Source organism: Pristiophorus japonicus, chromosome 10 (assembly GCF_044704955.1).
Source record: "Pristiophorus japonicus isolate sPriJap1 chromosome 10, sPriJap1.hap1, whole genome shotgun sequence".
NCBI lineage: Eukaryota > Metazoa > Chordata > Chondrichthyes > Pristiophoridae > Pristiophorus > Pristiophorus japonicus.
This window is the reverse complement of record NC_091986.1, coordinates 101,345,879-101,634,236: the sequence shown is the minus strand read 5'-3', so window position 1 is coordinate 101,634,236 and position 288,358 is coordinate 101,345,879. Positions and strand designations below refer to the sequence as shown.

At 45.6% G+C, this 288,358-nt stretch overlaps 1 protein-coding gene and 1 long non-coding RNA gene across 3 annotated transcripts; one reads left to right on the top strand and one right to left on the bottom strand.

Moving 5' to 3' along the window:
• Positions 1 to 46,968: 46,968 nt before the first annotated feature.
• On the bottom strand, positions 46,969 to 211,185 carry LOC139275047 (sestrin-3-like). Of its 2 annotated transcripts, XM_070891961.1 has the most exons (10): positions 210,857 to 211,185; positions 136,578 to 136,643; positions 130,791 to 130,991; positions 126,626 to 126,808; positions 121,660 to 121,896; positions 117,830 to 117,977; positions 87,502 to 87,620; positions 79,961 to 80,151; positions 68,072 to 68,216; positions 46,969 to 47,628 (listed from the first exon to the last, which is right to left on the bottom strand). In XM_070891961.1, the coding sequence occupies exons 1-10, from the start codon at positions 211,019 to 211,021 to the stop codon at positions 47,542 to 47,544; spliced, it is 1,542 nt and encodes a 513-aa protein (XP_070748062.1). In that variant the 5' UTR covers positions 211,022 to 211,185; the 3' UTR covers positions 46,969 to 47,541. The 2 variants fall into 2 exon arrangements, with proteins under 2 accessions (XP_070748062.1, XP_070748063.1); XM_070891962.1 differs by lacking the exon at positions 68,072 to 68,216.
• A 783-nt stretch (positions 211,186 to 211,968) lies between these two features.
• Positions 211,969 to 212,780, top strand: LOC139274774 (uncharacterized). The gene is made up of 2 exons (XR_011595599.1): positions 211,969 to 212,274; positions 212,501 to 212,780. It is a non-coding gene; the product is annotated as an uncharacterized lncRNA (long non-coding RNA).
• The last annotated feature ends 75,578 nt before the right edge of the window (positions 212,781 to 288,358 follow it).

The window sequence follows — 288,358 nt, the reverse complement described above, 5'->3', positions numbered from 1 at the left end:
CGGCGCAGTTTTCTGTGCCTGGACTGTGGCGGATGGCGTAGTTGTATGCGGACAACATGAGCGTCCATCTCTGGATGCGGGCCGATGTGTTAGTATTTATCCCTTTACTCTCAGAAAACAGCGATATAAGTGGCTTATGGTTTGAATTTTAGCCCAAACAGGTATTGATGCATTTTCTTTACCCCATAGATACTCGCTAACGCTTCTTTCTCAATCATGCTGTAGGCTCTCTCAGCCTTAGACAGACTCCTGGATGCATAAGCAATTGGTTGCAGTTTCCCAAAATCATTAGCTTGTTGCAATACACACCCGGCACCATATGACGACGCATCACATGCTAGTATCAAACGCTTACATGGATCACACAACACAAGCAATTTGTTTGAGCATAACAATTTTCTTGCTTTTACAAAGGCATTTTCTTGGCTTTTGCCCCAAACCCATTCATCCCCGTTCCGTAGTAAGACATGCAGCGGGCCTAACAGTATGCTGAGACCCGGTAGGAAGTGAACAAAGTAGTTCAGGAGTCTTAGAAACGACTGCAGCTCCGTCACGTTCTGTGGTCTCGGTGCGTTCTCAATTGCCTCCGTCTTCGCGTTGGTGAGCCTGATGCCATCTGCCGCAATCCTCCTTCCCAAGAACTCCACTTCAGGTGCTAGGAAAACGCTCTTCGAGCGTTTTAACCTGAGCCCCACGCGGTTGAGTCGACTAAGAACCTCCTCCAGATGTTGCAGATGCTCGGCTGTGTTCCGACCTGTGACCAAGGTGTCATCTTGGAAGACCACGGTGTGCGGGACCGACTTCAGTAAGCTTTCCATGTTTCTCTGGAATATCGCCACCGCTGATTGGATTCCAAACAGACATCTGTTACAAACAAAAAGACCTTTGTGCGTGTTGAGGGCCTTTGATGATTCCTCCAGTTCCTGCGTCATGTAGGCTGAAGTCAGATCCAGCTTCGTGAATGTCTTTCCACCCGCCAGCGTTGCAAAGAAGTCGTCGGCCTTTGGTAGTGGGTATTGGTCCTGCAGGGAGTAACGATTGATATTTACTTTGTAATCGCCACAGATTCTGACGGTGCCATCTCCCTTGAGTACTGGAACGATAGGACTGGCCCACTCATTGAACTCAATCGGGGAAATGATGCCCTCTCTTTGCAGCTGGTCTAGCTCGATCTCTACCCTTTCTCTCATCATGTACGATACTGCTTTCACCTTGTGATGGATGGGTCGCGTCCCTGGAATAAGGTAGATCTGCACTTTTGCTCCTTGGAAATTCCTGATGCCTGGTTCGAACAGCGAAGGAACTTTGTTTAAGATCTGGGCACACGAAGTGTCGTCAGTGGGCGATAGCGCTCGGATGTCGTCCCAGTTCCACCGTATCTTTCCCAGCCAGCTCCTGCCAAGCAGCGTGGGACTACCGCCCGGTACCACCCAGAGTGGTAGCTTGTGCACCGCTCCATTGTAGGAGACCTTTATGGTAGTACTGCCGATTACAGGAATCAGTTCTTTTGTGTAAGTTCTTAGTTTTGTGCGAACTGGAGTTAAGACTGGTCTTGAGGCCTTGTTGCACCACAGTCTTTCTGAAGTCTTTTTGCCCATAATGGACTGGCTCGTGCCCGTGTCCAGCTCCATTGACACCGGGAGTCCATTTAGTTCAACATTCAGCATTATTGGGGGACACTTCGTGGTGAATGTGTGCACCCCATGTATCTCTGCCTCCTCGGTCTGAGGCTCTGGTTTGTCGTGATCCTCTGTGGATCTGTCGTCTTCTGCAACATGGTGGTTTGCAGGTTTAACAGGATTAGCAGCTCACCTGTACACTCGTTGGAGGTGTCCCATTGTTCCACAGCCCTTGCAAACGTACCCTTTGAATCGGCATGAATGGAAACGATGATCACCCCCGTAGCGCCAACAAGGTGTGAATGGCCTTGCATTCATCACCCTTGATGGTGGACTCTGAGACATCTGCAGATGTGCAGCTGCAGGTATGTGTGACCTGCCCTGTACGTTCCGATTCAGAAACAACATCACTTTGTTCACAGTACTTGTAGCAGCACTTGTGTGCTGAGAGATTTGCTTTGTATTGTCACTGGTGGCAATGAACGCTTGGGCTATCGCTATGGCCTTACTTAAGGTTGGGGTCTCTACAGTCAAAAGTTTGTGAAGTATGGTTTCGTGGCCAATGCCAAATATGAAAAAGTCTCTGAGCCTGTACTCCAAATGTCCTTCAAATTTGCAAGGTCCTGCAAGGCGTCTTAGCTCGGCAACGTAACTCGCCACTTCCTGGCCTTCAGACCTATTGTAGGTATAGAACTGGTGCCTCGCCATCAGAATGCTTTCCTTCAGATTCAAATGCCCTCGGATCAGTGTGCACAAATCATCGTACGATTTCTCCGTGGGTTTCGCTGGAGTGAGCAGATTCTTCATGAGGCCATACGTTGGTGCCCCACAGATGGTGAGGAGGATCTCCCTTCGTTTGGCAGCATTCTGTTCCCCATCTAGCTCGTTGGCCACGAAGTATTGGTTGAGTCGCTCCACAAAAGTTTCCCAATCATCTCCCTCCGAGAATTTCTCCAGGATGCCCACTGTTCTCTGCATCTTTGCGTTTGCGAAGCTGGATCTGACTTCAGCCTACATGACGCAGGAACTGGAGGGATCATCGAAGGCCCTCACCTGCATCAACACGCACAAATGTCTTTTTATTTATAACAGATGCGCGTTTGGATCCGATCGGCGGCGGCGATATTCCAGAGAAACATGGAAAGCTTACTGAAGTTGGTCCCGCAAACCGTGGTCTTCCAGGACGACATCTTGGTCACAGGTCGGAACACAGTCCAGCATCTGCAGAATCTGGAGGAGGTTCTTAGTCGACTCAACCGCGTGGGGCTCAGGTTAAAACGCTCGAAGTGCATTTTCCTGGTGCCTGAAGTGGAGTTCCTGGGAAGGAGGATTGCGGCAGACGGCATCAGGCCCACCAACGCGAAGACGGAGGCAATTGAGAATGCACTGAGGCCACAGAATGTGATGGAGCTGCGGTCATTTCTGGGACTCCTGAACTACTTTGGTAACTTCTTACCGGGTCTCAGCAGACTGTTCGAACCACTGCATGTCTTACTATGAAAAGGGGACGAATGGGTTTGGGGTAAAAGCCAAGAAAATGCCTTTGTAAAAGCGAGAAAATTGCTATGCTCAAACAAATCGCTTGTGTTGTATGATCCATGTAAGCGTTTGGTACTAGCATGTGATGCGTCGTCATATGGCATCGGGTGCGTATTGCAACAAGTTAATGATTTCAGGAAACTACAACCGGTTGCTTATGCATCCAGGAGTCTGTCTAAGGCTGAGAGAGCCTACAGCATGATTGAGAAAGAAGCGTTAGCGTGTGTCTATGGGGTAAAGAAAATGCATCAATACCTGTTTGGGCTAAGATTCGAATTGGAAACTGACCATAAGCCACATATCCCTGTTCTCCATGAGTAAAGGGATAAATACCAACACATCGGCCCGCATCCAGAGATGGGCGCTCACGTTGTCCGCATACAACTATGCCATCCGCCATAGGCCAGGCACAGAAAACTGCACCGTTGCTCTCAGTAGGCTGCCATTGCCCACGGGGGTGGAAATGGCGTAGCCCGCAGGTCTAGCCATGGTTATGGAAGCACTTGAGAGTGAGCACTCACCCGTCACTGCCCGGCAGATCAAAACCTGGACAAGCCAGGACCCCTTATTATCTCTAGTCAAAAGCTGTGTGCTTCATGGGAGCTGATCCAGTGTTCCAGTGGAAATGCAGGAAGAGATAAAGCCGTTCCAGCGGCGCAAAGGTGAAATGTTTATTCAGGCAGACTGCTTTCGGTGGGGCAATCGAGTAGTGGTCCCCAAGAAGGGCAGAGATACCTTCATCAATGACCTCCACAGTACCCACCCAGGCATCGTAATGATGAAAACGATAGCCAGATCCCACGTGTGGTGGCTCGGTATCGATGCGGACTTAGTGTCATGTGTTCACAGATGTAATACATGCTCGCAGTTAAGCAATGTACCCAGGGAGGCGCCGCTAAGTTTATGGCCCTCCAAACCGTGGTCTAGGGTACACGTCGACTATGCAGGCCTGTTCTTGGGTAAAATGTTCCTTGTGGTTGTAGGCGCGTACTCCAAGTGGACTGAATGTGAGATAATGTCGGTTAGCTCGTCCGCTGCCACTACTGAAAGCCTGCGGGCCATGTTTGCCACTCACTGCTCACCCAATGTCCTGGTGAGCGACAATGTGCTATGTTTTACCAGTGCTGAGTTCAAAGAATTCATGACCCGTAACGGGATCAAACGTATCACATCTGCCCCGTTTAAACCAGTGTCCAATGTCAGACAGAGAGAGCAATGCAAACCATCAGGCAAGGCTTGAAGAGGGTAACTGAAGGCTCGCTGCAGTCTCGCCTATCCCAAGTCCTGCTTAGCTACCGCACGAGACCCCACTCACTCACTCACTGAGATCCCACCTGCTGAACTGCTCATGAAAAGAGCACTTAAGACAAGACTCTCATTAGTTCACCCTGATCTACATGAACAGGTAGAGAGCAGTCGGCTTCAACAAAGTGCATACCATGATAGCACAAATGTGTCACGCGAGATTGAAATCAATGATCCTGTATTTGTATTAAATTATGGACAAGATCCCAAGTGGCTTCCCGACACTGTTGTGGCCAAAGAGGGGAGCAGGGTGTTTCGGGTCAAACTTACAAATGGACTCATTCACCGGAAACACTTGGACTAAATCAAACTCTGATTCACGGACTATCCTGAGCAACCCATCTTAGACCCTACCTTTTTTGATTCCCCAACATACACACCAATGGCAACCGGCACCACAGTTGGCCATGAAGCAGAACCCATCATCCACAGCAGCCTAGCAGGGCCCAACACTCCAGGTAGCCCAGCAAAGCTAGCTGTACAGTAGCCCAGCGAGGGCCCATCAAATGATTCAACAACATCAGCTTTCACACCGAGACGTTCAACCAGTGCAAGAAGATTGACTCACATTGTAAATAGTTACACTATTGACTTTGCGGGGGGAGTGTTGTTATATATGTAAACTTGTAGTTACTCTGTACAGCCACGAGAGGACTCATTCCCCAGAGTCCCAAGGGATCCCATAATCCCTTGGGAGCACAGGTATTTAAGGAGGCTTCACAGGTTGGATAGGCACTCTGAAGACCTGCAATAAAAGGCTAAGGTCACACTTTACTTTGAGCTCACAGTGTTCCATCTGACTCTTTCTCCATATACAACAGACATAGACAGGCTAAGTGAGTAGGCAAAAAATTGGCAGATGGAGTATAATGTTGGAAAGTGTGAGGTTATGCACTTTGGCAGAAAAAAATCAAAGAGCAAGTTATTATTTAAATGGAGATAAATTGGATTGTAAATCTGTGGAATTTGCTGCCTCAGAGTGCTGTGGAAGCTGGGACATTGAATGGATTTAAGACAGAGATAGACAGTTTCTTTACTCATAAGGGAATAAGGATTTATAGGGACCGGGCAGGGAAATGGACCCGAGTCCATGATCGGATCAGCCATGATCGTATTAAATGGCGGAGCAGGCTCGAGGGGCCGTATGGCCTACTGCTGTTCCTAGTTCTTATGTTCTTAGGTTCTTATGAGATAAGGAGGAATTTCTTCACTCAGAGGATTGTGAATATTTGGAATTCTCTACCCCAAAGGGTTGTGGATGCTGAGTTGAGTCATTAAGTATAATCATGGTTGAGGTCAATAGATTTTTGGATGCTAGGGGAATCAAGGGATATGGAAAGTGGAGTCGAGGCCAAAGATCGACCATGATCTTATTGAATGGCAGAGCAGTCTCAAGGGGCCATATGGCCTACGCCTGCTCCTTATGTTCTTATGTAGTCAATCAGCAACAATATAATTGTGTTGCTGGGTTGAACTGTTCTTCAAACTAAATGGTTCATTGTTTTAAACACTTTGAGGTATTTAACAGGAAAGAGCAAAAGTTAATATGCTGGGAATTCAGGAATAAACATTCGTCTGTAGTAATCTGATTTAATAACATTTTAAGGACAATAGTAGCATTTCTGCACAAGAGCAGTCAATATTCCCAGAGACTGAGTTGTGCAGCGTGTTAGCATGTTGTCCTTTCACTTCTGTGACTTCTGCTCCACAGGAGGTTTCTGTCCTCCCTGAGCTCGCCTTAGAACAGCTGCGTTACAGTGTGACAGGTGTACCGCCTCAGCCAAACTCCCCACCTGCCACTGTCCCCGGAGCTTGCACTTCAAGTTCCCTTTCTGTGTCGACTACAAAAGTTGCTGTGAAATTATTTTGAGATGTCTTAGTCCAACCATAAGAATGGCTCATGCTAGCCAGATGTTAGAGTTTACACAATGTGGGAGAAGATTTCCTCCATGTGCTATGTTGGGGGAAAATCCCGAGGTAGAAATAAATCTACTCTGAGACTACGTTAGAGAGTTGAAAACATACACAGTTTATTAATACAAGTACCAGGGGAGTTGTATGTAGGTCCCTCAACCGGCAACAACTCAATTTGGGTTTACAAAAAATGAGTATTTAAAGTCGTAAACCGCAAAGGTCACATGTCACCGCTTCTACATCTGGCATTGCAAAAGTGTCTACACAACGATTTTTTTTCATCTTTGGCCGGCTTACTTCCTTAACTTCGACCAGCGTCTGGTGTGATTGGTTTCTTTCGTGCTCAGCGTCTTGTGACCTTTTCGCAATTGTTCATCTCATTCTGTCATATAGTACATTTTCTAAAGCACAGCAATTTCGCACTAACGCTATTAACCCTTCATGCTATATGTAATTAAATCATAAACCCACTATTTCTAAACATTGAGACTGAATTAAGTGAGCTTTACTCTATGCCTAGTCCATGAGATGCCTGAACATTAAGTCTTTGATGCTGATATTGGGTGCCAAAAGCGATTCATTCACCAGCATTGACAAACTCATCCTGGCAAACACAATTACCTGGAATTTGAAGTGGGTATAGTACTGTACTCTCAGACCATGCGCTAAATCCCAAACTTGTGGTCTGTCAACGTACCCATCCGTTCCACCTCCGAAAACCTAATTGCAGGCACAGAGTTGGACAATGTGCCCACCAACTGCCCAACAATTACATACGGAAATTTTACGGCTGGTGAAAACAGGCGTAGGGCCTGCTTCCACAGCATAAGGTGATACCCGAAATGAAATTTAAAAAAAATTAATTAAATGAATTCAAAGCTTGAAGGAGAAGCAATCCTAATGTATGTTAAAGTTGCAGGTTTTAAAAAAATATTTCCTAACTTTCTGCATAGTGCATGTTATTTGTTTAGAAGTGGGAATTATGTGTAAAAAAATTGGATTCCCACGATAAAACTAGATCTGTATTTTAAAGGTTGTAGCAATGAAGTATTGTCGTATTTAAAAAAATGAAGGACAATGGCCCAGAAATTCGGGTGCTACCCGTTTGGGGGCGGTAACACTGACAAGGCGCGAGACTTTGCGCCTATCCGAAAGGAAGTCGAGCACTAAATCAAGCGCTCCACTTCCTTTCTCAGGCGATAGTGGGGTGCACAGTTCAGCAGTTACGCACTGAGCAGCGTAGTGCTGCCGTGTAGGAGGGGCTCTTCCCTGAATTAAAGGGAAGGGCCTAAGCTGCATACTCTGCATAATAAAAAGGGTCCTACCTGGACCATCAGGGAGCGAGGGTGCCGCACGATCAGCTCGGCTCTCAAGCAGAGAACTGGGCTGAGTGATTGCAGCACGGACCCTGTGTTCAAATCGGCGCCGGTATGGAAAATAATAGTGCCCATTTTTTTCAGCAGCAGCCGGCCACCTCCGCTTTAAATTTTGCCCCGCTCGCGGAAGGCTGCGTCCCCTGAAGCTGTCACTGTCATTGCTCGGCACAGTTTCAGGGGGCGATACCCAATTTAGGGTCTGGGGTGCTAATAGGGCGCTGTAGACAATGATGACATCACAATCTCTGGGCGCAGGAGATCAGGGCACGACGCTGTAGCGCCGCCGCTAAACTCCCACTGAATTTAGCAGGAGTCGTTAACGATGCCATGCCCGGTCGCAAAGTCGTTTATGCCGCTGACGGGAGGTGCAAATGACCCCAAATTCTCTCCCAATGTTTTCTGATTGGAGAACCAGGCCCATATGATGCTAGGTATGCTTCCGCACAGGCTGCGTCCCTGGGATCCATGGGCCATTATGCTGCCGTCGGCCTTGCAGCTTCAGAGAGAAAGTTTTTGCAGGAGGGCCGCCATCAGGTAGGTGCATATTCTTTTTGCAGGTTGGCAGTGTACGCCGGAGGTATGCCGCTAACCACAACTGTTGGTTCAATATTAAAAATAGGAAAATTTAATCTGTAATTTTTTCCATTTTTTTTCCTTCTAGGCTCCCTAGAAAATCAATCATCCATGGCCAAGATACCAGGATCATAAGCCCACCAGCAAGTGCAGGTCACCCAGCAACGACCTTTCTACTATTCTGCACCTTGTCTGACAACTCAGATAAGATCTGAACTGTATTTGTGGGGAATTATGCCCAAAAGGCTCAAATAGTATTTCTTAATTCAGATTATTCTTGGAATAGATATCTAGAAATTACTGTTGGTAATATGTTTGTACTGTATGGAATTCCTCTGTCTACTATTTTAAAGCTGGCGTTAACCCATTTATTTTACATGGGTTAATGCCTCTCTAAAACAGCAGATAGTGGAATCCTGTACAAATGCACTCATTGCTCCTCTGCTAATATGAAAACAGTAATATCTAAGCGGTAGCATTTTTTTGAATAAACAAAAAATATGGTTCAGTAATCTGGTTCAGTTGTGAAAGTGTTAAGAGAGTGCAACCATGTTAGAAAACAATCTTATTTCCAGACTACGCCAGATTGCTCTGGCCATATCCTGTGTATTGGATCATAGTTTAATGCAGCTACTATTGTTTGGGCTGTAAATCTACTAAATCTGCCATGTATCTATTGTTTTAAGAAGATTATTAAATGATGTTAAAAGAGGCATTGAATCCCAGAAGGATAATTTAAAAAAATAATCACAACAGAATAAACAATTTGATTAGACACAAGTAAAAAGGCCAACTAGTCTGGGCAGCTGTTTCTCATATTTATTTAGCTAACCAGTAATCCTCATTTCTGATTTGCAGATACTAGTAAATGGTACAATAAAAATCCTGACCAAATTAAATGAGAAACAGCTGTTTCTTTGGTTTTGATTTCAACAAAAAGTAACAAGTCTTGTCAAGTTCAGATACGTATAATTTTCATCTATAGTCAAAGTCAGACCCATACTAGTTTACACACGTCTGAGACTAGAGGGGAGATTTTCCTGTGCGGACACTGTACAGGAGCAATGTGTGCACAGTGCACCAGAAACGTGCACCGATAAAACTCATCCATACACAGAGGGTGGACTTTGAGCACACAGAGGCCGTACAAAAAGGCATGACCTTTCTTGGGACGTAGCCCTTGCGGCTTTGGAAGTAGATGTACACTGAGGAGAGGATTACATTCACAAAAGCACAGAAATTGGTATCCTAGATGGTATAGTGAGTTAGCGTTTGTACTGTGTGATTTACTCAGTACAAGTGAGCAGGAGCAGGTGCAGGTGGGAAGGACAGCTCAGGAAATAGTTTGCAAGAGGACACGTTTGGGTCCTAGCTCTGTTGAAAAGGACAGCGGTGCAGACTTTAGTGGCCCAGCTTTTTTTCTGTGCCCCAACAATTGCACTCAATGTATTGGATAACCTGCCTGAGAGTCACCACCCCATGTCGGAGATGATGTCCACTTCCAACTTGTGTGAGACTCTGGCACATGGCATCAAAATTCTGCAGTTAACCTTGGAGCATGTGGCCACCTCAATGGGTCCTTCAATGGCAGCTAGGTCCTTCTGCAGGAGTCTGTGGCACCAGTGGTAAATTTCCCAGGGATGCTCATGCCAGCACAATGCAGAATCTCGCATCTTCTCTGCCTGGGACAGGCTGGAAGACCGGCATGGTAAGGGCTTCAGTCATATCAGGAATCTCCTGCAATCTCCTCTCACACAGATTAGTAGGAGTTTTGAGGCACAGCTCTAAAGCAGGGTCAGTGGTGCAATGAAAGTGGAACAACATGTTCACACCCTTGCCATCCCATCAACCAATGACCACCTTGGTACCAAAAAGCCAGCGGGACCAGACTACCCGGGCAGTCGCAGGGTTGCTGCAGTCAGGCTCTCTCAGGCCTGAGCTCCTAGAAGTCACTGACCAGGAGCATCTCAAGAGCCCTCAACTGAGCCACAGCAGTCAGCTCCAATAGTAGCAGTAGAAGAATAGGTAAGAAATCACTTAAGAAAGGCATTATGAGTTCACCATTGGTTAATAATTAGACATTTGTGTAAGGCAGTAAAATAATAAACTTTTTCAAATCTTTTCTGTGCAGAGTGCTATAAGAAGGGGGATAGAACATGTCCATAGAATTATAGACAGTCAGCTTAACATTGGTGGTAGGAAAACTAATGGAATCCCTACTAAAGGAGAAAATAGAACATCTAGAAAGCAAAAATATAATGAGTAGTCAGCATGGATTTCAAAAGGGAAAGTCTTGCTTGACCAACCTCATTGAATTTTTTGAAAAATAACAGAGACAGCAAACAATGGTAATGCAGTAGATGGAATTTATCCAGATTTTCAAAAGGCCTTCGATAAGGTAACCCATAATAGGTGAACAAGGTCAGAGAATGCGGAGTCAGGGAACAAGTAACAGAATGGATAGCTAGCTGGCTTCAAGACAGAAAGCAGAAAGTCGGGGTAAAAGATTGCTATGGTAGAAGATGGCTAGTGATTTTCCATAAGGATCAGTGCTGAGACCACTGTTGTTCACAATTTATATTCACAAATTCGATTCAGAATCAAAAACACAATTTCCAAATTTGCAAATGACACCAAATTGCGGCAATAGTCAATACTGAGGAGGATTGCAACAAATTACAGGAGGGCATTAATAAACTTGCAGAATGGGCATGTAATCGGTTAATGAAGTTCAACACGATGTTGTTGGCATCACGGAGACATGGCTCCAGGGTGACCAAGGCTGGGAACTCAACATCCAAGGGTACTCAACATTTAGGAAGGATAGACAGAAAGGAAAAGGAGGCGGGGTGGCGTTGCTGGTTAAAGAGGAAATTAAGGCAATTGTAAGGAAAAACATTAGCTTGGATGATGTGGAATCGGTATGGGTGGAGCTACGGAATACCAAGGGGCAGAAAACGCTAGTGCGAGTTGTGTACAGACCTCCAAACAGTAGTAGTGATGTTGGGGAGGGCATCAAACAGGAAATTAGGGGTGCATGCAATAAAGGTGCAGCAGTTATAATGGGTGACTTTAATATGCATATAGATTGGGCTAACCAAACTGGAAACAATACGGTGGAGGAGGATTTCCTGGAGTGCATAAGGGATGGTTTTTTAGACCAATATGTCGAGGAACCAACTAGGGGGGAGGCCATCTTAGACTGGGTGTTGTGTAATGAGAGAGGATTAATTAGCAATCTCGTTATGCGAGGTCCCTTGGGGAAGAGTGACCATAATATGGTGGAATTCTACATTAGGATGGAGAATAAAACAGTTAATTCAGAGACCATGGTACAGAACTTAAAGAAGGGTAACTTTGAAGGTATGAGGCATGAATTGGCTAGGATAGATTGGCGAATTATGCTTAAGGGGTTGACAGTGGATGGGCAATGGCAGACATTTAGAGACTGCATGGATGAACTACAACAATTGTACATCCCTGTCTGATGTAAAAATAAAATAGGGAAGATGGCTCAACCGTGGCTATCAAGGGAAATCAGGGATAGTATTAAAACCAAGGAAGTGGCATATAAATTGGCCAGAAATAGCAGTGAACCCGGGGACTGGGAGAAATTTAGAACTAAGCAGAGGAGGACAAAGGGTTTGATTAGGGCAGGGAAAATAGAGTATGAGAGGAAGCGTGCAGGGAACATTAAAATGGACTGCAAAAGCTTCCATAGATATGTAAAGAGAAAAAGGTTAGTAAAGCCCAAACGTAGGTCCCCTGCAGTCAGAATCAGGGGAAGTCATAACGGGGAACAAAGAAATGGCGGACCAATTGAACAAGTACTTTGGTTTGGTATTCACTAAGGAGGACACAAATAACCTTCCGGATATAATAGGGGTCAGAGGGTCTAGTCAGAAGGAGGAACTGAGGGAAATCCTTATTAGTCGGGAAATGGTGTTGGGGAAATTGATGGGATTGAAGGCCGTTAAATCCCCAGGGCTTGATGGTCTGCATCCCAGAGTACTTAAGGAGGTGGCCTTGGAAATAGCGGATGCATTGACAGTTATTTTCCAACATTCCATAGACTCTGGATCAGTTCCTATGGAGTGGAGGGTAGTCAATGTAACCCCACTTTTTAAAAAAGGAGGGAGAGAGAAAACAGGGAATTATAGACCGGTCAGCTGACATCGGCAGTAGGTAAAATGATGGAATCAATTATTAAGGATAGCAGCGCATTTGGAAAGAGGTGACATGATAGGTCCAAGTCAGCATTGTTTTGTGAAAGGGAGATCATGCTTGACAAATCTTCTGGAATTTTTTGAGGATGTTTCCAGTAGAGTGGACCATGGAGAACCAGTTGATGTGGTGTATTTGGACTTTCAGAAGGCTTTCGACAAGGTTCCACACAAGAGATTAATGTGCAAAGTTAAAGCACATGGAATTGGGGGTAGTGTGCTGACGTGGATTGAGAACTGGTTGGCAGACAGGAAGCAAAGAGTAGGAGTTAATGGGTACTTTTTAGAATGGCAGGCAGTGACTAGTGGGGTACCGTAAGGTTCTGTGCTGGGGCCCCAGCTGTTTACACTGTACATTAATGATTTAGATGAGGGGATTAAATGTAGTCTCTCCAATTTTGCAGATGACACTAAGTTGGGTGGCAGTGTGAGCTGCGAGGAGGATGCTATGAGGCTGCAGAGTGACTGGTATAGGTTAGGTGAGTGGGAAAATGCATGGCAGATGAAGTATAATGTGGATAAATGTGAGGTTATCCACTTTGGTGGTAAAAACAGAGAGACAGACTATTATCTGAATGGTGACAGATTAGGAAAAGCGGAGGTGCAACGAGACCTGGGTGTCATGGTACATCAGTCATTGAAGGTTGGCATGCAGGTACAGCAGGCGGTTAAGAAAGCAAATGGCATGTTGGCCTTCATAGCGAGGGGATTTGAGTACAGGGGCAGGGAAGTGTTACTACAGTTGTACAGGGCCTTGGTGAGGCCACACCTGGAGTATTGTGTACAGTTTTGGTCTCCTAACTTGAGGAAGGACATTCTTGCTGTTGAGGGAGTGCAGCGAAGGTTCACCAGACTGATTCCCAGGATGGCGGGACTGACCTATCAAGAAAGACTGGATCAACTGGGCTTGTATTCACTGGAGTTCAGAAGAATGAGAGGGGATCTCATAGAAACGTTTAAGATTCTGATGGGTTTAGACAGGGTAGATGCAGAAAGAATGTTCCCAATGTTGGGGAAGTCCAGAACCAGGGGTCACAGCTGAAGGATAAGGGGTAAGCCATTTAGGACCGAGATGAGAAGAAACTTCTTCACCCAGAGAGTGGTGAACCTGTGGAATTCTCTACCACAGAAAGTTGTTGAGGCCAATTCACTAAATATATTCAAGAAGGAGTTAGATGTAGTCCTTACTATTAGGGGGATCAAGGGGTATGGCGAGAAAACAGGAATGGGGTACTGAAGTTGCATGTTCAGCCATGAACTCATTGAATGGCGGTGCAGGCTCGAGGGGCCGAATGGCCTACTCCTGCACCTATTTTCTATGTTTCTATGTTTCTAACACAGATAAATGTGTGGTATTACAGTTGTGTATGGAGCAAGAGTCAGACTGAACACTGTGAGCTCAAAGTAAAGTGTGACCTTAGTCTTTTATTGCAGGTCTCCAGAGTGCCTCGCCAACCTGTGAAGCCTCCTTAAGTACTTGTGCTCCCAAGGGATTATGGGATCCCTTGGGATTCGAAGGGATGAGCCCGCTGGTGGCCACACAGAGTAAATACAAGTATACATATATAACAACATGCCCTTCTTGCCCTGGTTGATCGTCTCGGTGTGAAAGCTGGTGTTGCTGAATCATTTGTTGGGCCCTCGCTGGGCTGCTGGCCTTGCTGGGCTGCCTGGTATGTTGAGCCCTGCTAGGCTGCTGTGAATGATGGGTTCTGCTTCGTGGTCAACCGTGGTGCCGGTTGCCACTGGTGTGTATGTTGGGGGATCAAAAAAGGTAGGGTCCAAGGTGGGTTGCTCAGGATAGTCCGTAAATCTGAGTTTGATTTGGTTCACGTGTTTCCGGTGAATGAGTCCATTTGAAAGTTTGACCGGAAACACCCTGCTTCCCTCTTTGGCCACGACAGTGCCGGGAAGCCAGTTGGGACCTTGTCTATTATTTAATAGAAATACAGGATCATTGATTTCAATCTCGCGTGACACATTTGCGCTATCATGGTATTCACTTTATTGAAGCCCCCTGCTCTCTACCTGTTCATGTAGATCAGTGTGAACTAACGAGAGCCTTGTCTTAAGTGCTCTTTTCATGAGCAGTTCAGCAGGTGGGATCCCAGTGAGTGAGTGGGGTCTCGTGCAATAGCTAAGCAGGACTCGGTATAGGCAAGTCTGCAGTGAGCCTTCAGTTACCCTCTTCAAGCCTTGCTTGATGGTTTGCACTGCTCTCTCTGCCTGACAGTTGGACGCTGGTTTAAACGGGGCAGATGTGACATGTTTGATCCCGTTACAGGTCATGAATTCTTTGAACTCAACACTGGTAAAATATGGCCCGTTGTCACTCACCAGGACATCGGGTAGGCCATGTGTGGCAAACATGGCCCGCAGGCTTTCAGTAGTGGCAGCGGACGTGCTAGCCGACATTATCTCACATTCAATCCACTTGGAGTATGCGTTTACAACCACAAGGAACATTTTACCCAAGAACGGGCCTGCATAATTGGCATGTACCCTAGACCACGGTTTGGAGAGCCAAGACCATACACTTAGCGGATACATTGCTTAACTGCGAGCATGTATTACATCTGTGAACGCAGGATTCTAAGTCCGCATCGATACCGGGCCACCACACGTGGGATCTGGCTATCGCTTTCGTCATTATGATGCCTGGGTGGGTACTGTGGAGGTCATTGATGAAGGTGTCTCTGCCCTTCTTGGGGACCACTAGTCGATTGCCCCACAGAAGGCAGTCTGCTTGTATAGACATTTCACTTTTGCGCCGCTGGAACGACTTTATCTCTTCCTGCATTTCCACTGGGACACTGGAGCAGCTCTTGTGAAGAACACAGCTTTTGATTAGAGATAATAAGAGGTCACGGCTTGTCCAGGTTTTGATCTGCCAGGCAATGATGGGTGATTGTTCACTCTCAAATGCTTCCATAACCATGGCTAGCTCTGCGGGCTGCGCCATTTCCATCCCTGAGATGGGCAATGGCAGCCTACTGAGAGCATCGGCGCAGTTTTGTGTGCCTGGCTTGTGGCGGATGGTGTAGTTGTTTGCGGACAACGTGAGCGCCCATCTCTGGATGCGGGCCGATGTGTTAGTCTTTACTCTCGGAGAACGGGGATATAAGTGGCTTATGCTCAGTTTCCAATTCGAATCTTAGCCCAAACAGGTATTGATGCATTTTCTTTAACCCATAGACACATGCTAACGCTTCTTTCTCAATTATGCTGTTGGCTCTCTCAGCCTAAGAGAGACTCCTGGATGCATAAGCAACTGGTTGCAGTTTCCCAAACTAATTAGCTTGTTGCAATACACACTCGACGCCATATGACGACACATCACATGCTAGTACCAAACGCTTACATAGACCATACAACACAAGCAATTTGTTTGAGCATAATAATTTTCTCGCTTTTACAAAGGCACATTCCTGGCTTTTGCCCCAAACCCATTCATCCCCTTTTCATAGTAAGATATGCAGTGGTTCTAACAGTGTGTTGAGACTCGGTAAGAAGTTACCAAAGTAGTTCAGGAGTCCCAGAAACGACCGCAGCTCTGTCACATTATGTGGCCTCGGTGCGTTCTCGATTGCCTCCGTCTTCGTGTTGATGGGCCTGATGCCGTCCGGCGCAATCCTCCTTCCCAGGAACTCCACTTCAGGTGCCAGGAAAACACACTGAGCGTTTTAACCTGAGCCCCATGCAGTTGTGTTGACTGAGCACCTCCTCCAGGTTCTGCAGATGCTAGATTGTGTTCCGACCAGTAACCAAGATGTTGTCCTGGAAGACCATGGTGTGCAGGACCAACTTCAGTAAGCTTTCCATGTTTCTCTGGAATATCGCTGCCGCCGATCGGATTCCAAATGCGCACCTGTTATAAACAAAAAGATCTTTGTGTGTGTTGATGCAGGTGAGGGCCTTCAATGATTCCTCCAGTTCCTGCGTCATGTAGGCTGAAGTCAGATCCAGCTTCGTGAACGTCTTTCCTCCCACCAGCATTGCAAAGAGGTCGGTGGCCTTTAGTAGTGGGTATTGGTCCTGCAGGGAGAAATGTTTGATAGTTACTTTGTAATCGGCGCAGATTCTGACGGTGCCGTCTCCCTTGAGGACTGGGACGATAGGACTGGCCCACTCGTTGAACTCGATCGGTGAAATGATGCCCCCTTGTTGCAGCTGGTCTAGCTCGATCTCTACCCTTTCTCTTATCATGTATGGTGCTGCTCTCGCCTTGTGATGGATGGGTCACGCCCCCGGAATTAGGTGGATCTGCACTTTTGCTCCTTGGAATTTCCCGATATCTGGTTCGAACAGCGAAAAAAATTTATTTAAGACCTGGGCACACGAATTGTCGTCAGCGGGTGATAGCGCTCGGACATCGTCCCAGTTCCAGCGTATCTTTCCCAGCCAGCTCCTGTCGAGCAGCGTGGGACCATCGATCGGTACCACCCAGAGTCGTAGCTTGTGCACTGCTGCATTGTAGGATACCTTTACGGTAGCACTGCCGATTACAGGATTCAGTTCTTTCGTGTAAGTTCTCAATTTCGTGCGAACTGGAGTTAAGACTGGCCTTGAGGCCTTGTCGCACCACAAGCTTTCGAAAGTCTTTTTGCCCCTGATGGACTGGCTCATGCCCGTGTCCAGCTCCATTGATACTGGGAGTCCATTTAGTTCAACATTCAGCATTATCGGGGAACAAATCGCGGCGAATGTGTGCATCCCATGTACCTCTGCCTTTTCGATCTGAGGCTCTGGTTCGTCGTGATCCTCCGTGGATCTGTCCTCCTCTGCAACATGGTGGTTTGCAGGTTTAACAGGCTTTGCAGCTCACCTGCACACTCGTTGGAGGTGTTCTATTGTTCCACAGCCCTTGCAAATGTACTCTTTGTATCAGCATGAATGGAAACGATGATCACCCCCCGCAGCGCCAACAAGGTGTTAATGGCCTTGCACTCATCACCCTTGATGGTGGACTCAGAGACATATGCAGACGTGTAGTTACAGGCATGTGTGACCTGCCCTGTACATTACGATTCAAAAACAACATCACTTTGTTCACAGTACTTGTAGCAGCACTTGTGTGCTGAGAGATTTGTTTGTATTGTCACTGGTGGCAATGAACGTCTGATTATCGCCGTGGCCTTACTCAAGGTTGGGGTCTCTACAGTCAAAAGTTTGCGAAGTATGGTTTCATAGCCAATGCCAAGTACAAAAAAGGTCTCTGAGTATGTGCTCCAAATGTTCATCAAATTCGCAATGTCCTAGCTCGGCGACATAACTCGCCACTTCCTAGCCTTCAGACCTTTTGTAGGTGTATAACCAGTACCTCCCCATCGGAACGCTTTCCTTCGGGTTCAAATCCTCCCGGACCAGTATGCACAAATCGTTGTACGATTTCTCCGTGGCTTTCACTGGAGTGAGCAGATTCTTCATGAGGCCATACTTTGGTGCCTCACAGACTGTGATGAGGATCGCCCTTTGTTTGGCAGCGCTCTCTTCCCCATCTAGCTCATTGGCCACGAAGTATTGGTCGAGTTGCTCCACTAAAGTTTCCCAATCATCTCCCTCCGAGAATTTCTCCAGGATGCCCACTGTTCTCTGCATCTTTGCGTTCGCTATCTGTATCTCGTCGCCAGTTGTTGTGTATGGAGAAAGAGTCAGACTGAACATGTGAGCTCAAAGTAAAGTGTGACCTTTGTCTTTTATTGCAAGTCCCCAGAGTGCCTCTCCAACCTGTGAAGCCTCCTTAAATACCTGTGCTCCCAAGGGATTATGGGATCCCTTGGGACTCCAGGGGATGAGCCCTCTGGTGGCTGTACAGAGTAAATACAAGTATACATATGTAACAATTACATTTTGATAGGAAGAATAGGGAGGTCACTTATTACTTGGAGGGTGAGAGTCTAGATGGGATAGAGGAACCTCGGAGTACAAATATACAAATCGCTAAAAGTTGTGACACAGCAAGCAAGCCAAGCGCTAGGTTTTATTTCTAGAGGTATAGAATTGAAAAGTGGGGAAGTTCTGCTAAACCTGTATCGAACCTTGGTAAAACCATACCTTGAATACTGCGTAAACTTCTGGTCACCATATTTGCAAAAGGATATAGAGACATTGGAGAGGGTGCAGAGAAGATTTACAAGGATGATACCAGAAATGTGAGGGTTTACATATTAGGAAAGCATGAAGAGGCTGGGTTTCTTTTCTTTTAATTATGAAAGGTTTTGATAGAGTGGATATAGAGAGAATGTTCCCACTTGTGGGGAAGAGCATAACTAAAGGCCATCAATATAAGATAGTCACCAAGAAATCCAATAAGGAATTCAGAAGAAACTTCTTTACCCAAAGAGTGATGAGAATGTGGAACTTGCTAGCACAGGGAATAGTTGAAGCGAATAGTATAGATGAATTTAAGGGGAGGCTAGACAAGCATATGAGGGAGAAGGGAAGAGAGGGTTATGTGGCTAGATTTAGATGAGGGAAGATGGGAGGAGGCTCGAGTGGAGCATAAACACCGGCATGGACTAGTTGGGCCGAATGGCCTGTTTCTGTGCCATATATCCTATGTAATCCTATGTGTTCCTGCAGCAACTGGTGACCCTGCAATGTCAGGTTACATGTGTATCATTATTGATCTTTGGATACAAATAATTTAGTCGAGGGTGGAAGGATTGGGACAGATATTGGACATGACTGTTAATGAAGGAATTGTTCAGCACTGTTCAATGAGATCCGAGGACGGTTTAGTATTGGTGCTCTCTCACTTCACCACCCTTCTGTGCTGTCTTCCTCATCTCATCCACTGGGAACTCCACGTCTGATCCCCATTGCAAAGTTTCGAAGCATGGAGCAAACCATTATGATAAGACATTGGCGTAGAAATTCTGCTTTCTCCTTCCCGCGAGCGTTGGACTAGATTTTAGAGAAAAAATACACACCTACCTGAAGCTGCTGCGCCCGCTCGACTTTCCGATCCACAGGCCTCCTCTTGCTGCGCATCGCAGCGCATGCACGTCGGGACATGCACAGGCCTGGAGCTGGAGTCACATGGCTCTGGGCCGCCAATCAGGTATAGCATATTCTCATTCATAGTAATAGAGTTTTGTAAGTCCGAAACTCCTATTACTATGAATGAGAAAACCCCCCCAAACACCCAAAACACTAACAAAAAATAGAAAATATACACTACATATTTAAGATTCATTTAAATTAAAGTTATTAATGTCTTATAAAAAAAAATATTTTCCTGATTTTTAAAAGTTTTTTAAATTATGCCTTAAAATAAATTTACCACTGTGGGGAGGGTTTTTAACAATAAAATATGTTTTTATAACTTTATTTTTATATGTTTTTGTGTGTTTTAAAACACTTGCACCTGTAAAAGTAAACTATGCGCCTGCTTTTTCAGGCGCAAGATTTTTCAGGACATTTGCTGGGCAAGATATGCGTGAATATCGCAAACTTGAACATACAAATGTCCTCACTCCTGATCTGGCTACAAGCTCCAGCTTGACAGATCAGAAAAGCCGGTTCTCAGCGCATGTGCATTACGCGCTGAAAACCAGCTTTTCCAATGCCTTCCTGGGTCCGTAGAAACTTCGTACGGGCTCGGACGTTGGAATTTCAACCCATTTACTTTGAGCTGTATTGGATGAAGCCACCAGATCAGTCCATGCATCAAAATTGTTACTTGAGTACGCAAATAATCTTCCCAACGAGGGCTGAAATAATCTGCTCAATGAGAGCTCGAGTTGACCTGCGTATTTAGTTACAGCAGTTTGGCTGAGAGGAGGCATGAGCCAAGTATGGGAGGGGATAGCGCTAGTCCAATATCAGCCAACTTTTCAATAGTTATACAAGGGCAAAGAGTGGAGGATGGAGAAGTGAGAAAAGATAAAAGCATCACGGAACCTTCCAGGAAAGCAGGGAGAGACCTCCATGATATGCTGCTGATCATCCCGTACCAATTGCACATTAATAGAATGGAAGCCTTTACAGTTCTTGAAGGCATTGAACTCATCTGCAGAAGCCCATGTGGCAATGTACATGCAGATGACCTGGCCTTTGGGATGGGGGGGCGGCGGCGGGGGGAAGGGGATTGTGGTTAGGAAGCCTGGAACCTGTGCAAACCCAGAGCCCAAACTTGATGCTTTTGGTTGTCCACAGGTTAGCTTTAACAACCACTATATCTATCCCCTGCTCAATGAAAATATGAACTGCAGGTTGATTGATGTTGCTGCAATTTCATTGCAGCCTGGAAGGAATGAGAGGCAATGCTCAAAGGCAGTAGTAACCTTGCCTGCAGCAAGCAATGCAACCCCAGTTGAGACAGTGGGTTGCAGGTCTTGTTACAGGAGACGACACAGGTCTGTAACAAGCTCCCTGCTGAAGCACAGATTCTTATGCACTTCCCCTCCGAGAAATGCGGGTGTGTAACTCTAGGTCTATAAACTCGTTTAGGAGGGTAAGGAGTCCTGTGAGTTGTTTTCCTCCTCTGTGGTTGCCCTGCAGCTGCAGGTGTTTCTTTCACCTGTTGTTTTTGCTGCTCCTCTTCCTCTAACCAGAATAGAGTGGCCAAAAAGAATTTTGAGCTATTAAGAAAAAGAACAAGGATCGAGCCAGACATCAGACCCTCATATAGTGCATGAATTGTTTGACTATACCAAGCACATAGCTGTAATATGAAAGACATCCCATTTCCAAAACTCAACTCTGATTACTCAGCAAATTCTGTAGATGAATTTGGTTTCACATTATTTAGATATATCTGTAAAGTCGACCAAGTGAGAAACTTGATTCATCCAAAGGTCAAATCATATGTCCAACTCTAAGAAATGTAATTAAGAGTGTATTGTTACCCCTTTGTAGATAGATTCCAACTTTATTTTTAAGTATTGTGCTGATTCAACATTTCACCTCTGTATAACTTGCAAATAAATCCGACCGAACAAATTTAGTATCCACTGGTCTGTGTGCTAATCCTGCCTTTTTGGGAGAGAATGGAAAACACGCTGGGCATTCTCTGCAATCTCCAATAAACAATCTGCAATTAGGAGTAATAAGCCTATATATAACTAGCACTAATGAACTGAAACCTGGGTCCTTTATAAGAGACAGCTTTTGGAAATTATTCATCTTGAACACAAAGCAGACATGCTGGAGGAAAGCCCACAAATGACAACCAAATGCCACAATCATATTTAAACTTCATGATAAGGAGGGAAGGTGAAATAGAGATTGAACTGAAGAGATTACATACAAATATAATCACTAAAGATAACTCATCGAAAAGGATTTCCATTTCTTACCTCTATTGGAGTGTGTTTTGTGTAAAGGAAATAACTAGTGCTTTTAACATAGCAAAACATCCCAAGGTGCTTCACGAGCATTATCAGACTGGATTTGCCTTTGAGCCACATAAGGAGATCCTAGGATAGGTGACCAAAAGTTTGGTCAGAGAGGTAAGTTTTAAGGAGCCTCTTAATGGAGGAGATTGAGAGGCTGAGAGGATTAGGGAGGAATTCCAGACCTTAGGGCATAGGCATCTGAATGCATGTCCGCCAATGGTGGAGCAATTCAAATGGGGGATGGACAAAAGGCCAGAATTTGAAGAATGCAGAATTTTCAAAAGGTTGTAGAGCTGGATGAGGTTAGAGACAGGGAGGGCAAGGCCATGGAGGGATTTGAACACAAGCATAAGGACGTTAAATTAGATGTGTTGCTGGACCATGAGCCAATGTAGGTCAGAGATCACAGGGGTTACGGGTGAAGGGAATTTGGTGCGAGTTAGGATACAGATAGCAGATTTTTGGATGAGCTCAAGTTTACTGAGGGTAGAAGATGGGAGGCTGGCCAGGAGAGCATTGGAATAATCGAGTCTAGAGGTAACAAAAGCATAGATGAGGGTTTCAGCAGCAGATGGGGTGAGGCAGGGGTGGTGTCAGGTGATATTATGGATGTAGCAGTAGACGGTTTTAGTGATGGAAACCATATGGAGTTGGAAGCTCAGCTCAAGATTAAATAGGATGCTGAGGTTGTAAACAGTCTGCTTCAGCCTCGGGCAGTGACCAGAGATGGAATCTGTAGCTCGGGAATGGAGTTTGTGGCAAGGACCGAAGACAAAGGTTTTGGTCTTCCCAATATTTAATAGGAGGAAATTTCAGCTCATCCAAGACTGGATAGAGGACAAGGAGCATGATAAATCAGATGCAGTGGAGGGGTTGAGATATGGTGGTGAGGTAAAACTGGGTGGCATCAGCATACATGTGGAATCTGATATTGTGCTTTCAGATGTTACTGAGGGGCAGCATGTGGATGAGAAATAGAATAATTCCTTGGGGGGACTCCAGAGGTAAATGTGTGGGAGCGGGAAGAGAAACCATTGCAGGAGATTCTCCGGCTACGACTGGTTAGATAAAATGGAACCAGGCGAGGGCAGTCTCACTCAGCTGCACAATGGAGGAGAGGCGTTGGAGGAAGATGGTGTGGTTATCACTGTCAAAAGCTGCAGGCAGGTTGAGAAGGATGAGGGTGAATAGTGCACCACCGTCAGTCACATAAGATGTAATTTGTGATTTTGATAAGGACTGTTGCAGTCCTGGAAACCTGATTGGAGAGGTTCATAAGAATTTGGAGCAGGAGTAGGCCATTAGGCCCCTCGAGCCTGCTCCGGCATTTAATAAGATCATGGCTGATCTGATCATGGGCTTAGTTCCACTTCCTGCCCGCTCCCCATAACCCTTCACTCCCTTATTGATCAGAAATCTGTCTCTCTCCACTTTAAATATATTCAATGACCCAGCCTCCACAGCTCTCTGGGGCAGAGAATTCCGTAGATTTACGACTCTTTGAGAGAAGAAATTCCTCCTCATCTCAGTTCTAAATGGGCGAACCCTGGTTCTTAAACTGTGCCCCCTAGTTCTGGATTCCCCCAAGAGTGAAAACATCCTCTCTGCATCTACCTTGTCGAGCCCGCTCATTATCTTATATGTGTCAATAAGATCACCTCTCATTCTTCTAAAATCCAATGAGTATAGGCCCAACCTACTCATCCGTCTTTATAAGTCAATCCCCTCATCTCCAGAATCAACCTAGTGAACCTTCTCTGAACTGCCTCCAATGCAAATATATCCTTCCTTAAATAAGGAGATCAAAACTGTACGCAGTACTCTAGGTGTGACCTCACCAATACCCTGTACAGTTGTAGGACTTCCCTGCTTTTATACTCCATCCCCTTTGCAATAAAGGCTAACATTCCATTTGTCTTCTTGATAACTTGTTGTACCTGCATACTAACTTTGTGTGTTCCATGCACAAGGATCCCCAGATCTGTCTGAACGACAGCATTTTGTAGTTTCTCTCCATTTAAATAATAATTTGCTTTTTTATTTTTCCTGCCAAAATACACTTTCCCACATTATACTCCAACTGCCAAATGTTTGCCCATTCACTTAGCCTGTCTATATCCCTTTGCAAATTTTTTGTGTCCTCCTCACAACTTGATTTCCCACCCATCTTTATATCATCAGCAAACTTGGCTACAATTCACTCAGTCCCTTCATCCAAATCATTAATATAGATTGTAAATAGTTGAGGCCCCAGCACCGATCCCTGAGGCACCCCACTAGTTACCGTTTGCCAACCAGAAAATGATCTATTTATCCCCACTCTCTGTTTTCTGTTAGTTAGCCAATCCTTTATCCATGTGAATATATTACCCCCAACCCCTTGAACTCTTATTTTGTGCAGTAACCTTTTATGTGACACCACATCCACGGGTTCCCCTTTATCCACCCTGTTTGTTACATCCTCAAATAACTCCAGCAAATTTGTCAAACATGATTTCCCTTTCATAAAACCATGCTGAATCTGCTTGACTGTATTTTGTTTTTCCAAATGTTCTGCTACTGCTTCCTTAATAATGGATTCCAGTATTTTACCAATGACAGATGTTAGGCTAAATGTCTATAGCTTCCTGCTTTCTGTCTGCCTCCTTTTTTTAAATAGGGGCATTACATTTGCGGTTTTCCAATCCGCTGTGATCTCTCCAGAATCAGGGAATTTTGGTAGATTACAACCAATGCATCCACTATCTCTGCAGCCATTTCTTTGAAGACCCTAGGATGCAGGCCATCAGGTCCAGGGGACTTGTCCACCTTTAGTCCCGTTATTTTACCGAGTATTTTTTCTTTAGTGATAGTGATTGTTTTAAGTTCCTCCCTCCCTATAATCCCTTGATTATCTATTATTGGGGTGTTTTTAGTATCTTTTACCATGAAGACCAATACAAAATATTTGTTCACTATTTCCACCATTTCCCTGTTCCTCATTATTAATTGCCCAGTGTCTTCCTCTAAGGAGTGGCAGGAACAATGGGCACAGATTAGGGAGGTGACAACACGTTCAAGAACTTGAGAGAAAAGGGAGGTTGGTAATGGGACCATAGTTTGCAAGGATAGATGTGTCCAGGGTGGGGTTTTAGAGGAGGGGAGTTATTGACAGCAAATTTGAAACGGAGGGGGACAGTACCAGAGACGAGGGAACCATGTACAATGTTAGCATCAGCTCACATGGAGCCCAGGATGGTAAATTGGGTGATCTACAGTTTCTCTTCCCAATATTCCCTTACTCAACCCAAATTAGTTTGTAAATTGTAATTACTCAAACTCCACCCTTCATTTATCTCCTTTGCCCAATTCAGCCAGGTTGCAGAGCTGATGATTGTGTCGAGTCTAGGGTACCATGTACTTGTTTGTCATGGTCTCACTTTAATGCTTTGAAGCATTGCCAGTTAATCAATAAAAATAAGCTCAAGTCCAACAGGTTAAAGCACTGGAGTCCATTTTTAAACCCATAGAGCTAGAATTTCCACAAAGAAGGATATCACCATTTTTTGGCGTTATTCGTGATGAATGACTTTAGTTTCGCACCGAAATAATGCCAAAAAAATAAATGTTTAAATTTCCCCAAACATTTTGTAACGCGTTAAAAAGGCGCCTTTAAGAACAGAAATTAAATTTTTCAAGATTTAAAAAAAAATGCCCGTTCTGCGCATGTGCGAAAAAAAAAAGTTGCCCGTTTTTCACATGATGGGCGTGCCCGCGCATGCGCAGTACACTTCCTGGTCTGAATCAACCATTTTTACAGGGAATTGAAAGTTGCAGGAGAGTTCTCAGTACTTACACACAGGTGCTGCAGAAACAAAAATGAGGCGTGACTTGGGAAGGAAGAGGGCTAGAAAGCTTAGCCAGATGCAAATGAGGTCCTGGTAGATGCTGTAGAGAGAGGATGGGGCCAGATTGGGAAGAAGGGTCCAGGTAAACTGCACCCATCTGCAATGGTTGAAGCTTGGCGATGCGTTGCGGAGCAGGTGTCCTCGATGGACTCCATAATGAGAACCCATTCACAATGCAGGTAGAGGTGATATGATCTTGGCGGGACAGTTAGAGTAAGTAATATTTTTATTTATACACTCCAATTACTTGAATTGTAGATGTGACCCATCTTGGTATCGCTTGGCTTCTGATTGTCACACATGATTAGACGGCGGTATTGAATTTGGAGGAGGTTGACGCCATGGAGGTAGAAAGGGTTTTAGCCTGCCTTACGCATGAGGGGACATATGTTGGTTATGCACCATCTGAAGTCCCGGGTCCCAGTGGGTTGCAGGCCCGTCTGTACGGAGGCGGAGATGTGAAGAGTGTTCTCCCGAGATGCAGGCTCCACAGGTGGTAAAGCTGCTAGGAATGACTGGGGAGAGCGTCCAGCTCACAAAATCGCTCCTCGAGGCCATGGGTGGGATCTCGGCAAGCATAGCAGCACTACCTGGTGAAATCAGGGAGGGCACGTCGGTTGCCATAGCAGTACTGTCTGCTAACATTAGGGAGGGCATGTCTGAGATAGTCGCTGCAACATGGGAAAACACCGAGGCTGTCATTACCCAGCGGCAATTGACGGTCTCAAGTGATGCCACTCCAATCCACAGACTAACCTCACCAGTCAGTGTGGAGGTTGATCCACAGGCTGAAGAGTCTGAAGCCGGGCCTTCCACAGCCAGAGGTTTTCAAGGGCTTCCATTGACGTCTCCTTTGTCTGTCCCCCAACAAGCCGTACCCGAGAAACTAATAAGAAGCTTGGGCTCACCGGGAGTAGGGCTAAGCCTGAGGTAACAGGCAAGGGTGATGGCAAAGGCAAGAAGGGCGTGCAACACAGCGGTGTTTAAATAAGTGGCTGGGGGGAGAGGTGGCTGCAGCTGAAGTTTGTTTGCTGCTGTTGTTGTTGTTGTTGTTTTGCTGTTCTTTTGTTGTTGTTGTGGTTAGTTGTTTGCTTTATTGTTATTTAAGTGATGTTAATTTAAAAGGTTAATATAATACCAAGAGTTTTTTTTAATTAAAGTTAAGTACAACTGTACAAATGTTTAATAAATTTAACATTATTTTTTGGACTAAACCAAACTTATGCAGTGTCTCATTCACAGAATAACAGGTGGAAATAGTCAACATGGAGGGATACAGTGGGCAGTCCATGATGAAACGTGCCGTTCAACCTTCATGCAAAGCGGCGAAGTATCAGCTGCTGACGCAAGGCTCTTGCAATGGCGTAAGGTTCCCGAGGCCTCCTCCAGTGTCCTCCTCGGGGTGGTAATGGTGGCATGGGTTCCTCGTCCTCCTCCTTCCCCCCCGCCTCTCCTGAGATGGTTCTGCAATCCCCAGTGGCAAATCCTGTTCCCTCATGATGGCTAGGTTGTGTAGCACGCAACACACCACAGTGAACACATCAACCTGCTGAGGGGAGTATTGCAGGAGGCCTCCAGTTTGATCCAGGCATTGGAAGTGCTGCTTTAGCACTCCAATTGTCTTCTCAACGATGTTGCATGTGGCTATACGGCAGATATTGTAGCGACGCTCGCCTTCTGTCTGCGTATTGTGGAGAGGGGGTCTTGAGCCAGGTAGCGAGTCCGTAACCTTTGTCCCCCAGCATCCAGCTCTGGCTTTCTGGTTGCTCCTCAAACATCTGTGAGACAGTGCTCTCATGCAAGATGAAAGCATCATGGATGCTTCCTGGAAATTTTACATTTACTGACATGATATGCTGAGTATGGTCACAGATGACCTGTACATTCAGCGAATGGAATGCCTTTCGGTTTTGGTAAACCTCCGGATCCTCAAAAAGGTGCTCACAGGGCAATGTGTGTACAGTCAATGGCAGCCTGTACCTTGATGAAGCCAGCAATTCGTGCAAAGCCTATAGCCCTCTCATTCTGTGCCTCTCTGATCATTGGTAAGTTGATGAAGTCCTTCCTATGTGGAAATAGTGCAGTTGTCACCTGACAAATGCAGCAATGTGTAGCGTGCTGCAAGATGCAGCATATGTCCCCTGCTGATGCCTGAAAGGAGCCGGAGGCATAGAAGGTAAGTGTCGCAGTCACCTTGACCTTGATGGTCAGTGTAGTCCTCCTCACGCTTGTATGCTGTAAGTCTTCCTTTATGATCTGGCATATCTCTGTGACCATCTCTTTTCGAAAGCACAGCCTTCTAATGCACTGTGCCTCAGTCAAGTGGAGATATGAGCGATGTTCCCTGTAAATTTGTTGGGGGTAAGGTTTCCTCTCCATAAGTCTGCGACCTCTTTGATTATGCTGTCAAATAAGTCTTCTATGATTATCCTGGATAGCATAAGCAATCACCAAATATGGCACAGATAGAATAGGCCACATTCTTAAAATGCCCTTAAAAATAAATTATAAACTCACTAATCTCTAAATGCAGCCTTCCCTCCAAAATCTTTAATTCAGCTCCTTTTTCCAAGATGGCGTCGTTATCACTAATTTCGATCTGACTCACCAGGTAAGACAAGCTTTTTCAGTTTCATATTTATTACGGTCTTTAAAAATGTCGTTATTGGCCAAATTCACAAAAACGGCTATATTGTTGTTTTTGATGTCACAAAAAGAGTTTGTAAAAATGGCAGTCGTTATTTTTTAACGACAGCATTAAACCACTGGCCAAATTTGAAAAATGTCCTTAAATTCTTTTTAAAATGACAAAAAAAAATATTTAAGGACATGAAAAAAATGGCGTTAAAACGTGCGTTAGGCTGACTAATTTCTAGCCCATAATGTGCTGAACCAATTATGTGCACCAAAGTCTCAAGGTCTATCTGTACGAATCTTGGCACAAAGAGTTACACAAGTAGTTATTATTCTGGCTTATTCAATTACCAAGTCAATGGAAATGCAGGGAATATCTGACTCCTAATCAATTGAAAGGAAGGATTATAAAAATGTTAACCTAGTTTTCTCTTTTTGCTGCTAATCAATATGCTGTGCATTCCCAGCAATTAGTTTTTAATTTTAGATTTCCATCATTTGAGGTAAAAAGAAACACACAAATCTTGTTGTGTTTTTGACAACGTAACATTTGGGAATTAAATAAAGGAATACTCACCTCTTAAAGAAAAAAGGTACAGCCCTGTATAAACTACTTCAAAAAAAAATCTCTTAATTCTCTGCTTTGTTCCTCTGAAAACTGTCTTCAAAATGTTAGCACATGATTTGAATCACTGTTGTAGCTATTTTCCAGAATCACGAAATAATTGGTTGTGAATGATAGAGGGGTAGAAATTGCCCTCCGCCAGAAACAGGGCATACCTACCCTTTCTGAAGTGTTCTAGTCGCCGTATCCATTGCGGTGGCCTTTCTGGCGAAATTCAGCTCCTCAGGGTTTTTTTTCAGGGGTCGGAAGTGGATCACCATGGATACGGAAGTGGGAGCGGAGCGGTGGGCGTCACTAGCAGGGCGGAAGTGGCTGCAGGATGGAGTGGCCACAGCTGTCAGTCATCAGCACTGATGACGCCATTGCTCTGCCATTTCATAACATCTCTCCCCTTCAGTTAAAGGGAAGAGCTGTTGCGAACTCTGCAGCTATTTTAGTTAGGTCTACTGGGCCACCAGGGAGGGTTTCGGCTGGGCCAGCAGCCTGGCACGTAAGAGGGGTGGCCTGGCAGTCAGCCTACGAAACAAACATGGCAGCTGCGGCAGTGCGCTGTCCCCTTTAAGGGCGGCTATGCCGCCATTTCCCAGAGAGCACAGACAGCAAAAGCTGTTGTCAGGTGCACCGGCGGGACCTCTCCCGCGGGGCAATTTCGCGCAAGGGGTCCCCGCCAGTTGGAAAGGGGTCAGCGTATGCACGCCTTGGCGGGAAAACGGCTGAGCGGTCCCAGACACCACTCCACTTCTGAGGTAGGGCAATTTATAAAATGCTGACCCCTCCACGGAGAGAGTACGCAGCCATTCCGTGCCGTCCCGTGGCCATCGTTTTCCGATGGCCAGATGCTTTATCGGGAGGGGCAATTTTGGTAAACTACTTTAAAAAAAAATCATCTCTTATTCTCTGCTTTGTTCCACTGAAAAATGTCTTTAAAATGTTAGTACATGAGTGGAGTCACTGCTGCAGCTATTGTCTGGAATCACTTAAGTAATTGGCTTTGAATATGATATAGACTATTACAGACAGAAACATAAATCAACTTCTGCTACAATGGAACAAAGTACTAGCTATAGTTTGAATTACATTAGAAAATTTACCACGGCAAATGGGTTATAGCAATAAGCAACCTACAGGACTTGGAAAGACCATTTTGGTTTATCTAGCTGGCCCGAGTTTAAAAACAGAATACACAGTTCACTATCTATTATCTTGCTCCAAAATATGCTGCCTGACCTGCTGAGTATTTCCAGCATTTTCTGTCTTTTATTTCAGATTGCCAGCAGCCGCAATAATCTGCTTTTGTCACTATCTGTTGTATATGCAATAACTGTTAGACTGAGTACTGTTTAACTCCAAGAGGTATAACCTTGGCTCTGCTTTATTAAGGCCCAAAGTGACTAATATACAAAAGGGCTGGCCTTTTATACTTGGGCTGCACACGTGCATGCAGCCAAAAGGCCTCCAACAGTGATTCCAAAAGTACATACATGGCAATACCCCTATCTGAGATATTAACACAGTCTTTTACAAATTGAGACGGTCTGGTGTTTTACACTCCCGGGTTGACCGTCTCAGTTCAACTCACGCATTGGGTGAGTGTTCAGAGTCTGTTGTGACTGGTGGCTGGGTGGCTGGTGGGAATGGCAATGGCCATGTCAGGGATTGAAAGTCCCGATTCACTGATGACCACTGAGTCCTCTGTAGGACTGGGGGTAGGTTGGATGGTCATCGATTGTCTCGTTCTCCAACTGTTCTGGTTCATCTGTCTGCCGCAGCTTTGTCTGATCTATATGTTTCCTGCATGTTTGCCCATTTTTGAGCTTGATAATAAATACTCTGTTGCCCTCCTTGGTCATGACAGTACCAGCGATCCACTTGGGACCCTGACCATAATTCAGAACATATACAGGATCATTTACAGAAATATCGCGTGACACAGCTGCGCGATCGTCATACCCTTGCTGGCTTTGTCTTCTATATTCAACATGATTATTCAAGTCAGGGTGTACAGGAGATAGCTTGGTCTTAAGACCTCTCTTCATCATTAGTTCAGCAGGCGAGACCCCGGTAAGCGTGTGTGGTCTTGTCCTGTAACTAAGCAATATGCATGACAGGCGGGTCTGCAGTGACCCTTGGGTTACTCGCTTCACACTCTGCTTTATGATTTGGACAGCACAATCTGCTTGCCCATTACATGCAGGTTTAAATAGTGCTGACCTTATATGTTTGATACCATTGAGTTTCATGAACTCTTGAAACTCCTGACTGGTGAAGCACAAGCTGTTGTCACTAACAATGATGTCAGGCAAACCATGTGTTGCGAACATGACACTGAGATTCTCAATGGTAGCTGTGGATGTGCTGGATCGCATGATTATACACTCTATCCACTTCGAATATGCATCCACCACAACTAAAAACATCTTCTCCAAGAAGAGACCTGCAAAGTCTATGTGGATCCTGGGCCATGGTTTGGACGGCCACGACCACAGACTCAGTGGCGATTCCGCTGGTGCTTTGCTGAGCTGCATGCAAGTGTTGCACTGATGTACACATGATTCCAGATCAGAGTCAACTCCCGGCCACGATACATGAGACCTGGCGATGGCTTTCATCATTACAATGCCGGGATGTGTGCTATGCATCTCACGTACAAATTTCTCTCTCCCTTTCTTGGGCATAAAAACACGATTGTCTCACATATACAATCCAACTGAATAGATAGTTTGTCTTTGCGATGAATGTAAGGTTTGGTCTCCTCACACATTTGCTTGGGTATGGCAGACCAATCACCTTTGAGGATGCAACTCTTCACCACCGATAAAATCAGGTCTTGGCTGGTCCAGGTCTTAACTTGTTGAGCCGTGACAGGAGTTCCTTCATTCTCAAAAGCATCCATAACTAACAATAGGTCCGCTGGTTGTGGCGTTTCCACCTCTGGTGTGGGAAACTGCAGATGGCTCAAAGCATCGGCACAATTCTCGGTGCCAGGTCTATGGCAAATGACATAATCATAAGCGGATAATGTCCGCGCCCACCTCTGGATGCAGAATGAAGCATTGGGGTATTGATACCTTTGTTTTCAGAGAACAGCGAAATGAGTGGCTTGTGGTCTGTCTCCAGTTCAAACCGAAGATCAAACAGGTACGGTTGCATCTTTTTAACCCCATACGCACACAGGCTAGTGCTTCTTTCTCTACCATGCTGTAGGCTCTTGCCGCTTTAGACAAACTTTTTGAAGCATAGGTGTCTGGTTGAAGTTTACACGACTCATTAGTTTGTTGTAGTACGCAATCAATTCCATATGATGAAGCATCACAGGCCAATACTAAAAGTTTACATGGGCCATAATGTACCAGCAGCTTGTTAGAGCAAAGCAGATTAGTGGCTTTTTCAAAAGCTGTCTTGAGACACACCCCACACCCAGTTGTCACCTTTCCTTAGCAACACGTGCAGTGGTTCTAATAAGGTGCTCAATTTAGGTAGGAAGTTACCGAAGTAGTTGAGTAGACCCAGGAACAAACGCAGCTCCTTCACATTCTGCGGCTTCGGTGCATTCTTGATGGCCTTGGTATTCGCGCCAGTGGGCCTGATGCCGTCAGCTGTTATGAGTTCTTTGGTGTATGTGCACAACTTGGCATTGACTGGTCTCAGCCTGGGCCTCACAGCCTTAGTATGCTACAGCTTGTCGAATACCCTCTGGCTCATTATCGACTGACTCGTCCCCGTGTCCAGTTCCATCGATACCGTCACCCCATTAAATTTCACGTTGATCATTATCGGTTTACTCTTAGTTAGGAACGAGTACAGTCCATACACTTCCTCCTCTGGTATCTCTCATTGCGTATCTGGATCCGTGCTAGTCTGACCATCATCCTCCACGTGGTGTATCACAGCTCGCTTGCTCATCTGCGGACACTTGCGCTGGAGATGCCCCACTCTCAGACAGCCTTTGCAGCTATATTGCTTAAATCGGCACTGCTGGCGCCGGTGATTTCCCCCACAATGCCAACACTGAGGAATCGGATGCATTCTTGCTGGTGGACTGTGGGCAGCCACAGGTTTCGCGTACGCAGTCGGGTAGGCCCTGCCATGTGCCGCTCTGCCGAACACCGAATCAATCATATTTACAGTACTTGCCAAGTTTCAATTTTTCATTGCTATCTGCTTTTGATTTCTGTCTGTCAGCATGCATGACTGAGTGATCAAATGGCCTTGTTCAAGTCCAACGTCTCCACCGCCAGTAGTTTACGTAGGATCACCTCGTGGTTGATGCCGATTACAAAGAAGTCCCTCAGCATGTCTGCCAACACAGCCCCGAACTTACACGGTCCCACTAGACGTCTCAGGTCGGCAACGAATTCTGCCGCATTCTGGCCCTCTGAGCGAACGTGCGTGTAAAATCTGTATCTCGAGATGATGTCGTCTTCATCTGGCTTAAGTGGTCCTGTACCAGTGTACACAATTCTTCATACATCTTCTCTATTGGATTCACAGGCAGGAGTAGATTCTTTATCAGATCATAAATTTTTGGACCTCAAACCATGAGGTACATCGCCCGGCATCGATCTGCGTTGCTGACCTCCTCCATTTTGTTGGTCACGAAGAACTGGCTCAAACGGCTCATAAAGTCTGCCCAATCTTCTCCTTCCACAAATCGCTCCAACAATCCAATTGTGCTCATTGGTTCTTGTTGCCTGATCGCCAAATGTTGTGTATGCAATAACTGTTAGACTGAGTACTGTTTAACTCCAAGAGGTATAACCTTGGCTCTACTTTATTAAGGCCCAAAGTGACTAATATACAAAATGCCTGGCCTTTTATACTTGGGTTACACACGTGCGTGCAGCCCAATGGCCTCCAACAGTGACACCAATGAGTGGCTAGTGATTCCAAAAGTACATACATACCACTATCGTTCAATTAATTTTCTCTCCAAATGCCTGTCTAACTCCATCTTAATGGTCTGGATGTTACGACAGGTGTAATGGTGAAGCGGTCAATGAACACTTTTATAACAGAGTAAACTGGACTACAACTTTAGGCATCAGTCCATGTGCAGTTAAATGTAGAAATCTGGAAGTTGCTGCTGGAGATATCCCGCTTCATCGATAGACTCAGCCCTGAAATCAATGTAATGGCGTGAAATTAAGGTACTTGCCCACGAGTTCTGCACTAAAGATCCCAGAAAAGCTTAGGCTGGTGCATTCAGGAGGAAGTGAAATTTTAAACAGTGGGATAAGTGATACTTACTGGCAAACAACCTCTCTGGCGCTGAAAATTTGATTATACAAGTATGGAATCTCATTCCTTCAGAAGTTAGTGTTGGAGACTAAAAAAAAATTCATATTTCCTTTCTGTATATTTTATCTCCCTATTACTCCCAACTGTCTCTCTGAATCATTTTGATTTCTGTACATGATTTAAATCTAATTGATATTTCCTGCTTTATACTTCTTGGTTTAAACTCTGGCCATGATTTCGCCAAACGTGGTGAGTCCAGGGTCTTTAACGAGGAACTGGTCTGCTCCTAGCTGTAGCCCGCTCTCTCCAAGTAATTTTACATTGATATGGCTTGTTAAGCCCACCCAGTGAGGTTCTCGACCAATTAAAAGGAAGCTGGTCTGATTATGTAATTTGATGACACATCATCTTTAAAAGGTTTCTTTAAAAGGGACCGTGTCCATATTGATTTTGAGTTGTGCTGTCAGTGCTCTACAGCATTGAGGTGCTGCAAACACAGAATGACTGCACAAAGATGCATGGCTGCACCCAGGCTCTCCAATGCCTCCCTCCATGTGCTTTTGAAGGGAGTCACAGCACGCAGGGAGGTTCTCGTCCCTTCCAATGGTTGGAAGAGACCTCCCCAGGAGACCAATGCAGCCTGGCTGCTCATTGCACAGGAAGGTACAAGCAGGGATGTTGTCAGGAGGACCAGGCTGCAGTGGTGCAAACCTTTCAATGATCTCAGTAGATCACAAAACATTACTGCAAAGCCACACTTGACCTCATCCTGCTGTGTCAATCACATCCAGCTGTGTCAATCACATCCACATCTACCTTCCCTACCCGACTCCTGCACATCCTTACTCACCCCAACTTACCTTGCACCTCCACCCATCCCTCTATCTACATTGTCACTTCCCCATCTCACTAGCCAACCATCACTCTCATCCTAGCCCAATCATACCAACTAACAGATACGTCACTTCAGTCTTTTAGCCAATGTTTATGTAAAGTTTCTGTTAAAGATTTCAATGTTTGACAACACATTATTTTCAACACTTTGCCTTCTTGGACAGATTTGTGTGCACCTTTGGAAGTAGCTTAGTGAGCTACAGTGAATTATGAGATATAATGGTACCCCCGCAATGGTGATGTGCGAAAAGAATGGCTTGGGCATTGTAGGGATGCTTCATGGTGCTGGTGTGGGGTGGGGCCAACACAGCTGATCATGTGGCAGCTAGGGTGTACAGCGTCAAGAAGTAAATCTGGCCATGGTGAGGCCATCCTGGCAGCAATGTGATCAGGTGCTGATGTCCTGTGCAGCATCAGGTGACTGCAGAGAAGGTTGGTGTCATTGTTGGTGCTGCTGGTGTGCCTGGTGATGTTGGTGTTGGGGATGATCATATTGGAATTATGAGGATCAAGGTGAGATTTTTTCAAGGGCACTGATGCTGATGGACTAGATGGCAGCTGAAGTTATGATAGAAGCGATCCGTCAGTGGCGAGAGAGGTTGCTCCAAGTTTACTCTAAACACTTCCAACCTGCATAAAGCTCAAAAAAGTGTATTTCAAATTCTGAATGCTCCAGCTTCTAACATTGGAAAGTGAACAGCTGTGAAATGGTAGCTTTTATACCACTTTTTCAGCCATTATTTATTCTTCTGGATAGTTACGCATTGAAAACCCAACCTACTTACCAGACGTGATCCCCGAGCACCATGAACCTCGTGAAAAAGCTGGAAAAATTTTAAGTATATGGTAAAGTGCTGTTTTTAAGTACCTTTTAACAATCTGTTAATGATGTCAATTGCCTCCCACGCCGCTTGGTGTCGGGTCTGTTAAGCGCTGAAAGACCCAACACTTGGGAGACAAGCGTGGAGGTGGTTTGACAACGGGCTGCCGACCCACTATCAATCTTTTCTATTTTGACAATGGACCCGCCCCGGCAAAATTCTGGCCCGAGTATCTTATTGAGGATTCTTCAATCTGATTGGTTGAAGAACCGCGCTGGTTCTTGACCTGCTCAGATGCCCCGTAGAGAGTGCCTTGCTGGATCTGATGCTGGATTAGGGCAAGTTTCTGCTCAAAAGCCCGCAAAAAATTTGTGGGCAGTTATCAACGAGGTGAATGGCGAACAGCGTTCCTTCGCTGCTGACTGCACAATCCAGGCCCATATTAGTTAATAGCCTCAATTACTGTCTGGGTTGCTAGTTCCAAACATTCACCATTGGAAATATACTTTTACGACGGTTACAAAATTTCACACTATAGCCAAGCACACCATCACCTCAGCAGTCTTCCAATGATCTATTTTTCTCCCTCTGCTTCCTTGTCTACATGTCAGCCATTGACATCAACCACAGACTTGGGGTTAGCATTCACATATACACTTGACACCCAGCTCTATCGTCAGCAACCCTGGGTATGTCCTGTCCCCCTGGCAGGACAGACCCACCATAGGTGGCAGCAGTGGTATACAGGGTGGGTGTAGTCCTGGGAGTCCTCAACATTGACTCCATGAAGTCTCATGGCTTGAGGTCAAGGAAACTTCCTGCTGATTACCACATACCACCCTCCTTCACCTGATGAATCAGTACTCCATGTTGATCACCACTTGGAAGAAGCACTGATGGCACAGAATGTACTCTGGATTAGGACTTCAATGTCCATCACTATGAGTGGCTCGGTAGCACCATTCCTGAGCGAGCTGGCCAAGTCCTGAACGACATAGCTGCCAGATTGGACCTATGACAGGTGGTGAGAAAACCCACGAGGGGAAAAACCCTAGTTTTGTCATGTATCTAGACATGTTACTGCCTGTACTATTACATATGATGTACCACCTGAGGGTACTACTATGGGAAACTTGTACACCAGCTGTATGGTCACGAAGGTGTGCCACCAGAGGGCACTGCAGTGGGAGACTAGTAGGTTACCTGTACAGGTATGCCAGGCCTAGTATAAAAGGCAGGCCACCATGTGTGATCCTCACTCTGGAGTTATATTAAATGGGCTAAGGTCACGACAGTTCAAGTGCAATACATTGCCTCGTGGAGTCATTATCAGAGCATCGAAAGACATAACAATTGGTGATGCAATGTGAATGATCAGCCATGATCTTATTGAATGGTGGTGCAGGCTCGAAGGGCTGAATGGCCTACTCCTGCACCTATTTTCTGTGTTTCTATGAGACTACGGACTTTCACACGAAAATGGCTAACCTTGGTACGTTGCAGCAGTTCGCCGATGGTAATGATTGGGACGCCTTTGTGGAGAGGCTCAACCATTTCTTCACAGCAAACGACCTGGCAGGTGACAATCCGGCCATACTGGCTGGTAAGCGCAGAGCTATCCTGCTGACCAGTTTTGGGCCCTGTCTATGGCCTTGTCAGGGATTTGCTGGCACCAGTGAAGACAATGACCAAGACGTACGAGGAGCTTGTAACCCTGATCCAAGAACAACTCAAGCCCAAAGAGAGCATCCTCACAGCCAGACACGGTTTTACACCCATCGATGGCCCGAAGACCAGGAAATCACGAAATATGCTGCAGACCTTAGGAGGCTGGTGGCACCGTGTGATTTCGGCGATCACCTCACCGAAGCGCTGCGCGATATCTTTGTTACTGGAATCGGCCACGAGGGACTTCTTCATAGGCTACTATCTGTGGATACCAGTCACACTGCAGAAGGCCATCTCTGTGAGCCAGGCATTCATGACTTCGACCTGCGGCTCTAGGCGGATGACTCACCCTCAGGACTCAAACCCGGCAAGTTCTGTACACAGACTTGCGCCTTTTAGAGGCTGGACTGTAGAACGTGAATCTCCTCAGGGGAGAGAGAATAGGCCCCCGAGTCCCTTAACAGAGTGCGCCGAGGGGGGCTAATTGAGTAACACCATGCTGGCGTCGTGGAGGGAATCACAGGGTTCATCAGTGCCGTTTTAAGGACCGTGTTTAAAGACTGCAGCACAAAGGGCCACCTCCAGCGAATGTGTAAAATAAATATGACTCAGTGTGTTGATGAAGATGGCCATGAATCCAGCGTGGATTACGAAACGATAGTCAGAGAGGCAGCTCAGCTCCACGATGAGGTTTATAGCATGTTTACCTGCACCACAGAATGTTCCCCGTTGAGGATGGAAATCAAGATAAATGGCGTTCCAGTCTTCATGGAAGTGGACATGGGGGCAAGCCAGTCAGTAATGAATCAAGTCGTCTTTGAGAGACTATGGGACAATCAAGCTGAATGACCCAAGTTGGTCCCGGTTCAGGGAAAGCTGTGCACCTACACCAATGAACTTATCCCAGTCGTTGGTAGTGCAGATATAAAGGTACTCCAGGATGGCGTGGTGCACAAGTTACCACTGTGAATTGTTGCAGGTGATGGACCAACGCTACTCGGAAGATGGATGAAGAAGATCCATTGGAGCTGGGAAGATTTCACTCCTCCAGCGATCGATGTTCCCCACGCTGAGGCAAAGCAAGCCCCTACCCAAGATTGGATCCAGCACCAGAGAGCAGACCAGCACAGCACCCGAGGCACAGACCGCTCAGCACGACTGCGTGGAAAGGATCCAGCTGAGATGACCCGAACGCACCCTCCAAGCTCCAGTGGCAGGACTCCGGAAGCGACTTCCCAGCTTCGGTGGCAGAACCCGGGGAGATCACAGCAGTCGACATAGTGGATGGAAGAAAGATGGTGCCCAAACCATGAGGTGAAGCACTGAAGAAAAAGATGGCGGCAGCCAGACCACGAGGTACAGCGCTGATGGAGCAACACATGGCACCAAGCGAAGAGGAGGATTGGGGTAAAGATAGCAAGGCTCCCTTAAAGGAGGCCAGCAACCCACCACACTTAAAAGGGACAGTTCCACATTCTCAATCAATGTAATAGCAACTGAGAGTTAAATGTAAAGCTTGTAATTGATGATCAGAGTCTTATACACGTAATAAGCAAAGAAAAGTCGTGGGATTGCGATCGGAGCTACAGTTTATCTACAATGAGTAATGAAACGTTGTGCGATGTATGATTTCAACTGTATTCTGATTATGTAGCGGGCAAACACCCATAGAGAGCACACAGGTCCAGTGGGCTACCCAACTCTGTAGCCTGCATACCTGGGACCAGAGTGATGCACCACGGAGTTTGGCCACAAGCAGCCAATATAGACAAGCTGCAGAGCAAGCGAGCTCAGGAGGGCAATGGCACCGATATCAATACCCTGCCCCTGATCAGCTCCACCTCTCAGGCACTCAATGGCACCAACCGCTACACACCTGAAAGAGCAAACCACGCTAAAGCGCAGCCCCTAGATCCTATCGCCACTAAGGCTACACACGGGAATGAAGGGTCACCCGCAACTGTTCTCCCAAATCGCACCGGGACCAGCCAGGATCCCTTCCCAAATAACGCCCAGGCAAGCGAGTCAGCAGCTCCCTGTGCACTGCCAGATGACTGTCCCTCAGGGAGCAGCAGCGACCCGGGGCGGAAGGACAGGGAGGTCACAGGCATCTATGAACCTGCCCGATGCTAGGAGCAATGGCAAAGGCCCCGAGAGCAGGCAACTTGAGCAAACCGGGCTCCCACTGCCAGCACTGGGCACCGAGCCACCACCAGACTACCTGGACACCACCCAGCAGTTCTGGAACTATTTTATCCTCATGCACTGGTGCTGACACCAGCACTGATTCCAAGTATGTATCAAGAATGTACCTCACCAGTCAAATGTACTTGCCTCACAACTGTAATGATATAAATGCAATTTTTTTTTCCTAGACTTGAATGTAACTAGCCACTGACATAATCTATATGAGGGGGGTGGGGGGTGGAAAGAGAATAGAATGGTCATGGACTCAAACAGAAACTACCAGCACCTCTACTGCCAACAAAACACCACCTAATCACCCAAGATGGAAACGACCCTCCAAGGGTCAACCAGATAGAGCTAAGCCCAGAGCAGTCAATGCATGAAGGCGATTGCACTAAGGACTTGGGGGAAAGTGATGTCATGTATCTAGACATGTTACTGCCTGTACTATTACATATGATGTGCCACCAGAGGGCACTGCAGTGGGAGACTGCAGTAGAAGACTGCAGTAGATTACCTGTACAAATGTGCCAGGCCTAGTCTAAAAGGCAAGCCACCATGTGTGATCCTCACTCGAGTTATATTAAATGGGCTAAGGTCATTACAGTTCAAGTGCAATACATTGGATGCTCTGATAATGACTCCATGAGGCAAAGTCTTAACACGTTTGACCTCGTTCTCACCAATCTACCTGTCACAGATGCATCTGTCCACGACAGTATTGGTAGCAGTGACCAGCACACAGTCCTTGTGGAGAAGTCCCGTCTCCACACTGAGGACACCCTCCATCATGTTGTGTGGCACTACCACAGTGCTAAATGGAATAGATTCAGAACAGATCTAGCAGCTCAAAACTGGGCATCCGTGAGGCGCTAAGGGCCATTAGCAGCAGCAGAATTGTATTCCACCACAATTTGTAATCTCATGGCCTGCATATCCCTCACTCTATCATTACCATCAAGCCAGGGGACCAACCCAGGTTCAATGAGGAGTGCAGAAGAGCATGCCAGGAGCAGCACCAGGCGTACCTAAAAATTAGGTGCCAACCTGGGGAAGCTGCACACAGGACTACATGCATGCTAAATCATGGAATCAGCGGGCTATAGACAGCTACGCAATCCCACAACCAACGTGCAATCCTGCCACATCCAGTCGTGAATGGTGGTGGACAATTAACCAACTAACGGGAGGAGGCTCTCTGAACAGCTCATCCTTAATGATGGTGGAGACCAGCATGCAAGTGCAAGTGACAAGGCTGAAGCGTTCGCAATCATCTTCAGCAAGAGGTGCTGAATGGATAATCCATCTCGGCCTCCTTCTGATGTCTCCATCACAGATGCCATTCTTCAGCCAATTCGATTCACTCCACGTGACATCAAGAAACGTCTAAGCGCACTGGACACTGCAAAGGCTATGGGTCCCCAATAACATCCTGGCTGTCATGCTGAAGACTTGTACTCCAGAACTAGCCATGCCTCTAGCCAAGCTGTCCCAGTAGTTACAACATTGGCATCTGCCAATGTGGAAAACTGCCTAGGTATGTCTTGTCACAAAAAGAACAAATCCAATCCAGCCAATTACTGCCCCATCAACCTACTTTTAATCATGATGGGAGGTGGTGTTGACAGTGCTACTTAGTGACACTTACTCACCAATGCTCAGTTTGGGTTCTGCCAGGACCACTCCGTTCCAGACCTCATTACAGCTTTGGTTCAAACATGGACAAAAGTGTTAAATTCCAGAGATGAGATGGAAGTGACTGCCCTCGACATCAAGGCATTTGACCGAGTGTGGCATCAAAGAGCCTTAGTAAAACTGAATTCAATGGGAATCAGGGGGAAAATGCTTCACTGGCTGGAGTCATACCTAGCACAAAGGAAGATGGCTGTGGTTGTTTGAGACCAACCCTCTCAGCCCCAGGACATTGCTGCAGGAGTTCCTCAGGGCAGTGTCCTAGGCCTAACCATCTTCAGTTGCTTCATCAATGACTTTCCCTCTGTGATAAGGTCAGAAATGGGGATGTTCGCTGTTGACTGCAGAGCGTTGAGTTCCATTCACAACTCCTTACATAATGAAGCAGTCCTTGCCCACATGTCGCAAGACCTGGACAACATTCAGGCGTGCGCAGATAAGTGGCAAGTAACATTCACACCACACAGGTGCCAGGCAATGACTATCTCCAACAAGAGAGTCTAACCACTGCCAAATCCCCCACCATCAACATCCTGGAATTAACCAGTTACCAGAAATCATTTTGGATGAGCCACAATTCCCTTCAACAAAACATTGGGAAAACAAAAGCCAAGGTCTTTGGTCTCCACCACAAACTCCAGACCCTCCGCAGGTAGTGTTTCTGACTAATGTTCAAAATTTCAGAGTCCTTTTCGACCACGAGCCAAACTCTGACTTCCATATCCTCTCCATCACAAAAAACACCTAATTAGCATTACCCATCTCTGCACTACTTCAGCTGCCACCAAAACCCTTATGCACACCCTGGTCACATTCAGACACAACTAATCCAATGTTCGTGGCAAGCCTTCCATCCTTAACCCTGTGCAAATTTCAGCTCATCCAAAACTCTATTGCCTAAACCCTATCCAAGGCAAGTTCCACTCATCCATTACCCACTGAGCTAATTTCATTCACAGTTCATCCATGCCTTGTTTAAAAAAAAACTCCAACTTAGTGTTGAAATCCCTCTTTTGCCCCCCACCCCATCTCTAATCTCCTTAATTTCTACGACTCTCCCTTCTCGCTCTGTTCCAGAGTCTGATCTCATGCATCTTCCCCCAACTTTGCTCCGCCATTGACTGCCATGCCTGCCGCTGCCTACGCTCCATGCTCTGGAATTCTCCAAGCCCCTCAGCTTCTTTCCATCTTAAAATCCACCACTGAACAAGTCTTTAGTCACTCATCTTAAAATTTGTTTAGACACTTTAAAAAAAAAACTTTTCCCCCTTATGTGTCTGAAGTGCCTTGGGTCATTTTTCTGTGTTAGAAGCATACTATATAAGCAAGCTGTTGTAGAAAGAACAATGAAGAAAAGTTTTATTTTTCAATTTTATTGAAACAGAGATTCTCTCCCTCCCTCCGCAATGTGAAAAGAAATCTGCAAATATAAATGTGACGTTTCTTCAAACTAATTCCATTGTTTCGTACCTATAAATCGACCATCTTCAACCTCAAAAAAAAATGCAGATCATCCATCGTGGAGAGTGTATGGCTAAGAATGCACAGATTTCATGGTCACTCGTGTGAAACTAAACATAGGGAACTATTCCCAGGTTAGCAGCCTCGTCACCACAAAATGCAATGCAATATGCCATCTGTATCAATCCCCACACTTGATGTCTTTTGTGTTTTTCCTTCAAGTCAGATACAAAAAGTGTGCAAATATCACAGGAAAAAAAAATCAATACCTTTACTTAAATATCTGTCACAACTATAATCACATTTTCAGTAGAAAAATTAGAGGAAAAAAGAGCAATTCAGAAAAGATGTGAAATAAAAACTTCTGAAAGAATTGAGTAACATAATGAGTAAAATTCAAAACACCTCTTTTGACAAGCTAGTGACCACAGACTCATCATTTTCATTTTCTATTATCAGCCATCAGGGATCATGTTCACCAAATGTGTGAATTGGCAAGGCAGATGTAGAAAAACCAGTTACTTAACTCCCACACATTAAGCAGGTCAAATACAGCATCAGCTGTCCTTTGTATTAATAATTGTTGAACGTCTGATTCCAATGTAGCTTTCTTCAAATACATCACAAAATAAGGTGAGTGGATTGAAACTGGTGATACTTGTTTCATGCAATACATCATTTTGCATACACTGTTAACCATACAGTAACAAAGCACAAGACAGAGGCATAATGTCACAGCTTTTGTGATCATTATTGAACGTATATATCATCAAAAAGCATCCAAGATTATTTATAATACTGCTGGATCACTAAACAAATAATCAGGATGATTTCAGTACACAACACAAAAATATTTCTAGTTTCTTTAAAAAAATATCTACGAACTATTTTTAATTGAAGTAATTACCACTTGAAACACACGACTCAAGGCTTATTTTCCAGATGCAAAATAGGGATTATACATTCATTATATCCAGAAAAATAAAGGTATTGGGGAAGATTTCAAGTTTTAACCCCATTAATTAATTTAAATCCAGTTATTTTGCCAGCACATCTCAAAAACTGGCTCATCTGATAGGCTCGATGGTGTTTAAGACTCAAAAATATTTTTGTTGTCCCAAAGTAGAAGACTTTATTATTATTTAAGCTAGAATCTTAAATTTACTCACTGTTGTGCCCATTCTATATGCCTGAAGTGAAAGAAAGAGAGCCTTGCATTTATATAGCGCCTATGATGACTTCAGGATGTCACTTTTGAAGTGTAGTCACTGTTGTAATGTAGTGGTACCATAACACTCGAGAGTATTATGGGAAATTTGCCATAGGTCATCTTACAACATGAACTAAACCTTCAATGTATCTCAAATTTGCCAACCAGATTATAGTGGCCATGTACACTAGGCACTCCAGTTGCTTTAGGAACCTGTAGCCCTGTACAGGATGCACAATTAATTATGGGGTATTGTGCCTGATCCAGGTGCTAGACTGAAGTCAGCATTGCAAATACACCTGCTAACCTCAAGCGTTGTATTGCATAATTAGTGCTGCATTTATGATCAAAACTAAATGAAGTATTAAAATCAACTAAACAGATGTAGTGGTTAATTTTTAAGTGACAGCAATTTCCAAATTATGGACTGACCAGGAAGTCAATGGCACAAAAACATGATTAATTGCATCATTAAATCAGATAATCACCCGAAGCCAACCAGATTCCTTTTTGCATTTATTTTTGAAACTTTTCTGATGCTTGTAAAATAGCTAATATTATGTTGAAAGCAGTTTAGTGATACTTAAGCCATGTACTTCCATTTTAAAATGAGGGTAAATCTAACTTCAGGCAGAAAGTTGTATACTACTAGAAAAGTATACAACAGCTAACAAAAATAGAAGTGAAGAAGACTACCATTTCTTTGAGTGCTGATTTTTCAACTGTAAATGTTGGTTTTCAATTTGTTACTCAACTTGCTGCATGCAGTTTAATTGCCTTTGTGTAATTTCCACACTTTTGTTGTACTTTTGGTACATGGTGACCCTTCTGTGTTTTGAATAATCTTATTCATGGGAAGTGAAACATAACAAAAATAATCACTATGAATTTCTATTGATAATAATCCGAGGATTTTAACTGTAGTATCATTAGACCACCATCCTAGATTACGTCTTTTTTCTTCAAGTCACATTTCCCATCATTATATCATACGTACAGAAAAGCAATGTGCTGGTCACACAACATTCAATGTTTGGAATGACCCACAGTCCAGTCTCCATCGGGCAGGGATTCTCCTCCCAATAAGTAAACAGGAATAGCAACTTGTACAAAACTAAATGTCAGTGTCACTTTTTAATGATATACTACTTATGGGACTCACTCTTCCCGACTTTAGACTAATCCCGGAATTAGACGATAATATGGTCATATATTGGGGGTGGTGAAAATAGGAAAGGACTTCACTAAATTCTGAAAAATACTACTGAATTTAATTGTGGTCATCCAACTATATTTGACACCTAGCAATAGAATCCCTTGATGCACTTACTCTAACAACTCTACCCAAAATAGGGCAACAGATAGTTAGGAATTAATACCCATCATCTGGTTACATTTATAACTAGATAGGCTCAATAGTCTAAAATGTCCATGCAAGCTTGACTAACACAATAACCCAACATCAATTAGTTATGCAGTCACTGTGGTTACTAAGACTCCAAATTACTTCAGGCACAAAAGCAGAGAATTCATGGAGTGATTACCTGTTTTAACTAGTATTAAGAATGGGAAAGTAAAAGGAAAACTTCTGAGGCATCCCATCTTGCTTTTGAAACATTCAAACTTTCTCTGCTACCCCGCCCCCATAAGATAGGCTAGCCAATATCTGTTACTAGTCTGAAGAGTGAGTATGCACTAAAATTGCTGAGCAGAAATCATGAATCTTAAAAAAAAAAAATCCTAAGTAATTAATATATTGAGACAAACACCAGCATACGCACGCAGAGGGGTTAATTCGGACAGCGCTTTCACAGCCAAATAAAAATCAATCATTCAAATAAGTTGGTGTGCATAGATATCATTACCTCTATAATAAACACAATGGAACCCAACTTCTCTCAACAGCACAAGATGATCTAGTTTCTCAAATATTTTTCTATTAATTAATTAGATTTTAAGAACTGATCTTGGCAGATGAAGTAATTATTCATTCATCGCTGTCCCAATTTTCCCATACTACAAATCAAAAAAAAATCTGTCTCAAACATTCAGCATTTATTAATCTGCATTTTGTAGCAGATAGTAGTTTACTTAAAGCCTCAGTTCAGTCTTTAAATTTAAAGTAAATTTCCCCCAATTAATATTCTCAATTAAGTTTTTGTAAACAGGTATTTTAATGTTGGCAATCTCTGGAGTAATTCTCCTCTCCTAAGCCTTAAACATTCAAACATCCATGACTCAAGCTCTATTCAATGAAACACAGTAAAACTAGATGATATGAATACTAATTTCCTCAAGTGTAATTGGTTGAGGCAATATGAATTCATGGAGCACCAATTTTACTTTAGGAAACTATTAAAAAGAATGTAATCCATTAGCAACAATGAAGAGCAAGTTAACTTTAGGGAGGCACAGTTTACAGCCAATTCTTCTGTACATGTCATGTACTAATCAGATGAAAATCTGATTGCTACTGCATCTAAGTTTCAACAATAAACGCTCTAAACTTCATTATCTACTACCAATCAAATTGTTTTGTAATCTCACCAAATCTCATGCTTTTAATTTGATTATTAAGATAGTGCTGCCTCTACCATTCCAGTAGATAGTTTCTTTAAAATGTTATTCTGGAGATTACATTTCTGATCTATGTGGAATGGGAAGAGGCATGTATAAAAGAGATGACTGTAACAACTAGAATAGTCCAGGATGATCAACAAGTAAAGCAGAAGTTCACATCATGTTTGACATCACGCACACACATGAACAAATACATTTATTTTAAACTGCTCATCTATCTTTAGTGGGCCCAGTTCTTACATCATAGGCCTACTGAGCTTCTGCAGTTTAGCTTATAAAGGCAGATGTGCAAAAAGTTCAAATATTATGCAAATAAGAAAATTTTCACAGGAAGGGGAAAAAACTGTCCATGCTAGATTTAAAGCAAACAATACCTTGTAGAAATGTGTTTTTATGATTCAATTCACATTTTGGAAATTATCAGGGTCCTCTTTCACCCCCTAGCTTCCACAAACCGCTTCACATTACAGCTGACTGTAACCAAGAACAGTAGCACAGGCAAATACATTATCAAGGGTCTGAGTGTGGCGAGGGATTAGATCAGTTATGTGATTACTTTTCAGTGTTAATCTTTAGTAACATTTCAGTTATTCTACAGTCAGCATAAATTGCACATAATGACTAAAGTTTAAACAATCTTAAACAATCTTCTAGAATGGGTTCATCGTCACGGTCCTGAAAATTCAGAATCAGCAATGGTTCAGCTTCCGTTGTCATCAAGTAAAGTTCTTGAAGAAAATATCTTCTCCCAATTTCAAGTCATGTAGTGAGTTATAGCACGCAGAGCATACAGGAGTTCTGCTTGCATACGTGCTTCCATCAACAGCAAATTAACATGGATCTGAAAAGAAAATAGTCTTTTACTACTGGGTTCTCTCAGCAGAATAGTAGGGTTATAAAACATCACGTATCTATGGTACTGATAAGGCTCAGTGATGGGCTGCAAGTTGGCTCCCCAATCTTCTGTACATCAAGTTCTTGATCTCAACTATGCCCCTTTGAGGTGACCAGACATAAAAAAATTTCATTGGTATATTCAGATTTAAAAATGTAACTTCATTCCAAATGAATATTTTTTAATAAGAGGAATAAAATAAAAGGAAAACCTTCTAGAGGAATAGAAAACTGGCTTTCCAATTCAACTCAAATCTTCAGCACAAATTACACAGTGAACAAAACTCAAACTGGATTCATCTTGGATATCTGTGCATTATAATTTAGCATAAAGTACAAATCAACAATAGTTATAAATAGAATTGAAACTTCTTACAGATTCTAATTTGAAATTTGTAGACCCAGAGCTAAAATGAAGATCACGTTTAAAATCTATAGAAATAACCACCTCAGCCATTCATTCTTCCCTTGCACAATTTCCACCAGTTTTATTCTCCTTTACAGATATTTGGATTAAGTGAAGGAAAATAAATAAATTACAGCACACCTTCAATCTCAGGATGTGGAAGATACTGTCTTAAATTAAGAGTATGACCTAGCATCACCTCAGGAGTTACACACATTCAGGGTACATTACTTTACACATATTGAACAGTCATCATGGCAATACAGATGCAAGTGGAGATGCTGAGCTAAATTTCATCATAATTATTAATACAGAAATATAAGTGATAGCTTGGCTCAGTTGATACCTTTGCTCGAGTCAGAGTTGTGGGTGCAAGCCACAACAGTGCTTGCACTTCAGAATTAATGAATTACTTCTCAAGTACTTTCAGATATATGGAGAACTGGGTAAGGTTCTATATAAATGGTAAGGTTCTTATATAAATGCAAGTTCTAACTGGTAGTTGGTAATGCTAAAAATTCAATTGCATTAGAACAGTTCAATCACTACTACATTTAATATACAACTCCACCAATAGCACCAGGACAGAATGACTGCATTCAGCATTGGAAATATAAATTATGAGCAGTCTTGTGTGTGTTGTGTTTCATTAGTTTAAAACCGGAAAAATACATCTCAACATGCAAATGCAATATTTTATAAAGCTGAAAGAGTAAACACTCTGAGATCACGGTTTGAAACAAAATCTTAAATCCAGTTGTGAAATTGAACTCTACATTGTAAATCAAAAACAAAATATATACCAACTTTGGAGAATTTCAACATTTCATACTGATCTTTCTTCACTTTTAAAAGTCCCTTAAAAATTGTACTGCAGAGATGCAAAATTACCGTAATTAGTACAAAATCTTTTTGTACTTTTATGCAGTATTTCAAGAGTTAGCGAGGGGACCTTGAGGGGAACTGAACCTATTCCCCACTACATTCTGAAGTACAACTGAGTTGATGCTCTAGCATATTTCAAGTATTAAAAGCAAGTTTTCCAAACAGTTCACATGTACATTAAGGATGAAGAAATTGGGAAGAAATCCTCTTTGTAACCAAGGAGTGAAATGGGAATTAAAAGGCTGATACAGTCAGATGCAATTCGCACCACATCAACACGCATTTATATAGTGCCTCTGCTGTAGTAAAATGACCAGCAACGTTATCAGACAAAATCTGACACCAAGCCACATAGGGAGATATTTGGACAGGTGGAAAGATGTTGGTTTTACGGAGTGTCTTAAATGAGGAGAGGTGGAGAGGTTTAGGGAGGGAATTCCAGAGCTTCGGGCCTAGATTGCTGAAGGCACGACTGCTAATGGTGGGGTGAAGGAAGCCAGAATTGGAGAAAAGCAAAGTTCCTGGATGGTTAGAGAAGATGAGAGAGATATGGAGGGATGGAGACCATGGAGGGATTTGAACACTAGGATGAGAATATAAATTTTGCATGTAAACGAATTAATTTTACTTTGGACTCAGCAGTTTATTTATCCTTTGGGCTGGAAGCAAATTAAAAAGGTCAGGAAAGACAACCTTCTCAAGCTCTGTCGACAGCTCAATGAGTTTTTCCAGTGAGAATGCGAGCCATGCAGAATAGGAAACTCTGCTTTAATCCCCAAGTTGTGTTGAGTTAACTCTCACGTAAAGCAAAGTTAGAGGCACTATAATCCATTTTGTTGTCCCTAGATTAGGGAGGAACAACTGGCCAAGGTTCAGCATAGATGATGGATGAGGGCATGACCAGGCCCAACTACGATATCATCCATAGTCAAATGGATTGCTGAAACAGTCCCAACAACTTCTGCCTCACACACTTATCAAGGCCAGCAGCCTGTATCGAGTAAATATTGCTATCCAGTACCATAGGAGTCAATTACAAAGACATTGCTTATAACATTGTGTTCCAGCTATTCCAGGCAGTTCAACAGGTTCTTCAATAAATTTGCACCTTGCTGATCCCTCTATTTATCGGTTTATGCAATGTAAAGCGATAATGAAAAGTATACCCTTTAACTATTGCATTTGTGAAATCGGCCCTTTGTTTTGGTAATGAGATTCCAGATGAGAATAAACTGAGTCCCAGCAACGCTTCTTGACATCAAAATCAAAGGCATCAAAACAGAGTAGTGAAAGCAGAATCAAGGGAGAGAGAAATACACAATCGAAACAGGCTGCCGCTTAATCCTTAGCACCTGAATAATGTTGAATGTAAACCTTTTAAAGAATTCCATGGCTGTTGCTGTCTAGAATTTGTTAGCCAGCTTCAGTGTGTTGGAACAACAGTGCAGTGTTTCAGCAGTTTCATCTGAACGATGTATTGTGGATAGCAGGAACAACAACAACTTGTATTTATATAGCAGAGTAACTATTTGTATTAACCGCTTTCTGCGCATGCATCCTCCCGACTCTGCGCCCCCACCCTCCCCAACCGGAAGTGGGGCCCCGAACATGTTCATTCTGACCGAGCCCCGAGCGTGGGGGGGGGAGAGAAAGAGCTGTGGCAGCAGGGGGGAGAGAAAGAGAGTCTGGTGGTGGTGGTGGGAGATGGGGGGAAAGAAAGAGAGGGAGAGCGAGAGCGAGAGCGAGAGCGAGAGCGAGAAAGAAACTCAGCTCTACTTCCCTGCCCGCTCCCCATAACCCTTGTCGCTCAAAAATCTGACTATCTTCACCTTAAATATATTCAATGACCCAGCTTCCACAGCTCTCTGGGGCAGAGAATTCCACAGATTTACAACCCTCAGAAGAAATTCCTCCTCATCTCAGTTTTAAATGGGCATCCCCTTATTCTGAGACTATGTCCCCTAGTTTTAGTTTCCCCTACGAGTGGAAATATCCTCTCTGCATCCACCCTGTCGAGCCTCCTCAATGCCGGCTTCCCAGAGTCCGTACTGAATGTCTATGGACCCAGGAAGGCATCGCAAAAGCCGGTTTTCAGCGCACTATGCACATGCGCTGAAAATCAGCTTTTCTAATCTGTCAAGCTCCAACGCATATCGGGAGCGAGGATATTTGGAAAGGCTAGATTGCGGGATTTACCCATATCTTGCCCAGCAAATGTCCTCAACATTCTTGCGCCTGATAAAAGCAGGCGTATAGACTACTTTTACAGACATAAGAGTTTAAAAAAAATACAAAAATATAATCAAATTAAATTTGAAAAACACATTTTTAGAAACCCTGCTACATTTATTTTTAACCATAATTAAAAAAACTTTAAAAATTCGGAATTTTTCTTCCCCCTCCGCCATCCCAAAATATTTATTAACTTTAATTTTAATTATGTGACATGTGTTTTTAATTTTTTATTATGTGTTTAGTGTGGGTTTTTTTTCTCATTAATAGCAATGAGAACTCGTAGTTACGAAGTTCTCATTGCTATTAGTGAGAAAGCTGTGGAATACCGTACCTGATTGGCTGAGCAGTCACACATGACTGCAGCTTCTGCATGGGAACCAGGAGGACAGGAGCGTGCTTCGCAGCGGAGGAACAGAAGGCCTCCCCACCAGAATCCCACAATCCTCTTGGACCACCAGGTAAATTCGTAGAGATGTTTCAGGTCGGAGGCAATTTCAGCCCCATTATCTTATGTTTCGATAAGATCACCTCTCATTCTTCTGAACTCCAATATGTATATGCCCAACCTACTCAACCTATTTTTATAAGTCAACCCCCTCATCTCCGGAATCAACCTAGTGAACCTTCTCTGAACAGCCTCCAATGCAAGTATATCCTTCCTTCAGTACGGAGACCAAAACTGCAGGCAGCACGCTAGGTGTGGCCTCACCAATACCCTGTACAGTTGTAGCAGGTCTTCTCTGCTTTTATACTCTATCCCCTTTGCAATAAAGACCAACATTCCATTTGCCTTCCTGATTACTTGCTGTACCTGCATACTAACTTTTTGTGTTTCATGCACAAGGATCCCCAGGTCCACTCTGTACTACAGCACTTTTTCTCCATTTAAATTATAATTTGCTTTTCTATTTTTTCTGCCAAAGTGGATAACCTCACATTTCCCACATTATACGCCATCTGCCAAAGTTTTGCCCACTCACTTAGCCTGTCTATATCCCTTTGCAGATTTTGTGTGTCCATCTCACAATTTGCTTTCCCACCCATGTTTGTATAATCAGCAAACTTGGCTACATTACACTTGGTCGCTTCATCCAAGTCATTAATATAGATTGTAAATAGTTGAGGGCTCAGCACTGATCCCTGCGGCACCCTAGTAGTCACTGTTTGTCTGGGGGTTGGGGGAGAAGGGAGGGACGAAGCGAGGGAGTGTGCGTGTGTGTGGGGGTGGAGAGAGAGGGATAGATTGGGTTGGGGGGGTGGAAGCGGAGAGAGAGGGATAAGGTTGGGGGGGGGGGGGAAAGAGAGGGGGATAGGGTGAGGGATAAGGTGGGGGTGTGGATAGAGGGGGATAGGGTGGGGGAGAAGGAGGGGGAGGGCGAGGAGAGAGAGAGAGCGCGCAAGAGGGGACGGGGGGGGGAGGAGAGAGAGCAAGAGGGGGCGGGGTGGAGAGAGAGGGAGAGCGAGGGAGAGCGGGGTGGAAGGGAGGGCGCTGGAGGGAGAGCGCTGGCGGGAGGGCGCTGGCGGGAGGGCGAGGGAGGGCGCTGGCGGGAGAGCGAGGGAGGGCGCTGGCGGGAGAGCGCTGGCGGGAGAGCGAGGGAGGGCGCTGGCGGGAGAGCGAGGGAGGGCGCTGGCGGGAGAGCGAGGGAGGCCGCTGGCGGGAGAGCGAGGGAGGCCGCTGGCGGGAGAGCGAGGGAGGGCGCTGGCGGGAGAGCGAGGGAGGGCGCTGGCGGGAGAGCGAGGGAGGGCGCTGGCGGGAGAGCGAGGGAGGGCGCTGGCGGGAGAGCGAGGGAGGGCGCTGGCGGGAGAGCGAGGGAGGGCGCTGGCGGGAGAGCGAGGGAGGCCGCTGGCGGGAGAGCGAGGGAGGCCGCTGGCGGGAGAGCGAGGGAGGCCGCTGGCGGGAGAGCGAGGGAGGGCGCTGGCGGGAGAGCGAGGGAGGGCGCTGGCGGGAGAGCGAGGGAGGCCGCTGGCGGGAGAGCGAGGGAGGGCGCTGGCGGGAGAGCGAGGGAGGGCGCTGGCGGGAGAGCGAGGGAGGCCGCTGGCGGGAGAGCGAGGGAGGGCGCTGGCGGGAGAGCGAGGGAGGGCGCTGGCGGGAGAGCGTCATGTATTCAACTGTCATTGTAACCCATGTATACTGTATAGTAAGGACATATTATTGGCAACGAGGTACTGGGATTTAAACCACGTGAGCATGGCCACTAGCAGCACAGACGAGAGGTACTGTGGTGATGATTGGGATGATTTTATTGAGAGACTGCAGCAAAGTTTCATCACTAAGGAATGGCTGGGACAGGAATCGGCCGACAAACGCAGGGCTCATCTCCTGACAGTTTGTGGATCCAGGACGTACTCCCTGATGAAGGACCTTCTAGCGCCAGAGAAGCTGATGGACAAGACTTTTGAAGAGCTCAGTAAGTTGATCGGGGAGCACTTTAAACCGCCGAGCAGCATACACATGGCGAGACACCGGTTTTACACGCACTGGCGGCGTGAAGGGCAAAGCGTTCCAGACTTCGTGGCAGACCTCCAGCGACTGGCGAGCCTATGTAAGTTCCCAGATGCATGCAGAGCGTAGATGCTGCGAGAATTTTTTATTGAGGGCATTGGGCACGCTGGGGTTTTCAGGAAACTGATTGAGACCAAAGACTTGACCCTGGAAATGGCGGCTTTGTTGGCCCAGACATTTATCTCAGGGGAGCAAGAGACCAGAATGATGTTTGACAAAAATCTTGGTTTAAATGCAGCAAATGGACAGGGAGTCAACATTGTTAACGCAGCACACAGTTCTCCAGGCAGACGGGGGCAATCGGACATGCCCGAGCATGTAGTCGAACCCAAAGGGGGAATTCAACAGAGACAATGGCAAGCTGATTCATGCCATCGCAAGGGACAATGCGGCCAGTAATGGGGCCATCAACACCTGTTAATAGTACGCTTAAGGACAGTTACAGAGACCGTCAGAGATGATCGACTAGTAATAGACATGTTGTTTCCAACAACGGCTCATGTTGGAGGTGTGGAGGCAAACACACAGCCAGAGCTTGCAGGTATCAGCAATATACCTGCAGAAACTGCAACGTCAGTGGTCACTTAGCGCGTATGTTCAGGAAGCCTGCAGCCAGGTTGATGTACGAGGAGGACGGGCCCGATGTAAGCTCTACGAGGCCAAATGGACACTGGGGGAAATCGCTGGAAGCTGAAGTTCAGCGAGTTCATGTGAAGCACATGTACAGTTCATACACCAGGACGCCACCGATAATGATGAAAGTGCTCCTCAATGGCATCCCAGTATTAATGGAGCTAGACACGGGGGCCAGCCAATCCCTGATGAGTATCAAAGAGTTCGACAAGTTGTAGGTGTCCAAGGCCAGGAGGCCAAAATTATCGCCGATTGAGGCACAGCTACGGACATATACAAAGCAGATCATTCCGGTGCTGGGCAGCGTCACGGTAGTCGTGACCCACAAAGATTCGGAGAACAGGTTGCCACTCTGGATTGTCCCGGGGGACGGTCCCGCACTACTGGGGAGGAGTTGGCTTGCTGTCATGAACTGGAAATGGGGCGATGTCAATGCAATTTCTTCTGTGGAGCGAGCATCAAGCTCACATGTCCTGGACAAATTTGACTCACTATTTCAACCCGGCATTGGCACTTTCATGGGGACCAAGGTAGTGATTCACATAAACCCGGACTCCAGGCCAGTACACCACAAGGCCAGAGCGGTGCCGTACGTGATGTGGTAAAAGAGAGAAGGCGAATTGGACCGCCTGCTGAGGGAAGGCATCATCTCGTCAATCGAATTCAGTGACTGGGTGAGCCCGATTATGCCGGTGCTCAAGGCGGATGGGTCGGTCAGGATATGTGGTGATTACAAGGCCACCATCAATCGGGTGTCACTCCAAGACCAATAACCGGTACCGAGAGCGGAGGACCTCTTTGTGATGCTATCCGGTGGCAAACCTTTTTCAAAATTGGACCTGACCTCAGCTTACATGACCCAGGAGCTGGCAAGTGAGTCGAAGAAGCTGACCACCATCACGACACACAAGGGGTTGTTTGAGTACAACAGATGTCCGTTCGGGATTCGCTCGGCCGCCGCGATCTTTCAACGAAATATGGAAAGCCTCCTCAAGTCGATTCCAAGGACAGTGGTTTTTCAGGACGACATCCTCATCAAGGGTCGCGATACTGAAGAACACCTCCACAACCTGGAGGAGCTGCTACGCAGACTGGACCGGGTAGGTCTGCAACTGAAAAAGGCGAAGTGCGTCTTTCTAGCTCCAGAAGTAGAATTCCTGGGGATGAGGGTAGCAGCAGACAGGATCAGACCTACTGCGTCCAAAACGGAAGCGATCCAGAGAGCACCCAGACCCGTAACACGACAGAGCTGCGTTCGTTCCTGGGGCTCCTGAACTATTTTGGCACCTTTCTTCCCAAATTGAGCACGCTGTTAAGAGCCGCTACATGTGCTCCTACGCAAAGGTCGCGAATGGGTCTGGGGGGACAGCCAGGAAAGGGCTTTTGATACAGCATGCAATTTGTTATGCTCCAATAATCTGTTAACGCTATATGACCCATGTAAGAAACTTGTTTTAACGTGTGATGCGTCGTCCTATGGGGTCAGGTGTGTGTTGCAGCATGTGAATGCCAAGGGTCAGTTACAGCCGGTAGTGTATGCCTCCAGAAGTCTGTCCCAGGCAGAAAGGGGCTACGGGATGGTAGAAAAGGAAGCGCTTGCATGTGTATATGCAGTAAAATAAAATGCACCAGTACCTGTTTGGCAGGAAATTTGAGCTGGAAACAGATCACAGGAAACGTCCCTTTTGGCCAACAAGGCCATAAATACAAATGCATCAGCCCGCATATAGAGGTGGGCACTCACGTTAGCCGCCTATGACTATACAATTCGGCACAGACCAGGCACCCACTAGCCACCACCGAGGGGGCAACCAAGCATGCTGCTGAGATGGTCATGGCTGTTGAAGCTTTCGAAAGCGAAGGCTCACCTGTGACAGCCCGTCAGATCAAAGTCTGGACAAAGAGAGACTCGCTACTGTCTTTAGTCAAGAAATGTGTCCTGAATGGGGACTGGGCAGCCACATACGGGGCATGCCCTGAGGAATTTAAACCATTTCACAGGCGCAAGGATGAACTCTCGATTCAGGCCGATTGCCAATTATGGAGAAACCGCATCATCATGCCCCAGATGGGCAGAGAGGTGTTCATCAGAGAACTCCACAATGAGCACCCGGGTATTGACATGAAGAAGGCAATTGCCAGGTCACACGTTTGGTGGCCAGGGATAGATGCAGACCTGGAACTTTGTGTTCGCAGGTGCAACATGTGTGCCCAGCTGGGCCATGCGCCCAGGGAAGCCCCCCTTAGCCCCTGGTCCTGGCCCGCCAAGCCATGGTCACACATCCATGTGGACTACGCAGATCCTTTCATGGGAAAAATGTTTTTGGTTGTAGTAGACGCCTACTCCAAATGGATCGAGTGCAACATTCTTAATTCAAGCACATCCTCTGCCAGGGTAGAAAGTCTGCGGGCAATGTTCGCCACCCACGGTCTACCGGACGTCTTGGTCAGCGGCAATGGCCCGTGCTTTACAAGCATTGAATTCCAGGACTTCATGGCAGGAAATGGTATCAACCATGTCAGAACGGCACCATTGAAGCCGGCCTCAAACGGCCAGGCGGAACGTGTAGTGCAGATAATCAAACAGGGGATGCTCAGAATCCAAGGGGGTTCCCTACAAAGCCGCTTATCACGCCTTCTGTTGGCCAATAGATCCCGACCACACTCGCTCACAGGGATTCCACCTGCAAAGCTGCTAATGAAAAGGACGCTCAAAACCAGGTTATCCCTTATACACCCCACCATGAAAGAAATTGTTGAGAGCAGGCGCCGGTCACAATGTGACTACCATGACGGGAATACGAGGGCGCGATATATTGATGTCAATGACCCTGTCTTTGTCCTCAACTACGCTGCAGGGCCCAGGCACTGTGATTGCCAAAGAGGGGAATAGGATTCTGGTAGTTAAACTTACCAATGGACAATTCTGCCGTAAACACATGGATCAAACAAAAAGGAGGTTCAGCAACCCCATAGAAGCAGAGGAAGAACACGATGTTCAGTTCACTCCACCACAGGTGAACGAACACCGGAACCAAGTGGAGGAGAGCCCAGTCACTGTGGGCAGTCCGGACAGGCCTGAGGCACCGCAAACAGCAGACACTCAGGCCAGCGCCCAACAACTGGAGCCCCAACTCAGGCGCTCGACAAGGGAGCGTAAACCACCAGAGAGACTTAACCTGTGATCCCAATAAGGCTTTGGCGGGGGAGGTGATGTCATGTATTCAACTGTCATTGTAACCCATGTATAAACTGACCTAAGTTGTACACCGTGAACACTGGCCACTAGGTGGTGAACTTGTGGGAGACACTCCTAACGCGGACTTTCAGGTATAAAATGGGAAGCTCCACCCATCTTCTCCACTTCAGTGCTGGCTAATCAAGGTTACTGGTCAAAGAGTGACCTTGTCTCAAGTATGGGCGTTGTGTGCATTTATACTGTATAGGGGGGGAGAAGAGAAGGGGGGAGGGGGGAAAAGTGAAGGTGGGAGGTGAGGGGGAGAGAAGAGAAGAGAGAAGGGAGGGGGAGAGAAGAGAAGAGAGAAGGGAGGGGGAGAGAAGAGAAGAGAGAAGGGAGGGGGAGAGAAGAGAAGAGAGAAGGGAGGGGGAGAGAAGAGAAGAGAGAAGGGAGGGGGAGAGAAGAGAAGAGAGAAGGGAGGGGGAGAGAAGAGAAGAGAGAAGGGAGGGGGAGAGAAGAGAAGAGAGAAGGGAGGGGGAGAGAAGAGAAGAGAGAAGGGAGGGGGAGAGAAGAGAAGAGAGAAGGGAGGGGGAGAGAAGAGAAGAGAGAAGGGAGGGGGAGAGAAGAGAAGAGAGAAGGGAGGGGGAGAGAAGAGAAGAGAGAAGGGAGGGGGAGAGAAGAGAAGAGAGAAGGGAGGGGGAGAGAAGAGAAGAGAGAAGGGAGGGGGAGAGAAGAGAAGAGAGAAGGGAGGGGGAGAGAAGAGAAGAGAGAAGGGAGGGGGAGAGAAGAGAAGAGAGAAGGGAGGGGGAGAGAAGAGAAGAGAGAAGGGAGGGGGAGAGAAGAGAAGAGAGAAGGGAGGGGGAGAGAAGAGAAGAGAGAAGGGAGGGGGAGAGAAGAGAAGAGAGAAGGGAGGGGGAGAGAAGAGAAGAGAGAAGGGAGGGGGAGAGAAGAGAAGAGAGAAGGGAGGGGGAGAGAAGAGAAGAGAGAAGGGAGGGGGAGAGAAGAGAAGAGAGAAGGGAGGGGGAGAGAAGAGAAGAGAGAAGGGAGGGGGAGAGAAGAGAAGAGAGAAGGGAGGGGGAGAGAAGAGAAGAGAGAAGGGAGGGGGAGAGAAGAGAAGAGAGAAGGGAGGGGGAGAGAAGAGAAGAGAGAAGGGAGGGGGAGAGAAGAGAAGAGAGAAGGGAGGGGGAGAGAAGAGAAGAGAGAAGGGAGGGGGAGAGAAGAGAAGAGAGAAGGGAGGGGGAGAGAAGAGAAGAGAGAAGGGAGGGGGAGAGAAGAGAAGAGAGAAGGGAGGGGGAGAGAAGAGAAGAGAGAAGGGAGGGGGAGAGAAGAGAAGAGAGAAGGGAGGGGGAGAGAAGAGAAGAGAGAAGGGAGGGGGAGAGAAGAGAAGAGAGAAGGGAGGGGGAGAGAAGAGAAGAGAGAAGGGAGGGGGAGAGAGAGAAGGGAGGGGGAGAGAAGAGAGAAGGGAGGGGGAGAGAAGAGAGAAGGGAGGGGGAGAGAAGAGAGAAGGGAGGGGGAGAGAAGAGAGAAGGGAGGGGGAGAGAAGAGAGAAGGGAGGGGGAGAAAGAGAGAAGGGAGGGGGAGAGAAGAGAGAAGGGAGGGGGAGAGAAGAGAGAAGGGAGGGGGAGAGAAGAGAGAAGGGAGGGGGAGAGAAGAGAGAAGGGAGGGGGAGAGAAGAGAGAAGGGAGGGGGAGAGAAGAGAGAAGGGAGGGGGAGAGAAGAGAGAAGGGAGGGGGAGAGAAGAGAGAAGGGAGGGGGAGAGAAGAGAGAAGGGAGGGGGAGAAGAGAGAAGGGAGGGGGAGAGAAGAGAGAAGGGAGGGGGAGAGAAGAGAGAAGGGAGGGGGAGAGAAGAGAGAAGGGAGGGGGAGAGAAGAGAGAAGGGAGGGGGAGAGAAGAGAGAAGGGAGGGGGAGAGAAGAGAGAAGGGAGGGGGAGAGAGAAGAGAGAAGGGAGGGGGAGAGAAGAGAGAAGGGAGGGGGAGAGAAGAGAGAAGGGAGGGGGAGAGAAGAGAGAAGGGAGGGGGAGAGAAGAGAGAAGGGAGGGGGAGAGAAGAGAGAAGGGAGGGGGAGAGAAGAGAGAAGGGAGGGGGAGAGAAGAGAGAAGGGAGGGGAGAGAAGAGAGAAGGGAGGGGGAGAGAAGAGAGAAGGGAGGGGGAGAGAAGAGAGAAGGGAGGGGGAGAGAAGAGAGAAGGGAGGGGGAGAGAAGAGAGAAGGGAGGGGGAGAGAAGAGAGAAGGGAGGGGGAGAGAAGAGAGAAGGGAGGGGGAGAGAAGAGAGAAGGGAGGGGGAGAGAGAGAGAAGGGAGGGGGAGAGAAGAGAGAAAGGGAGGGGGAGAGAAGAGAGAAGGGAGGGGAGAGAAGAGAGAAGGGAGGGGGAGAGAGAGAGAGGGAGGGGGAGAGAAGAGAGAAGGGAGGGGGAGAGAAGAGAGAAGGGAGGGGGAGAGAAGAGAGAAGGGAGGGGGAGAGAAGAGAGAAGGGAGGGGAGAGAAGGGAGGGGGAGTGAAGAGAGAAGGGAGGGGGGAGAGAAGAGAGAAGGGAGGGGGAGAGAAGAGAGAAGGGAGGGGGAGAGAAGAGAGAAGGGAGGGGGAGAGAAGAGAGAAGGGAGGGGAGAGAAGAGAGAAGGGAGGGGGAGAGAAGAGAGAAGGGAGGGGGAGAGAAGAGAGAAGGGAGGGGAGAGAAGAGAGAAGGGAGGGGGAGAGAAGAGAGAAGGGAGGGGGGAGAAGAGAGAAGAGAGGGAAGAGAGAAGGGAGGGAAGAGAGAAGGGGGAAGAGAGCAGGGGGAAGAGAGAAGGGGGCAGAGAGAAGGGGGGCAGAGAGAAGGGGGGCAGAGAGAAGGGGGGCAGAGAGAAGGGGGAAGAGAGAAGGGGGGAAGAGAGAAGGGGGAAGAGAGAAGGGGGGCAGAGAGAAGGGGGGCAGAGAGAAGGGGGGCAGAGAGAAGGGGGGCAGAGAGAAGGGGGGCAGAGAGAAGGGGGGGGCGAGAGAAGGGGGGGCGAGAGAAGGGGGGGCGAGAGAAGGGGGGGCGAGAGAAGGGGGGGCGAGAGAAGGGGGGGCGAGAGAAGGGGGGGCGAGAGAAGGGGGGGAAGGGGGGGCGAGAGAAGGGGGGGCGAGAGAAGGGGGGGCGAGAGAAGGGGGGGCGAGAGAAGGGGGGGCGAGAGAAGGGGGGGCGAGAGAAGGGGGGGCGAGAGAAGGGGGGGCGAGAGAAGGGGGGGCGAGAGAAGGGGGGGCGAGAGAAGGGGGGGCGAGAGAAGGGGGGGCGAGAGAAGGGGGGGCGAGAGAAGGGGGGGCGAGAGAAGGGGGGGCGAGAGAAGGGGGGGCGAGAGAAGGGGGGGCGAGAGAAGGGGGGGCGAGAGAAGGGGGGGCGAGAGAAGGGGGGGCGAGAGAAGGGGGGGCGAGAGAAGGGGGGGCGAGAGAAGGGGGGGCGAGAGAAGGGGGGGCGAGAGAAGGGGGGGCGAGAGAAGGGGGGGCGAGAGAAGGGGGGGCGAGAGAAGGGGGGGCGAGAGAAGGGGGGGCGAGAGAAGGGGGGGCGAGAGAAGGGGGGGCGAGAGAAGGGGGGGCGAGAGAAGGGGGGGCGAGAGAAGGGGGGGCGAGAGAAGGGGGGGCGAGAGAAGGGGGGGCGAGAGAAGGGGGGGCGAGAGAAGGGGGGGCGAGAGAAGGGGGGGCGAGAGAAGGGGGGGCGAGAGAAGGGGGGGCGAGAGAAGGGGGGGCGAGAGAAGGGGGGGCGAGAGAAGGGGGGGCGAGAGAAGGGGGGGCGAGAGAAGGGGGGGCGAGAGAAGGGGGGGCGAGAGAAGGGGGGGCGAGAGAAGGGGGGGCGAGAGAAGGGGGGGCGAGAGAAGGGGGGGCGAGAGAAGGGGGGGCGAGAGAAGGGGGGGCGAGAGAAGGGGGGGCGAGAGAAGGGGGGGCGAGAGAAGGGGGGGCGAGAGAAGGGGGGGCGAGAGAAGGGGGGGCGAGAGAAGGGGGGGCGAGAGAAGGGGGGGCGAGAGAAGGGGGGGCGAGAGAAGGGGGGGCGAGAGAAGGGGGGGCGAGAGAAGGGGGGGCGAGAGAAGGGGGGGCGAGAGAAGGGGGGGCGAGAGAAGGGGGGGCGAGAGAAGGGGGGGCGAGAGAAGGGGGGGCGAGAGAAGGGGGGGCGAGAGAAGGGGGGGCGAGAGAAGGGGGGGCGAGAGAAGGGGGGGCGAGAGAAGGGGGGGCGAGAGAAGGGGGGGCGAGAGAAGGGGGGGCGAGAGAAGGGGGGCGCGAGAGAAGGGGGCGCGAGAGAAGGGGGGGCGAGAGAAGGGGGGGCGAGAGAAGGGGGGGCGAGAGAAGGGGGGGCGAGAGAAGGGGGGGCGAGAGAAGGGGGGGCGAGAGAAGGGGGGGCGAGAGAAGGGGGGGCGAGAGAAGGGGGGGCGAGAGAAGGGGGGGCGAGAGAAGGGGGGGCGAGAGAAGGGGGGGCGAGAGAAGGGGGGGCGAGAGAAGGGGGGGCGAGAGAAGGGGGGGCGAGAGAAGGGGGGGCGAGAGAAGGGGGGGCGAGAGAAGGGGGGGCGAGAGAAGGGGGGGCGAGAGAAGGGGGGGCGAGAGAAGGGGGGGCGAGAGAAGGGGGGGCGAGAGAAGGGGGGGCGAGAGAAGGGGGGGCGAGAGAAGGGGGGGCGAGAGAAGGGGGGGCGAGAGAAGGGGGGGCGAGAGAAGGGGGGGCGAGAGAAGGGGGGGCGAGAGAAGGGGGGGCGAGAGAAGGGGGGGCGAGAGAAGGGGGGGCGAGAGAAGGGGGGGCGAGAGAAGGGGGGGCGAGAGAAGGGGGGGCGAGAGAAGGGGGGGCGAGAGAAGGGGGGGCGAGAGAAGGGGGGCGAGAGAAGGGGGGGCGAGAGAAGGGGGGCGAGAGAAGGGGGGCGAGAGAAGGGGGGCGAGAGAAGGGGGGGCGAGAGAAGGGGGGGCGAGAGAAGGGGGGGCGAGAGAAGGGGGGGCGAGAGAAGGGGGGGCGAGAGAAGGGGGGGCGAGAGAAGGGGGGCGAGAGAAGGGGGGGCGAGAGAAGGGGGGGCGAGAGAAGGGGGGGCGAGAGAAGGGGGGGCGAGAGAAGGGGGGCGAGAGAAGGGGGGCGAGAGAAGGGGGGCGAGAGAAGGGGGGCGAGAGAGGGGGGCGAGAGAAAGGGGGCGAGAGAAGGGGGGCGAGAGAAGGGGGGCGAGAGAAGGGGGGCGAGAGAAGGGGGGCGAGAGAAGGGGGGCGAGAGAAGGGGGGCGAGAGAAGGGGGGCGAGAGAAGGGGGGCGAGAGAAGGGGGGGCGAGAGAAGGGGGGCGAGAGAAGGGGGGCGAGAGAAGGGGGGCGAGAGAAGGGGGGCGAGAGAAGGGGGGGCGAGAGAAGGGGGGGCGAGAGAAGGGGGGGCGAGAGAAGGGGGGGCGAGAGAAGGGGGGCGAGAGAAGGGGGGGCGAGAGAAGGGGGGGCGAGAGAAGGGGGGCGAGAGAAGGGGGGCGAGAGAAGGGGGGGCGAGAGAAGGGGGGCGAGAGAAGGGGGGCGAGAGAAGGGGGGCGAGAGAAGGGGGGCGAGAGAAGGGGGGCGAGAGAAGGGGGGCGAGAGAAGGGGGGCGAGAGAAGGGGGGCGAGAGAAGGGGGGGCGAGAGAAGGGGGGGCGAGAGAAGGGGGGGCGAGAGAAGGGGGGGGTGAGAGAAGGGGGGGCGAGAGAAGGGGGGCGAGAGAAGGGGGGCAGAGAGAAGGGGGCAGAGAGAAGGGGGCAGAGAGAAGGGGGCAGAGAGAAGGGGGGCGAGAGAAGGGGGGCGAGAGAAGGGGGGCGAGAGAAGGGGGGGGCGAGAGAAGGGGGGAGAGAGAGAAGGGGGAGAGAGAGAAGGGAGAGAGAGAGAAGGGAGAGAGAGAGAAGGGAGAGAGAAAGGCTGGAGAGAGAGTGACATGGCGCGGTGGGGGGGAGATCGGAAGGGAAACTCAGCGAAGATGGTTTACGTTCTTCCAATCCCCTTTACACCAACGCCTGATTTCTCGTAAAGCTCGGTGCGTGTGTTACAAGAGATGCTCAAGAGGGCAGAATTTGAGGAGCGCAGATATCTCGGGTGGGCATGAGGCTGAAGGAGATTACCGAGATAGGGAGAGGTAAGGACATGGAGGGATTTGTAAACAGGGATGAGAATTTTGAAATTGAGCTGGCCATCCGAGACTGGGTGTTGTGTAATGAGAGAGAATTAATTAACAACCTTGTTGTACGAGGCCCCCTGGGGAAGAGTGACCATAATATGGTAGAATTCTTCATTAAGATGGAGTGACACAGTTAGTTCAGAGACTAGGGGCCTGAACTTAAAGAAAGGTAACTTCGATGGTATGAGATGTGAATTGGCTAGAATAGACAGGTGAATGATACTTAAGGGGTTGACGGTGCATAGGCAATGGCAGACATTTAAAGATCATATGGATAAACTTCAACAATTGTACATCCCTGTCTGGCATTAAAATAAAACGGGGAGGGTGGCTCAACCGTGGCTAACAAGGGAAATTAGGGATAGTGTTAAATCCAAGGATTTGGCCAGAAAAAACAACAAACCTGAGGTTTGGGAGAAATTTAGAATTCAGCAGAGGAGGACAAAGGGTTTAATTAGGAGGGAGAAAGTAGAATATGAGAGGAAGCTTGCCGAGAACATAAAAACTGACTGCAAAAGCTTTTATAGATATGTGAAGAGAAAAAGATTAGTGATGAAAACTTGCAGTCAGAATCAGGTGTATTTATAATGAGGAACAAAGAAATGGCAGACCAATTGAACAAATACTTTGGTTCTGTCTTCACGAAGGAAGACATGAATAACCTTCCGGAAATACGAGAGGACCGAGGGTCTAGCGAGAAGGAGGAACTGAAGGAACTCCTTATTAGTCAGGAAATTGTGTTGGGGAAATGGATGGGATTGAAGGCCGATAAATCCCCAGGGCCTGATCCTAGAGTACTTAAGGAAGTGGCTCTAGAAATAGTGGATGCATTGGTGGTCATTTTCCAACATTCTATAGGCTCTGGATCAGTTCCTATGGATTGGAGGGTAGCTAATGTAACTCCACTTTTTAAAAAAAGGAGGGAGAGAGAAAACAGGGAATTATAGACTGGTTAAGCCTGACATACCGGTAGTGGGGAAAATGTTGGAATCAATTACTAAAGATGTAATAGCACATTTGGAAAGCAGTGACAGGATCGGTCCAAGTCAGCATGGATTTATGAAAGGGAAATCATGCTTGACAAATGTTCTAGAATTTTTTTGAGGATGTAACTAGTAGAGTAGACAAGGGAGAACCAGTGGATGTGGTGTATTTGGATTTTCAAAAGGCTTTTGACAAGGTTGCACACAAGAGATTGGTGTGCAAAATTAAAGCACATGGTATTGGGGGTAATGTATTGACATGGATAGAGAATTGGTTGGCAGACAGGAAGCAGAGAGTAGGGATAAACGGGTCCTTTTCAGAATGGCAGGCAGTGACTAGTGGGGTACCGCAAGGTTCAGTGCTGGGACCCCAGCTATTTACAATATACATTAATGATTTAGATGAAGGAATTGAATGTAATATCTCCAAGTTTACAGATGACACTAAGCTGGGTGGCGGTGTGAGCTGTGAGGAGGATGCTAAGAGGCTGCAGGGTGACTTGGACAGGTTAGGTGAGTGGGCAAATGCATGGCAGATGCAGTATAATGTGGATAAATGTGAGGTTATCCACTTTGATGGCAAAAACAGGAAAGCAGAATATTATCTGAATGGTGACAGACTAGAAAAATGGGAGGTGCAACGAGGCCTGTGTGTCATGGTACATCAGTCACTGAAAGTTGGCATGCAGGTACAGCAGGCGGTGAAGGCGGCAAATGCCATGTTGGCCTTCATAGCGAGGGGATTTGAGTATAGGAGCAGGGAGGTCTTACTGCAGTTATACAGGGCCTTGGTGAGGCCACACCTTGAATGTTGTATACAGTTTTGGTCTCCCAATCTGAGGAAGGACATTTTTGCTATTGAGGGAGTGCAGCGAAGGTTCACCAGACTGATTTCCGGGATGGCAGGACTGACATATGAAGAAAGACTGGATCGACTAGGCTTATATTCACTGGAATTTAAAAGAATGAGAGGGGATCGCATAGAAACATATAAAATTCTGACGGGATTGGACAGGTTAGATGCAGGAAGAATGTTCCCGATGTTGGGGAAGTCCAGAACCAGGGGTCACAGTTTAAGGATAAGGGGTAAGCCATTTAGGACCGAGATGAGGAGAAACTTCTTCACTCAGAGAATTGTGAACCTGTGGAATTCTCTGCAACAGAAAGTTGCTGAGGCCAGTTCCTTAGATATATTCAAAAGGGAGTTAGATGTGGCCCTTACGGCTAAAGGGATCAAGGATTTTGGAGAGAAATGGGGTACTGAAGTTGTATGATCAGCCATGATCATATTGAATGGTGGTGCAGGCCCGAAGGGCCGAATGGCCTACTCCTGCACCTATTTTCTATGTTTCTATGTTAACCAGGAGCCAATGTAGGTCGGTGAGCACAGGGGTGATAGGTGAGCAGGACTTGGGGTGACTTCAAGTTTACATTGGGTAGAATGTGGGAGACCTGCCAGGAGTGCGTTGCAGTAGTCAAGTCTAGAGGTAACAAAGGCCTCGATGAGGGTTTCAGCAGCAGATGAGCTGAGGCAGGGGCAGAGACGGGCAATGTTAGAGGTGGTAATAGGCAATTTTAGCTATGCCACGGATGTGTGGCCTGAAGTTAATTTCAGGGTCAAATATGACACCAAGGTTGTGAACAGTTGAGAACAGAATTGCAAATGCTTTGCAAATTGTAGAGGCATCTCACTCCACCCATTGCATTGTCAAAGCCATTTTTTATAGAAACAAGAACACAAGAACTAGGAACAGGAGCAGGCCATACGGCCCCTCAAGCCTGCTCCGCCATTCAATATCATAGCTGATCTGATCATGGACTCAGCTCCACTTCCCTGCCCGCTCCCCATAACCCCTTATCGTTTAAGAAACTGTCTATTTCGGTTTTAAATTTAGTCAATGTCCCAGCTTCCACAGCTCTGAGGCAGCGAATTCCACAGATTTACAACCCTTTGAGAGAAGAAATTTCTCATCTCTGTTTTAAATGAGCGACCCCTTATTTCAAGATAATGCCCTCTCGTTCTAGTCTCCCCCATCAGTGGAAACATCCTCTCTGCATCCACCTTGTCAAGCCCCCTCATAATCTTATACGTTTCGATAAGATCACCTCTCATTCTTCTGAATTCCAATGAGTAGAGGCCCAACCTACTCAACCTTTCCTCATATGTCAACACTCTCATCCCCAGAATCAACCCAGTGAACCTTCTCTGAACTGCTTCCAAAGCAAGTATATCCTTTTGCAAATATGGAAACCAAAACTGCATGCAGTATTCCAGGCGTGGCCTCACGAATACCCCATATAGCTGTAGCAAGACTTCCCTGCTTTTATACTCCATCCCCTTTGCAATAAAGGCCAAGATACCACTGGCCTTCCTGATCACTTGCTGGACCTGCATACTAACCTTTTGTGTTTCATGCACAAGTACCCCCAGATCCCGCTGTACTGCAGCACTTTGCAATCTTTCTCCATTTAATTAATAACTTGCTCTTTGATTTTGTCTGCCAGTGCATGACCTCACACTTTCCAACATTATACTCCATCTGCCAAATTTTTGTCCACTCACTTAGCCTGTCTATGTCCTTTTGCAGATTTTTTGTGTCCCCCTCACGCATTGCTTTTCCTCCCATCTTTGTATCATCAGAAAACTTGGCTACGTTACACTCAGTCCCTTCTTCCAAGTCGTTAATATAGATTGTAAATAGTTGGGGTCCCAGCACTGATCCCTGCAGTACCCCACCAGTTACTGGTTACCAACCAGAGAATGAACTATTTATCTCGACTCTCTGTTTTCTGTTAGCCAATCCTCTATCCATGCTAATATATTACCCCCAATGAAGTGTTTAACACTGTAGATTGGTATATAGTACAACCTATTATGGTTTAACTGTTCACTTATACTGCAAAATTGCATAAACACCAACCGTAAGCAGTAGAGATTGTACTTATAGTCAAGGTTCAAACATAAATAACTTGGATGAGGAACTGTAGGACACTGGGTGCAGTGGAATGGTTACTCAGTGAGGAGTTAATGCTCTTAGGAGAGAATGGAAGGGAAGAGAATTGGCAAGATTTTAAAAATATATAAATAGGAATATATGCAAATGGATTCTGCATTTTTGTTAGTATTAAAGAGAAGGTTAGATTTCCAACACACTAATTGTGCTCAGCAAGACATATTTAGCAAATATAACTATTCAGGAAGGGAGGGAGTGCAAAAACTGGCTGGAGAATCATGGAGATACTTCTTTACTCGTGGTTCTAAATCTTTGGAATTCTCTACCCCAAAGGACTGTGGAGTTGACTGAGATCGATAGATTTTTGGACACTAAGGCAATCAAGGGATAGGACAGGAAAGTGGAGTTGATGTAGAAGTTCAGCCATGATCTTACTGAATGGCGGAGCAGGCTCAAGGGGCCATACGACCTACTCCTGCTCCTATTTATGTTTTTTTCTCAACTTGGATGCACTCACCTTTTCAGAGTGTTTGAATTGTCGCCAATAGCTATCATACATGCGTTTTGTGGTTCTTTCAGGATAGCAGGTCACTGTCTTGATATAAACCTTCAGGCTCCGTTCTAGCAACTGATTGACTTCACCATAATCATAATCATCATACCTTTACAAAAAAAAAGCAATTAATTCCGAATTTAAAATCTTTTAAAGGTGGTAGTTGCAACTATAAAAATTAGTGCCAAATCACGCACCAATAAAGTGTAACAGAATTTAAAAACTAGAAACAAAATTAGGGAGCAGCATTAGCACAAGGACTGCGGTGGTTCAACATGGCCATCACCATATTTTTCGGGCAATTAGGGATGGGCAATAAATGCAGCCTTGCTGGTGTCAGCCACATCCAATTGAACAGACAGTTACCAATTGCAAAGAGCAGAAAATAACCCAATGAATTTGCTCCAGATATTTTCTGAAATCAGTTTTTTGCCATCTTGCTTTCTTAAATTAGTTAGATCAACTCTCAACAACTGAAGGTCAAATTCGTTTTTCATTTGAAGAAAATGCTTCATTTTACTTCTAAAGTCAAATTAAATGTCAAATTTTCAAAACATCACATCTGTGTAAAGACAACTCCTTCTGTACTAGCCCATTTTAGAAGGCATTAAGCACATCTTATCACACATCTAGGTAAAGGGAAAATAGTTAGAAGTAGCCAGCACAGATTTTAAAAGGGATAATCGTGCTTGACAAATCTTATTTATATCATTTATATTTATATCGTTCTTTGAGGAGGCAACATAGCTGGTAGATAGATAAATGAAATGGATGCATTGTACATAGAATTTAGGAGAGCCTTTAACAAGGTACCACATGGGAGATTACTACAGAAGAATAAGGGAAGGATAGAAAACTTGATTGAAAATAGATTAGAAGGAACTAATCAGACTAGGAGCCAAGGGCACTTTTTCCACGATAGTTGGAAGTGGGTCGTGATGTCCCACAGGATTCAGCCTGTGGCCACTTTTGTTCACTGTGTACATCAATGATTTTGATATAGGCCTAAAGGGAGGTGCTGAAATTTGTAGATGATACCAAAATAAGAGGTATAATTATTTCTTTAGAAGGCCAAAGAAACTGCAAAGTGATATTGATAAATGGGCTAAAAAGTGACAGATGGAATTTACTAAGTGTTAGGTGATGAGTTTTGGTAAAACAAAAGTATTAATTATACACTAAATGGAAGTTGGCTGTGAAAGAGAAGAGGGATTTGGGGAGACAGCTTCAAAGAACATTAAAGACAGTGATAGAGAATTCAAGCTCTGCAGCCTGGCTGCAGTTTTCAGAAAACACAGACCACATTGCATTAAGTCATCAATCAACTTGACATTTTAGGACCTTGGGTAGCGAGCCAATTAAAGGTTAACAGACTATCAATTGAGCCAATAAGGTCAAAGAAGGAGAGTTCTTTTCTGTAAATTGAACCAGGTATAAAAACAGCCATTTTGGCCATGTGGTCTCAGAAGGACAAAGGCCTGGCTTAAAGCCAAGAGCTTGTTGCTGCTGCCAGAATAAAGTTACATTAAAACTACAATTGGAGTTCGTATTTCATTGGAAATTAAGAGATCTAACAATTTTGGCGTCACGATCACGATCGCTGAGGAAAGAAACTGAATTTTGGACATCGGACCTACATACTGAGATAAGGACTCCTCTTTATAAAAGTCCTCGGTCAAAAGTCTAAATTCGCCTCTCCTTCTACGCGATTCCGAAAGCCTCCGGTTTGCGAACCCTCCGGTTGGTAGTCGGCTCGAGGTCCCATAGATGTCTAACTTCGGCAGTGTGTTAGTTGAGTAATCAACGACCTACTGATCAGCTGGAAAGCCTACGACTTGAGACCCCAGTAAAGAAATCAGTATTATGGCAGCAGGAGATAAGAACAAAGAATTGCCTACAACTGTAAAAGGTGGGCAGGCACCACCTGAGGTTTCGATAGATGAAAACCCCCAACAGTTGAAAGAATACATAGAGCAACAATTCGACTTATCTAAAACCTGTATTAAGATCGAACAAAAGTACGGAACCTCCAAAGGACAATGGTCCTTGGACGAGATTAAAAGGGTCTGGGGAAAAACGACCCGTATGAAAAATAAAGAGCGAACTAGATGGTCCCTAGCCGTTATGGGACAGATCCGAAAGCAGAATGAAATTATAATGCGTTCCCAACATGATCGAGAACTGACCATGGAGGTCCTGGAGTATGACGAGCGGTTGAGATGCACGTGGCTAGAACATTCGGGTATGAATAATACGGATGAGGAAATGGGTGAACAAGTGTTTGGGCCCCTGAAAGCAGCTTTCGTGGCAGGTCTAAAGCCAGAACTGTCCAAAATGCTTAAGGTAGTGTTACCGGACTGGGAAGGTAGAGGAACTACCTTTGCAGCATTGGTGGATTGATGTAACCAATTAGACAGGGATATGGGAGCTAAAGTCCGAGCTGTACAGGCTATGGGATGGAAATCCCAGGATTCTGATAAACAATCATTAGGAAAATTACCCGGAAAATGTCATTATTGTGGGAAAGAAGGTCACTGGGCCAAGACGTGCAGGGCAAAACAGCAAGGTCGCGGCCGGGGAAGAGGACGTAGCCAGGAATACAATTCAGCCAACAAACCAGGCTTGTCACAAGATAATGACCTCATAGAAGCATTTAAGCGACTGACAATACAACAACAGGAGGAGTTACTTGGGATAGCAAAATCGATTAGAGCCCACCCTGGCCCCACTCCTCGCACTAATACAACAGAGGAGAGATGGGCTATATATAACTGTGAGGGTAGGCGATAAGGATGTGGACTGTCTTTTAGACACTGACGGAATTAACATGCTTACCCCTACAATATGGAGACTTTTTGCCGTTGGATGGTAGGGCACGTAGAGCCTATGGAGTTGGGGGCCATAAAATGGAAATTAAAAGGACAACACCGGTACTTATAGGGCTGGATCCACATGAACTAACCACGCCAGTCTGGATAGGCCCAGTAGATCAACCCCTTTTGGGAATGGACGTTCTAATCCAAGTAGATTCATCGTTGCATTTCGAGGATGGTCGGGTGACATGGTCAATTAGAACTTTGAAGAAGAATTGAAGAACACCCGATATGGGCTAAAGATATGAACGATTGTGGCCTACTCCAGATGGAGCCTGCGTCATTTACTGGGACCAAGCCTCCATGCACTAAACAGTATCCCATCAGTCCAACTGCCATCGCGGGAATCTTACCGGTTATTCAGCAATTGGAGAAACAAGGGGTGCTTATTAAAACGCATACTCCTCCAATAGCCCCGTGTGGCCGGTACAGAAATCTAATGAGACTCGGCGTTTGACTGTCGATTATAGGAAAGCTAACCAGTGTATTGATCAAAAAGCTCCTTTGGTCGCAGATCCCTCCACCATTTTTAATGCCCTCAAACCGGAACATAAATATTTCTTGGTTATAGATATGGCCAACGGATTTTGGTCAGTGCCTCTGGCACCGGAGGTTCGACAGTGGTTTGCTTTCACGGTCCAAGGACAACAGTATACTTGGACCCGGTTACCGCAGAGGTTCCACAACAGTCCTACGATATTCCACATGGCTTTACAAAGCCATTTGCGAGAATTATCTCCCCTGTCATCCACAGTCATCCAATATGTAAACGATATCCTGGTAGCGTCAAACACGGAAGAACAGCATGAACAAGATTTACGAGCTTTGCTGGACCACCTTCGGCTGAAAGGACATAAAGCCAGCATCGACAAAGCACAAATATCCCAAGAAGAGGTTGCATACCTGGGACAAAAGATTTCACAAGGAAAGAAAGAACTTACACAGGATAGAACTGCAGCCATTCGGGCTGCTAAAAAAACCACCACTATTCAGGAACTAAGGTCTTTTTTGGGATTGTGTAACTTTAACAGAAATTGGATTGACTCCTTCACACAGCTTGCTCAGCCATTGAATGATATCTTAAAGGGGAAACGTGTCTCTAAAGAAGCCATCACCCTCACTAAGGAACAGCAAGAGGCCTTCCTGAGTTTGAAAAAGGCTTTGTGTTCGGCACCGCCTCTGGGAATCCCCGACAGTGGTAAGCCATTTGCCCTGTTTGTCCATGAGAAAGAAGGATATATGACAGCTATATTGACACAAGAACATGGGGATTGGCAAAGACCTATTGGCTATTATTCGGCAAAACTGGATGCGGTAGCCCTCGGATGGGGAAGTTGCCTAAGGGCCATGGAAGCTACATATCGAGCGGTAATGATCACTGCGGGTCTAATCTTCGACTAAAAGCTGATTGTCAAGTGTCCCCACACCATATACGCTTTGCTGTCTATGAACAGAATGTCTCAGGTGACGGCAGCTAGATGGACCCGCTGGACAGCAGTTTTGGAAGCTCCTAATCTCCATATCGCCCGGGTCAGCCCGGTTAATCCTGTAACTATGCTCCCGATGTCAGAATCGAGGGAGCAAGAGGGGGGAGAATGTGAAGAGCATGACTGCGTGGAGATTTTAAAAACAGAAGAAGCAGCCTTAGCAGCAGAGGAGCCTCTGCACAACCCAGACCTCATCCTGTTTACAGATGGTTCCTCCTTTGTTGACAATGGTACCAGACTAGCAGGATGGGCAGTTACAACCTTATATGAGGTAGTGGCAAAAGGATGTTTACCCTCAGGAATGTCAGGACAACAGGCCAAGTTACAGGCCCTGTCAGAAGCATGTCGAATAGCAGAAGGACAGACAGCTAATGTCTACACAGATTCGCGTTATGCTTTTGGAGTTGCTCACGACTTTGGTCTGTTATGGCGGAAAAGAGGATTCCTCACTGCTGCTGGTACACCTATCCGAAATGGAAAAGAAGTCCGAGACTTACTAGAGGCCATACAATTACCTCAGGAAGTGTCCATCCTGAAGTGTAAGGCCCATACCAAGGAAAATACCACGGAAGCACAGGGAAATGCCGACCAGGCAGCTAAAGATGCCGCCTCACAGGGCGAACCCCCAGAAGAACCAACACAGGTGTGCAGATTGAAAGCACTCAGGACTCTGACACGAGACCTTCAAACAATGCAAGGCGAGTGCTCCAGAGAGGAAAAATGGACATGGATTGAGGCAGGAATTAAGCTATGTGAAGATGGTGTCTAGAGACAAAGAGTTACCGACAAGCCAGTCGCGCCACAAGCACTTATGCCTTTTTTAGCCCAACAGATCCACTCGTGGGGACACTTGGCCTCACAACAGATGACGGCATGGTTCCAGAAAAGCTGGTGGGGTCGAGGATTTAAAAACATGCCCAGCTGCTGTCTGCTACCAGCTGAAATCTAATAACAATAATTACTTTTTGCCAAAATGTATAAATTTACTGTATTACTGACTGTAGGTATTCTAGGCATTTGCCTACTTCTTACTAGCCGACCCTCTGCACCAAAGGGAAATAGTAAGGTAGCAAGGGAATTACATGTAAATACCTTTTTATATATGTCATACATATATAACAAGGTAACATTTCTAGTTGTTAGGTTGCATATTCCTATTCACTCAAAGGGAGGGATTCCCTTGAGGCCAGTTCCCTTGAATATCTCAGAAATGGCTGAGTGGATAATTAGCCAAAACAAAACAGGCAATGCGTTTCAGGATACGGAAAACTGGGCACGTAAATGGAAGTCAGCAGGTTACAATCTGACTACCTTTGAAGGGGGATACCAACCATGCTACAATAATTCCAAACGGCCCCCATTTTTTGTTATCACTAATACAACGGGAATAGGAAGACTGGGGGAATCGGTCTGTCTGATTAGAAACATCAAAGGAGGCCAAAATATGGGGTATAGTAACTGCTCCCAAAATTATAATGTAATCAAGTCATGGAACCGTCCAAACTGGGCAGATGTGGGAATTCTTAACATAACGGGGATTCTGAATAAAACAGATGGAAAAGCCTGGACAGGCCCCGGAGTATTGCTGACAAAGAAACAGCTAACATTCATTGCCTATAATGGCACCTATTGGGTGTGTGGCCACAATGCCTACCTTTGGCTGCCCCCGAATTGGACGGGATCCTGCTATTTAGCCTACATTGTGCCATATATGTATCATATAGAGTCACTGTCGGAACATTTACACCGTCCTAAGAGAGCTATCACAGAAACAGAGGTTTTTTGCCATTCTGATCCCCAGGTATGGGACCACCAGACTGGCAAGGGAATCCACTAACATGGCATCCGTTGTGGAACGGGTAGCCAATGATACCTCAGAGGCCCTAGTTAAAATCAATGCAGAAATGGTAGCAATCCGCACAGTAGCCCTACAGAATAGACTGGCCCTTGATTACATCCTGGCTGAAAAGGGAGGTACTTGCGCCCTACTCGGAACTGAGTGTTGCACATATATCCCCGATAGCTCCGAAGAAATTACCCACTTAGCGGAGCATATCCAAAAGGAGGTAGAAAAACTTAAGCAACCCCCATCATTCATGTTGTGGAGTGGAGCCACTGAATGGCTAGGTTCAATAGGAACTTCATTGGTGGAAGGTTTAATTCTATTCGTTGTAATTATTTTACTTTTATATTGTTCGTTTATGTTGATTAAATGTTGTTGCGACCAGGCGGCTGCAGCTGCTGTCCCACATGTGAGACACCTTGCAGGTCCCAGCAGACCGTCTGTACATGGCACAGGGGTATGTTATGCTTAAGGGAAGGTTGTTTACTGGTTGAATTAAGATATTGATTTGAATTAAATTGGAAGGTTAATTAACCTTCTAAAACCAGACTTCCATTGTGGCCACGATGGAATTCGGGTTGGTGTAAATTTGTGTGGAAGCTACTAGTCCGGACATGTGGCGAAACACATCAACAAATTTTGGAAGGAAACTCGATTAACATGTATGAAATTATTTTGTAGAATGTTTAACCAGTGATAGCTGATGTTTTATGATTCAGTTTGTGAAAGAATCAAAGGGGGGATTGATAGAGAATTCAAGCTCTGTAGCCTGGCTGCAGTTTTGAGAAAACATATACCACATTGCATTAAGTCATCAATCAACTTGACATTTTAGGACCTTGGGTAGCGAGCCAATTCAAGGTTAACAGACTATCAATTGAGCCAATAAGGTCAAAGAAGGAGAGTACTTTTCTGTAAATTGAACCAGGTATAAAAACAGCCATCTTGGCCATGTGGTCTTGGCCATGTGGCCATGTCAGCGCTGAACAGACCCCACACATCAGGTCATTATGATCTTGTTAACAGACCATTAAGAATTATTTTCAGCTCACCTTCAGAGTTTACCAGATCGCCCACGGAACCCACGCTGCTCAGGGATCATGTCAGGTAAGCAAGTTGGGAGTTAAATGAGCATGGAATCATCTCATTACTTGACAGCTGCAAATATGCTATAAAAGCTCCCATCTCACAATTGTTCATTTTCCAAGCTCAGAAGTTGTTGCTTACTGCATTTGGAAGATATTTTTGAGCTTTATGCAGGTTGCAAGTGTTGGAGTAAACTCTATCCAATGCCACCTCATTGGAACAATCTGTTTCACCACTGGCAGATCGCTCCAGTCATCTCAAGTTCACCTGCCATCTATGACATCAGCATCGGTGCCCTTAAAACCATCTCAACTTGGTCCTCGGAATCCCACCACGATCAGCCCCAACACCAGCAACTCCAACCTTCTCCGCAACAACTGATGCTGCATAGGACACAGGGTATCAGCACCCGACCACATTGCTGCCCAGGAGACCAGGAATGGCCTCCCCATGGTCAGATTTACTTCATTTGACGCTGTACACACTGGCTGCAACATGTTGCACCAGGTTGTGTTCACCCCACACCAACACCATAAAACAGAGAGGGATGAATGGAGGTGCAAGGTAAGTTAATGTGAGTAAGGATGTGCAGTAGGTAGGGAAGGCAGAGTGATGGGGATGTGATGAGTGGCACAGCAGGATGAGGTTTAGTGTAGGTTTGCAGTAACATTTTGTGATCCACTGAGATTATTGAAAGCTCTGTGCCACTGCAGCCTGGTCCTCCTGACAACATCCCTGATTGTGCAATATGCCACCAAGCTGCACTGATCTCCTGGAAGGGAAAACAACCTCCCCGCATGCTGTAACTCCCTCCATAAGCATATGGAGCGAGTCATGGGAGAGCCTGGGTGCAGCCCTGTGCAGTGCTCATCAGTATTTGCAGCAACTCAATGCTGTAGAACACTGACAGCTCAACTGTCAAAATAAGTTTGCACATGGTCCCTTTAAGGAAACTGGCTAATGACGCATCATCAAATGACGAAATCAGACCCGCTTCCTTCAATTGGCTGGCTAACACGCTGGGCGGGCTTAACAAGCCCAATCAGGAGAAAATCATTTTAAACAGCGGGCTGAAGCCAGCAGCAAGGCCGGGACCGGACACCGACATCGCCTGTCATGGACCCGTCAAATCAGGGAAATTACGGCCACAGAACATGAAAGCCAAGAGATAATGATAAGCCTACCTAAAACCCTAGAAAGACCTCAGAGCACCATATGCAATTTTGGGCTCAATAGTATAGGAAGGATATTGAGGCGTTATAAGAAGGTATAATGCAAATTCACTAGGATGCTGCCTGGTATGAGGAGATACAATTATGAAGACAGATTTAAAAAAAAAACGGGAGCTTTCTCATAACAATACACAATATGTGGTGATGATGGAGGTGTTTAAATTTTGAAGGGATGGTGCAGGGCAGATAGAAGCAGACAGTTTCCAGTGGTTGAGGGACAAGATACAAGATTAAGTGCAAGAGATTTAGAACGGAGGACACGGCAAACTTCTTTATAGAGTTGAGAGACTGGAGTTCACTTCCAGGGCTAGTGGCTGAGGCAGAAAGTATAGAGTGGATAAATTTGGTTAGAACTATTTGCTCCATTATCATCATCATCATCATCATAGGCAGTCCCTCGGAGTTGAGAATGACTTATTTCCACTCTAGAAATGAGTTCTCAGGTGACTGAAGAGTCCAATGTGAGACCCACAGTCTCTGTCACAGGTGGGGCAAACGGTGGTTGAAGGAACAGGTGGGTGGGGTGTCTGGGTTGCTGCCTGCTCCTTCCACTGTTGGCTTCAGCTTGCTCTCGGCGAAGAGACTCTAGGTGTTCAGTGCCTTGCGGGTGCTTTTCCTCCACTTTGGCGGTCTTGGGCCAGGGATTCCCAGGTGTCGGTGGGGATGTTACATTTTTTCAAGGAGGCTTTGAGTGTCCTTAAAGCATTTCCTCTGCCCACCCGGGGCTTGCTTGCTGTGTCAGAGCTCTGAGTGGAGTGCGTGTTTTGGGAGTCTCGTGTCGGGCATGCGGGCGATGTGGCCCATCCAGCGGAGCTGATTGTGTGTGGTCAGTGCTTCGATGCTGGGGATATTGGCCTGAGCGAGGACACCAATGTTGGCACGCCTATCCTGCCAATGGATTTGCAGAATCTTGTGGAGGCAGCATTGGCAGTACTTCTCCAGTGCTTTGAGGTGCCTGCTGTACAAAGTTCATGTCTCCGAGCCATATAGGAGGGCGGGTATCACAACTGCTCTGTAGATCATGAGCTTGGTGCCAGGCTCCCCGGTTATCAAAATCCACGACAAAGCCTTGGACAACGTAGACCATTTTCCATACATAAGAACAAAGAACATAATAGGAACAGGAGTCGGCCATACGGCCCCTCGAGCCTGCTCCCCATTCAATAAGATCATGGCTGATCTGATCATGGACTCAGCTTCACTTCCCAGCCCGCTCCCCATAACCCCTTAAGAAACTGTCTATTTCTGTCTTAAATTTATTCAATGTCCCAGCTTCCACAGCTCTCCGAGGCAGCAAACTCCACAGATTTACAACCCTCAGAATTCCTCCTCATCTCTGTTTTAAATGGGCAGCCTATTATTCTAAGATTATACCTTCTAGTTCCAGTCTCCCCAATCAGTGGAAACATCCTCTCTGCATCCACCTTGTCAAGCCCCCTCATAATCTTATACGTTTCGATAAGATCACCTCTCATTCATCTGAATTCCAATGAGTTGAGGCCCAGCCTACTCAACCTTTCCTCATAAGTCAACCCCCTCACCCCCAGAATCAACCTAGTGAACCTTCTTTGAACTGCCTCCAAAGCAAATATATCCTTTCATAAATATGGAAACCAAAACTGCACGCAGTATTCCAGGTGCGGCCTCACCAATACCTTGTATAGCTGTAACAAGACTTCCTGCTTTTATATTCCATCCCCTTTGCAATAAAGGCCAAGATACCATTGGCCTTCCTGATCACTTGCTGTACCTGTATACTATCATTGTGTGTTTCATGCACAAGTACCTCCAGGTCCCGCTGTACTGTGGCATTTTTCAATCTTTCTCCATTTAAATAATAACTTGCTCTTTGATTTTTTTCTGCCAAAGTGCATGACCTCACACTTTCCAACATTATACTCCATCTGCCAAATTTTTGCCCACTCACTTAGCCTGTCTCTGTCCTTTTGCAGATTTTTTGTGTCCTCCTCACACATTGATTTTCCTCCCATCTCTTATCGTCAGCAAACTTGGCTACGTTACACTCAGTCCCTTCTTCCAAGTCGTTAATATAGATTGTAAATAGTTGGGGTCCCAGCACTGATCCCTGCGGCACCTCATTAGTTGCTGGTTGCCAACCAGAGAATGAACCATTTATCCCGACTCTCTGTTTTCTGTGAGTTAGCCAATCCTCTATCCATGCTAATGTATTATCCCCAACCCCATGAACTTTTATTTTGTGCAGTGACCTTTTATGTGGCACCTTGTCAAATACCTTCTGGAAGTCCAAATACACCACATTTACTGGTTTTCCTTTATCCACCCTGTTCGTTACATCCTCAAAGAACTCCAGCAAATTTGTTGAACATGACTTCCCCTTCATAAATCCATGCTGACTCTGCCTGATTTAATTTTTTTTATCCAAATGTCCTGCTACTGCTTCTTTAATAATGGACTCCAACATTTTCCCAACCACAGATGTTAGGCTAACTGGCCTATAAGTTTCCTGCTTTTTGTCTGCCTCCTTTTTTTTTTAAATAGGGATATTACATTTGTAGTTTTCGAATCTGCTGGGACCTCCCCAGAATCCAAGGAATTTTGGTAAATTACAACCAATGCATCCACAATCCCTGCCGCTACTTCTCTTAAGACCCTAGGATGCAAGCCATCAGGTCCAGGGGATTTATCTGCCTTTAGTCCCATTATCTTACTGAGTACCACCTCCTTAGTGATTGTGTTAAGTTCCTCCCCCCCATAGCTCCTTGACTATCTACTGTTGGAATATTGGTAGTGTCCTCTATCGTAAAGACTGATATAAAATATTTGTTCAGAGTTTCTGCCATCTCCATGTTCCCCATTACAAGTTCCCCGGTCTCGTCCTCTAAGGAACCAACATTTACTTTTGCCACCCTTTTCCTCGGGAGCTTACTGTTGACAAGGGCAGAGTTCGACGACGAGGTCCAACACTGCCTTCAGTGTGCCAGGGCAGCCTTCGGTCGCCTGAGGAAGAGAGTGTTTGAAGACTAGGATCTCAAACCTGGCACCAAGCTCACTTTGTTCACATGGTAGACAAATGCCAACATGGGCTGGATGGTCTATTTCCATGTTATAACTTTCAAGTATTTCTATAACACTTTTTACCCACCAATGCTGGTACCATGGCTTCTGTTAAGTTTTATTACTTCATTAGTAGACCTGTCAGTCTCTAATTACAACTTATTTTTTATAAAATGCTTTGTCTTATTTATTTTGCAACTATTCAAAGTTCACCCAAACTTTGTGCTTGTAAGCCTGCAAAAAGGTTGTTTAAAAGTTTCATATCAAATACTTCACTTTCAGATATGAAGCCCTACCTTATACCAAACATGCAGTGAACATAGTTCCATATAGCTCTTCTTAACGTGGTCGTATCCACATCTTCATGTATAGCCATAGTGTTGTAGGTCAGGTTGCGGACCATGCGAAACTTTTCATCCAATAGTTGGCCAATATCAGAATAAAGTCGGTTAACTAGAGAAAAACCATGGTCTTCCCAGGAGTAGTCCTACAGAAAGGTGGAGATAGATATCCAAAATGTACATATGGAGAAGATGAAAAAAGAAAGCAACACAGACCATTTTGTTGGTCAAGGCAGCAGGGTTGAAAAAAACAAGCAGAATGTAAGGTTAGACAGGGTGTTCAATGGCTAACAAAAGACTTTCAATATTAATTCTATTCCTGTTACCTGGCATCAGAAACTTTAAAAAGCAGATTTTAAAAAAAATTAAAAGAAGAAATTAACCACTCTTAACAATTCATTACCTTTAACATTGTGTTCTAATTCTTATTGAACAATAATTATATACATTTAGACACAGCAGTATAGTCTTAACAGAACACTCCCAACTTCAGGCTTGCACAAGTCACTTGAAGGGGATAAAACTTGCCCTCTTGTCTGCCCTGATGATGAATTCTTAGTGGAGTTAATCTGAATACATATGAGGGCCGAATATGCCCTTCGCCCCGTTTGGGGCAGATAATTAGAAATAGTTGGTGAATTACCGCCCCAATCGATGGGGTGGGGAATAGATAGAAATAGCCCCCTTTTCTTCCTAAAAGTCATTGGGGTGGTAGGGGGCGGAAGCGGAACGGAAGGCAGGCGGTGTCATCAATGCTGCACTGAGCAAGTCAGCATGACACGGACGTGCCACGTCGCGCTGTTGCTTAGCAATGTCCCTCCCCTTCACTTAAAGGGGAGGGATGCTGCAAGGCCTACTTGACACCCACTGGCCATCAGGGAGGGCTTTGGCCGGGCCAGCAGGCTGGCACCCAAGAGAATTGCCGGGCTTCAAGTTGGCAGCAGGAGGCGAACCCGTGGCCGCCATTGTCGAAGTTGACCGAAAATTAAAATAAAATGGCAGCCGCAGCAGTGCGCCTTCCCCTTTAAGGGCGGATGCGCAACCAGTCACTGGCAGGTCCCCACCGTGCGAAGCTGTCGGGGGCACTGACAAGCGGCCGATCGATTAATAGAGGGCAATGTCACTTCAGGGCGGGGACTAGGTGGTGTGTGCTCTAATTATGTCTCTACCGCCGTTCGCACAGGAGCGGGGCGGATATCTTTCCCGCATCAAAAAATCAAGAGGGCAATGTCCCGATCGTCGGAGAGTCCGCCCCGACTAGGCGGAAACTCATTGCTGCCCTGCTACCGCTGCTCTTTAAAAAAAAAGGGCCAATTTTGGTCCCATAGAGTTTTGGATAGTCAACTGGGATGATGATGGGATTGTGAAAGGGAAATCATGCTTGACAAATCTTCTGGAATTTTTTGAGGATGTTTCCAGTAAAGTGGACAAAGGAGAACCAGTTGATGTGGTATATTTGGACTTTCAGAAGGCTTTCGACAAGGTCCCACACAAGAGATTAATGTGCAAAGTTAAAGCACATGGGATTGGGGGTAGTGTGCTGACGTGGATTGAGAACTGGTTGTCAGACAGGAAGCAAAGAGTAGGAGTAAACGGGTACTTTTCAGAATGGCAGACAGTGACTAGTGGAGTGCCGCAAGGTTCTGTGCTGGGGCCCCAGCTGTTTACATTGTACATTAATGATTTAGACGAGGGGATTAAATGCAGTATCTCCAAATTTGCGGATGATACTAAGTTGGGTGGCAGTGTGAGCTGCGAGGAGGATGCTATTAGGCTGCAGAGTGACTTGGATAGGTTAGGTGAGTGGGCAAATGCATGGCAGATGAAGTATAATGTGGATAAATGTGAGGTTATCCACTTTGGTGGTAAAAACAGAGAGACAGACTATTATCTGAATGGTGACAGATTAGGAAAAGGGAAGGTGCAACGAGACCTGGGTGTCATGGTACATCAGTCATTGAAGGTTAGCATGCAGGTACAGCAGGCGGTTAAGAAAGCAAATGGCATGTTGGCCTTCATAGCGAGGGGATTTGAATACAGGGGCAGGGAGGTGTTGCTACAGTTGTACAGGGCCTTGGTGAGGCCACACCTGGAATATTGTGTACAGTTTTGGTCTCCTAACTTGAGGAAGGACATTCTTGCTATTGAGGGAGTGCAGCGAAGGTTCACCAGACTGATTCCCGGGATGGCGGGACTGACCTATCAAGAAAGATTGGATCAACTGGGCTTGTATTCACTGGAGTTCAGAAGAATGAGAGGGGACCTCATAGAAACGTTTAAAATTCTGACGGGTTTAGACAGGTTAGATGCAGAAAGAATGTTCCCAATGTTGGGGAAGTCCAGAACCAGGGGTCACAGTCTGAGGATAAGGGGTAAGCCATTTAGGACCGAGATGAGGAGAAACTTCTTCACCCAGAGAGTGGTGAACCTGTGGAATTCTCTACCACAGAAAGTAGTTGAGGCCAATTCACTAAATATATTCAAAAGGGAGTTAGATGAAGTCCTTACTACTCGGGGGATCAAGGGTTATGGCGAGAAAGCAGGAAGGGGGTACTGAAGTTTCATGTTCAGCCATGAACTCATTGAATGGCGGTGCAGGCTAGAAGGGCTGAATGGCCTGCTCCTGCACCTATTTTCTATGTTTCTATGTTTCTATGTCTATGTGCTACTACATTTCACTGAACAGATAACCACTTTTCCATGTATGGTGATCTGCACATGAAGCCTTAGTTGAGCTCTGAACGATGGATAAGTTTGTTGAGCAAATTTAATCCATCACTTGTAGCTCAACTGTCATAAACACTTCCCCCTCGACTTATGACTTCCCATCCGAGTCATTTAATAGACTAATACTCTATGCTTTGCACTGCAATAAACCAATGACAGGTAGCAGATGGAGTTACTATCATACTTGGACTGGATCCAAATGCTGTGGCAGATTGCCAAAGCTAAATATATGTTCACTCACTTATTGTAGCAGGACAACCACTGACCTCCATTTCTGGAGTACTGTTGGTGGCAAGCTGGCCAGGTTCCCTTTGATCAAAATCGATAGCATTGGCGTTGGGCTGACAATACCACTGCCAAGGTGGTTGGGGGTGGATGACAGAATATCCTCATCTATAGTGCTTCTACATTGCAGGCCGCAGCCAGAGAGTCAGCATCCATCAAACCGTGATCCCTTTTCCCAATTCTGCAATGGTTCACTATTCATTGATTAAATGATGGACTTTCTCTGGGCTCCTGATGTGGTCATTTGTAGGCCATGACCGAGTGTCAGTAGTTACATTTGGGATAGTTCTGCTATTTCATAGAATTATAGAAATTTACAGTACGGAGGAGGCCATTTCGGTAAATCGTGTCCGCACCGGCCAACAAAGAGCTATCCAGCCTAGTCCCACTTTCCAGCACTTGGTCCGTAGCCTTGTAGGTTATAGCACTTCAAGTGCACATCCAAGTACTTTTTAAATGTGGTGAAGGTTTCTGCCTCTACCACCCTTTCAGGCAGTCAGTTCCAGACCCTCACCACTCTCTAGGTGAAAGAATTCCCCCTCAAATCCCCTCTAAACCGCCTACCAATTACTTTATATCTAAGTCCCCTGGTTGTTGACCCCTCTACTAAGGGAAATAAGCCCTTCCTATCCACTCTATCTAGGCCACTCATAATTTTATATACCTCAATAAGGTCTCCTCTCAGCCTCCTCTGTTCCAAAGAAAACAAACCCAGCCTATCCAATCTTTCCTCAACTAAAATTATCCAGTCCAGGCAACATCCTCATAAATCTCCTCTGTACCCTCTCTAGTGCAATCATATCGTTCCTGTAATGTGGTGATGCAGTACTCGAGCTGTGGGCTAACTAGTGTTTTATACAGTTCAAGCATAACCTCCTTGCTCTTGTATTCTATGCCTCAGCTAATAAAGGCAAATATTCCATACGCCTTCTTAACCATCTTATCTACCTGGCCTGCTACCTTCAGGGATCTTTGGACATGCACTCTAAGGTCCCTTTGTTCCTCTACACTTCTCAGTGTCCTACCATTTAATGTATATTCCCTTGCCATGTTAGCCCTCCCCATATACATTACCTTACACTTCTTCGGATTGTATTCCATTTGCCACTATTCTGCTCACCTGACCAGTTCATTGATACCTATCGCTTTCTTTATTATCAACCACACAGCCAATTTTTGTATCATCTGCAAACTTCTTAATCATACTCCCTACATTCAAGTCTAAATCATTGATATATACCTCAAAAAGCAAGGGACCTAGTACTGAGCCCTGCAGAACCCCACTGGAAACAGCCTTCCAAAACAGTAAAACACCCATCAATCATTACCCTTTACTTCCTGTCTCTGAGCCAATTTTGGATCCAATTTGCCACTTTGCCTTGGATCCCTTGGGCTATTACTTTCGTGACCAGTCTGCCATGTGGGACCTTATCAAAATCTTTGCTAAAATCCATATACACTACATCATATGCACTGCCTTCATCGACCCTCCTTGTTACCTCCTCAAAAAATTCAATCAAAGTTAGTCAGACAAGACCTTCCCTTAATAAATCTATGCTGACTGTCCTTTGGTTAATCCGTGTCTTTCTAAATGAAGATTTATCCTGTCCCTCAGAATTTGCTCCAATCATTTTCCCACCACTGAAGTTAGGCTGACTGGCCTGTAATTACTCAGTCTATCCCGTTCTCCCTTTTTAAACAAAGGTACAACATTAGCGGTCCTCCAGCTCTCTGGCACCACACCTGTAGCCAGAGAGGATTGGAAAATGATGGTTAGAGCCTCTGCTATTTTCTCTTTTGCTTCTCTCAACAGCCTGGGATACATTTCATCCAGGCCTGGGGACTTATCCACTTTCAAAGCTGCTATACCTCTTAATACTTCCTCTCCAACAATGGTTATTTCATCTAATATTTCACACTCCTCTTCCCTGATTGCAGTGTCTGCATTGCCCCTCTCTTTTTGTGAAAACAGACATAAAGTATTCATTAAGAACCATACCCACGTCTTCCACCTCCACACATACACACAATACCTTTATGATCTCTAATAGGCCCTGCTCTTTCTTTAGTTCTACTCTTGCTCTTAATGTATTTATAAAACATCTTTACATTTTCATGCTCTCTTTTGCTTTCCTAATTTCCTTTTTAATTTCACCCCTGCACTTCCTATACTCCTGTAGACTTTCTGCCGTGTTGAGCTCTCGGTATCTGTCATAAACCTCCCTTTTTTTCCTTTTTCCTACCCTGTATGCCCCTCGACATCCAGGGGTCTCTAGATTTGTTGGTCCCACCCTTTTTCTTTAATGGAACATACTTGCTCTGAACCCTCAGGATCTCCTCCCATTGCTCTGACACAGATTTACCTTCAAAGTTGCTGCTTCCAGTTCAATTTGGCTAAATCACATCTCAGCTTGATAAAATTGGCTTTTCCCCAATTGAGGGGGTCTATCTTTGTCCTTTTCCATAACTACCCTAAATCTAACTGAATTATGATCACCAACACCAAAATGCTCTCCCACTGATACCCTTTCCACCTGCCCAGCTTCATTCCCTAAAACTAAGTCCAGATCCGCCCCCTCTCTTGTTGGGCTTGCTACATACTGGTTAACAAAGTTCTCCTGAATACATTTCAGGAATTCTGCACCCTCTGTATCTTTCACACTAATTTTGTCCCAGTTAATATTAGGGTAGTTGAAATCCCCTACTATTACTGCTTATAGATTTTGCACTTCAGAAATTCGCCTACATATTTGCTCTTCTATCTCCTTCTGACTGTTTGGGGACCTATAGTACATTCCCAGCAGTTTGATTACCCCTTTTTTGTTCTTCACTTTAACCCATAGGGCCTCATTTGATGATCCTTCTAACATATCATCCCTCTGCACAGCTGGAATTGTTTATTTAATCAATTCCGCTCCCTCCCCGCCTCCTTTTTTTTTAATCCCCCTCTCTATCCCATCTGAAAATCCTGTAACCAGGAATGTTGAGCTGCCATTCCTGCCCTTCTTTCAGCCATGTCTCAGTAATAGCTGTAATATCACACTCTCAAGTGTCTATCTGTGCTCTCAGCTCATCTGCCTTATTCCCCAGACTCCTTGCATTGAAGTATATACCATTTAGTAGTGCCAAACTCCCTTGTTTCTATTTCCTAGCCTTTGTTTCCTCTGCCTTCCAAATTCACTTTCTAATTTTCTGCTTTCCAATTACAGCTTTGCTTCTCAATCTACTCTCGGATTCCCATCCCCTTGCCAAGCTAGTTTAAACCCTCCCCAACAGCACTAGCAACCACCTGCCCCACCTGCGCGAGGATATTGGTCCCAGCTCTGTTGAGGTGCAACCCGCCCAGCTTGTACAGGGCCCGCCTCAGGAATCTAAAGCCCTCCCTCCTGCACCATCTCTCCAGCCACACATTCATCTGCTCTATCCTCCTATTTCTGTACTCAGTAGCACATAGCTCCGGGAGTAATCTGAAGCTTACTACCTTTGAGGTCTTGCTTTTTAATCTCTCTCTTATCTCCCTAAAATCTGCCTGCAGGACCTCATCCCTCTTTTTACCTATGTCATTGGTACCGATATAGACCATGACCTCTGGCTGTTCACCCTCCCCCCTCAATGCCCTGCAGCCACTCCGTGACATCCTTTACCCTGGCACCAGGGTCACGTCTGCGGCCGCCGAAATGCCTGTCTGCTCCCCTATCGAATCCCCTACCACAATTGCTCTTTCACTCTCCTCCTCCCTCCCTCTTTCTCTCTCTTCCCCCTCCCTCTTTCTCTCTCCCCTCCCCTCCCCCGGGCTCTGGTTGCACTCCCCAGAGGAACAATCGCCCTCACCAGTACTCAGAACGTTGGAGAGTGATATGCACTCAGGGGACTCCTGCACTACCTGCCTAGTCCTCCTCTTCTGTCTGGCAGTCACCCACTTCCTCTCTGCCTGCACACTCTTAAGCTGCGGGATGATCACCTCTAGATACGTGCTATCCACAAGGTTCTCAGCCTTGCTGATGCATTGCAGTGACTCCATCTGCCGCATACTTGGATGGATTTACAATTACTTTCACTCTACTCACTATTGGTCCTGCTCTATTCTTTGTTTTCCATAACTAGTGAGTACTAATTAACATGTTATTTTGTATTTCTGGTATTCATTCTTGAACAGCTCAAAATGTTGAGGTTTGTGCTCCAGGATGGTGTGTAATGTTGAACACTGATGCCTTTGATTATGAATCATTATTCTGTCGGGCTGTTTAAAAAAAATCTGTTGCACATTTGAAAACCCTAAATAAAAAAGCACCTTCTTTAGTGGACAAAGACTATAAAACCAAGCCCAATCTGCATGTTGATCATCTATTCACTTATAAAGTAAAAATTACCTTGGCAGCTTCATTCCTAGATATATTTGGATATTATGATTAAACTGCATCTTTTATTTCAAGTGTTTAAGCAAGAAATCTATTTTTATTGTTCTCAAATCTCAGCTAAATTACCTGTGCTCTGAATGTAGGAAGGTTATCTTCTCCTCGTCTGGCAAAATCTTTATACCCAAAGCTTGGGTCGTCTACATAGCGTGATGTGTAAGAGGTTGGAATCAACTCATCTTCGTAAGCTGTTGGGTCATTAAGTTCAATGCATAAGTAATGTAAGCATGAAGGATAAATTCAGCCTCTTCCTATGGTAAAGAAAACAAAACAAAAGCAAAACTGGAAGGTTTTGTTGAATATTTTGGGGCGGGACAAAATAAAAACTTCCTGACCTTCAGTAACTTGATGTCAACTTACCATGCAGTTATTAATAATCCATGTGCTAACGTACATCTGAGCAGCATTTACACCGATTAGCAAATTTCAACCCAGAAGTATTTTCTTTTAAAAAAGGCAGTAAGAGCCAAGTAACTTTAATAGTAATACTGTAGATCCTGAAGTCATCACAAAATAGGCTCACATCAAAAAATGATTTCAGTTCAATTTACCTAATCCTTCTACAATATCAGCCCTACTCTCTTCCAATTGAAGCAGTTTCTTAAATTAAATCTTTGCCCTGGCCTCAACTACTCTTCTTGGAAATCAGTTCCATTCTGTAAAGAAATACTTCCTGATATCAGCCCTAAATTTGCCTTGTGCCACTCTAAATCTGCCTCTTACTTTATTGGACATGGAAGTCCTGTTTCAGGTTTACCTTCTTTGGGCTCAATTTTCCCCAGTGATTTGCGCCATTTTTTTTGGAGCAGGCTGCTCTTTTTGGCCTAAGTTGAAAAACCACAGTTTCCCCAATCAATTTGCACCAGTGTAACTCAGTTAGTTACGATTTTTTTAGGTTAGTTTTTTTTTCAGCTAAAGGGGGTGTAACCAGCCACCTACGCCAATTCTGGCCATTTAGGGAAGTTTGGCCAGCTGGAGAGTTACTCCAGTTCTGCTTAGGCCAGCATATGTGGTCTCTCCAGAAAAACCTTCCGGAGAGTTAAGGAAATTGGCACAGGTATGGAAATTGGCGCAGCAGATGCTCGGACACACTAAAAGAATTGAAAAATACATAGCAGCAACTTACCTCCAACCCCGCCTGAAGGGCTTGCCGGTCCGGGCACATTCTAGGTCCCCGGTTCACACAGACAGACAGTGTGTGTGTGTGTTCGTGCGTGCGTGGTCCTAGAATGGGACCGGACTGGGAGAATGGGGACCGAGAATGGGACCAGACCGGCAAGCCTTCGGGCGGGGTTGGAGGTAAGTTGGTGCTATGTGTTTTTCAATTCTTTTAATGTGTTGGGAGGTGGCTGTATGCTTCACTTTGCAGCCTCAGCTCACATCATGTCCCTGGTTACCATGGCAGCCCGATCTTTTTGGCGCAGATCAAGGCTCTACCCCCAAAATTAAAGGTCGGGTTACGCCATGCCAAAATGAAGAAATCCAACGGGGAAACTTGGAATATTTTTTTTTGGCGTACTTAGGCTCCCCAAAAATCTGGTGTAACTCTTCAAGTACGCCAAGAAATTGCTTTGGGGAAAATTGAGCCCTTTATTTGGTTTTGTATCTTTTGAGGTTGAAGGGTCCTAATATATTGTTATTTCTCTTACTTTTTCCATCTGATACTAGGGATCAGCCCCCCTCTGCATTGCCGCCAGGGAACGAAGGGCCCTTATGACATGGTGACCACAGTTGTACACAGTATTAGTTATACCCTGACTAGAACACTCTACAGCTTTAGCATGATCTCTGGAGATGTGAACACAATTTTTAGCTACATTATCCAGCATCCTATTTGCCTTAGTGCCACCTTGCAATATTTAGACATGTGAACATCAAAGTACTAACACCCCACTTTATCGGGTCTTCTAAAGTACATTCAAACCAAGCATTGTTTTATACTCAAGAGCTGAAGTAAATAACTGTTTTCCAAATTGTTAACTAAAATTATACCTCGTCAAAAACGCATAATGCAGAAATGCTAATTAATTTCTCCCTCTCTGGTACGCACTATATATGCAATACCATCTTTGCATATAAGTGAGAAATGGACTAGAGAACTATCAGTGCTTGGATAACTGAATAATTCAGATAACTGACCACATTCATTTGGCAAGAAAACAAACAAGTCTCCATGTATACTGCACATGGGTGATACATCCTCATCATAGGCGGTCCCTCGTATCGAGGATGACTTGCTTCCACGCCAAAAAGGGATGAGTTCACAGGTGTTTCAATGAAGGACCTAATATACCAGGTCCCAAACTACATCCTGAAGGGTGGAAGATGCCTGTGCATGGATTTTATTAACGTGTGGTGGTCGTTGCACACCAGCCACCACACGGGTTTGAGAGAGCTAGGTCTTGGTCCAGTGGCAAGGATTAACAAAGATGACTGGCGACCAGCTCTGCTGCACGGACCTAGTGCGCACACATATCGCAGTGTGGGCTGGTCTGTGCTGCCCCTGGGACCACGCCTCTCCTGGGCCCCGATCACGTCACTCCACGATCACTCGCCGCTCCTGCTGTACCTGCCCATGCTCCAATCATCGACTTGGACCTTGATGACATCCAATCCAGTCGCCCTCTTTGCTGCCATCGCCCTCCTGCACCAGCTCGCGCTGTACCTTGCAGTGGCATGTCGCCACGCTGCTGCAGGCCGCCGCTCCTTTTATGGCCCCGACCTGCCGCTGAATGTCTCTCGCAGGCCGGGGTCTCCTGAGGAAGAGGGTGTTTGAAGACCAGGATCCCAAACCCGGCACCAAGCTCATGGTCTACAGAGAAGTAGTGATACCCTCCCTCCTACATGCTTCAGAGACATAGACTATGTGCAGCTGGCACCTCAAAGCACTGGAAGAGTACCACCGACGTTGTCTCTGCAAGATACTGCAAATCCATTGGCAGGATAGGTGCACCAACGTCCATGTTCTCGCTCAGGCCAACAACCCCAGCATCGAAGCACTGACCATGCTCAATCAGCTCCGATGGACGGGCCACTCGTCCGTATGCCCGATACTAGACTCCCAAAACAAGTGTTCAACTCAGAACGCCGACAGGGCAAACGAGCCCCAGGTGGGCAGAGGAAATGCTTCAGGGGCAACCTCAATGACTCCTTGAAAAAGTGCAACATCCCCTCGGACACCTGGGAATCCCTGGCCCAAGACCGCTCGAAATGGAGGAGAAGCATCCGGGAAGGTGCCGAACACCTCGAGTCTCTTCACCGGGAGCACGCAGAAGCCAAGCGCAAACAGCGGAAGGAGTGCACGACAACCCAAGCACCCCATCCACCCGTCCCTCCAATCACCGTCTGCCCCACCTGTGACAGAGACTGTAGGTCCCGCATTGGACTCATCAGTCACCTGAGAACTCATTAGTGTGGAAGCAAGTCATCCTCGACTCCGAGGGACTGCCTAAGAAAAGAAGATTGGTGCGACCACACCTAGAGTACTGTGTACAGTTTTGGTCTCCTTATTTAAGGAGGGATATACTTGCATTGGAGGCAATTCAGACAAGCTTCACTAGGTTGATTCCCGAGATGAAGGGGTTGACTTATGAAGATAGGTTGAGCTTATACTCATTGGAGTTTAGAAGAATGAGAGGCGATCTTATATTGAAACATATAAGATACTGAGGGAACTCGACAAGGTAGATGCAGAGAGGTTGTTTGCACTCATGGTGGAATCTAGAACTAGGGGGCAGAGTTTCAGAATAAGGGGTCGCCCATTTTAGAACGGAGGGGAGGAGAAATTTCTTCTCAGGGTCGTAAATCTGTGGAATTCTCTGCCCCAAAGAGCTGTGGAAGCTAGGTCATTGAATTATATTTAAGGTTGAGATAGACAGATTTTTGAAATGATAAAGGGAATGAAGGGTTATGGGTAGCAGACAGGGAAATGGAGCTGAGCCCAAGATCAGATCAGCCATGATCTTAAATGGCGGAGCAGGCTCGAGGGGCCAAATGGCCTACTCCTGTTCCTCAGAAAAATCTGCAGCAATGTGGAGGATGACTGCTGGTTTTCTAACTATATGGTGAGGAAATTAAGGCCTAGAAATTTGGATGCACAGTGCCCGTTGTTTGGGTGCCGAATTGGGACCGAAATGGTGGCAGAGTTGTGCGTGCACACTTTTGGTGCGAGCCGCGCCAGACGCAATCTTAGTGATAGCGGTAGAAGTATGGCAAGTGGACTGATCATGGTGTCAATTGATGTCCAACGCTGATTTGACACCACGCGGCCATTCTCAGTCACTGCTGAAACCTCGCACATGCGTTCAGCAGCAGGAAGGAATCTCTTATCAGCGATATTTAAAGGGTTCATCACCAGATTTCAGGTAACTTGCTTTTTGATTTTTACTGGATCTGTGCAAGTTTGTGGAACTGTCTGGAGCTTTCTCGAGTTATTTAAAGTTGGTGAGGCGACGGGGCGAGGTGCTGCATATGGAGAAGGCGTTGCTTCTGACTTCAAGTGTTCGGGTCAGACCACTTTCTCCCAGTTATGGATGCTCTAGTTGTCATCACCCTTGACCTGCAGCATGACGGAGATGGAGCAGAGGCAGCAAAGACGACAAGCTGCTCAAAGAGGGCGGAGGAGTAGAGGGAGAAGAGTTCTCAGCAGGAGGCCTTACCCACGTAAGGTCTTCGGAGAGCAATTCTCTTACCTCAACCTGAGCCAAGAGCAGTATGTGAGGCATCTGTGCTTTATGAAGGAGATATGCATAAAACTGCCACCTCTTGCAAACAGACCTGCGGCCTCACACCAGAGAACGGACAGCACTGCCAATGGCTGTGAAGGTGAATTACATTGTATCGGAATCCTTCTAGGTTGCAGCAGGCGACATCTGTAACATCTCCCAGTTCGCTGTCCACTGCTGCATGAGAGATGACAGATGCTCTTTATGCCAGGAGAAGGAACTTCAGTGGCTTCCATCTGACTTGAGAAGCAGATGGAGCATGCACGTGGCTTTGCCAGGATAGCGGACTTCCCCATGGTGCATCATCATCATAGACAGTTCCTCGGAATCGAGGAAGACTTGCTTCCACTCTAAAAGTGAGTTCTTAGGTGGCTAAACAGTCCAATACGAGAACCACAGTCCCTGTCACAGGTGGGACAGATAGTCATTGAGGGAAAGGGTGGGTGGGACAGGTTTGCCGCATGCTCTTTCCGCTGCCTGAGCTGGATTTCTGCATGCTCTCGCCGATGAGACTTGAGGTGCTCAGCACCCTCCCAGATGCACTTCCTCCATTTAGGGCGGTCTTTGGCCAGGGACTCCCAGGTGTCAGTGGGGATGTTGCACTTTTTCAGGGAGGCTTGGAGGGTGTCCCTGTAAAGTTTCCTCTACCCACCTTTGGCTCGTTTGCCGTGAAGGAGTTCTGAATAGAGCGCTTGCTTTGGGAGCCTCATGTCTGGCATGTGAATGATGTGGCCTGCCCAGCGGAGCTGATCAAGTGTGGTCAGTGCTTCAATGCTGGGGATGTTGGCCTGGTTGAGAACGCTAATGTCGGTGCGTCTGTCCTCCCAGGGGATTTGTAGGATCTTGTGGGGGCATTGTTGGCGGTATTTCTCCAGCGACTTGAGGTATCTACTGTACATGGTTCATGTAGCTGAGCCATACAAGAGGGTGGGTATTACTACAACCCTATAGACCATGAGCTTGGTGGCAGTTTTGAGGACCTGGTCTTCACTCTTTTTCTCAGGCGGCTGAAGGCTGCACTGGCGCACTGGAGGCAATGTTGAATCTCGTCGTCAATGTCTGCTCTTGTTGATAAGAGGCTCCTGAGATATGGGAAATGGTCCACATTGTCCAGGGCCGTGCTGTGGATCTTGATGACTGGGTGCAGTGCTGTGCAGCCAGGACAGGCTGGTGGAGGACCTTTGTCTTACAGATGTTTAGCGTAAGGTCTATGCTTTTGTACACATCAGTAAATATGTCGACTATGTCCTGGAGATCAGCCTCTGTGTGCACGCAGACGCAGGCGTCATCCGCGTACTGTAGCTCGATGACAGAGGTTGGGGTGATCTTGGACCAGCCTACAAAGGGCGAATGTTGAACAGGTTCCCACTGGTTCTGTAGTTTAGTTCCACTCCAACGGGCAGCTTGTTGACTGTGAGGTAGAGCATGGCAGCGAGGAAGATTGAGAAGAGGGTTGGGGCAATGACGCAGCCCTGTTTGACCCTGGTACAGACGTGGATTGGGTCTGTAATGGATCCATTGATAAGGATCACGGCATGCATGTCGTCATGGAGCAATGTGCAGGGCGCCATTGACTGCAGGCATGTAGTTTTGTGGGCACCGCATCTAAATGCTGAGATGTACCGCAATCGCAAAGATTACTACTCGCTAAGTGTGCAGTTGGTGTGCAACCATGCTCAGCACTTCATAATGTATGCCCAGTATCCTGGCAGCAATCATGATGCTTTTATTCTGTGCCAGTCCATTGTTCCCTCAGCTTTGAGCCACCAAGACAAACCAGATGCTGGCTACTGGGCAGAAAAGGCTATCCCTTGGCAATTAGGCTCTTGACTCTGCTCCACAACCCAACCACATGTAGGCAGCTTAGGTACAACGAGAGCCATGCTGCGACATGAAACATCATAGGAGCAGGGCATTCTCAAACTACGCTTCCGCTGCCTGGAGTATGTATACTGATTCATCGTGGTCTGCTCTATCCCCCACAACCTGGTCATCATGAGGCATAGTCCTTGCCACCAGGGATATGGCCACCAGCTCAGGAGGAGGAAGAGGAGAAAATCTAGACAGCCCTATTCTGGCCAAGATAAAATCATCCTATCTGCGGTACGCAACCCCAATTCCCCATTCAAATTGGTCCCACACCCTACCTTCCCTCTGATACTGACCATCACAGGTTCATCTTGGCCACAATGCTGAACTAAAAGTCACCACAAAACAACCATTCTAATCAAACTTTATCGAACTATCAAATATTACATCAAAACTTCAACTAATCACACTTGTACATTTTCTTCGTGACTGTCTTGCGTGTGGCTTTGCCTTTCCGAGTGCTCCTATGTGGTGCTACCCCAGTGGCTGTACCGTAGCTGGTGGAAGACTGCTAACTTTCAGTGGTTACTGGAGCGGATTGGGCTGTCTGTATGTTGTGAGAATTCCCGGTGGACCGGTAGGAGCTCCGTCCTGACACCACCTCCTCCCTCCCTTTCTTCCCTCCCTCATCCCAGTTGGGGCTCACCGGAGAGAGCGGTGGTCCCTAGAGCCCAGCCAAAGTAGAGCAGTGGAAGGAGGATGTGACAAAAAGGAATAACAGAGTGACATATGGCACCAGACTAAGCAGATGAACATCACCCTGCGGCCATGGCAATGGCCAGGTGCCCCATCTCGCACTCTCTAATATGATGGCATTGGTAAGCCGTCCATACAGTCAATTGTTAGTGACACTCTTCTGCGATATCATTGGCCATCCGACCTATCAATCACAGCAGTGTCACGTTCAAGTTGTTGAATAAGCCACATAACCATAGAAACCAGACCGTTTCACTATTGATCAACGTACCCACCAGGCAGAAGAATTAAGTTCACATTTTAAAACTCCGCAACCAAATATCCTAATCGTACCTCTCAGTTGCAACTGGTGTTAAATGACATCAATGCACTATGAATCGGTATAAACAGGAGCTGATGGGACAGCGACACTGAGCCCGAAGGTTGGTGTGGTGCTGTGATATTCCCAGTGAGCAGGGAGTTGGCCCTCCCTCCCTGTGGGTGAGACAGTGATGGAGAGCGGACGGCACGCTCAGTGTGCGTGTGGTGCCTGCAGCTGCAGGCCACAAGCTTGAAGAGGAGCAACTTGGGTCATGTCACTGTTCTTGGCCTGTTTCAGACCAAGTGCATCGGAGCAGTGTGTGGGGGGGCCATCGTGACTTTAAATCATCCCTCAAAATATATACAAGCTGCCATGAATCTCGGCCTACGTGGTTAACATTCCCATGCAATGACAACTCATGTCTATATTCATCCAATTTTTTTTATTTTTTAAATTAAAAAAAAACAAACTCACATAATCTCACTACATAACACAATATTAAAATTGTGCGTTCTTTGTAAATGACCGTAACAATAACTGAATAAGTAGGTTTAGGGTGACGGAAAGTGAGGTTATAAGATCTGATGGGTGACCTGGGCTGCTAATAGATTATCCAAGACTGTTTTAAGTTCCCAATCCGCCCGAGTGGGGGAGACTGCAGATTGCCCTGCAGGGCGACCTCAAGGAGCGCTAGGCCTAGTAGACCCAGCTTTGGACTGCACCATCTCGGCTTAGACAGCAGCAGTCTGGGCTAACAGGCAACAGCAAGGCACTGGCAGAGTGGCAGTGGTGGGAGGATGAATGCTGTCATCCTGAGAGAGGACAGCAGGTTCGTGCTTCATGGATCCATCGGCACTCCCCAGGGGCAGCGCCTCAGCAATGCTGATAATCTGATGGAATACAGACTGCTGTGGCATCCTACAAGCCCCTTTCAATACTGGTAAACCCAGCCATGATGGCAGCAGTCTGGGCTTGCATAACTTCAGTCTGAGCTTCCATTGCTACACTCAGACATTGGGTGGCTTCTACTTGTGCTGTAATGGAAGCTGAGTCTTTGGCCACCAGAAACAGCATGATGGTTGGATTCACAAGTGCATTAGTGGATCTGCCCAGCCCTTTCACACTGGAAAGGATGGGCTCCAAGCTCTGCCCAAAACCTTCTGCAAGGCTGGAGCTGGACATTTCCATGTTCCTTGGCACTCCATTCAGGATTTTTAGCAGGTTTGTCAAAGCACCAAGCATTTCATTGTGCAAACCCTCAGCATTTTTCTGTAGGCCACCCCATCGAGGTCTTCATCAGAGTCCTGTGCAGCAGAACTCGTGGAGTGACATCTCCCTCCAGGGAGCTGGCAGCCGAGCATCCCTCTCCCCCTGCCCTGGCTGCAGGCCACTTGTGCCTGGTGTCTCACCACATACATATCCCGTGTCTAACCTATCCGCTAAAGTAGGTGGTGTGTCAGAGGTGAAATGTGTTTTGGTGATGTGCCTGTCATGGTTGAATAGCCGAGATGTGGGTGAGTCTTGCAGCTGTGGTAAATATGTGAAGGTGAGGTGAAGCTATGAATGAAAGGTCAGAGTCGTGTTTGGTAGAAATAGTTGGTAGGTCAGTGATGGAGGAGTGGTGCATTGAGCAGTGTGTAAGGCTAGTGGTGCAGATGGTGGGATATGGCATTTGAAGATGAATTCACTGACCTTGACCACTCGTGTGAGGCCATTAATATTCATCCTGCACTACTTCCAGATCCTCTGGGCTAAACTGCTGGCATTGATCACATTGGCTTTCTGCTCCCACTGCAATCTTGTCTGTTGCCTGGAGGGCTTCCTGTGGACAGAGGACCTCTCTCCTGGCGTTGACCTCCTGGATCAATGCCTCCAGTGCTGCATTGGAGAAACTTGGAGCCATTTCCTTGGCTTTAATACTATCCCTGGTTTCCCTTGATAGCCACGGTTGAGCCACCTTCCCTTTTTTATTTTTACGCCAGACAGGGATGTACAATGACATGCTGCTGGTATGTCAAAAATGACTTTTTTGAAATTTAGTATGGTATTGCTTTATTTAATTGTCACAATATAAAAAGGATTAAAAACCAACTTCACTCGCAGAAACAAATGTTCTACAACAGTTGTTTTGTCTTAGCCAGCAGTCTGTGTGGGTGCACACCATTCAGTTCAAATACAAACATTTTGTGGGATAAGTTTGAATGCAATGGCTTTTCTTGAAGTTTAGTTAAATTGATGTGGTCCACAATCATTTTCTAGAAGATTTTTGTCAGCCTGACTGGTTCAAAATGGGAGTGTGCATGTGAAGCCTCTGCAGAGTGATATTAATTCAGGCCAGACAGCCTTTGTGGGCAGTGAACAAAAGGAAAAGGACTGCCATACAAGAATGCATAGCTTAGCGCAGCAGCAGCGACTGTTATTTTCTACTTTATTAAGGAGATAGTCAAGTTTAATAACTTCTGTACAATCTATGTTCCATCACAGTGACTGTTTGCTTATTCTTTACTGTTTGACAGCTGAAGTCCAAGTCACAGTCTAGTGTAGTTATTTTGCCGTCTTCCAAAGATGATCACATGAGGGCATGTGATAAACCAGTAAACTGAAATAAAGAGGATTCTCTGTTTCATCTTGGACACATTGCTAATTTACGTAGTTAGCTGAGCAAGTGAAAACACTGAATACTGAACCCCAAAAATTCCAGAGATTAAAAAATTCAGACACTTTATTCAGAGGGACAGTGGTGAGGTTATTGGAAGGCCCAGATCTTTTCTCATTTTGGATAAGTTGACAGTTTGTTGTTGCTGATCTTCTACCTTGTCCAATATAGAACCATAAAATCATTCCAGTTTCTAACACAAGAGGTTGGCCCTTGGGCACACTGTGTCTGTGCTGGTTTGTTGCTAGAGCAATCCAAAAGTAATCTCATGGCTCTTGATCTTCCTCTGCTTCAAATATTCATCTAATTTTCCCTTAAAAGCTGCAATGGATTCTGCCTCATCAATTCCATGGCAAAGCACTGCATATAGATATGGCATTCTGTAATATCCTTCCACCTGACACCATGCAGTCAATAGAGTATTTGGCACTCCTGATGGCGACTGCAAAAAAGGCTGCCTATACCCCTGACTAGAATCCATTACTATCCATCACCATTCACCTATTCCTATATATTCCAATGGGTAATCCAAGGTGCCACAATATAGCTCATGACCAACCTCCGCTGAATCGCAGTCACTAGCCACTCCATACTTGTGTAATGCTAAGTATCTATTGGACAGTTCCAGTAACTCAGGGATTCAATGCACCGGTGAGTCCTTTCCATTTACTTCCAAGTCCAAGAAATCTCTTCAGAGGATCTGGCGAAGGTTCTTCTCAGTGCTTTACATCATGGCATGTGCAGTTAAAAAAAGAGTTCTCTTTTCCCAAGGATATGTTTTTATGTGCTTCATCATAACCTTCATTTAAAATGGTTATAAAATGTTAGAAATGGATACAACACAGGTGATGATAATAACTCATCTGTGAAAATAAGGGGATAGTATGGCATTAATGACTGAACTGAACACAAGGAATGCTGTGGCAACAAAGGCATAAAGCAGTTTATGCAGTTCCATCTGACCAATATGGATGCAAAGCTTTGTTCACGATAATCAATTATGTTATATAACTAAATAAGCTAATTGAAGTAAATATGAATAATTTCAAACTACACAGTGTTTACAGAAATTGTAAAAGAAACACACTTACCAGAAATACATTCGATAACTGCAGCTGTTTACAGGTTCAAGCCAAGTGACTGCTGCCACTTCGTGTTTGTGTATTTTGGACAGTTGCTCACTTTATTCCATTTTTGTTTTTGCTGCCAACCATTTGAGTTCTTTATGCTTCCAACAATCTTGTGGTGCTCCTGGAATTTTGGAAGACTGTTTTCACTTTCTTAGAAATTATAGTCCATGTGTATGTCCATGCTTCTGTGGTTGATTTTATACAAGTTGAACCTTTCTTATCCGGAACCCGGCCTGTTCTGGATAAAGGATTTTTCCAGAGGGGTGGTCACGTTAAATTGGATGGTACAAGTACTGAGCAAGGGGATGTCGGGGCTGGCTGGCTGGCTTGCTTGGGGCTGGGAGTGCGGCAGAGAAATCATGTGGGGTCAGGCCAGCGATTGCAGGAGTCGGCAGCGAGGAAGAACTTCAATTTGTTCATGGCGGAGTTCTGCGCATGTGCCACCCGGTGGCCGGGAATGATTCTGGATAAGGGAGGTTCAACCTGTACTATAAAATCAATTTTTGATTCAGTAAAATTATCAGTTCAATTTCAGTAAAATGTGCTTGCCTTTGCTGCCATTCTGTATCCTTTAACAACCCCAGCTGAGGTCATATTTGTTGTAATACATTAACATAAATAATACACCTTGGTTTCTGTTTGGGCCACTTCCTAACTCTCTCCACTTATGCTTACTGCAGACTATAGTCTTTATTGGCAAATCACATTTCCTAGGAGCTAAAACTAAAGCCGATGGCAAACAGGTATAAGGTGCCTCAGGGTTTACAGTATGCCCCTGAACAGTTGGATTATGCACCAGAAAGTGGATGTGAATCCTACTGTACACTTCTGATCTCTTCGATAGACAGAAAAATACTACACTTACAACTGTACAATTCAAGTCAAAATTACAAATCAGATATTACTTGATTACAGAAGCAAAGTAAATAACAGATAAACAATTACATCAAAAATTACAAAGGATACTTCAAACCCTGTCCCAAACCAAACCAAATTAAGTATTCAGAATTTTTCAACCATCTCAGAAGATGCAGAGCCTCTCACAAACAGAGGTCTCACTCACAGCAATGTGAAAAATAAATGGTTAAAGTTAATGAACTAGACATCTAGAGCTGTTGCTCAGCTATTCATTGGACTGGAAACCAACTTGTTTTGGAAGGAAGGAAGACAGACTTGCATTTATATGGTATCGATTACATCCTTGACATGTCCCAATTAGCTTCACAGTCAATGAATTATTTTTAAAGTGTAGCAACTGTTTTCTAGACAAACACAAGCCAATTTGCACACAGCAAGGTCTCACAACAGCAATGAGAAGAATGATCAGTTAATTTGGTGATGTTTCTAAGGGATAAATGTAGGCCAGGACGCCAGGAGAACGCTGTTCTTTTTCGAAAAGTGCCTGGGATGTTTCAGCCAGACATCTGTTTAACAGTTTAAGACTGTTTCAGTTTAATATTGCATCCAAAGAACATAAGAAATAGGAACAGGAGTAGGCCATACGGCCCCTCGAGCCTGCCCCGCCATTCAATAAGATCATGGCTGATCTGATCATGGAATCAGCTCCATGTCCCTGCCCGCTCCCCATAACCCCTTATCGCTCAAGAAACTATCTATTTCTGTCTTAAATTTATTCAATGTCTCAGCTTCCACAGCTCTCTGAGGCAGCAAATTCCACAGATTTACAACCTTCTGAGAGAAGAAATGCCTCCTCATCACTGTTTTAAATGGGCGGCCCCTTATTCTAAGATCATGCCCTCTAGTTCTAGTCTCCATCAGTGGAAACATCCTCTCTGCAACCACCTTGTCAAGCCCCCTCATAATCTTATATGTTTTGATAAGATTACCTCTCATTCTTCTGAACTCCAATGAGTAGAGGCCCAACCTACTCAACCTTTCCTCATCCCCGGAATCAACCTAGTGAACCTTCTCTGAACTGCCTCCAAAGCAAGTAAATCCTTTCGTAAATGTGGAAACCAAAACTGCACGCAGTATTCCAGGTGTGGCCTCACCAATACCTTGTATAGCTGCAGCAAGACTTCTCTGCTTTTATACTCCATCCCCTTTGCAATAAAGGCCAAGATACCACTGGCCTTCCTGATCACTTGCTGTATCTGCATACTATCCTTTTGCATTTCATGCACAAGTACCCCCAGGTCCCACTGTACTGTGGCACTTTGCAATCTTTCTCCATTTAAATAATAACTTGCTCTTTGATTTTTTTTTTGCCAAAGTGCATGACCTCACACTTTCGAACACTATACTCCATCTGCCAAATTTTTGCCCACTCACTTAGCCTGTCTATGTCCTTTTGCAGATTTTTTGTGTCCTCCTCACACATTGCTTTTCCTCCCATCTTTGTATCATCAGCAAACATGGCTATGTTACACTCAGTCCCTTCTTCCAAGTCATTAATATAGATTGTAAATAGTTGGGGTCCCAGCACTGATCCCTGCAGCACCCCACTAGTTACTGGTTGCCAACCAGAGAATTAACCATTTATTCCGACTCTGTTTTCTGTTAGTTAGCCAATCCTCTATCCATGCGAATATATTACCCCCAACCCAGTGAACTTTTATCTTGTGCAGTAACCAAAGAGATGACATCAGAAACTGCAGCACAGCCTCAGTACTGCACTTAAGGCATCAGCCTAGATTATATGTTCAAGTCCTGGAGTAAGACTTGAACCCCCAACCGACTGATTCCAAAAGGAGAGTACTATCACTACACTGAGCTAGCAACTTCTTTCTCAAAAGCCCAGTAATTGTAAATCACCAGAATAGATGTAAAACACCAGAATAGATGTGTATATGGAAGACAGACGCATCATTATCTGCACAGATGTTTATTAGACAGCCCTGAAACATGTAACATGATCAAATGATACGAGAACTGCCCTTTTTTCCATTAAAAGAACACGGGCTCTACCAGACACTGGGGCGTTAGTCTTTATATATTTTTACACAAGAACATAACATAACATGAGAAATAGGAGAAGGAGTAGGCCATTTGGTCCCTTGAGCCTGCTCCGCCATTCAATAAGATCATGACTGATCTGATCATGGACTCAGCTCCACTTTCCTGCCCGCTCCCCATAACCCTTTATTCCCTTATCGCTCAAAAATCTGGCTATCTCCTCCTTAAATATATTAAATGACCCAGCCTCCACAGCTCTGTGGGGCAGAGAATTCCATAGATTTACAACCCTCAGAAGAAATTTCTCGTCATCAGTTTTAAAGGCGGCTCCTTATTCTGAGACAACCCCTAGTTTTAGTTTCCCCTCTGAGTGGAAATATGCTCTCTGCACCCACCTTGTCGAGCCCCCTCATTATCTTATAAGTTTCAATAAGATCACCTCTAATTCTTCTGAACTCCAATGTGTACAGGCCCAACATACCCATATAAGTCAACCATCACATCTCCGGAATCAATCTAGTGAACCTTCTCTGAACAGCCTCCAATGCAAGTACATCTGTTTAATATGGAGACCAAACTGTATGCGGTACTCCAGGTGTTGCCTCACCAATACAGTTTTAGCAGGACTTCTCTGCTTTTATACTCTATTGCAAGGGGGATAAAGGCCAACGTTCCATTTGCCTTCCTGATTACTTGCTGTACCTGCATACTAACTTTCAAGCACAAGGACCCCCAGGTCTCTCTGTACTGCAGCACTTGCAATTTTTCTCCATTTAAATTATAATTTGCTTTTCTATTATTTCTGCAAAAGTGCATAACCTCAGATTTTCCCACATTGTACTCCATCTGCCAAATTTTTGCCCACTCACTGTCTATATCCCATTGTATATTTTATGTGTCCTCCTCAGAATTTGCTTTCCCACCCATCTTTGCATCATCAGCAAACTTGCCTACATTACACTCAGTCCCTTCATCCAAGTCATTAATATAGATTGTAAATAGTTGAGGACCCAGCACCGATCCCTGTGGCATCCCACTAATCACTGTTTGTCAACCGGAAAATGAACTATTTATCCTGATTGACTGTTTTCTGTTAGTTAGCCAGTCCTTTATCCATGCTAATATATTACCCCCATCTCTGTGAGCTTTTATCTTGTGCAGTAACCTCTTGTGGTACCTGATCAAATGCCTTCTGGAAATCCAAATACACATCCACTGGTTCCCCCTTATCTACCCTGCTCATTACATCCTCAAAGAACTCCAGCAAATTTGTCAAACATGATTTCCCTTTCATAAAACCATGCTGACTCTGCTTGATTGAATTATGCTTTTCCAAATGTCCCGCCACTGCTTCTTTAATAGTGGAGTCCAGCATTTTCCCAATGACAGATATTAGGCTAACTGGTCTATAGTTTCCTACTTTTTGTCTGCCTCCTTTTAAAAAAAAATAGGAGCATTACATTTGCGGTTTTCCAATCCACTGGAACCGCCCCAGAATCCGGGGAATTTTGGTAGTTTACAAACAATGCATCCACCATTTCTGCAGCCATTTCTCTTAAGACCCTAGGATACAAGGCATCAGGTCCAGGGGACTTGTCTGCCTTTAGTCTCATTATTTTACCGAGTACTACTTCATTAGTGATAGTGATTATATTAAGTTCCTCCCTACCTATAGTCCATTGATTATCCACTATTGGGATGTTTTTAGTGTCTTCTACCGTGAAGACCAATACAAAATATTTGTTCAACGTCTCTGCCATTTCCCTGTTCTCCATTATTAATTCCCCAGTCTCATCCTCCAGGGGTCCAACATTTATTTTAGCCACTCTTTTCCTTTTTATGTACCTGTAGAAACTCTTCTGTTTTTATATTCCGTGCTAGTTTACTTTCATAATCTACCTTCCCTCTCAATCATTTTTTTTAGTCGTTCTCTGCTGGCTTTTAAAAATTTCCCAATCCTCTGGCCTCCCACTAGTCTTGGCCACATTGTATGCCTTTGTTTTCAATTTGATACCCTCCTTTATTTCCTTAGTTAGCCACAGATGGTTATCCTTTCTCTGTCTTTCCTTCTCATTGGGATATATTTTTGGTGCGAGTTATGAAATATCTCCTTAAATGTCTGCCACTGTTCATCAACCGTCCCATTCTTTAGTCTATTTTCCCAGTCCACATTGACCAACTCTGCCCTCATACCTTGGTAGTTTTCTTTATTTAAGCTTAGGACCCTGGTTTGAGAACTAACTTTCTTATCCCCTCCAACTGAATTTGAAATTCAACCATATTATGGTCACTCATTCCTAGAAGATCTTTTACTACGAGATCATTTATTAATCATGTCTCATTACACAGTACTAGATCTAAGATAGCATGCTCTCTGTTTGGTTCTGCAACGTACTGTTCAAGGAAACTATCCTGGATACACTCTATGAACTCTTCCTCAAGGCTACCCTGGCTTTGCTTTGTCTAATCAATATGATGGTTAAAATCACTCATGATTATTGCCGTTCCTTTATTACAAGCCTCCATTATTTCTTGATTTATACTCCGTCCAACAGTGTAGCTAATGTTAGGGGGCCTATAGACTACGCCCACCAGCGACTTTTTCCCTTTATTATTCCTCATCTCCACCCAAACTGTTTCAACATCTTGATCCTCGGAGCCAATATCGTTTCTCACTAACTCACTGTTCCCTTCCTTTACTAACAATGTTACCCCACCTCCTTTTCCCCTCTGTCTGTTCTTCCGAATTGTCAAATACCCCTGAATATTTAGTTCCCAGTCCTGGTCCTCATGCAACCACGTCTCTGTAATGGCTATCAGATCATACCCATTTGTTTCTAGTTGTGCCGTCAACTCATCTATTTTGTTACGAATGCTACGTGCATTTAGACGGAGCTTTTAAATTTGTTTGTTTTAAACCCTTTTTTGCTGCTTGTTTCCTCTGTCCTTCAAACTCACTTTCTACATCTTTCCTTTTTAATTCCAGCTTTACTCCCCTTCCTACTGAATGTATTCTCAGGTTCCCATCCTCCTGCCAAGCTAGTTTAAACCCTCCCCAACATGACATTAGCATTTTCAGAAGTCTCTCTAGCTGAAAGGAAGGGAGTGGAGTGAAAGGAAGGAAAGAATTGGGAAAAATCATCAAGTCTTAGAGAAGCTCCATTGGTGACTTGATTACCCTGATTAACTACCTTTAGTATTCATTCCTTGCAATACAGAGTGGCTGCAAACAAAAATCTGACCAGATCCTGACAGAAATAAGCTCAAAGAGAATATAAACAATTACAATGTTATTGAAGCAATATGGAAGTCAGCAATGAAAACCAAAATGTCAATTGCCGTCTCTGACCCAAACTTTGAGAAGAGAACAGGAAATAAACAGAGTGGACAAAGACAGAATAACTTCATGTTACAGATAGTTTGAACAACCACATGGATCTTGCTTCTTTTATCCAGAACACCTTGCATGAAATATTCCACTGCAGTGATATGCCCATTGCAGTCAAAAGGGTTTATTGGACATAAAGGGCATCAGCAGATAATCCAAATAAAGCTTGAGATATTACTGTTTAGATTTTTTGCAGCACAACTAGGCAAACTATTTAATTGCTGCAGGGATCTGGGTCAGCTCATGGAGGAGGGAAGGAGGATCCTATTTAAGAAGATATCTTGCTTTCAATGCATAAATGTTCTTCAATTAGGTCATTTAAACATTCACATTTAAAGTAAATTTTGGTTTCATAACTTGTTTTGATACCCTTAGTTCTCTCCTGGCTGATTAGCATTAATAACCTGTCCACTTATGAATCAATTCCTTCATTATTTTATAGGCCTCAAACATCCTCTCAAAGTCTACATTTTTCTAGAGTAAAAAGCACCAGTTCCCCAAGCCTATGCTGATAACTAAATGCCATTAAGCTAGGCATTAATCAACTGGCCCTCCTCTGGTCATTTGCCAGGACCTCGCTGTTTCGTACCATGTGACTGGACCAAAGCTGGTATAGTATTGTCAGAGTCAGAAAGTGTTGGGTTTGAACCTCCCCCACTCGACAGCAGCCATTTTGGTGAGGGTTGCAGTGTTGCCGATAGCAGCGCTGGCCCTAGACATGCAAATGGGGAAAGCATGACGTCAGTCGGTGCGCAACGCTGACTTGACGTCACGCTCTGCGAACTTTGACCTTAGCGCTGAGTTCAACACTGGATCCCAAGCTTGCTCTAAAAGGAGAGCATTCAGCAGACTGACAGATGCTGTCAGCACTTCTCAGCATCCATGGAGAGAGAAACAGAGTTCACATCGCAGGTCGAGATGCATGACCTGAGTATTTCCAGCATTTTCTTTTATTTCAGTTTTCTAGCTAAGAGGGAAGAGGAAGACGCAGAAGAGGAGGGAGCAACCCAGATAGCCCTTTTCTGGCTGAGATGGAATCATCTGCCTGTGGTACCAATGACCACCACCCCAATTCCTCCTTCAACATTTGTCCACAATTTACTTTCCCTCTGTTACTGACCATCACAGCATCCTCTTGGCCACAATGCTGAAAAAAAGGCACCACAAAGCAAACTTTATACATCTATCCATCCAATATATCAAGAAATCAACTGACCACTCTTATGCATTCTGTTAGTGACCGTCTTGTGTGTGCCTTTGCCTATCCTACTGATGTCACTCAGTTCTACCCCAGTGGCTGCAGCATGGCTGGCAGAAGGCTGCTGACTTTCAGTGAGGGACACTGCAGATCGCCTTGATGGTCGACCTTGAGGAGTTGGGAGTATGAAATTGAATGAGAGTTTTTTTTTTCACTCTCCTTGGTCAAACACTGGCAAGGCAGGCTGTACGCCTTGGGTGGTGAAATGAGGAATGCACAAAGGTGAAGTTGTGGTGAGGGGAGGGCAGGAAAGCAAGAGGTGCATGCGAGAAGCAGGATAACGTATGAGGATACTAGCATCTTGCATCCTTTCAGCCCCACGGCTGGCCAAGGGCTCTGCCATGCCTCCACCCAGAATGGTCAGCACCATCTCCTCCAAGGGGGTGAGTTGAAGCTAAGAATGGTTGAAGCTAGCCTCGTGTTTGGTACAGAGTGTTGGTAGTTGAGTGATTGGGTGGCTGGGTGGGGGAAGTCGTGCATTGAAAAGTGGTGTCGTTGGTAGGAGACAGCTTTTGAAAATGCATTCACTGACCTTGACCACTGGTCTGAGGTCATGAAGCTTCTTTGGGCACTGGAGGCAGGTAGTGGGGGTGACACTGCTGGCAGTGACAGCTGTAGTGATGTGGTCCCACATCATTCTATCTGGAGGGCCTCCTGGCCCCCGTGGGTAGAGGACCTCTCTTGTGGTGCTGAGCCCCTGCACAAGCTGGAGTGCTGCGTGCGAGACCCTGGATGCCCCTTCCTTGGCTTGCTGAGCCATTTTTGTTAGTGCTGAAGCACCTTTCCCTTTTTATTTAGGTGCAGAAGGCAGTTCAGATTTAAGAGCTGAAGTCTCCCATTTGGGAATTCTTTTTAATGTTAATTAGTTTTCAAAAGACAGTTGTGCTGTAAGGGTTAAAACTGTATTTTACATGATTATTTTTTCATTTCAGAAGGCAATTCCCCTTTAAGAGACCGAACTGCTTTCTGAAATGATAGCCTTGCTTTAAGAGAAGGCTGTTTCTGCTGCAATGAGGCTACGACCACACTACATTGGAGCCTCCTGCCGGGATGAACACCACCAAAATAGCGTTGCACAACAAGTTTAGTGCTGGACTAATGTTAATTAGTCACCAGCGCCAGCATACCATTCCTGCCATCACCACCATTTTTCGCAGCCATTAACACCGGTCCCCAGTGACCGGCAGGTTTTAACAATATAGAATTTCTAGGCCATGGATCCTTGGAGGATTCCTCTAATAACCAGACTCCATGCAGAGCTGCTGCCAGTAATAACTGATCATCATCATAGGCAGTCCCTCAGAATCGAGGAAGACTTGCTTCCACTCTTAGAATGAGTCCTTAGGTGGCTGAACAGTCCAAAACGAGAGCCACAGTCCTTGTCACAGGTGGGACTGACAGTCGTTGAGGGTAAGGGAGGGTGGGACAGGTTTGCTGCATGTTCTTTCCGCTGCCTGCACTTGATTTCTGCATGTACTTGGCGATGAGGCTCGAGGCACTCAGCGCCTTCCCAGATGCGCTTCCTCCACTTAGGGCAGTCTTTGGCCAGGGACTCCCAGGTGTCGGTGGGGATGTTGCACTTTATCAAGGAGGCTTTGAGGGTGTCCTTGAAACTTTTCCTCTGTCCACCTTTGGCTCGTTTGCCATGAAGGAGTTCAGAGTAGAGCGCTTGCTTTGGGAGTCTTGTGTCTGGCATGTGGACAATGTGGCCTGCCCAGCGGAGCTGATCAAGTGTGGTCAGCGGTTCAATACTGAGGATGTTGGCCTGGTCAAGGACGCTAATGTTGGTGCGTCTGTCCTTCCAGGGGATTCCGGAGGCATCGTTGGTGGTACTTCTCCAGCGACTTGGTGTCTACTGTACATGGTCCATGTCTCTGAGCCATATAGGAGTGCGGGTATTACTACAGCCCTGTAGACCATGAGCTTGGTGGTCGATTTGAGGGCCTGGTCTTCAAACATTTTTCCTCAGGCGGCCGAAGGCTGCACTGGCGCACTGGAGGCAGTGTTGAATATCCTCATCAATGTCTGCCTTTGTTGATAAGAGGCTCCCGAGGTATAGGAAATGGTCCACGTTGTCCAGGGCCGCGCCGTGGATCATGATGACTGGGGGCAGGCTGGTGGAGGACCTTTATCTTATGGCTGTTTACCATAAGGCCCATGCTTTCATACGCCTCAGTAAATACGTCGACTATGTTCTGGAGTTCAGCCTCTGAATGTGTGCAAACACAGGTGTTGTCAGTGTACTGTAGCTCGACAACAGAGGTTGGGGTGGTCTTGGACCTGGCCTGGAAACGGCGAAGGTTGAACAGCTTCCCACTGGTTCTGTAGTTTAGTTCCACTCCAGCGGGGAGCTTGCTGATGGTGAGGTGGAGCGTGTCAGCGAGGAAGATTGAGACGAGGGTTGGGGCGATGACGCAGCCCTGGCTGACCCCGGTCCGGACGTGGATTGGGTCATTAATAACTACTGCTTATGCAAATACAACCAATTCGCTATTCAACCTAAAGTTTGCTCACTAATCTTACAAGAGACAAACTTATTTCGCTATCTTTTGTGCCATACTTTTCAAAGAGTATTTGAAAATCAAGATAAGCAATATGGTTAGGAAATTGCTGAGCGGCAGGAGATAGGCAGTAGAGATAATGGGTCAGTACTGGTAGGTGATTAGTGGTGTCCCACAGGAATCTGTGTTGGGGCCTCAACTATTTCACAGTATTTATTAACGACTTAGATGATGACATAGAAAGTCATTTTTCCAAATTTGCCGATGACACAAAGATAGGTGGCATTTTAGGCGGTGTAGATGGAAGCATAAAATTAGAAAGGGATATCGACAGATTAAGTGAATGGGCAAAACTGTGGCAAATGGATTTCAATGTCGACAAAATGTGAAGTCATACACTTTGGACCTAAAAAGGATAAAACAGGGAACTTTCTAAATGGTGAAAGGCTAAAAACAGTGGAGGTCCAAAGAAACTTGGGGGTCCAGGTACATAGATTATTAAAATGGCATGAACAGGTACTGAAAATAATCAAAAAGGCTAATGGAATGTTGGCCTTTATACCTAGAGGACTAGAATGCAAGAGGGTAGAAATTTGCTGCAGTTATATAAAACCCTGGTTGGACCAAATCCTGGAGTACTGTGAGCAGCTCTGGGCATGATAGGAAGGATATATTGGCCTTGGAGGGAGTGCAACGTAGGTTTACCAGAATGATACCTGGACTTCAAGGGTTAAGTTATGTGGAGCGAATACACAAATTAATATTGCATTCCCTGGAATTTAGAAGGTTAAGAATTGATCAATTAAGGGGAACAGATAGTGTGGATAGAGAGAGAAACTATTTCCACTGGTTGGGGATTCCAGGACTAGGGGGCATAGTCTAAAAATTAGAGCCAGACCTTTCATGAGTGAAATTAGGAAACACTTCTGCACACAAAGGGTGGGAAGTTTGGAACTCTTCCACAAACGGCAATTGATACTAGACCAATTATTAATTTTAAATCTGAGATTGATAGCTTTCTGTTAACCAAAGGAATTAAGGGATGGGGCCAAAGGCTGCAATATGGAGTTAAGTCGCAGATCAGCCATGAGTTCATTGAATAACGGAGCAGGCTCGAGGGACTATCCACCATCCACAACTTTGTAACCTCTTAAAAAAAAATTCAATCAACTTGGAGAGACAGGACCTCCTTTTTCAGAAACCATGCGGAGATTCCCCAATAACATCTACTCTTTCTAGATCATACAATGCAGCTCCACTAGTACCATATGGGCCTCTGTAAAGTCCATGGAACAATCCCAGACTTCAACGAGATGTTAAATAAATGGACCAGTGATTTTTTTAATATAGCCCCATTTCTTTCAGCATCCTAGGGTGAATACCTTCAGTAACAGCAGCCTGATCTGCTTCAAGAGCTCCAATTCTAGTGAGTACTATTTCCACACCCATTTCTACACATTTACTCTTAGCATCACCTCTTTGCAACAACACTGATAACTCAGTGTCAACTTCAGTAGTGAACACCAATGTAAACAAAATAATTTAAAACTTCAGCCATTTTCTTGATATTCCACCCAAATTAGCCCTTCAGGATCCCTATACAGTCCATGACAGCTTCCAACAACTAAAAATGGCCTTGCAATCACGGTCACATCCATCAACTATCCACTTTTCCATTGTTCTTTTTGCCAATTAGATAGCATATTTTGGTCCCCTCAACTTCATTCAGTAATTATTCCTAGTCTATTGTATTTGGTAAAATATTTCCACTTTAGTTTAATTTTCCTTCAGACTTCACCATTTTGGTTTTGTTTTGCCATGTGTCATTCTTCTGACCTTAGGGAAACATGCGCAAAGGAATGGTTTTAAACGTACTCCCATTTTTCATCCATACTGAAATTATCCTCGGCTAGTAGCATCCCCCAGGCAATCAAACTCAAGTCCTCTAGCATTGCATTTTCAACAGTATTAACTTGGCTGATCAAGTTAAATCTAATGATGTTATGGTTACTGCTGGCCATATGTAGGTCCAATAGCACATCAGGGTCACATACTAGACCCAATTTTTAGTAATGATTTCCCCCAGTATCTTCTGAAACGTGCTGCAAGGAAACATACATTTATAACATCTATGAATATTTCAACCTTATGCCACTCAATACTTGGTTGACCACTATGAGACCACTGGGTATCTAGGAAATTAAGTTCCCTTATAAACTGTGGCCAGAATGTCTCATTCCTGGTCAAGAAGCCTATTAACAAGTACCAAAATGTTGGACTAATAGCTTGATCCAACTGCAATCTTATTGCTTCAGCTCTACACTACAGACAAATCTCTCTTCCAAGAATAATTGCATCCATTAACTAAGAGAGCTCCATCCATTCCATTTTGTCCTATTCTGTCCTTTTGGAAGCCATTATACCCCTTTAACAAAGATTCTGCCTCAAAATTTGAAGACAGGGAGGGCTGCTCTGGCAGCTTGCCATGTTGAGAGCCCTAGTGCTTGGTCAGGTGGCCTTGGAGCATGTTCACATGACGTCCACTGGTTTACTCAAAACCTTCTACAACCAATGGGCACTGCATCTGCCTCAGTGACGACAAGAATCAAATTATTTAATATTCTACACTTGTTTTGCCCTCCTTTTTTGGGGTGGACAGGGACAAGTGGCGAAACGGGACTTGTAGTGGCATTTGTTCTCGTTGCTGTGGGCTCAGGGCCACTCGACTGGCCCCGATTCAAAACAGATCTATGTCTCAGAGCTACTCATATCTAATTTCCCCGTAACTGTCATTCTAACATTTTTCCCCAATGCTTCTAGCATTGGATTAATTGCCAAATTGGAGGGGTTGCTCTACTTCAAGACACTGAAATGCACATTATTGTTCTGACTGTAGGCCACTTGTTTCTCAAATTTAAAAAAAAGCCCTATTGCAACAAACAGCACCTAGGGTTCTCTAAGCAGTGTAAAGACAAACCCCTATCGGAAGACTGAATATAATGAATGAAACACGTCTCTCATTTGTTCTTTGTCCTCCTAATTTTTTTTTTTAAAAACAACAGTATTTTAAAATGTTGCATTCAGAAATCAAAAAAACTCTCAATGAAAACAATGTTTTCAATTGGGTCAGCTCTGAAGAGGCTTCGAGCACAAGGCTGGCTCTATGAACATTTTGTCAGGAATGCATGACCAGCTTTGATTTGCCAATTAGCAGACTAATCCAATGCAAAGGTGCTGGAGAGAGATGGTTCTTCATTCTATCCTGCCTGTAAAGCAAGGACAAAACATATTTTATTTTCTCCCCATCTCTCCTGAGGCATTGACTACTTGCCAGGCGTTGATTCCACAAGGGCAAGGTCACTATCCATGACTTTACCCAGGTGGTTATTATCCATATCTTAGCCTCATTAGCAAGTGTCAGAATGCTATTTGACTGAAGACATCAAAGCTGAGTCACATCTTGTCGTCACCAAAGAGACACGTCATTCCAGCAGTTGGTTAATTTTTCTGACCCTAACCCAGGAACTGAGACCACTGTAGCCCCAAGATCAGCTATTTTGGGTCAAAATCAGATCAAACCTAGGATGGTCTTGGTCTATTTGGCTCAGCAACTCATTGAATAAACTCAAGTTACTTGAGGGCTATAGATGTGTGTTTAACTCAAGATTCATGAGTTCATAGGGCTAAAAATTCAGCAACCTTGCGCCTGGTTTTTCGGCGATATTTCTCTGTTTTTGGTGAAAAACAGTGATCCGGGAAATTCGGAGAAGTCTTGTGGCTGCGGTTTTTAAATACCGCTGGGGAGAAGACGGCCGCCATGCAAGACTCAAAATATCGCTTTCGCCAAAAATTTGGCTCACAGCGACCCAGTGTATTTAGGATTACAAAAATGCCAAGTAAAAAGCTGCGTTGCAGCCCCTGGAACAGCAGTATGAACAAACCAATCCTCTTCGGTGACTTCACCGCCAGAGTCGGTATGGACACAAGACCTCTGGGGAGGCGTGATCGGCAAAGAGGGTGTAGGGAAAACCAACTCCAGGGGTACCCTGCTCCTGACAAAATGCCTAGAACACAACCTGGTCATCACCAACACCTTGTTCCATCAACACCCTCGCTCCAAGCATTAGCATCTGCTTGACTACGTCATCGTTCGAGCAAGGGATCGCAAGGATGTAAGCATCACCCGCGCCATGACAGGAGCTGACAACTGCTGGACGGACGACCGCCTCATCCGTTCCTTCATCAACATCAACATAACCCCAAAGTGATGACGGCAACAGAAGCAATGCCGCAGAAAAATCAATGCCGGGGCACTCAAAGACCCAGCTAAGACAGTCCTAAACAGCCAGCACCTCACTGCTAACCCGGCGACCGAGACGCAGAGTGCCCACAGCGCTTGGTCTGCCCTCCAGGCCACCATAACCAATGTCTGTGAAGAGACGCTCGGTCACTCAACCAGGAAACACCAGGACTGGCTTGATGAGAATGACCAGGAGATCCAAGAGCTAATAAATTGCAAGAGCAGGGCATTTCTGAACCTAAAACAACCACCCGACTCAGGAGCAGCAAAGCAGCTTTACAGATGGCTTAAGGCCGAGGTCAAACAAAAAACCCACGACCTAAAGACTAGGTGGTGGGTGGAGAAAGCACAGGTGATTCAACAGCTGGCCGACAGCCAGGATGTGCAAGGATTCTTTACCACAGTCAAGGCCACCTATGGCCCAAACACTCAATGCCCCGCCCTGCTGCTGGCCAAGAATGTGGAGACACTCATCAAGAACACTGATCCAGTCAGGACCCGCTGGAAGGAGCACTCAAAGATCTCCTTAATTGAGACTCTGCCTTTGACAGGAGTGTCCTCGACTCCATCCCGCAGCATGCTACCCGCCACCATCTCAGCAAAAACCCAGCCCTGCAAGAGGTAAAAAAGGCCATCCATCAGCTCAAGAACAACAAGGCATTGGGAATGGATGGAATCCCTGCTGAGGCACTAAAGTATGGCGCAGAGGCACTACTGGCATGAATGCATGACATCATCTCTCGTCTGGAAGGAGGAGAGCATGCCAGGAGATCTCAGATGCAGTAATCGTGACCATCTTTACAAAAGGCGACAAGTCCGACTGCAGCAACTACAGAGGAATCTCCCTGTTGTCAGCCACTGGGAAAGTCATCGCTAGAATCCTCCTCAACCGTCTTCTCCGTGTTGAGGAGCTCCTCCCGGAGTCAGGGTGCGGATTCCATCCACTACGGGGTACAACGGACATGATCTTTACGGCGCGACAATTACAAGAGAGATGCAGGGAACAGCACCAACCCTAGTACCTGGCCTTTTTTGACCTTACAAAGGCCTTTGACACTTAACCGCGAGGGACTATGGAGCGTCCTCCTCCGGTTCGGCTGCCCCCCAAAAGTACATCACCATCCTCCGCCTGCTCCACGATGACATGCAAGCCATGATCCTGACCAACGGATCCACCACAGACCCAATCCACGTCCGGACCGGGGTCAAACAGGGCTGAGTCATCTCGCCAACCCTTTTCTCGATCTTTCACCCTGCAATGCTTCATCTCACGCTCAACAAGCTCCCCGCTGGAGTGGAACTAAACTGTAGAACCAACGGGAATCTGTTCAACCTTCGTCGCTTCCAGGCTAGATTCAAGGTCGTCCCATCCTCTGCCGTCGAACTACAGTACGTGGATGATGCCCTTGTCTGCGCACATACAGGCCCCAAGTTTCGTCCCGCGACGAAAACGGCGCATCTCCGAGCTGGGCACCTGTTTTTCACGCCGAAAACTGCGCCTAAAAAAAAGTCCGATATTCTCGAGCTCCTTGGAGCTCGATGTCTGCTTGGCGCGGCGCGCTCTTCGCAGCAGGGGGCAGAGCCTAACACTCGCGCCGATTTTCTAAGTAGCAGGGGGCGGGTACAATTTAAATTAGCCTTCGTGGTGCCGGCAACCCTGCACATGCGCATTGGAGCGTGCGCGCATGCGCTGTCTCAAACAAACATTGGCACTCGGCCATTTTTTTAAATACTGCAGAAAAAGTGAAGATTTGTTTCTTGGACCCCTGCAAAGGCTTGTAATTTAATTTAATAGAACCAAGACCTATGCTAGGGTTGAACTCTGATGCCCCTTGATGGGGGCTTATAAACATTAAATTGGAAGCTCTCCCCTGCAGACATTTCAGTCATCGCTGCCATCATCCAGCCCTGTAGACCATGTGGCGGGGTCAGTGCTGTTCCAAAGTGAAACTGTTCTGACTGACTAGAACTGGAGCAAACTAAATGTCGAGAATTCCGATTTCTAAGATACTCCGTACTACGCCAGTTGCTCCTAAAAATCAGGAGCAAATCATGTGGAAACTTGGGGCCACAGAAGCTGAACTCCAAGTCATCGTCAACATCTTCATCAAGGCGTACGAAAGCATGGAGCTTACACTAAACATCCGTAAGACAAAGGTGACCCTGCCACACAGCACTGACCCCGCCACACAGCATTGCCCCCCCCAATCATCAAGATCCACGGCACAGTCCTGGACAACGTGAACCACTTTCCATAACTCAGGAGCCTGTTATCAACAAGGGCAGACATAGACGACAAGCTTCAACACCGTCTCCAGTGCACCAGCGCAGCCTTTGGCCGCCTGAGGAAGCGAGTATTCGAAGATCAGGCCCTCAAACCTGGCACCAAGCTCATGGTCTACAGGGCTGTCGTGATACTCACCATCCTGTATGGCTCAGAGACGTGGACCATATACAGTATACACCTCAAATCGCTGAAGAAATAGCACCAACGATGTCTCTGCAAAATCCTGCAAATCCCCTAGGACAGATGCACCATCATCGGTGTTCTCGATCAGGCCAACAACCCCCAGCATCGAAGCACTGACCACGCTCGGCCAGCTCCGTTAGGTGGGCCACATTGTTCACATGCCCGACACAAGACTCTCAAAGCAAGCGCTCTACTCAGAACTTCTACACGACAAGCGAACCCCAGGTGGGCAGCGGAAACGTTTCAAGGACACCCTCAAAGCCTCCTTGATAAAGTGCAACATCCCCACCAACTCCTGGGAGTCCCTGGCCAAAGACCGCCCTAAGTGGAAGAAGAGCATCCGGGATGGCGCTGAGCACCTCGAGTCTCATTGCCGAGAGCATGCAGAAAACAAGCTCAGGTAGCGGAAGGAGCGTGCGGCAAACCAGAGTTCCCACCCACCCTTTCCTCCAACGACTGTCGCAGGTGGGACAGAGACTGTAATTTCCGTATTGGACTGTACAGTCACCTGAGAACTCACTTTTAGAGTGGAAGCAAGTCTTCCTCGATTTCGAGGGACTGCCTAAGATGATGAAGAACGAAGACCTGTAAAAACAAAGGTAAGTTAAAGGTTCTATTTATTAATTCTTTTGCAGCGATTTGCTAGTTAAGTATCTTGTGAATGTTGTGTGATTTTTTGCAATTTTTTGGGGGTGTTTTCCCCGCTACCAAGGCCTCTCTCGCAGCGGTATTGACCTCAAGAGTAAAGTTGCAGAAAATTCGAGGTTTGCGATATGAATCCTCATGTAGCGCCGATTTCTACCGCTGTGCAAATTGAAGCCCGAATTTTAGGCCTTGTAGTGTTAGCGGAGTGAAGGCGGTATTTTTGGAGAAAACATACCGCTTTCACCAAAAAACGAATTTCTAGCCTATAGTCTCTTAACCAGTAAATATACTAGATTGCAAGGTTTTAAACAAGAGTCACTCTCCGTACACATTGTGCATTTGGTTTAACTAAATGATTAAACTGTTCCTATGCAAGTCAATATGGAGGAGGTCACATCCACAAATCAATCTCCAATAATGATTGAGCATCGGTGTTACAAGTAAATATGCAAATAGCTTAATTTATAACCTGCTGGTTCCCACTGGGCTGAAAAATAGTTTGGCGGTGTACAGCCTCAAGTGGAAAAGATTACTTCACTGCTGACTGCAATTGACCTTAATGTCACTGCTTGGAGCCATTTATCTGTTGTCAATTTGTTTTCATTATTTAATGATTACAACAACACGATCCATTAAGGCCACTTTTTGTTTTATCTGTATATTTATTATTTATGTATAATTGTGATAGACTGATTTCCACTGGCAGGATGGTCAATAATCAGATGACACAGATTTAAGATAATTTTCAAAAAAGCCAGGGAGAAGAGGAGAGATTTTTTTAATGTAGCAACTGGTTATGTTCTAGAATGCACTACCTCAAAAGGGTGATGGAAGCAGATTCAATAATAACTTTCGAAAAGGGAATTAGATATATACTTATAAAAAGGAAAAATTTGCAAGGCTATGGGGAAAGAGCGGGGGAGTGGGACTAACTTGATAACTCTTTCAATGAATGTACTGTATGATTCTTTGATTACACAATCGCAAGACAGAGCCATTCCTCTTAAAATTAAAAATGGCATTATGATGAATCAGGTCTGCAATGTGTACAATTTGCAATCTTAAATAAAAAAGAACCCGTCAAAATTGCAATACTGTAGCATAGTGTACATGTTTTCCCAAACTGTACACAATTTACAAATTCATTATTACCTGAATGCTCCTCTGCCCAATTCTGGCCATGCTATTGGTGAACACCACAATCTACACAACTTCAATATGGAAACTATAGTCTTCCGCGGCAGTACGTATAAAATGTTAGATTACAATCTTAATGGGAAACTAACTGGTAGATTCCTATCACTTAATAACAAGCAGTTGACCCAGTAGCTGGATGCAAACTATTTTGGGGGATCAATCAAAATCAGATTTACTGGTGGAAAGTGCAAGATGGAAACATGTACAACAGTTCTATGGAGTCATTTGTCTTATGTATACCATGAAAACACAGCCTTGATCAATAGTGGTAAGATCATGGCGAGGCAAAATTGCAAACTCTGCTAAAAATTATGAAACATGAGATTGCAAATAAAGATTGAATTACCTCCAGAAGCTACCAAAAGACTTTCTTTTTTCTCTTTTTCAAAACGTGTTGCCATCTCTTCTTGTGACGCTTCTTTCTCTTCATTCTCCTCCTGAAGTCGCTTCATTCTCTCCATAAGAGCTTCCAACTCACTGACCGAGTCTGAAGTCTACAAAGCCATAAACACATCATATTTTAGAGCTATTATGAATAACAGGGCCAAGACTGCATTGTGGCCATGATTAAAATACAAAACACTTAAATTACTTTAGCTATTAAGAGATTTTTGCTTAATCAGAAGCTGCAGAATTAAATTCTTGTGATATCTCCTGCAGGGAGAGTTATGCAACATTCTAAATAAAAAGGAACCATGCACAAATATAAAAGAGGGAATTGTTGTGTATCTGTAAAGCATGCACTCTCATGTTCCACCACCAGGGAGCTCATCCCCTGAAGTCCCAAGGGATCCCAGCATCCCTTGGGAGCACTGTATATAAGCCGGCCCCCAAGGCCTGTTCCTCACTCTGGAGTGTCTTATTAAAGACTGAGGTCACTGTTACTTTAACCTCCCTGAGTGCAGCCTCATCTGTGTTAGGAACACAATAGGAATAATCTTCAGAAATACTGCCCTAAAACAAGTTGATAGAAAGTACTGGCTTGGTAAGGAGATGTTTTTTTAAACTATACTGAAAAAACACACACCCATGACTCAAGGGATCATGCACAGATTATCAGAGGATTAGCGTGGAATTTCCATCCAGGGAAGTGGCAGTTTTCTTTCCTTGATGTCACACTTTGCACTTAACTCTTGCCTGACCTTTATTACTCTATCTTCCTTTCAGATTCAGGGTAAAAATAAAATAAAGCATGCAGTACTAATCAAAGATCCAAGGACTTTTCTTCCTGTTGACTACAGTACCTGCAAAATGACCTCCCAGCCCTGAAAACTTATGGTAAACTATGATTCAGATGCATACTTCTTAAGATTGCTCTCTCATTTTTAGCAGTCAAATGCTTTCGTCACTTCTGAAAAGACCACAATGTTCAAAGTCATCATCATCATCATCATCATCATAGGAGGTCCCTCGAACGAGGATGACTTGTTTCCACAAGAGTTCACAGATGTTGCGATGAAGGACCCGATGTTCCAGTCCTGAACTCCATTTGAGAGGGTGGAAGATGCCTGTGCGTGAATTTTTTGTGTGGTGACCATTGCACCTCAGCCACCACACGGGCTTGATAAGAGCAAGATCTTTATCCAGTGGCAAGGATTAACTAGGACGACTGGAGACCTGCTCTGCTGCATGGACCTAGTGCACACACATATCGCAGTGTGGGCAGGTCCGTGCCGCCCCTGGGCCCCGTACCCTCATTTGCCGCACCTCCGCCACAATGTTCCAGGGCCCGGCGCTCCAGCTCTATTTATAGCCCCGACCTGCGGTGGTGTTCTCACACAGGTCGGGGCGGCCCATGATGTTCCAGGGCCCGTGCTCCAGCTCCATTTATGTTCAATGTAGCTGACCAGTGACCACCTAATTATCATCATCATAGGTGGTCCCATGACAGATGAAGGCCTAACTATAGAAATTGAATCATGTCTACCAAAAAGGCCCTAAACCATAGCAGCAGGAAGTTTCCTTGGGGTAAGAGTTGCACATTTCAACAAGGAGGCCAATGAAGAAGAGATTTCTACACTTGGGAGAGAAGCATAGAGCCAGAACACATTCCAAGTGATTAAAAACAGAATTGTCCCATCCAGAAATGGGTGGGTCTGGGGCGTGGGGGTAGTTAAATTGTTAAAAATGTGAATCCCAACCCGATCCCGCTTCCAACCCACTCACTTCCGGTTTCCCTAGAGGCAGGATGCATCACCTCAATTTAAATATAGTAATGAGCCTCTATTTTTCCCTCTATTTTGTTTTTATCTGTCACACAACTTGTGAAACCCGGCTGTTAAACAGAGACGGGTACTGCTACATCCAGGAAGTAAGTGGCTTTATACCTGCCTTCGGGAAGCAGGATCCCTACCATACCCACTCCCCGCGATCGGAGACCTCTCCACGAGGCTCCCCTCCCCATCCCACCTGCCCCAAATCCTGCAGCTGGAATTTTATGTTCCTGGGCCTCTTTCAGATTTTGAAAACATACTTCAGCTCATCAGAAGAAAAAAAATGACTTGAGTCAACTATTCTTTGTAAGTAAGCATTCCATCCTCCCAACACATTAGGCAAAGAGATTTCTCCTAACCACCTTCCTTATCTCAATTATAAATTGATGACTACTTGTAACTGACTCTCCCAACCAGTGAAAATAGACTTCATATTCACCCTTCATAATTTTAAAATCCTCCAATAAAACTCATCTTGGCCTTCTCTGCTCCAGTAAAAATTTCAAGCATCTCCTCAATTTTAGTTTTTATTATCCCTGGCATCATCATCATCACGATATCTATAATGCAGTGTGCAGCAGCACTTTTAAAATGGCCGAACTATTGCCTCATTCAAATGTATTATCTCTCTACTGTTGGTCTAGAACAATCCTATAAAAATATTAAACACTTTTTCGGTCTTGTTACTTAGAATTTTTGTGGCTTCATTTTTCATCACCGTCCCATTATATTTCTATCTGGTTGTAAGTACATAAGAAATAGGAGCAGGAGTAGGCCATACTGCCCCTCGAGCCTGCTCTGCCATTTAATAAGATCATGGCTGATCTGATCATGGACTCAGGTCTACTTTCCTGCCCACTCCCCATAACCCCTTATTCCCTTATCAGTTAAGAAACTGTCTATCTCGGTCTCAAATTTATTCAATGTCCCAGCTTCCACAACTCTGAGGCAGCGAATTCCACAGATCCACAACCCTCTGAGAAAATAAATTTCTCCTCATCTCTGTTTTAAATGGGCAGCCCCTTATTCTAAGATTATGCCCCCTAGTTCTAGTCTCCCCCATCAGTGGAAACATATTCTCTGCATCCACCTTGTCAAGCCCCCTCATAATCTTATACGTTTTGATAAGATCACCTCTCATTCTTCTGAATTCCAATGAGTAGAGGCCCAACCTACTCAACCTTTCCTCAAGTCAACCCCCTCATCTCCGGAATCAACCTTTTGAACCTTCTCTGAACTGCCTCCAAAGCAAATATATCCTTTCGTAAATATGGAAACCAAAACTGCACGCAGTATTCCAGGTGTGGCCTCACCAATATCTTGTATAACTGTAGCAAGACTTCCCTGCTTTTATACTCCATCCCCTTTGCAATAAAGGGGAAGATTCCATTGGCCTTCCTGATCACTTGCTGTACCTGCATACTATCCTTTTGTGTTTCATACACAAGTACCCCCAGGTCCCGCTGTACTGCGGCACTTTGCAATCTTTCTCCATTTAAATAATAACTTGCTCTTTGATTTTTTCTGCCAAAGTGCATGACCTCACACGTTCCAACATTATACTCCATCTGCCAAATTTTTGTCCTGTTTATGTCCTTTTGAAGCAGTAATGAGGCAGAGAAAATGCATCCAAGGGGTCCCAGTAGTTTCTGGGCCAAGGAACTGCACACTCAAGTTTACTGTGCAGGTGGTTTTGCAAATTAGGTTTCCCCAGTGGCAGAATTAAAAATGAATCCAACCCAGGAACTGTGCATTCTGAAAACACTTCTCCAGCTGCTTTAAGTAAAAGGTTAAATTAACATTTCTACATGCAGTGAAATAATCTTCTCATTAAATAGGCATTTTTATGACTCCAAAGATTAAAAAAAAAACAAAGTAATGAATATAACTTCTTTAGTCTATTCAAACATTTATTATATTGTTGAATAAAAATGAATTATAATCTTTATTTGCCCATACTAACCCCCGGACTGCTGTACGTAAATATGATATCTTCCACGTTGCTCTCATTGGTGACATTGCACACACACAAGTTGCTGATCGCTGATGCTCTGAAACGGTGACTGCTATCTTGATCAATCTCTGGATTAATGCCACTTCCAAAGACAAAGCTTGCCAAGGCATGATAATGTGCCAACAGGACCATGGCGTGTACCAACTCAGCCAGGGACCAGCTGTTCTCCCCAGTTTTAAGCAATTTCTAAAAATGAAAACACAAAATAGCAACATTAATACAATTATTTCTTTGGGTACTCAAACTCTATGCAATGCAACAATTTCTGCAATGCACATACTTTCTTTCATAAGATTGGTCAAATTAACACTTGTGGGCCTCAATGCCAAAGATGATCACTAATGTGAACACAACATTTATGGTACTTCACGAACACAGAATAGTAATAATGGCATGTAGTCAATTTATTTAAACAGTACTATTTTTTTTATGAAACATGTTTCATCCACAATTCCAGAAGTCACAGATGTTGGACAATATACAGAGAGAAGCAGTCAAAAAAAACCATATCCAATATAAAATGCACGATTTTCTTTTTTTACAGAAACTGTAAATTATAAATCTTCAAAAGTGTGAAGACATGGCTCAGTGGAAAAATTGACTATCTATTTCTCAACTACACATTGCCCCTGACAACAGCATCCAAAAACACCTAGTTCTATCTCAGCACATCTCTCTTGACCCTTCCACTTGTGATTTGTCAAGCTGCTCGTCTAACAACCAGTACTGAATAATACCCTCCAACTAAATGCAATAGTCTTGGGAAGACCGAAGCTATTGTATTTGGTCCTCACCATAAACTCCGTTCCCTAGCCTTGGCCACTGTCTGAGGCTGAACCAGACTCACAACCATGGCATCCTATTTGATGCGGAGATGAGCTTCCGACCACATATCCCCTCCTTCACCAAGACTGCCTCTTTAACACCACCCGTCTCTGCCCCTGCCTCAGTTCATCTGCTGCTGAAAACCTCATCCATGCCTTGGTTACCTGTAGACTTGACTATTCCAATAATCTTTTGGCCAGCCTCCCATTCTTCCACCCTCTATAAACTTGAGCTTATCCAAATTTCTGCTGACAATATTCAAACATGCATCATCCCGTTCATCCATCGCCCCCAGTGCTCGCTGACCTACATTGGCTCTTGGTCTGGTTACGCCCTGATTTTTAAATTCTCATCCTAGTTTTCAAATCTCTATATGGCCTCGTCCCTCCCCATCTCTAACTTCCTCCAGTCCTACAACCCTCAGATCTCTGCACTCCTCCAATTCTGGCCTCTTGTGCATCCTGGATTTTAATCACTCTATGATTATCAGCTGTGCCTAGGGCCCAAGCTCTGGAATTTCCTTCCTAAACCTTTCTGCCTCTCTCTCCTACTTTAAGATGCTCCATAAAACCTACCATTTCGTGTCTTAAAATCACACTTAGCTCAGCGTCAAATTTTGTTTGACAACACTCCTGTGAAGCACCTTGGGATGTTTTACTGTTCAAGGCACTATATCAATGCAAATTGTTGTTTTGTTGGATTAGATCATTTCAGCTAGGATGATAATTCTCTACAGTTGGCCTGATCAATCTCTGGTTAGGTCACGGGGGGCGGGCGTGGGAAGTCTGCCAAGCTTCCTGAACCTGGTCACTACCCAAGTTCTAAGTTACCAATTAAAAACGCATTCTGGGAGCTTTTGCAGAAAACTAATATTTACAAGAGACTGCTCCATAGAAGTTGGCAGATGAATTACATTTGATTTTAAGAATCTATGATGTGGATTATATACTAGCTGATCGCCCATGGTGTCAGGACCAAGTGTAGACTTCAGGTATGGGGTTAGAGGTCAGGGGATAATTGGATCAAGGTATACAGACATAATTCAGTCACCAATTTAAAGTCATACATTCTTTCCACAGTTTTTATATAATACATTGTATATTATTTATAGTTAAATAGAAAAACTTACAGCAATTTGGAAAGCAGAGAACTAGAGTTGATTGGAGCAGAAGAGTTTATCTGAAATATAGATAAGAAGCTGGGAGACCACCGCCATGGGTAGGAGTGTGTAGGTAGAAGCATGACAAGCTTGCATAATTAAAATTGTTATAAATGTGGACATAGGGATTTATAATGGAAGTGTACATAGATGTAAGTTTTAAAAAAAAATATTACTAACTGATCTCCAAGAGGTGTTGCACACAGGGAATGAAGATTTATATGTACTAATCAGGTCAAGCACGATTGGAGGGCAGTGTGAACAACAGGACTGATGGGAGAAGGAGGAGGAGTTTTCCAGAGCCCGAGGGAAAATAGGTTAAAGTATGGGACGGTTGATGAGCAGCGGCAGGCATTTATGATGATATTTCATAACTCGCAACAAAAATATATCCCAATGACTAAGAGAAGGGATAACCATCCGTGGCTAACTAAGGAAATAAGGGATGGTATCAAATTAAAAATAAGGGCATGCAATGTGGCCAAGACTAGTGGGAGGCCAGAGGATTGGGAAACTTTTAAAAGCCAGCAAAGATTGACTTAAAAAAAAATAGAAAAGGAAGATAAATTATGAAAGTAAACTAGCGCGAAATATAAAAACAGATAGTAAGAGTTTTGACAGGTACATAAAAAGGAAAAGAGTGGCTAAAGTAAATGTTGGTCCCCTAGAAGATGAGACTGGAGAATTAATAATGGGGAACAGAGAAATGGCAAAGACTCTGAACAAATATTTTGTATCGGTCTTCACGGTAGAAGACACTAAAACATCCCATAGTGGATAATCAAGGGGCTATAGGGAGAGAGGAACTTAATACAATTACTAAAGAAGTAGTACTCGGTAAAATAATGGGACTAAAGGCGGACAAGTCCCCTGGACCTGATGGCTTACACCCTCGGGTCTTAGAAGTGGCTACAGCGATAGTGGATGCATTGGTTGTAATCCACCAAAATGCCCTGGATTCTGGGGAGGTCCCAGCGAATTACAAAACTGCAAATGTAACGTCCCTATTTAAAAAAGGAGGCAGACAGAAAGCAGGAAATTATAGACCAGTTAGCCGAACATCTGTCGTTGGGAAAATGCTGGAGTCTATTATTAAGGAAGCAGTAGCAGGACAATTGTAAAAGCATAATTCAATGAAGCGGAGTCAGCATGGTTTTATGAAAGGGAAATCATGTTTGACAAATTTGCTGGAGTTCTTTGAGAATGTAATGAGCAGGGTGGATTAGGGGGAACCAGTGGATGTAGTGTATTTGGATCTCCGGAAGGCATTCGATAAGGTGCCACATAAAAGACCTAGATGTTTCTAATTGGAGGATTCATTCCATGGTACAATAGCTAAAGCGACTTGAACAGCGTGAACATAAATAACTGATAACAGGCAGCTCCAAACATCTAAAGCCAAGAATGGCATGTCGGACTCCAACCTTGGGAGGATGTGTAGAGGAGGGTTTCATCCAAGAGATGAAGAACCCGACATAACATGGGTTAAACGGTCCTGTCCATATCCTACACCAGGCCCACCCCTAAAAAGAATACGAAAGAAAGACCCAGAAGACATTTCAGGGCAGACGGTGAAGGTAAGAACTGTTCGTACCACCAGCCGTCTGTCCGATCGGGGATAATAACAGCTATCTGTCATGGTCATCTGTCTACTAAGTCTATCCTAATTGTGTGTTGTGTTTGACTATATTCGGTCCCTTAATAAAGTGCCTTATAACTCCCAAGGCCCTTTGGGTATCTGAGTGACTGGTGATCCTGAATCTTACACGGGCTTGGGGGTAATATATTAACATGGATAGAGGACTGGATAACTAACAGAAAACAGAGAGTCGGGATAAATGGGTCATTTCCCAGTTGGCAAACAGTAACTAATGGGGTGCCGCAGGGATCGGTGCTGGGGCCTCAATTATTTACAAACTATATTAATGACTTGGATGAAGGGACCGAGTGTAATGTAGCCAAGTTTGCTGATGATGCAAAGATGGTTGGGAAAGCAAACTGTGAGGACAAAAAATCTGCAAAGGGATATAGACAGGCTAAATGAGTGGGCAAAAATTTGGCAGATAGAGTATAATGTTGGAAATGTGAGGTTATCCACTTTGGCAGAAATAATAAAAGAGCGAATTATAATTTAAATGGAGATAAATTGCAAAGTGCTGCAGTACAGAGGGACCTGGGGGTCCTTGTGCATGAAACACAAAAAGTTAATATGCAGGTACAGCAAGTAATCAGGAAGGCAAATGGAATGTTGGTCTTTATTGCAAGGGGGGGAAGAGAGTATAAAAGCAGAGAAGTCCTGCTACAACCATACAGGCTATTGGTAAGGCCACACCTGGAGTACTGCATATAGTTTTGGTCTCCATATTTAAGGAAGGATATACTTGCATTGGAGGCTGTTCAGAGAAGATTCCAGAGACGAGGGGGTTGACTTATGAAGATAGGTTGAGTAGGTTGGGCCTATACTCATTGGAGTTCAGAAGAAGGTGATCTATTGAAACATGCAAAATAATGAGGGGTCTCGACAAGATGGATGGAGAGAGGATATTTCCACTCAGAAGACATAGTCTCAGAATAAGGGGCCGCCCACTTAAAACTGAGGTGAGGAGAAATTTCTTCTCTCAGAGGGTTGTAAATTTATGGAATTCTCTGCCCCAGAGAGCTGTGGAGGCTGGGTCATTGAATATATTTAAGGCGGAGATAGACTGATTTTTGAGCAATAAGGGAATAAAGAGTTATGCTAACTTTAAAAAATGTTGATCCACTTGCACAGCCAATATTTTCTGTATTTATTTCTGAAAAAAAAAACCAAATCTGTTTTTTTTCAGTGCAGACTTACAATTGGAGAACGAACAATGCTAAGAGTATAGAAGTCTATTAAAAACCTATAAATCAATTAATCCATTCAAAAGTACAAAGTCTGTTTAAGTTTACCTTAATATGTTCCTTTGTGATCAGCCAGGGCCTGTGTGCAAGGATTTTGTTGACCTCGTTGAGGTTTTTCAGTTTCTGTGGGATGTACTCCAAGCCATTTAGCCAATCCCCATCTCCACCCACCTGCAAGAACTCATTTATATGAGTGTTTACCAGATAGGAACACTGGTGCCTGGCAGCAGCCTAGTTAAGAAAGGTCACAAAAAGCATAAGGATACACAGAGTCAGCAGCAGTACTATCCATTTTGAAAATGAGGAAGACAAGTGTTTGCAGATTTTGAACATACCAGGAACTGTTTGTGAAGCAGTGTACTAAAGTCTACAGTTGTACACCTTTGAGGTCACCATTGCTATTAGATTACAGGTAGATGCAGGTCTTAATTTCAATTGCTTTTGAGATTCCCTTTATGTAATGGCAGTAATTAATGCAGTAAAATGACAAGTTTTTAAGGTTAAATAAAGAACAGCATAATCCAACATAGTCACACACCTTCATGTACTTTGTCCTCAAAATGGGGAGGAGAACTTTAGTATAGAAAAGTCTGAGATTTTTGTTCAGTGTCACCAAAGGAAGGAGCTGCCTGTGTCAAAGATCAGCTCCATTCATTTCAATTGGGACTACAACTTTGCAGCAGCCTGACTCCACAAAAACAAACTCTATGGCTGACAACAGAGAGGCCCTAAAAGGAAAGTGGGCCTGCAATGGCAAATTATTCATGATCTCAAAAAATAAAAACGCTGCTTTTTTCTCCTACAGACATCAAAAGGAATGTTTCGCATAGAAGAACTGATCTAGACTTTCCTTCAAATTTTACAGCTGCAATTTGGATTAAAACTAAATAGAAGTGGATTGTAATCTAGGATTTTGCAGTAAGTGAATGACTGCCACAACCCTCCATCGTCTAATGTGCCATCCATCACCCCGCTCCTCAAAAAATCAACCCTCAACCCCTCCGTCCTTACAAACTACATCCCCATCTCCAAAGTCCTAGAACGTGTTGCCCCTCCCAAATCCATGCCCACCTTTCCCACAATTCCATGTTTGAATCCCTCCAATCCGGTTTCCGTGTCTGCCACAGTACCAAAACGGCTCTCAGTCACAAATGACATCCTTTGTGATTGACAAAGGCAAAGTATCCCTCCTCGTCCTTCTCGACTTGTCTGCAGCCTTTGGCATGGTTGACCACTATATCCTTCAACACCTCTCCACTGTCATCTAGCTGGGTGGGACTGCACTTGCCTGGTTCCATTCTTATCTATCTAATCGTAGACAAGAGCTTCTCTTCCTGCCTCCGCATCATAACCTCTGGTGTCCCCCAAGGATCTATTCTTGGCCACCTCCTATTTCTCATCTACATGTTGCCCCTTGGTGACATCATCCAAAAACACAGCGTCGGTTTCCACACGTATGATGATACCCTCATTACTGATACCTCACTACCACTTCTCTCGATCCCTCTGTGGTCTCCAAATTGTCAGACTGTTTGTTCGACATCCAGTTCTGGATGAGCAGAAATTTTCTTCAACTGAATATTGGGAAGACTGAAGCCATAGTTTTCGGTCCCGGCCACAAGCTCCATTCCTTAGGCACTGACTCCATCCCTCTCCCCAACTTCTGTCTGAGGTTGAACTAGACTGTTCGCAACCTTGATGTCATATTTGATCCTGAAATGTGCTTTCGACCACATATCCGCAGCATAACTAAGACCGCCTATTTCCACCTCCGCAATATCGCCCGTCTCCACCCTTGCCTCAGCTCATCTGCTACTGGGAAGCTGTCATCCATGCCTTTGTTACCTCTAGACTTATTATTCAAACGCACTCCTGGCTGGCCTCCCACATTCTACCCTACTTAAACTAAACAGGGATCCAAAACTCAGCTGCCCGTGTCCTAACTCGCAGACCGCCACCCCCCCCACCCCCCACCCACCACCGGGAGATGTCTGTGCTCCTCTAATTCTGCCCTCATAAGCATCCCTGATTATAATCGCTCAACCATTGGTGGCCATGCCTTCTGTTGTCTTGGCCCCAAGCTCTGGAACTCCCTGCCTTAACCTCTACCTCCTTCAAGACACTCCTTAAAACATATCTCTTCAACCAAGCTTTTGGTCACCTATGCTAATTTCTACCTATGTGGCTCATAATACTCCTGTGAAGCGCCTTGGGTTGTTTCACTATATTAAAGACACTATAGCAAGTTGTTGTTGTTGACTATAAAATCAATTTTGCATTTTTTAAGTTTTTATTTTCAAAATTTGTTACATATAAAAAGCATTACTGAACAACTCTGGACATAGCAATTAGTGCATTCGCTCACCAAATGCTTAGCCAGTAGGTTTCACACAGTAACAGCTGGCAAAATCTTAAGCATATAATGGGCCATACCCTTATTACCCCCTGATCCAACTAATAAGTGAAACGATGATGCAATTAAATACCTTTTACCTGATAAAAAGGAGTAAATGTAATGAAGATGAATCTTGTGGTTATTTATTTAACAAGAGCCCAAGCACCAGGAGAAAACATGAATATTATATAATAATCTAGTGTACAAGATTAAACTGTTCAAACATGAACCATAATTTTAACTATAGTTTTTTTTATAAAGTGAGCACAGCACAATTCATGTTTCCTTGCAATGGTGACTGTATATTATACGGGGTGGGTGAATTGCTCGTAGACTGCCATTTTTAAATACGGGTTGAAAATAAAATAAATCTTGCTCAAAACTCCCAAGTAAAAGAAGAACTTGCATTTATATAGCACCTGTTACTACCTCAGAATGTCCCAAAGTGCTTTACAGCCAATTAAGTACTTTTGAAGTTTTATCACTATTGTAATGTAGAGAGAAACAATCTCCTTACAAGATCCCACAAACAGCAATGAGATAATGAATGACTGGATAATCTGTGTTAGTAATGGTGGTTGAGAGATAAATATTGGTCAGGACACTGGAGAGAACTCCTCTGCTCTTCTTCAAATAGTGTCAGGGGATCTTTTACATCCATGCGAGGGAGCAGACGGGGCCTCGCTTTGAAATCTCATCCATAAGACGGCACTTCCGACAATGCAATACACTCAGTAAATTATGTGCTCATGTCTGTGGAGTGGGATGTGAACTTGCGACCTTCTGACTCAGGTGAGGTGAGAATGCTACCACTGAGCCAAGGTTGACACCTGTTAATATATATTTTTTTTTAAAAAAGTGTTAATGTACAAGCATGAAATTAATTGGTATGCAAAAATCATAGTCAATAAAACAATTGCATTTTACAATTTGTTTGGTGCCATTATTTAACTAACCCCTTGCAATGATTAAACTTTAGATGCATGATTAAAGACTTGGGGGCCAAAATTGGTCGTCCGCCCATTTCTCGGCAGTATGCCGGTGGTATGTCGTTTCATACCCCGGGTACCGCAGGGGCAGTGTGCGCGCGATTTTGGTCACTTTTTTCTTGACGGTATGCCGAGCGGAGTGCAGCCGGCAGCGAGTTCTTGGGTCCCGAGTCGTGCGCATGCTGCTGCGAAGCTCCCACCCCGCCAGAGGCACAGACGAGAATCCAGAGACTGCCGGCCTGAGAGCGCTGTGCAGGTATGTGGTTGGGGGGTGAGCGGAAGAGATATCGCTGCTGTGGGGGGGGCGGGGGGGGAGATACCAGTGAAGGGAGTTCGCTTCTTGGGGGGTGGGGAAGAGATAGCTTCTTGGTGTGAGTGTGTGTGTGTGTGTGTGTGTGTGAGAGAAGATACCCGTGAAGGGAGATCGCTGCTGGGGGATACCTGTGAAGTGAGATTGCTGCTTGGGAAGGGGGCGGGGGTTGCGGAGAAAGAGACTGGGGGGGGGGGGGGGGGTGAGAGAAAATCTGTGTGTGTTTTTTTTTTAAAACAGGTAAAGATGCATACCGCTGACTGTAGATCCAACTTAAAACCACCTTTTCCAGCGTGGTCTGCAGGGTTGGCGGTATGTTGATGGTAAGTGATCAATTTTGCAATTGTGGGCGGTATGTCGGTGATGTGCATGGGTGGACGTTATGCATACCGCCCGGCAGAATGTCACTGATGAATTTTCCAACGGGCGGTATGTCGGAATTTTTTGATCAATTTTGAGATTTTGGGCGGTACGTCCACCAATTTCGGGCCCTTAGCATTTGCATTCAGTTTGCTTTACCATTATTGCCAAGTAATGCCTGTATTCAAAGGGGAGCGGTCCGTCCATGCGTAGTATGTAATACTGGGTCCGGAGAAAAGACTCCAAGTATTGTGGGTGTAAACCCATAATTTGTGTGGTGTTGTCAAGGCGTCCTGAGGTGGAGTATTCTTCCAGAAATAACAAGTTGGTATGTCCATCTACAGGATTATCTTGGGCAATCTATATAGGAAGGCAACAATAGCAAAAGTCATAAGAAAACATATTTCCTTTGATAAACAAGTCATTTTAAAATTACAAGTTTTGTACTCACTGATCATGAAAAGAACACTGCATTTTCACCAAAAATACAAATAAATTCCAAGAATTACAAGAAAAAAAGTGTCATTAATAAAAAAGCACCTACTTTGAGGTAGAAGAGTCAACATTTACTAAAAAAACTACAGCATTTTACAACAAAAAAAAAGGAAGAGTTAGTATTTGGGGCAGCAAGTATTTACAAAGCAGATTGGGATCAAATTCTGATTTATTTAGTAATTTTACTAAATCATTACCTGAATAGATTTTTCTTTAGTCAAGAAGGACAAAGTAGTTGTGAAGTATCCCAACTCCTACCAAACCCACTTGCAAACATGCTACATCAAGAGCGACAACTGAAGCATTCCTTCAAATTTATCTTTAGCCCACGCCACATTTCCTCACCCAGCTTTACTGCAATTGACCAGAAAAGATTTTCTAGGCCAACTGCTATAATGTCCAAGAATCTCCCCAAATGTTTAATAATTAACACTTTAGTTGTACTATGTAACTATAGCTTGAACCTTTAGGTTGCCTTAACAATTTCTTTACAAAAATGCAAATTCTAACATCCTGGCTAAAATATCAGCAACAGTACATGAAGAACAATTCAAAGCTGGTTCATCCAAAAAATTCAAGTTATTTGCATGTGGAGCTGTTAAAAAGTGACAGGGAAGGGTAGGAGATACAGCAGATAAATGTTTAACTTTTCTGCATATAAAACATGTGCAAATAAAATTTCATTGTTTTAATAATTTAAAAGAATGTTTGGAGCTATTATTTCATTAAAAATGTAGCTTATAAAGCATGCAAAGTCCAGTGACTGCAACTTATTGACTGGCATGGTTCCATTCAAGTTTCAACATGCAGCAGGTCTATGTTATATCAATGCTGTATTGGACTTCTCCACCCCAGCATTGGATGAGAGCAGTGAACCAGACCCCTTATAATTTCAGAATATGGGGTCACCCATTTAAAACGGAAATGAGCAAGAATTTCTTCTGAGGATCGTGTATCTTTGGAATTCTCTACTCCAGAGAGCTGTGGAGGCTGGGTCATTGAATATATTTTAAGGTGGAGATACAGATTTCTGAATGATAAGGGAGTCAAGGGTTATGGGGAGAGGGCAGGGAAGTGGAGTTGAGGCCAAGATCAGATCAGCCATGATCTTATTGAATGGTACTCCTGCTCCGATTTCTTATGTTCTTATAAGGGTGCACCACAAGGGTGCTCAGGATAATTTTAAAAAGCCCCCCCCACTGCCCAACCACATGATTTAAAACTACACTCAAACTCAACTTCTTGCCTTTCACTTTCTAATTTTTTGCAATATTTCTGCGGTTGTTAATTTGCTCAACCACTCCACCATCTCCACTTTTGATGCCCCTGTCCCATTAAAAGTTCACACTCTCCTATCCTGGATATTTCCTCCTGGTATAGCCCCCATCTCCATTATGAACTGTGGTCTTAAATCCTTTTGCCTTCTCTCTTTCAGCCTCAAGTGTCAGGAGCTCATCGACTTCTTTGTCACCAAGATCAAGACCTCCATTCATCTGCTTCACCCCACTCCACCCCCACCAATTTCCCCCTTGGCCACCAAGCCAACCTCCCCAATGCTCCACCTACACAAGTCCTGATTAGTTTATTTCCATCATGCCCTCTCCAAGCTCATCCTCCTGCTCCCTTGACGCCCATTCCCACTAAACGACTGACCACCAAACTTGAATTTTTGACCCCCATTCTAGCCAACATTGTAAATCGTTCCCTCTCCTCAGCTACTGTTCAAAACCACCATCGTCTACTCCTCAAAAAAACCTATCCTTGACTCCACTGTCCTTGCAAATTTTATCTCCAATCTGTATTTCCATTTCAAAGTCCTAGACTGTGGTGTTGCCTCAAATTAGTACCCACCTTTCCAACAACTCCAAAATTGTAATCTCTTCAATTAGGTTTTGACACCTGCCACAGCACTGAAATTGCCCTAATCAAAAATCACAAACTGCATCCTCTGTGGTTGTGATGGATTTTTTCTCCTCATCCTCTTTGTAGCCTTTGACATGGTTGATCACACCATCCTCCTCCAACGTCTCTTCTCTATTGTCCAGCTCAGTGGGACTGCCCTAGTTTGGCTCCACTCTCGTCTATCCAATTATAACCAAAGCATCTCTAGCAATGGCTTCTCCCCAGAGTCTCCCAAAAATCTTTCCTCGGCCTCCTCTTCATCTACATGTTTCGCCTTGGCAACATCAGTAGCAGACATGGAGTCTGCTTCTGATACTCGGCTCTACCTCTCCACCAGTACCCTCTTCACGTTTCGAAAAGTCACGCAGAATGGAAGAGGAAGGGGGGCAGCCCTGGTAATAAAAGATGACACATGGATAGTAATGAGAAAGGATATTGGCTTGGAAGATCAGGAAGTAGAATCAATATGGGTGGAGACAAGAAATAAAAAAGGGCCAGAAACACTGGTGGAAGTAGTTTATAGGCCCACAAACAGTAGCTATACTGTTGGATAGAGTATTAATCAACAAATAATTAAGGCTTGTAACAATGGTAATGCAATAATCATGGGGGGTTTTAATCTTCATTTAGACTGGGCAAAGCAAATTGGCAAAAGTAGTCTGGAAGACAAGTTCATGGAATGCATTTGAGACAGTTTCCTAGAACACTTTCATGGCACCAATCAGGGAACAGGCTTTTTAGATCTTGTATTGTGTAATGAGACAGGGTTAAATAGTAATCTCATAGTAAAAGGAACCTCTGCGGAAGAGTGATCATATGATAAATTTCACATGGAGTTTGAGTGTGAAATACTTCAGTCGGAAATTAAGAGTTTTAAACTTAAATAAAGCCAATTACAAAGTTATGAAGGGCGAGTTAGCCAAGGTAGATTGGGAAATTAGATTAAAATGTATGACTGTAGATAACCAGAGGTAAACATTTAAAGAAATATTCACAAATTTTCAACAAATATATATTCTATTGAGAAATAAAACCTCTACGGGAAAAGTGATCCATCTGTGGCTAACTAAAGAACTTAAGGATAGTACTAGATTAAAAGAAAAGGCTTATAATGTTGAAGACTTGCAGAATGCGGGGGATTGAAGGAGCTTTAGAAACCAGCAAAGAATGACCAAAAATTTGATAAAAAGGGAGAGTAAACGAGCAAGAACTATAAAAACAGATTGTATGAGCTTCTATAAGTATGCAAAAAGGAAGAGAGTAGCAAAAGTAAACATTGGTCCTTTGGAGGCTGAGGCAGGTGAAATTATAACGGGGAATAAGGAAATCGCAGAAACTTTAAACAATTATTTTGTATCGGTCTTCACAGAGCAAGATACAAAAAGCATACCAAAAATAGTGAGGAAGCAAGGGGCGAATAAGAGTGAGGAACTTAAAGTAATCAGTAGAAAAAGTGCTCGAGAAAGGGACTAAATGCCGACAAATCCCCTGGACCCGATGGCCTATATCCTAGGATTCTAAAAAGAGGTGGCTGCGGAGACAGTGGATGCATTCGTTGTGATCTCCCAAAATTCCCTAGATTCTAGAACGGTCCTTGCAGATTGGAAGGTAGCAAATGTAACCCCACTATTCAAGAAAGGAGGGAGAGAAAACAGGGAACTACAGGCTAGTTAGCCTGACATCAGTCGTTGGGAAAATGCTGGAATCCATTATTAAGGAAGTGGTAACAGGGCACTTAGAAAATCGTAATATGATTAGGCAGAGTGAACATGGTTTTATGAAAGGGAAATCATGTTTAACAAATTTATTAGAACTTTTTGAGGATGTAACTAGCAGGGTAGATTATAAAGGGGAATCAGTGAATGCAGTATATTTGGATTACCAAAAAGCATTCAATAAAATGCCACATAAATGGCTCCTACGCCAGATAAGGACACATGGGGTTGGTGGTAATGTATTAATATGGATTGAGGATTGGTTAATGGACAAAAAACAGAGTAGGGATAAATGGGTCATTTTCCTGTTGGCAGCTTGTAACTAGTGGGGTGCCGCAAGGATCAGTGCTTGGGCCACAGCAATTGACAATTTATATTAATGATTTAGATGGAGGAACCGAGTGTAATGTATCCAAGTTTGCTGACGATACAAAACTAGGTTGGAAAGTAAGCTGTGAGGAGGACACAAAGAGCCTGCAAAGGATACAGACAGGTTAAATGAATGGGCAATAAGGTGGCAGATGAAGTACAATGTGGGGAAATGTGAAGTTATTCACTTTGGTAGGAAGAACAGGAAAACAGAATATTTTTTTTTTTAATGGTGAGGAATTATTAAATATTGGTGTTCAGTGAGATTTAAGTGTCCTAGTACAAGAAACAGAACTATCATGCAGGTACATTAAGCAATTAGGAAGGCAAATGGCATATTTGCCTTTATTGCTAGAAGGTTGGAGTACAAGAGTAAGGAAGTTTTTCTACAATTGTACAGGTCTTTGTTGAGACCATACCTGGAGTACTGTGGACAGCTTTGGTCTCCTTATCTAAGGAAGGCTATACTTGCCTGCAAGGCAGTACAACAAAGGTTCACTAGATTGATTCCTGGGTTGAGAGGGCTGTCCTATGAGGAGAGATTGAGCCTATACTCTGGAGTTTAGAAGAATGAAAAGTGATCTCATTGAAATACAAGCTTCAGAGGGGGATTGACAGGATAGATACTGAGAGATTGTTTCCCCTGGCTGGAGAGTCTAGAACTAGGAGGCAGAGACTCAAGATAAGGGATCAGCCATTTAAGACTGAGATGAAGTTGAAATTTCTTCACTTGGGTGATTGTGAATCTTTGGAATTCTCTGCCCCAAATGGCTATGGACGCTCAGTTGTTGAATAGATTCAAGGCTGAGATAGATAGATTTTTGAATTCAAGGGATAGGGCAGGAAAGTGGAGTTGAGGTCGAAGATCAGTCATGATCTTATTGACTGGCAAAGTAGGTCTGAGAGGCCGTATGGCCTACTCATGCTTGTAATTATGATGTTTTTAGCTGACCAACATTGGCTCATGCCCCTAATGTCTCAAATTTTAAATTCTCATCCTTGTGTAAACCTTTTCATAGCCTTGCCCCTCCAGATATCTGCATCCTCTTTCAGTTCTACAACAACCCCCCCCACAACTTCACCCACCCAGGCTCTCTCCATTCCCGAGTCTGGCCTTTTGTACGCCAACCCTCTCCCCTCCCACTCCTCTCTCAATAGTTTATTTTCCTAAGAGTCCATATTTTCTTTACACCTTGGGACAATTTTTCGGTGTTATATTAAAAAAAGAATTCCCCAGTTATATTTTGTTCTGGATTTTTGGTATTTAGAGTTCTTATTTACCTATATATAATTAAAGTCTGGCATCTCACATACACAAAGTGTATGTCCCACTCCAAAGAATCACATTTGTAAAGTTTGCATCATACTGTTGCTTTCTGGAGTCTCGTTCATCATTCGTAAAATGCAACAAATCCCTCAATAATGTTGATTATTTGAAATATTACTGAACATGTAAAAAAATTACCTCTTTCTCTGGTATAAAGGCAGTTGGTCCAGTTATCGGGGGTTGAGGGACCCTTGCACCTTTTTCCTTTTGATAGAAAGAGTTCACTGATTAGATTAATTGCTGAAATATTTTGAAAGCTCCAACAGACTGACATGAACTGTGGTTAAAACTGTTTTGTACACATAGGTGCAAACATTTCCTCATTAGCACACACTTCCAATATTTAATTATCAAAAACAGGTTTGCAGATTCCAGAACACTACAGCATAACTCAAGTAATTTTCTTTGGGAAAATCTCCCCATATAAAAGCGGTTACAAAACAGTGTCCTGTCTAATCAGATTTTGTTCACAAGACAGTTATTCTGAAAATAAGACAGTAGGATGAGTGATTTCAAGGTTGTAACTGACCTTGGACGTTCATGAGATTATCTCAACAGGTTAATAACGTGCCGCTGCGAGATGTCCCCTAACTGGGTAACATTATACACACATTTTCTATGTACTGTGTACTAAAATTATAAAGAAAACTTGGACAAATTTATAATTTGCTATATACACAACAGGAACATACCCCAATGTGGGTTTGGATGGAATTGAATCTCTATTTAAAATGATTTAATTGGATGAATTTTTGCACCCATTTTAGCATCAAGCACCTCCAGGTCTGCAATACCATGGATAGATACTCTCAGCACAATACACCTACAATATGTACATCTATACACTAATGTTGTGGTCTTTAGAATGAGATTGATAACTTAGGAACAATTTTGTGTTGTGTTCACAGTGACTAGAAAATGGTGGAGACTGTCCAAACTTATTTCAGTTTGGGTTCTTGAAACCAATACCAAACCAATATACTTCATCCCATTACTATTTACATGCCTTGGTTGACACTGTATAATGTATAAAATGAATGAGCCGATAATTGATTTTTAAATATATTCTTGAATTCAGAATGGCATTGGTGCACTTCATTTAGTCTCCCCAATCCAATGTTCATCACTATTTAATTTTCTCTCATAGCTATCTGTGCTGTAGTAGATTGTTCATCCTCAACTTTTTTTTCCCCCATTAACGCAGGGGTTTTGGCTGGTCAAGGCCCCATCCTCTCACTTTTTAATGTGATTACTATTGGGTATTTTGTCTAGTTTTAGCTAGGTAGTGTTGTCTTTAATTCAATCACAGCACCCAAGGAATTTCAAAAACAGCTGGATTCAAAATCATGTCTTCAGCCTAGCTTGATATAATTTTGCGAGGATTCCATTTGTGGGGCGGGGGTGAGGAGAGGAGGCCAAAACTAGGAGCATAAAAAAGATAGTCACTAATAAATCCAAATTTTAAAAATCATCATCATTGGAGGTCCCTCAAAATCGAGAAAGACTTGCTTCTACTCCAAAAGCGAATTCTCAGGTGACTGAACAGTCCAATACGGGAATTACAGTCTCTGTCACAGGTGGGACAGACAGTCGTTGAAGGAAAGGGTGGGTGGGGAGTCTGGTTTGCCGCACGTTCCTTCCGCTGCCTGTGCTTGTTTTCTGCGTGCTCTCGGCGATGAGGCTCGAGGTGCTCAGCACCCTCCTGTATGCTCTTCCTCCACTTAGGATGGTCTTTGGCCAGGGACTCCAAGGTGTCGGTGGGAATGTTGCACTTCATCAAGGAGGCTTTGAGGGTGTCCTTGAAATGTTTCCTCTGCCCACTTGGGGCTCGCTTGCCGTGTAGGAGTTCAGAGTAGAGCGCTTGCTTTGGGAGTCTTGTGTCAGAACAATGTGGCCCACCCAATGGAGCTGGTCAAGTGTGGTCCAGTGCTTTGATGCTTGGGATGTTGGCCTGATTGAGAACACAGATGTTGGTGCATCTGTCCTCCCAGGGGATTTGCAGGATCTTGCGAAGGCATCGCTGGTGGTATTTCTCCAGCGATTTGTGGTGCCCCCCCCAGTCATCAAGATCCACGGCGTAGCCCTGGACAACATGGACCACTTTCATACCTCGGGAGCCTATTATCAGCAAGGGCAGACATAGACGACTAGGTTCAACACCGCCTCCAGTGCGCCAGCGCAGCCTTCGGCCGCCTGAGGAAGAGAGTGTTCGAAGATCAGGCCCTCAAATCTGGCACCAAGCTTATGGTCTACAGGGTTGTAGTGATACCCGCCCTCCTGCATGGCTCAGAGACGTAAGCCATATACAGTAGACACCTCGATAAATCCAATAAGGAATTCAAGAGAAACTTCTTTAATCTAGTGGTGAGAATGTGGAACTCTCTATCATATGAAGTGCTGGAGGTGAATAGCATAGATGCAGTTAAGGGGAAGCTAGATAAGTGCATGAGGGAAAAAGGAATAGAAGGATATGTTGATCGGGCGAGATGAAGTAAGGTGGGAGGCTTGTGCGCAGCATAAACACCAGTAGACCTGTAGGGCTGGTGTTTCTGTGCTGTAAAATTCTATTCTATGATGACATACTGTGTGATTTGCTCACTTAGATGCATGAGAAGCAGTTATTCAAAACTGTAAAGATTGTAGGAGTATTAAGTCAGCTTGAAACATAGAAAGAGATAAATAGCTCCTGTAGTTGGTGAGACTAATAACAACTATGCTTATAAATGTTAACGACTTGGCATAGAGATTGAATTAGCATTTTCCTCGAGTTACTGTACAAGTTCTACTGTAAATATATATTACTTTTATTTGGTAGTGTTCATGTATTTTCCCAAAAGAATGTGCTGTATAAAATCTGAAAGGTGGTCAGATGTGATATTCTGCTATTTTTTTGAAGATGTGAAAAAATAAAAAAGAACTTGCATTTCTATACAGTGTAGCACATTTTATAACCTCAAGACATTCCAAAGCACTTTACAGCAATGAAGTATTTTTGAAGCGTAGTCACTGTTATAATGTAGGCAAGTTGCAGCAGCCGATTTGCACACAGCAATGTCCCGCCAGCAGGAATGATATAAATAACCAGATCATCTTTTTTAGGGATGTTAGTTGAGGGATAAATGTGGGCCAGGACACTAGAACTCCCCTGCTCTTCTTCAAAAGTACCATGGGATCTTTTATGTCCATCTGAGAGGGCAGAGGGGGCTTCGATTTAATGTCTCATCCAAAAGGCTACACCTTTGACAGAGGAGCACTCCCTCACTGAAGTGTCATCCTAGATTATGTGCTCAAGTCTCTGCAGTGGGACTTGAACCCACAACTTGTGAAAATTCTGTGGCAGCACAAGATGGATCCAGTAGACAGAATTATATTTTGAGCATCTTACATTTACCGAGATATCAAGACCGGTGAAGATACATTCAAGACTATGAGGAGCTAAAAACTCACTTATGAGAGCCACCTGAAATACAGAAGCCAAAGGTATGCAGGATAAGAGCAGAAAAGACAAAGCATAATTATTGTCTCCTTAATTCAGCACCAAAACCTATCCACTCTACATCCCTTATCCTTCTAGTGCTCGCTCCTTATTTGAGCACAGTAGTCTCTTCCGCCTCTCCAAAATCTGTCCACTATCCTCCTTGCTCACTTCCAACAACTCCACTTTCCTGTCCTTGGGTCAATGACACTCTGCACATCGACTCACCTAGCAACAGCCATCCTCCTGATCTTGCTACCATGGGATCTCTGAAAAAAAGACCATCTGTGAGCTCTTCGAGTTTTTAACCATACACATCTCCCAGCCTTCTTCCTAGTAAAAATATTCTCCAGCTCCACTAGCACCATCACAAACTAGCTACCCCACCTCCTCTGACTCGCAACTCATCATGATCACCACCTGTCAACTGGAAAACAACACCTTGCTTCTGTTTCTGACACCATCATCCTCAATAAATCCCTCATGATCTCCCACCATTGCATGGTGCACAAATGGCTTGTTAATCCACTATCAGATTTGAAGTTTCTGCAGCTTAACATTGGCAAGGATAAAGCCTATTTGGTTGTTGTCATAAATTCCACATCCAAGCTCCTGAACCCATCCCTTGCCTGGCTGCTCAGACCAATCCCAATAATCCATATTCAAATATCCTGTTTGACCACGAGTTAAGCAAATCCAGCTTCCATTTCATCACCAACATTCCATCTACATAACATCACCCATTTATGGGCATACCACTCACCCCACTCTTATCTGCACCGTTGTCATATTTAGGTTCAATTTTGCCAACACTTTCCTCCCCATCAAGTTCCACTGTATACAAGCCCATATTCATCTAAAACTCTACCATCTGCATCTTATCCTGTACTAAGCATCACATATCTATCACCCTGTTCTTGTCAGGTATCACTAGTTACCTATTTCCTAAAATGTATCAATTTCAAAATCCTCCATCTGGTCACCAATTTTATCTACTCAGGTACCCGTTTCCAGGCCTAAGTCCCAGCTCATACAATCTGCTCTACCGATTTTGGTCTACTTTGAGCCTCCTCATTTCACTCTGATCTACCAAAGTCATCAGCCGTCAAGTTTCTGGACTCGAACGCCCTTCCTAAATCCATCCACGTTGATGCATCTACCGCATCTTTAAAAGCCTCAAAACACCTTGAACCAGTTTAGGTTACCTCTTAATTCTTCCTTGCTGTCTAATTGCCATGACACTTCATGAAATGTCTTAGAATATTTTGTACATTAAAGGCAATATATAAATCCAAGTTGCATTGTACATTAATCACTTCCTCCTGACTGCATACCCTCCATACACACAACCTCCATAGTCTGCAAGAGGGAATGAAAAATTGTTTAACAATTTCTTCATGTGCCTCAAAAATGTAACCAACAGTTACAATTAGGCACCTTGAATGGCTCACCCCTTATGCTTTCATTTTAAAAAGGGAAGATTTTTGATCTCCTCTGGCTTTAAATTATCTTCTACATCTCCTTCATTACTCAAAGTGCATCGAATTAGCTCAATTTCTCCTTCTTGTCAAATATTTGTTTTATCTTCAACAATCTTGGAGAACACTAGAGAATTGGGCATTCAAACAGAGATTCGGCTGGGTCTATACCCAGGCACACCAGGTTGGCCAATCAAAGCTCATGCAGGTAAGTAACCCACCCAATTTCCCCAAATTGAGCAAATGTCTTTATGGCCGTGTCCTTAGACCACACCTATTTCCTGGTATTGTAGCAGCTATGTTACTGGACTAGCAATCTAGAGACTTGGACTAATAATCCAGCAAACTACAGCAGTTATGAGAATTTGAATGAGGGGATGTGCACTGAATGGCTAATTTTCCAATATTTGCTACTTCCTTTAATACTTGCATATGTGATCCACATAGAAGACTTTTCCCAAAATTACACCCTTAATATATTCATGGCCATCATAGATAAAGGTCAAAGTTAGAACTTCTAATCAGCCAAAATAATCACGTTATCAGCTGGCATTAACAAATACATTTTCCTCTGTTGTTTAACATTTCAACCTGTTGTTGCTGTTCTACAAAGTCCTTCCCTCTGCATTTTTATTGTGGAGAAATTTACATAGTTTGCACCTCCCGTTAGCGCCCCCAGGGAGTGCCAACAGGGCGCAAATGATTTCTCATCCGGGGTGTGGGGCCACCACTGTCTCCCGCAGATTTCCAGTCCTGCCAGTCGTGTTTTAGGCCACTGCGCCGGTCGTGCGCAGTGACCCGTTTTCGCCCTGCAACGGAACTTCAGTAGCGCCTGCGAGGCCACCGCAGGCAATGTCTGCTCCAGCCTCACGGGTTGCAAAAGTCGCAGGGTGAAAATTATATGTGAGGTGCGTCACGCCATTTTTTTCCACGGCCGACTTGCCAGTCACAGCCTTGTCTTGTGGAATTCGCGGGGTCTGTGTCGCAATGTTGCAGCCCGGCACTCTGCTTCTGTGCCGAGCTGCTGCCATAGCACCCGCTGCCCAGTGGAGATGTGGTGGCCCCTCGCCCCATTGCAGAGTTCGCAGTGTGTCCTCTCCTTTAACGGAACGGGTGGACCCAGTACTCTGCGTAGCGCTGGTAAATTCCTGCGGTTAGTGCCCCAGTCCTGCCCTCGCGAGGAAGTGGAGCGCGCGACGAGGGGGGCTGCAACCCCAATCTCGCTGCTAGGGCAGGACCTCTGCGTCTGCCGCAGGAAGTCCCGCCTTGGTTACTGCCCCCCAAACATATACTACCAAATTTTGGCTCCATTGTGTTTAACTTAAGAGTCATCCACAATGTCCTACTCTAATTTTTCTCCAGATTCTCAAAATTTTTAAAACCCAAGATTACTATCATTTAATCACCAGCTTTTGATAACTTTATTTTTATTATTTTAAACACTTAACATTGGCAGTGTCATGCTCAATTTCTAGTGCTTCACCTTAGTTTCTCATGAAAATACCCCCCAATTATTTAAATCATCCGAGTTGCCAGAGCATTTATTTTTCTAAGAATTATGGATAAACAACATCACATTGGACTCGTTACTGCTGTGTAAAGCCCACCTTGTGATATCATTATGACGCAAATTCTAAACTGAAGGTCAACACGGGAACTAGAAGTGCCATAAATCCACCATTACAAACTGCATCCGTTCTCCAGAGAGGCATTGATTGGAGGTCCTTCATTCTGCTGCGGTAAGAGAATCTATGACAGAATGGAAAGGCACATGTTCTGTGGAAGGAATAGGCTGCATGATGTCCACTTTACATTTTTTCTTATAAACACACGGCGAGTGATGAGAGGTGGAGGAGTTTCTACAATGGTTTTAGCTGCACTGGACTCCCTCCAAGTCAAAAACAACATTGCTTGTCCAAACTTGCACTATTGTGTAACATTGTTTTCCATTTCATTAAACTTTTGCAATTTACCTGGAAAGAGCAAAAGTAAATTGTGCCCACTTCATATTAAAGTAAACCTATAGTTACAAAAATAAAGTTTGAGATAAAACAGATAAGCAAGTAATTGAGAAAACAGCAAAAGTGCTTTACAGAAAAAAAAAGAGACACCAAACAAGAAAGAAAGGGAAGCAAAGCACAAGGTCAAAAGGAAAAGATTGCCTACATTACAACAGTGACTACATTTCAAAAGTACTTCATTGGGATGTCCGGAGATTGTGAAAGGTGCTATATAATGCAATTCGTTCTTTTAGGTTTGAAGGAAGCTTTTGAAAGCAGGACAAGTGGCGATGATGCAGAAGGATAAAGTAGTAGTGGAAGGGACTAAAGCGGCTGAACAACAACCAGACAGTGGAGCGGAGGTGAGAAGTTGACCTATACTACAGCTGAAAGATGCGTACAGAGATGTATGTCAGTGCTGCTTGAGGAGATCAGAGGAAGAGTGGGGCAAATCATTTGAATAGGTTAAATACTTTATAAATCAATCCAAAAAAAGAGAACCATTGATATTGACAGCACAGGAGGCCATTTGGCCCAAGGTACCCGTCAACTCTTTATTGGAGCCATCCAAAACTAATCCTACTGCCCAGTGCTCTTCCCTTAGCCCTGTGTTTTCCTCTGCTTGAGATATTTATCCAATTTTCCGATAAAGGATACAATAGTCTCTACCTCAACTATTCCGCGGCAAAGCATTTAACTTTCCAACAAAGGTGACAATTTTTTTTTTAAATCCTCCATCCACACAATTTTATAATTGAAGATGGTAGTCACTAACTCCCCAGTTGAGGGAAGTAATCTTCCTATTCATTATCAAAACTCTTTTATTACTAACTGCAGCAAAATCATTTCCTTGTACAAATTGACTACTATTTAACACTGATACTATATTTATGCCTTTATTTATAAAACCCAAAACGTGAGGGGGAAATGTGCATTTACACAATACATTTCACGTCAAGATGCCCAAAGCGCTTCACAATGAATTACTTTTGAACTTCAGTCGCATATGTAGGAAAATGCTGCAGCCAGTGTGCACAGCAAGATCCCACAAACGGTAAATGAAAGAATGTCCAAATAGTGTATTTTTGTGATATTAATTAAGAAATGTTGGTCAGGAGATTGGAAGAACTACTGCGCTTTTTTTTTTTCTGCACAGTGTCATCATTTCCCCCGCCCCAGTCAACCTGAATAGGCAAACAGGAGCTCAGCTTAACATCTTGTCTACAAGACTACACTTTAGATAATGTAGCACTCCATCTGAAGTGTCAATCTAGCCCAAAATGTGCTGACTTTGATAATCAGACTTTAGTCCACAACTAACAGTGAAACTGACATGAAGTTTGATTTTTAAAAAACAATGTGGGGGTGAGATTGGGCCGGGGGGGGGGGGGGGGGGGAAAGAGAAAGAGGAAAGAGATTGGGGGCTTTTGTGTGGGAGAAGACAAGAAATGTGGCATTTTGGATGTTATAATTTGTGGAGGCAGAGGGTGAAGGGGAGAGGATGTGGGTGATACTTCAGAGATGTGGGAAGGCAACTGGTGTGGTTAAAGGTCTATAGTATAATTTAGATTACTCTGCTCGGTACAGTTCTAAAGGCCGAGAACTTAGTGGATATGATGTTTCTAGAAGTGGTCACCCCGCAGCTCAAGAGTGTGCAGGCAGAGAAGAAATAGGTAACTGCCAGACAGACAAGGACCAGGCATGCAGTGTAGGAGTCCCCCGATTGCATCTCAATCTCTAACTGGTATTTACTGGTGAGGGTGATGGTTCCTCTGGAGTACTGTAGGGGAGGACGAAAACGCCCTCATTTTACCCAGAAGGAAAAGGGCTGTGGGATCAGTCTGTGCTGTGAATTGAAACCGAGACGGTTTGACACTGGCAGAGCAGTGATTGGACGGGGGAGGCCACCGGAGAGCCAATGGTTTTCCAGAGTCAGCCCAAAGCATGGGGCTTTCAAGCCAATGGGAGAGCACTTTGCTCGAAAATTGTGGGACTGACTCATACTATTGTCTTCCCCATGTTTACACTATGGAAGGAAATTATGCAGACCTTCAGAAAACTAGGGAATCCAAAACAAACCAAGGGCCTACACAATGGCTACAGGAGGCCAACCCAATTAACACCTACTCAAACCTTGAGTAGGTTAACATTAGTGGAAAAAACCCTCAATAATCTAAAACTGCTGCATTTTTCAAAATCACAAAGCCCACCAATGGGAAGAATCGATTTCAGCAGGAGAGGCGGACTGGATAATCTGGCTATAAAAAGGGGTTTCTGACGTAGTGTGGGTGGTTCCCTGCTCTCGTGATCCAACAACCAGCAAGCCTCTCGACACTGAAGGAAAACCAGTGTCCAAAGACACCGAAGATAGAAGAAACAAACCACTCACTACTGTGCAGAAGGCACAGTAGTGAGTATAACCTCTGGTCCCCGGAACTCCCAACTCAGTTAGGCCAGGAAAGGTGGGAGGTTGGGCATTGTACTGCTAAACTTGTGTAAAGATTTTCGTTGTGTCCGTTTAGTGGGATTTCGGGGGATTGTTTTGTTGGTGTATTGCTGTTTGTTGAGATACATCTTGTCAAATAAATTGGAAGCCTAAGTTCCTCTTGGAATCACCTTGTCTCAGTTCTATTGTATTACATCTCCTGATCATGAGTCTTATGTCAGAACAGTGTAAAGGAAGCTAGGAGCGCCTTGAAAACACTCAACTGTGTGTCACAGGCTAGGGAAGAAGGGATTAGGAGTGTTTGATACTCACAAGTGCCTCACAGGCTAGGCATAAGCTGTGGGGACGCACGAGTCTCAAAACCCCCTTCATAAGCTGTGGACACAGCTTCTCCAGGGGTGCTCTTGCAGCACTCAGGGTACCTCACAGGCCAGGCATAAGCTGTGAGGGCAGAAGCCCAGAGAGAGACACCCAAGGCACAACAACACTCCCTGAGAACCCCTGACAGATCAGCCAGAGCCAAGTCCATGGAGGAGGAAGTTCAGGAAAGCAAGCGACAGGTGATTCGATAGTTAGGGGAACAGACAGGTGTTTCTGCGGCTGCGGAATCGTATGTTGCCTCCCTGGTGCCACAGTCAAGGATGTCACTGAGCAGCTGCAGGGCATTGAGAGGAGGGCGAACAGCTAGAGGTCGTGATCCATATCTGTATCAATGACATAGCTAGAAAGAGGAATGTGGTCCTGCTGGCAGATTTTAGGGAGCTAGGAAAGAGATTAAAAAGCAGCACCTTAAAAAGGTAGTATTCTCTGGATTATTCCTGGTGCCGTGGGCTAGCGAGTATAGAAATAGAAGGATAGAACAGATGAATGCATGGCTGGAGAGATGGTGCAGGATGGAGGGCTTTAGATTCCTGGGACATTGGGACTGGTTCTGGGGGAGGTGGGTTGCACCTCACAGCCATGACCAAAATCCTCTTGGCGGGGGGGGGGGGGGGGGGCAGTGCAGGTGCTGTAGGGGAGGGTTTAAAATAATTTGACAAGGGGATGGGCACCAGGATGTAGCATTAGATAAACAAGGTGCACTAAGGATTGGAAGAGACAGGTAGCACTATAGTAAGAAATAGTACGCTAATAGTTGGGGTCAGACTAAGTGAGAATACAAGGCCTAAGATAGGTTTGCAGTGCATGCATGTGAGCGCATGAAGCGTCGTAAATAAGGTTGGGGAGCTGCAGCCGCAAATAGCCACATGGGAATGTGATGTCGTGACGATGATGGAGACCTGGCTCAAAAAAGGGCAGGATGGGGACTAAATGTTCCTGGATATAAAAGATGTTCAGGAAAGATAGGGATGGAAAGAAAGGTGGTGTGATGGCAGTATTGATTGAGAATATTATAGTGCTGGAGAGGGGATGTTCTGCAGGGGTCAAGGGCAGAATCTATTTGGTTAGAGTTAAGAAACAAGCGGTAACATTACACTACTGGATATATTCTACAGGCCACCAACTAATGGGAATATAGAGGAGCAAATTTGCATGGAAATGTGAGAGGTGCAAGAACTAAAGAGTAGAGATAATGGGGGACTTCAACTATCCTAATTATGGGCTCAATTTTCTCCAGTAATCTGCGTCATTTTTTTGGCCTAAATTAAAATATCCAAGTTTTCCCAAAGATTATGCGCCAGCGTAATTCAGTTAGTTATGATTTTATTTAGGTTAGGTTTTTTTTTTGCATCATAGGGGCGTAACCTGATGTATTCACAGTTTTTCACATTTTTGCAAGTTTGGCCAACTTACATTTTTCCTCGGATGGCGTATGTGACCACTCCCAAAAAACCTTCTGGGCACTTCAGAAAAACCAGCGCACATTAAAAAAAAAAATCGGCACAGAAAGACGCAATTGTTTTTAGGTGAAGTTTTGGAGGGAGTCAAGAACACATTAAATATGCATCATTAAGCTTAATTTTTTTCAAACTTAAAATGGAGAAAATGGAAGTTTAATGTAATTTTTAAATTTTGGTTTTATTTCAAAGTGCCACACCACCACCGAGCTTCTCTAAACTGGGCTCGAGGGTCGGAGCGTCGGCCGGCAGAATCAGTCCCTCACCCGGACACTGGCTCCGCTTTAAAAGAAGCTCGGGGGGGGGGGGGGGGCGGCGGGGAAGCCGAACTGGAGGGATAAGAACCCTTATACTACGTAGCATCAAAAGATACTCCGGGGGGGGGGGCGGGGGGGGGGGGTTAACCAAGGCTGTATCCGGGTGAGGCAGCAATTCTGCCAGCCGACCCTCAAGCCCAGTGAGGAGACGTCCGGTCGGTGGTGGGATGGTACTTTAAAAAAAAAACATCTAAATTAAAGAATTGCATTAGACTTTGTTGCCCCAAATGTCCTCATTTGAATGCCGAGTGCCTAGCTTCCCGTTCTAAGCAAGCCAATTGCGCATGTGCAGATCTGGGTGCGGTCTATACTAGGGAAACAATCTTGGGGGTGGTGGGTGGGGGGGGAGGTGAAAGAGAGCAGAGAAAACTATCCTGCTGTTTTGAGCTTCTTGCAAAAGGTACAATTTAATCACGGGGGCAATACTGACAATGCCATACTTCGTGCAAGCCTTTTGCATGATGGTGCTGTGGAGGAGACGATTGATTCTACGTCATCGCATGAGGAACCTCAGAACATGCAGGATAATGGGCAGAAGGCCTTACCCACATTGGGTGTAAAGAGACAGGCATTCATACCTGCACCTGAGTGATGCAGACTGTGTGAGAAGGCTGCCTTTCTGCAAAGAAGTTGTAACCGAGACTTGAGTTAGTAAAAGCAGACCTGCAACCTAGAAACATCAGGAGGACTGCTTTGTCAGTTGAAGTGAAGGTTACAGCTGCACTTTCATTCTATGCATCTGGATCATTCCAGGCCACAACTGGGGATGTGTGCGCCATTTCTCAACATGCAACACATATCTGCATTCGGCAGGTGACTGCTCCACTATATGCCTGGAGGAATGGCTCCATAAAGTTCCCCATGACTGCCCAGGCAATGAGTGAAAATGTTGTAGGCTTCTCCAGGATTGATGGCTTCCCAAAGGTACAGGGCTGCATGGATTGTACCCACATTGCCTTGCGAGCATCTTTGGAGAACTCAGATGTACAGGAACAGCAAAGGCTTCCACTCTTAATGTGCAGTTCGTGTGTGACATGCATCGCATCATGTCAGTTGATGAGAGATACCCTGGGAGCACCCATGATGCATTCATCCTACGCGAGAGCATTATATCGGCCATGTTTTAGCAGCAGCCAGAAGGACAGAGCTGGCTGCTGGGAGACAAAGGGTACAGCCTCGCCACCTGGCTCATGACGCCCCTACGCGTAACCCGGATGGAAGCTGACCGGGAATACAACATGTCACACACTGCGACATGCAGCATAACAAAGAGGGCCATTGGCATCTTGAAACAGCGTTTCCGATGCTTGGACCATTCCGAAGGCTACTTGCAATACTCCCCTGAGCTTCTCGGTCAGTTCACTGTTGTGTGCTGCATAACTTAGCCATCATGAGGCAGCAGCAGCTGGTAGAAGAAGACCTACCCGAGGTGAGAGTGGCTGATGAGGAGGAGGAGGACAAGGAAGCTATGCAACTACCTGAACCTGGAGCACGACAGCGGAGGAGAGCGGGCCGTCGTGCTCCTTTAAAGATTGCTCGAGCCTTGCACCAGCAGCTCATCCGTGAACGCTTTGCTGCCTGAAGGCTCAGCGGCAACTATTCCAAATGTACCATGTTTACTGTTTGGACCTGTTCCGTAATGTTGTGTTGTGTTAATGGATCAAATAATGGAAATGATTCTTCTTTACTTCAAAAAGTTGTGTTAATAATAGAAATGATTCAGTTATAATTTAAAATATATTTTATTTAGAAGTTTAACACTTGTCTGTACTTCTTAACTTTAATAAAAATATTCTTGTATCAAACTTTAAAGATTTCAGTCAAGATCACTTACAAACTTTTAAACTTGTAAATTTACATAACTTACAAAAAACTTTTAATTTGAGAACATTTACAACAACAACAGCAGCAAAGAAATGCTGCACCCATCTCTCCTCCACCTTATTGTAAGACCGCCCGCTGCGCTTCGTCTTGTTGACTCCACCCCTGCCCACAGGCGGCGACGCAGCGTTTCCCGGATTGGTACCAAGCTTATTCTTTCGAACATCTCGGGTAATGCACACTTCTTGATTTTGGGGGGGCCGGTGGCAATGTGGAAGGCCCGGCTTGGGCCTCTTCAGAGGCTGGTCTGGGGATTGGAGTGGGAGTGGCAGTTGATTCTGTCAATGGGTGCAGGGTCTGGACCTGTTCCCTTATTGCAGCAGCTAACCCTGACATTCCCTTCCTCATGTTCGCCGACAGTGTATCAGCTACCTGAGCCATTCCTTCCCTCATGTTCACCAACAGTGTTCCCATTTCTCGAGAGAGTGTTGTTATTTCTCCTGACACCTCATCACTCACCCCACTGATGGTGTCCAGGAGTGATTGTTTAAGGTCAATGCTCTCCACACCCATTGCCATCACCTGAACCACATCCGTTAGATCCTGCACCTCAGGAGACCACTGTCGAGCTCTCCTTCCCCTCCTCACCCTGGGTGTGGCTCGCTGCATCCCACTGGGACCCACAGCCTCAGACTGTGAGAAAGCATGGAATATCCCAACACTTGTACCACTCAGGAAAGGGCCTGGCACCTTAATGGGTGGCACCTGCACCTCCTCCAGAGTGAGTACAACAGTGTGGGCTTCATCCATCACCTCTCCCTCACCCCCCATGCTCTTGGTCTGGAAGATGTTCTCCTCTTCAGGCTCATCCGTGTCTGAATCTTCTTCTGCATTAGCTTCAGCCTAGTCAGTGGCCTCAAGTTCGGCAAAATATAACAGAACAGACAAATGGTTAGCAGCAGAGGAGGTGACAGGGTGGGTGGCATGAGTAGGCTCACACAGCACAGGCAGCAGGTTCATTTGAAGGACCACGATGAATGATAGCACATTGCATCAACTGAAGCATAGCTGATGGAGACATCCCCACGAACCGAAGCATGGCTAGTCCGCACAGTACTTAACATTTAGCAAAGCCAGATTGTGGAATTTGCAGGACGTATCCTCTCCGTCGAGTGTGGGCCCAGCTTGTGCAGTTGCTTTTCTCCAGGCAGGACCCATCAAAGCAGCGATCCTCCCTTCCAAGGGTGTCAGTGGGTGCAGATTTGTCAGGCCTCCTCCTATTCGAGTTCTTTCCCTTTTGTTGTGTGCCACAATGAAAGATGAATATATAACTTTTTAAAGAGAGGGTATCTTTCTGCTGGGTGGGACATATACAGATGGTCACATTTACAATTGCAATTCCAGTGAATAAATGAAAATATTACTTACACTAACTACTTGACCAAGGTCCTGCCACTTCTTTTTGCACTGGCCTCCAGACCTCGGGGTGGTCACCATTGCACAGTAATCTTCTACAAGTTGGTTCCAGCGTTTCTTCATTTCTTTTGGTGAAACTTGTGACCTCTGCTGGTGTCCAGCTCATGCCATCTGGCCTCAATTACAGTAACCAGTGCCTCCATTTCATCCTGTAAGAAATTCTTGGTCCTTGAGACGTGTTGCATATTGTATTCCAGATCCGATTCTTCCAATGAGAATTAAAGTTCTCAAAACACAATTGGCTCTTTAAAAATGGTCGAATGCAGACCAGGAGCTGTACTGGGTATGCGCGCACATAGCAGTCACGTCAAAAAAACTCTTTCAGCATGTGCAAAGGGGGGGGGGGGGGGGCATTATTTTCTCGGTGCAGACATTATGCTCCATGCCCCAAAGCTAAAGGACAGGCTGCGCTACGCCAATTTCAAAAAAATAGAATGGCGAAACTTGCTAGTTATTTTTTTTGTAGTAGTCGGGGCCAAAAAAAAATGGGTGTAACTCTTGCAATAGGCCAAAAAATGGCATTGGGGAAAATTGGGATAGTAATAGCATAAAGGACAGAGAGGAGGCAGAATTTCTGAAGTGTGTTCAAGAGCACTTTCTTGATCAGTGCGTTTCTGGCCCAAGGAAGCTGGATCTGGTTCTGGAAAATGAGGTAGGTCAAGTGTCAGTAGGGGAACATGGATCATATTACAAGGTTTAGATTAGCTATGGAGAAGAACAGGGAGCAATCTGGAATAAAAATACTTAATTGAAGGAAAGCCAATTTCAGTGGATTGAGAATGGATCGGGCCCAAGTAAATTGGAATCAAAGATTGGCAGGCAAGACTGTAACTGAACAATGGGCTGCCTTTAAAAAGAAATGGTTCGGGTACAGTTAAGGTACATTCCCATGAGAGGGAAAGATAGGGAAACCAAAGACAGAGCTTCCTGGATGACAAAAAGAGAGAGAGAGTCAGAGAGGGAGTGTAAGATGAAGCAGAATGTCAGGTTGAGAATACAAGTGAGAACCAGTCTGAATATAGAAAATTCAGAGGGTCAGTGAAAAAGGAAATAAGAGGGGGAAAAGAGAAAAGTATGAGAACAGATTGGCAGCTAACATAAAAGGGAATCCAAAAGTCTTCTATAGACATATAAATAGTAAATGGTAGTAAGAGGCGGGGTGGGGCCAATTAGGGACCAAAAAGGAGACCTACACATGGAGGCAGAGGGTATGGCTGAGGTACTAAATGAGTACTTTGCATCTGTCTTTACCAAGGAAGAAGATGCTGTCAAAGTCTTCGTGAAAGAGGAGATAGTGGAGATACTGGATGGGATATAAATTGATAGCAAGGAAATACTAGAAAAGCTAGCTGTAGATAAGTCAGCAGGACTGGATGGGATGCATCCTAGGATGCTAGTTGAGATACTGGATGGGATAAAAATTGAGAGAAAATACTAGAAAGGCTGGCTGTACTTGAAGTAGATAATTCACCAGGAATGGTGAAGATGCATCCTAGGATGCTGAGGGAATTAAAGATGGAAATTGCGGAGACACTGGCCATAATCTTCCAATCCTCCTTAGATATGGGTGATGCCAGAGGACTGGAGAATTGCAAAGGATAAAACCAGCAACTATAGGCCAGTCAATTTAACCTGGGTAGTGGGGAAGTTTTCAACAATAATCAGGGACAAAATTGTCACTTGGTCAAGTGTGGATTAATTAAGGAAAGCCAGCACAGATTTATCAAATGCAAATAGAGTTTAATTAACTTGATCTGAGTTTTTTGATGAGGTCACAGAGAGGGTTGATGAGGGCAATATGCTGGACGTGGTGTACATGGACAACAACTTTTATTATTATAGCGCCTTTAATGTAGTACCTGTAAAAGGTCCCAAGGCACTTCACAGCAGTGTTACAAGACAAAATAGATACATTTAACACCGAGCCACATAAGAAATTATGGCAGATGACCAAAAGCTTGGTTCAAGAGGTAAGTTTTAAGGAACATCTTAGAGGAAAGAGGGGTTTAGGGACGGAGTTCCAGAGCTTAGGGCCCAAGCAGCTGAAGGCACGGCTACCGATGGTTGAGCAGTTATAATCAGGGATGGTCACGAGGGCAGAATTTGAGTAGCGCAGACATCTCGTAGGGTTGTGAGGTTGAAAGAGATTACAGAGATAGGGAGGGGCGAGGTCATGGAGGGATCTGTAAATAAGGATGAGAATTTTGAAAGAGAGGCGTTGCTTAACCAGGAGCCAATGTAGGTCAGCGAGCATAGGGGTGATGGGTGAGCAGGAATTGGTGCGAGTTAGGACACGGGCTGTCGAGTTTTGGATGAATTCCCAAGTTTATGTAGTGTAGAATATGGAAGGCCAGCCAGGAGTGCATTGGAGTAGTCAAGTCTAGAGATAACAAAGGCATGGATGAGGGTTTCAGCAGCAGAAGAGCTGAGGCAGGGGCAGAGGCGGGCAATGCCAGAGGTGGAAATAGGCGGTTTTAGTTATGGCGCGGATATTGGCAGGAAGCTAATTTCAGGGTCAAATATGACACCTACGTTGCGAACAGTCTAGTTTAGCCTCAGATAGATACTAGGGAGAGGGATGGAGTCAGTGATTAGGGAACGCAGTTTGTAGCGGGGACCAAAGATAATGACTTTGGTCTTCCCAATATTTAGTTGTAAAAAATTTCTGCTCATCCAGTATTGGATGACAGACAAGCAGTCTTGGACTTCCAAAAGGCATTTGATAAAGTGCCACATAATAGATTTGCCAAGTTGAAGCCCCTGGAATACAAGAAACAGTGGCAGCATGGATACGAAATTGGCTAAGTGACAGGAAACAGAGTGTAGTGTTGAACGGTTGTTTTTTGAACTGTACAATGGTGTTCCCCAGCGGTCGGTACTAGGACCACTACTTTTCTTGATGTATATTACTGACTTAGACGTGATGGACAGGGTACAATTCAAAATCTGCAGATGACACAAAACTTGGAGGTGTAGTTAACAGTGAGGAGGAGAGTTAGAGACTTCAAGAGGAACATAGGCTAGTGGAATAAGCGGACACGTGGCAGATGAAATTTAACGCAGAAAAGTGCAAAGTGATAAATGTTGGTAGGAAGGAGACGCAATATAAACAATTCAAAAGGTCCAATTCTAAAGTGGGGTGCATGAACAGAGACCTGGGGGTATATGTCCACAAATCGTTGAAGGTGGCAGGGCAAGTTGAGAAAGTGGTTAAAAAAAAAGCATACAGCATCTTGGGCTTTATAAATAAGAGGCAGAGTGTACAAAAGCAAAGCAGTTATGATGGATATTTATAAAACACTGGTCCGACCGCAACTGGAAAATTGTGTCCAATTCTGGGCACCGCACTTTAGGAAGGATGTGAAGGCCTTAGAGAGGATACAGAAAAGATTTACAAGAATGGTTCTAGGGATGAGGGACTTCAGTTACGTGGTTAGACTGCAGAAACTGGTGTTGTTCTCCTTAGAACAGAGAAGATTGAGGAGATTTGATAGAGGTGTTCAAAATCATGATGGGTCTAGACAGAGGAGAGAGAGAGAGAGAGAGAGAGAGAGAGAGAGTGACTGCTCCCATTAGCAGAGGGTCAAGAACCAGAAGACCACAGATTTAAGGTGATTGGCAGAAGAACCAAAGGCGATATGAGGAAGTGCTTTTTAAAAAGCGAGTGGATAGAATCTGGAATGCACTGCCCGAGAGGGTGGTGGAGGCAGATTCAATTGTGGCGTTCAAAAGGGATTTGGATAAGTACCTGAAGGGAAAAAAATTGCAGGGCTATGGGGAAAGGGCAGGGGAGTGTGATTAGCTGACGTGCTCTTGGAGAGCTGGCATGGGCTCGACGGGTCAAATGGCCTCCTTCTGTGCTGTAAACATTGTATGATTGTCCTCTCACTTTCTCCCCACCTTATATAAACCTTTTTTACAGCTCCCTTATTGATCAACACAGAGGTGCTTACTATATCCTCACTGAATGTAGTTTGGTGCATATACACAAGTTGTGTGCAGGACTCAAAAGTTGCACATTTGCAAAGGATATTTAAGGAATTTTGGGACCAGTTGAACTGACTTTGGAGGACTGCCACTGACAGGCCTTCAGAAAACATTCACAGTTGGCATATATGCAAATGACCCTAAAGAATTTCATTGTTCTGAAAACAAAGCCAAAGAATGGCAGTCAGACATTTTGATCCACCACAGATTAAAACACCTCAAATTCAGCATAACAGTAAATCCTTTTTGTTGAAACTGAAGGAGAGGAAATTATATATCCTTTTACTGACTGGTGCTGTAAACAATAACTTGCAATTATATACAGTAGTGCCTTCACGTAGACAGAAAATGGCAGCCCGTGCATATTGCCAATCACATTTACATATCATTTGCATGTTGTACAGTTGTACGGTGTAGTCGATGGCCACCTGCAGCTGGTCGCCAAGGTCAGCACCAGGATGGAGCCGTAGTTGGTGAAGGGCTGGATTTCATGTGGCAAGGCCACCGACTGGGCATCGGCACAGTCGCCGCACTTGGCCGACACACGAGGTCAACGAGTCCATTTGAATGAGGACTACTACTGGACTGGAGTGGCCCCTGGCCTGCAAGTGCCATCGGAGCAGGTCGGGGAGCAGAAGAAGCAGCGTGGAGGCCTGGCCCTGCAGGCTGAGCAGCCCCTGGCCTGCGATCACCATCGGAGCAGGCCGGGGAGCGGAAGGAGTATCATGGAGGCATACTACTTCAGGGAGCAGCATGAGCTGGAGCAAATGGCAGTGAAGAGTGACGTCACCAAGATCCAGGTCGGTGATTGGAGCGTGGGCAGGTACAGCAGGAGCAGCGAAGGAGCAGCGAGAGATTGGAGAGGGATGTGATCGGGGCCCAGCCTACACTGCGATGTGCGTGTGCACTAGGTCCATGCAGCAGAGCTGATCTCCAGTTGTCTTGGTTAATCCTTGCTACTGGACCAAGACCTAGCTCTGTCAAGCCCGTGTGCAACGGCCACCACACTTAAAAAAAACAACACACAGGCATCTTCCACCCCTCAGGAGCTAGGTCGGGACCTGAAATATTGTGGTGGTGGCAGTGGCAGTGAAGGACAATCATGGCAGGCAGGCCATTGGTGTTTGGAGGTAGTGGTTAAAAAGAAAAAATTCAGCTTTTCCATTGAAAGTACATTATTCCACTGTGCAAAAGAAACAACTGCAGTATCAGGCATAATATATACGCGTCAGCTAAAGCTGCCCCATAATTCATGACGAGTCACCTCTTCTACACATGCACGGAAGCGTTGTACATGCACAGAAGAGAAAAAGTCAGTGACTTGTGGGACCACTTTAGACAACCAGAATCTGTTTTCCTACTTGTTCCATCCCCCTCCATGTAAACTGGGGCTGGAAACATTCAGCACAATTTTGGACAGATGGAATATTTTTATTGTTCACTGACTTTTGTAAAATGACAACGCTTTGCCACAAAAAAAAATTCTCCTGTATGACCAGGTCCCAACCTGCTTAGCCTTTCAACTGCAGACAACCCGAATGTCCCAATCCCCCGAGCCGACTGAGTTAAGTCCCAGTCCACTCAGCATCTCTGCTCTACCACATAGAAACATAGAAAATAGGTGCAGGGGTGCAGGAGTAGGCCATTCGGCCCTTCGAGCCTGCACCGCCATTCAATGAGTTCATGGCTGAACATGCAACTTCAGTACCCCATTCCTGCTTTCTCGCCATACCCCTTGATCCCCCGAGTAGTAAGGACTACATCTAACTCCTTTTTGAATATATTTAGTGAATTGGCCTCAACAACTTTCTGTGGTAGAGAATTCCACAGGTTCACCACTCTCTGGGTGAAGAAGTTTCTCCTCATCTCGGTCCTAAATGGCTTACCCCTTATCCTTAGACTGTGACCCCTGGTTCTGGACTTCCCCAACGTCAGGAACATTCTTCCTGCATCTAACCTGTCTAAACCCATCAGAATTTTAAACGTTTCTATGAGATTCCCTCTCATTCTTCTGAACTCCAGTGAATACAAGCCCAGTTGATCCAGTCTTTCTTGATATGTCAGTCCCGCCATCCCGGGAATCAGTCTGGTGAACCTTCGCTGCACTCCCTCAATAGCAAGAATGTCCTTCAAGTTAGGAGACCAAAACTGTACACAATACTCCAGGTGTGGCCTCACCAAGGTCCTGTACAACTGTAATAACACCTCCCTGCCCCTGTACTCAAATCCCCTCGCTATGAAGGCCAACATGCCATTTGTTTTCTCAGGCCTCCTGCTGTACCTGCATGCCAACCTTCAATGACTGATGTACCATGACACCCAGGTCTCGTTGCACCTCCCCTTTTCCTAATCTGTCACCATTCAGATAATAGTCTGTCTCTCTGTTTTTACCACCAAAGTGGATAACCTCACATTTATCCACATTATACTTCATCTGCCATGCATTTGCCCACTCACCTAATCTATCCAAGTCACTCTGCAGCCTCATAGCATCCTGCCACCCAACTTAGTGTCATCCGCAAATTTGGAGATACTACATTTAATCCCCTCGTCTAAATCATTAATGTACAGTGTAAACAGCTGGGGCCCCAGCACAGAACCTTGCGATACCCATTAGTCACTGCCTGCCATTCTGAAAAGCACCCATTTACTCCTACTCTTTGCTTCCTGTCTGCCAACCAGTTTTCAATCCACGTCAGCACACGACCCCCAATCCCATGTGCTTTAACTTTGCACGCTAATCTCTTGTGTGGGACTTTGTCGAAAGCCTTCTGAAAGTCCAAATACACCACATCAACTGGTTCTCCATGGTCCACTCTACTGGAAACATCCTCAAAAAATTCCAGAAGATTTGTCAAGCATGATTTCCCTTTCACAAATCCATGCTGACTTGGACCCATCATGTCACCTCTTTCCAAATGCGCTGCTATGACATCCTTAATAATTGATTCCATCAATTTACCCACTACCGATGTCAGGCTGACTGGTCTATAATTCCCTGTTTTCTCTCTCCCTCCTTTTTTAAAAAGTGGAGTTACATTGGCTACCCTCCACTCCATAGGAACTGATCCAGAGTCAATGGAATGTTGGAAAATGACTGTCAATTGGACCCGACCCCTCCCATATGAACATAGACCTAGGTAAGTAAGCTAAGTGAATTTCAACAGCAACTTAGAAGATTATAAAAAAAAAAGGCAGTGTAAGAGTTAAATAAGGAAATGATTTAAAAAAATATATATATTTTTTTGACAAAACAGAGCAAATTGTTGAAAAGCTGCAAAAGGAATTCAGAACAATGGAAAGAAAAGCATGTAAAGGGAGTAGGAGATGCACATACACAGTTAAATAGACAGAAATATTTACAAGAGAAATGTCAAGATAAAGATAAAGAAAACAAAGTCAAAGACATAGGAGGAGACAATTTACATTTATATAGCACCTTTAACTTTTTCTCAAGTTGCTTCTGAGAGAACCAGAAAAAAATGAATGTCAAGCCAAAGGAGGAGATATTAAGAACAGACGAGCAGAAGCTTGGTTGAAGAGGTGAGTTTTAGAGAGTCTTAAAGAAGGCGAGATGGAGATCGAGAGAGGATTAGGCAAGGAATGCCAGAGCTCATGAGGCCCAGGCAACTGAAGGCAATGGAGGGGCGTAGGATGCACAGGAGGCCAGAATCAAAGGAACAATCAGTATGCAGGTGGGGTGAGGAGGGCAAAGGTTGCAGATATGGGAAGGTCTAAGGCCATTTAAGAATTTAAACAAGATGAGACGAGAATTTTCAATTTGAGGCACTGGGGGACCAGGATCCAATCAATGTAGATCAGCATGGACAGAGTAATGCATGAATGGGATTTGACACAGCATAGGATACGGGCAGCAGAGTTTGGATCAGCTGAAGTTTATGGAGAGAGGGGATGGTCGTGCAGGAGAGCATTAGAATAGTCGAGTCGAGAGATCACAAAGATATGGATGAAGGTTTTAGCAGCAGATTGGCTGATGCAGCTGTAGAGGTGGGTGATGTTACAAAGGCGGTTATATGTGATGGAGAGGATATGGGGACAGAAACATAGCTCAGAGACAAATAGGATGTTGAGGATGCAGATAAACTGGTTCAACCCAAGTAAGTGGCCGGGGAGGTGGAATAGAAGGCGAGGATACAATGTTTTTGGCAAAGTCTGAAGACAATGGTTTCCTTTTCCAGAAGTTTAGCAGGAGGAAATTGTGGCTCCTACATGACTGGCCATCGGATGGGCAGTGGAGCGGTCATAGGAACAGGAGAAGACCATTTAGTCCCTTGAGCCTGTTCTGCCATTTAATTAGATCATGGCTGATCTGTAGCTCAACTCCATATCCCTCATTACGCCTACTGTAACTACCAAACCGCCCAACAATTTAATTCAATTTGTTTTAGGTTTGGTGAACTCCAATATCACAACCTGATTAAGCTACAGTAAAACAGCAATGTTTAAAACAGATTTAATATCTGACCACTAACTTACTCTTTTTCCCGGATGCACTTATTTGTACTGTGAAAATGGCTGCCATGCTCCACCCTTTGTTTATGATTGGTCCTCTTGGAGAATAGGCCACACCCTTTAGTCTCACTGCAATATGTAACTGGACCCGCCCATCCCAAGGTCTCACTGACTTTGCAAATTGTAACTCGATCCACTTGGACTTCCTGAAGCGTCAGAGGACAGAGCTCCCCAGAAGACAGCAAGGGCCAGTCAAAGTCCCGTACCTGCCTTACCCCAGTTCAAGTGCACCCCTCCCCCAGCCAAAGTCCCTCCTTACACCAGCGCAAGAACTTACACCACCACCCCCCATCAACCCCGCCACCCCCCCCCCCCCCCATAGATGGGGCATTGTGTACAGATTGTTAACAGGTTTATTGGGTATGAAGTGAATAGTGATAGTGTCGTGACTTCTGGATTTCATCCACCCCAACGATGTAGGGGTTTGGAAGAAAGTGATCAGTCTTCCCGGAGCGTTTTCTCTCTACCCTGCTCCCCCAGTCTCTGCTGTTTGCCGCCGCTCTCAGACCCCCAGCCCCTTTGGCCACATAGAATGAGAGCGGGTCCGCACTTCCAGTTCAGGGGGGGGGGGCGCCCCGGAGCTTGACAGACGCACGCACAAAAAAAAAACAGTACAAATATTTACTCCCCTTTTTCCCCATCCCAAATGCCATTTTTGGCTGTCTTTTCTGAAATAAAAGTTGTTAATTTAAGTATATTAAAATTATACTGGGCGAGTTGAGGGTACTTAGCTCTGATGAACCGAATAGCCTTTTCTCATCTTTAACCTTTTAAGTTCTTACATTATCTGTTTTTTTGGTTAAAAGACAATTAAATGTTCAAAAGAACAAAACAAACTGATTTCCAAAAGCTGTGAACTATCAACAGTGGCATCAAATTTCACCTGCTCTATAACTAAAGAACTGGGTCTGACATCCTTAAGGAGAAGGAGCCTCGAAATGATTGCTCATGAGGGAATGAACATTTACTATGTGCTTGTGATGCTCCTCTTGCTAGCAAGTGCTAACTAGGTTTAGTTTAAGTAGATTGCCAAACGAGAACAAACGACATGTGGATCTTTTTGAAGACATTTTTCCTCAGATAGGAGTATGTTGGTCATTTTTTATTAAAACAATGTTGTTAAAAACCCTATAGACACCTCGCCAGGGTTCCAATCCTTATTCAATGGGTAATATAGAAGGGAGTGCCAGGAGCAGCAGCAGGCATCCCTCAATGAGGCACCAAACTACTGAAGCTGCAATTCAGGGCTATCTGCATGCTGAACATCAAAGGCAGAAGATTATGGTCAACGCTAAGCGGTCCCAAAACCAATGGATCGGAGCAAATCACCCAAGCCCGACCACATAAGAGTCAAGGATAGTAGTGGACAATGAGGCACTAACCAGAGGCTGCAGTAGCTCGAGTACATCCCAGCACATAAGTGCAAGAGACAAGGCTGAAGTGTCTTCAACCAAGACCAGAGGGAAAACACTCCAGTGGCTGCCATCATACCTGCTACAAAGGAGGACGATTGCGATAGTTGTAGACTAATCTTTGCAAGACCGGAACATCAATGCAGGATTTTCACCGTTCACTTAATTAACTGTCACACATTATATATTCTCACATGTACTACAGGTACTAAGTAAATCTTTCTTTCCTGGGACTGACTTAAAGCTGAACTTTTTGAAAATAGATTTTTTTTTAATTGAACAGACACTGGATGTAGAATGCATTTTCACTTCTCCTGCAGTGACACCATAATCAATTATTCCTTTTGCACTGCTGGCACACAAAACTTTCCTACCAACAAAATGTTTCATTGTAGGATTCAAATTCCAACAGTTTCTTGGTATCTTACTTATGATATACAAAATCCAGCTCAAACCATGGTCATGGAATTGAGAAGATTCATTATAACCTACTTTCAGCTACAACAATATGAGTTATCAAAATCTATTTTTGCAATGCGAGAAGGCAGTACAGGGTATATTATTTGCAGTCAGCATCCAATTACACAATGGTTAAATGAGGTACTGGATACACGATCAAATCAAAAGCTATAGTTGATCTTCTGCAATTACTCACAGACCTGTAAATCACTTCTATGCTTGCTCTCCACTATTAATTATTTCCGTCGCTCTTGTGCTTGCGACTCTCTTTTACCACCCCCAACCACCCAAAACCTTCTTGACGCTCCTTTCCCTTCAGTTTACGTCCCACACTCTCTGTGTACCTCTTACATTTCTCTGTTTTTGTCTCCTTTCTGTATATTTCTATCTTTTTTCCTTTCACCTCCCACAGATCCAGTTAGACTCCGGTCTCCGACCGTCCTAATAGTGGCGGCAGTTACTTTGTCACTCCTCTCAGCCATCAACAAATTCTCAAACTCCCTTCACAAGAGTCTGACCAGCAGAGAAATGCTGCAAATTACAGACCAAGAGGAGAACATGCCCTTGCCAGATGCACCCTGATTTGACCTCCAAGACTACACGATTAATCTTGTGAATTTCTTCTTGAAAGTTTTGCTCCCTGGCTTTATCCATGGGTTCAGTCTGATCCCAGTCCCAAATTCATCCAACTTTTCTTACAATGAGCTACTATAAAACCCAACATATTCCAATTGCAAAACATATTCCAATTTATAAAGGCTAATTTTATATGCCAAGTATAGTTTTTCTAACAAAATCATTTGAAGCCTTGTCCTTAGCATGCATCATATCTCACAAAAGCACCACATTGATTGGTAGAGTAAAAAGTAATTAAAACCATGGTAGGCATAAATTGCTGAATATTTATTGCAGCAGTGACCTTCCTGCTTCAGCCTCTACCAAACACTTAGCTGCTTCCCAACCCATACATACTCACCCAGGTTTCTGTCTTTCCCTCCCTTGCAGCAATGATAATGCAGGCAGCCAGCAAGAGTAATAATTTAAAAAATAACTATCCTTCCACTATTATAAAACAGGGCAAAGCACAATATATAATAAATACAGCCCAAAATAGCAGTTAATATAATAAAGTATTTATTATGCATCAAAAGTATATGTATTTTATGTGGCTTGCTTCAGATGTGGAGCCAAAAATTCACATTCCCTGCCAATCTTCAACCTTTCTTCACAACAGTGATTAACATTAATTGCCCCAAGACTATTCAAACCATGTGCGCTTAGTCAAAACAGCTGCATTTTAACAGTAGAGTACTACATTATATATCGTAAATTACACCATATACACTCATCAATAACCTGCTCACTGATGCACAGCCCTAGCACAAAGAAAGATGTTTGCAATTGTTGGAACCCAATCATCACAGCCCCAGACATCACTGCAGGAACTCCTTAGGAAATCATCCTAGGCCCAACTATCTTTAGCTACTTCATCAAAGACCTACCCTGCCATCAGGTCAGAAGTGGAGCTGTTCACTGATTATTTCAGAGAGTTCAGCTCCTTTCGCAATTTCACAGATAATGAAGCAGTCCTTGCCCGCATGCAGCAAGACCTGGACAACAGATAGCCAGCAACATTCATGCCACACAATGACCATCTCCAACAAGAGGAAGCCTATCCACCTCCTCTTGACATTCAATGGCATTACTATCAAAGTCCCCCATCAACATTCTGGGAGTCACCATTGACCAGAAACTCAACTGGAGTAGCCACAAATGCCTTGGCTACTAGAGTGGGAGAGACTGGTTATTCTGTGGGAAGTGGCTCATCTCCTGACTTTGCAAAGCTTCTCAAGCCACTTAATGGCACAAGTCAGAAGTACAAATGGAATACTATCCACTTGTCTGGATGTGTGTGCCTGTAACACTCAAGAAGCTTGACAACATCCAGGACAAAGCTCGATTGGCACCTCAACCCAGTCCAACACTATGGCCCCAAGTTTCCACATGATTTACTCCTGATTTTTAGGAGCAACTGGTGTAGAACGGAGTATCTTAGAAATCGGAATTCTCGTCATTTAGTTTGCTCCAGTTCTAGTCAGTTAGAACAGTTTCACTTTGGAACAGAACTTTTTTTTTCTAAAAGGAGGCGTGTCCGGCCACTTACGCCTGATTTCAAAGTTTCGTGAGTGAAAACTTACTCCAAACTAACCTTAGAATGGAGTAAGTGAAGATTTTTGTACGCTCGAAAAAACCTTGTCTACACTTTAGAAAATCAGACGTAGGTTACAAATTAGGCGTAGAGAACAAGGTGGGGGGGGGGGGGGGAAGGGAAGTCATTAAATTCTACAATCAATCCTTAGTTATACTTATACAAATGAATCCAACCTGAATAAAAATTTATAAGCAAAGAAAAGATTAAATAAACTATGTTCCTACCTGTGTAAAATAGCATCAGCCTTTGAGCTGCTGTGCTTCAGGCAGGCCTTTCATGTTGGAGACAGGCAGGGGTGTGGCGTCAGTGTCTCGACGGCAACGGCAGCAAGCTTCGAGCTGAGCTGCAGTGCTTGAGGCAGGCCTTCATTCTCTTCGTGGCTGGCCACGAAGAAGCAGCACCGAACGGACCCGAGGCCATTCGGCCATGGGATAGCAGCGGCGTCAGTGGCTGGCCGGCAGCCGAAGAATCAACACCTGACACACGCAGCTATTTATGGTGCTAGAGGCCATTCGGCCACGCTTTAGGGGCGGCGTCAGTGGCTCGACAGCAGCCGAAGATACAGCAGCAGCCTTCGAGCTATGAGGGGGACTGAGGCCATTTGGACAGGGAGAGGCAGCCACATCGACAGTTTTATATTTAAATTTGCAGAATGGATGCTGTATTGTCAACACCACGTATTATGCAATGGTTTGCCATCTTTGTTCTTGGTGGACGTTGATCCATTGCAAAGTTGAATTGGCACTCTTATTTCTCCAAACACACAGTCCTTAATTTGCATGCACCAATGCAGCACCGGTTCTGCAAGTTTAGCAGTGAAAAGCTGAACTCACTGATTTCAGCAGGTGATTTATTCAGCAGTGCTGCTAAAAGCACTCCCTCACACACAGAAATATAAAAAAAAATTAAATTACAAGCCTTTGCAGGGGTCCAAGAAACAAATCTTCACTTTTTCTGCAGTACTTTTAAAAATGGCCGAGTGCCAATGTTTGTGTGAGACTGCGCGTACTCGCACGCGCAGGGTTGCCGGCACCACGAAGGCTAATTTAAATTGTACCCACCCCCTGCTACTTAGAAAATCGGCGCGAGTGTTAGGCTCCGCCCCCTGCTGCGAAGAGCGCGCTGCGCCAAGCAGACATCGAGCTCCAAGGAGCTCGAGAATATCGGAGTTGTTTTTTTTAGGCGCAGTTTTCGGCGCGAAAAACAGGCGCCCAGCTCGGAGGTGCGCCGTTTTCACCGCGGGACGAAACTTGGGGCCTATGAATTTATTAATTTACCTTGTTAAAAATCCACCTTCTCCACCACCAACATACCGTGGCCGTTTCTTCATCGCTGCTGGATCAAAATCCTGGAACCCTATCTAAAAGCATTATGGGAGCACCTTCATCACAAACTGCAGCGGCGCAACCTTGAGGGTAATTAGGGATGGTCAATAAATGCTAACATCCTGACAATTAAGTTTAAAAAAAATTATGGACCACACTATCTCAGTCCATGTCCAACTCAAGCAAGTGCTGCAAAATGGGGCTTTCTCCAAATATTTCACACTAATGAAATAAGAGTTCATAATTTCGTCTACAAAAAGCTCTAATCCAACTGAATCAATTAAATAGAGCTCCCTCTAACAGCAAAACTCAAACTGGAGCTTTTTACTTTTTGACCTGTGGAATTTTCCACTCTAAAATTGCTCAGGTAAAATAAGATAATTAAACAATAATTGTTAAAGTAAAACAGCCAAGAAAAAAGTAATTTCCCATTTCAGCAGTGTACTTCATTAGAATAAGGAAATTTATTGGCAAGGGTAAGTAATTAGTATACATTGCTCCTGCTCTAAAACTTCTATTAGCTAGAAGGAATAATTTACATTTCTTCAACACTCCAAGTAACAGAATATCTACCTTGTGTATTAGGATTCCATCTTGAAAGTGGTCAACAAGTTATGGATTCCACATTCATCAGAATTCTATTTGATTTAATTAAGACAATGAAATGAACTATTCTAGTTAATTAACATACTTGAATCTATTAAATCATTTAAAAATGGTGTATTTAGCATTATGATCACTGGATTGGATCTGAAGTAACGTACAATGTGAGAAAGAAAATTTGTGAATCCCCCCACCCCCTGCATTTACTTTATTTTAAGCTATACTGGCTGGAGGGCAATGTCTTTATTGTTTTGCAAATTTATAAAATATACTACCAAATTCTGTAATGTAATGCAGTTGTGTCAAAGTGAGCTATTTTATGGTGCTCTTATATAAAATCTTCACATTCTTTAAAATGGCTTCTTTAAAAAAAGGTCTTGCAGAGGGAATTTAAGAAGTTACAATTAAATTGAAAAACAAGGTCCCAAAGGTGGTAACCTCCAGATTGCTTCCTCTGCCATCCACTGGACAGGTTAAGGAGAGGAAGATGAAGGTGGTCAATGCATGACTGCAGGATAGGAGAGAAGGCCGTTGGAGCACTGAAGCATTTTCTGAAACAAGTGAAGGTAAAACTGAAGGGGAGGCCTTCACCTAAACTTTAACTGTACCGATGTCCTTGCGGAGAGGGGAAATAGAACAGTGGGGTAGGATTTAAACTAACACGGGCTTGTGTAAAGTCTAGTTAAGACTAGAGAAGGAGAGTGGGATTAATAAAAGGTGTTGGAATAGAAGCAGAAAGCAAAGATTAAATAAAGTAAGGAAAATATCAGAAGAAACAGAAAGAAACTGACTGAGGTAGTGAGATGAAAATACTGTTGCAGGAAGGGCAAGGGCTATCAAAAAATTGAGATAACCAGGAAAAGAAATAAAAGTTAATGTTCCAAAACAACGGGAATCAGAATTGACTCGTGTGAATACATAAATCATTCAAAACAAAATTGGAGACTTCGAAACATTAATAGCTATGGAGAGACACAATATAGCAATTAAAGATAGAAATGTAGATCAACAGGATGGATGAGAGATTTTTTTTTTAAATTCCCACTTCTGACATGTGGTGCGCTTCTCGGTCAGGTATAGCATACATTATTTTCACCATGTCTTAACCCTAAATCTACTGCACAGTGTAAATATCCCATCAGCTATTCCTAGCTTTGGGATATTTTGCTATGTTAAAAGTATCTTGCTGGTGATTATAAATTGTTGCTCATTTTGTACTGTGTACTCAACACAGAGAACAATTGTTTCAATTTGCTGATCTTGGAAATGGTCTGTTGCATGAACAGACAGTAACCAAAAGCTTTAGCTACAGGAATGCAAAAAAAAACATTTCAGGGAATTATTAGTGGTCCTGTTAGTGAACATATTTCAACCTCAACTCTATGGTACTCCAAATGGGAGTATGGGGAGGGACAGGGAGAAAGAGAAAGAGAGCAGGACGAGGCAGCTTGGATGAGCAGAAGTGTACTTCCTATTGGCTGATTAGAACCACTTACCTCATGGTCTCTTTCAGAATTATTACAAGGTTTTAACAATACCAGTTCTCTTCTGCAATAATATCAAAAAACATCTTTGGAATATTGCACAATATAATTTCAGATGTACATTGTATGAATTCAGCACCAAAGCGGCTAGGAAAGAGGGAACGGTTTAAAACAGTTTCTGTCCATTTAATAAAGACTGGATGATGACTTTCAATTTTAGATCATTTCAATAATCTGTATCTATTGTGTATGGAGAAAAAGTCAGACTGAACACTGTGAGCTCAAAGTAAAGTGTGACCTTAGTCTTTTATTGCAGGTCTCCAGAGTGCCTCTCCAACCTGTGAAGCCTCCTTAAATACTGGTGCTCCCAAGGGATTATGGGATTCCTTGGGATTCCAAGGGATGAGTCCTCTTGTGGCTGTACAGAGTAAATACAAGTATAAATATATAACAACACTCGACCACCCCCCCCCGCCCCAACTTATTTACAATGTGAGTCGATCTGGCGCCCGTCTTGCTCTGGTTGATCATCTCGGTGTGAAAGCTGGTGTTGTTGAATCATTTGTTGGGCCCTCGCTGGGCTGCCTGGTGTTTATGGCCCTGCTGAGCTGCTGTGAATGATGGGTTCTGCTTCATGGTCAACCGTGCCGTCGGTTGCCACTGGTGTGTATGTTGGGGGATCAAAAAAGATAAGGTCCAAGATGGATTGCTCAGGGTAGTCCGTGAATCTCAGTTTGATTTGGTCTAAGTGTTTCCGGTGAATGAGTCCATTTGAAAGTTTGACCCGAAACACCCTGCTCCAGTCTTTGGTCTCGACAGTGCCAGGAAGCCACTTGGGACCTTGTCCATAATTTAATAGAAATACAGGATCATTGACTTCAATCTCGCGTGACATATATGCGCTATCATGGTATGCACTTTGTTGAAGCCGCCTGCTCTCTACCTGTTCATGTAGGTCAGGGTGAATGAACGAGAGCCTTGTCTTGAGTGCTCTTTTCATGAGCAGTTCAGCAGATGGGATCCCAGTGAGTGAGTGGGGTCTTGTGCAGTAGCTAAGCAGGACTCGGGATAGGCGAGTCTGCAGTGAGCCTTCAGTTACCCTCTTTAAGCCTTGCTTGATGGTTTGCACTGCTCTCTCTGCCTGACCACTGGACGCTGGTTTAAACGGCGCAAATATGACATGTTTGATCCCGTTACGGGTCATGAATTCTTTGAACTCAGCACTCTTAAAACATGGCCCATTGTCGCTCACCAGGACATCGGGTAAGCCGCGTGTGGCAAACATGGCCCGCAGGCTTTCAGTGGTGGCAGCGGACGTGCTAGCCGACATTATCTCATATTCAATCCACTTGGAGTACGTCTACAACCACAAGGAACATTTTACCCAAGAACGGGCCTGCATAGTCGACGTGTACCCTAGACCACGGGTTTGAGGGCCAAGACCATAAACTTAGCCATGTTTCGCATGGAAATTCGTATTCTTGTCGCCAATTGTTATGTCTGTAAGCACTCTAGTAATGACGCCACGAGGCAAGGTAATTGTTGTGACCTTAGTCCATTTATTGCAGCTCCTGAATGAAGGTACAGTAAGGTGAGCTCCCTTTTATACCTGGTTACCTGCGGTGTGCAGGTGACCTCTAGGTTTCTACCAGTTGCAACCTCTTGTGGTACAGGCATATTGTATACAGTGTGAAGATACATTTAATGGTCTTATGTAACTGTAGATTGAGTGTACAGGATATATACATAGACAACAGTTACCTCCTCAAAAAATTCAATCAAGTTAGTCAGACACAGCCTCCCTTAACAAATCCATGCTGATTGTCCTAGATTAGAAACATCGAAAATAGGTGCAGGAGTAGGCCATTCGGCCCTTCGAGCCTGCACCACCATTCAATATCATGGCTGATCATTCAACTTCATTACCCCATTCCTGCTTTCTCTCCGTACCCCTTGATCCCTTTAGTCGCACGGGCCACATCTAACTCCCATTTGAATATATCTAACGAACTGGCCTCAACAACTTTGTGGTAGAGAATTCCACAGGTTCACCACTCTCTGGGTGAAGAAGTTTCTCCTCATCTCGGTCCTAAATGGCTTACCCCTTATCCTTAGACTGTGACCCCTGGTTCTGGACTTCCCCAACATCAGGAACATTTTTCCTGCATCTAACCTGTCCAATCCCATTAGAATGTTATGTTTCTATGAGGTCCCTTCTCATTCTTCTAAATTCCAGTGAATACAAGCGTAGTCGATCCAGTCTTTCTTCCTATGTCAGTCCTGTCATGCCGGGACAGGTCTGGTGAACCTTCGCTGCACTCCTTCAATAGCAAGAATGTCCTTCTTCAGATTAGGAGACCAAAACTGCACACAATATTCAAGGACCTGTACAACTGCAGTAAGACCTCCCTGCTCCGATACTCAAATCCTCTCGCTATGAAGACCAACATGCCATTTGCCGCCTTCACCGCCTGCTGTACCTGCATGCCAAATTTCAATGACAACCCAGGTCTCGTTGCACCTCTCCTTTTCCTAATCTGTCACCATTCAGATAATATTCTGCTTTCCTGTTTTTGCCACCAAAGTGGATAACCTCACATTTATCTACATTGTACTGCAGCTGCCATGCATTTGCCCACTCACCTAACCTGTCCAAGTCACCCTGCAGCCTCTTAGCATCCTCCTCATAGCTCACACTGCCACCCAGCTTAGTGTCATCTGCAAACTTGGAGATATTACATTCAATTATTTTGTCTAAATCATTAATGTATATTGTAACTATCTGGGATCCCAGCACTGAAACTTGCAGTACACCACTAGTCACTGCCTGCCATTCTAAAAAGGACCTGTTTATTCCTACTCTTTGCTTCCTGTCGCCAACCAGTTCTCTATCCATATCAATACATTACCCCAATACCACGTGCTTTGATTTTGCACACCAATCTCTTGTGTGGGACCTTGTCAAAAGCTTTTTGAAAGTCCAAATACACCACATCCACTGGTTCTCCCTTGTCCGCTCTACTAATTACACCCTCAAAAACATTCTAGAAGATTTGTCAAGTATGATTTACCTTTCATAAATCCAGGCTGACTTGGACCGATCCTGCCACTGCTTTCCATATGCGCTGCTATTATATTTTTAATAACTGATTCCAACATTTTCCCCACTACCAATGTCAGGCTAACCGGTCTATAATTCAGTTTTCTTTCTCCCTCCTTTTTTAAAAAGTGGGGTTACATTAGCTACCCTCCAATCCATAGGAACTGATCCAGATTCTATAGAATGTTCGAAAATGACCACCAATGCATCCACTATTTCTAGGGCCACTTCCTTAAGGACTCTGGGATGCAGACTATCAGCCTTCAATCCCATCAATTTCCCTAACATAATTTCCTGACTAAAGGATTTCCTTCAGTTCCGCCTTCTCGCTAGATCCTCTTCCCCTAGTATTTCCGGAAAGTTATTTGTGTCTTCCTTAGTGAAGACAGAACCAAAGTATTTGGTCAATTGGTCTGCCATTTCTTTGTTCCCCATTATGAATTCACCCGATTGTGACTGCAAGGGACTTACGTTTGTCTTCACTAATCTTTTTCTCTTCACATATCTATAGCAGCTTTTACAGTCAAGTTTTATGTTCCCTGCAAGCTTACTCTCATATTCTATTTTCCCCCTCCTAATTAAACCCTTAGTCCTCCTCTGCTGAATTCTAAATTTCTCCCAGTCCTCAGGTTTGCTGCTTTTTCTGGCCAATTTATATGCCTCTTCCTTGGATTTAACATTATCACTAATTTCCTTTGTTAGCCATGGTTGAGCCACCTTCCCAGTTTTATTTTTATGCTGGACAGGGATGTACAATTGTTGAAGTTCATCCATCTCATCTTTAAAATGTCTGCCATTGCCTATCCACCGTCAACCCTTTAAGTATCATTCGCCAGTCTATCCTAGCCAATTCACGTCTCATATCATCGAAGTTACCTTTCAATTTCAAGACCCTAGTCTCTGAATTAACTGTCACTCTCCATCTTAAATGAAGAATTCTACCATATTATGGTCACTCTTCCCCAGATGAAGATTTATTTTTTCCAATAATTTTCCCACCACCGAGGTTAGGCTGACTGGTCTGTAATTATTTAACAACAGTACGTTAGCAGTCCTCCAGTTCTTCTACACCATACCTGTAGCCAGAGAGGATTGGAAAATGATGGTGCTTGAATCCTTGAACGGTTTGTCACCTCCCAAAATCAGTGCCCAGCTTTCACAGAACTTCATGTTTGGATCCCTTCAATCAGGTTTCCGCCCTTGTCACAGTACCGAAACGGGTCTGATCAAAGTCACAAATGACATTCTATGCAACTGTGACAAAGGTAAACTATCCGTCCTCATCCTTCTCGACCCGTCTGCAGCATTGGACAAGGTTGACCTTACCATCCTCCTCCAACACCTCTCCACCATTGTCCAGCTGGGTGGGACTGCACTCGCCTGGGTCCATTCTTATCTATCGAGTTGTAGCCAGAGAATAACCTGCAATGGCTTCTCTTCCCGCTCATGCACGGTTACCTCTGGTATCCTCCAAAAATCTATCCTTGGCCTGCTCCCATTTTTCATCTACTTGTTGCCCCTTGGCGACATTAGCCAAAAACACAGCATTAGTTTCCACATGTATGCTGATGATACCCAGCTCTACCTTATCACCACCTCTCTCGACTCCTCCACTGCTATAAATTGTCCAATATCCAGTGCAGGAGCAGGAATTTCTCCAACTAAATATTGGGAAGACCGAAGCCATCCCTCATCCTGGCAACTGTCTGAGGCTGAACCACCCAGGGATGAACTTCCGGCCACATACCCACACTATTAAGGCCATCTAATTCCATCTCTAACAAACATCAGCGAACTCTGCCTCTGCCTCAGCTAATCTGCTGCTGAAACCCTTATCCATGCCTTTGTTACCTCTAGACTTGACTATTCCAACACACTCTTGGCCAGTCTCCCAAATTCTGCACTCCATAAACTTGAGGTCATCCAAAACTCTGCTGCCCATGTCCTAACTCACACTAAGTCCCGTTCACCCCATCACCCCTGTGCTCGCTGACCTACATTGGCTCCCGGTTAAGCAATGCCTCGATTTTAAAATTCACATGCTTGTTTTAAAACCCCTTCTGGCCTCACCCCTCCCTAGCTCTGCAATCTCTTCCAGCCCTACAAACCTCAAAAATATCTGTGCTCCTCTAATTCTGGCCTCTTGCGCATCCCCAATTTTTAATCCCTCCACCGTTGGCTGCCATGCCTTCAGCTGCCAAGGCCTCAAGCTCTGAAATTCCCTCCTTGAACCTCTCCACCTCTCTTTCCTCCTTTAAGACGCTTCTTAAAACCTATCTCTTGACCAAGCTGCCCTAATATCTCTGTGGCTTGGTGTCAAATTCTGAGTGATAAAATTCCTGTGAAGCACTTTGGGATATTTTAATACATTAAAGGCACTATATAAATGTGGTTGTTGATTTTATTGTTACCAGGGTACTTACTAACACAGAGTCCCACATTTGGTCCTCAGAATGTTTTGGGAGAAAATTATATCACAACTCCTCGGGGTCCTTAGTCCCAAGCTCAAGGACATTTCCTTCCAGCTGCTGCCCCAGTCTCCACACTATGTTGGTAACAATAGAAGATATTTAAAAGTAGGTCTATATTTACTTTTTTTTTTAAATATAAAGAAAAACTTGTTTGTGGTCAAGAAGTGTTCATTTTCTTGGCAATTCAGAATACATCCTAAACAGACAAGGAAAGCCAATAGGATTCTGTGTAAGAAAATGGATTAATTGGTAATGCAAAACAATCCTGGTGTAGCTTTTGACAGCCAATTAAAACAATGGATTGTGTGTCGAGAATAATGGTGAGGCCAAACGTGTTCACCGTTATTATGGAATAAATCAGACAGCAACTTCCAGAGCACACACATGCACAGTTAACCATAGGAATCTGGAAGTTGCAGTCCAAGGTACCCTGCTCTTGCACAAGCTGCGCTATAACAGTACATCGCCAATAGACTAGACATTGAAATCCATGCCAGACGTGAAATTGCAGTACTTCTCCACTAAACATGCCAGAAAAAGTTAGGATTGGTACATTCAGGTGTAAGTAAATTTTAATGGTGCGATGTCATAATTACTGCCAATCTCTCTGGCACTGTAACTTTAATTTTTTTTACAATTGTGGAGTCTCATTCCTTCAGAATTTCATTAGTGTTGGAGATATTTTTTTTTAATTTTCTGTATCTCTTATCTCTCTCTTAATCCCATCTTTCTTTCCCTCTATTTTATTTTCTGTGCATGATATAAATCTAATTTATACTTCCCAGTTTAAACTCTGCGCAACCCAGTGAGGATTCTTCAATCTGATTGGTTGAAGAGCCAAGCTATTTGCTTGTCCTACCACAGATCACTTGTAGAGGGCGCCACGCTGGATCAGGCACCCACCGACTGCAAGTCTCCATTCAGTCAGTGTAGTGAATGGCAAGTACTGTTCCTTCGCCGCTAACTGCATAACCCAGGCCAAGATTTTTTTTTTAAAATAGCTACCTCAAGAAAACCCAGTAAATTGGCAATAATCATAGTATTTTGTAAAGATTATGCTATTCTGTTCCAATTTGAGACCTCATGTTCTGAAGAAGAAGGATTTATATTGCTGTGAAGTACCTTGGGTGTTAAAGATGCTATATAAACAAAAGTTGTTGTTGTTGTACAATTGCACCACAATCACATCCTCTAACATTTACATGGCCACTAAAACATGAAAATTAAAACACTATTGCCATCCTGAGGACCTTAGCAAATATGCAACATTAAAATGTTTTTTTTTAAGTTGAAAATGAATGCATAATAAATGTTTGACAATGAATTTAAAGTCATTCATTAAACCAGTGGCGCTGCCCTCATGCAGTTTGTAATATCAGAGGTGCTTGCCTGAATTATCATCTTGCAACCTGCTGCCAGCCATCCACATCATCATCATCATCGTAGGCAATCCCTCGAACGAGAATGTCTTACTTCCACATGAGTTTACAGATGTTTCAATGAAGGACCCGTTGTTCCAGTCCTGAATGCCAATTGAGGGGGGTGGAAGATGCCTGTGCATGGATTTTTTTTTATATAAACGTGTGGTGACCGTTGCACACCAGCCACACACACACACGCATTTCACAGGCTATAAAAGTCTCACGCCTCCTACAAGTTACTGCAGCGAACACACCAGACATACCTTTGTTTTTGATGATGTAATTCCGTCCCTCCTAGTATTTTAGCCTAGTGTACATCTGCACTGAGTATTCTTTTCCAATAGCGATAATGAACTGCTTTGTTTATTACAGTAGGGATCTCACTTAAAAAATAAAAGTCTATTCCCTTCGCACAACCGGGTCTAGTTTCAGCCAGCTGCATGTTGCAAACACTGTTTAGGGAAAGATAGCTCTAGTAATCAAACTCTGTATTCACATTAAAAAAGATTGAATCAAATCAGTCAGCGACATTTGTTCTAGATAATCCATAACTTGGTCCAGCTTTTAGGCACAATGATTCAGAATGCTACGTCTCAGGGTTTTGAGAAAAGCCGCATTGAAAACCCTAGTCCTGTGGATTCCTGAATGCCATTGATAGCAACTGTGGAATAAAGTACAGGCACAGTCAGAAAATATCAAATATATTTTTTTATATAAAAGGGTTTAGTCAAATGGTCGATGTACTGTCTGTAAGCTTGTAATGTTGTAGCTCCACACTGGATGTGGACGTCTTGTGTTATTGCAACTAAAGGGAATAAACAGCCAGCTTACAAGAACCAGGAAGTTCCAGAGACTTCTGGAGCTGCATCCATTTTAGAAAGACCTGTGTGCTGTGCTCTGTGAATATATCACACAATGGAACGGCAGCTGTTGCCTTCTGCAAATTCTGTGATAATAGGCAGTTTTTCTTTTATCATGAATTAGCTGCATATAGTGATAACACTATTCCCAGCCAAAATGGAATGATTGACAGGAGGAATTACCCAATCACACCTTGAGACCACACTGTGCAAGTGACTGGAATTGATTTTACGCACATACTTGCAGGTAACTATCCTCCGCTCACTGCACTTTGCTGGAGACATCACCGTGCTTTATCAGGAGAAATTGCTGCAGTTTCAGTTAGTACGGTTTTCTGCAGGCTCTTTTTTAAAAGACTAAATACATTACCCCATAATTTGCTGTCAAAATAATGGTGAAGCCAATAGCATTGCAATTAGTTCAAGCGAGGACAGATGTGTGGTTAAACACAGAAATCCAAAAGTTGCTGTCCGAGATGCGCCGCTCCACTGTTAGCTTCATGAAAATGGTATCTCGCTGTCTGCCTCACCATTCAAATGCATTGACTGGCTTGAGGTTGCTGTAGATAAGAACTAAACTTGCCACAGAAAGTCAAGTCTTGCCCATTTCAGTTTAAGTGCTCTTTTCACCAAGTGTTAATTGTCGCCAGTCAACCTCTCTGGCACTGAAAATTAACCACAGGGTATTACAATTGTGGCATCTCGTTCCTTCTGGTTTTAATTGTTGGAGATTTGCAGGTCAAATTTTTAATTAATTTTTTAAAATTTTGTCTCTCCCAACCCAATCTTTCTTTCCCCCACTTCATTTCTTTTTCTGTACCTGATGTGACATTGAATTCACCCACTCTAATTTACACTTCCTCCTCAGTCCTTGTGCTGTTAAGTTCACACCACTGTCAGCCAGACACTCTGGAATTAGTTAAGCTCAGGACTCTGATGGAGATAGCGTGTTTATAATACTAATGAGAGACTGCGGAGTCTCAACAACCCAGACAACTCTACGATAAATGTATTGCACAGGAGGTTCAACTGTCTAAAGTGGTTGCCCCCTGTAACAAAAAGAAAAAAAAATTGCATTTATATAGCGTCTTTCACGACCACCAGACATCTCAAAGTGCTTTACAGCCAATGAAGTACTTTTGGAGTGTAGTTACTGTTGTAATGTGGGAAACGCAGCAGCCAATTTGTGCACAGCAAACTCCCACAAACAACAATGTGATAATGACCAGATGATCTGTTTGTTATGTTGATTGAGGGATAAATATTGGCCAGGACACTGGGGATAACTCCCCTGCTCTGCTTCGAAGTGCAGCAGCTCAGAGTGGGAAAACAGAGTGGAGTAAGTGGGAGAGTTCAGTGAAGTGGGGGCAGGTGGTGTTGCTTTGCCTAATTTTTCCCGCAGAGTGGCGGCTGTTAGGTCTGTAATGCACTTATGAATGACTCCACGAGGCAATGTGTTGTACTCAAACTGTAGTGACCTTGGTCCTTTATTCGTAACTCCAGAGTGACACACAAGCATGGTGGGCAGCCTTTTATACTGGGCCCTGCACATCTATGCAGGTGACCCTCAGGTCTCCCACCGCAGTGCCCTCTGGTGGACAGCCTCTGCCACTGGAGCAGGAAACCCCGGTCTCCACCAGTTGCACCCTCTGGTGGTGCCAGCATAGTATATACAGAGTGTAAACCTTATTGATTGTATAGTTGCAGAAGATGTACCTGATGTACTGTGACTACACAGAGTATATCTATAGTCTGCATAAATAACAGCAGCGTACCGGAGTGGGAGCAGACCGAGGCCCGAGAGTGGGGATAAAAGCCACAGCAGACGGCCAGTGTGATCTCCTGGACTAGTCTCGATCGCCTGGTTGGGTCGGAGAGAGATTTTCCAAGATTTTTTGTCCCCCAGTTGGCCTAGATTTTTTGCCTCTCCCAGGAGTTTGCATGGTTCTGGGTGAGGAGAACTCTGCTGTGACATCACATGTAAGGCAGGTAAGTGATTGGTAGTGATTGTGGGCTAAGTTTTTCTTTTAAATGAACATATAGCAAAACAACTAAATTCTAAAAACTAACCTTTATTTGTTTAGCGAATTTAATAATCAAGTATTTACCCCATATAGTTTAACGCTAAACTAATTAAATAAAATAATGGGAAAACAGGAGATGTGTTTCTGCTGCAAAATGTGGGAGCTTCTGAATATTTTGGTCCAGGGTATCTATATCTGCGGTAAGTGTCTGCGGCTCAACGAACTTCGGCTCAGAGTTGAGGAGCTGGAGTCCGAGCTACAGACATTGCGAGATATCAAGGAGGGAGAAAGTTACCTGGACCTTTTGCTCCAGGAGGCAGCCACACCCTCTAGATTAACTACTTTAGAATTGACACATGGTCAGGGACAGGAGGGTGTGACTGCGAGTGAAGCAGGTAAGGGGATCCAGGAGGTCGTATTGCGGGAGCCTCAGTCCCTGCACTTGTCCAATAGATTTGAGGTTCTTGCAACCCTTGTGGACAAGTATGCAGACTGCAGGGTGGACGAGCAGACTGACTAAGCCACCATGGTGCAGAAAGCCATTCAAGTGGGGTGAGTAAAGAGGCAGGTGGTTTGTAGTAGGGGACTGTATAATTAGGGGTTAGATAGGGTCCTCTTCAGCCGAGAGCAGCATCCCAAAGGCTGTGTTGCCTACCCGGTGCCAGGGTAAAGGACATCTCCTCCAGGCTGGAGAAGAACTTGGAGTGGAAGGAGGAGGATCCAGTTGTCGTGGTACACGTAGGTACCAATGATATAGGTAGGACTGAGAAAGAGTTTGAACAGCTAGGGATTAAATTGAAAAGCAGAAAGGTAATAATCTCTGCATTATTACCCAAGCCACGAGCAAATTGGCATAGGGTCAATAGAATCAGGGAGATGAATGCGTGGCTCAGAGGTTGGTGTGAGAGAAGTGAGTTTCGATTCGTGGGGCACTGGCACCAATACTTGGGAAAGAGAGAGCTGTTTCGTGGGGACCGATTACACCTGAACTATGCTGGGACCAGAGTTCTAGTGATCTGAATAACTAAGGAGGTAGACAGGGCTTTAAACTAAATGGGGTGGGGGGGGGGGGCGGGGGTGAGGATGGTCGCAGTAGAGAGCAATGCAGAATACTAAAGAGAAGAGAAAAGGAAGCAATGAATAAAGGTGATTGTGGTAAGGATAATCAGATTATGTCAGGAAGGGACAGAGCATACAAACAAAAGAGAGTGCACTAACAAATAGGGTCCAGATAAGAAAAAAATAGCGATAAGACAAATAGGGCTATAAGTACAAAATAATGTTAAGATGTCTAATAATGTTAAAAGGACAAATCTAAAAACACTGTATCTGAATGCACGAAGCATCTGTAATAGGGTAAACAAATTAACAGCGCAAATAGATATAAACGGATATGATATAGTTGCAATTACGGAGACATGGTTGCAGGTGACCAGGGTTGGGAACTGAATATCCAAGGATATTCGATATTTAGGAAGGACTGGCAAAAAGGAAGAGGGGTTAGTGTGGCGTTGTTAGTAAAGAATGAAATCAGAGCAATAGTGAGAAAGGATATTGGCTCAGAAAATCAAGATGTAGAATCAGTCTGGTTGGAGCTAAGGAGCACCAAGGGGCAGAAAACATTGGTGGGAGTTGTCTACAGGCCTCCAAACAGTAGTGGTAGTGTAGGGGACAGCATCAAGCAGGAAATTAGAGATGCATGTAGCAAGGGTACTACAGTAATCGTAGGTACATATAGACTGGCCAAACCAAATTAGTAATACTGTGGAAGATGAATTCCTGGTGTGTGTACGAAATGGTTTTTTAGACCAGTATGTTGAGGAACCTACTAGGGAACAGGCTATCCTAGATTGAGTATTGTGTAATGAGAAGGGGTTAATTAACAGTCTTGTGCGGGGTCCTTTAGGGAAGAGTGACCATGACATGATTAAATTCTTTATTAAATGGAAAGTGAAGTAGTCCAACTCAAAACTAGGGTGCTAAATCTAAACAAAGGAAACTACAAAGGTATGAGGAATGAATTGGCTATGATAGATTGGGAAGATTCATTAAAAGGCATGATGACGGTGGATGGGCGGGCGATAGCTAACATTTAAAGGAACGAATGCATGAATTGCAACAGTTATACATTCCTTTCTTGCGTAAAAACACAAAAGGAATAGTGGCCCAATCATGGCTAACAAAAGAAATTAAGGATAGCATTAAATTCAAAGAGTAGTTATATATAGTTGCCAGAAAAAGTAGCAAACCTGAGGATTGGGAGCAGTTTAGAGTTCAGCAAAAAAAGGACCAAGAGATTGATTAAGAAGGGAAAAAAAGAGAGTGTATGAGAGTAAACTTGCAAGGAACATAAAACCCGATTGCAAAAGTTTCTACAAGTACGTAAAAAGAAAAAGATTAGTGAAGGCAAATGTAAGTCCTTTACAGAAACGGGAGAATTTGTAATGGGGAACAAGGAAATGGCAGAACAATTAAATAAATACTTTGGTTCTGTCTTCATGGAAGAGGACACAAACAACATCCCAGAAATGCTGGGGAACCAAGCGTCTAGTGAGCAAGAGGAATTAAAGGAAATTATTAGTAAGAAAATAGTGCTGGAGAAACTAATCGGACTGAAGGCCAATAAATCCCCAGGGCCTGATGATCTGCATCCCATAGTACTAAAAGAGGTAGCCATGGAAATAGTGGCTGCATTGGTTGTCATCTTCCAAAATTCTATAGATTATGGAACAGTTCCTGCAGATTGGAGGTTGGCAAATGTAACCCCACTATTTAAAAAAGGAGGACAAGCGAAAACAGGGAACTACAGACCGGGTAACCTAACATCAGTAGTAGGGAAAATGCTGAAGTCTATTATAAAGGATGCGATAACGGCACACTTGGATAATATCAACAGGATTAGACAAAGTCAACATGGATTTATGAAAAGAAAATCTTGTTTGACAAACCTACTGGAGTTTTTTGAGGATGTAACTAATAGAATAAATAAGGGAGAACCAGTGGATGTAGTGTATTTGCATTTTCAGAAGGCCTTTGATAAAGTCCCACATAAGAGGTTAGTGTGCAAAATTAAAGTACATAGGATTGAGGGTAATGTACTGGCATGGATTGAAAATTGGTTAACTGACAGGAAACAGAGAGTAGGAATAAACCGGTCTTTTTTAGGGTGGCGGGCAGTGACTAGTGGGGAGGGTGAGTGAGTGGGAAAGCGCATGGCAGATGCAGTATAATGTGGATAAATGTGAAGTTATCCACTTTGGTAGGAAAAACATAAAGACCAAAGTATTATTTAAATGGTGATAACTTGGGAAATGTCGATGTACAAAAGGGACCTGGGTATCCTTGTACACCAGTCACTGAAAGCAAACATGCAGGTGTAGCAAGGAGTTAGGAAGGAAAATGGTATGTTGGCCTTCATTGCAAGAGGATTTGAGTACAGGGCCTTGGCGAGACCACACCTGGAGTATTGTGCGCAGTTTTGGTCTCCTTACCAAAGAAAGGATCATCATCATAGGCAGTCCCTTGGAATCAAGGAGGACTTGTTTCCACTCCCAAAGTGAGTTCTTTGATGGCTGAACAGTCCGATACGAGAGCCACAGACCCTGTTACAGGTGGGACAGACATTCGTCGAGGAAAGGGATCGGTGGGGCTGGTTTGCTGCGCGCTCCTTCGGCTGCCTGCGCCTGGCCTCTTCATGCTTTTTGCGTTGAGACTCAAAGTGCTCAACGCTCCCCCCGGATGGACTTTCTCCACCTCGGGCGGTCTGCGGCCAGGGTCTCCCAGGTGTCAGTGGTGATGTCGCACTTTACCAGGGAGGCTTTGAGGGTGTCCTTATAACGTTTCCGCTGTTCTCCTTTGGCTCGTTTACCATGAAGGAGCTCCGCATAAAGCATTTGCTTAGGCAGTCTCGTATCTGGCATGCGAACTATGTGGCCTGCCCAGTGAAGCTGATCGTGTGTGGTCAGTGCTTCAATACTGGGGATGTTAGCCTGGTCGAGGACACTGATGTTGGTGTGCCTGTCCTCCCAGGGGATTTGCAGGATCTTGCGGAGACACCGTTGGTGATATATCTCCAGCGACTTGAGGTGCCTTCTATACATCGTCCATGCCTCAGACCGATACAGGAGGGCGAGTATTACCACAGCCCTGTAGACCATGAGTTTGGTGGTAGATTTGAGGGACTGGTTTTCAAACACTCTTTTCCTCAGATGGCCAAAGGCTGTGCTGGCGCACTGGAGGCGATGCTGAATCTCCGCATCAATATCTGCTTTTATTGATAAGAGGCTCCCCAGATATGGGAAATGGTCCACGTTGTCCAGGGCCGCGCTGTGGATCTTGATGATTGGAGGGCAGTGCTGTGCGGCGGTGACAGGCTGGTGGAGGACCTTTGTCTTACGGATGTTAAGCGTAAGGCCTATGCTTTCATATGCCTCAGTGAATACATTGACTATATCCTGGAGTTCAGCCTCAATGTGCACAGACGCAGGCGTCGTCCGCATACTGCAGCTCAACGACAGAGGTTGGGGTGATCTTGGATCTGGCCTGGAGGTGGCATAGGTTAAACAGCTTCCCACTGGTTCTGTAGTTTAGTTCCACTCCAGCGGGGAGCTTGTTGACTGTGAGGTGGAGCATGGCGGCGAGGAAGATTGAGAAGAGGGTTGGAGCGATAACGCAGCCCTGTTTGACCCTGGTCTGGATGTGGATTGGGTCTGTAATGGATGCGTTGGTAAGGATCACGGCCTGCATGTCATTGTGAAGCAGGCGAAGGATGTTGACAAACTTTTGGGGGCATCCAAAACGGAGGAGGACGCTCCATAGACCCTCACGGTTGACAATGTCAAAAGCCTTTGTAAGATCGAAAAAGGCCATGTATAAGGGCTGGCGCTGCTCCCTGCATTTTTCCTGCAACTGGCACACTGCAAAGATCATGTCTGTTGTGCCCCGTAGAGGACGAAATCCGCATTGATTCCGGGAGGAGCTCCTCGGCTACAGGGAGAAGATGATTGAGGAGAACTCGAGCAACAACTTTCCCTGTGGCCGAAAGCAGGGAGATTCCCCTGTAGTTGCCGCAGTCGGACTTGTCCCCTTTTTAAAAAATAGTCACAATCACTGCATCGCTCAGATCTCCCGGCATGCTCTCCTCCCTCCAGATGAGAGAGATGAGGTCATGTATCCGCGCCAACAGCGCCTCTCCGCCATATTTGAACGCCTCAGCAGGGATTCCATCCGCACCCGTAGCCTTGTTATTCTTGAGCTGTTTTATGGCTTTGCCTACCGCGTGCAACGTTGGAGTTTCACGGAGTTGATGGCAGGTCGCATGCTGCGGGATGGAATCGAGAACATTCGAGTCAAAGGCAGAGTCTCGATTGCCATAAAACAGCTTAAGAAGCCAAGAAAGGATATACTTGCCATAGAGGGAATGCAGCGAAGGTTCACCAGACTGATTCCTGGGATGGCAGGACTGTCGTATAAGGAGAGATTGGGTCGACTAGGCCTGTATCCACCAGAGTTTAGAAGAATGAGAGGGGATCTCATTGAAACGTATAAAATTCTGACTGGGTTGGACAGACTGGATGTGGGAAGGATGTTTCCCCTGGCTGGGAAGTCTAGAACAAGGGGTCACAGTCTCAGGATACGAGGTAGGAAATTTAGGACCGAGATGAGGAGAAAGGTTTTCGCTCAGAGGGTGGTGAACCTGTGGAATTCTCTACCACAGAAGGCTGTGGAGGCCAAGTCACTGAATACAGGGACCTCATTTATCCGGATCGGTCAGGGATTCGTCAATTCCAGGTAAACGAATTTTCCGTTAGGCCGAGTTTACATTTTAAAGTTAAAACTTTAATAAATAAATACAATCAGCTACAAACAGTAACAAGGCAGTTAAGTATACAAAAGATGGACATTACCAGGATGCATGTACTTCCGCCAGACTGTAATTGCGTTGGGATGAATGCTGCACTGGGAATGGCTGCAGGTGGCCTCAAGGAGGAGATTGTCTAGCTCCAGGGTTCCTGAGCGCGGTCTCCGGGCTGCGTTGTGTGCCTGGAACCAGGTGCCGGCACTGCCTCCGTTCCCAACGAGAGCGGCGGCCGCGAGAGACAGCGGCTGCAGCAGCACGCACACACACCAGCAAAGCAAGGGCACAGGAGCGATGTTGCCACAGAAGGATCTACAACAAGTGGGTGATTTGCTCTTCCAGGTTAACGTTCAGGTGGCAAAGTAGAAAATTAAACCTGTTCGTTGGTTAAAATGAACTCCATGCTAATCAAAACAGCCGGTGAGAAGTGGCGACACAATATTTTTAATTCCGTTACGGCGGGTTTTCTGTTAGATCCGTATCCGGATTAACGAGAGTTACCTGTATATTTAAGAAGTAGATAGATTTCTAGACACAAAAAGCATCAAGGGGTATGGGGAAAAAGCAGGAATATGGTGTTGAGATATAGGATCAGCAATGATCATATTGAATGGTGGTGCAGACTTGAAGGGCCAATTGGCCTACTACTGCTCCTATTTTCTATGTTTCTATAGTACCATGAGATCTTTTACCTCCACTCAAGAGCAGACGGGGCCTTGGTTTAACATCTCATCCAAAAGACGGCACCTCCGACAGTGCAGCACTCCCTCAGCACTGCACTCGAGTGTCAGCCTAGGTTTATGTGCTCAAGTTCGTGGAGTGGGACCTGAACCCACAACCTTCTGACCTAGAGGAGAGTGTGCTACCCACTGAGTCACAGCTGGCACTCCTACAAGAAGTATTTATATAGCACCTTTAATGTAGTAAAACGTCTCGAGGAGCTTCACAGGAGTGTTACAAGACAAGAAAATTGACACCAAGCCACATGAGTTAAGGCAGATGACCAAAAGCTTGGTCAAAGAGGTAGGTTTTAAGAAGCATCTTAAAAAAGGGAGAAAGAGAGGTAGGGAAGAAGTTCTAGAGATTAGGGCCTAGGCAGCTGAAGGCACGGCCATCGATGGTTCAGCGATTATAATCAGGGATGCTCAGGAGGGCCGAATTAAAGGAGCGCAGATATCTCAGGGGGAGTTGTGGGGCTGGAGGAGATTAGAGATAGAGGGGCTAAGTTTCGGCCCGAGTTGCTCCTGTTTTTTTGGAGCAACTGATTTAGAATGGAGTATCTTACAAATTGCAATTCTCGGCATTTAGTTTGCTCCAGTTCTGGTCAGTTAGAACAGTTTCAGTTTGGAACAGATTTTTTTTCCCAAAAGGGGGTGTGTCCGGCCATTTACGCCTGTTTTGAAAGTTTAGGCAGTGAAAACTTACTCCAAACTAACTTAGAATGGAGTAAGTGTAGATTTTTATACGCTCAGAAAAACCTTGTCTACACTTAGAAAATCAGGCGTAGGGAATGGGGGGGGGGGGGGAGGGGTTTAAAGGGAAGTTTACAAACATTAAACACTTCAGTTTTACAAATAAAGAGCCATCAACAATAATAAATGATAAATACATCAATAAATCAACCAATAAATCAAAAATAATTCATAAATATATTTTTTTTAAATCAATAAATAAAATATTTTCTACTTACCGACTGCAGCACCGGGAGCCCTCCAACAGCGTGCTGGGACGCCCCCCCAATGTGTCTCTATCTCTCTGTCTGTGTGTGTCTCTCACTCTCTGTCAGTGTCTGTGTTTCTGACAGCGAGGGGAAGGGGAGGGAGAGAAGGGAGAGAGAGAGAGAGAGAGAGAGAGAGAGAGAGAGAGAGAGAGAGAGAGAAGGGAGGAAGGAGAGGGAGGCAGAACGGGCCAGGCCCAGGCCCCGCACTGGATTTACAGGTAGGTCGGGTCCGGGGGCGGGGAGCGCGAGTCGGGTCTGGGGGAAGGGGGGGGGGGGGGATCTGGGGGCGATCCGGGCGGGGGGTGGGGGAGCGCGAGTCGGGTCCCGTCCGGGAGCGGGGGAAATCGGGTCCGGTCCGGGGGCTGGGGGAGCGCGAGTCAGGTCGGGTCCGGGGGCCGGGGGGTTGAGGGGGCAGCGGGGTCAGGTCTGGTCCGGGGGCGGGGGTCGTGTCGGGTCGGGAGGAAGCAGAAGCTGGGCGTGGGAGGTGCAGCCTTATCCACGCAGCCCCAGTGAGGCCATTCGGCCAGGGCTAGGGCTGCGTGCTTCGGACCCCTCCGACAGTTTTGGGCGCCTGGAGCTAGTGCACTTAGAGGTCCCAGCAGTTTTCAGCGCAGGGACCTGGCCCACCCGCCCCCCCCGCCCACAGCTCGTGCTGCGCCACGCCCAACTCCAGAGGACCTGTAGGGAGCCGGAGAATCAGTAAGTATTTTTTAGGCGAAAAACGGGCGTCCAGGTCAGGGCTGCGCCATTCTAGGCACGGCCCGAAACTTGGGCCCAGAGAGTGGCAAAGCCATAGAAGGATGTAAAAACAAGGTTGAGAATTTTAAATTCGAGGCGTTGCTTAACCAGGAGTCAATGTAGGTCAGCGAGCACAGGGGTGATGGGTGAGCGGGACTTGGTGTGACTTAGGACACGGACAGCAGAGTTTTGGTGACCTCAAGTTTGCATATTGTAGAATGTGTGGCCAGCCACGATTGTGTTAGTATAGTCAAGACTAGGAGGTTACAAAATACAAATATTGTATTTTACAATCACAGAAAGATTAGGAGAGCCTGTGCAACTCTAAATGGAGCAAAACAGCGTCGTGACTTTGATATCTGATTTATAAAATATCAATAAAAAAATATTGCTGTAGTAGAACTTTGATAGTTATTGTGCTGTATATTATTTGCCCCATGTCTCTTCAACTTACAACTGGATGGTTTGCAGATCACCAGTTTTAACTCACAAAGCACACCCAAACGTTTTAGAGTCTGAGGGGGTGAAATTGGATAAAGCTAAAAATTGGCTCAGGGAGCAGGAAGCATGATCTGCAGTTCAAAGTGGTGCAGAAACATGAAAAATTCATGCTGCCAGCTCATTATAAATGGGCTGCTGATTGGCTTAGCGCTGAACAGGAAACCAATATAATTATGCCTAGGCTATCTGCACTATTTAAAGGGGAGGTGCTTTGTTGCAGAAGCACCTCATTGTTTTTATGTTTGAGTGACATAGAAAATAGGTGCAGGAGTAGGCCATTCGGCCCTTCGAGCCTGCACCACCATTCAATGAGTTCATGGCTGAACATGCAACTTCAGTACCCCATTCCTGCTTTCTCGCCATATCCCTTGATCCCCCTAGTAGTAAGGACTACACCTAACTCCTTTTTGAATATATTTAGTGAATTGGTCTCAACAACTTTCTGTGGTCGAGAATTCCACAGGTTAACCACTCTCTGGGTGAAGAAGTTTCTCCTCATCTCGGTCCTAAATGGCTTACCCCTTATCCTTAGACTGTGACCCCTGGTTCTGGACTTCCCCAACATTGGGAACATTCTTCCTGCATCTAACCTGTCTAAACCCGTCAGAATTTTAAACGTTTCGATGAGATTCCCTCTCATTCTTCTGAACTCCAGTGAATACAAGCCCAGTTGATCCAGTCTTTCTTGATGTGTCAGTCCCGCCATCCTGGGAATCAGTCTGATGAACCTTCGCTGCACTCCCTCAACAGCAAGAATGTCCTTCCTCAATTTAGGAGACAAAAACTGTACACAATATTCCAAGTGTGACCTCACCAAGGCCCTGTACAACTGTAGTAACACCTCCCTGCCCCTGTACTCAAATCCCCTCGCTATGAAGGCCAACATGCCATTTGCTTTCTTAACCACATGCTGTACCTACATGCCAACCTTCAATGACTGATGTACCATGACACCCAGGTCTCATTGCACCTCCCCTTTTCCTAATCTGTCACCATTCAGATAATAGTCTGTCTCTCTGTTTTTACCACCAAAGTGGATAACCTCACATTTAGCCACATTATACTTCATCTGCCATGCATTTGCCCACTCACCTAACTTATCCAAGTCACTCTGCAGCCTCATAGCATCCTCCTCGCAGCTCACACTGCCACCCAACTTAGTATCATCCACAAATTTGGAGATACTACATTTAATCCCCTCGTCTAAATCATTAATGTACAATGTAAACAGCTGGGGCCCCAGCACAGAACCTTGCGGTACCCCACTAGTCACTGCCTGCCATTCTGAAAAGTACCCATTTACTCCTACTCTTTGCTTCCTGTCTGCCAACCAGTTCTCCATTCACGTCAGCACACTACCCCCAATCCCATGTGCTTTAACTTTGCACATTAATCTCTTGTGTGGGATCTTGTCGAAAGCCTTCTGAAAGTCCAAATACACCACATCAACTGGTTCTCCCTTGTCCACTCTACAGGAAACATCCTCAAAAAATTCCAGAAGATTTGTCAAGCATGAAGACATGGCTCAACAGGGAAGAGGGCAAGGAGGTTCTCGGATGTGGCACTGGGGAGGCCTTGGTCCTCAGGGTGCACAGAGGACGACATGCCCTCTACCCACAGGAGGCCTTCCAGGCAGTGAGATGAAATAGCACAAGCCGTCATTGCCACGCATGTTGCCCCCAGGACCTGGATGGAGTGCCGCAAAAAGTTTAATTACCTCACACGAGTGGCCAAGGTGAGTGCATGCATCTTCAAATGCCGTATCCCACCACCTGCACCACTAGCTTCATACTATCATCATAAGCAGTCCCTCGAAACGAGAATGACTTGCTTCCGCGCCAAAAAGGGATGAGTTCACAGGTGTTTCAATTAAGGACCTAATATTCCAGATCCAGAACTACATGTTGAAGGGTGGAAGATGCCTGCGCATGGATTTTTTTCAAACGTGTGATGACCGTTGCACACCAGCCACCACACGGGTGTGACAGAGTTAGGTCTTGGCCCAGTGGCAAGGGTTAACCAGGACGACAGGAGACCAGCTCTGCTACACGGACCTAGTGCGCACACATATCGCAGTGTGGGCTGGCCCGTGCTGCCCCTGGGCTCCGAACTCACACCTCTCCTGGGCCTCGATCACTTCCCTCTACAAACTCTTGCCGCTCCATCGCCCCGACCTCGCCGTTCCTGCCCGCAATGCATTCAGCGACCTGGCTTCGCAGCCGTTGCCCTCCTGCAGCAGCACGCGCTGCTCCCTGCAGTGGTATGCCGCCACATGCTGCTCCCTCTAATGGCCCCAGCCTGCTGATGGTCTTGCAGGCCGTAACTCTCCGCTCCAGTTTTTGATTTTTCAGATGGTTTTCCTGCAGCGTGCAAGGCCCCGCCGGCATCTGAACACTCAAACAGCTCCGTACACTGCTCAATGCACCACACCCCCATCACTTACCTGCCAACAATCTCTAGCGATCGCGACTTATACCTCACAATCATCGCTTCACCTCACCCTCACACATTTACCACTACTGCAAGACTCGCACCCACATCTCATACCAAGGTGCTGAATTTCACAGCTTTTGTTCCAGATTGACAGAAATAACAGAAATTCTATGTAAATTCCAGTATGTCGAATGCTATGCTAAATGGGACAACTGTTAGCCCCGATCGAAGCAAACCAAGATCACTAGGGACGCTGCTTGCTCCTGGATAGTGTTGTATAAATTGTTTAAAAAGCCAGAAATGCTACAATAAATATTAGAAATTTTGCTCAACTATTATGGAAAAGTACTTTCTGGTTATAATTGGAGTTTCCTCCCAAACATTTTTACTCATGCAAGTAGCTCAATGGACAGTTTTCATAAGCAGACCAATTCACCAGTGAAATCTACACCTTTATTCGGTGTTGAATTTGGGTTAGTGTAGTCCAGCCTAGCCTAATAAATAAATCATCCACTGCAGAAAATGCAAGATGCCCAGCATATTGCAGCATCTCAGACACCATGTGTTGTAAATACATGCGAGCAACAGTTTTTTCTAAGTACAGGTGCAGCATCGAGAATCCGAAGTTCCGGAATGTTCCAGAATCCAGACCGATCGGTGGCAGGGTCATCCGGATTCCGTAAAATGTTCCAGAATCAGGACCAGACAACCCTGCCGACCTCGGGCCCCACCGCTGCCCGACTTCTGGCCTTCCTTGGCAAGGCCGGACAGCCCAAACAAATCCTTGGTGGGAATCACTGCCTCACTGCAGCAACCCCCACCCCACCCCCGACATTCCGAAATCCGGAAATACCCAAACCTGGTCTCAAGCGTTTCCGGATTCATGACGTCAGAAAGCAAATTGAAGGTCCGGAAAAGCCTGGAATCTGGAACGGCCTTGGTCCCGAGTGATCTGGATTTTAGGCACTGCACCTGTACAACAATGCATACATTCAAAAAAAAAATCAATCATGCTCTGCGACATGGAATTGGCCTACAAGGATTAAAAAAAACCCTTCCAGATTCTTAGAGGTAAAAGTTCCTTTGGACAAAACAGCTGGCTTCGGTTTTCCATGTCTTGTGGTCTTTCAGGAGATGTTAGATATAGCAAGTACATGCTCACGAAGCTGGTGACCATTCGGACAAAAGACCACTGAAAAAGCCCTCTTGTGCATTTTAATCCTTTTGAAGGTGGAGCTGTCAATCACTCGTGATCAAAGTAACAATATATGAAAATGGTCACAAGGAGGGTTAACTGGAAGGTAAAAACAAATCATCTGGGTCTCACACCTACTACAGGTCTTTACAGTATACAATACAATCGACACTTCCAACAAAATACCAAATGCTTAACTAATTCCCTTAACCATCATGTGTTCACAGAAGCAGAAAAATGAAAGGGGTAGATTTCATAACACAAGTATTTATATAGCACCTTTAACAGTGCAAAGTGCCAAGGCGCTTCACAGGAGTATTATGCGATAAAAATTTGACACCGAGCCCCAAATGTAGAAATTAGTGCAGGTGACCAAAAGCTTGGTCAAAGAGGTGTTTTAAGGAGCGTCTTGAAGGAGAGAAGAGTGTTAGAGAGGCGGAGAAGTTTAGGAGGAAGTTCCAGAGCTTGGGGCCTAGGCAACAGAAGGCACGGCCACCAATGGTTGAGCGATTATAATCAGGGATGCTCAGGAGGGCAGAATTAGGAGAGAGCAGACATCTCGGGGGTGGGGGGTTGTGGGGCTGGAGGAAATGAGAGAGATAGGGCGGGGCGAGGCCATGGAGGGATTTGAAAATACGGATTAGAATTTTGAAATCTGATTTGTACAAACTATGGGAGAAGCAAGCTTGATGAACCAAATAGTTATGTTGATTCATGCTTTATGCTCTGAAAGATCATGCCAGCTGATAGTGTTGTGCAACAGATTACAAGGTTTTTCTTTAAAATAATAATTTCCTGAGATTCACATACCACTTAGTTACTAATTGCACAATGTTACTGATGAATCACTGGGAGCAGGTTACCTGGCTAATTTCTAAGACAGTGAATGGCACATAGTTGTGAGGGATAGAGAGAACAAAAAGGGGAAAGAAACTATAAATAGTTTTTTCTACTGCACTAGTTTCTGTAAAAACACTAGAGATGTTTGCTTAATGTTATCAGAGGAAACTGTCATTTGCTACGACATATATGCATACAGATAGTTACACAATACATTCATATGGTGCGCATTTATTAGGAAAGGATTTATTTTGGCAGTGGACCCAATTCAATTATCATAACAGAGATCCTGAAGTGATACAACCCATCATAGTGTGCACCTTGGCAAGAGATCACCAAGATTAGATTTCTTCCCCATTATTTGTGAAACTGCCAGCTTCAAAGAGAACTGAGGGTGCATATTTACAGAAAGAACATAAAATTAGCATTCAACATTGAAAACTTTCAGTTCTTTTAAAATCAGATGACAGAATCAGTTAGACCATATTCAGACTCTGCTCTCTTAGGCCCCTTGTACTTAAAATCAACAGGCTATACCAAGATTACTATATTTTTTCTCTGCCCCACAATCCGATTCTGCACACCTTCTGGATCTTTGTTCCAGTGGAAATATCTCCAGCAGTGCATCCTCCAATACTCTATCCTTTAAATAGCTTCTAGACTTCACTCGCCCGTCACACCTGTCGCCGAATCTGAAAAATAGTTTGTGGATGCTCCATGTCGACGCCATCCCTCCGTCAACTTAATCCCACCACAGGACCTCGGACTTTAACTCTGGATTCACTCCTATTGTCTCCACTGGAATCCCCGTTTACTCATCATCATCATAGGAAGTCCCTCAGAATCGAGGAAGACTTGTTTCCACTCTAAACACGAGTCCTTAGGTGGTTGAACAGTCCAATACGAGAACCACAGTCCTCATCACAGATGGGGCAGATAGTCGTTGAGGGAAAGGGTGGGTGGGACTGGTTTGCCGCATGCTCTTTCTGCTGCCTGCTCTCGGCGATGAGACGCGAGGTGCTCGGTGCCGTCCCGGATGCACTTTCTCCACTTAGGCTGATCTTTGGTCAGGGTCTCCCAGGTGTCAGTGGGGATGTTGTATTTTATCAGGGAAGTTTTGAGGGTGTCCTTGTAATGTTTCCTCTGCCCACCTTTGGCTCGTTTGCGGTGAAGGAGTTCCGAGTAGAGTGCTTGCTTAGGGAGTCTCGTGTCTGGCATGCGAACAGAGTGGCCTGCCCAGCGGAGCTGATCAAGTGTGGTCAGTGCTTCAATGCTGGGGATGTTGGCCTGGTCGAGGACGCCAACGTTGGTGCGTCTGTCCTCCCAGAGGATTTGCAGGACCTTGGGGAGACATTGTTGGTGGTATTTCTCCAGCAACTTGGTGTCTACTGTACATTGTCCATGTCTCCAAGCCATACAGGAGGGTGGGTATTACTACAGCCCTGTAGACAATGAGCTTGGTGGCAGATTTGAGGGCCTGGTCTTCGAACACTCTTCCTCAGGCGGCCGAAGGCTGCACTGCACACTGGAGGCGGTGTTGAATCTCGTCGTCAATGTCTGCTCTTGACAAGAGGCTCCCGAGGTATGGAAAATGGTTCACGTTGTCCAGGGCCACGCCGTGGATTTTGATGACGGGGGGGGGGGGGGGGGGGCGGGGCAGTGCTGTGCAGAGGACTTTTGCCTGATGGATGTTTAGCGTAAGGCCTATGCTTTCGTACACCTCAGTAAATACGTTGACTATGACTTGGAGTTCAGCCTCTATGTGTGCAGACGCAGGCGTTGTCTGCCTACTGTAGCTCACGACAGAGGTTAGGATGGTCTTAGACCTGGCCTGGAGACAACGAACGTTGAACAGGATCCCACTGGTTGTGTAGTTTAGTTCCACTCCAGCAGGGAGCTTGTTGACTGTGAGATGGAGCATGGCAGCGAGGAAGATTGATAAGAGGGTTGGGGCGATGACGCAGCCCTGTTTGACCCTAGTCTGGACGTGGACTGTATCTGTAATGGATCCGCTGGTAAGGATCGAGAAGCAGGCGAAGGATGGTGACGAACTTTTGGGGGCATCCAAGAACTAATAGATCACAAGCGCAGGGCATTTCTGAGCCTTAAACAACCCAACTCAGGAGCAGCAAGGTAGCATTACAGACGGCTTAAGGCCGAGTCCAACAAAAAACTCAGGACTTAAAGAACAGATGGTGGATGGAGAAAGCACAGGAGGTACAGCAGCTGGCCGACAGCCATGATGTGCGAGGTTTCTTCATCACAATCAAGGCTACCTACAGTCCAAACACCCAAGGCCCCACCCCACTGCTAGCCAAGAACAGGGAAACACTCATCAAGGACACCGAGGCAGTCAGGGCCCGCTGGAAGGAGCACTTCAAAGATCTCCTTAATTGAGACTCTGCCTTTGACTCGAGTGTTCTCGACTCCATCCCGTAGCATGCTACCCACCACCACCTCCTCAGTAAAACCCCAACACTGCACGAGGTAGAAAAAACCATAAGACAGCTTAAGAACAACAAGGCTACGGGAGCGGGTGGAATCCCTGCTGAGACACTGAAGTATGGCGGAGAGGCACTGTTGCCTTGGATACGTGACCTCATCTCTCATCTGGAGGGAGGGAGGAAAGCATGCCGGGAGATCTCAGAGATGCAGTGATCGTGAACATCTTTAAAAAAGGGGACAAGTCTGACTGCAGCATCTACAGAGGAATCTCTCTGCTATCAGCCACTGGGAAAGTCGTCGCTAGAGTCCTCCTCAATCGTCTTCTCCCTGTGGCTGAGAAGCTCCTCCCGGAGTCACAGTGCGAATTTCGTCCCCTACAGGGCACAACGGACATGATTTTTACAGCGCGACAGCTGCAGGAAAAATTCAGGGAACAGCACCAGCCCTTATACATGGCCTTATTCGACCTTACAAAGGCCTTTGACACTGTCAACCGCGAGGGTCTATGGAGCATCCTCCTCTGCTTTGGATGCCCCCAAAGTTCGTCACCGCGTTTACTACCAGGATACTAATAGCTACTTAACCAGGTCTATGTTACTGGAGTTTTCCCGGTGTCCATTCGTGTGCACATTTTGGCTGCCACTCTGGACCAGAGACCATCACTTCTATTTCCACTTTTTACTTCTTTTCTCTCTACCCCTTCTAGACCACACTGATCATTTCACCCCCTAGGGTACTATGGCCTCAAATCCCTACCCACAACCAACATTCCCTCTTTTTTTCTGGGTGCACGGTCCTTTCCCAGTAGCCCTGCAAATTATTTTCCTTCAGTTACTTATCCAATTCCCTTTTGAAAGCCACAATGGAATCTACCTCCATCACGCTCTCAGCCAGTGCTTTCCAGATCCCAATCACTGCATTAAAAAATTTTTCCTCATGTCACCGTTGGTTCTTTTGCCAATCACCTTAAATCTGTGACATCTGGTTCCCGACCCTTTCGCCGATGGGAACAGTTTCTCTCTATCTTCTCTGTCGAGACTCATGATTTTGAACACCTCTATAATATCTCCTCTGCTCTAAGAACAACCCCAGCTTTTCTAGTCTGCAAGTCCCTCATCCCTGGAATCATTCTCGTAAATCTTTACTGCACCCTCTTGAAGGCTTCACATCCCTCCTGAAGTGTGGTGCCCAGAAATGCACATGCTACTCCAGTTGAGGCTGAATCAGTGTTTTATAAAAAGGTTCATCATAACATCCTTGCTTTTGTATTCTAAAGCTCTATTTATGAAGCCCAGGATCCAGTATGCTTTTTTTAAAACCGCTTTCTCAACCTGCCCTGCCACCTTCAACGATTTGTGCACATATACACCCCAGGTCTCTGTTCATGCACTGCCTTTATATTTGTATCTTTGGTTTATAATACCTCTCCATGTTCTTCCTACCAAATGTATCACTTCATACTTTTCTGCATTAAACTTCATCTGCCACTTGTCTGCCCATTTCACCAGCCTATGTCTTCTTGAAGTCTATCACTTTCCACCTCACTGTTGACTGCACTTCCAAGTTTTGTGTCATCTGCAAATTTTGAAATTGATATACATCAAGAAAAGCAATGGTCCTAGTACCAACCCCCGAGGAACACCACTGCATACCTTCCTCCAGTCTGAAAAACAACCACTACTCTCAGTTTCCTGTCACTTAGCCAATTTTGTATCCACTGTTCCCTTTATTTCATGGGCTTTAACTCTGCTGGCAGGCCTATTATGTGGCACTTTATCAAACACCTTTTGGAAGTCCATGAACACCTCATCAACCGCATTGAGTTTTACAAATCCGTGCTGACTTTCCTTAATTAATCCACACTTGTCCAAGTGACTGTTGACATTGTCCCCGATTATAATTTCTAAAAACTTCCCCACTACTAAGGTTAAACTGACTGGCCTGTAGTTGCTTGGTTTATCCTTACACCCTTTTATTAACAAGGATGTATCATTTGCAATTCTCCAGTCTTCTGGCCCTACCCTTATATCCAAGGATGGGGCTGGTGCCAGAACTTCCCTCAGCATCCAAGGATGCATCCCAACCGATCCTGGTGACTTATTAGACAGCCTTTCTAGTACCTCCAATCAATTTTTATCTCATTCAGTATCTCCACTACAACTTTGGCAGCACCTTCTTCCTTGGTGAAGATAGATGCAAAGTACTCATTTAGTACCTCAGCCATGCCCTCTGCTCTTCAATAAGCTTACAGTTTCCCTCGGTGTCTGTCTTGGCACACTCCGAGGGGGTCCATTGAGGCACTCATCGCTGTCTTCTTACAAGCAGCAACTCCAACTGCCCCTTCCAACTCGCTTGCCAACCTTCCCATTCAGCGCACCTGCTGGGGTCTAATCTTGCCAATCTCCTTCCCGTCCAGCTCACCCCTCCCAGTGCTGACCCGGTCAACTCTGGCAGTGGATCAGCCATTATTGACCCTCTCTGCATCTCCCTCCAGAATGTCCGTTCACTTGTGAACGAAGCCCTTGCCATCCGTGAGCTTATCGTGGATGACTGCATAGTTATCATGGCCTTGATGGAAACCTGGCTGAATGAAGCCTCCCCACCTGGCTATAACTTCCACCACTTACCCCACCCAAACAGTCAGTGCTGGTGTGGCTCGCATCACCAAATCACACCTTGATCTGTCCCCCCTACTCCTCCTTTGACATTTCAACTTGTTCCACTCCTCTTGCCTCATTTAAAATCCTCATTTTCTTAACATTTTTATGGTACTTTGGTGGATGGTATCACTGAGATATCGTCACTGCTTTCCTCCCTCAGCTTCTGCACTGTGACTTCTCATTCTCGATGATTTTACCCTCCATCTTCATTTATCATGTGCATTCTTCTCGGAGTTCACTAGTATCCTAGCCTTCCTTAATCTCTCCCACCAAATAAACTCCATATTCACGGCCACCTCCTTGACCTGCCATAGCACGTGGCCTCGCTACTCCCAAGTGTCAATCACAGATGAGGTCATCTGTGATCACTTCCTTGTATTGCTCTCTACCTTTTCCCCTTCCTAACCCTACACATCTTCTGTAGTCCACCCTTGGAACAATTATCTCCCAATTCACTTACAACTGCACTTTCAAAATCCCAAATATCTAGCCTCTGGCCCTCCATTCACCATGACATTTCTGCAGCTAATAATCTGCTGAAGCACACCGTTAGCTCCTTCTTTGATGACCCAGTCCCCATTGCTGTTTCACCCTGGCCATTCCCACAGTACAGCCCTCATCTCCACTCATTTAAGTCCAAGGGACGTAGACTTGAACAGGTATGGTGGACAACTGATTTAGCCATTCACCGCCAGATCAGGCTGAACCACTTAAAGCACCATCGGGTGGTTCTTCTCATCTGCCAAAACTGCTCACTACCTGGAATACAAAGATAACCCCCGACTTATTTTCTCTACTGCAAAACCTTCTTCTTTAACCCCTCTCCCCCAATAAGTGGGAGGAGTTCATGGACTTCTGTCACAAAGATAAACCATCCGTTCAGCTGCTTCTGCCACATCCCTCCCTTCAACCAGCCCACCAGACCAAACTCCCTCCAAGTCTCCCCCACCCTAGTCCTCAACTCGCCTCTTTCTCTAGTTTCTCTCCTCACATCCTCTCCGAGCTCACCTTGTCCACAAGACCCACCTCCTGCTCCCTCTATTCCCACCAAACTGCTTACCACCCAGGTTCCCTTCCTGGTTCCCACGTTAGCTGATATTATTGACGGGGTTCTCTCTCCCAAGGTACTGTCCCCCCCCCACTCATTCAAATCTGCTGTCATCACACATGTTCTCAAAAAAAAACCCTACGTCCTTGCAAACTACCATCCTATCTCCGACCTCCCTTCTCCGAAGTCCTTGAACATGCTGTTGTCTCCCAAACCCATGACCATCTTTCCTGGAATTCCCATGTTTGAATCCTTCTAATCAGGATTTTGACCTGCCACAGTATCGAAACGGTTCTTTTCAAAGTCACAAATAACGGATGTTTAGCGTAAGGCCTATGCTTTCGTACGCCTCAGTAAATTCGTCAACTATGTCCTGGAGTTCAGCCTTTATGCGTGCAGACACAGACGCGGACGCAGACCTCTTACTGTAGCTCGACGACAGAGGTTGGGGTGATCTTGGACCTGGCCTGGAGACGGTGAAGGTTGAACAAATTCCCACTGGTTCTGTAGTTTAGTTCCACTCCAGCGGGGAGCTGGTTGACTGAGGTGGACCATGGCAGCGAGGAAGATTGAGAAGAGGGTTGGGGCGATGATGCAGCCTTGTTTGATCCCGGTCCAGACATCAATTGGGACTGTAATGGATCCATTGGTAAGGATCACAGCCTGCATTTCATCATGGAGCAAGCGGAGTGTTGTTTATGCATGCTTGTTTACGGTGTGATGTCTATAACACTTGTGCAACACTGGATGTGCCCTTGCACTGTGCACGTCTTGCCTGTGCACCAGAGGGTGCTGCTGCTGGAGACCTGGGGGTTGCCTGCACGCGGCGGGTGGCTCAGTGTAGGGGGGAGCTCGCAGCTTGTTGTCGTCATTCAGGAGCTGCAAATAAAGGACTACAGGTCTGCACAGTTTAAGTACCATACCCTGCCTCGTGGAGTCATTACTAAAGGTGCCTACATACACTATACGGAGGATGGTGACATCCATTGGGCAACTGATTTAGATCGAAATAAGAATCCAATTTTGTAAATATTATTTACCAATATGTTTGTGCAAGACACTAACTAGGCAATAATAATTGTTCGGACTGTTTAATGTACCCGAATATTGATTTCAGTGTAAAGCTATTTCTTCAAAAATAGCCAACATAAAGATCTTTAAAAATTGAAAACTAGTTTAGTCATTAGGATTAACAATGGATAAAACGGGGGAGGGGGGAGAGCTAAGTCGTGGGATGTTCCTTTCGCCACCTCAGCTCAAACATCCTCCTCCTGTTGAATGTAACTTTACTTGTTCAGCTGTCTCACTTCTTACAGCAGTTTAATAAATAACAGAACCACAGTTTGGAATTGTTACAGTAAAAACACTGCACTCTGATTTTTTTTGTACATTTTCTGCTGTAATACTGGAAAGCACCACCAAAAAATAAGGACTGATAACTTTACTGTTGTGATGAACAGCAACATGGTAACTGCTGAAATGCAAAATACAGATGCCAAAGATTATCAAATACAGCTGTAAATAGAGCAGACTCAATATTATAAACTCATAGGTTTTTTAAAGTATTTTTCAGTACGGTAGTTGTGAACCAAGTCTACAACAGCAAGTATGCTGTGTCTTAGTTTATGTTTGAACAACCTAAATACTGTAAGTTTGAAAGATCCATTGTCAGTTAGCAATTTAAAATCCTATCAAGAATCTATTATTAAGGACATGGTTACAGGGCACTTACAAAATAATAATAGGATTGGGCAGTCAACATGGATTTATGAAAGGGAAGTCATGTTGGACAAATCAGTTTTTTTTTTGAGGTTGTAACAAGCAGGATAGATAACCAGTGGATGTGGTGTATTTGGATTTTCAGATTTACACATGAGGTTATTAAATAAAATCAGGACTCATGGGATTGGGATTAATACACTAGCATGGATTGAGGATTGGTTAACACACAGAAAACGGAGTAGGAATAAACGGGTCATTTTTTGGGTTGGCAGATTATAACTAATGGGGTACCGCAAGGATCGGTGCTTGGGCCCCAGCTATTCTCAATCTAAATCAATGATTTGAATGAGGGGACCAAATGCAATACCTGTATATCCGAGTTTTTCTGAAGATACAAAGCTAGGTGGGAATGTAAGTTGTGAGGAGTATGCAAAGAGACTTCCAGGGGATATAGACAGGCAATATAATGTGGAGAAATGTGAAGTTATCCACTTTGGTAGGAAAAATAGTTTGAAAAAAGTTTTTTTTTTTTAAACAGTGAGAGATTGGGGGGTGTTGGTGCTCAGTGATCTGGGTGTCCTAGTACACAAATCACTGAAAGTTAACATGCAGGTACTGCAAGCAATTGAGAAAGCAAATGGTATGCTGGCTTTTATTACAAGAGGATTTGAATACAAGAGTAAATATGCCTTACTGCAATTATATAGGGCCTTGTTAAGACCACACCTGGAGTATTGTGTAGTTTTGGTCTCCTTACCAAAGGAAGGATATACTTGCCGCAGAGGGAGTGCAACGAAGGTTCACCAGACTGATTCCTGGGATGGGGGGGGGGGGGGGATTGTCCTATGAGGAGAGATTGATTAGACTAAACCTATATTCTTAAGAGTTTAGAGGATAGAAACATAGAAACATAGAAAATAGGTGCAGGAGTAGGCCATTCGGCCCTTCTAGCCTGCACCACCATTCAATGAGTTCATGAGTTCATAGATAGTCGATCTCACTGAAACATACAAAATGTTTACAGAACTTGACTGGGTAGATGTTTCCCTTGACTGAGATGAGGAGAAATTTCTTCACTCAGTGGACAATGGATGCTCAGTCTTAGAGAATATTCAAGAGAGATCGATAGATTTTTGAATATTAAGGAAATCAATCGATATTGAGATAATGCAGGAAAGTGAAGTTGAGGTAGAAGATCAGCCATGATCTTATTGAATAGAGGAGCAGGCTCGAGGGGCTGAATGGCCTACTCTTGCTTATGTTCATATGTTCAACCACAAGCAAGCTGGATAAGCCAGGAGATTAAAACAGACTGTTGTAATGGCCTCATACCAGGAGTGCAGGAAACATACATATACCCTTATAATTGCAAGATATAGAAACAGAGAAAATAGGTGCAGGAGTAGGCCATTCGGCCCTTCGAGCCTGCACCACCATTCAATAAGATCATGGCTGATCATCACCTCAGTACCCCTTCTCTTGCTTTCTCTCCATACCTCTTGATCTCTTTAGCCATAAGGGCCATATCTAACTCCCTCTTGAATATATCTAACGAACTGGCATCAACAACTCTCCGCAGTTGAGAATTCCACAGGTTAACAACTCTGAGTGAAGAAGTTTCGCCTCATCTCGGTCCGAAATGGCTTACCCCTTACCCTTAGACTATGTCCCCTGGTTCTGGATAACCCCAATATCGGGAACATTCTTCCTGCAGTCCAGTCCCGTCAGAATTTTATATGTTTCGATGAGATCCCCTCTCATCTTTCTAAACACCTATGAATACAGGCCCAGTCGATCTAGTCTCTCCTCATAGGTCAGTCCTGCCATCCCAGGAATCAGTCTGGTAAACCTTCGCTGCACTCTCTCAATAGCAAGAATGTCCTTCCTCAGATTAGGAGACCAAAACTGAACACAATATTCCAGGTGAGGCCTCACCATGGCTCTGTACAACTGCAGTAAGACCTCCCTGCTCCCATACTCAAATCCCCTAGCTATGAAGGCCAACATGCCATTTGCCTTCTTCACTGCCTACTGTACCTGCATGCCAACTTTCAATGACTGATGTACTGTGACACCCAGGTCTCGTTGCACCTCCCCTTTTCCTAATCTGACGCCATTCAGATAATATTCTGCCTTTGTGTTTTTGCCACCAAAGTGGATAACCTCACATTTATCCACATTATACTGCATCTGCCATGCATTTGCCCACTCACCTAACCTGTCCAAGTCACCCTGCAGCCTCATAGCAGCCTCCTCACAGCTCATACCGCCACCCAGCTTAGTGTCATCTTCAAACTTGGAGATATTACACTCAATTCCTTCATCTAAATCATTGGATGTTGTATATTGGAAATAGCTGGGGTCCCAGCACTGAGCCCTACAGCACCCCACTAGTCACTGCCTGTCATTCTGAAAAGGACTCGTTTATCCCGACTCTCTGCTTCCCGTCTGCCAACCAGTTCTGTATCCACGTCAATAAATTACCCCCAATACCAAGTGCTTTAATTTTGCACACCAATCTCTTGTGTGGGACTTCGTCAAAAGCCTTTTGAAAATCCAAATACACCACCATCCACTGGTTCTCCCTTGTCCACTCTACTAGTTACATCCTCAAAAAATTCTAGAAGATTTGTCAAGCATAATTTCCCTTTTGTAAATCCATGCTGACTTGGACCGATCCGGTCACTGCTTTCCAATTGCGCTGCTATTTCATCTTGAATAATTGATTCCAACATTTTCCCCACTACTGCTGATGTCAGGCTACCTGATCTATAATTACCAGTTTTCTCTCTCTCTCCTCGTTACATTAGCTACCCTCCAGTCCATAGGAACTGATCCAGAGTCGATAGTCTGCTGGAAAATGATCACCAATGCATCCACTATTTCTAGGGCCACTTCCTTAACTACTCTGGGATGCAGACTATCAGGCCCTGGGGATTTATCAACCTTCAATCTCATCAATTTCCCCAACACTTTATTAGTCGGGAAATTGTGTTGGGGAAATTGATGGGATTGAAGGCCGATAAATCCCCAGGGCCTGATGGACTGCATCCCAGAGTACTTAAGGAGGTGGCCTTGGAAATAGCGGATGCATTGACAGTCATTTTCCAACATTCCATTGACTCTGGATCAGTTCCTATCGAGTGGAGGGTAGCCAATGTAACCCCACTTTTTAAAAAAGGAGGGAGAGAGAAAGCAGGGAATTATAGACCGGTCAGCCTGACCTCAGTAGTGGGTAAAATGATGGAATCAATTATTAAGGATGTCATAGCAGCGCATTTGGAAAATGGTGACATGATAGGTCCAAGTCAGCATGGATTTGTAAAAGGGAGATCATGCTTGACAAATATTCTGGAATTTTTTGAGGATGTTTCCAATAAAGTGGACAAAGGAGTACCAGTTGATGTGGTATATTTGGACTTTCAGAAGGCTTTCGACAAGGTCCCACACAGGAGATTAATGTGCAAAGTTAAAGCACATGGGATTGAGAACTGGTTGTCAGACAGGAAGCAAAGAGTAGGAGTAAATGGGTACTTTTCGGAATGGCAGGCAGTGACTAGTGGGGTACCGCAGGGTTCTGTGCTGGGGCCCCAGCTGTTTACATTGTACATTAATGATTTAGACGATGGGATTAAATGTAGTATCTCCAAATTTGCGGATGACACTAAGTTGGGTGGCAGTGTGAGCTGCGAGGAGGATGCTATGAGGCTACAGAGTGACTTGGATAGGTTAGGTGAGTGGGCAAATGCGTGGCAGATGAAGTATAATGTGGATAAATGTGAGGTTATCCACTTTGGTGGTAAAAACAGAGAGACAGACTATTATCTGAATGGTGACAGATTAGGAAAAGGGAAGGTGCAACGAGACCTGGGTGTCATGGTACATCAGTCATTGAAGGTTGGCATGCAGGTACAGCAGGCGGTTAAGAAAGCAAATGGCATGTTGGCCTTCATAGCGAGGGGATTTGAGTACAGGGGCAGGGAGGTGTTGCTACAGTTGTACAGGGCCTTGGTGAGGCCACACCTGGAGTATTGTGTACAGTTTTGGTCTCCTAACTTGAGGAAGGACATACTTGCTGTTGAGGGAGTGCAGCGAAGATTCACCAGACTGATTCCCGGGATGGTGGGACTGACCTATCAAGAAAGACTGAATCAACTGGGCTTGTATTCACTGGAGTTCAGAAGAGTGAGAGGGGACCTCATAGAAACGTTTAAAATTCTGACGGGTTTGGACAGGTTGGATGCAGGAAGAATGTTCCCAATGTTGGGGAAGTCCAGAACCAGGGGTCACAGTCTAAGGATAAGGGGTAAGCCATTTAGGACCGAGATAAGGAGAAACTTCTTCACCCAGAGAGTGGTGAACCTGTGGAATTCTCTACCACAGGAAGTAGTTGAGGCCAATTCACTAAATATATTCAAAAGGGAGTTAGATGAAGTCCTTACTACTCGGGGGATCAAGGGGTATGGCGTGAAAGCAGGAAGTGGGTACTGAAGTTTCATGTTCAGCCATGAACTCGTTGAATGGCGGTGCAGGCTAGAAGGGCTGAATGGCCTGCTCCTGCACCTATTTTCTATGTTTCTATGTTTCTAACACAATTTCTTGACTAATAAGGATTTCCTTCAGTTTCTCCTTCTCACTAGACCCTCGGTCCCTTAATATTTCCAGGTGGTTATTTGTGTCTTCCTTCGTGAAGACAGAACCCAAGTATTTGTTCAATTGGTCTGCCATTTCTTTGTTCCCAATTATAAATTCATCTGATTCTGACTGCAAGGGACCCAAGTTTGTCTTCATTAATCTTTTTCTCTTCACATATCTATAGGAGCTTTTGCTGTCTTCTGTCTGCTATGCCACAGAAACAGTTTATCATGGTAACTTACAAAACATTATTTTAGATTAATGATCACAGGCCTGAAATGTGACACCAATTGAAAGTGTCTCCTTTAATTTGGCTAGCCTTGGCGGGTGCAGGGGAAATTTAGTAAAATGATAACTGAATTCCCTCATTCCTGGTTATGTGGAGAGACGAGAGAAACTGGATTTTTTTCTCATTAGAGCAGAGAAGGTTAAGGTTAACAGGTGTTCAGAATTATAAAGAATTTTGAAAAAAGAGTAAATAAGGAGAAACAGTTTCCACAGGTGGGAGAGAGTCAGCAACCAGAGGACACAGATTTATCATAATTGGAGAAAGAACCAAAGTTGAGATGTTTATATATTTTTTTAAATATATAAACAGTGAGTTATGATGATCTGGAATATACTGTCTGAAAGGGTGGAGGAAGCAAATTCAGTAGAAATTTTTAAACAGGGAATTGGATATACACACTTGAAAAGGTAATTTTTTTTTTTTAGGGCCGTGGCAAAAGAGCAGGGGAGTGAGACAAATTGGATAGCTCCTTTAAATAGCCAGCACAGGCATGATGGGCTGAATGACCTTCTGTGCAGTATGATTCTAAAAAGCATCAAGACAATGTACCGAATTACAGTACCATTATATACAGTACTCAATGATTCAGAAAAATCTCAATATACAGGATTCACAGCTAAAAATTCATATTAGCTACATATCACTAATGAAAAAGTTGCATTTAGGGTCAAAAAGTCCCAGTGAATATTTAAACTGACTGGGCACAGAAGAAAGCAAACTCATTTTTACAAGGAGCATTAAAACATGTTTGATAATTGAAATACATGGAGACTCAATTTTTGAAAGATCACAGGAGGAGTAACTTAGTGGCAGTTACACAGTAGCTTTCACCTCTTACATATGGATTTTAATCCAGCAGACTAATGGGGTGGGAATAAAAAAGTATCTGCTGGTTACACGGTTCAAGTGTTTGGGCAGTTAATATGGATGGGAATAAGCCCTCAGAACCAAATGACCCACAACTGTGAGAAAATTGACACTACAGGTCATTAGAATAGCTGATGTAAATGGAAAAGTAGCACTAGAGTTATTCCAAGATATGTGGTTATAGATTATCGAAGGAGAGCGCTTCATTCTGTACTGTTATATATGATACATGCTCCATTCCAAGCATCAGATCTTGCATTACTCACTTTGACTGGTACAAATATTTTTTCTTAAAAAGAGGTATTCAACTAAAAATGGAAAAAGACCTGCAGAAAGACCCATTCCATAACATTCAAACATGAATATCCCAACAGACTACAGAGAAAGGAAATATGACTTGTATTTCCCCGCTCACATGAAAATAAAATCCTATTTTGATGCTACTGCTAAATATTTTTAATACCAAATTAAACTCAGACTTGTTCATCATCATCATCATCATCCCTCGAAATCGAGGAAGAGTTGCTTCCATTCTAAAGAATTCTCAGTAGCTTTCAGTCCAATACGGGAATTACAGTCTCTGTTGCAGGTGGGACACAGTTATTGAAGGAAAGGGTGGATGGGGAGTCTGGTTTGCCGCACGCTCCTTCTGCTGCTTGCGCATGTTTTCTGCATGCTCTTGACGACGAGACTCAAGGTGCTCAGCGCCCTCCCAGATGCTCTTCCTCCACTTAGGGCGGTCTTTGGCCAGGGATTCCCAGGTGTCGGTGGGGATGTTGCACTTTATCAAGGAGGCTTTGAGTGTGTCCTTGAAATGTTTCCTCTGCACACCTGGGAATCGCTTGCCGTGTAGGAATTCCGAGTACAGCGCTTGCTTTGAGAGAGTCTGGTGTCGGGCATGCGGACAATGTGGCTTGCCCAACGGAGCTGATTGAGTGTGGTCAGTGCTTTGGTGCTGGGGTTGTTGGCCTGATCAAGAACACAGACGTTGGTGCGACTATCCTCCCAGACGATTTGCAGGATCTTGGAGACATTATTGGTGGTATTTCTCCAGCGATTTGAGGTGTCTACTGTATATGGTCCATGTCTCCGAGCCAAAGAGGAGGGCGGGCATCATTACAGCCCTGTAGACCATGACCTGGGTGGCAGACTGGAGGGCCTGATCTTTGAACGTTTTTGCTCAGGTGACCGAAGGTTGCGCTGGAGCACTGGAGGCAGTGTTGAACCTCATCGATGTCAGCCCTTGCTGATAGTAGGCTCCCGAGGTATGGAAAATGGTCCACGTTGTCAAAGGCCGCACCATGGATTTTCATTGACCGGGGGTGGGGGGCAGTGCTATGTGGTGGGGTCAGGTTGGTGGAGTACCTTTGTCTTACGGCTCTTTAGTGCAAGGCCTATGCTTTCGTATGCCTCAGGTGAAGATGTTGACAATGGCTTGGAGTTCAGCCTCTGAATGTGCGCAGACGCAAGCGTCGACCGCGTACTGTAGTTCGATGAGAGGATGGGACAGTCTTGGATCTAGCCTGGAGGCGACGAAGGTCGAATAGGTTTCCATTGGTTCTATAGTTTAGTTCCACTTCAGCGGGGGGCTTGTGAGCAAGTGATGGAGCATTGCAGCGAGGAAGATCGAGAAGCAGGTTGGCGCGATGATACAGCCCTGCTTGACCCCGGTCCGGACGTTGATTGGGTCTGTGGTGGATCCACTGGTCAGAATCGCGGCTTGCATGTCATCATGGAGCAGGCGGAGGATGGCGACAAACTGTTAGGGGCAGCCGAAATGGAGGACGACGCCCCATAGTCCCTCACGAAGTGGCCCTCTGACCATCCCAATGCCTGCTCTCACAGCCAGGCCTCTGATTTCTCACCACCTCACCGAAGGGCACTGCTCAGCGCCAAACTTAACGGCTCGCACCCCACCGTAAGCAACTAGGCTCATATAGTGGTGCCTGGTCTCCAGTCGTCTTGGACCCCCTTGCCACTGGACCAAGACCTTGCTCTGCTAAGCCCGTGTGGTAGCCGGTGTGCAATGGCCACCCCGTGTTAAAAGAACTCCCGCACAGGCATCTTCCACCCTTCAAAATGAAGTTCAGGACCTGGAGCGTCAGGACCCTCATGGACAACTCCAACAGCGACAGACCGAAGACTTGTTTAATGCAGCCAGGGAATATCATTTTTGAACAAGGCATTCTACCTGCAAACATTCAACCCTCAAAATATTTTGCAACACTGCTGTAACCCACCCTCTTGTTCTGTACAGGTATACTGTATGTTACATCTATGTACTGTGTATAACTTTTGCAATAAAGTAAATACACAAGAGTGAAAAATCAAAATTCAGATATAAATTTCAAAGCTTAAGCAGAGTCGGGATTGTTGAAATTGTACAATGTTAAAAAAGCTGTACCAGAATCCTTCTATCTGTATGCATCAGTATGGAAGCTTAATCATGCTGCAATGTGTTCATTAACTCAGGTCATAAATTCAGCCACCACCAAATGACTTGCTGATTTAACCCTTTCACTGCATGCAATTTGCAGCTTTCAAAATACAAATCGCTACCATTAGATAAACTGTGCAAATAAAAATATTTCTCTTCAGCACCTCATGAATGCTAAATGTAGGTATGTAGAATTATTTAAGAGCCTGAATTTGGGTTTCCCAAATTGCATGTAAAAAAGTGTCCATCAAGCAGGCAAACCTCCTTTTTTAATGTTTACATCAGCGTCATTTACTGTTTAAGCCAAGAATCAACAAGAAATGTATTTATGTTGGTAGTTACTGGGCATTATCTAAAAGCAAAAAATATAAAGTAAGTTTACACAGCTTTTTACTTGTATCACAAGAATGTTTTTTTTATTTAAAAAAAAAACAGTAAAGCAACATTAGAAAAATACAAGTTCATTGAGATCACATATAAAGTCTTTTGATTGACTTTAAGAAGGGTTTCTTTTAAGCTAACACATTTATTTAACTTAATTTAACAAAAGACTACTCTCATTCATATCATCATAGGCGGTCCCTCGAACGAGGATGACTTGCTTCCACACGAATTCGCAGATGTTTCAATGAAGGATCTGATATTCCAATCCTGAACTCCAGTTGAGGGGGTGGAAGATGCCGGTGTGTGGATTTAAAAAAAAAACCTATCGTGACCGTTGCACATCAGCCACCACACGGGCTTGACAGAGCTAGGCCTTTATCCAATGGCGACTGGAGACCTGCTCTGCTGCACGGGACTAGTGCGCACACATATTGCAGTGTGGGCTGGCCCGTGCTGCCCCTGGGCCCTCGGCTCTTCTGGGCCCCATACCGTCATGATCTCTCAACGCTCTTCTGCCACAAAAATTCGCTGTACCTCCGCACCAAACATTCGCCGAACCTCCACCACGATCACGCAATGCTCCTCTGCCTCGATCACTCGCCACACCTCTGCCACGACCTTCCCACTCTTCTGCTTTACTAGGGCCCCGCCGATGCTCCTGCCCGCGCTCCAAACAGCAACCTGGGTCCTGATGATGTCACCCAGTCGCCCACCTCAAAGCCTTTGCATACCTGGAGCAGCTCGTGCTGGAAGTTGTAGTGGTATGCCGCTCCAGCTCTTATACTTCCCGACCTGTAGAGCTGTTCTCTCACAGGTCGGGGGGGCCGCAATGTTCCAGGGCCTGCCGCTCCAGCTCTTTTGTAGCTGACCCATGGAGCTGTTCTCACAGGTCAGGGGGGTCCATTATTAAGGAAGCAGCAGCAGGACATTTGGAAAAGCATGATTCAATCAAGCAGAGTCAACATGGTTTTATGAAAGAGAAATCATGTTTGACAAATTTGCTGGAGTTTCTTTGAGGATGTAATGAGCAGGGTGGATAAGGGAGAACCAGTGGATGTGGCGTATTTGGATTTCCAGAAGGCATTCGATAAGGTGCCACATAAGAGGTTACTGCACAAGATAACAGTTCACAGGGTTGGGGGTAATGTATTAGCATGGATAAAAGATTGGCTAACTAACAAAACAGAGAGTCAGGATAAATGGGAACATCCCAAGGCATTTCACAGAAGCATTAACAAAATTGACATCTACTCACACAAGGAGATATTACGACAGATTGGTCAAGAGGTAGATGTCATAAAGAAGATAGAGAGGTAGCAAGGCAGAGAGGTTTGTGGGTGGGGGAGGGGGAAATTTCAAAGCTTAGGGTCTGGGCTCAGAAAGCATGGCCATCAATGGTGGAGCGATGACAACTGGGGATGCGCAAGAGACCAGAATTGAAGGAGTACAAAGATCCCAGAGGGTTGTAGGGCCGGAGGAGGTTACAGAGATAGGGAGGGGCGAGGCCACTAAAGAACTTGAAAATAAGGATGAGAATTTTAAATATCAAGGCATTGCTGGACCAGGAGCCAATGTAGGTCAGAAAACACGGGGAGAGGTGGCAATGAGTTACCATACAGGCAGCAGAATTTTGGATTGGCCGAGGGAAGAATTGCGAACCACCGCAAGAATGTGGTAAGACCTCCATTACATATTAATATGCCTTTTACTACAAGGGCAAAACTCCTATGTCTGTAAAGCAGAAGGGTTTTACCTAAATAGCAGACATTAAAATTGAAGTGCAACTCCAGACACCAAACTTAACACTAATCATGTTAAAGCAGCTTTAAAATATCCTCATATTTATGCTTTATAGGCCACTACAAAACAGATCAACCTACAGATTTTTTGAATGATTACATATGGAAACTATGATGACCAAACCCACCAAGCAACTGCAATTGACAACATTATTGATTAGCTCAAGGTGCAGTTTACTGGGCAAAATATGTATATTCCATTTATCAATAGTCATGCCCTTATGTTCCCAATCTTCACCAACAAGATAAAAATTACAATAAAAGAAACTTAGGAACTAGGTGTGTTCTGTACAAAATAATTCACGTTCTGGCATATGACTCAGTTTACATTTAGGTCTCAATTACTGCAATGATAGAATATTACAACAAGCAGCGTACCTCAGAGAATTTAAACTTGGGCACGCATAGAGTCAAAACACCAAAAGTGTGAGGATTAAAGAAAATCTTTTCATTTCAGACCATCAGACTAGGCTGGTGACTGTTAAAGCACTGATATACCAGTATTTACGAGCAGTCTTAAACAACTTGCTGCTGAATCAGCAAGTCTGTAAGCACTTCTGAAATGTGGCAATGAACCAAGGCAAGGATTACGAGAACAATTGTGAGCATTATTGCATACCAACTCGGAAGAGAGATCAGCAAAAATAAGTCCCAAACTCACCAATGTCTCTCGATTCAAATCAATGCCATACCACAGACCATTTCATTGCAACTGGACTGTCCTTATACACTTTAAGTTCAGAAAAAGTATGAATTGAGAATATCAAGTTGCCAGAGAGGAGAAAACAGATTATAGCATTTCAGCGTGAAACGGAGGCTCATTTTAAAATACATGAATTACACCCCATGTTCTCTCTCTAAATACAGTCTAATGCAACAGAGATCACATCAGCAGCAGTAAAGATCCTTCAAAACATTACCATCCTATTTGGGTGCAATTGGAGGATAAAATAGATATTACAGCTTTAAAAAATGTAATCTGCTCCAATGATAGAAGGATGGACGAGCGATAATCTAATTGGTCTTCGTTCTGCAGAATAGAGGATGCATACATACAAGTTCACAGATACACAGCGGTGAGTTTGTGATCATAATGTGGGAATAACGCACTGTAGGACAGACGGAAAGCCAGAATTTCAATTATTCTGAACTTATGGTCTGAAAGTCGGAACTTTTGACGCATCTAACCTTTAATTAATCGAATTACGGACATTAATGTTATTTTATATAGAGATTTGATCTCAAGTGGGCTCTTTGTAATTGTGAGTAGACATTACTTACGAACTGTAACTGTATTCGAAGTGTTACTTGCTCAATACAATATCCAGGGCTGATCTTCAGTCAAGGGACAGAGGAGATGTGCGAATAAAACCGAAAGGAAACACTGGGACATTCTAGGGTAGAATTAGGCATTTAAAAAAAATTATGCCAAGAGTACCAGAAGAGAACAAATGTGTTGACAGTCCTGAAATTCTCATACCATCAGATAGTGGGGAGGCACACACATATTCTGTCAAAACAAGGCAAGCAGGCATTTCACTACATTTTGTGAAAAGAATTAGGCTCGTCGTTTACTAGCATTATCACTGAAAATTCTTGACACTTAAAAAAAAAAACTCCAATCGATCACAAAGCGCAAAGAGCCTTAAAAGATATCGGATTTATCGAGTTCAGCGGACGGAGCTTGGAAAAACAACTTTGATTGACATCTCGGCTAGCCGATAGCAAGAGGCCAAAGACGTCCAAGACTCAATGTCGAATTCATAACTTCCATTCAGCAGAACAATTTCTCTTTGTAAAATTAACGCACAAGGATAAATAAATACACAATATAAAAAATCTGCAATAAAGTTATCCACATACACATTGGTATTGCTCGATACTTAACCCGCAGAGCCCCGACAAGTTGCACATTGAGATCAGGCTGTGCGCCGCAAAATGCCCAGTTACTGTAACAAGTTCATAAACATACCAACAAAGTAATGTGCACTCAGAATGCCCACATTTTAACAAATGCATTCAGAACATGTTACCGGATCTGCTCTCAGCAGCCAAAACCAGACGCACCTGTGTATCTCAAAAGGTAGCAACTAAACTAAGGTTACCTTTCGTAGGACTTTCTGACAATTAGTGCAGATCATGTAGTCAGTGGAGAGCTTTTCCGAACTCATGGTGTTCCTGTTCTCTTTGCAAGTTGTCGATATGAACATTGTTACCCAGGGCTTTGGGTCACTCACAGAGTCGGTGCAATAACCATCACATATGCGCATGAGTCAATGCAAGGAGGAACGAACATTTAGTCTCCAACATTTAATGACTATAAAGCCAGGGCTTCTAAACCTTCAGACCTTTCCCGGTCAATCCCTCAACTCCGACTAAACAACTGCACCAATCAAACCGTCCCCAACCCCACCAGCAGCTCCTTCCACTGAGTTTAATCTAACAATTTCACCACTGTAAGCAATTGCCCTCCCCCTGACCAATCATTGTATAGGACTGTAACCAGCTACCATCCCCTAACCAATCATTGCACAGAAATGGAAATCAACGGCCCAACTCTTAACCAATAAAATCACAGAATTGTAACATCTCTAACCAATAACCTTGTAGATATTAACTCAAGGCCCTCCCTCTAACCAATCCTCTTTCGAGGCTTTTGGGCACTGACATTCAACCAGTTACTGATCCGCTTTCATTGACCAACCGTCTTGTCCCATTCACATTTTTGGCCCAATCGCTTCTAAATCTGTAATTAAATATTGTAGCTATTCAAACATGTGAAATTAGCCAAAAAAAATGAAAGAAAAACACGATGGGAAAAAGTTGTTTCCGTTGGTCATGATTGATTGCTGGGTTTGTAATGTGGTGGAGATCTCTGTGTGAGCTATATGGCTGCATTTGCATTTATGCCTGACTGAAATGCTAAATTGGTGTATTTTGTTTTGCAACATATTGCATTTTCTGAAAATGAGAATCTTTATTTCAAAAGACGTTCTGATTTGCTTCCGTTGAACTGCTTATTTCTGAACGGTCTGCATGGGTCTTAAATGAATTACATGTTCCCAACAGACTTCGTCAGTAATGATGAGTAAATATGTTGAATTTGCAGCTCATGCCCCCTGCAGCCCTTCCCTCCGCTCAGCTGCAGCCCGCGCTCCGGGGCGAGCCCGGCCGGCCGGCCGCTGCCTCTGTGACGTCACCACCCCGGGCGAGCGCGCCGGCCGCGTTCCCGTTCCATCCAGCGGACGCCGGCTGTCAATCAAAACTGTAAATATGGAAAAGGCAGAAAGTGACACATTGCTTCACCACTAAACTAAGCAGCTTCTGTTCAGCAGTAAACAACTTTGTTATTTTTTTAAAACAAGTTTACCTTGCTATGAAACAAAGCTAATCTGTGTGTATTTCCTCGTGTAATCAACCTTAATTGTGTAACCAACCCTTTTGCCTGCTCTGCAACTGGCAAACTGCAATATGCACTATCAGAGGTCATACGGGTGCGTGGAAATCGGTAACAGCCACTGAGGTATTATGTGTTATCTAGTACGGTTCGTTAATATGTCTTTATCGTTTGGTTAAATGAAATAACGAAGTCAAAACATTACATTTTAGTGCGAGTGCTTGTTCTTAAACTATAGTTAACTGAGTTATGATATATGTACACAGCGGATGCCAAACATTTGACATCAAGATTTCACTCAACAGTTCAATTAGACACATTCCTGCTAAACAAACAAGTTTTGCCCCAGCAGTTTTCCACCCAGCAACAGAGTGATGTCAGCACTAACGTTCGAATATCCAATCGGCGACGCAGCCTATGTGAGTGAGTGGGGTTCTTAGCTGAGTGTGATCAGCTGTCAAGCAACAGGCCCAGCGTTTCCTTTCAACTCAAAACCTAGACAGGCTGGCTCCGCCATATCGATGGATATGAGAGCACACAGTAAATGCAGACTGAAACGGAGCTTTTGTTACACAATTGTCCTAATACCTTTTAAAAGGTGATTGATTTTAGAATAAAGCTGTCATTGTTAACGTGTGTTTTTCTTTTGCTAATGCACAATGTCCACAAAAACAAATTCTCCCAGTTCACGTATTTGTGAAAGCGGGTGTCACGTTTCAGTGACTGTCATGTAACTTTAGTCAGCAGTTGTTGACTGCAAGTGTTGCGGTTTAAAACACAGTTAAATTACATAAAGTCAAGATGCCAGGCATTTCGATTGAGCACCAAACTAAAATGATGTTAACATGACAATTTTCAATTACAATAGCAAAAGGAAACGTTTCAATGTAGCTTGAAGGACGGCAACCTTTAATCGCCATTATCTAAGATACGTTTCTACTTAAGGAAGGATATACTAGCTTTGGAGGGGGTACAGAGATGATTCACTAGGCTGATTCCAGAGATGAGGGGGTTACCTTATGATGATAGAGTGAGTAGACTGGGTCTTTACTTGAAGGAGTTCAGAAGGATGAGGGATGATCTTATAGAAACATTTAAAATAATGAAAGGGATAGATAAGATAGAGGCAGAGAGGTTGTTTCCACTGGTCGGGGAGACTCGAACTAGGGGGCACAGCCTCAAAATACGGGGGAGCCAATTTAAAACCGAGTTGAGAAGGAATTTCTTATCCCAGAGGGTTGTGAATCTGTGGAATTCTCTGCCCAAGGAAGCAGTTGAGGCTAACTCATTGAATATATTCAAATCACAGATAGATAGATTTTTAACCAATAAGGGAATTAAGGGAGCGGGCGGGTAAGTGGAGCTGAGTCCACGGCCAGATCAGCCATGATCTTTTTGAATGGCGGAGCATGCTTGACGGGCTAAATGGCCTACTCCTGTTCCTAATTCTCATGTTCTTATGTTTATGTTCTTATGTGATATGGTCAAAGAAGATAGTTCCAAGAATCACATTTTGTAGTACCATATTCACACAGTTTTGTTTGGGATATCAAACCTAGGCGAAAGTTCTGCAGGTTCCAATGATTGATTGACTGTCCCAGAGGTGATTGCAAGAGAACATCTTGTTCAGATTTATTGCACTAAATCCAAAGAAACAAGTTATAGCAATGTTAAGATTGAAAAAAACAGGGTTGCAGCAAACAGCATGTTGGACTCTTGTCTACAAAATTTGACCACACTTAGAAATGGCTTTCAACATTTTGACAAAGCAAAGGATAAGGGGTAAGCCATTTAGGACTAAGATGAAGAGAAACTTCTTCACTCAGAGAATTGTGAACCTGTGGAATTCTCTACTACAGAAAATTGTTGAGGCCAGTTCGTTAGATATATTCAAAAGGGAGTTAGATGTGACCCTTAAGGCCAAAGGGATCAAGGGGTATGGAGAGAAAGCAAGAATGGCGTACTGAAGTTGTATGATCAGCCATGATCATATTGAATGGTGGTGCAGGCTCGAAGGGCCGAAAGGCCTACTCCTGCACCTATTTTCTATGTTTCTATGTTTCAGCTTTCAACATCTGAACATATCTATGAGCAATACATGTGCCAGAAAATGCTGATTAATGTGTTTACCTGTGTAGCACACAGTACAGCATAAGTACTGCAGATAGTATTCTGGTGCACTAAAAGGTAGGATTATGGTACTATGATGTAGATCTCAATCTGTATGTTGAAATATTATTGCTCTGATCAGTCTCCCATAAAATACTTTACTTTTTCAAATTTTGGAACTAAAATATAATTATAAATAGCTGGTATTTAACAAAAAGGTTTTGTGAGCTGGAATTATGAGATGCTATAATGTGTATATTTTGCTACCAGCTTCTTGTTCTTTTGAAATTCAGAACTTAACATCCCCCTATACTGATTTCAACGGTATCGCATTCCCATTTTTAGTGCTTTTGTACCTCCATAATAGACGTGTAAGGTAAGAAAATATTAAACAACGGACAGCAAAATTACTGCAATAAAATTAAATTTGAGGCATTAAGTAGACACATGTTTTTAAAATTCACAACTTATGCTGCTGTTTTAATGGCATTTAGAAAAATAATATTTTCAAAATAGTAACTTTTGATTTGATTCCAGCACTAAATAATGACAACCAATCAAGCATAACATAAAACAATACTAATCATAGAATCATAAAATGGTTACAGCACAGAAGGAGGTCATTCGGCCCATCGAGCCTGTGCAGCTGGACAAGTCAATATAAAATGACATTTGTGGTGCAGTAGTGCTGAAATAGAGGTCAGAAATTAGAGATCAGCAAAGAGTAACACTTGGAGTACTGAGAGACCAGTGGAATGCATCCACAAGGAAAATAAAACAGCAAAATACTAGTAGGTACTGGGACATTTTGGATGTGAAGATATGCGAGTGAGTGTTTTGTGGACTCTATCCAGGGTTACATCAAGTCTGTTGTGGTGTTTGCAGCATGAAGTTTGCAGATTTCTGGGTGTATGTGTTAAAGGTATTTGTGAACATACTATCCTGTCCTGATATTGGCAGGAAGTCAGCATAGCTGGGAGGTATTGACAGGAGTCTGTCCCAAGAACTGCAAGTGTAGTGTTGTTCCTTGGATGGTTGGCAGGGTGTATTAGTTGATTTGGGCTGTTGGGTAGTTTTAATGTGAAGCAAAGCAGAAGTTGCATTGAAGATTGTCTTGTTGTGTGTGTTCTTGTGTTTGGTGTGATCAAGTCTTGAAGGAAGTTTCAGTCATTATGTTATGTATGCAACACCTTGTAACCAGCATTCTACCGCCACCAGAGGGCGCATCTGCTGGAGTCCCAAGGGATCCCAGCATCCCTTGGGAGCACTGCATATAAGCAGGCCTCCCATGCTGTGCCAGCACTCTGGAGTCAGAATAAAGAGACTAAGGTCACACTTACTCAAGTCTACAGTACTCGGTCACATTGTTTTATTTGAGACATAACAACCGGCGACGAGTAATAGGTAACGAACCATCACGCGAAAATGCAGAGAACTGCTGGTATCCTGGAGAAATTCTCAGAAGGTGACGATTGGGACACCTTCGTGGAGCGACTTGACCAATACTTCGTGGCCAACAAGCTGAAAGGAAATATGAATGTTGCCAAACGAAGGGCGATCCTCCTCACCGTCTGTGGGACGAAAACCTATGAAGAATCTTCTTGTGGTCAAGGTGTGCATGGTTGAGTGTATACAGTAATACAGTGGTGTTACATTGTGGTTACATACATGACATCACCTCCCCCCCACCCCCCTCCGCCCCCCCAAAGCCTTATTGGGATCATATGTTTAGCCTTTCAGGTGGTCTCCCTCGTGGAGCGCCGCAGTTGCGGCTCTGGTTGTTGGACACTGACGTGAGTGTCTGTCACCTGTGGTGATTCTGGCCTGGCCACAGGGACTGTGCATTCTTATGATTGCTCTTGTTGCTCGTTCACTGGCGGTGTTGTGAGCTCCATCTCATGGTCTTCTTCAGGTTCCTCCGTGTCGACGTTGAATCTTTTTTTTTTACTTGGTCCAGATGCTTACGGCATATCTGACCATTGTTAAGTTTTATCACGATGACCCTATTCCCCTCTTTGTCAATTACAGTGCCCTCAAACCATTTGGGCTCCATGGCATGATTGAGGACAAATACAGGATCATTTATTTCTATCCATCTCCCTCTCGAATTACGGTCATGGTACTCGTTTTGTGACTTGCGCTTGCCCTCAACTATGTCGGCCAGGACTGGGTGAATGAGAGACAACCGAGTTTTGAGTGTCCGTTTCATAAGTAGCTCTACGGGCGGGACCCCCCCGTGAGCGAGTGCGGTCGGGATCTATAGGCCAGCAGGAGACGCGATAGGCGGCATTGTAGGGAAAGTCCTTGGATCCTGAGCATACCTTACTTAATGATTTGGACCGCACGTTCCGCCTGGCCATTGGAGGCTGGCTTGAACGGTGCAGTCATGACGTGGTTGATGCCATTGCCCGACATAAACTCTCGGAATTCGTAGCTAGTGAAACATGGGCCATTATCACTAACCAGGATGTCCGGCAAGTCATGGGTTGCAAAGATCGCACATAGGCTTTCCACGGTAGTGGATAGCGTGCATGAATTCAGAATGATGCACTCGATCCATTTCGAGTACGCATCTATCACAATAAGGAACATCTTACTCATGAACGGGCCCGCGTAGTCAACATGAATGCGTGACCATGGCCTGGTGGGCCAGGGCCACGGGCTGAGCGGGGCCTCCCTGGGGGCATTACCCAGCTGGGCACACGTCGTGCACCTGCGAACACAGTGTTCCAGGTCTGACTCAATTCCAGGCCACCAAACGTGTGACCAGGCAATGGCCTTCATCAGCACAATGCCTGGGTGCTCGCTGTGGAGTTCCCTGATGAATGCCTCCCTGCCCTTCTGAGGCATAACTACCCGGCTGCCCCATAGTAGGCAGTCAGCTTGGATGAAGAGCTCATCCATCCGTCTGTGGAATGGTCTGACCTCCTCAGAGCATGCTCCATGTGCAGGCGCCCAATCCCCAGTCAGGACACATTTCTTAATCAGGGATAGGCGGGGATCTCTGTCCAGATTTTGATCTGGCGGGCTGTGATGGGGGAGCCTGCGCTGTCAAAGGCATCGACAGCCATGACCATCTCGTGCTTTACTCCGCTGCCCCCTCAGTGGTGGCCAGAGGAAGCTTGTTGAGCGCGTCAGTGCAATTTTCAATGCCGGGCTGGTGCTGGATGGAGTAGTCATAAGCAGCCAGCGTGAGAGCACATCGCTGTATGCGAGCTGATGCATTGGCATTGATAGCCTTGCTGTCTGACAACAGGGATGTTAATGGCTTATGGTCCGTCTCTAATTCAAACTTCCTACCAAAGAGGTACTGATGCATTTTTTTTTACACCATAGACACATGCAAGCACTTCCTTCTCGACCATCCCATATCCCCATTCTGCTTGAGAGAGCGACCTGGAGGCATAAGCCACAGGTTGTAGTTGACCCTCAGCATTGCCCTGCTGCAACACGCACCCAACCCCAGAGGACGATGCATCACATGTCAGAACCAATTTTTTTTACAGGGGTCGTACAGGGTCAACAACTTGTTTGAACAAAGTAGGTTTCGCGCCCGATCAAAAGCCCATTCCTGACAGTCCCCCCAAAACCAATCGCAATCCTTACGCACGAGCACATGTAGCGGTTCCAACAACGTGCTCAAGTTCGGCAGAAAGTTCCCGAAATAGTTCAACAGTCCCAGGAATGAACGCAACTCCGATGTGTTGCAGGGCCTGGGTGCTCGTCGAACTGCCTCTGTTTTGGATTCGGTGGGCAGAATCCCATCTGCAGCAACCTTCCTGCCCGGAAACTCAACCTCAGGAGCTAAGAACACACATTTAGATTTCTTGAGTCGCAGGCCTACCTGGTCCAGTCGGCGTAGCACCTCCTCCAGGTTGTGGAGGTGTTCCTCAGTGTCTCGACCCATGATGAGGATGTCGTCCTGGAATACGATCGTTCCAGGAATGGATTTAAGCAGGCTTTCCACGTTTCGTTGAAAAATCGCAACCGCTGATCGAATGCCAAATGGGCACCTGTTATAAACGAACAGTCCCTTGTGCGTGGTGATGGTGGTCAGTAGTTTAGATTCGTCGGCCAGTTCCTGGGTAATATAGGCTGAAGTGAGGTCCAACTTGATGAACAGCTTGCCACCTGCCAGCGTGGCGAAAAGGTCCTCTGCTCTCGGGAGTGGGTATTGATCTTGTAGGGACACCCGATTGATGGTGGCCTTGTAATCGCCACAGATCCTGACGGAGCCATCCGCTTTTAGGACGGGAACGATGGGGCTCGCCCAGTTGCTGAATTCAACAGGCGAGATAATGCCCTCTCTCAACAGCCGGTCCAATTCGCTCTCGATCTTTTCCCGCATCACATACGGCACCGCTCTGGCTTTGTGGTGCACTGGCCTGGCGTCAGGGGTGATGTGTATCGCTACTTTAGTGCCTTTGAAAGTCCCGACGACTGGTTGGAATAGTGAATCGAATTGTTGTAGGACTTGTGAGCACAAACTTCGCTCCACAGATGACATTGCATGAACATCCCCCATTTCCAGTTTATCTCGGCTAACCAGCTCCTCCCCAACAGTGCGGGACCATTGCCTGGGACAATCCAGAGCGGCAGCCGATTCACTAACCCATTGTGTGTGACAGCCAACATTGCAGTGCCTAACATCGGAATGATTTCTTTAGTGTAAGTCCATAATTGTGTCTCAATACATCCTAATTTGGGTCTACTGGCTTTAAGTGGCCATAGCTTCTCAAATTGCTGAACGCCCATGAGTGACTGGCTGGCCCCAGTGTCCAGCGCCATGCATACTAGGATACCGTTGAATAAAACCCTCATCATCATTGGTGGCGTTTTGGTGTATGAACTGTGAATATTCGCCACATGGACCCGCTGAACCTCGGCGTCCATCGATTTGCCCCAAAAGTCATCCTGCCTCAAAGAACCCTCTTCTGGTCCATCCGCCTCATATATTAATCTGGTTGCAGACTTCCTGCACATTCGAACTAAGTGGCCACTGAGATTGCAGTGCCTGCAGACAAACAGTTGAAATCTACAAGATCTAGCTGAGTGTTTTCCCCCACACCTCTAGCATGAGTTAAAATTTCCATTGTTGGGAACAAAGGGACTATGGCCAGGCATTCCGCACTGATTGTCCCTTTGACTGCTCTTAAGTACCCTATTAGTGGGTGTCAATGGCCCCATCCCGGGCCGTATTGTCCACTGTGATGGCGTGAATGTCCGTTCAGCCTGCCATTGTCTCTGTTGAAGTCCTACTCTGGGGTCTATTGCTGCCTGGGTAGTGTCGGACTGCCCCTGCCTGCCTGCGGGGCTCTGAGTCGCATTGATGATGTTGACTCCCGAATCCATCGCCGCGTTAGAGGCAGAATTGCGCACGTATATTATTTTCGTCTCTTCCTCCCCCACCATGAAAGTTTGAGCCATCAACGCCGCCGCTTCCAAGGTCAAATCCTTGGTCTCAATTAATTTGCAGAAAATTCCTGCACAACCGATGCCCTCGATAAAGAAGTCCCTTAGTATCTCCCCCCTGCAGGCGTCTGTGAACTTACAGAGGCTGGCCAAACACCGGAGGTATGCTCTGTCCTTCACGACGTCGGTGGGTGTAGAATCTGTGTCGGGCCATATGTATGCTACTTGCCGGTTTGAGGTGCTCCCCGATCAATTTGCTAAGTTCTTCAAAGGTTTTGTCCGCCGGCTTTTCAGGTGCTAGTAAGTCCTTCATGAGTGCGTAAGTCTTTGGTCCGCAGCTGGTCAAAAGATGAGCCCTTCGCTTGTTGGCCGCTGCATCCCCCGGCCATTCTTTCGTAACGAAGCTTTGCTGAAGCCTCTCAACAAAATTGTCTCAGTCTTCCCCAACACAGTACCGTTCCTCTGTGCTACTGGTGGCCATTCTCGTGGGTCGTGAATTCCCGTTACTCGTCGCCAATGTAAAGTCTTTACTCTACAGTATGAAACCACACGAGGCACATTCTGGGGACAAGGTCACTCTGTGACCTTAACTCTTTATTCACAGGACTCCAAAAATGATGACCCTGCGTGGGACCTCCTTTTTTATACCTGTGTGATCAGGTAAGGAGTGTCTCCCACAAGTTCACCCCTTGTGGTCAAGGTGTGCATCTAGGTTGAGTGTATACAGTAATACAGTGGTGTTACATTGTGATTACATACATGACACAGGCGGACTGTCTTTTGTGGGGTAATCACGTGGTTTTGCCTAAGAAAGGTAGGGAAATGTTTATATGCGACCTACACAGTACTCACCCAGGCATAGTTATGATGAAAGCTATAGCCAGATCCCATGTGTGGTGGCCCGGCATCGACTCAGATTTGGAGTCTTGTGTGCGCCAATGCAACACTTGCTCTCAACTGAGCAATGCACCCAGGGAGGCACCGCTAAGTTTGTGGTCATGGCCCTCCAAACCGTGGTCTAGGATCCATGTTGACTTCGCTGGCCCGTTTCTAGGCAAAATGTTTTCGGTTGTTGTGGATGCTTATTCAAAATGGATTGAGTGTGTAATAATGTCTGTAAGCACATCCACTGCCACCATCGAAAGCCTACGAGCCATGTTTGTCACGCACGGCCTGCCTGATGTCCTTGTCAGCGACAATGGGCCGTGTTTCACCAGCGCTGAATTCAAGGAACTCATGACCCGCAATGGGATCAAGCACGTCACATCTGCCCCGTTCAAGCCCGCATCTAACGGCTAGGTAGACCCGCCTGTCCCGAGTCCTACTCAGCTGCCGCACAAGACCCCACTCACTCACCGGGGTTCCCCCTGCTGAACTGCGCATGAAAAGGGCACTCAAAACAAAGCTCTCTCTAGTCCACCCTCCATGATCTCCATGATCATGTTGAGGGCAGGTGGCATCAACAAAGCATGTACTATGATCGTGCAAATTTGTCACGCGATATTGAAGTCAGTGACCCTGTATTTGTACTCGATAATGGACATGGTCCCAAATGGCATGCTGGCACTGTCGTAGCCAAAGAAGGGCACAAGGTGTTTGAGGTCAAACTTGCAAATGGACTAACTTGCAGAAAGCATTTGGACCAAACCAAACTGCGATTCACAGACAGCCACGAGCAACCTGAAGAGGACACCACCAACTTCGACCCTCCAATACACACACAAGTAGCAACTCATATCACAGTTGACCACGAAGCTGAACTCATCATCCCCAGTGGCCCAGCAAGGCCAGCTGCTCAGCGAAGGCCCAATCAACTCACCTGCGCCTGTGTTTGTACCAAGACGATCGACCAGGGAGCGGAAAGCCCCAGATCGTCTCACCCTGTAAATAAGTGTACTATTGACTTGGGGGGCAGGGGGGTGGGGGGTGGGGTGGGGGGTGATGTTATGTATGCAACACCTTGTAACCAGCATTCTACCACCACCAGAGGGTGCATCTGCTGGAGTCCCAAGGGATCCCAGCATTCTTTGGGAGCACTGCATATAAGCAGGCCTCCCATGCTATGCCAGCACTCTAGAGTCAGAATAAAGAGACTAAGGTCACACTTACTCAAGTCTACAGTACTCGTACTCGGTCACATTGCTTTATTCTGGACATAACACATTACATGCCAGTCCTCTGTTGTGGGATCTTGAGTGGAGAGGCAGGGACTTTAATAGTTGCTGCAAGCAGAAAGTGAAGGGAACCGCTAGAGTCTGGGCAGCTTCAAAGGAAGGAGAGATGTTGCCTGGATTGTGGAGGTCAGCATGGGGAGAAAGAGAGAGAGTATGAGTCCCAGGGATAATTAGAGGGGCTATGAAGCAGAAGCCAGAGGTTTTTTTGGGGGGGGATGGGGCAGTTGCTGTGATGGTGACTGTAGGCTGGTTGAAGTTACTTCCCACTGCCGAATGGGGCCCAATTTAGAATCAATCATGCTTTTCAAATTTATACCAGTATAACAGCTGGGACATTGGTGACTACTCCTGCTAGCTTGGCACTTTTAAAGTTTAGAATTTTATCATTCAGGGATACTGAGCAAAAGTCTGGCTTGGGTATTTCTTGGGCCTGGGCCTAAATTCATGCCTGGGTTTTCATCCAGGTTTAATAACAGCAACTGCAATTTGCATTTATATAGTGCCTTTAATGTATAAAAACATTCCAAAATTCTTCACAGCAGCAGAATCAGGCAAAAATGTATGTCGAGACAGAGGAGTTATTAGGAGGGGTAACCAAGAGCTTGGATAAAGGTATGTTTCAAAGAGCATCTTAAAGGAGGATAAGGAGGCGGTGTGGGAGGGATTTCCAGAGTGTAGGGCCTACTATGGCTGACATCCTGGTCACCAATAGTGGGGGAAAAGGAAGGGTAAATGTACAAAAGGGCAGAGTCAAAGGAACATGGGAGGGGGTGTGTGGTTGTAGGATTGAAGTAGGTTACAGATGTAGGAAGGGGAAAGGTCACAAGGATTTAAATATGAATATGAAACTTTCAAATTTGAGGCATTGGGGACTGGAAGCCAATGTAGGTCAGCAAGAACAGGGGTAATGGGTGAGTGGAAATTGATGCGACATACAATACTGGCAGCAAAGTTTTGGATGAACTGAAGTTTATGGAGGATGTAGGGTGGGAGGCCGATCAGGAGAGCATTGGAATAGTCAAGTCTAGAGGTTTCAGCAGCAGATGAGCTGAGGTATGGGTGAAGGTGGACGATGTTGCAGAGTTGGAAGTAAGTGGTCTTTGTGATAGACAGTATATAGGGTTTGAAACTCCGCTCCGGATCGAATGGGATGTCGAGGTTGCGAACCGTCTGATTCAGCCTGAGACAACTGCTGAGGAGTGGGATGGAATCAGTGGCGCGGATGCAGAGATTGTGGCAGAAGCTGAAGACGGTGGCTTCAGTCTTTCCAGTGTTTAGCTGGAAGAAATTGCGGCTAATCCAAGACTGGATATCAGACAAGCAGTCTGACAGCACAGGGAGCGAATGATGGGAGGGAGACCCTAACTTTGAGGTATCAATCATTTTTTTGGTGGGCATGCTTTTACCATGTACCTACTAGTATTTTGCTGTTTTTTTCATTGCGGGTCCTAATTTTTCTGTCATAAATAGTTGACAGCTGAAAGAAATATTTTTTTCAAGCTGCAACAACAGCAACAAATTTTATTTATATAGCGCTTTAACGTTGTAAAACGTCCCAAGGCACTACAGAGCAGTGTTACAAGACAAAACAGATAAATTTGACACTGAGCCACATAAGAAGAAATTACGGCAGATGACCAAAAGCTTGGTTAAAGAGGTTTAGTAGTTTAAGCAGCGTCTTATAGGAGGAAAGAGAGGTGGAGAAGCGGAGAGGTTTCGGGAGGGAGTTCCATAGCTTAGGGCCCAAACAGTTGAAGGCATGGCCACCGATGGTTGAACAGTTATAATCGGGGATGCTCAAGAAGGCAGAATTTGAGGAGCACAGACATCTTGTGCGGTTGTGAGGTTGAAATAGATTACAGAGATAGGGAGGGGCAAGGCCATGGAGGGATTTGTAAACAAGGATGAGAATTTTGAAATTGAGGCGTTGTTTAACTGGGAGCCAATGTAGGTCAGCAAGCACAGGGGTTATGTCCAGAATAAAGTAATGTGATTGAGTACTGTAGATGTGAGTAAGTGTGACCTTAGTCTCTTTAATCTAACTCCAGAGTGTTGGTACAGCATGGGAGGCTTGCTTATATACAGTGCTCCCAAGGGATGCTAGGATCCCTTGGGACTCCAACAGATACGCCCTCTGGTGGCAGTAGAATGCTGGTTACATAGGGTTGCATACATAACAGGGGCGATGGGTGATCGTGACTTGGTGCGAGTTAGGACATGTGCTGCCGAGTTTTGGATTACCTCAAGTTTATATAGTGTAGAATGTGGAAGGCCAGCCAGGCATGAGTTGGAGTAGTCAAGTCTAGAGGTAACAAAGGCGTGGATGAGGGTTTCAGCAGCAGAAGAGATGAGGCAGGGGCAGAGACGGGCGATGATACGGAGTTGGAAAAAGACGTTTTTAGTTATGCCGCGGATATGTAGCCAGAAGCTCATTTCAGGGTCAAATATGTTCCTAGGTTGCGAACAGTCTGGTTCAACCTCAGATAGATGCTAGGGAGAGGGATGGAGTCGGTGGTTAGCAAACGCAGTGTGTGGCGGGGACCAAAGACAATGGCCCAGAAATCGTGGCCTCCCCGGGTCCGTAAGGAGTTTCTACGGACCCGGGAGGGCATCAGAAAAGCCGGTTTTCGGTGCACAATGCGCGTGCGCTGAAAACCAGCTTTTCCGGTCTGTCAAGTTTCTGGCTTGACAGATCATATGCTTCTCAGGAGCGAGGACATTCCCATGGCAGAGATTGGGCTATTTGCCCATCTCTTGCCCTGCGAATGTCCTTAAAACTCTTGCACTTGGTAAAAGCAGGTGCAGAGCCTACTTTTACTAGCGTAAGAGTTTAAAAACATATTAAAATAAAATTTAAAAATACATATTTATGTTGAAAACCCTGTCCACTCTCGTCATTTTATTTTAAACCATAATAAAAACTTTTTAAAAAATCGACAAATACTATTTTTTCAAAAATATTTCTATCATCTTTAATTTCTATAATGTATTTATGTGAGGTGTTTTTTAATGTTTTATGTAGTGTTTGGGGGTGTTTCTCATTCATAGTAATAGGATTTTCGGACTTACAAAATTCCTATTACTATGAATGAGAAAATACTTTACCGTGATTGGGTGTCCAGGCCCACGTGACTCCTATGGATATCCCAACGTGAACCCGCTCCGTTGCATAAGAAGAGGAGGCCTCGAGTCCGGGATCTCCGGCGAGCATTCAACCAAAAGATAAGTGTGCATCTTTTGTCCTATTTTTACTTGAACGCCCGTGCGAAGAAGAAACAGGGATTTCTGGGCCATTGGCTTCGGTCTTCCCAATATCCAAGCTGCAGGACTCTTCTTGTCACCTTGGATTATTTAAGACACAATATAATAGTGGGAGAACTTGTAAGATCTTTCTGGATAGATGAACTAAGATGGACTAAATTTTAGGGTAAGGGACATAATGAAGTGAGCAAAGGATTTTGGAGAGGGAAGGGAATAGCCGAAAGTTCTGGCTTGTGTTGGAATCAATGTCATAGGAAAAAATAGATTTGACATTAAGTTTTAGGAATTAGGAGGTAGATTAAAAGTAGACCTTTAAGAATGATAATCTCAAATTATTCCCATTGCTTTGCACTAGTCAGTATTGGAGCAGTAAGATAACAAGTAAATAAATGGCTGGAGAGATGGTATAGAGAGAAGAGTTCAGATTCCTCAGTTATTCTTTGGGATAGAAATGGTCTGTACAGGAAGGTTAGGCTTCACTTGAATAAGGTCCTTGAGTAACTGGTGCTGTGAAGAAGGATTTAAACTAATATGACGGGGAGAGAAAAGAGAGGGTGTGGAAGTCAAAAGGAAAGCGAAAGGGGCAAGACATGGAGGAAAGATAAAACAGAAAAACAGGAAAGTAATAAAGAGTAAATCAGTAGGAGAAGGGATTAGAAAGAGGAAGATTACTAAACAGGGGCAGCTTTGAGGTATATATGGCAGCCTCTCACCTCTGATTCAGAAGGTTGTGGGTTCAAGTCCCACTCCAGAGATTTGAATACAAAATCTAGGCTGACATTCTAGTGCAGTAATGAGGGAGCACTGCACTATCAGAGGTGCCGTCTTTTGGATGAGAAATTATACCGAGGCCCTATCTGCCCTCTCGGGTGGACCCCAGGGCACTATTTCTAAAAGGAATTTTGGGAAATATTTATCCCACAACCAACATTACTAAAACAGATTATCTGATCACTGTCTCATTGCTGTGCACAAATTCCTACATTACTACAGTGACTACATTTCAAAAATACTTCATTGGCTTTAAAGCACTTTGAGACATCCTGGGGATGTGAAAGGCGCTATATAAATGCAAGTTAAATGTATTCTGAATAAAATTAGTAAGCTAGAGGCACAATTGCTGTAAGAGGTATGGTATAACAGCATTAACAAAGGTAGACTAGTGGCATGTTTCTTTAGGGAGACACAAAGGTAGATATTTTTGGTATACAGTGATTGGAGTTGGCATGAAAGCTGGGATGACTGATGTTTCTTTTAAGAGAAGTGCTTTAATTTGATCTAGTAATAATAATCTAACTATGAATTTCCCTTGCTACTGGCGCAGGAGGGTACTATAAGTATTGATCTTCATAAGACTGTGTTTCATGTTCCTCAGCCGACACAGCAACTGGGATTCCATTTCCATTCCCTTCTGAATCACAAAGTTTTGAAGAGCACAGCAAGCAACTACAATGTGACCTACCAGCTTAGGTGCATGCTGCAATTCCCCTCCACATCTATGAAAGCAGTAAAACCTTTTAATTGAACCCACTAATTGATGAAATGGGCCTCGTTGTTGCAATGTTCAGCTGGTTAGGTTAGAACTCAAAAGTTGGGTGTAAGCAAGGAGTACACTTTGTTATCAGAAGCTATCCCAGCACTTCATAAGAACATAAGAAAAGATCTAGAAGCAGGAGTAGGCCATTCAGCCCCTCGAGCCTGCACCGCCATTCAGTAAGATCATGGCTGATGTTCTACCTCAGCTCCACTTTCCTGCACTATCCCTATATCCCTTGATTCCTGTAATATCCAAAAACCTATCGATCTTTGCCTTGAATATACTCAACAACTTAGCCTCCACAGCCCTCTGGAGTAGAGAATTCCTAAGATTCATCACCCTCTGAGTGAAGAAGTTTCTCCTCATCTCAGTCCTAAATGGCCGACCCCTTATTATGAGACTGTGACCCCTGGTTCTAGACTCCCCAGCCAGAAGACACATCCTCCCTGCATTTACCCTGTTAAGCCCTGTAAGAATTTTGTAAGTTTTAATTAGATCACTTCTCATTCTTCTAAACTCTAGAGAATGTAGGCCTAGTCCACTCAATCTCTCCTCATAGGACAATCCACCCATCCCAGGAATCAGTCTGGTGAATCTTTGTTGCACTCCCTCTATGGCAAGTATATCCTTCCTTAGATAAGGAGACCAAAATGGTACACAACTATTTTGTTGCAAAACAAATTAAACAGTTAGTTCAAGTGCCCCCTGATTAAAGGATGGGGACATTCCAAACACTTTTCAAGTGCCCTTTTTTTTGTTTTTTTGTGTTTTTATTTTGGGCACTAAAACCACAAATTATACAAGTGCCCCCTGGCTAAAAGGGAGGGGACACTAAAACCCGGCAATAAAACAAATTGAACTTTAAAACATATAAAATCAAATTAAAATTTGGTTACCGGGGGTGATGATGCACTCCAGCCCCTCCGGTGCCCACCACTCGTGGAAGGCCGCGAGCATACCGGTGGACACCGCGTGCTCCATCTCCAGGGTCACCCTGGCTCGGATGTAACCGCGGAAGAGAGGCAGGCAGTCAGGCTGAATGACCCCCTCGACTGCCCGCTGCCTGGACCGGTTGATGGCCCCCTTGGCCGTGCCCACCTCTGCACAGGGTACCCAAAGATCAAGAGTGTGGGGCTGAAGTGCAACCAGAATTTGAGGAGCAGCCCCTTTAAATAATGGAATACGGGCTGCAACCTTGCATATTCCATAAAAACATGGAACACGGACTCTTCCAGACCGCAGAAATTGCAGGCGGCCTGCGAGCCCGTGAACCGACTTAAAAATTTATTGCACGGGACTGCTCCATGCACCACCCTCCAGGCCAAGTCCCCAATAAATAGTGGGAGGACTCCCGCATAGAGTGCATTGCATCGGGGAACCCCGCCTCCTCCGGACGGCAAGATGGTGTGCCATGGCGTGTCCGGACGGCAGACGAGGATGGCAAGGTGCCAAAATTGTACACAACTCTTTTGGAGTAAACAATAAACAAACATTAAATCGTGCCCCCCGATCTGGGGGACACGCCAAACATTTCCCAAGGCCCTTTTTTTTTGTATTTTTGTAGTTCTTTTTGTGGGTTTTTTTGGGCACTAAAACCATAATTTACAAGTGCCCCCTATAAAAGGGGAGGGGGACACTAAAAACACCGGCAATTAAAACAAATGAAACTTTAAAACATAAAATCAAATTAAAATTTGGTTGCCGGGGGTGATGATGCACTCCAGTCCCTCTGGCGCCCACCTCTCGCGGAAGGCCACGAGCGTACCGGTGGACACCGCGTGCTCCATCTCTAGGGACACCCTGGCCCGGATGTAAGCACGGAAGAGAGGCAGGCAGTCAGGCTGAACGACCCCCTCGACCGCCCGCTGCCTGGACCGGCTGATGGCACCCTTGGCCGTGCCCAGGAGCAGTCCTACGAGGAGGCCCTCGGACCTATCCGCTCCCCTCCGCACAGGGTGCCCAAAGATCAGGAGTGTGGGACTGAAGTGCAGCCAGAAATTGAGGAGCAGCCCCTTTAAATAATGGAACAGGGCTGCAATCTCGTGCATTCAATAAAAACATGGAACACGGACTCCTCCAGACCGTAGAAATTGCAGGCGGCCTGGGAGCCCGTGAAACGGCTTAAAATTTATTCCACGGGACTGCTCCATGCACCACCCTCCAGGCCAAGTCCCCAATAAATAGTGGGAGGACTCCCGCATGGAGTGCACTCCATCGGGGACCCCCGCCTCCTCCGGACGGCAAGATGTTGCGCCATGGCGTGTCCGGTCGGCAGGCGAGAATGGCAGGGTGCCAAAATTGTACACAATACTCCAGGTGTGGTCTCACCTGGGCCCGATAATTGCAGTAAGACGTCTTTACTCTTATACTCAAATCCTCTTGTAATCAAGGCCAACATACCATTTGCTTTCTTAATTGCTTGCTGTACCTGCATGTTAACTTTCACTGATTTGTGTATAAGGACACCCAGGTCCCTCTAAACACCAACATTTCTCAATCTCTCACCGTTTAAAAATTAGTCTGCTTTTCTATTTTTCCTACCAAAGTGGATAACTTCACATTTCTCCACATTATATTCCATTTGCCATGTCACTCACTTAGCCTGTCTATATCCCCTTGACGCCTCTTTGCATCCTCCTCACAGCTTACATTCCCACCTAGCTTTGTATCATCAGCAAACTTGGATATATTATATTTGGTCCCCTCATTCAAATCATTGATATAGATTGTGAATAGCTGGGGCCCAAGCACTGCTCCTTTTGGTACCCCACTAATTACACCCTGCCAACCCGAAAATGACCCGTTTATTCCTACTCTCTGTTTTCTGTCTGCTAACCAATCCTCAATCCATGCTAGTATATTACCCCCAATCCCATGATCCCTAATTTTGTTTAATAACCTCTTGTGTGGCACCTTATCGAGTGCCTTCTGAAAATCCAAATACACCACATCCACTGGTTCCCCATTATCTCTTCTGCTAGTCACAACCTCAAAAAACTCTAACTCAAAGATTGTCCTTGCTGAATATAGCTGGGAGGCTGGACTGCTTCATAATTAAAGCATAGTGACAACTCCATACAAATGTTACACCGACATGGTGAATTCATTGCAGCTGGTCACGAACTTTGAAGGAGTGGAATCCCTTTCTATTCAGGAATTTCAATGGGTTCATTGTAGTGCATCGTGTATGTCATCTATTGCCCCTCTGAACAGATCATCCAGGACTTCATTACTGAATCACAATCGGCAAAATTAAAGTTCCTTGCACAACCCTCCTAAGATCTCCAGGACAAATATACTCATAGAATCACACAGCACAGAAGGAGGACATTTGGACCATCATGCTTGTACTGTAACTTTGAAAGAGCTATACAATTAGTCCCACTCCCCTGCTCTTTCCCCATATATCAGCAAATAATTCCTTTTCAAGTATATATCCAATTCCCTTTTGAAAGTTACTATTGAATCTGTTTCCACTACCCTTTCAGGCACTGCATTCCAAAACATAACAGGGCCGAAATTCAGTCTCCCGGGAGGGACCGTAACCGTGGGTTTTCGGTGGTCAATCTGAAAAATCGATCGGCCGATGCATTGTGCTCTATTGGCTCCCCCAACGCATATTAAGTTCGGGGGGGTTCCCAGCAGTGAGGGCTTCTGCCTGAATTGGATGTCTGAAGCAACGGTAAATGCGTTGAAGCCATGGTGACGTCATCAGGGTGCACACCGCTGCTACGCGGCCATGCCAGCCATTTTCAGCAATAAAAAGGCAGGTCTTTTTGTGAGCAGTGACCCCCGCCAGGTTTTTGTGTTGGTACACTTTGCCATGATACTCGACACTACTGGAGGAAGTCAACCCAATATATCCGCAATCGGGATTTTTTTTTCAGAAATGTTTTGTTTAAGTTTTTTCCATTTCATTGAACCTGCTGAGTGTTGTCTGTAGTTTTTGTGAGAGTTTTGAGGACTTTCAGCTCTCTCTCATTAGTGGAGGCCTGTAAGCCTCATTCTGTGCTCCAGGGGCCTGCTTGTCAGGGTGCAACCTTCAACAGAATAGAACAAGTGTTGTCAGGGGAATGCCTGGTACACCTAGTGAGACGCAGAGCAGCACGCAGGAGAAGGCGTCGCTGTCAGAAATGTGCGGCGAGGCAGCAGGCAAGGGAGGCAGCAGCCATGGCTGCCCAACATCCACAAGGGCCTGCAGACGTGCGCACACCTGCACGTACAGAGGGTGTCCAAGAGGGAGATGGCGTCAGGTGATAGGTCAGGCACGCTGACCACCCCCCCCCCCCCCGCCCACAATATACTGGGCCAGGAACCTTGCCAGCAGGAACCTTGCCAGCAAGAGCCTGCAGAGGCGCCCGACCATGACAACGACCAGGGAGATGGCCATCATCCAGCTGCCATGGGAGGTGGCCAACACAGACCTGGGGGAAGGAGGCCCTCCCCTCAAAGGGTCTACAGAGCTCAGTTCTCCTTCCTCCAGCTCAGTGATGAGCAATGCCTGTGAAGGCTGAGATTCAGAAAGAGGGTACTGACAGAGCTCTGCAATGTGATGCGGCGAGATCTCAAGCCTCGCACAAGCCTCAGGACCGCCCTGACCATTGAGACCAAGGTCACCATAGCTTTGAATGTCTATGCCACGGGGTCTTTCCAGTCCGCCACTGCAGACATCGGAAACATTTTGCAGTTCTCTGCACACCGCTGCATTCGGCAGGGGACGGATGCACTCTACAGGAGAAGGGTGGACTACATATCATTTCCCATTGCTACCAGTGCCACGCGTGAGTCAGAGTAGGAATTGCAGGATAGCTAAGATGAATACGTGGCTTGAAGGGTGGTGCAGGAGGGAGGGATTCAAATTCCTGGGATATTGGAACCAGTTCTGGGGGAGGTGGGACCAGTACAAACCGGATGGTCTGCACCTGGGCAGGATCGGAACCAATGTCCTAGGGGGAGTGTTTGCTAGTGCTGTTGGGGATGGGTTAAACTAATATGGCAGGGGGATGGGAACCTATGCAGGGAGAAAGAGGGAAGTAGAATGGGGGCAGAAGCAAAAGATAGAAAGAAGAAAAGTAAAAGTGGAGGGCAGAGGAACCCAAGGCAAAAATCAAAAAGGGCCACATTACAGCAAAATTCTAAAGGGGCAAAGTGTGTTAAAAAGACAAGCCTGAAGGCTCTGTGCCTCAATGGAAGGAGTATTCGTAATAACTGTGGACGAAATAACTGCGCAGGCAGCAATTAATGAAGATGATATAATTGGCATTACTGAGACATGGCTCCAGGGTGACCAAGGCTGGGAACTCAATATCCAGGGGTATTCAACATTCAGGAAGGATAGACAGAAAGGAAAAGGAGGTGGAGTAGCGTTGCTGGTTAAAGAGGAAATTAATGCAATAATAAGGAAGGACATTAGCTTGGATGATGTGGAACCTGTATGGGTAGAGCTGCAGAATACCAAAAGGCAGAAAACGCTAGTGGGAGTTGTGTACAGACCACCAAACAGTAGTAGTGAGGTTGGGGACAGCATCAAACAAGACATTAGGGATGTGTGCAATAAAGGTACAGCAGTTATCATGGGCGACTTTAATCTACATATAGATTGGGCTAACCAAACCGGTAGCAATACGGTAGAGGAGGATTTCCTGGAGTGTATTAGGGATGGTTTTCTAGACCAATATGTCGAGGAATAACTAGAGGGTGATGTGTAATGAGAAAGGACTAATTAGCAATCTTGTTGTGCGAGGCCCCTTGGGGAAGAGCGACCATAATATGGTAGAATGCTTTATTAAGAAGGAGAGTGACACAGTTAATTCAGAGACTAGGGTCCTGAACTTTAGGAAAGGTAACTTCGATGGTATGAGACGTGAATTGGCTAGAATAGACTGGCGAATGATACTTAAAGGGTTGACGGTGGATAGGCAATGGCAAACATTTAAAGATCACATGAATGAACTTCAACAATTGTACATCCCTGTCTGGAGTAAAAATAAAACAGAGAAGGTGGCTCAACCGTGACTAACAAGGGAAATTAAGGATAGCGTTTAATCCCAGGAAGAGGCATATAAATTGGCCAGAAAAAGCAGCAAACCTCAGGACTGGGAGCAATTTAGAATTCAGCAGAGGAGGACAAAGGGTTTACTTAAGAGGGTGAAAATAGAGTATGAGAGGAAGCTTGCTGGGAACATAAAAACTGACTGCAAAAGCTTCTATAGATATGTGAAGAGAAAAAGATTAGTGAAGACAAACGTAGGTCCTTTGCAGTCAGAATCAGGTGAATTTATAATGGGGAACAAAGAAATGGCGGACCAGTTGAACAAATACTTTGGTTCTGTCTTCACGAAGAAAGACACAAATAACCTTCCGGAAATACTAGGGGAGCGAGGGTCTAGTGAGAAGGAGGAACTGAAGGAAATCCTTATTAGTCGGGAAATTGTGTTAGGAAAATTGATGGGATTGAAGGCTGATAAATCCCCAGGGCCTGATAATCTGCATCCCAGAGTACTTAAGGAACTGGCCCTAGAAATAGTGGATGCATTGGTGATCATTTTCCAACAGTCTATCGACTCTAGATCAGTTCCTATGGACTGGAGTGTAGCTAATGTAACACCACTTTTAAAAAAAAAAGGAGAGAGAGAGAAAACGGGTAATTATTAGCCTGACATCAGTAGTGGGGAAAATGTTGGAATCAATTATTAAAGATGAAATAGCAGCGCATTTGGAAAGCAGTGACAGGATCGGTCCAAGTCAGCATGGATTTATGAAAGGGAAATCATGCTTGACAAATCTTCTAGAATTTTTTGAGGATGTAACTAGTAGAGTGGACAAGGGAGAACCAGTGGATGTGGTGTATTTGGACTTTCAAAAGGCTTTTGACAAGGTCCCACACAAGAGATTGGTGTGCAAAATTAAAGCACTTGGTATTGGGGTAATGTACTAACGTGGATAGAAAACTGGTTGGCAGACAAGAAGCAGAGAGTCCGGATAAATGGGTCCTTTTCAGAATGGCAGGCAGTGGCTAGTGGGATGCCGCAGGGCTCAGTGCTGGGACCCCAGCTGTTTACAATATACATCAATGATTTAGATGAAGGAATTGAGTGTAATATCTCCAAGTTTGCAGATGACACCATGCTGGGTGACAGTGTGAGCTGTGAAGAGGGTGCTAAGAGGCTACAGGGTGACTTGGACAGGTTAGGTGAGTGGGCAAATGCATGGCAGATGCAGAATAATGAGGATAAATTTGAGGTTATCCACTTTGGTGGCAAAAACACAAAGGCAGAATATTATCTGAATGGTGGCAGATTAGGAAAAGGGGAGGTGCAACGAGACCTGGGTGTCATGGTACATCAGTCATTGAAAGTTGGCATGCAGGTACAGCAGGTGTTGAAGAAGGCAAATGGCATGTTGGCCTTCATAGCTCAGGGATTTGAGTATAGGAGCAGGGAGGTCTTACTACAGTTGTACAGAGCCTTGGTGAGGCCTCACCTGGACTATTGTGTTCAGTTTTGGTCTCCTAATCTGAGGAAGGATGTTCTTGCTATTGAGGGAGTGCAGTGTAGGTTCACCAGACTGATTCCCGGGATGGCAGGACTGACATATCAGAACAGACTGGATCGAATGGGCTTGTATTCACTGGAGTTTAGAAGGATGAGAGGGGATCTCATAGAAACATATAAAATTCTGATGGGACTGGACAGGTTCGATGCAGGAAGAATGTTCCCAATGTTGGGGAAGTCCAGAACCAGGGGTCACAGTCTAAGGATAAGGGGTAAGCCATTTAGGACCGAGATGAGGAGAAACTTCTTCACAGAGAGTTGTTAACCTGTGGAATTCTCAACTTGGAGGGTACAGTCTGGCGTGGCTCAGGTGAAACCATGCGTGGAGGCACTGGCAGAGTGGCACGTCTGGGGTCAGGAATGTTGTGATCCTGAGAGAGCACATCATCAGGATCCTGGTTCGAGGAGCCTGAGTCACTCCCTGGGGCGGCACACTACAACTACCATCAAGCTGAGGGAGGTCAGGTCGGTGGTGTGGCGCAACATCGGAAGGTCCCTTGTGGTTCATGGTGGACCCAGCCGCGAACGCAACACTGAGGTGTTGGGTGGCATTTGAGCAGCCACAGTCTCAAAGCCAGCAGACGTGACAGTGGTTTGACGCTCATGGCAATGGTAAGACGCTCCGTCACCTGCTGCCCAGAGTGCATAAGAGCAGTCTTAGTTTCCAAGGCGGCAGCCATCCTCATCAATCAAGCCCTCATTCCCTCGTGCCTGTGCTGAAATGGCAGCTGCCACCTCACCTGCAGGTTGCGGCATCATAGCTGGATCCGCACGGTCATCTGGGAGTCCACCATCGTCTGCACACTGGCAATGATGGGCTCCATGGTGTGCGCAGAGCTGTCGACTATGTGGGAGGCAGACTCCTCCACACTCCTCATCACTTCCGACTGCCTCTCTGGCACTTTTGTGAGTGCCCCCAACATCTCGGAATGCATGGCCTCTACTCTTCTTTTGTATGCTATTACATCGATGGCATCATCTGAGTCTTCGTCAGCAGAACTCCGGTGGGGACTCGCACCCCCCTGGAGAGATGGAACATGAGGTTGCCTAGCCCCGTCACTATGCTGCAGCCCGCTAGGCCCAGTGCAGACCCCTGTACTACCTCAACTACAGCAGACCGCGCACTCCCAGTATCTGAGCTAGCACGTGTGGGTGGAAGCAGTGACGTGTTGGTGCCAGCAGTGTCCTCCTCTTCCTCTTCAGTGGAACCCCCAAACGTCAGAGTGCTGTGGATGCTCACAACAGGGCTTTGAACCCTCAATTTCCTCACTGCTATGACTTGATATTGGAGGGCTTCTGTCAACACGGTTGTGATGCAGGCCTCCAGCTGCTCTCCGACGTCTGTCATGACTGGCGACTGTGTTGTCTCTCAGTCTGTCATCTGCAAGCATAAATGGGAGAAGGGCTGCCATAAGGGAGAAGTGGGGGATTGACGTATGGAGCCCTCAAATAGCAGACATAAGGAAAGGCACAGTAGGTGCATTCAAGTAGAGAGCACATTCAAGGATGGCCTCACTTACCCATGCTGCCCACATCGGCGTTGGCAGTACCGGAGGCAACAGCGGGTGTTTCATCTGCAAGCATAAATGGATGAAGGGCTGCCATGAGAGGGAGGTGGGGGATGAAGGCATGGAGAATGCAACTAGCAAACTTCCATGAAGAAAAGAAACAGTAAGCACTGGCGCATTCAAGGAGAGAGCATTAAAGGAGGGCCTTCACTTACCCACATTGGCATCAGCAGTATCCTGGCCCACAGGGAAGGCACCATGTTTGCCCATGAGCACCTCGACCCTCTCCTCCAAGGGTGTGAGGACCTGTATATCTGCGTCGCCACCACCAGTCCTCCTTTGCTCCATACTATCATGAGTCAGTTTGGCCTGCAAAAGAAAGAATGGTTGGTGAGTACCAATGTGATGACGTATCAGAAATGAGTGCATAAGCGTTTGTCCCTGACATGCAGCTGTAGGTGTGAGATGAAAGGGAACCTCCATTGCAAGAACACATACTCACACATATAGAGGCGTGAATAATGAAATGATGCTTGAGTGACTAAAGATGGGAAATAAGAGAATGTTAAAGGAGAGGCTCGCAGATGCAAGGTCAGCAATTGGTGGAACAGGTACTCACTTTCATAAGACGGATGATGTTGTGGAACGTTTTTTGCACTGCACGGCAGTCCTCTGATGAATAGAGGTGCCTGAGACCTCCCCTGCTATCTCCCTCCATGCATTATTGAGCACCTCCCTTGTTGGTCTCCCCACGTCCGGATACAGGAGTCTTTTCCTGTCCTCCATATCTTGCATCAGGGTGTCGGTGGGAATGAAGGCCAGGACGTCGCTGGTGGGATGAAGGCCCGAACATCGCCGGATGGATGAAGGCCAAGTCGTCGCTGATGGGAGGCAGGTCTGAACGTCGCCAGAGGGAAGGTTTGCGCATAAGGTAGGGCCCAAACCTGTATTTGAAGCTGGTCTGAGGCTCACCGCCATTGAGATCACCAGGGGTCAATTGGAGCAGCTGAGTCGGCCAGTGGGGAGCAAGAAGCGATGATCCAGCTGGAGGGTCTTGGCAGCAGGGAGGTCGACCTGGAAGGTAAACCGAGGTTGGGGGATGAGGGATGGGCAGTGGGCCCTTGCAGCATGGGATTTTAGGGTTTTAGGGGTAGGTAAAATACTTTGGGGGGTCAAAGTGAGGGCCGGAGGGGGCTTAGACAGTGAGGGGGGGGCGCGAAAGTTTGAGGGAGAAAGAGGTGAAGGATGGCAGCAGATGGTCAGAAGAAGGTTTGTTCAGGGAGAGCTCCCTAGGGAGCTACTATAGAAACATAGAAAATAGGTGCAGGAGTAGGCCATTCGGCCCCTCGAGCCTGCACCGCCATTCAATGAGTTCATGGCTGAACATGTAACTTCAGTACCCCATTCCTGCTTTCTCACCACACCCCTTGATCCCCCTAGTAATAAGGACTACATCGAACTCCTTTTTGAATATATTTAGTGAATTGGCCTCAACAACTTTCTGTGATAGAGAATTCCACAGGTTCACCACTCTCTGGGTGAAGAAGTTTCTCCATCTGCCATCGAAGAATTCATCCCACCGGTGAAGTCCTGGCCTTCAGTCCACCGGTGACGTTCTGGCCTCCCCCTGGCCGCTGACCCTACTCAACGGCGGAGTCTCTGTCGAGCACGTGGTGTGTACAATGGCTGTGGCTACTATTACCTATTTGACCTCTCCTCCTTCCACAAAATGGACCTCTGACCATCCCAATGCCTGCCCTCAGCCAGGCCCCGGTTTTCTCACCAACTCACCGAAGCGTGCTGCTCAGCGTTGAACTTACGGCTCGCATCCTGTTGTAGGCAACTGGGCTCATACAGCGGTGCCTGGTCTCCAGTCGTCTTGGACCCCTTGCCACTGGACCAAGACCTTCCTCTGCTCAGGACGTGTGGTAGCCGGTGTGCAATGGCCACCCCATGTTAAAAGAACTCACACACACGCATCTTCCACCCGTCAAAATTAAGTTTGGGACCTGGAACGTCAGGACCCTCATGGACAACTCCAACAGGGACAGACCAGAACGCCGCACTGCCATAGTTGCCCAGGAACTTAGATGCTTCAATGTCAACATCGCCATCCTAAGGGAGACTCGGCAGGCAGGGGAAGGCCAGTTGAAGGAACAAAGTGGAGGTTACACCTTCTTCTGGAAAGGCAAACCAGAGGAAGAACGCTGCCTCCACAGAGTTGGTTTTACCATAAGAACAAGCTGGTCAACCGCCTCAGAGACTCCCCCTGCGGGATTAGCGAACGTCTCATGACTCTCCCGACTCACCCTATCCCAGAACCAGTGCGCCACAGTCATCAGTGCGTACGCCCCAACACTCGACACAACAGATGAGGCCAAAAGAGGGATTTTACTCCAGCCTCGAACAATCCCGATGAACGACAAACTGATCCTCCCCGGTGACTTCAACGTCTGGGTCGGTAAGGACACAGACCTCTGGGGAGGCGTGATCGGCAGAGAGGGGGTAGAGAAAACTAACTCCAGTGGCAACCTGCTTCTGACAAAATGACTAGAACACAACTTTGTCATCACCAACACCTTGTTCCACCAGAGGGACAAATACAAGGCATTGTGACAACACCCTCGCTCCAAGCACTGACACCTGCTCGACTACGTCATAGTTTGAGCCAGGGATCAAAAGGATGTGCACATCACCTGTGCCATGACAGGAGCTGACGACTGCTGGACGGACCACCGCCTAATCTGTTCCATCATCAACATCAATATAGGCCCAAAGCGGCGATAGCAGTAGAAGCAGTGCCACAGAAAAATCAATGCCGGGGCATTTGAAGACCAAGCTAAGAGAACCCTATACAGCCAGCGCCTCACAGCTAACTTGGCGACCCTTGATGACAGTAGTAGTGAGGTTGGGGACAGCATCAAACAAGAAATTAGGGATGCATGCAATAAAGGTACAGCATTTATCAAGGGCAACTTTAATCTACATATAGATTGGGCTAACCAAACTGGTAGCAATACGGTGGAGGAGTTTTCCTGGAGTGTATTAGGGATGGTTTTCTAGACCAATATGTCGAGGTACCAACGAGAAGGCTGGCCATCCTAGACTGGGTGATATGTAATGAGAAAGGACTAACAAGCAATCTTGTTGTGCAAGGCCGCTTGGGGAAGAGTGACCATAATATAGTAGAATTCTTTATTAAGATGGAGAGTTACACAGTTAATTCAGAGACTAGGGTCCTGAACTTAAGGAAAGGTAACTTCGATGGTATGAGACGTGAATTGGCTAGAATAGACTGGCGAATGATATTTGAAGGATTGATGGTGGATAGGCAATGACAAATATTTAAAGATCACATGGATGAACTTCAACAATTGTACATCCTTATCTGGAGTAAAATTAAAACGGGGAAGGTGGCTCAACCGTGGTTAACAAGGGAAAATAAGGATAGTGTTAAATCCAAGGAAAAGGCATATAAATTGGCCAGAAAAAGCAGAAAACTTGAGGACTGGGAGAAATTTGGAATTCAGCAGAGGAGGACATCGGGTTTAATTAGGAGGGGGGAAATAGAGTACGAGAGGAAGCTTGCTGGGAACATAAAAACTGATTGCAAAAGCTTCTATAGATATGTGAAGAGAAAAAGATTAGTGAAGACAGACGTAGGTCCCTTACAGTCAGATTTAGGTGAATTTATAATGCGGAAAAAAGAAATGGCAGACCAGTTGAACAAATACTTTGGTTCTGTCTTCACGAAGGAAGACACAAATAACCTTCCGGAAATACTAGGGGACCGAGGGTCTAGTGAGAAAGAGGAACTGAAGGAAATCCTTATTAGTCGGGAAATTGCGTTAGGGAAATTGATGGGACTGAAGCTCGATAAATCCCGGGGGCATGATAGTCTGCATCCCAGAGTACTTAAGGAAGTGGCCCTAGAAGTAATGAATGCATTGGTGATCATTTTCCAACAGTCTATCGACTCTGGATCAGTTCCTATGGACTGGAGGGTAGCTAATGTAACACCACTTTTAAAAAAATGAGGGAGAGAGAATATGAGGAATTATAGATAGGTTAGCCTGACATCAGTAGTGGGGAAAATATTGGAATCAATTATTAAAGATGAAATAGCAGCGCATTTGGAAAGCGGTGACAGAATCCGTCCAAGTCAGCATGGATTTATGAAAGGGAAATCATGCTTGACAAATCTTCTAGAATGTTTTGAGAATGTAACTAGTAGAGTGGACAAGGGAGAACCAGTGGATGTGGTGTATTTGGATTTTCAAAAGGCTTTTGACAAGGTCCCACACAAGAGATTGGTGTGCAAAATTAAAGCACATGGCTTTGGAGGTAATGTACTGACATGGATAGAGAACTGGTTGGCAGACAGGAAGCAGAGAGTCGGGATAAATGGGTCCTTTTCAGAATGGCAGGCAGTGACTAGTGGAGTGCCGCAGGGCTCAGTGCTGGGACCCCAGCTCTTTACAATATACATTAATAATTTAGATGAAGGAATTGAGTGTAATATCTCCAAGTTTGCAAATAACACTAAGCTGGGTGCCGGTGTGAACTGTGAGGAGGATGCTAAGAGGCTGCAGGGTGACTTGGACAGATTAGGTGAATGGGCAAATGCATGGCAGATGCAGTATAATGTGGTGGCAAAAACATGAAGGCAGAATATTATCTGAATGGCGGCAGATTAGGAAAAGGGGAGATGCAACGAGATCTGGGTGTCATGGTACATCAGTCATTGAAAGTTGGCATGCAGGCGATGAAGAAGGCAAATGGAATGTTGGCCTTCATAGCTAGGAGATTTGAGTATAGGAGCAGGGAGGTCTTACTGCAGATGTACAAGCCTTGGTGAGGCCTCACCTAGAATATTGTGTTCAGTTTTGGTCTCCTAATCTGAGGAAAGACATTCTTGCTATTGAGGGAGTGCAGCGAAGGTGCACCAGACTGATTCCTGGGATGGCAGGACTGACATATAAGGAGAGAGTGGATCGGCTGGGCCTGTATTCACTGGAGTTTAGAAGGATGAGAGGGGATCTCATAGAAACATATAAAATTCTGATGGGACTTGACAGGTTAGATGCAGGAAGAATGTCCCCGATGTTGGAGAAGTCCAGAACCAAGGGACACCGTCTAACGATAAGGGGTAAGCCATTTAGGACTGAGATGAGGAGAAACTTCTTCACTCAGAGAGTTGTTAACCTGTGGAATTCCTTGTTGATATCAGCTCATTGGATATATTCAAGAGGGAGTTAGATATGGCCCTTATGATTAAAGGGATCAAGGGGTATGGAGAGAAAGCAGGAAAGGGATACTGAGGTGAATGATCAGCCATGATCTTATTGAATAGTGGCGCAGGCTCGAAGGGTCGAATGGCCTACCCCTGCACTTATTTTTTATGTTTCTATGAGATGCAGAATGCCCACAGTGCTTGGTCTGTCCTCCAGGTCACCATAACCAGTGCCTGCTAAGAGACACTCGGTCACTCAACTAGGAAACACCAGGACTGGTTTGATGAGAATGACCAGGAGATCCAAGCGCTGATAAATCACAAACGCAGGGCATTTCTGAACCTAAAACAACAACCCAACTCAGGAGCAGCAAAGCTGCTTTACAGACGACTAAGGCCGAGGTCCAACAAAAAACCCATGACCTAAAGAATAGGTGGTGGGTGGAGAACGCACAGGAGATTCAGCAGCTGGCCGACAGCCATGATGTGCGAGGATTCTTCACCGCAGTCAAGTCCACCTACAGCCCAAGCACCCAAGGCCGCACCCCGCTGCTGGCCAAGAACAGAGAGACACTCATCAAGGCACCGAGGCAGTCAGGACCCGCTGGAAGGAGCACTTCAAAGATTTCCTTAACTGAGACTCTGCCTTTGACACTGTTAACCGCGAGGGACTATGGAGCGTCCTCCTCCATTTCGGCTGCCCCCAAAAATTTGTCGCCATCCTCCGCCTGCTCCACGATGACATGTAAGCCGTGATCCTGACCAGTCGATCCACCACAGACCCAATCCATGTCCGGACCGGGGTCAATCAGGGCTGTGTCATCGCACCAACCCTCTTCTCTATCTTCCTCACCGCAATGCTCCGCCTCACACTCAGCAAGCTCCCTGCTGGAGTAGAACTAAACTACAGAACCAGTGGGAACCTGTTCAACCTTCATCGCTTCCAGGCCAGATCCAAGACCGTCCCATCCTCTGTCGTTGAGCTACGGTACGCGGACGATGCTTGCAGCTGCGCACATTCAGAGGTTGAACTCCAAGTCATAGTCAACATCTTCACCGAGGTGTACAAAAGCATGGGCCATACACTAAAAATCCGTAAGACAAAGATCCTCCACCAACCTGACCCCACCACACAGCACTGTCCCCAGGCATCAAGATCCACAGCACGGCCCTGGACAACATGGACCACGTTCCATACCTCGGGAGCCTATTATCAGCAAGGGCAAACATCAACGACAAGGTTCAACGCCGCCTCTAGTGCACCAGCGCAGCCTTCAGCCACCTGAGGAAGAGAGTGTTCGCAGACACTCTGTACGGACCCCGGGAGGCCAGAATTTCTGGGCTAACCTGTGTTGTGTATGCAATAACTATTAGACTGAGTACTGTTTAACTCCAAGAGGTATGACCTTGGCTCTGCTTTATTAAGGCTCAAAGTGACTAATATACAAAATGGCTGGTCTTTTATACTTGGGCTGCACACACTTGCATGCAGCCCAATGGCCTCCAACAGTGATGCCATCTAGTGGCTAGTGATCCCAAAAGTACATACATGACAATACCTCCCTCTGAGGTATTAACAAAATATTTTACAAATTAAGATGGTCCAACGTTTTACGCTCCTGGGTTGACCATCTCAGTTCAACTTGGGTGAGTGTTCAGAGTCTGTTGTGACTGGTGACTGGGTGGCTGACCTGGTGGGAGTGACAATGGCCATGTCAGGGATTGAAAGTCCATTTTCATTGAACATGTCAGTGATTGAAAGTCGCGATTCACTGATGACCACTGAGTCCTCTGATGACTGGGAGTAGGTTGGTTGTCTCTTCCTCCGACTGTTCTGGTTCGTCTGTGTGCCGCAGCTTTGTCTGATCCATACATTTCCTGCATGTTTGCTCATTTTTGAGCTTGACAGTAAATACTCTGTTGCCCTCCTTGGCCATGACAGTACCAGCGATCCACTTGGGACCCTGACCATAATTCAGCACATGTACAGGATCATTTACAGAAATATCGCGTGACACTAGTTCATCGCATGACATTAGTTCAGCAGGCAAGATTCCGGTAAGCGTGTGTGGTCTTGTCCTGTAACTCAGCAGTATGCATGACAGGCAGTTCTGCAGTGACCCTTGGGTTGCTCGCTTCATACTCTGCTTTATGATTTGGACAGCACGTTCTGCTTTCCCATTGGATGCAGGTTTGAACGGTGCTGACCTTACATTTTTGATACCATTAAGCTTCATGAACTCTTGAAACTCCTGACTGGTGAAGTACGATCCGTTGTCACTAACAACGATGTCAGGCAGACCATGTGTTGTGAACATGACACTGAGATTCTCAATGGTAGGTGTGGATGTGCTGGATGACATGATTATACACTCTAGCCACTTCAAATATGCATTCACCACAACTAAAAACGTCTTCCCCAGGAAGGAACCTGCAAAGTTGATGTGGATCCTGGATCATGGTTTGGACAGCCACGACCACAGACTCAGCGGCGATTCCGCTGGTGCTTTGCTGAGCTGCATGCAAGTGTTGCACTGATGCACACATGATTCCAGATCAGAGTCAATTCCCGGCCACCATATATGAGACCTAGCCATGGCTTTCATCATTACAATGCCGGGATGTGTGCTATGTAGCTCACGTACAAATTTCTCTCTCCCTTTCTTGGGCATAACAACATGATTGCCCCACAGTATACAATCCGACTGAATAGACAGTTTGTCTTTGCGACGAATGTAAGGTTTGGTCTCCTCACACATTTCCTTGGGTATGGCAGACCAATCACCTTTGAAGATGCAACTCTTCACCACCGCTAACATCGGGTCCTGGCTGGTCCAGGTCTTAACTTGTTGAGTCGTGACAGGGATTCCTTCACTCTTGAAAGCATCCAGAACTAACAATAGGTCCGCCAGTTGTGGCATTTCCACCTCAGGTGTGGGCAACAGCAGACGGCTCAAAGCATCGGCACAATTCTCGGTGCCAGGTCCATGGTGAATGACATAATCATAAATGGATAATGTCAGCGCCCACCTCTGGATGCGGGATGAAGCATTGGTATTGATACCTTTGTTTTCAGAGAACAGTGAAATGAGCAGCTTGTGATCTGTCTCCAGTTCAAACCGAAGACCAAACAGGTACTGATGCATCTTTTTAACCCCATACACACAAGCTATTGCTTCCTTCTTTACCATGCTGTAGGCTCTTTCCGCTTCAGACAAACTTTTTGAAGCATATGCGACTGGTTGAAGCTTACCCGACTCATTAGCTTGTTGGAGCACGCAACCAATTCCATATAACGAAGCATCACAGGCCAATACTAAAAGTTTACATGGGTCATAATGTACCAGCAGCTTGTTAGAGCAAAGCAGTTTAGTGGCTTTCTCAAAAGTTCTGTCTTAAGACGCATCCCAAACCCAGTTGTCGCCTTTTCTTAGCAACACGTGCAGTGGTTCTAATAAGGTGCTCAATTTAGGTAGGAAGTTACCAAAGTAGATGAGTAGACCCAGGAACGAACGCAGCTCCATCACATTCTGCGGCTTGGGTGCATTCTTCATGGCCTTGGTCTTCGCGTCCGTGGGCCTGATGCCGTCAGCAGCAATTTTCCTTCCCAGGAATTTGACCTCTGGTGCCATGTAGACGCACTTCGAGCGTTTCAGTCTGAGTTTCACACGATGCAGAACCTCTTCCAGGTTGTTCAGATGTTCCTCGGAGTCACAACCTGTGATCAGGATGTCATCTTGGAACATGACGGTTCTGAGAACGGGCTTCAGTAGACTCTCCATGTTCCTCTGAAATATTGCTGCAGCCGAGCGAATTCCAAAAGGGCACCTGTGATAAATAAACGGTTCTTTATTCGAGTTAATGCATGTAGGTTTCTTCGACGTCTCGACCAGCTCCTGTGTCATGTAGGCCAACGTCAAGTCCAGTTGGTGAATGATTTCCCCCTGTTTGCGTTGCAAACAAGCCATCAGCCTTCGGTAACGGGTACTGATCCTGTTTCGAAACCCTGTTGATCGTAACCTTGTAGTCTCCACAGATTCTGACTGTGCCATCTCTTTTCAGCACAGGAACAATGGGGCTGGCCCATTCATTAAATTCAACCGGTGATATGATCCCTTTACGCTGGAGTCTGTCCAGTTCGATTTCGACCTTCTCCCTCATCATATACGGAATTGCCTGAGCTTTATGATGGACGGGTCTTGCATCCGAGTCCACGTGGATCTGCACCTTGGCTCCCGTGAAGTTGCCGATGCCTGGTTCGAACAGCGAGGGGAACTTGCTCAGTACTTGGGCACATGTATCTTTCTCTGACGACAACGCCTTGATGTCCAATCACATCTGATTTTTTCAAGCCAGTTCCTGCCGACTAGCGTTGGGCCATTGTCTGGGGCAATCCATAGCGGTAACTCGTGCAACGCACCGTCAAACGACACTTTAATTGTTGCACTGCCAATCACCGTTATGAGTTCTTTGGTGTACGAACGCAACTTGGCATTGACTGGACTCAGCCTGAGCCTCACAGCCTTAGTATCCCACAAATTGTCAAATGCCCTCTGGCTCATTATCGATTGACTCGCCCCCATGTCCAGTTGCATTGATACCGGCACCCCATTAAATTTCACCTTGATCATTATCGATTTGCTCTTAGTTAGGAACAAATACATTCCATACACTTCCTGCTTCGGTATCTCAGATTGCCCATCTGACCAAGTATGACCATCATCCTCCACGTGGTGTGTCGCAGCACGCTTGCTCGTCTGTGGACACTTGCGCTGGAGATGCCCCACTCTTAGACAGCCTTTGCAACTATATTGCTTAAATAGGCTCTGCTGGTGCCGGTGATTTCCCCCACAACGCCAACACGGAGAAATCAGATGCATTTCCACTGGTGGACTTTGGGCAGCCACAGGTTTCGCGTACGCAGTCGGGTAGGCCCTGCCATTGCCGTTCTGCCGAATGCCGAATCAATCATATTTGCAGTACTTTCACTGATATCTGCTTTAGACTTCTATTCGTCGTCATGCATGACTGAGCGATCGTGATGGCCCTGTTCAAGTCCAACATCGCCACCGCCAGTAGTTTACGAAAGATCACCTCGTGGTTGATGCCAATTTACAAAGAAGTCCCGCAGCATGTCTGCCAACACAACCCCGAACTTACACGGTCCCGCTAGACGTCTCAGGTCGGCAACGAATTCTGCCGCATTCTGGCCCTCTGAGTGAACGTGCGTGTAAAATCTGTATCTCGAGATGATGATGCCTTCATCTGGCTTACGATTGTCCTGTACCAGTGTACACAATTCTTCATATGTCTTCTCTGTTGGACTCACAGGCAGGAGTAGATTCTTTATCAGTCCATAAATTTGTGGACTGCAAACCGTGAGGAACACCGGCCAGCACCGATCTGTGTCGCCGACCTCCTCCACTTTGTTGGCCACGAAGAACTGGCTCAAATGGCTCACAAAGTCTGCCCAATCTTCTCCTTCCACAAATTGCTCCAACAATCCAATTGTGCTCATTTTTGCAAAGGTTCTTGTTGCCTCATCGCCAAATGTTGTGTATGCAATAACTGTTAGGCTGAGTACTGTTTAACTCCAAGAGGTATGACCTTGGTTCTGTTTTTTTCAGGCCCAAAATAACTAATATACAAAATGGCTGGCCTTTTATACTTGGGCTGCACACACATGGCCTCCAACAGTGACGCCTTCTAGTGGCTAGTGATCCCAAAAGTACATACATGACAACCTGTTTTCAGAGTATTTGCGAAATAGATATGTCATTTTGAAATTTTCCTTTGATGTAGTCAAACTGAAGTGTCATGGATTTCAACAGTTTGTCAGAGTGGGCTTTAAAGGTACAGAAACTGAATATCCACTCTGTATACAGTTAAGACTGATCATCTTTACTGTATATCAGTAAAGTCTGTTCCGTATACTCCACTACGAAGTCTCGTGCATCCTCCAAATGTGTTGTTGTGAACCAGAGGAGAAAGGAGGTTGCTTGACAGAGTGTGGCCATGAATTTTTATCTGTTAGGCTCTTTCCAAGCTGCAGCAGGTGACATTTGCAACATCTCACAGTTTGGCATTTATTGTTGCCAAAAGGAGGTTGCTGAGTCTCCGCATGCAAAGAGAGGGAAATACATTTAATTCTCTCTTGTCAGAAAGAAGCAGGCGGAGCGAACATGTGGCTTTGTCAGGTTAGCAGGCTTCCCCATGGTGCCATTGACTGCACACATGTCGCTTTGCGCCCGCAGATTGTGAATTCAGAGATGTACCACAACTGAAAGGGATTTCACTCCCTCAATGTCCAGCTGGTGTGCGACCATACTCTGCGCATCATGCAAGTCATGCAGCCAAGATGCCTTCCATCTGCGGCAGTCCGCTGTGCCATCCGCTTTACAGGGTGGCCACTCGGTGACAAGGGCTATCCGTTGACGACCTGGCTCATGACTTTGGTGCGCAACCCAACCACACGTGGGCAGCGTGCATATAATGAAAGCCATGCTGCCACATGGAATTTGATCAAGCAGACCATTGGGGTCTTTAAACAACACTTCCACTGCCTGGACTGATCTGGAGGAGCCCTGCAGAACTCACCAGAGCGTGTATTAAGATTCGTGTTTGTCTGCTGCATGCTGCACAATGTCACCATCATGAGGGCATAACTCTTGCCACCAGGTATACGATGAAGAGATGAGGAGGAGGAGGAGCAAGAGGAGCAAGAGTTGGAGAAAGAGGAGGTATGGAGGAGGCAACCAAGACAGCCCCTTTCTGGTCTGGCTGCCCATGATCAATTGATCCGACTGTGGTATCAGTGAATGGCATCCCAATTCCCCATTCACCCACAGTCCCACACTTTCCCTTCCCTCTGTTAGGGCCATCACAGCATCCAATTGGCCACAATGCTACAATAAAAGCCACCACAAAACAAACATTCCAAACCAAGTATACATCAATCCATCCAATATTACATAACAAAGTCAACTAAATACCCTTGTGCATTCCCTTCGTGCCTGCCTATTGTGTGCCTTTGCCTGTCCTAGTGCTACTACGCAGTGCTACCCCCAGTTGCTGCAGCATGGCTGCTGTCTTTCAGTCGGGGAGACTGCAGTTGGTCTGCAGGACAACCTCGAGCAGCTCTGGGCCTAGAAGGCCCGGCTTTAGACTGCACTACCTCGACATGTGCAGCAGTCTGGGCTGGCTGGCTGACAGCCAACAGCAAGGGTACTGGCAGAGTGGCAGTGGTAGGAGGACGAATGCTGTCATTTCTGCTGCACAAGACTCCGATGAGGACTTCAATGGGGTGGCCTACAGAACAAAGCTGAAGGGTATGCACAATGAAATACTTACTACATCGGCAGGCCTGCCAGAAAGCCTGAGTGCAATGTCAAGGAGCATTGAGGAGGTGACACAAACCTTGCACAGGGCTTTGCACAGAGCTTGGAACCTATCCTTTCCAGCACGGAAGTGATGGGGAGCTCCACTAGCATGATGCAGCTTCTGATGACCAGTGTTTCAGGTTCCATTGCAGCACAAGCAGAATCCATCCAATGTCTGAGTGCTGCAGTGTAAGCTCAGACGGAAGTCATGCAATCTCAGCATGCTGCCATGCAAGCACAGACTGCTGCACAGAGGACAGCAGGTTTATGCTCCACGGAGCGACTGCCACTCCCCTGGGGCGCGCCTCAGCATGCATATTAATCTTCTGGAGGACAGATTGCTGGACTGTTGTGACACCTTGCAAGCTGCTTTCAACACTGGTGATTGCAGCCATGATGGCAGCAGTCTGTGCTTGCATGGCAGCACTCAGACATTGGATGGATTCTGCTTGTGCTGCAATGGAACCTGAAACACTGGTCATCAGAAGCTGCATCATGCTAGTGGAGCTCCCCATCACTTCCGTGCTGGAAAGGATAGGTTCTAAGCTCTGTGCAAAGCCCTGTGCAAGATTTGTGTCACCTCCTCAATGCTCCTTGACATTGCACTCAGGCTTTCTGGCAGGCCTGCCGATGTAGTAAGTATTTCATTGTGCATACCCTTCAGCTTTGTTCTGTAGGCCACCCCATTGAAGTCCTCATCGGAGTCTTGTGCAGCAGAAATTGTGTGCGCCTAGAACCTCCAGGGAGCTGGCACCTGTGATACCCTTTCCCCCTGTCCTGGCTGCAGGCCACTCATGCCCGGTGTCTTCTCATGTGCAGATCCCACATCCAACCTATCCTCTAAAGTATGCAGAGTGTCAGTATCTAAGCTGGTGGCTGCGAGTGTGAAATCAAGTGACGGTGCATCTTCTTTTTTATTGTTCGTTCATGGGATGTGGGCGGTGCTGGCAATGCCAGCATTTATTGCCCTGGAGAAGGTGGTGGTGAGCCGCCTTCTTGAACCGCTGCAGTCCTTGTGGTGAAGGTAATCCCACAGTGCTATCAGGGATGGAGTTCCAGGATTTTGATCCCACGACGATGAAGGAACAGCGATATACTTCCAAGTCAGGATAGTGTGTAACTTGGAAAGTGACAGTGTTCCCATGCGACAGCTGCCCTTGTCCTTATAGGTGTCGCGAGTTTGGGAGGTGCTGCCGAAGAAGCCTTGGCGAGTTGCTGCAGTACATCTTGTAGATGGTACACACTGCAGCCACGGTGCGCTGGTGGTGGAGGGAGTGGGCTACTTTGTCCTGGATGGTGACAAGCTTCTTGAATGTTGTTGGTGCTTCACTCATCCAGGCAAGTGGACAGTATTCCATCACACTCTTGACTTGTGCCTTGTCGATGGTGGAAAAGCTTTGGGGAGTCAAGTCACTCGCCGCAGCATACCCAGCCTCTCATCTGCTCTTGTTGCCACAGTATTTATGTGGCTGGTCTAGTTAAGTTTCTGATCAAGGCTGATCCCCAGGATGTCGATGGCGATGATAATGCCATTGAATGTCAAGGGGCGGTAGTTAGACTCTCGCTTGTTGGAGATAGTTATTGCCTGGCACTTGTGTGGTGCAAATGTTACTTGCCACTTATTAGCCCAAACCTGATCGTCATCCAGGTCTTGCTGCATGCGGGCATGGATTGCTTCATTATCTGAGGAGTTACGAATCACACTGAAATACTACTACTACTAGGCAGTCCCTCATGACGAGGATGATGCCCTTCACACCAAAAAAAGATAGGCTCACAGGTGTTACAATTAGTTACATCTTAAAGGGTGGAAAATGCCTGTGCGTGGATTTATTTTAATGTGTGGTGACCGTTGCACACCAGCCACCACATGGGCTTGACAGAGCTAGGTCTTGGTCCAGTGGCGAGGATTGACCAAGACGACTGGAGACCAAGCTCTGTTGCGCCTCCCCTGGGCCCCGACCCTACTGCTGTTATATGCTGCGCCGCTCCTGGGCCACGGCTTAACCGCTGTCAAATGCTGTGCCGCCCCTTGCTGGGCTTGAATGCCCCCCCCATCGCTGGGCTTGAACGCCCCATCCCCCCTCCCAATTGGACTCGAACGCCGGCCCCCCGCTGGGCTTGAATGCCACCCCTCACTGGGCTCGATTCTCAGCCCCCCGCTGGACTCGGACACCGCTCCAATGGACTGCCTGGACTCCAGTGACGTCAGTGCAGTCGCCCTTGTAGAAGTTGTCGCACTCCTGGGTCAGCTCGCGCCACTCCCAGCTAGCTCTCCTACTTATACCTCTGCCTGCCACTACTGTCTTCTCGCAGATCGGGGGGACGCACTGAACACTGTGTAGTCAACAGCGAACATCCCCAGATCTCACCTTATAATAGAGGGACGGTCATTGATGAACCAGCTGAAGATAGTTGGGTCTAGGACACTGCCCTGAGAACTCCTGCAGTGATGTCCTGGAGCTGGAGCCTTCAGCACCCACAACCATCTTCCTTTGTTCAAGGCTCTTTAATGCCACACTTGATCAAATGCTGCCTTGATGTCAAGGGCAGTCACTCTCATCTCCCCTCTGGAATTCAGCTCTTTTGTTCATGTTTTGGCCAAGGCTGTAATGAGGTCTGGAGCTGAGTGGTTCTGGCAGAACATAAACTAGGCATCGTTGAGCAGGTTATTGGTGAGTGAGTGCCGCTTGATAGCACTGTCGATGACACCTTCCATCACTTTGTTGATGATTGAAAAAAGACTGATGGGGTGGTAATTGGACAGATTGGATTTGTCCTGCTTTTTGTGGACAAGACAAACCTAGGCAGTTTTCCACATTGTCAGATAGATGCCAGTGTTGTAGCTGTACTGGAACATCTTGGCTAGACGCACGGTTAATTGTGGAGCACAGTTCTTCAGCTGGGATGTTGTCGGGGCCCATAGCCTTTGCTGTATCCAGTGCGCTCAGCCATTTCTTGATATCACATGGAGTGAATTAAATTGGCTGAAGATTGGCTTCTGTGATGGTGGGGACCTCATGAGGAGGCTGATATGGATCATCCACTTGGCATTTCTTGCTGAAGACGGTTGCAAACGCTTTAGTTTTGTCTGATCACGATGGAATGTGTCCTCAGTGTGAAGACGGGACTTTGGGCCCAAATTTGGCCAGGAGTTGTTCCATCTTTTTTTGGAGCAACTTAATTTTTCTGGGGTATCTTAAAAATCCCCATTCTGCACATTTAATTTGTGCCAGTATAAGTGAGTTAGTTAGGATTTTGTTCTGTTTCATTTTTTTTTCAAAGGAGAGTGTTACCAGTAACCTACGCCTGTTTTGGCCATTTAAGCCAGTTTGGACAGCTAATAGTTGCTTCAAACTAACTTAGGCCAGCGTATGTAGCCACTTGTGGCCGCACAGAAAACCCTTGCGGGGAGTTAAGAAATCAGCGCAGGTAGCCTCCAAATAACAGTGTTATGATAGGAATGCTAGTTTTTTTTTAAATCCCAAGCAATGAGACTTGACAGGGTGTAGGTGCTATCAGCCTGATTAAACTGAGCATGGGGTTTTTACAAGAATAAAAATGATCTTGTAATGAAGGTTGAAGTATAGGGGTCACTTAAGCAAGGGGAGGGTTTTCTTTGTAAATAATAGATCAAGAGCACCAATGCTCTCGCCTGATGGATTCATGTGCAGCATCACACCACATTGAATTTTGACTTCTGCAAAACCAAAGAATTGCCCTGACTAGGTTTAGAAATTTAAAACATTAGACTTAACAAAAAAATCATGTCAAAATGTAAACTTAAATTTTGGTGTTCAGCATTGCGTAGTGTGACTCTGATAATTAGTAATATTTTAGAATTCCATGCAGTGAGCTGTAAGATACTGCAGATAGGGAATTTTTAGTAAAGATAGCTAGATATTAAAGTACTGGAAAATCTTTAAAGATTCTTTCTCTCCGCCCCCCCACTCCCCCGATCAAAACTCTTCCCCCACCCCCCCGAGCAAAACTCTTCCCCCCACCAATCTGTTTCTTGTAGCCCTCAGTGCGGGAAGGCAGTGGCCAGCCTGTGCGGCAGGCCACTCGGCATCGGATAGGGGCGGGACAAGCAGGCATCATCATCACAATCATGGGAGGAGCTACTGCGCATGCGCGAATGCTCTACTGCGCATGAAGACAGCTGCCGGCACTGTTTCCGGGGCAGGGCTGTAGCTCCGCCCCCCCCCACGCCACGAGAAATGCTGCACCAGGATGCGAGACACACAGCAGAGCGGCCAGAATTGTTAGTAAGTTTTTTGGCGCCATTTTGAGCACACAAAGTCAGCGCATCTCGGGAGAGTGCACCGGAAAAAGGGGTTGGGGAAATTTGGGCCCATTGTCGCCACAATGACTGTGCGGTGGACACTCCTACCAATGCTGTCATGGACAGATGCATCTGCGACAGGGAGGTTGGTGAGGACGAGGTCAAGTAGCTTTTCCCTCGTGTTGGTTCTCTCACCACCTGTCGCAGGCCCAGTCTAACAGTTATGTCCTCCAGGACTCGGCCAGCTCAGTCAGTAGTTGCACAACCGAGCCACTCTTGGTGATGGACATTGAAGTCCCCCACCCAGAATAAATTCTGTGCCCTTATTACTCTCAGTGCTTCTTACAAGTGGTGTTCAACATGGAGGAGTACTGATTCATCAGCTGAGCGACGGTGGTAGGTGGTAATCAGCAGGAGGTTTTCTTGCCCATGCTTGACCTGAAGCCATGAGACTTTATGGGATCCAGAGTCAATGTTAAGGACTCCAAGGACAACTCCCTCCCGACCGTATACTGCTGTGTTGCCACCTCTGGTGGGATCTGTCCTGCCGTTGGGACAGGACATACCCAGGGATGGTGATGGAGTAGTCTGGGACATTAGCTGAAATATATGATTCTGGGAGTATGATTATGTCAGGCTGTTGCTTGACTAGTTTGTGGGGCAGCTCTCCTAATTTTGGCACAAGTCCCCAGATGTTCATGAGGAGGACTTTGCAGGATCGACTGGGCTGGGTATGCTGTTGTCATGTATGTAACCAGTGCCGAGTCGATGCCGGGTGGTCTGTCCAGTTTTATTATTATTATTGTTTATCATAGCAGTTTCTTACAACTTAGTGGCTTGCTAGGCCATTTCAGAGGGCAGTTAAGAGTCAACCACATTGCTGTGGGTCTGGAGTCACATATAGGTCAGACTGGGTAAGGATGGCAGATTTCCTTCTCTAAAGGACATTAGTGAACCATATGAGTTTTTATGACAATCCGATTGTTTCATGGTCACTGATAGAGAATTCAAGCTCTGCAGCCTGGCTGCAGTTTTTAAGAAAACACAGACCACATTGCATTAAGTCATCAATCAACTTGACATTTTAGGACCTTTGGGTAGCGAGCCAATTAAAGGTTAAAAGACTATCAAATGAGCCAATAAGGTCAAAGAAGGCGAGTTCTTTTCTGTAAATTGAACCAGGTATAAGTACAGCCATTTTAGCCATGTGGTCTCAGAAGGACAAAGGCCTGGCTAAAAGCCAGAAGCTTGATGCTGCTGTCAGAATAAAGTTAAATTAAAACTACAACCGGAGTTCGTATTTCATTGGAAATTAAGAGATCTAACAGTCACCATTACTGATACTAGCTTATTAGTCCAGATTTTATTTAATTCACTAAATTTAAATTCCCCAGCTGCCCTAGTGGGATTTGAACTCACGTCTTCCATTCCCCCTGTTCGATTCTGACCTGTTGCATGCCATAGAAGATTCATCAATAGTTTCAACAGTTCAAGGACCACGGAGAATTTGATCATCTATGTTATTATCTTTGTAACATTCAACCCCATTGTTAAACTATTTATCTGGTGCTTTTTGACAGGCATTGGCCTCACATTATTTGTAGTTGTTACAAATCTATTCAATGTGTTAACCACTTTAAGGGAGAAAACCTGCTAATCTCAAGTCTTATATCAACACACAATAAAAGGTGGTCTTCGTCAATCATATTTGAAGCCAGCAAGTGAGTCCAAATTGCTGTAGGTACCCAAGCAAGTTACTGAAAACTTCAATGTGGTGTCATAAATCAGACTTCGAAGGATTCTAAGAGAACAATTTAAAACAAGGGCACGGAGATAAGAGAAAGTCCAAGTTGTTATGTTCAGAATAAATTCACAGGACTATATCACAAGCTCAAACTGTTGTGACCTTGGTCTATTTATTCCGACTCCAGAGTGAGAAAGCAGCAAGGTGAATCACCTTTTATACCTGCTTGCGCAGGGTGCACAGGTGACCCTTAGGTCTCCCACAGGTGTGCCCCCTAGTGGCAAGTCTTACATTTGGATAAGGTCTACATACATACATAACATCACTTCCCCCCAAAAGTCTTATTGTGGAAGTTATTTGCAAGTTGAGGCAATCTGGCGCCCTGCGCCCCCGGGTCGATCGCCTGGGTCGAAGTCCTGACATGGTGGTTTCATCCTTGTGGTTGACGACGAAGTTGATCGTGTTCGTGGGTCGCTGGGGGCCAGGTCCTTTCACAGTGGTTCCTGGTTATCTGTCATTCGCAGTTTGGTCTTGTCCAACTGCTTTACTCATTAGCCTGGTACATGGTTTCACAATCAAACGCTCTGTTTTCATCACATACACTCCATTTCCCCCCTTGGCTAATGTGGTGCCAGCGGCCCAACTGGGGCCCTGAACATGGTCTACATCACTTATTCTGATGTCGCGTGGAGGGGCCATGCAATTATGATGCATTCTCTGCTGATGGCATGCGGAAGGCTCGGTTCTGAGTGATTCTGCCTGGTGATTGCGTCACACCCAGGATAGCCGGGTCTGTAGGGAGTCTACCGCAGCACGCGTAGTGCTAGGTTTAGTGATTTGGGCGCTGACCCTGAGATCTGGCAAGCCCAGGATGGCCGCAATGGTCTTGAGACTTTCGGTGGTGGGAGGCCTAGTGGTCCCCAGACCACCGACTGTGTGTAGTCGCCCTGCCTTGCTTTGCAACATTGGGATGGGTCTATCGTCTCTTTGGAGAATAGGTTGCCACAACCCGTCTAGCAGTTCACCTTTGGCGGGCAGTAACATGGGATCCTGGCTGGTCCAGGTCCTAAGCTGGGGAGCCGTTACGGTTGACCCCTTGCTTTCTAGCACTTCCACTACCGCGAGTTGGTCTGCAGGCTGCGCCATTTCCACCCCGGGGGTGGGCAACGGTAGCCAACTGAGAGCATTAGTGCCGCTCTGTGTGCCTGGCCCGTGGCGGATCAGGTTACAGTGCTCAGACAATGTGGGACCTTCTCGAAACAACGCATCGATAATGGTGCCTCTGCTCTCCCAAGCTTGTGGGATGAGCAGCTTGTCTGACTCGAGCACATATTGGGACACTCTTTGGTACGTCTCTTTAGTCCCGTGAACACAGGCTGCTGCTTTGTTTAACTTATTTGATACATGTTCAATCGTTTGGGCCTCGCCCGCTACTTTTGCTTGCTGCACAACACTCCCGATCTCGTGCGGTAACATCTCACTTGCTCTGAATACTTTGTTAGATACGTATACAACTGCTTGGTGTTCACCTGCTACTTTGGCTTGTACGATACAATGGTACATCATTGGCCGTGAAAGACCGCTCGCAAGAGTTACATGGTGTACATAATTTATTTGAGCGTAGTAGGTTCCTGGCTTTCACCGCGGCCGCTCCTTTACCTTTGCCCCAAACCCAGTCGTCTTCCTTGCTGGGTGACACATTCCTCCGTTCCATTGCGGCGACCTTCTGTGGTTTGGATGCTCTCTCGTCCCGTGGTCTGGACGCACTCACGTCCCGTGGTTTGGATGCACCTTCGTCCCGTGGTCTGGACGCACTCACGTCCCGTGGTCTGGGCACCCTCTCGTCCGTGTCCGTGATGACTGCTGTGACCTTGGCCTCTTTATTCAGACTCTAGAGTGAGAAAGCAGCATGGTGAATCACCTTTTATACCTGCTTGCCCCAGGGTGCACAGGTGACCCTTAGGTCTCCCACAGGTGTGCCCCCTAGTGGCAAGTCTTACATTTGGGTAAGGTCTACAATACATACATAACACAAGTTTTCCTTTATCGCTAATCCCCGCAAAATAAAACTTTATCCTGGATAAAGAGAACAGTGCAAGTTGGTGCAACATCGCAGGAAAAATAAATGAGTTAATTGCACACAATAAATAAATTAAAATAATGGCCTAGAAATGAGCACTCTTTGCGCTGGCTGTTAAGGCCATTTCAGAAATAAAATGGCGGCCACCTAACTTCATCTGCCTCCAGCGTGGAACACGGTGGCCGCCATTTTGGTAAGGGCCATAGTGTGCCGTTGGCAGTCCTGGCCCCTGAAATGTAAATAAACAGATCATGGCATCAGTCGGTGTGCATTGCCGACTTGATGCCACATCTGTAAACTTCGATCTTTTCTCTGTGTTTACCGCCGGGTCCTAAGCATGCTCAGAAAAGCTAAGGTGAAGCAGCCTTAACAGATGCTGTCAACGCTTCTTAAAGGGACACACTTATCTTTCAGATAAGTTTGGATTTAAGCTTTGGTCTGTTTTTTTTCCATATTTTATTGAAGTAGCTGCTTGGTGCAATAGATGTTACATGTTTTTAAAATGTGCAGGGAGTGCTGCTGATGCTTGCAAGGCTTCGGTTGGACAAAAAATGTTGGAAATACTCAGCCAGTTAGGCAGCATCCGTGAAGAGAGAAACAGAGATCACGTCTCAGGTCACGATGTTGCCTGTCCTACTGAGTATTTCCAGTATTTTCTGCTTTTATTTCAGGTTTCCAGCATCCACACACTGAGGGAAGTGGATGACTCCGAAGTCAAAGACACAGAATAGGAAGACGCAGAGAGGAGGAAGTGAAAGGAAGGATGCATCCCAGACAGCCCCTTTCTGGCCGGGATATCCGGAATGGAATCATCCGCCTGTGGTACCAGTGACCACAACCCCAATTACCCTTTCAACTTTAGTCCCACACATTACCTTCCCTCTGTTATTGACCATCACAGCCACAATGCTGAAATAAAAGCCACCACAAAGCAAACTTTCCAATCCAACTTTATGCATCTATACATCCAATATGACATCAAAAAATCAACTTATCACCCTTGTGGATTCCCTTAGTGATTGTCTTGTGTGTGCCTTTGTCTATCCTACCGATATCATGCAATGCTACCCAAGTGTCTGCAGCATGGCTGGTGGAAGGATGCTAACTTTCAATGGGGGACACTGGAAATGGCCTTGCTGGTAGACCTTGAGGAGCTGGTGGCTAAGAATGTCAAATTGAAAGACGGTGTTTCTTCTTCTTCTTCTTCCACTGACCTAAGGATAAGGGGTAAGCCATTTAGGACCGAGATGAGGAGAAACTTCTTCACCCAGAGAGTGGTGAATCTGTGGAATTCTCTACCACAGAAAGTTGTTGAGGCCAATTCACTAAATATATTCAAAAAGGAGTTAGATGAAGTCCTTACTACTAGGGGGATCAAGGGGTATGGTGAGAAAGCAGGAATGGGGTACTGAAGTTGCATGTTCAGCCATGAACTCATTGAATGGCGGTGCAGGCTAGAAGGGCCGAATGGCCTACTCCTGCACCTATTTTCTATATTTCTATGTTTCTTGGTCAACCACTGGTTGCGTAGGCTGGATTTTTTGGGTGTGTCATGTGTGGAAGACACAAGGATGGAGTTGTGGGAAGGGGAGGGCAGGAAAGCAAAAGCTGCAGGCTTACACCATGTGCATCTTGTAAATCAGAAGATATTGTGGGATGAGGGGAAATTGGGATGTGAGAAGGAGGATAACGTATGAGGATATCAGCATCTTGTAAACTTTCAACCCTGCCACTGGCCAAGGGCTCAGCCAAGCCCCTGCCAAGAATGGCCAGCACCCAAGGGGGGAGGAGGGGTGGGGGAGGTTGTGCAATGAACAGTGTTTGAGGCTAGTGGTGCAGTTGGTAGGAGATGGCTTTTGCAGATGCATTCACTGACCTTGATCACTGGTCTGAGGTCATGAAGCTTCTTTGGGTACTGGAGCCAGGTCATGGGGTTGACAGTGACGGCCTCGGTAAACTGTCCCACATTATTCTTTCTGGAGGGCTGCCTGGCCCCTGTTGGCCCCTGTTGGTAGAGGATCTCTTTTGTTCCAGGGACGCTACTGCCGCACCATATTGGGTCTCCTGCTGAGAGGACCTCCAGAAAACCAGTCTTGCACAGTAGGTTCAACGCCGCACTAATTTAAATTATCAGGTAGCACCAAAATGCCTATTATTTTGGGCAGCCATTAACTTCGGCCCACAGTGGCACAGCAGGTTTCCGGCCTACTGCAATTTCTAAGCCAAAATCTTTTCTGATGTTCATGTTTGCTAAGCATTTAAGGTCAATGATCCATCACCTAATAACACTGATGAAAGTTATGCCTGACATTAGGAAATTAAATAACATAAATTCAATTGAGAGTAATGAGATGAATGTCTTCTATTTTTCTGATTGTGAAGGCCCTAAATGAAATTAGTTTAGTAAGCCTCAATATAATTCTCAGCGGTGCTTGCAGCACAGAATTGTTCATATTTCAGTATGAATTGATATCTCATTTGGAGAATAAACAAAAATGACTTGTTTGAGAAATAGAAATTAAACAGTATGCTTGATACAACCCTTAACATAAAGGGGGCAGGTACCCACACAATTTACGGCACTCCCCAGTTATTCAACCTGCAGGGGACGAAATAGTTCTGGTGGCGGTGTGGTGAGGGTTGGACATTAGGACCAAAGACAATTAAAGTGTGGATTGTTTTATTGAACAAGAGAGGCAACAAATTAAAACAGAGAATGCTGGAAATCTCAGTGGGTCAGGCAGCATCTGTGGAGAGAAAAACAGAGTTAACGTTTCAGGTCGACGACCCTTCTTCAGGCAACAAATTAAAATGGGTTTGGTGGAGCAAGTGTTTTTATTATCATACAGCTTTAGAAGTTATTGAGAAAGTACCACTTTATTTGTCTCCAATAGCTTCATCATAAGTTTGTTCTCGTATTAGTACAAAAAATACCTCTGTAGGTCCAATTTATTCAGTGGTTTTCAAGATTTAAGAAAGAAACTTGCATTTATATAGTGCCTTTCACAACCTCAGGACATCCCAAAGCACTTTACAGCAATTAAACTTGAATCCTAGTTCCTTTTAATTTTCTAACAGGAATCAAAGAGATTGACTTTCCCTGCCTTCGCCTTGCGTTATCGGGATGGCAACAGTCTCAAAATGGGTTCGGTAGTCTTACCACTTGTTAACACCAACGATGTGGCCACCTCCATTTTGAAAAGGATTAACTGCCGGGTATCCAAAGCATCCACCTGTTTTATCGATAAGCCTCTTTTAATATGGAAATCGGGGTCCTTTGAGATAAATTGCCATTTTTGGTCAGAAATGGTCGGAGCCTGTGCCATGCAGGCTCCGGACAGTTTCACAAGCAATAAAACAGAAGAGGCCCGTCCAAGGTTATTGAAAAATTATATTTAAGGCCAAGGTGGAGCAGGACTGCTTCACCATGGCACTCAAAAATAATCTGGGCCACTGTCACCCTGAAATCCTCACTCTAAGTGATTTCGACCCCATCCTTCTGCCACTTAGCTTGCTGGGCACTCCTGCCCTACCATGAGGCGTCAATTCGATGAGCTGCATCGGGATGCCTGTTTGGTTCCCAGCAGCTTGCCTCCCAAACTTAAATGACGCTGGGGCCTGGATTGAATGGTCAGCCGTCCAAAAGTCAAAATTGACCAATATCATTCTGGAGAGATTTGCAGCAGTGTAAATCCCATCTATTTGTATTATATATATGGATTTAAACTCACAACCAATGGGTGTTTGCTTGATGATATTTTCAATCTTTAGCAATCAAAATCTGTTTCCTGTTCCACTTAATTTAATAATATTTTAAAATCATATTTGCTGTTTTAGTATCAGTGCACTTTACCCAACATTTCTGAATGTTAACTAATAGTAGTTAAATTCATAGGGCTGGATTTTCGGCTATTTTACGCCTCGCTTAGCACCTCGATGGGACGTTAAATGCTGTTTGTGGGCGTGCTGCTGGCTGTCCAGGGTTTAGAGCCCAGCCAGAAGATTCGGCTATTGGTTTGCGCCGCCACAAAAACTTACTGCCCCGCCCTCCATTTTCAGTAGGATTATGACGTCAATTGTCGTGCAAGGCTGCGCTAGTGCCCCAGATGGAACTTTCGGCCTCATTTAATGACCGCTCCAGGAAACGCCTGAAAAAACCAGGCAGCCCCAGGGTGCAGTAGGAGCTATTGGTGGTATATTTAAAGGGAGGCTGGAGGATCTTATATCGCAATTGTCACTGATTGCTACGGTTGTGTGCAGAATGCTGCGTGAGGCTCCGAGTTGCAAACGGCACTTTTATGTGTCATGACACTTTGCTTACAAGGTCAGTGAGAGATTTCAACAGGGGCAATACTAGTTCGCCAGCATATCATGCTGGTTGGTATTGGCAGGCGGCTTCAAGCTGGAAGACAACAAGGCTCTGTGACTCGGACTCCATATTTGGAACTTGCAACATAAAAGACAGCATTCTGGGAATAATCTAGAACTTGCCTTAAACAGTCAACTCCCATCTATTCTGAACTAGAAAAGAAAGTCTCAAGGAGATTAAGTAATTTCATTGGCCATGTTGGGCCACGGATTCGAAGAGGTCGCAGACATATGGGAAGGAGGCCTTAACTCCCATGGGTTTACAAGGAACATCGCTCATACGTCCACATCTCTGAGGCGCAGTATGTTAGAAGGCTGCAATTCTGAGAAGAAATGCTGACAGAGATATTCTCAGCTCCTACAAGCAGACCTACAGCCTACCAGCGCCAACTGGACTGCGCTGCCCATTGAGGTGAAGGTGACAGTGGTGATGGCCTTCTATGCCTCCGGCTCCTTCCAGGCAGCAGCAGGGGACATATGCAGCATCTCTCAGCATGCTGCACATTGCTGAATTTGCCAGGTTATGAGGGTACTGTACGCATGGAGAATGGACTTCATAAAGTTCCCAATGAGTAGGACAGCCAGAATGAGAGGACTCTTGATTTTGGACAATTTGCAGGCTTCCCCAAGGTTCAAGATGACATTGACTGCACACACGTCGCCTTGTGAGCACCATTACTGAATGCAAAGGTCTTCAGAAGCTGAAAGGGATACCACTCCCTTAACATACAGCTGGTCTGCAACCACATGCAGCGTATTCTCACAGTGAATGCCCGCTAACCAGGGAGCAGAATGATGTTTTCATCTTGCATGTAAGCAGTGTCTCACAAATGTTTTAGTGACAAAGACAAGGTCAGAGCTGGCTGATCGGGGACAAAGGATACGGCCAGACCATCTGGCTCATGACCCCCCTCCAGAACCCTGCCAAAGAAGCCAAGCAACGCTATAATGAGAGCCATGCAGCCACCCGCAACATCATCGAATAGATAATTGGTGTGCTCAAGTAGCGCTTCCGATGCCTCGACTGCTCTGGAGGCTGCCTTCAATACTCCCCTCAACAGGTCTCTGAGTTCATTGTCGTGTGCTGCATGCTACACAATGTAGCTGTTATGTTCAGAATAACTCCACAAGACTGTATACTGTAAGCTCAAACTGATGTGACCTTAGTCTCTTTAATAAAACTCCAGAGTGCCAAAGCAGCATGGCAAACGACCTTTTATACTTGCTTGCACGAAGTGTGCAGGTGACCCTTGGGTCTCCAACAGGTGTGCTCTCTGGTGGCAAGTCTTACACAATTATAAAGTTTACATAGATAACATCACTCCCCCCCCCACCCCCCCCCCCAAAGTCTTAGATACAAGTTAGTTACAAGTTGAGGCGATCCGGGGCTCTACATTCCCGGGTTGATCACCTGAGTTGAAGTCCTGGTATGGGTGAGTTGGTCGGATCATTGCTGCACTGTGGTGTGGCTGGTCTGATCGGACTGTCGGACATGGTGGGTTCATCCTCTTGATTGACAGCGAGATCGATTGCTGGTTGGGTGTGTGTTGGTGGATCAATGATGGTAATGTCCTCTTCAAACTGTTCTTGGTTGTCCGTGGATCGCAGTTTGGTCTGATCCAAGTGCTTTCTGCACGGTTGTCCATTCAAAAGTTTGACAACAGACACTCTATTCCCCTCCTTGGCTAAAACAGTGCCAACAACCCATTTGGGACCATGACCGTAATTAAAAACAAACACCGGATCATTAACCTCAATATCATGCGATACAGTCACGCGATCGTGGTACACGTTATGCCGGTGAGGCTGGGTTTCTACATAATCATTGAGATCCGGATGGACTCAGGAGAGCCTGGTTTTGAGTGCTCTCTTCATTAACAATTCTGCTGGGGGAAACCCGGTAAGCGAGTGGGGTCACGTCCGGTAGCTGAGCAGAACCCGAGATAACCGGGTCTGCAGGGAACCGTCCGTCACGCGTTTCAAGCTCTGCTTGATATTTTGGACTGCCTGTTCCGCTTGACTGTTGGATGTGGGCTTAAACGGGGCAGATCTGATATGTTTGATGCCATTGCTGGTCATGAACTCGCTGAATTCTGAGCTGCTGAAACATAGTCCATTGTCACTAACAAGGATGTCAGGCAAACCATGGGTGGCGAACATGGCCCGGAGGCTTTCAATGGTGGCAGTGGATGTACACGATATTATTACACATTCAATCCATTTAGAGTAAGCGTGCACTGCTACTAAGAACATCTTTCCTAGAAAGGGGCCAGCGAAATCTACGTGGACCCTGGACCATGGTTTGGAGGGCCATGACCACAGGCTCAGTGGGGCCTCCCTTGGTGCATTGCTCAACTGTGAGCAAGTGTTACATTGGTGTATGCATGACTCCAATTCCAAGTCAATCCCGGGCCACCAAACGTGCGACCTGACAATAGCCTTCATCATGGCCAAGCCAGGGTGGGTACTGTGTAGATCGCGTATAAACATTTCCCTGCCTTTTTTTGGCAAAACCACGCGATTCCCCCATAGGAGACAATCTGATTGGATGGATATTTCATCCTTGCATCGGTAAAATGGCTTAATTTCATCTTGCGTTTCTCCAGGAACAGCCGACCAGCTCCCATTAAGGACACAGTTTTTTACTAGTGACAGCACAGGGTCCTGGCTAGTCCAGGTCCTGATCTGGCGAGCCATGACGGGTGACCCCTCACTCTCAAAAACATCCATTACAAGAAGCAAATATGTGGGTTGCGCCATTTCCACCCCGGTGGTGGGCGATGGTAGCCGACTGAGGGCATCAGCACATTTCTCAGTGCCTGGTCTGTGGTGGATTACATAGTCATACACAGATAATGTTAGTGCCCATCTTTGGATGCGGGACGAAGCATTGGTGTTAATACCTTTGCTTTCTGAAAACAGCGAAATGGGCAGTTTGTGATCGGTTTCGAGCTCGAACCGGAGTCCAAATAGGTATTGGTGCATTTTCTTAACTCCGTATACGCATGCTAATGCTTCTTTCTCAACGATACGGTGGGCTCTTTCAGCCTTAGATAGACGTCTGGACGCAAATGCAACTGGTTACACTTTGCCTGACAAATTGGTTTGCTGTAACACACAACCGACCCCGTACGAAGATGCATCACAAGCTAGCACTAAATGTTTATACAGGTCATACAATACAAGTAACTTGTTAGAACATAGCATGTTTCTGGCCTTCTCAAAGGCTGTCTCTTGAGATTTACCCCAAACCCAGTCGTCACCCTTACGTAGCAATAAATGCAAGGGTTCCAGCAAAGTGCTCAACCCGGATAGAAAGTTACCAAAATAGTTGAGGAGACCCAGGAACGAACGCAGCTCCGTCGCATTCTGTGGTCTGGGTGCATTCTTGATGGCCTCCGTCTTGGAGTCCGTGGGTCTGATGCCAACTGCCGCAATCTTTCTCCCCAGAAATTCGACCTCTGGCACCAGGAAAACACACTTGGAGCGTTTCAGCCTGAGTCCCACTCTGTCTAGTCTCATTAGAACCTCTTCCAGGTTGTGCAAGTGTTCGGTGGTGTCACAACCGGTGATCAGGATGTTGTCTTGAAACACAACGGTGCGCAAAACCGATATCAGCAGACTCTCCATGTTCCTCTGGAAAATGGCAGCAGCTGAGCGAATCCCAAAAGGACATCTGTGGTATATGAACAATCCTTTGTGCGTGTTGATGCACATCAATCTTTTCGAAGATTCAGCCAGCTCCTGTGTCATGTAAGCAGAGGTTAGATCCAACTTGGTGAACAACTTCCCCCCTGCTAACGTTGCGAATAAGTCATCTGCTTTGGGTAGTGGGTACTGGTCCTGTAACAAGACTCGGTTGATCGTTACCTTGTAGTCTCTGCAGATTCTGACCATGCCATCGCTTTTCAACACCGGAGCAATTGGACTGGCCCACTCGTTGAACTCAACTGGCGAAATAATTCCCTCTCGTTGAAGTCTGTCCAATTCAATCTCAATTTTCTCCCGCATCATATATGGAACTGCTTGGGCCTTGTGATGAACGGGCCGTGCATCAGGGACTAGATGGATCTGCACTTTGGCGCCTGTGAAGTTGCCGATGCCTGGTTCAAATAGTAATGGAAATTTGTTTAGCACTTGAGCATAGAGGCGTCATTCACCGAAAACAGTGCTTTGATGTCGTCCCAGTTCCATCGGATCTTTCCTAGCCAGCTTCTGCCGAACAGCGTTGGGCCATCGCCTGGTACAATCCATAGTGATAAATCGTACTCAGCTCCATCGTACGATACCTTCACTGTCGCACTGCCAATGACTGGTATGAGCTCTTTGGTGTAAGTCCTCAGCTTTGTATAAATCGGACTTAGTTTTGGCCTTTGTGCCTTGTTGCGCCACAGTTTCTCAAAAGCCTTCTGGCTCATAATTGACTGACTCACCCCCGTGTCCAATTCCATGGAAACTGGGATGCTGTTTAATTTGACTTTCAACAACATCGGAGGGCTTTTGGTGGTGAAAGTGTGTACCCCATACACTTCCTCTTCAGCCTCGAGTTGAGTTGCCTCTCTTACTCATTCAGCGTGACCCGTGCCGGATCGGTCATCTTCTGCCGACTCCGCCACGTGGTGATTCGCAGCATGTTTGCACATTCGCTGGAAGTGCCCCATTGTTCCACAACCTTTGCACACATAGTGCTTGAATTGCCATAAATGGGCTCGATGATTACCCCCGCAGTGCCAACATGGTGCTAATGGATTCGCATTCATGCTCCACGATGGACTCTGAGTCATGCTAGGTCTGGCATCTGCAGGCATGTAGGCCCTGCCATGTACAGTTCTGCCTGCTGAAGGCGTTACTTTATGTACAGTACTTGCCGGTGAGCTTTGATGCTGAGAAGATATCTGTTTAGTGTTATCGTTCGTTCGTGGACATGAAAGCCTGGGCTATCATGATGGCCTTGCTCAGATCTGGGGATTCAGCAACGAGCAGCTTGCAAAGAATGACCTCGTAGCCGATTCCAAGCATGAAAAAGTCACGCAACATTTCCCCCAAAAATCCAGCAAATTCGCACGGTCCCTCAAGGCATCTTAGGTCGGCAACATAGCTCACCATGTCCTGGCTCTCGGAGCGCTGGTGTATATAAAAGCGATACCTGGCCATTAAGATGCTCTCCTTCAGCTTGAGGTTTTCCCGAACCAGCGTGCATAACTCTGCATATGTCCTTTCTGTCAGTTTCGTCAGTGCTAGCAGATTTTTGATAGTAGACCTATACACGGTGAGGAGAATCGCCCTGTGCTTGACCACTTTACTGTCCTCATCCAGCTCATTGGCCACGAAGTACTGGTCAAGACGCTCAACGAAAGGCTTCCCAATCATCACCCTCAACAAATCTCTCAAGAATACCAACGGCAGCCATAACCGTGTGAAAGTTCATGATCTGTTAATTGTCGACAATTGTTATGTTCAGAATAACTCCACAAGACTGTATACTATAAAATCAAACTGATGTGACCTTAGTCTTTTTAATAAAACTCCAGAGTGCCAAAGCAGCATGGCAGACAACCTTTTATACTTGCTTGCCCGCGGTGTGCAGGTGACCCTTGGGTCTCCAACACGTGTGCTCTCTGGTGGAAAGTCTTACACAATTATAAAGTTTACATACATAACAGTAGCCATCATGAGTGACCAGGCATTGCCAATGGGGATTGCAGGACCACCAGGTGGAGGAGGACAAGGAAGAGGAGCCTGACGAGGAACCCATTGCGGTGAGACCACAACTACAAAGGAGGCAGCGTGGAGATGTGGCCTAGGCAAGAGCCTTATGTCGGCAGCTCATCGGTGACCATTTTGCTTGAATGGGGAAGGTGGGTTTGCCGCATTGACTCGCTACTCTATGCCACCATGCCAGCTAATCTACATTTAATTCTGCAATGAGACACAAGACACCAATGGCAAAGGTCAAACGTTTTTATAGAATAATTAATAATGAATAATTAACAATGATTCCCCCCATAAAAATCAAATCTATACAATAGTTAAAGTAAAAGTGAATAAACACAAAACTGCTGAGTCAGGAGCAGCGTCGAGGAGGTTCATTGGTGAGGCCTATAAAAGGCTGCGAGGTCGGGCGGTGCGTCGCTGAGTCGGGAGCAGTGTCGAGGAGGTTCATTGGTGAGGCCTATAAAAGGCTGCGAGGTCGGGCGGTGCGTCGCTGAGTCGGGAGCAGTGTCGAGGAGGTTCGTTGGTGAGGCGAGCTACAGGGAGCTACAGGGAGAAGGCAAAAAAGAAGCAGAAAGAAATAGAACGGTGACATCACAGCCAAGGGGGTAAGTGATTGGCTGGTGATTGGTGAGTAGTTTTTCTTTTTTCTCTTCAAGAACAGTGAGTATATTTTAACATTGTTGTTGCCAATTTAAGTGTATCTGAGGGTTAAGTCATGGCAGGAGAGCTTGGTCACGTGGTATGCTCCTCCTGTACCATGTGGGAACTCAGGGACACTTCCGGTGTCCCTGACGACTACGTGTGCGGGAAGTGTATCCACCTCCAGCTCCTGACGGACCGCGTTGCGGAATTGGAGCTGAGGGTGGATTCACTCTGGAGCATCCACGATGCTGAGAATGACGTGAGTAGCACGTGTAGCGAGCTGGTCTTACCACAGCTGAAGGGTCCACAGCCAGCTAGGGAATGGAAGACCAGCAGGAAGAGCAGTGCAAGGAAGGTAGTGCAGGGGTCCCCTGCGGTCATCCCCCTGCAGAACAGATACACCGTTTTGAGTACTGTTGAGGGGGATGACTCATCAGGGGAGGGCAGCAGCAGCCAAGTTCATGGCACCGTGGCTGGCTCTGCTGCACAGTAAGGCAGGAAAAAGAGTGGGATAGCAATAGTGATAGGGGATTCAATTGTAAGGGGAATAGATAGGTGTTTCTGCGGCCGCAACCGAGACTCCAGGATAGTATGTTGCCTCCCTGGTGCAAGGGTCAAGGATGTCTCGCAGTGGGTGCAGGACATTCTGAAAAGGGAGGGTGAACAGCTAGTTGTCGTGGTGCACATTGGTACCAACGATATAGGTAAAAAAAGGGATGAGGTCCTACGAGACGAATTTAAGGAGCTAGGAGCTAAATTAAAACGTTGGACCTCAAAAGTAGCAATCTCGGGATTGCTACCAGTGCCACATGCTAATCAGAGTAGGAATCGCAGGCTAGCTCAGATGAATACGTGGCTTGAGCAGTGGTGCAGCAGGGAGGGATTCAAATTCCTGGGGCATTGGAACCGGTTCTGGGGGAGGTGGGACCATTACAAACCGGATGGTCTGCACCTAGGCAGGACTGGAACCAATGTCCCAGGGGGAGTGTTTGCTCGTGCTGTTGGGGAGGAATTAAATTAATATGGCAGGGGGATGGGAACGAAAGCAGGGAGACAGAGGGAAACAAAAAGGAGACAAAAGCAAAAGACAGAAGGGAGATGAGTAAAAGTTGAGGGCAGAGAAACCCAAGGCAAAAAACAAAAAGGGCCACTGAATATACAGGGGCTGCAGGAGCGGTCAAAACTAAAAATCATGGTTTAAAAACTAGGATTAAAACACTCTATCTAAACGCACGCAACATTCGAAATAAAGTAAATGAGTTGACGGCACAAATCATTACAAATGGGTATGATTTGGTGGCCATTACAGAAATGTGGTTGCAGGGTGGCCAAGACTGGGAATTAAACATACAGAGGTATCTGACGATTCGGAAAGATAGACAAGAAGGGAAAGGAGGTAGGGAAGCTCTGTTAATAAAGGATGATATCAGGGCAGTTGTGAGAGACGATATTGGTTCGGATGTTGAATCATTGTGGGTGGAGATTAGCGATAGTAAGGGGAAAAAGTCACTTGTGGGCGTAGTTTATAGGCCCCCAAATAATAACTTCACGGTGGGGCGTGCAATAATCAAGGGAATAATGGAGGCATGTGAAAAAGGAACGGCAGTAATCATGGGGGATGTTAACCTACATATCGATTGGTCAACTCAAATCGCACGGGGTAGCCTGGAGGAGGAATGCATAGAATGCATACAGGATTGTTTCTTAGAACAGTATGTTACAAAACCTACAAGGGAGCAAGCTATCTTAGATCTGGTCCTGTGTAATGAGACAGGAATAATAAACGATCTCCGAGTAAAAGATCCTCTCGGAATGAGTGATCACAGTATGGTTGAATTTGTAATACAGATTGAGGGTGAGGAAGTAGTGTCTCAAACGAGCGTACTATGCTTAAACAAAGGGGACTACAGTGGGATGAGGGCAGAGTTGGCTAAAGTAGACTGGAAACACAGACTAAATGGTGGCACAATTGAGGAACAGTGGAGGACTTTTAAGGAGCTCTTTCATAGTGCTCAACAAAAATATATTCCAGTGAAAAAGAAGGGCGGTAAGAGAAGGGATAACCAGCCGTGGATAACCAAGGAAATAAAGGAGGGTATCAAATTAAAGACCAATGTGTATAAGGTAGCCAAGGTTAGTGGGAAACTAGAAGATTGGGAAAATTTTAAACAACAGCAAAGAATGACTAAAAAAGCAATAAAGAAAGGAAAGATAGATTATGAAGGTAAACTTGCGCAAAACATAAAAACAGATAGTAAAAGCTTTTACAGATATATAAAACGGAAAAGAGTGACTAATGTAAATGTTAGTCCCTTAGAAGATGAGAAGGGGGATTTAATAATGGGAAATGTGGAAATGGCTGAGACCTTAAACAATTATTTTGCTTCGGTCTTCACAGTGGAAGACACAAAAACCATGCCAGAAATTGCTGGTCACAGGAATGTGGGAAGGGAGGACCTGGAGACAATCACTATCACTAGGGGGGTAGTGCTGGACAGGCTAATGGGACTCAAGGTAGACAAGTCCCATGGTCCTGATGAAATGCATCCAAGGGTATTAAAAGAGATGGCGGAAGTTATAGCAGATGCATTCGTTATAATCTACCAAAATTCTCTGGACTCTGGGGAGGTACCAGCGGATTGGAAAGCAGCTAATGTAACGCCTCTGTTTAAAAAAGAGGGCAAAAAAAGGCAGGTAACTATAGGCCGGTTAGTTTAACATCTGTAGTGGGGAAAATGCTTGAAACTATCATTAAGGAAGAAATAGTGGAACATCTAGATAGGAATAGTGCAATCAAGCAGACGCAGCATGGATTCATGAAGGGGAAATCATGTTTAATTAATTTACTGGAATTCTTTGAGGATATAACAAGCATGGTGGATAGAGGTGTACCGATGGATGTGGTGTATTTAGATTTCCAAAAGGCATTCGATAAGGTGCCACACAAAAGGTTACTGCATAAGATAGAGGTATGCCGAGTCCGAGGAAATGTATTAGCATGGATAGAGAATTGGCTGGCGAACAGAAAGCAGAGAGTCGGGATAAATGGGTCCTTTTCGGGTTGGAAATCAGTGGTTAGTGGTGTGCCACAGGGATCGGTGCTGGGACCACAACTGTTTACAATATACATAGATGACCTGGAAGAGGGGACAGAGTGTAGTGTAACAAAATTTGCAGATGACACAAAGATTAGCGGGAAAGCAGGTTGTGTAGACGATACAGAGAGGCTGCAAAGAGATTTAGATAGGCTAAGCGAATGGGCTAAGGTTTGGCAGATGGAATACAATGTCGGAAAGTGTGAGGTCATCCACCTTGGGAAAAAAAAAACAGTAAAAGGGAATATTATTTGAATGGGGAGAAATTACAACATGCTGTGGTGCAGAGGGACCTGGGGGTCCTTGTGCATGAATCCCAAAAAGTTAGTTTGCAGGTGCAGCAGGTAATCAGGAAGGTGAATGGAATGTTGGCCTTCATTGCGAGAGGGATGGAGTACAAAAGCAGGGAGGTCCTTCTGCAACTGTATAGGGTATTGGTGAGGCCGCACCTGGAGTACTGCGTGCAGTTTTGGTCACCTTACTTAAGAAAGGATATACTGTCTTTGGAGGGGGTACAGAGACGATTCACTAGGCTGATTCTGGAGATGAGGGGGTTACCTTATGATGATAGATTGAGTAGACTGGGTCTTTACTCATTGGAGTTCAGAAGGATGAGGGGTGATCTTATAGAAACATTTAAAATAATGAAAGTGATAGACAAGATCAAGGCAGAAAGGTTGTTTCCACTGGTAGGGGAGACTAGAACTAGGGGGCACAGCCTCAAAATACGGGGGAGCCAATTTAATACCGAGTTGAGAAGGAATTTCTTCTCCCAGAGGGTTGTGAATCTGTGGAATTCTCTGCCCAAGGAAGCAGTTGAGGCTAGCTCATTGAATGTATTCAAGTCACAGATAGGTAGATTTTTAACCAATAAGGGAATTAAGGGTTATGGGGAGCGGGCGGGTAAGTGGAGCTGAGTCCACGGCCAGATCAGCCATGATCTTGTTGAATGGCGGAGCAGGCTCGAGGGGCTAGATGGCCTACTCCTGTTCCTAATTCTTATGTTCTTATGCTTCCTGCAGTGAACAAAATGTAAATAAACAGTAAGCTGTTCCTGCAGTGAACAAAATGTAAATAACCAGTAAACTGTTTCCTGCAGTGAACAAAATGTAAATAAACAGTAAACTGCTTCCGGCAGCAATACAATTCAAGACGAGTCAATTGTTATCACACAACTATTTTCAATTTTTCAATCCTACATACATCATGAGCACCAACTTGTGACAGGCCTTACTAGCTCTTACCCACACTATTCCCATCCCTTCCCTTCAACCCCCTCCCATGCCTGCTGCTCGTCCTCAAAGAGGCCTCAGTGCCAACAGCAAGGATGATGCAGGGCTACTGTGTTGGGCGGCCAGACAATGCAGATGGCGTCTAAGGATGCCCTGGACTAGCTCTTGGCCTGGAAAGCTCAGCTACGGACTGCTGCACCTCATCATCGGTGGGAGCAGTTACTGGTGGCTGGGGTGTCAACCATGTATGGTGCATGGTTGACAAGTCAGTGGTGGGAGCCGGAATGCTGTCACCCTGAGGAAGGACAGCAGCTCCCATTTACTGGGAGCCACTGATTCTACGATGGGGCTGGGCCTCAGCAGATGGGAACCTATGCAGGGAGACAGAGGGAAATAAAAAGGAGGCAGAAGCAAAATATAGAAAGGAGAATAGTAAAAATGGAGGGCAGAGAAACCCAAGGCAAAAAACAAAAAGGGCCACATTACAGCAAAATTCTAAAGGGGCAAAGTGTGTTTAAAAAAGCAAGCCTGAAGGCTCTGTGCCTCAAACCGAGGAGTATTCGGAATAAGGTGGATGAATTAACTGTGCAGATAGCAGTTAACGGATACGATGTGATTGGCATCACGGAGACATGGCTCCAGCGTGATCCAGGCTGGGAACTCAACATCCAAGGGTATTCAGCATTTAGGAAGGATAGGCAGAAAGAAAAAGGAGGCGGGGTGGCGTTGCTGGTTAAAGATGAAATCAATGCAATTGTAAGGAAGGACATTAGCCTGGATGATGTGGAATTGGTATTGGTGGAGCTGCGGAATTCCAAAGGGCAGAAAACGTTAGTGGGTGTTGTGTATAGACCACCAAACAGTAGTAGTGAGGTTGGGGACAGCATCAAACAAGAAATAAGGGATGTGTGCAATAAAGGTACAGCAGTAATCATGGGCGACTTTAATCTACACATTGATTGGGCTAACCTAACTGGTAGCAATGCGGTGGAGGAGGATTTCCTGGAATGTATTAGGGATGGTTTACAAGACCAGTATGTCGAAGAACCAACCAGGGAGCTGGCCATCCTCGACTGGGTAATGAGAAGGGACTAATTAGCAATCTTGTTGTGCGAGGCCCCTTGGGGAAAAGTGACCATAATATGGTAGAATTCCTTATTAAGATGGAGAGTGACAAAGTTAATTCGGAAACTAGGGTCCTGAACTTAAGGAAAGGTAACTTCGACAGTATGAGGCGTGAATTGGCTAGAATAGACTGGCAAACGATACTAAAAGGGTTGACGGTGGATAAGCAATGGCAAATTTTAAAGATCACATGGATGAACTTCAGCAAATGTACATCCCTGTCTGGAGTAAAAATAAAACTGGGAAGGTGACTCAACCATGGCTAACAAAGGAAATTAAGGATTGTGTTAAAGCCAAGGAAGAGGCATACAAATTGGCGAGAAAAAGCAGCAAACCTGAGGACTGGGAGAAAGTTAGAATTCAACAGAGGAGGACTAAGGGTTTAATTAAGAGGGAGGAAATAGAGTATGAGAGGAAGCTTGCAGGGAATATAAAAACTGACTGCAAAAGCTTCTATAAATATGTGAAGAGAAAAAGATTAGTGAAGACAAACGTAGGTCCCTTGCAGTCAGATTCAGCTGAAATTATAATGGGGAACAAAGAAATGGCAGACCAATTGAACCAATACTTCGGTTCTGTCTTCACGAAGGAAGATACAAATAACTTTCCGAAGGTACTAGTGGACAGTGGGTCTAGTGAGAAGGAGGAACTGAAGGATATCCTTATTAGGCGGGAAATTGTGTTAGGGAAATTGATGGGATTGAAGGCTGATAAGTCCCTGGGGCCTGATAGTCTGCATCCCAGAGTGCTCAAGGAAGTGGCCCTAGAAATAGTGGATGCATTGGTGATCATTTTCCAAGAGTCTATCGACTCTGGATCAGTTCCCATGGACTGGAGGGTAGCTGATGTAACACCACTTTTTAAAAAAGGAGGGAGAGAGAAAACGGGTAATTATAGACCGGTTAGCTTGACATCAGTAGTGGGGAAAATGTTGGAATCGATCATGAAGGACGAAATAGCAGCGCATTTGGAAAGCGGTGACAGGATCGGATCAAGTCAGCATGGATTTATGAAAGGGAAATCATGCTTGACGAATCTTCTGGAATTTTTCGAGGATGTAACTCGCAGAGTGGACAAGGGAGAACCAGTGGATGTGGTGTATTTGGACTTTCAGAAGGCTTTTGACAAGGTCCCGCACAAGAGATTGTTGTGCAAAATCAAAGCACATGGTATTGGGGTAATATACTGACGTGGATAGGGAACTGGTTGGCAGACAGGAAGCACAGAGTCGGGATAAAAGGGTCCTTTTCACAATGGCTGGCAGTGACTAGTGGAGTGCAGCAGGGCTCAGTGCTGGGACCCCAGCTCTTTACAAAATACATTAATGATTTAGATGAAGGAATAGAGTGTAATGTCTTCAAGTTTACAGATGACACTAAACTGGGTGGTGGTGTGAGCTGTGAGGAGGACGCTAAGAGGCTGCAAGGTGACTTGGACAGGTTAGGTGAGTGGGCAAATGCATGGCAGATGCAGTATAATGTGGATAAATGTGAGGTTATCCATTTTGGGGGCAAAAAACACGAAGGCAGAATATTATCTAAATGGCGGCAGACTAGGAAAAGGGGAGGTGCAACGAGACCTGGGTGTCATGGTTCATCAGTCACTGAAAGTGGGCACGCAGGTACAGCAGGCGGTAAAGAAGGCAAATGGTATGTTGGCCTTCATAGCTAGGGGATTTGAATATAGAAGCAGGGAGGTCTTACTGCAGTTGTACAGGGCCTTAGTGAGATCTCACCTGGAATATTGTGTTCAGTTTTGGTCTGCTAGTTTGAGGAAGGACGTTCTTGCTATTGAGGGAGTGCAGCGAAGGTTCACCAGACTGATTCCCGGGATGGCTGGGCTGTCATATGAGGAGAAACTGGATCAACTGTGCCTTTACTCATTGGAGTTTAGAAGGATGAGAGGGGATCTCATAGAAACATAGAAGATTCTGACGGGACTGGACAGGTTAGATGCAGGAAGAATGTTCCCGATGTTGGAGAAATCCAGAACCAGGGGACACAATCTTAGGATAAGGGTTTGGCCATTTAGGACTGAGATGAGGAGAAACTTCTTCACTCAGAGAGTTGTCAACGTGTGGAATTCCCTGCCACAGAGAGTTGTTGATGCCAGTTCACTAAATATATTCAAGAGGGAGTTAGATATGGCTATTACGGTTAAGGGGATCAAGGGGTATGGAGAGAAAGCAGGAAAGGGGTACTGAAGGAATGATCAGCCATGATCTTATTGAATGGCGGTGCAGGCTCGAAGGGCTGAATGGCCTACTCCTGCACCTATTTTCTATGTTTCTATGTTTCTATTCAGAGCACGATGTGTCTCCACAACTTGCTGGTCTGCTTCAGCACAGTCCCTTCCCCATTGGACAGTGGGGAATGCAGAGGTTATGGTAGCAGACATGGGCTGCATCACTTGACCAAGCTGAAGCAAAGCTTGTGCCTGCGATGCGCCCAAGTCTGCAACGTGTTCAAGCACACGCGCCACACACTCTGGAACTCCACTGTCGCTGCTCAAGGCCACCTGCCTCAGTGTGTGGGCTATGATGGCCTTGCTGGACTTCCAAGTCACACTGACAACCTGTGACGTTACCTCCACAACAGTTGCAGTAAGCTTGTCAATGCTCTCTGGGATCTGTCCCAATGCATCCATAAGCTCACGGTGCATTCCTGTGGTTTCCCTGGACATTTCCAGCAAGTACAGTTCCATGTCTGCCTGTCGTTGAGCAGGCTGACTTTGCCGACCTGCCCTCCGGAGAGCAGGCCTGCAAGATTCCCCTCTCGCACTGCATTGCTGTAGGCAACTGGGTCCAGGAGACTCCTCAAACCCTGGGAAATCCGCATCGGCCCCGATGTAGTGAGGCAAGGCGGGGCAACTCGTGGGCTCTGAGGCTCAGGCAGAACACTCTCCACCCCTCCCTCATCGTCTCTCCCATGGCCAGATGTAGAGGGCTCCCTTGTAGGATACTGTGCTTGTGGCTGGTCATCTGCAAGTAGAAAACAAGAGACGTGTGGTTAGCAGCAGGGGAGGGGGCAGGGTGACATGAGGAAGGTGGCATTGTACACGTTCATTTGAAGGCCCGCTGCCACTACATTATATGTCTCATGCATTCTCTTCAGTCACTCTATTCATTTACATACCCTCACTACACGAACGGGGCTCAGCATCGCCCCCAGCAACTATCCGAGCTGGTACACCTAAGAGCTGCCGACACCCGTTCCTCGACATCAGTCAGCGGCAATAATTAGGGCGGCCCCCCACCTGTGCGCAGCTGTTCCCTCCTATTGTGGGAGTGCTTCGACTGCAAAGAGAAAAATAGGATGGGTTCAGAAAAGGTTTCTCTGCTGTTGTGGCGCATATATATGCCTACCATAGTACAATAGGTGGTACTGTGTGAATGTTCTCGTGGCTTCCGTTCAATCTGTTTGGATGTTGCATGTGCTTCGTGAAGAATTATTAGGAGGTTAGGGGGATAATAATAAAAATAACTTTTATTTGTATCGTGCCCTTAACACAGTAAAATGTCTCAAGGTGCTTCACAACAGTGTTACAGACAAAGATAAATTTGACACCGAGCCACAGAAGAAAATAAGGCAGATGATCAAAAGCTTGTTTAAAGAGGTAGGTTTTAATGAGCGTCTTAAAGAAGGAAAGAGGTATAAAGGTTTAGGTAGGGAGTTCCAAAGCTTAGGGCCCAGGCAGCTGAAGGCATGTCCACTGATGGTTGAGCAGTTATAATGAGGGATGTTCAAGAGGCCAGAATTTGAGGAGCACAGACATCTTGTGGGATTGTGAGGCTGAAAAAGATTACAGAGATAGGGTGGGGCAAGGCCATGGAGTGATTTGTAAACAAGGATGAGAATTTTGAAATCGAGGTGTTGTTTAACTGGGAGCCAATGTAGATCAGAAAGCACAAGAGTGATGGGTGATCTTGACTTGGTGCAGGTTAGTATATGGGCTGCTGAGTTTTGGATGACTTCAAGTTTACCTAGTGTGGAATGTGGAAGGCCGGCCAGGAGTGAGCTGGAGTAGTCAAGTCTAGAGGTAACAAAGGCATGAATGATGGTTTCAGCAGCAGAAGAGCTGGGGCGGAGGCGGGCAATTTTACGGAGGTGGAAATAGGCGGTTTTAGTTACACTGCAGATATGTGGCTGGAAACTCATATCAGGGTCAAATATGACACCTAGGTTGTGAACAGTCTTGTTCACCCTCAGATTGATGCTAGGGAGAGGGATGGATTCAATGGTTAGGGAACGCAGTTTGTGGCGGGGACCAAAGATAATGGCTTCGGTCTTCCCAATATTTAATTGGAGAAAATTTCAGCTCATCCAGTACTGGATGTTGGACAAGCAATCTGACAATTTAAATACCAAGCAGGGATCGACAGAAGTGGTGAAGAGGTAGAGCTGGGTGTCATCTACGTACATGTGGAAACTGACTCCGTGTTTTCGGATGATATCGCCAAAGGGTAGCATATAGATGAAAAATAAAAGGGGACCAAGGACAGATCCTTGGGGGACACCAGAGGTAATGATGCGGGAGTGGGAAGGGAAGCCATTTCTGGAGATTTTCTGGCTACGATTAGATTGATAAGAATGGAACCAGGCAAGTGCAGTCCCACCCAGCTGGACATTGGTGGAGAGGCGTTGGAGGAGGATGAAGTGGTCAACTGTGTCAAAGACTGAAGACAGGTCCAGAAGGATGAGGAGGGATAGTTTACCTTTGTCACAGTCACAAAGGATGTCATTTGTGACTTTGATGAGAGCAGTTTCGGTAATGTGGCAGGGGCGAAAGCCAGATTGAAGGGATTCAAACATTGAATTCATGGAAAGATGATCATGGATTTGGGAGGCAACAACACGTTCAAGTACTTTGAACAGGAAAGGGAGGTTGGAGATGGGGCGATAGCTAGCAAGCAAAGTTGGGTCAAGGGTTGGTTTTTTGAGGAGAGGGGTGATGACAGCAGAATTGAAGGAGAGGGGAACAGTACCTGATGAGAGAGAACCGTTAACAATGTCGGCCAACATGGGAGCCAGAAAAGGAAGTTGTGTAGTTAGCAGGAAGTGGGTCTCATGGATAAGATGCGTTTGGAGACATTAAGAGTGGAGATCAAAGAGTAACTAGAAAAAGATATGAGTTTAGGGCTAGGGCAGGTGGGAGCGTCAGATGGAGTTTGGCCCTGTGGACTAGGTGAAGGAAGGGAACTCGCAGAGGCAGCTGAGCGGATGGTCTCAATCTTTGATACTTGTTGTTGGAGGTGAGTGTGGTGGAGACCGGGGAGAGGAGTTTAAGGAGACGGTTAGCAGTAGAGAATAGTAGCCGAAGGTTATTTTTGCAATCCAGAATGATCCTGGAATAATGAGCAGTTTTTGTAGCCAAGAGTAAGAACTGATAGAGCTAGAACCTCCATTTTTGTGCTTATCGCCTAAAAATGGGCTTTATTACCGGCCTGGGCATTAAAAAAGGGTTTTCAGATCTCCGGCTTCTCATCCATTCTCAAAACACCTAGTTTACAGTTTTGAAAATGGCCGTTACCGCGAGTGATATCAAATGGGCAGTAGCGTTAAATTTTTTTGACCTTCTGCCATAAAGTATGGCCGTCCTTAGCAACGGCATGGCAACGTTTGATTCCCGTGATTCTGGAGGTCAAGGGTCACCATGACATGCGCAGAAGAGGAGACAGAGAGAGAGCGAGCTCAGAGGAACGGAAGGCGTGGCTGGGTGTGGTGTGGCTGCTTTGGGAGGAAGGAGGGAGACTTTACAGCTTCACAGCAAGTAGGCAAACAAAAAGTAGCTGTTAACAGCCACATATTTGACCGAATTTGCCCTATAATGGAGAGAGAGGAGGAGGCATCGCAGCATGCTGTGGAGACTGACGCTGGAGAGAGCAGTGAGGTGGCACATTGGAGGCCGCAAAAGAGCCAGGAGGTTCTCGGATGAGGCAAATGCCTCCCTCCTGCAAGAGGTCGAGTTATGCTGGGAATTGACACAGGGAGGCGCGGGAAGCCCACCCCAAAGACCTACCAGAGGATGTGGACCAAGATAGCAGAGGTGATCTCGTCAGCGACCAACGAGGTGTGTGAGGGCAACCAATGCCACATAGAAACATAGAAACATAGAAAATAGGTGCAGGAGTAGGCCATTCGGCCCTTCGAGCCTGCACCGCCATTCAATGAGTTCATGGCTGAACATGCAACTTCAGTACCCGATTCCTGCTTTCTCGCCATACCCCTTGATCCCCCTAGTAGTAAGGACTACATCTAACTCCTTTTTAAATATATTTAGTGAATTGGCCTCAACACTTTCTGTGGTAGAGAATTCCACAGGTTCTTGGTGAAGAAGTTTCTCCTCATCTCGGTCCTAAATGCTTACCCCTTATCCTTAGACTGTGACCCCAAACGATGGAACGCCCTTGTGGGATCCGCAAGAGTAAGTATTACATTGATTTACATATATTTATATAATTTGATTTGTAACAGTCATGAGTGACTATCATCAGATGTGAGGTCTTTCACTTTAACCGGGAATGTTTTACTCAAAGCCTGCGGTCACGGTGTACGTCTTTAGGTAAAGAATGATAATTATCATAAAAATCATGATTACATCTGTCGGTTATGTGTTGTATCAGTCTCTGTGACAGTACCTAGCAATGATATCATGCAATGATCTCATGTCATGTCATCCTGTCACCTTTTACAGAAGAAGCTATCGATGATGAGGTCTGTGCAGAGGCGAAGGGGTGGGGGGCCACCAGACCCCAGCGACATCACAGAGATGGAGGAGCGGGTGCTCACACTCATGGGGAAGCACCCCGGACAGCCATGGATGCATCTGCAGACCTTGAAGTGCTGCCACGTGAGTAAAGCTTACACCATTGCATCATGTAAAGTCTATAGATGCCACATTCATTCATATCCGAACAATCATATATGATAGATGATTTCTAAAAGTGTCATAGAAATAATGCTGGCCTAATGAAAATTATTGCAATGCACAATGTGTTGATGGTCATTAAATGTGATGTCTGTGATAATTTTGATAGCGGTGGTGTTTTTGCCATGCATATGCTGTGTGTAGTGCTGGACTCACCTTGTCACCCCAGCACCCGCTTCTCCTCTAATAACCTCATTTGTGTTTTGCAGCTCGGCCAGCAGTGTGGCCCCAGGCAAGACTGTCATGTATGTATGCTTGGGGTTACTAGCCACCAGGTGGCACCACTGTCAGAGGTCATAGGGCTGTACGCTCGTGTGTGCAGCCCAGGTATAAAAGGCAAGACATCATGTAATGTAATCACCTTTGGCCCTAATAAAGCAGAGCCAGGTTTGTACCTGTGTTAGTTTACAGTATTCAGTCTATCAAGTTATTACATACATAACATTTTGCGACGAGGTAACTTAAGAACCTTCAAATGCAAAAATCAGCACAATTGAAATTCTGGAGATATTCGTGGAGGGAGAGGACTGGGCAGATTTTGTAGCTCGCCTGGACCAGTACTTTGTGGCCAACAAAATGGAGGAACCCACTGACACAGTTAGGCGCAGGGCGGTCTTCCTCACAGTTTGCGGTCTAAAAATCTATGGACTCATAAAGAATCTTCTCTTGCCTGCTAGTCCAACGGAATAGGACTATGAGGAATTGTGTGCTCTGGTACATGACCATTTCAAACCAGAAGAAGGCATCGTCATCTGACGATATTGATTCTACAAGCACGTTCATTCTGAAGGCCAGGATGTGTCAGAATTCGTGGCCGACCTAAGACGTCTAGCTGGACTGTGTAAGTTCAAAAACGCGTAGACACTGGATTTGAGCAAGGCCATCACGATTGCCCAGGCATGCATGACGACGGACAAAAACTTAAAAAAGATATAATTGAAAAATCGGAACTCGGCATGTACTGTAAACAAGATTATATCGTCATTTGGCAGAGCTGCATAAGGCAGGGCCCACTTGACTGCGTACGTGAAAACTGTTGCTGATCAAAGACCGCCAACGGGAATAAATCCGATTTCACCGTGTTGGCGTTGTGGGGACAATCATTGGCCTCATCAGTGTCGGTTTAAACAGTACATTTGTAAAGGCTGTTCGAGACTGGGGCATCTCCAGTGCACGTGTCCGCAACTGAGCAAGCGTGCTGCGACACACCACATGGAGGATGATGTCCAGTATACGCGGATCCAGATATGAAATCCGAGATACCAGAGGAGGAGGTGTATGGACTGCATTCGTTCCTAACAAAGAGCCAACCGATAATGATTAATGTGAAACTGAGCGGTGTGCCGGTACCGATGGAATTGGACACAGGTGCGAGTCAATCAATAATGAGCCAGAGGACATTCGACAAGCTGTGAATACTAAGGCTGTGAGGCCTAAGCTGAGTCCAGTCAATGCCGAGTTGCATACGTACACTAAAGAACTCAACGGTGATTGGCAGTGCAGTAGTCAAGGTGTCGTATGATGGTGCGGTTCATGATTTACCGTTATGGATTGTTCCAGGCAATGGTCCAATGCTGTTTGGCAGGAATTGGCTGGCAAAAATCAAATGGAATTGGAACGTTATTATAAGAAAATAAGAACGTAAGAATTAGGAACAGGAGTAGGCCATCTAGCCCCTCGAGCCTGCTCCGCCATTAAACAAGATCATGGCTGATTTGGCCGTGGACTCAGCTCCACTTACCCGTCCATTCCCCGTAACCCTTAATTCCCTTATTGGTTAAAAATCTATCTATCTGTGACTTGAATACATTCAATGAGCTAGCCTCAACTGCTTCCTTGGGCAGAGAATTCCACAGACTAACAACCCTCTGGGAGAAGAAATTCCTTCTCAACTCGGTTTTAAATTAGCTTCCCCCGTATTTTGAGGCTGTGCCCCCTAGTTCTAGTCTCCCCTACCAGTGGAAACAACCTCTCTGCCTCTATCTTGTCTATCACTTTCATTATTTTAAATGTTTCTATAGGATCACTCCTCATCCTTCTGAACTCCAACGAGTAAAGACCCAGTCTACTCAATCTATCAACATAAGGTAACCCCCTCATCTCCGGAATCAGCCGAGTGAATCCTCTCTGTGCCCCCTCCAAAGCCAGTATATCCTTACTTAAGTAAGGTGACCAAAACTGCATGCAGCACTCTAGGTGCGGCCTCACCAATATCCTATACAGTTGCAGCAGGACCTCCCTGCTTTTGTACTCCATCCCTCTCGCAATGAAGGCCAACATTCCATTCGCCTTCCCGATTACCTGCTGCACCTGCAAGCTAACTTTTTGGGATTCATGCACAAGGACCCCCAGGTCCCTCTACACCTCAGCATGTTGTAATTTCTCCCCATTCAAATAATATTCCCTTTTACTGTTTTTTTTCCCAAGGTGGATGACCTCACACTTTCCGACATTGTATTCCATCTGCAAACCTTAGCCCATTCGCTTAACCTATCCAAATCTCTTTGCAGCCTCTCTGTGTCCTCTACACAACCCGCTTTCCCACTAATCTCTGTGTCATCTGCAAATTTTGTTACACTACACTCTGTCCCCTCTTCCAGGTCATCTATGTATATTGTAACCAGTTGTGGTCCCAGCACCGATCCCTGTGGCACACCACTAACCACCGATTTCCAACCCGAAAAGGACCCATTTATCCCGACTCTCTGCTTTCTGTTCGCCAGCCAATTCTCTATCCATGCTAATACATTTCCTCGGACTCCGCGTACCTCTATCTTCTGCAGTAACCTTTTGTGTGGCACCTTATCGAATGCCTTTTGGAAATCTAAATACACCACATCCATCGGTACATCTCTATCCACCATGCTCGTTATATCCTCAAAGAATTCCAGTAAATTAGTTCAACATGATTTCCCCTTCATGAATCCATGTTGCGTCTGCTTGATTGCACTATTCCTATCTAGATGTCCCGCTATTTCTTCCTTAATGATAGTTTCAAGCATTTTCCCCACTACAGATGTTAAACTAACCGGCCTATAATTACCTGCCTTTTGTCTGCCCCCTTTTTTAAACAGAGGCGTTATATTAGCTGCTTTCCAATCCGCTGGTACCTTTCCAGAGTCCAGAGAATTTTGGTAGATTATAACCAATGCATCTGCTATAACTTCCGCCATCTCTTTTAATACCCTGGGATGCATTTCATCAGGACCAGGGGACTTGTCTACCTTGAGTCCCATTAGCCTGTCCAGCACTACCCCCCTAGTGATAGTGATTGTCTCCAGGTCCTCCCTTCCCACATTCCTGTGACCAGCAATTTCTGGCATGGTTTTTGTGTCTTCCACTGTGAAGACCGAAGCAAAATAATTGTTTAAGGTCTCAGCCATTTCCACATTTCCCATTATTAAATCCCCCTTCTCATCTTCTAAGGGACCAACATTTACATTAGTCACTCTTTTCCGTTTTATATATCTGTAAAAGCTTTTACTATCTGTTTTTATGTTTTGCGCAAGTTTACCTTCATAATCTATCTTTCCTTTCTTTATTGCTTTTTTAGTCATTCTTTGCTGTTGTTTAAAATTTTCCCAATCTTCTAGTTTCCCACTAACCTTGGCTACCTTATACACATTGGTCTTTAATTTGATACTCTCCTTTATTTCCTTGGTTATCCACTGCTGGTTATCCCTTCTCTTACCGCCCTTCTTTTTCACTGGAATATATTTTTGTTGAGCACTATGAAAGAGCTCCTTAAAAGTCCTCCACTGTTCCTCAATTGTGCCACCGTTTAGTCTGTGTTTCCAGTCTACTTTAGCCAACTCTGCCTTCATCCCACTGTAGTCCCCTTTGTTTAAGCATAGTACGCTCATTTGAGACACTACTTCCTCACCCTCAATCTGTATTACAAATTCAACCATACTGTGATCACTCATTCCGAGAGGATCTTTTACTCGGAGATCGTTTATTATTCCTGTCTCATTACACAGGACCAGATCTAAAATAGCTTGCTCCCTTGTAGTTTCTGTAACATACTGTTCTAAGAAACAATCCCGTATGCATTCTATGAATTCCTCCTCCAGGCTACCCCGTGCGATTTGATTTGACCAATCGATATGTAGGTTAACATCCCCCATGATTACTGCCGTTCCTTTTTCACATGCCTCCATTATTCCCTTGATTATTGCGCGCCCCACCGTGAAGTTATTATTTGGGGGCCTATAACCTACGCCCACAAGTGACTTTTTCCCCTTACTATCGCTAATCTCCATCTACAATGATCCAACATTTTGTTCATCCAAGCCAATATCGTCTCTCACAACTGCCCTGATATCATCCTTTATTAACAGAGCTACCCCACCTCCTTTCCCTTCTTGTCTATCTTTCCAAATCATCAGATACCCCTATATGTTTAATTCCCAGTCTTGGCCACCCTGCAACCACATTTCTGTAATGGCTACCAAATCATACCCATTTGTAATGATTTGTACCGTCAACTCATTTACTTTATTTCGAATGCTGCGTGCGTTTAGGTAGAGTGTTTTAATCCTAGTTTTTAAACCATGATTTTTAGTTTTGACCCCTCCTATATATTCAGTGGCCCTTTTTGTTTTTTGCCTTGGGTTTCTCTGCCCTCCACTTTTACTCATCTCCCTTCTGTCTTTTGCTTTTGTCTCCTTTTTGTTTCCCTCTGTCTCCCTGCTTTCGTTCCAATCCCCCTGCCATATTAATTTAACTCCTCCCCAACAGCACTAGCAAACACTCCCCCTAGGACATTGGTTTCGGTCCTGCCTAGGTGCAGACCATCCGGTTTGTAATGGTCCCACCTCCCCCAGAACCGGTTCCAATGCCCCAGGTATTTGAATCCCTCCCTGCTGCACCACTGCTCAAGCCACGTATTCATCTGAGCTAGCCTGCGATTCCTACTCTGACTAGCACGTGGCACTGGTAGCAATCCCGAGATTACTACTTTTGAGGTCCTACGTTTTAATTTAGCTCCTAGCTCCTTAAATTCGTCTCGTAGGACCTCATCCCTTTTTTTACCTATATAGTTGGTACCAATATGCACCACGACAACTGGCTGTTCACCCTCCCTTTTCAGAATGTCCTGCACCCGCTCCGAGACATCCTTGACCCTTGCACCAGGGAGGCAACATACCATCCTGGAGTCTCGGTTGCGGCCGCAGAAACGCCTATCTATTCCCCTTACAATTGAATCCCCTATCACTATTGCTATCCCACTCTTTTTCCTGCCCTCCTGTGCAGCAGAGCGTTGTCGTCAGAGGATAATACTCCATGTGCTCAAGTGCTGAGCAAGTTCCCCTCACTGTTTGAACCAGGCATCGGCAATTTCACGGGAGCCAAGGTGCGGATCCATGTAGACTCGCATGCAAGACTCGTCCATCATAATGCTCGGGCGGTTCCATACATGACAAGGGAGAAGGTCAAAATCGAACTGGACAGACTCCAGCATGAAAAGGTCCTATCACCGGTCGAATTTAACGAATGGGCCAACCCATTGTTCCTGTTGAAGAGTGATGGCACTGTCAGGATTTGTGGAGATGACAAGATTACGATCAATCGAGTTTTGAAACAGGATCAATACCCTTTACCAAAGGCTAATGACCTGTTTGCAATGCTAGCCAGGGGGAAGTCGTTCACTAAACTGGATCTGATTTCGGCTTCCATGACACAGGAGCTGGTCAAGACGTCGAAGAAACTTACATGCATCAACACTCATAAAGGACTGTTTATCTACAACAGGTGTTCTTTTGTAATTCGCTCGGCTGCAGCCATATTTCAGAGGAACATGGAGAGTCTACCGGTCCATCCCTTGAATCATCATGTTCCAAGATGACATCCTGGTCACAGGTCGTGACACCGCTGGAAGTGGTTCTACATCGTCTGGACAAAGTGGGACTCAGAGTGAAACATTCGAAGTGTGTTTTCATGGCACCGGAAGTCGAATTCCTGGGGAGGAAAATTGCTACTGACGCCATCAGGCCTACAGACTCGAAAACCAAAGCCATCAAAAATGCACCCAAGCCTCAGAATGTGACGGAGCTGCGTTCGTTCCTTGGTCTACTCAACTACTTCGGTAATTTCCTACCTAGATTGAGCACTTCATTAGAGCCACTGCACATGCTAAGAAAAGGCGACAACTAGGTTTGGGGTGCATCTCAAGATGGAGCTTTTGAGAAAGCTACTAATCTTCTTTTCTCTAACAAGCTGCTGGCACATTATGGTCCATGTCAGCATCTAGTATTGGCCTGTGATGCTTCATCATATGGAGTTGGTTGCGTGCTCCAACAAGCTAACGAGTTGGGTAAACTACAACCTGTTGCATAAGCTTCTAAAAGTTAGTCAAAGGCGGAAAGAGCCTACAGCATGGCAGAAAAAGAAGCATTAGCCTGTGTGAATGGGTTTAAAAAGATGCATCAGTACCTGTTTGGTCTTCAGTTTGAACTGGAAACAGATCACAAGCCACTTATTTCATTGTTTTCGGAAAACAAAGGTATCAATTCCAATGCATCGTCCCGCATCCAGAGGCGGGCGCTGACATTATCTGCCTATGATTATGTCATTTGCCATAGACCTGGCACCGAGAATTGTGCTGATGCACTGAGCCGTCTGCCGTTGCCCACACCGGAGGTGGAAACGCCTCAACCTGCAGACCTACTGTTAGTTATGGATGCTTTTGTAAGTGAAGGAACCCCTGTCACAGCTCAACAAATTAAGACCTGGACCAGCCAGGACCCGATATTATAGGTTGTGAAACGTTGTGTCCTTAGTGGTGATTGGTCTGCCATACCCAAGCAAATGGGTGATGTGACCAAACCTTACAACCGTCACAAAGACGAACTATCCATTCAGTCAGATTGTTTACTGTGGGGTAATCGTGTTGTTATGCCTAAGAAAGGCAGAGAGAAATTTGTACATGATCTACATAGCACTCATCCCGGTATTTTCATGATGAAAGCCATTGCCAGGTCTCGTGTATGGTGGCCTGGAATTGACTCTGACTCATGTGTGTATCAGTGCAACACTTGCATGCAGCTAAGTAAAGCACCAGCGGAATCGCCGCTGAGTCTGTGGCCGTGGCCATCTAAACCATGGTCCAGGATCCACATCGACTCTGCAGGTCCCTTCCTGGGAAAGATGTTTTTAGTTGTAGATAGAGTGTATAATCATGTCATCCAGTACATCCACAGCTATCATTGAGAGCTTTCATGTCATGTTTGCCACTCGGTCTGCCCGACATCGTTGTAAGCGACAACGGACCTTGCTTCACTAGTTTGGAGTTTCAAGAGTTCACGAAACTCAATGGTATCAAACATAGAAACATCGAAAATAGGTGCAGGAGCAGGCCATTGGGCCTTTCGAGCCTGAACCGCCATTCAATATGATCATGGTTGATCATGCAACTTCAGTACCCCACTCCCGCCTTCTTTCCGTACCCCCTGATCCCCTTAGCCATAAGGCCCACATCTAACTCACTCTTGAATATATCCAACGAACTGGACTCAACAATTTTCTGTGGTAGAGAATTCCACAGGTTCACCACTCTCTGGGTGAAAAAGTTTCTCCTCATCTCGGTCCTATATGGCTTACCCCTTATCCTTAGACTGTGACCCCTGGTTCTGGACTTCCCCAACATCGGGAACATTCTTCCTGCATCTAACCTGTCCAATCCCGTCAGAATTTTATATGTTTCTATGAGATCCCCTCTCATTCTTCTAAATTCCAGTGAGTATAAGCCAACCGACCCAGTCTGTCTTCATATGTCAGTCCTGCCATCCCAGGAATGAGTCTGGTGAACCTTCGCTGCATATGTGAGGTCAGCACCATTCAAAACCGCATCTAATGGTTAAGCAGAGCATGCTGTCCAAAGCATCAAGCAGAGTATGAAATGTGTAACTCAAGGTTCACTGCAGTCTCGCTTGTCATGCATATTGCTTAGTTACAGGACAAGACCCCACACGCTTACCGGGGTCCCCCCTGCTGAACTATTGATGAAGAGAGGTCTCAAGACCAAGCTCTCTCTTGTCCACCCTGACTTGAACGATCATGTTGAATACAGACATCAAAGTCAGCAGTGGTATCATGATCGCGCTGCTGTGCCACGCGACATTCCTGTTAACGATCCTGTGTATGTACTAAATTATGGTCAAGGTCCCAAGTGGATCGTCGGTACTGGAGGGTAACAGAGTGTTTATTGTCAAGCTCAAGAATGGGCAAACATGCAGGAAACATGTTGATCAGATAAAGTTGCGGCACACGAATGAGCCGGAACAGTCTGAGGAAAACACAATCAGTGACCGACCAACCTATCTCAGTCATCAGAGGACTCCTCTGTCATCAATGAATCTGGACTTTTAATCCCTGACATGGTCATTGCCACTCCCATCAGATCGGCTACCCAGCCCCCAGTCATAACAGACTCAGAACGCTCACCCAAGGCTGGAATTGAACTGAGACAATCAACTCAAGAGCGGAAAGCCCCGGACCGCCTCAATTTGATAAAAGACTGTTACTAATATCTTAAAGGGGGATATTGTCATGTATGTATGCTTGGAGTTACTGGCCACCAGGTGGTGCCACTATCAGAGGTCATTGGGCTATACGCACGTGCGTGCAGCCCAGGTATAAAAGGCAAGCCATCATGTAATGTAATCACTTTGGACCCTAATAAAGCAGAGCCAGGTTTGTACCTGTGTAAGTTTACAGTATTTAGTCTATCGAGTTATTACATACATAACAAAGACCACAGAGGTCAGAAGGTGGGGGCGCAGGGCAGGATTCGGCGGACGTCCTATTACATCTGGTGTTGAGGAGCTCCG

Excerpts from the sequence above, each read along its gene's own strand:
- LOC139275047 (XM_070891961.1), bottom strand. The coding sequence starts at position 211,021 with ATGCGCATATGTGATGGTTATTGCACCGACTCTGTGAGTGACCCAAAG. Across the intron at positions 126,809-130,790 it reads GGCATTACTTGGCAATAATG|GCTGCTGCCAGGCACCAGTG; the intron begins GTAAAGCAAACT and ends TTTCTTAACTAG. Across the intron at positions 117,978-121,659 it reads TTACGTACAGCAGTCCGGGG|ACTTCAGACTCGGTCAGTGA; the intron begins GTTAGTATGGGC and ends ATGGCTTTGTAG.